This window comes from Tamandua tetradactyla, chromosome X, assembly GCF_023851605.1.
Source record: "Tamandua tetradactyla isolate mTamTet1 chromosome X, mTamTet1.pri, whole genome shotgun sequence".
NCBI classification, from domain to species: Eukaryota; Metazoa; Chordata; class Mammalia; order Pilosa; family Myrmecophagidae; genus Tamandua; species Tamandua tetradactyla.
Genome location: NC_135353.1, coordinates 41,611,854 through 41,900,211, shown reverse-complemented (window position 1 = coordinate 41,900,211; position 288,358 = coordinate 41,611,854). Strand labels below are relative to the sequence as shown.

The 288,358-nt window shown below is 37.7% G+C and overlaps 2 protein-coding genes and 3 pseudogenes across 5 annotated transcripts; 2 read left to right on the top strand and 3 right to left on the bottom strand.

Annotated features, from left to right (window-relative positions):
• Positions 1 to 35,034: 35,034 nt before the first annotated feature.
• LOC143671471 (PAX-interacting protein 1-like) lies at positions 35,035 to 39,422 on the top strand (annotated as a pseudogene).
• A 6,564-nt stretch (positions 39,423 to 45,986) lies between these two features.
• LOC143671470 (uncharacterized) lies at positions 45,987 to 178,776 on the bottom strand. Of its 2 annotated transcripts, XM_077146641.1 has the most exons (7): positions 178,614 to 178,776; positions 178,124 to 178,361; positions 63,472 to 63,637; positions 53,441 to 54,863; positions 52,546 to 52,735; positions 50,383 to 50,484; positions 45,987 to 50,112 (listed from the first exon to the last, which is right to left on the bottom strand). In XM_077146641.1, the coding sequence occupies exons 5-7, from the start codon at positions 52,726 to 52,728 to the stop codon at positions 49,786 to 49,788; spliced, it is 612 nt and encodes a 203-aa protein (XP_077002756.1). In that variant the 5' UTR covers positions 52,729 to 52,735; positions 53,441 to 54,863; positions 63,472 to 63,637; positions 178,124 to 178,361; positions 178,614 to 178,776; the 3' UTR covers positions 45,987 to 49,785. The 2 variants fall into 2 exon arrangements, with proteins under 2 accessions (XP_077002756.1, XP_077002755.1); XM_077146640.1 differs by lacking the exons at positions 53,441 to 54,863; positions 63,472 to 63,637; positions 178,124 to 178,361; positions 178,614 to 178,776 and having other exon boundaries at positions 52,546 to 53,063.
• Positions 177,898 to 228,542, top strand: XIAP (X-linked inhibitor of apoptosis). 3 transcript variants are annotated; one of them, XM_077146637.1, is made up of 9 exons: positions 177,898 to 178,063; positions 178,350 to 178,475; positions 178,825 to 178,977; positions 204,896 to 205,804; positions 206,700 to 206,799; positions 209,608 to 209,686; positions 210,632 to 210,674; positions 216,253 to 216,453; positions 224,078 to 228,542. In XM_077146637.1, the coding sequence occupies exons 4-9, from the start codon at positions 204,928 to 204,930 to the stop codon at positions 224,269 to 224,271; spliced, it is 1,494 nt and encodes a 497-aa protein (XP_077002752.1). In that variant the 5' UTR covers positions 177,898 to 178,063; positions 178,350 to 178,475; positions 178,825 to 178,977; positions 204,896 to 204,927; the 3' UTR covers positions 224,272 to 228,542. The 3 variants fall into 3 exon arrangements, with proteins under 3 accessions (XP_077002752.1, XP_077002753.1, XP_077002754.1); XM_077146638.1 differs by lacking the exon at positions 178,825 to 178,977; XM_077146639.1 differs by lacking the exons at positions 177,898 to 178,063; positions 178,825 to 178,977 and having other exon boundaries at positions 178,328 to 178,475.
• LOC143671789 (E3 ubiquitin-protein ligase RNF130 pseudogene) lies at positions 191,588 to 199,773 on the bottom strand (annotated as a pseudogene).
• LOC143671469 (partitioning defective 6 homolog beta pseudogene) lies at positions 200,080 to 201,050 on the bottom strand (annotated as a pseudogene).
• Positions 228,543 to 288,358: the final 59,816 nt, after the last annotated feature.

Here is a 288,358-nt window from a genome sequence, read left to right as displayed (position 1 = left end):
AATGTTTATAGCAGCATTATTTACAATTGCAAGGAGATGGAAACAGCCAAAATGTCCATCAACAGACGACTGGCTAAACAAACTGTGGTATATACATACGATGGAATATTATGCAACTTTAAGACAGAATAAAGTTATAAAGTATGTAACAACATGGATGGACCTTGAGAACATTATGCTGAGTGAGACTAGCCAAAAACTAAAGGACAAATACTATATGATCTCATTGATATGAACTGACATTAGTGAATAAACTTGGAATATTTTGTTTGTAACAGATCATCAGGAGATAGAAATAGGGTAAGATATTGGGTAATTGGAGCTGAAGGGATACAGACTGTGCAACAGGACTGGATAGAAAAACTCAGAAATGGACATCACAATACTACCTAACTGTAATATAATTATGTTAAAACACTGAATGAAGCTGCATTTGAGAATGATAGAGGGAGGAGGGCTGGGGACATAAATGAAATCAGAAAGAAAGATAGATGTTAAAGATTGAGATGGTATAATCTAGGAATGTCTAGAGTGTATAATAATAGTGACTAAGTGTACAAATTTTAAAAATGTTTTTGCATGAGGAAGAACAAAGGAATGTCATTATTGCAGGGTACTGAAAATAGATGGTAATTAATATTTTAAAATGTCACCTTCCGTGTGAGACTAAAGCAAAAAATGTTTATTAGTTACAAAATTTATATTTTGACTAGTGCATTTCCTAATATAACTTGTGTAGATAGTTTGATTGAACGCCATAAGTACTTGGAATCTCAGGTAGGACATGAGATTGTGCTGGTTTGTCCAGAGTGATGCCCCGATGAATCCCAGAGTGATTTGATCAGTGAGTGGAAAAGTATCTGCAAAGCCCCCTTTGGGGAGTGGTGAGAACGGGGAGAAATTCAACTTCCCCAAGTTGAATTCTTCATATTCTCACAAGCAGTGTGTACAACCAAAGCTATAGGCTGAGCCCCCAGTCTTGGAGTTTGTTCATATGAAACTTAACCTCGCAAAGAATAGGTCAAGTCTACTTAAAATTTAGGCCTAAGAGTCACCCCCAAGAGAGCCTCTTATGTTGCTCAGATGTGGCCCCTCTCTCCAGCCAACACAATGAGCAGTCTCACCACCCTACCCCTCTCTACGTGGGACATGATTCCCAGGGGTGTGGACCTTCCTTGCAACATGGGACAAAGATCTTGGAAAGAACGGAGACTCAGCATCAAGGGATTGAGAAAAACCCTAGAATGAGCTGAGACTTAGCATCAAGGGATTGAGAAAATCTTCTCAACCAAAAGTCGAGAGGTTATCCTGGAGGTTATTCTTATGCATCAAGTAGATATCATCTTGTTGTTCAAGATGTAATGGAGAGGCTGGAGGGAACTGCCTGAAAATGTAGAGCTGTGTTCCAGTAGCCATGTTTCTTGAGGATGATTGAATAATGATACAGCTATCACAATGTGACTGTGTGATTGTGAAAACCTTGTGTCTGATGCTCCTTTTATCTACCTTGTCAACAAAGGAGTAGAACATATAGAATAAAAGTAAATAACGGGGAACAAATGCTAAAATAAATTTAGTTTAAATGCTAGTGATCAATGAAAGCAAGGGGTAAGGGGTGTGGTAGGTATAATCTTTTTTTTTCTTTCCTGTGTTCATTTTATTTCTTTTTCTATTGTCTTTTTATTTGTTTTTCTGAATTAGTGCAAATGTTCTAAGAAATGATGAATATGCAACTAAGTGATGATATTGTGAATTACTGATTATGTATGTTGTTTTATTTTGTTTATTTTTTAAATTAATAAATAAATTTAAAATAATAATAAATTAAAATTTAAAAGTAAATAAATAAATAATAAGGAGAACCAATGTTAAAATAAATTTAGTAGATTGAAATGCTAGTGATCATTGAAAGGGAGGGGTAAGGGGTATGGTGTCTATGGATTTTTTTTCTTTTGATTTCCTTTTCTGAATTGATGTAAATGTTCTAAGAAATGATCATGATGATGAATATACAAATCTGTGATGATATTATGCGTTATTGATTGTATACCAAGAATGGAATGATCTTATGGTAAGAATGTTCATGTGTGTATGCTATGTTTAAAAAATTAAAAAAAGTAAATAAATTTTTAAAGGTTACCACTCACAACTGAGTGGGTCACATCTCTATGGAAACAGTAAAAAAGATTTCCCCCCCCAACAACATTAAATGAGAATTAAAGAGCGTGGCTTTTCTTGGGTACACAACAGTTTCAAACCAGCAGGACTTCCTTTTATTTTTGTTAATTCATTTTAAAACTAATTAATGCCCAATGTATAAAAACGCATACAGAAACATACACATATAAGAAAGAAAAATTCTACCTACTCTTCACTTTCCCCAAATCCCTAGAAATAGACATGGATAGTGGTTTGATTTGTATCTTTCTAGACATTTTCAAAGCATATTCAGACTTGTGGATATGTAGTTGATATTGAATATTTTGAACTTGGGTTATAAATAGAAAACAGGTTTGTCTCAAACAACTCCCCTCAAGTAGTCTTGCCCCACTTCCAGGGTAGGGCTGACCTTATCTCTTTCATTCTTCTTCCTCCCCTCACTCAGGGGCTTTTGGATCCTCCAGCATAAGGATGGTCTGGGGGATTAGAGGAAGGGGCCAGTATGCTTTTTTTTTTTTTTGTAAAGAAAAAATGTCTAATCAACAGCTTATGTGTTTAATGAAGGAAGTTGTATGATTGCATAAAAATCATGTAGATAATACAGCATTCGCATGTACTGCTCCCCTCCTTATTAACACTTTGCATTAGTACCTTTGTTACAGTTGATGAAAGAATATTATAATTGTACTATTAATTACATTCTGTGGTTTACAATAGGGTGTATTTTTCCCCAGTATACCACCCCATTATTAACACCTTGCATTAGTGTAGTACATTTGTTATAATTCATGAAAGAACATTTTAATAATTGTACTATTAACTGTAGGGGGTGAGGGATTAGAGGAAAGGGGAAAAGTGTGCTTTAGTTTTTTGTTGCTGCTTATCTGGTCCTTCTTTTGCAGATGTCTCTTGGCTAATATAGGCTGACCCTTGATGCCTTCTATGTGGCAGATATTCCAAAACATTTGCTCTTGGAGTCAGGGTCAGGGTGCATGTATGTAGGTTCTTCAGGGACCCCAACCAAAATCCCCATTCTGCTTAGTTCCCCAATGTGAACAATGGTTCTATTGCTGATTTCTAGCAACCCCACTTGAATTCCTGCCCCTGACAGTAAGCTCCACAGCCTCTTAGTGCTTTATTACTGATAACCCCTCACATCAATAGGGCAGTTTAACCCTAAACGGCTCAAGTCCAGCTATATTCTGAGGTACCTACTTGTTCCTTAGGAATCTCAAGCCGTCTCACCATGCCTGACAATGGGAATAGAGACTGTCCTTCTGCCTTCTCTCTGTCATAGGCTACTATAGCCAGAAACACCATCTGCATCATTCTCCATAGGAGAAATGGGAACTATTCCCTATGTTGACATATGCCCCCAATTTCCAGGGAACACATATCAAGTTCTTTAAAATTTTGTCACCAACCTCCACTCTACTGGAACTACCATTACTGACTTCTGTGACAGGGAAGAGCGCTGCTGGGATCTCCTTTCAAAAAAGAATTTGCCATTTAGCTGTGAGGAGTAAAGGTACCTAATAGCCTCAAAGTTCTAGTGCCTCCAGAATCCTCTTTCTGGGTAGCCTCCAGTCAATTACTGAGCACTGCAGAATACTAGCACCTGTCTATTTTATGTCCAATGTGTGACATCTCTAATGGGCAACCATTGCTCTGGAGCTCACAATTACCATTAGGTTGGTTGAACCTTTGTCAGATCTGCATTGTGGATTGAGGCCATTCCTGCCCAATCCTGCTTTCTACCCCTTTTCCTTTCATGGGTATCATATCTGTGCCAAGATCAGCAGTCCCTCTCCTTCCAATTCTGCTTCTACCTATTTCTTTTCACAGGTGTCAGATCTATGTCAAGGTCTGAGGCTCTCCCTGCCCAGTTTTTCTTCCTCTCACTTTGTCTTTCACAGATGTAGTCTACGCAATAAACTTCACATATCCTTCACACTCAACATCTGCTTCCTAGATAACCCAAACTGACATAGCCCCAAATTTCTGTATTTCAGTAGCCACCCCAATTTCTGATTGTTTCTTTTGAATCCCCCACTTTTGAAGGGAGTATGTACAACCTTAGGCTGATGATTCTCAAGTATGTCATCTTGCTTGTATTTCAATGAACATGCCTCAAATTTCTGGTCTTCTCTTGATATGGACTTGCTGGTGTGGTAGGAATATCTATTGAAGAATTGGTTCTGTCTTTTCATACCTTCTGAAGAGTTTCCAGCAGTTCCTTGGTCCACTCTTTAGAAAGTAGAAGCATATGTTAACTACAGTTTTCAGCTTGAAGCTTTAGCCAAAATTCCAAAACAGGGAATTCCTATTTAAATTTTACACACACACACACACTATATTTATATATAGTATATATAAATATATTTGTATACTATAAAACATATATACTATATTTATATATAGCATATATATATTTATATAGTATATATATATACAGAACAGATATATTTATATAACATGTTCTTTACAAAAACGATGACTTGCTTTTTGTTTTATTTCTGCACTTACTTTTTAAAAATCTAAAAAGAATGATTTATCTAACTCTTTTAATGGTTACATGGAGTTTTACTGGATGGATATGCTATGACTTATTTGACCAGTCCCTGACATTTAGGATTTTTCCTTCAATTTTTCATCATTACAAATAATTCTACAATGACTATCACTGTATAGTAATCTTTAGGTATTTCTCTAGGATAAATTCACCAAAGTGTAGGTGCTAGAGCAAAAGATCTATATCTTTAAAATATTTAAATATACTAAATATATTAAATATAAAATATTTAAATATACTAAAAAGTATATTTAAAGATATTGACAAAATGCTCTCCAATAACTTTGATCCAAAATGTTAGAATGGCAATCTCTCCATACCTTTACTATACCTGGACATTGTCAATATTTTAGATCTTTACCAATCATACAAATGAAAGAAAATATTCTGATTCATAATTTTATGTTTTGTAAATGATGGACTCTAGTTAATAGTGCATTATAAAATGCTAAATTTAATGTTTATTAATGAGTTTGAGCATCTCTCATATATTTATCAGCCATCAATATATCCTCTATCTTTTCCTCATTTTTCTGATATGATGTTAGTCATATTAGTTTGTAAGAATTATTTTTGTGATATATTTATTACAAAATTATACACTGTCATATGTGTTGTAAGTATTCCTTCCCAATTTGGTTTTTATCATTATTTATGGTACTTTATACTATGAAGATTTAAAACAAATTTTATGCAGTTTAATTTATCACTTGCTGCCTTCAGAGCTACTTGGCTTTGTGTCAAGGCCTCATCCATTTTTTTCTTTCTTTTTTTTATCAGAGAGGTTGTAGGTTCACAGAAAAGTAATGCATAAAATGCACAAAATGCAAGTTTCCATCTGTTAGGTCAGGGGAATAAGGAAGGGCTCTATGGCTGCACTCATGAAATCACTTCGGAACGGGAGGTGTATTGTTACAACCAAGGTCTTTACGCAGCAAACATTGGCTCATTCATTGCTCAACGGACATCTGACCACCCGCTGCTCAACCCACTAGCATAATAATCCTTTGTTTAATGTGCTGCCTCTTTCATGCCATCACCTAACCCTTGCCCTTAAAAACTGCACTCGCCAAAGCCCGTGCACAGACTCACCTCACTCCATCTTGGGTTCGGTGAGCTCTGCCCGGGAGCGCAGCCGACAAAGCACACTCACTTAAAATCATTTCGTCTACTTTCCTTTCTCTCAAATACCTCATATCTTAAAACCTTTCACCATCCACCACCCATTTATTAACAACTTGCATTAATGCTGTATATTTATTGCAATTCATGAAAGAACATATATATAATTTTATAATTATTTATAATATAAAATTTTAATTTTATAATGCACTATTAACTAGAGTCCATCATTTACAATAGGTTTTACTGTTTATGTTGTGCAGTTCTATGTTTTGTTTAAAATTTTTATTCTAGAATCATATATTCAACCTAAAAATTTCCCCCTTTTTAACCACATTGACATATACAATTCAGTGCTGTTAATACATTCACAATGTTGTGCTACCATCACCAACATCTATTTACCAAGACTTTATCATCAATGAAAATACAAATTCTGTACAACTCTTATTCACCTCGTTATAAACTATACTCCAGATTCTGACTCTACAAGTTTGCTAATTCTAATTATTTCATATCATTGAGCTTATGCAATATTTGCCCTTTTGTGTCTGTCTTATTATAGTCAACACTATGACTCCAAGGTTCATTCATGTTGTTGCATGTACCAGAACTTCATTCTGTTTTATGGTTGAATACTATTCCATGGTAGGTATATACAACATTTTATTTATCCATTTATCAGTTGACAGTCACTTGGGTTGTGTTTTGTTTTGCTAAAGTTGCCAGAATGCAATATATACAAATGGGTTGGCTTTTACACTGAGGATTTATTACCATACAAACTGCAGTTCTTAGGCCATGAATATGTTCAACTCAAGGCATCAACAAGATGATACCTGGACTCTGAAGACAGGCTGCTGGCATCTGGGACACCTCTGACACATGGGAAGGCACATGGCTAACATATGCTGGTCCTCCTTTCCTGGGTTTCATTGCTTTCAGCTTCCAGTTCCAGCAGATCCTCTCTGTGTCCTGCGGGTCCTCTGTTAACTTTTCTGGAGCTTTTCTCTCTGAGCTCTTTGGGCATTTTCTGTGTCTTTTATAAAGACTCCAGTAAAAAGGAATAAGACCCACCTTGAATGCACCCACAGGAATGGATTAAAAGAATATGGCATTTTCTGGAGCACATAACAACTCCAAACTACTATAGGTTGCTTCCATATTTTGGCAAGTGTGAGTAATGCCACTATGAATATTGGTGTGCAAATATCTGTTCAAGTCCCTAATTTCAACTCTTCTAGGTAAATATACCTAGTAGCAGGATTGCTGGATCATAAGGTAATTCTATACTTAGCTTTCTAAGGAGCTGCAAAAATTCTTCCACAGTGGCTGGACCATTTCACATTCCCACCAGCAAAGAATGTGTGTTCCTATTTCTCCACATCCTCTCCAACACTTGTAATTTTCTGGGTTTTTAAAAATAATAGTCATTCTAGTGGGTATGAAATGATATCTCACTGTGGTTTTGATTTTCATTTCCCTATAGCTATGATGTTGAACATATTTTTATGTGATTTTTGACCATTTGTATATCTTTCTTTGGAAAATATTCAAGTCTTTTGCCCATTTTTAAACTGGGTTGTTTTTCTTTTTATTGTTGTGTTCTTTACATATTCTGGATATTAAACACTTATTGGATATGTGGTTTCCAAACATCTTCTTCCATTGAGTAGGCTGTCTTTTCACATTCATTGTGTAGTCCTTTAAGGCACAAAATTTTTTACAATTTCTGAGGTCCCATTTATTTATTTTTACTTTTGTTGTTTGTGATTAGGGTGTAAAGTCTAAGAAAACATTGCCTAAGACAAGATCATGAAAATGGTGCCCTATGATTTCTTTGAGAAGTTTTATAGTCCTGGTTCTTATACTTATCCACTCTGATCCACTCTGAGTTAATGTTTTATATGGTGTAAGAGAGGTATCCCCCTTCATTCTTTTGTATATGAATATCCAGTTCTACTAGCACCATTTGTTGAAAAAAGTATTCTTTCTCAATTGAGTGTACTAAGTAGCCTTATAAAAATCAACCTGACATTAAAAGGAATGAAATAGGACCCTTACCTCACATCCTATACAAAAATTAACTCAAAGCGGATCAAAGACTTAAATGTAAGAGCCAGTACCATGAAAGATCTATAGGAAAACATCTTCAAGACTGTTTTGGTGTGTTAAAGCTGCTGGAATGCAAAATACCAGAAATGAAATGCCATTTTAAAAGGGAATTTATTAAGTTGCAAGTTTACAGTTCTAAGACCATGCAAATGTCCAAATTAAAGTATCAACAAGAGGATACCTTCACTCAAAAAGAGGCTGATGCCATCCAGATCACCTCTGTCAGCTGGGAAGGAACATGGCAGTGTCTGCTAGCTTTCTCTCCTGGCTTCTTGTTTCACAAGGATCCCCTGGGGGTGTATTCCCTCTGCAACTCCAAAGGTCTCTGGCTGTATGGACTCCTTTGACTCTGTGTGGACTTCAAAGCTTTTTATAAAATGGTTCTCTCTTAGAGAACTTCTGTTAACAACCCAACCTTGAATGGGTGGTGACACAACTCAATGGAAGCCACCTAATCAAAAGGTCCCACCCACAGTTGGGTAGGTCACATCTCCATGAAAACAACTTAATCAAAAAGATTCCTTGTAACCCATACCAAACTCTGAAATCTTTTCTAAAACTAATAGTTGTGATACGCTTTGAATTTACTGCTTTTTTATATATGTTATTTTTCAAAAAAAGATTAAAAAGTCAATTGCTATGATAATGACACAGCTACATGATATATTGTGAACCATTGATTGCACACTTTGGATGATTACATGATATGTGAATATATAACATGTATTAATAAAATATCAAAAAAGATTCCACCTAACAAAATTTATATTTTCCCTAGTGCATTTCCTAATATAACTTATATAGACAGCTTAATTGAACACCATAAGTACATGGAACCTTGAGTAGGACATGAGATTTTGTTGGTTTGTCCAGAGTGATGCCCCATTAGATCCCAGATTTGAACAGTGAATAAAAAAGTATCTGCAAAGTCCCCTTTGGGGAATGGTGAGAAAGGGGGAAAATTCAACTTCCCCAAGTTGAATTCTTGATATTCTCACAAGCAGTGTGGACAACCAAAGCTCTAGGCTGAGCCCCCAATCTTGGGGTTTGTTCATATGAAACTTAACCCCACAAAGGATAGGTCAAGCCTACTTAAAATTAGGCCTAAGAGTCACCCCCAAGAGAACCTCTTCTGTTGCTCAGATGTGGCCTCTCTCTCCAGCCAACACAACAAGCAAACTCACTGCCCAACCCCTGTCTACATGGGACATAACTCCCAGGGGTGTGGACCTTCCTGGCAATGTGGGACAGAATTCCTAGAATGAGCTGAGACTCAGCATCAAGGGATTGAGAAAAACCCTAGAATGAGCTGAGACTCAGCATCAAGGGATTGAGAAAACCTTCTCAACCAAAAGGGGGAAGAGTGAAATGAGACAAAATAAAATGTCAATGGCTGAAAGATTCCAAACAAAGTTGAGAGGTCATCCTGGAGGTTATTATGCATTAAACAGATGTCACATTGTTAGTCAAGATGTAATGGAGAGGCTGGAGGGAACTGCCTGAAAATGTAGAGCTGTATTCCAGTAGCCATAGTTCTTGAAGATGGATTGTATAATGATATAGCTTTCACAATGTGACTGTGTGATTGTGAAAACCTTGTGTCTGATGCTCCTTTTATCTATCTTATAACAAGATGAGTAAAACAGATAAAAAATAATAGGGGGAACAAATGTTAAAATAAATTTAGATTGAAATCCTACTGATCAATGAAAGGGAGGGGTAAGGAGTATAGTATGTATGATTTTTTTTTCTGTTTTCTTTTTATTTCTTTTTCTGAATAGATGCAAGTGTTCCAAGAAATGATCATGATGATGAGTATGCAACTATGTGATGATATTGTGAATTACTGATTATATATGTAGAACGGAATGATCAAAAGTTAAGAATGTTTGTGTTTATTTGGTGCTTTTTGGTATTTTAAAAAATTAAATTTAAAAAAAACAAAAGATTCCACCTAACAATATTGACAAGAATTTAAAAATGTGCCTTTTCTAGGGTGCATGACAGTTTCAAACTGGCACAACTAGTCTGTACATATTAGGTAACCATCCCCCTTCTCTAGGTTCTTAGACTTTACACCCAAAGCAAAGGCTACAAAAGAAAAACCAGATAAATGGGAAGTCCTCAAAATCAAATGCTTTTGTGCCTCAAAAGACTTTGTCAAAAAGGTGAAAAGTCAGCCAAATGATTGAGAAAAACTATTTGGAAAGAATAAATCAGATAAGGGTTTGATATCCAGTATATACAAAGAAATTGTACATCTCAACAACAAAACAACAAACAACCGAATTATAAAATAAGCAAAATATATGAATAAATATTTTTCTGAGGAGCAAATAAAAATGGCTAAAAAGTACTCAAAAAGATGTTCATCTTCATTAGCTATAAGGGAAATGCATATCAAAACCACAATGAGATATCATCTCACACCTACAAGAATTGCTGCCATTAAACAAACAGAAAACTGCAAATGTTGGAAAGGATGTTAGAAATTGGAACACTTATTTAGTGTTTGTGGAAATGTATAATGGTGCACCTTCTGTGGAAGGCAGTTTGACTGTTCCTCCAGAAATGAAATATTGAGCTGCCCTATTACCTGGAAATACCACTAATTGGTATCTACCAAGAAGAGCTGAAAGCAGTGTCACAAACAGACATTTGCATACCGATGTTTGTCACATTATTCACAATTGCCAAAAGATGGAAACAATCCAATGTCCATAAGCAGATGAGTGAATAAACAAAATATGGTATATACATATAATGAAATATCATGCAGTAGTAAGAAGAAATGATGTCCTGAAGCATATGACAGCATGGATCAGCCTTAAGGGCATAATGCTGAGCAAAATAAGCCAAACATGAAAGGATAGCTGCTGCATGATTTCACTAATATGAACTCCTTTGAAAATCTAACCTCAGAGTCTTAAAAGGTAGAATATAGTGGACCTAGCAATAGACAGAAGCTAGAGAAGTGGGGATGGTTATGCAATATGCACAGACTAGTTAACAAGATTTAACTTAGACACATGGGAATGGATAGAGGTGATGGTAGTATTAGTGGGATTATAAGTAATAGTACCATATTGAATGTGAATATGATTGAAAGGGGTTGTTTAGAGCCATGTACCTCACTGATTAGCACTAAAAATATAAATAAGTTTTTGCATGAACTACTTCAAAATTATGACACCTGTACCAAAAGTTAATAATAGAATGGTATATAGGGAAAAAAACACTTATGATATGCTATAGTTTATATTTAACAGGAATACATCGAATACATCATGATTATCATGCCAATTCTAGGGGTCAATAATTTGGGGAGGTGGCAAGACTTAAGGGGAGTTTGGGATTTTCCCTTTGGTGTGTTTGTGTGAGTCTGTCTGTTATTTTTCTTTCTGGAAAAATGAAAATTGTCTAAAATTGAGAGTGATGTTGACTGTACAACCAAGTAAGGATATAGTGAAATGTTCATTTTGAATTGAATATATGCTATCTTAATATATTTAAACAAAATCTGCAGATTCAAAATAAATGAACAGAAAGACTCAAGTGGTAGATAAAATGTGGGAAAGAGGTTATCTATATAATTTTGGTAGGGTAGCAGAATGGGGCAGCCCCTCTAGAGGATAATGTAGTTGAGCCACAGGAGACTAAATAAGAGTCACCATCTGATTAGGCAATCCTGTCACTAGTAATATACTCAGAAAACTGAAAGCAAGGAATAAAGTAGACATTTGCACACTGATTTTATGGTGACATTATCCATGATGCTGAATGGATATAGGTAGCTAAAGGGTACATTGACTAAGAAGCAGAAGGACGAACTGGGGTGTATGCTTATGATGGAATATTGTGTGGTGTTCTAGTTTGTTAACTGCCAGAATGGAACACAGCAGAGACAGATTGGATTTTAATAAAAGGGGATTTATTTTATCAGTAGTTCAGAGGAAAGGAAGCTAACTTTCATCTGAGGTTCTTTCTTACATGGGAAGGCATAGGACAATTTCTGCTGGCCTTCTCTCCAGGTCTCTGGGTTCCAACAACTTTCCCCGGGGTGATTCCTTTCTACGTCTCCAAAGGCCTGGGCTGAGCTTTGAGTGCTGAGATGAGGTATGCTGAGCTGCTTGGGCTGTACTATGTTGAGCTCTCTCATTTAATCACCAGCCAATTAAGTCAAACATCATTCTTTGCAGCAGGTACGCCTCCTAGCTGACTGCAGATGTAATCAACCACAGATGAGGTTCACCTACCATTGCCTCATGTTCACAGCAACAGAACTAGGTGCCTTCACTTGGCCAAGTTGACAACTGAATCTAACTACCACATGTGGCTACAAAAAAGGAACTAAATCATGAGGCACACAATCAGGTGAATGAACAATGAAGATATTATATTGAAGAAAAAATAAGCCAGAAACTAAAGGGCAAATATCATATGGTGTCTTTTAGAAAATAACTATAAGAAAATTGGGGCCTAGATTATAAACTCTTATGGCAGTCATGTTTATTCCTGAGCTTTATGTGTTATTTCTAAATTCTGAGATGCTATGCTATATGTGTATAGCCTGGTATCTTCCTGAAACTTTGGGTACCTGTGTGACGCCTAAGACTTAGTGCTGGAGTTCTGCCACTCTGAATGTCACCATTCCTACATACAGCAACTGTTAAGCCAAAAAAGAGACCAGTCTTCAATTAGAGATAAGAATGAAGCCAATCTGGTTGGGACTAAGGTAAATCTGAATATAGGGTAAGAATGATATTGTCTGTATTTTAAAACTTCACCTGCCCTATGAAACCAAAGGAAGAGAGGTTTCTTTTGTCCAAAACCTTAATTTTCTGTAGCATACAATCTAACTTAACCTGTTTGGCAAATGAAGTTAAAAAACCTAAATACATCAGATTTTGGGTACATTAAGTTTCTCTTTGGCATGATGGAAAATTTTGGTGATGGTAGCACAATACTATGAGTGTAATTAATATCTCTGAATTAATATTTCATGTACACATGAACATGAATATGGAAAATTTTGTACAAATGTTACCAGAATAAAAAAATGTTTAAAAATTTAAAAAAAACCTAAATACATGAAGTCTAGAATTGGGAAAGAGGTTTTGCAATTCTGTATAGCTTAGGGTAATTCCCAGATACATCCCAGAGAATTTTGGGTAAATAATTTAAATGTATTGCAGAGTTTAATCCACTAACAGTCAGTATTATTACTGTAAAGGCAGGACATCATCCAGTGTCCTTTGTTTTTATATATATTTGATTTTTGTCTCTCTTCTCCTTTACTGCAAACTCAATTTCTGTATGGTGAATCTTTTGTGATGTATTTGACTGATCCCTTTTTCATTTCTGTTTCTGCATGTTTTAAAAATACTTTCTTTGTGATTATCCTGGGGTTTGTATAATGCAACCTACATCTATGACTTACTAATTTGAAAAGATACCAACTTAGCTTCAATGGCATACAAGTTCTCTGCTCCCATATCCCTCTATTCCCCATCTTTAAGTTGTTTTTGTCCCACATTATCTGTTTATATTTTGTACATTCATTATCAAGAAATATTACTATTCCCTATTTAATTGTACCCTACCTCTAATAGAAATTTTAAAATACTTATATATTGATGATACAGTACTATGAGGTTTTACATTAACCCCTTTAGTTACCTTTGTAGAAGACCTTCACTTCTTCACAGTGTTCCAAGCCACTTTGTCTTATCTTTTCCTTTCCACCTGAAGAACTCCCTTTAGGAATTCCCATAGGACAAGTTTCTAGTGACCAAGTGTCTCAGTTTCTGTTTATCTGTGAATGTTTTAAACTCTCCTTCATCTTTTTTTTCCACATTGTACCTCTGTATTAGTCTTACAACACTGTATCTGCCTGGATCATTCTTTTTCTATTTTTAACTTTTTTGTTGTATAGTATAATATATATATACAAAGCAAAGAAATAAAAAGGCAATAGTGTACAAAACACTCTTCAACAAGTAGTTACAGGATAGATCCCAGAATTTGTCATGGGCTAGCATATGATCTTCTCATATTTTTCTTTCAAGCTGCTCCTGAATATAGAATGTTAGTGGGCTTAAACATTTTTTTTTATTGTCACAGTAGATTTTTCCTTCTTTTTGTGAAAAATAACACATATACAAAAAAGCTATGAATTTCAAAGCACAGAACAACAATTAGTTATAGAGCATATTTCAGAGTTTGACATGGGTTACAATTCCACAATTTTAGGTTTTTACTTCTAGCTGTTCTAAAATACTGGAGACTAAAAGAGATATCAGTTTACTGATTCAGTGTTCATATTCATTTGTTAAATCCTATCATCACTGTATAACTTCATCATCACCTTTGATCTTTCCATCTCTCTCTTTAGGCATGTTTGGGCTATGGCAATTCTAAATTTTTTATATCAGAAGGGTCTATCACTAATATGGGGTAGGGAGATGGAACTATCTGATGTTCGGGAGAGGCTGGGCTAGTTTTCAGAGCCTATCTGGACCAGGGACCCATCTGGAGGTTGTAGGTTTCTGGAAAGTTGGGTGCATGGAACCCTTGTGGAATCTTATATATTGCCCTAGGCTTTCTTTAGGATTGGCTGGAATGGTACCGATTGGGGGTTGGCAGGTTATGATATGTAGCAAGGTCTTACTGAAACTTACATAAGAGCAACCTCCCAAGTACCCTCTAGACTCTATTTAAACTCTCTATGCCACTGATACTTTATTGGTTACACTTCTTCTCCCTCTTTTGGCCAGGATGGAATTGTTGATCCCGTGGTGGCAGGTCTGAATTCATCCCTGGGAGTCATCTTCCACGTTGCCAGGGAGACTTTCATCCCTCGTAGTCAGCTCTGAAAGCTTATAATCTAGGCCCTGTTTTTCTTATAAGCATTTTCTAAAGGTGACCACATGACTGTTGTTTGTTTCTGGCTTATTTTGTCTCACCAAATATCCCACATGTTCATTCACATTGCATGCCTCATGACAGTGTTCCTTTTTGTAGAAGCACAGGCTTCATTCATGAATATATACATCGTTCGCCATTCTACTTCTCACTCAGTGTATCCTTCAGCCACCTACATTCATCAGGTATCATATACAGGGCTCAAAGTTCACAGTCCATCAACATTCTCAATTTTAGATAATTTCATTGTTGCCAAGAAACAGAAAGCCAATAAACACACTATCACCAAATAGGAGATCTAACCTCCTCTTAACTCTTGTCCCTCACCCCATTATTTACCTCTGCTGTTGCTGTGGTAGTGCTAATGGTTTCTGTTTGAACATATCTCATGGCATGCAATAGCAGTTTTCCCCCTGTACCCTGGACTTAAACACTCTTTATAAAAGAATCTTATCTTTGAAGTAATTCTTCAAAGTGAGAACTCATTCATATTTCTAGTGCGAGTCAGTGGGGCATGTAGGTCTATACAGCCCCTTTCAATCTTGTTCATCTTCAATATGGTAATATTACTTCTAGACCCACTAGAGAATCACCTTCACTCCTATCTATTCCCTTACATTGGAGTTCAACCCCATTAGCTAATGGTTTACCCATCTCTAGCTTCTACATATCTCTAAGTCCCGTGTATTCCATACTTTAAGTCTCTAATTACACCTTTATGCTGGCCATAAAAGTGGAATCAAACAGTATCTGTCCTTTTGTGTCTGGCTAATTTCATTCAGCATTATGTCCTCAAGGTTCATCCATTTTGTCATGTGCTTCAGGATGTCATCTTGTCTTACTGCTACATAATATTCCACTGTGTGTGTGTGTATATATATATATATATATATATATATATATATATATCACATTTTGTTGATCCACTCATCTGTTGATGAGCATTTGGTTTGTTTCCATTTTTTGGCGATTGTGAATAATGCTGCTATGAGCATTGGTATGTAAATGTCTGTTTGTGTCATTGCTTTCAGCTCTTTTGGGTATATACCAAGTAGTGCTATTGCTGAGTCATAGGGAAACTTGATATTTAGTTTCCTAAGGAACCACCAAAGAGTCTTCCATAGTGGCTGCACCATTGTACATTCCTGCAAGCAGTGCATAAGTGTCTCCGTTTCTCCACATCCTCTCCAACATTTTTAGTTTCTTGATTGTTTAAGAGCAGCCATTTTTACAGGTGTGAGGTAGTATCTCATTGTAGTCTTGATCTGCAGTTCCTTTATAGCAAGTGAAAATGAGCATCTCTTCATGTGCTTTTGAGCCATCTGTATTTGCTCTTCAGAAAAATGTCTATTCATATTTTTAGCCCGTTTTATAATTGGAGTGTTTCTTCCTTTATTGTTGAATTGTATGATTTATTTGTATATACAGGAAATCAAATCTTTGTCTGATATGTGATTTCCAAATATTCTCTCCCACTGAGTTGGCTGCCTCTTCACCTTTTTGACAGTCTTTGAGGTGTAGAGCATTTGATTTTGAGGACTTCCCATTTATCTATTTTTTCTTTTGCTTCTTGTGCTTTGGGTGTAAAGTTTAGGAAGCTACCTCCTATTGCTAGGTCTTGAAGATGTTTCCCTACATTTTCTTCTAGAAGCTTTATGGTGCTAGTTCTTATATTTAGGTGTTTGATCCACTTTGAGTTACTTTTTGTGTAAGGTGTAAGATGGGGGTCCTCCTGCATTCTCTTGGCTATTGATATCCAGTTCCCTTATGTCCAATTATTGAGAAGACTATTTTGTCCCAGTTTAGAGGATTTGGGGGCCTAGTCAAAAATCAATCGACCATAGATTTGGTGGTCTATTTCTGCACTCTCAATTCGATTCCATTGATCATTGCTTCTGTCTTTGTGCCAGTATCATGCTGTTTTGGCCACTGTGGCTTTACAGTAGTTTTTAAAGTCAGGGAGTGGGGACTGTCAGTGTCAACCAGGGCTTCCTTCTGCTGTTTTGAACAGAGGGGACCTTGGTCTCAGTTGCAGCCCCATGGAGATGCATGGAATGGAAATATGGGCTGACACTGAGTTCTGATGGAGGGCTGCCTGGAGGTGGCATGGGTTTGGCCTCACTTCTGGATGACTTATCCTAAGGAAGGTTAAACTGGGGTCTATTCTCAATTCTGATTTGGGGCACTGAACTTGGCAGGTGTGCTGTAAGGGCTAATTCCAGCAAATTCAGATATAGCCTGAACTGTTTTGCCAAAGTTCCTGCCTGGCATTGGTCCCTGGTCAAACATGATATATATTAATTAATCTTGTAATTTTGCAACCATGGGTTTGAGAAGTTTCAGGGTAGTTTATACCAGGATGTCCACATCATTTTATTTATTTTTATCTATTGATACTTAATTCACATTGCAAAGGGCATAATCCAGTGGTTTTTAGAATAGTAAGGATTTTTTAAAATTCCAGAATATTTCTATCACTCCAAAAAGAAACCCCAAACTTCCCAATTCTTTCTTTTCTCCATCTGGCAACCACAAAACCTATTTTTTTGCCTCTATGGATTTGCTTATTCTGGACATTTCATAAAAATGGAATCATAAAATTTATGTGGACTTTTGCATCTGGTTTCTTTCTCTCAGTGTAATGTTTTCAAGGTTTACCCATTGTGCCAGTAGTTTGCGTCTGCTATGGATTCCAGAAAAGCCATGTCCTTTAAACCTCATTCAATATTGCTGGATGGAAGCTTTTTCATTGTTCCTATGGAAATGTGACCTGCCCAATTGTGGGTGGTAACATTTGATTAGATGGTTTCCATGGAGATGGGTCTCCACCCATTCAAGATGGCGTTACTTACTGGAGTTCTTTAAGAGGGAAACATTTTGGAAAAAGCTTTAAAGCCCACACGACCAGAGACCTTTGGAGATGAAGAAGGAAAATGCTCTTGAGTGGAGTTTCATGAAACAAGAAGCCAGGAGAGAAAGCTAGCAGACCTTGCCATGTGCTCTTTCAGCTTAGAGAGTAACCCCAAACTTCTTCAGCCTTTCTTGAGTGAAGGTAACCTCTTGGTGACTTAATTTGGACTTTTCATAGCCTTGCCTTAATTTGGATATTTTCATGGCCTTGGAACTGTAAACTTGCAACTTAATAAATTCCACTTTTTAAAAGCTGTTCTGTTTGTGATATATTGCACTCCAGCAGCTTGCAAACTAAAACACCCATGTTTTAGTAGGTATCAATACTTCATTCTTTTTTTGAAGCTTTGATTTTTTCATTTTTTTATTGTACACTAAACATAATATAAAATTTAGCAATTTAACCATTTAGAGTGTACAATTCAGTGTTGTTTAGTATGTTCACAATGTTGTGCAATCATCATCCCTAACTAATTCCAAAATAATATCACCGTCTGATAAGGAAACCTCTTATCCATTAAGCAGTCACTCCCTGTTCCCTCCTCCTCCCAGCCACTCACAGCACTCATCCATTCTTTGTCTTATAAATTTGTCTATTTTGGGCCTTTCATATAAATGACACCATACAATAGAGGACCTTTTGTCTCTAGTTTTTTTCAGTTAGCATAATTTTCTGAACATTTGAGAGCAGGTTGTGTACATTATGCTCCTTGAACACTTACTATGTCCATGTGCATTTCCTAAGAACAAGGATATTCAGTTATGTAACAACCTTAAATACAGTTATCATGTAAAAGAAATTTAATATTGATCTAAAGCTTATTATCTATCTTCCTTTTTTTGTATGTCCCAATAATGTATTTTGAGCCTTTTCTCTTCCACTATTAGATCCCACCTAGGATAGTGTATTGCACTTATCATTGGGGTTTTCTTTTAAGTTGACAAGTTTATTTTATTTATATACACTACTATTACTGATATGCATATATCTATACTTTTGAAAACTTTTTATTTTAGTAACATATATACAAATAAACTTTCCACCTTGACCACCAAGTGTACAATTCAGTAATATTAATTCAAAATTTTAGGCTACTATCATCAGCATCCATTATGTCAACTTTTCATCACCTCAAAAAGAAACTCTGTATTCATTAAGTAATAACTTTCACTTCTCCTGCTTCTGCCTCCAAGACCCTGATAACCTGTAATCTACTGTTTGTCTCTATGAAGTTGCTTATTCTAAGTATTTCATATACATGAGATCACACAATATTTTTCTCTTTTTAGTCTGGTGTATTTCACTCAACATGATATCTTTAAGGTTCATCCAGGTAGCATGTTTCTCAACTTTTTAATTTTTTTATGGTTTTGTGGTTGAATAATATTTCATTGTATGTATATATCATATTTTGCTTTCCCCTTCATCACTTGATGGACATTTGGGTTGCTTCCACCTTTTAGCTATTATGAAAACTGCTTCTATGAACATTACTGAATCCCTGCTATCAATTATTTGCTGTATATACTTACAAGTTGACTTGCCAGGTCATATGGTAAGTCTATGTTTAACTTTGAAAGGAACTGCCAAACTGTTTTCCACAGTGGTTGCACCATTTTACATGCCCACTAACAATGCATGAAGGTTTCTATTTCTCCAAATCCTTGCCAACATTTGTCATTTTCCATTAAAAAAATAGCAATTCGAGTGGGTGTGAAATGATATCTCATTGTGTTTTTGTTTGTTTGTTTATTTGAGAAGTTGTGGGTTTACAGAACAATCATGCATAAAACACAGAATTCCCATATACCACCTGTTCTAGCTTACTTGTTGCCAGAATGCAATATAACAGAAATGGAATGACTTTTAAAAAGGAGGATTTATTAAATTGCATGCTTATTATTGATTACAAGTCAGGCAGCAATATCGAGGGACTCATAGAATCGAAATATCCATTCATGATCCAGTAGTGAGAATTCTATTCCAAATATTGGAAGCTGTAATATTTGCTCACAAGATACATCAAAACCTATTAAAAAGTTCAGTATTTTAGCCAACAAAAATGCTACAATAGAAAATGTTTTGAATCACAAAGTGAAAAATCCTAACAATCTCATCTTTGTCTTATCAATATAACAGGCCATTTCAAACTGCTAGAATTACACTGGTATAAAATTTAAAGATTTCAACTTCATTGGTTTTATTTTTAGTTATTATAAATAAAAGAAATCTTACATAGTCACTGCTACTTCTTAGTCTTTCATAAGAGTAATGGAATAAAAATTTAGTACAAAGAAATCATCCTAAAAGTGTTAAGTATCTTAATGGGAAAAAAATGTAATTTACCCTTTTTTCAAAAAAGACAAGAAACCTAAACATGATATGGCAAATTTGGAAAGATAAATATTTCCCAGTTTCCAGAATATGTGTTTATTTTACATGATATACTTGAATGATTCAAGTCTATGAATCAGGGAACTGTGGCAATACAAATTCATCCACCAGTACTCCATCCTTATCCTTTGTGTCAGTGGGGACACACTTTGGCCATGTAGGTGCAGATGCTGCTTCATCCAAATGAGAGCTGTCTTCATCACTCAGAAGCTCATCACCCATGCATTCAATTCTGCTGCTGTGTCATCTTCATCTAACTCTGTAGTGCTAAAACTACAACTCAGAGATTCTTGGATTTCATTTGCATCTTCCATCATATCCTCTGGCTGGGTATCATGCCCATTTCCACCCCTTGATTCCTGGACTCATGAATCTTGGCTATGGGAGAAACAGCACCACACAGTGGACAGTGTTAAGAGCATAAACAGCATCCAGGAGAACACTGCCACAGCCCTGCAAGGTATTGCCAACTACTTGGCACCAAAACTAGATCTTCAAAAGGCCATTTCACCATTCTATTAACCTTGCTGTCTCTGGATGTTGGGGGAACATGGTAAGACCAGAGAATTCCATGAGCATCTGCTCTTTCCCACACTTCATTTGCTGTGATGTGGGTTCCTTGATCAGAAGCAATGCTGTGTGGAATACCATGATGCAGGATAAGGTATTCCATAAGTCCATGGGTGGTAGTTTTGGTGGAAGCATTTCATATAGGGAAGGCAAACCCATATTTAAAATATATGTTAGAACAAATCACGGCCCTATCCATGATGGAGTTGGTCCAGTGGAATCAAACTGCCACAGGGTAGCAGGCTGATCACCTTGGGGAATGGTACCATATTGGGGACTGAATGTGGGTCTCTGCTACTGGCAGATTGGGTACTCAGCAGTGGCTGCAGCCTACATGGAAATGTGTGAGTGGAAGTCCATGTTGCTGAGCCCATGCATAACCTCCATCTTTGCCACATGACTACTTTGTTCATGAGCCCATTGGGAAATGGCAGGAGTGGCTGAGGAAAGAGGATGACTTGTATCCACAGGACAGGTCAGCTTATCCACTTAATCATTAAAACCTTCCTCTGCTGAAGTCACCCTTTGGTGAGCATTCACATATGACACAAATACCTTCATATTTTTTGCCCATTCAGAAATGTCTATCCACATTTCTTTTCACCAGACTTCTTTGTCATCAGTTTTCCAAACATGCCCCTTCTAAGTCCCTGACCATCCAGCCAAACCATTAGCAACAGCCCATGAGTCAGTATACAAATGCACATCTGGCCAGTTCTCCTACCATGCAAAATGAACAACCAGTTGCACAGCTCAAGATTCCAAATACTGGGAGGATTTTCCCTCACCACTGTTCTTGAGGAACATCCCAGAAAGGGGCTGTCCACTTTTGCGTGGTACCTGCATAACATGCAGAGCCATCTGTAAACAAAGCCTGAGTTTTCTCTTGCTCAGTCTACTGATTGTAAGGAACTCCCCAAAAGGCTGTATCTCTGGGCTGAGAAAGAGAAGGTAATGTGGCAAGAGTGGGGGCCATGGGCACATGGGCCACTTCCTCATGTAACCTGTTTGTGCTTTTGGCACCTGCTTGAGACCTATCTTGTATATACCATTTCCATTTTATGATGAAGTTCTTCTGTGCATGCCCAACTTTTTGGCTTGGTGAGTCAGAAAACACCCAATTCATGATAGGCAACTCAGGTTTCATGGTAACTTGGTGGCCTGTGGGTAAACATCCCGTCTCTACTGAGTCCCAGTAGCAGGTTGTGCTGGTTTGAAATGATGTATGCAACCTAGAAAAGCCATGTTTTGATCCTAATCCCATTTTGTAAAGGCAGCCATTTCTTCTAATCCCTATTCAGTATTTTATATTTGAAAGTGTAATTAGATCATCCCCTGGAGATGTGATTTAATCAAGTGTTGTTGTTAAGCTGCATTAGGTAGAGGCATGTTTCCACCCATTTGGGCCAGTCTTGATTAGTTTACTGGAATCCTATAAAAGAGAACGACAAGAGAGAAAGCTAGGAGATTCCGAGAGAGCAGAACGACATATCCACGAAAAGCAGAGAGCCCACCAGCTAGCGACCTTTGGAAATAAAAGAGGAAAACGCCTCCCAGGGAGCTTCATGAAAGGAAGGTAGGAGAGTAAGCTAGCAGATGATGCCATGTTTGCCACATGCCTTTCCAGATGAGAGAGAAACTCTGACTGTGTTCGCCATGTGTGCTTCTCACTTGAGAGAGAAACCCTGAACTTCATCAGCCTTCTTGAACCAAGATGTCTTTCCCTGGATGCCTTAGATTGGACATTTCTATAGACTTGTTGTAATTGGGACATTTTCTTGGCCTTAGAACTGTAAACTAGCAATTTATTAAATTCCATTTCTAAAAAGTCATTTCATTTATGGTATATTGCATTCCAGCAGCTAGCAAATGAGAACACAGTGCAAAAGCCATTCCTCAAAAGGAGAGTAGTTATCTGCAGAAGATGGTAAGGCTTTACTCCAAAATCCTAAGGGCCTGCATTGTGGTTCTCCTAAAAGGACCTGCCAAAGTCTCCAGACAGCAAATTAATTTGCCACTGACACTTCCACCACCATAAGAGCTGTTGGATCTTATGGTCAAAGTGGCAAAGCAGTTTACAGAGCAGCCTGAACCTGTCACAGGGCTTCCTCTTGCTCTGCTCTCACTTAAAACTAGCAGATTTTCTAGCTTCTCAGTAAATGGGTTGGAGTAGCTCGCCTAAATGAGGAATATGTTGTGTCCAAAATCCAAAGAGGCCAACTAGATGTTGTGCCTCTTTTTTGGTTGTAGGAGGGGCCAGATGAAACAGCTTATCCTTCACCTTAGAAGGGATATCTCAATATGCCTCACACCACTGGACACCTAGAAATTTCACTCAGGTGGAAGCCCCTGTATTTTTCTTGGATTATTCTCTCCTCCTCTGACACACAAATGCCTTATCAATAAGTCTGGGGTAGTTGCTACTTCCTCCCCACTAGGTCCAATCAGCATGATATCATGAGCATAATGGACTTGTGTGATGTCTTATGGGAGGGAGAAAGGATCATGCTCCCTGTGGACAAGATTATGACAGGGCTGAAGTGTTGATATACCCCTGTGATAGGACAGTGAATGTACACTGCTGGTCTTGCCATTTGAAAGCAAACTGTTTCTGATTGTCCTTGCTAACTGGTTTAGTTTCAATGCTGCCAGAAATGCAATATACCAGAAATGGGTGGCTTTAATAAAGGGAATTTTTTAAGTTAGAAGCATCCAGAGAAAGACACCTTGACTCAAGAAAGGGCCAATAATGTTCAGGGTTTCTCTGTCAGTTAGAAAGGTACATGGCAATATGTGCTAGCTTTCTCTCTTAGCTTCTTCAAACAGCTTTCCTGGGGGTATTTTCTTTCTGCATCTCTGAATTTCTCTGACTATGTCAGCTCTGAAGCATTTTCCAAAATGGTTCCCTTTTAAAGGACTCCAGTAAGCAATCCACCTTGAATTGGTGGAGATTCATCTCCATGAAAACCATCTAATAAAAAGGTACCACCCAAACTGAATGTGTCACATGTCCATGGAAACAACTCAATCAAAAACATTCCACAAAACAATATTGATTAAAGAACATGGCTTTTCTGGAGTATACAACAGTTTCACACCATCACTTTCCACCCTCTGGCCCTGAAAAAGTCATTCCTTTCCATATAGAAAATATATTCATTCCATTACAATATCACAAAGTCTTAATTCACTTCAGTAACAATACAAATACAATAAAAAATCAAAACCAGTACAAAATCTCATCAAAGTTATTTACAGGGATGGTCTATCCTAAGGCAAAAATTTTCATCTGGATGCTTAACTGAGAAACTCAGAACACTTATCTGCTGCCAGTGTACAAAAGAGGGACAGTCATAGCATAACTTCCCATTTTCATGCGGTGGTATTGGAAGGAGAACTCCATCTCCAGGCCTGGCTTTTTCTGAAATGGCTGACTGTTTCCATGTTTGGTTAAATCTTCACATGGGGTACTATTCCCTGAGGTCTCACTTCCTGGAAGCCTAGAATTTTCCAGATCATCAGCTTTTGGTTTATTTGTACCCAAGAGTTCAGTTCACAACTTATCTCTTTCCTGTCACATTTCACTATAAGCTGCAAGGAGAAACCAGACCACATCTTTTACATTTAATTTGTAAACTCTTCAGCTAATTATCCCAGCGAATGGCTTTCAAATTCTGGATTCCATTCAAAACCAGGACACAATTTTGCCAAATTCTGTGCCACTTTACAACAAATATTGCCTTCTTTCCAGTTTGCAGTAACATATTCATCATTTATGTCCATGGCCTAATCAGAATTATCTTTAGAGTCCACATTTCTACCAAGAGTCTCTTCAAAGCACTCTAGGCCTTCTCTATCAAGATCCTCACACCTCTTCCATAATCTTCCCTATCTATTTAAAAGGCTGTTCCAACTTGTTTGGTATTTGCAAATTGCAGCACCCCACTTCTCTGGTACCAAAATCTGTTTGCTAATGCTGCCAGAAATGCAACATAGAAGAAATGGGTTGGCTTTTATAATTGGAACTTATCAAGTTACAAGTTCACATATTGAAAGCCATAGTAACGTCAAAACTAAGGCATCCAGAAAAAGATGCCTTGATTCAAGAAAGGGCTGATGATGTTCAGGGTTTCTCTGTCAGCTGGGAAAGCACATGGCAATGTCTGCTAGCTTTTTCTCCCATTTTCTTCAAATGGCTTCCCCAGCGGCATTTTCTTTCTGCATCTCCACTCTTCTCTGGCTATGTCAGCTGTGAAGCTTTCTCTAAAATGGTTCACTCTTAAAGGACTCCAGTAAGTGACACACCTTGAATGGGTGGAGACATATCTTCATGGAAACCACCTAATTAAAAGGCCCCACCCCCAATTGGATAGGTCATATCTCCATGGAAACAACTTAGTCAAAAATATTAATATTCCACCCAAATATTGAATCAGAATTAAAGCACATGGTTATTCTGGGGGTACAGAACAATTTCAAACCTACACACTAACAGCTATTGAAAAAAAAGCATTTCCCAGGTACCAGGGTATGTGTTGATTTGCTCAAGCAATGATACCACTTCTGGAACAGCAAATGCAATTGGAGTCACCACCTGGTTAAGTTTATGATAATCCACTGTCATCCCCCAAGACCCATCTGTTTTCCACACAGGCCAAATAGAAGAGTTGAATAGGGACATGGTGGGAATCATTACCCCTGCAACCTTCAAGTCCCTAAGACTGGCACTAATCTCTGCAACCACTCTAGGAATCCAGTATTGCTTCTGACTTCCTATTTTGCTAGGTAGGGGCAGTTCTAGTGGCTTCCACTTGCCTTTACTACCACAATAGCCCTCACTCCATGAGTCAGGGAACCAATGTGCTGATTCCGCCAGATTCTGAACATTTTGATTCCAATTATGCATTCCAGAACTGGGGGAATAACCACAGAATGAGTCCATGCATGCACTGAACCCACTGTGAGATGGAACTGAGCTAAAACTCCATCGATCACCTGACTTTCATAAGCCCCTACTCTGACTGGTGGACCAGAGTGATGTTTTGGGTCTTCTGGAATTAATGTCACCTCTGAGCCAGTGTCTAATAATCCCCTAAATATCTGATCATTTTCTTTTCCCCAATGCACACTTAACTTGGTAAAGGGTTGTAGGTCTCCTTGGTGAAGGCTGGGAGGAATGTTAACATGTAAATTTTTGGCAGTGAACAAGGTTCTTCCCCAAGAGTGCCTGACCTCCCCCTCATTGAAGGGGCTCTGGGTCTGAAACTGTCTCAAGTCTGTGAATTGATTAAGGGACCAAGACCCTCTGCTTTTGTAATTCAAGTTAGAGTTTTGTTCACCAGACTTAGAACTCTTATGCTTACACAGCTCAAACAAGAATTTAGTAGACTTCCCATCTATTTACTTCTATGAACCCCATGACCTACTAGTCAACACCATAAGTCTCTGCAAGCCAGATAATTTTGACTGCTGATTTGAGTCTCTATTCATTATGGTAGCTACACCCACCTTACTTTTGGTGATTAAGCATTGCCACATGGCTTCTGCCAACTTGAGATCCAAATCCTTATTGTGTCGAAGGATTCCAGCTCAATTACAGCAGTTCCTACAATAATATCTGACCTACAAAGAAGGGCAACTACAAATCTCTTCAGGGGTGATGGAGCTAGACTCATGAATTTATTTCTCAAGGTTCTGGTAAAAGATGTGTGCCAGTTTGAAAGGATTATGTGTCCTAGAAAGCCAAATTTTAATCCTAACCCATCTTGAGGAGGCAGCTGTTTCTTTTAATCCCTATTTAGCACTGTAGGTTGGATTAGATTACATTATCTCCACAGAGATGTGAAATGCCCAATTGTGTATATTAACCTTTGATTTGGAGGGAGGTGTGACTCCACCCATTCCAGGTGAGTCTTGATTAGTTACTGGAATCATTTAAAAGAGGAAACGTTTTCGAGAAAGCTTGACAGCCACAAGAACCACAAGAGCCTACACAGCCAGGGACCTTTGGAGATGAAAGAAAATGCCCCTGGGGAGCTTCAGGAAACAAGAAGTCTGGAGAGAAAGCTAGCAGATGTTGCCATGTTTGTGGTGTGTCTTTCCAGTTGAGAGAGAAATCTGAATATCATCAGCCTTCTTGAACCAAGGTATCTTTACCTGGATGACTTAGATTGGACATTTCTATAGCCTTGCTTTAATTTGTACATTTTCATGATTTTAGAATTGTAAACTTGCAACTTAATAAATTCCCCTTTTTAAAAGTCGTTCCATTTCTGGTATATTGCATTCTGGCCGCTAGCAAACTAGAACAGATTTTAGTACCAGAAAGTGGGGTGCTGTTGCAGTTTACAAATACCAAACATGTTGGAATGGCTTTTTAAAGGGATAAGGGGAAGATTCTGCAAGAGTCGTGAGAAGCTTGATAGAGAAGGCCTAGAATGCTTTGAAGAGACTGTTGGTAGAAATGTGGAGTATAGAAACACTTCTGATAAAGTCTCAGACAGAAATGAAGCATGTGTTATTATAGACTGGAAAGAAGATAAGCCTTGTTTTAAAATGGCAGGTAATCTGGCAAAATTGACTAATGACTTTGGCTGGCAGGCAGATTTTAAAAGCCATGAACTTGGATATTTAGCAGAACAGATCTCCAAATTAAATGTCGAAAGTGCAGCCTGGTTTCTCCTCACAGCTTACAGTGAAATGCGACAGGAGAGAGATAAGATGAAAACTGAACTCTTGAGTACAAGGAAATTTCTGAATTGATGTCCTTGAAAATTCTGGGCTTCCAGGAAGGCAGAACCCAGAGAATAGTGCCCCACATGAGGTCTTGGCCAAACATGAAACCAGACAGCCATTTCAGAGAAAGCCAGGATTGCACATGGAGTTATCCAGGAAGGATTTGTGTTAACTCCTTATGTCTGATGGGCATGATCCAAGGCTAGTGAATAGAAAGCCAATGAAAGTGCTATGGTACCTGTATAAACAGAGCTGCTACCAGTCTGGACTGGGGGATTCAGGGAAGGGACACATTGGAGGAAAAATAATTTCAGAGGCAAAACCATGGAGGCTGAGGTCTGAAATCAAGAAGCCTTGGGCCAAGAGAGTGGACCCACCCAAGCCCATGGAGAGGGTGAGTTTATCCCAAAGGCAGAGGATGGGCCTTCCACCTCATTGCAGTGGAAGAGTCATGCCGCCTCAGGCCTTGAAGAGGGTGAAGCACATTACTTGGGGTTTGGGGAGAGCCTGGCTGCCACTACATGGAGGGGTTGAGTGTGTGTCCCAGAGAAGGCAGAGAGGCTGGGTGCAGCCCCAATGCTTAGAGAGGGTGGAGCCAAGAGAAAGGTGGTCTCCCCAATGTCCTCCAAGATTGCATTCAGAGAAAGGCAGGCCTCTGCCTAGGTCTTTGGAAAGGGTGGGATTACTGCTTTCTAAAGCCCCGAAGATAAATTATTCTCAGACTTTGAAATCTCACGGACTTTTCCCTCTGGGTTTTTGAAACTGTATGGGTCCAGTGACCCCTGTGTTCCTTCCTCCTTGTGGAAATGTGTATATGTATCCTATGACTGTTCCTCCTTTGTATATTGGCAGCAAATAACTTGTTTTGAGTTTTTATAAGTCCAGAGACAGAGGATAATTTTGCCTCAGAACAGATTATGCCTGTAACTAACTTTGATAGGAGTTTGTACATTTCTAACTTTGCATTTCATGTATATTGCTAATGAAATGGTTTAAGGATTTCTGATATTGTTATGAAATTATTGTATTTAGAATATAGGAAAAACATGTCTTTTTTAGGGTTCAGAGGGTGTAATGTGCTGGTTTGAAAGGATGTATGTCCCCTTGAAAAGCCATGTTATAATCAAAATCCCATTTTATAAAGGCAGAGTAATCCCTATTCAGTACTGTATGTTTGAAACTGTAATCAGATCATCTCCCAGGAGATGTAACCCAATCAAGAGTGGTTGTTAAGCTGGATTAGGTGATGACATGTCTTCACCCCTCTGGGTGGGTCTTGATTAGTTTCTGGAGTCTTATAAAAGAGGAAACATTTTGGAGCATGAAGAGATTCGGAGAGACCAGAGAATGCTGCAGCACCACAAAGCAGAGAGTCCATGAGCCAGCGACCTTTAGAGAAGAAGGAAAACGCCTCCCAGGAAGCTTCATGAAACTGGAAGCCAGGAGAGAAAGCTAGGCGATAATGCCGTGCTCACCATGTGCCCTTCCAGCTGAGAGAGAAACCATGACTGTGTTCACCATGTGTCTTCTCACTTGAGAGAGAAACCCTGAACTTCATTGGCCTTCTTGAACAAAGGTATCTTTCCCTGGATGCCTTTGATTGGACATTTCTATAGACTTGTTTTAATTGGGACATTTTCTCAGCCTTAGGGCTGTAAACTAGCAACTCATTAAATTCCTCTTTTTAAGACTGAGATGATATATCCTAGGAATGCCTGGAGTGTATAATGATAGTGATTAAATGCACAAATTTAAAAAATGTTTTTGCATGAGGAAGAACAAAAGAATGTCATTACTGTAGGGTGTTGAAAATAGATGGTAATTAATAATTTAAAATCTTAACTTATGGTGAGACTAAAGCAAAAAATGCTTATTTGGTACAAAATTTATATTTTGACTAGTGCATTTCCTAATATAACTTATGTTGACAGCTTAAATGAACACCATAAGAACATGGAACCTTGAGTAGGACATGAGATTTTGTTGATTTGTCCAGAGTGATGCCCCGATGAATCCCAGAGTGATTTCAACAGTGAATAAAAAAGTATTTGCAAAGTCTCCTTCAGGGAATGGCAAGAAAGGGGAAAAATTCAACTTCCCCAAGAATTCTCACAAACAGTGCAGACAACCAAAGCTATAGGCTGAGCCCCCAATCTTGTGGTTTGTTCATATGAAACTTAACCCCACAAAGGATAGGTCAAGCTTACTTAAAACTAGGCCTAAGAGTCACCCCCAAGAGAATCTCTTTTGTTGCTCAGATGTGGCCTCCCTCTCCATGCAACACAACAAGCAAACTCACCACCCTCCCCCTGTTTGCATGGGACATGACTCCCAGGGGTGTGGAACTTCCTGGCAACATGAGACAGAAATCCTAGAATGAGCTGAAACTCAGCATTAAGATATTGAGAAAACCTTCTTGACCAAAAGGGGAAGAGCAAAATGAGACAAAATAAAGTGTCAATGGCTGAGAGATTCCAAACAGAGTCAAGAGGTTATCCTGGAGGTTATTCTTACACATTAAGTAGCTATCACCTTGTTATCCAAGATGTAATGGAGAGGCTGGAGGGAACTGCCTGAAAATGTAGAGCTGTGTTCCAGTAGCCATGTTTCTTGAATATGATTGTATAATGATATAACTTTCACAGTGTGACTGTGTGATTGTGAAAACCTTGTGTCTGATGCTCCTTTTATCTACCTTATCAACAGATGAGTAAAACATATGGAACAAAGATGAATAATAGGGGGAACAAATGTTAAAATAAATTTATATTGAAATGCTAGTGATAAATGAAAGATAGGGGTAAGGGGTATGGTATGTATGAACTTTTTTCTGTTGTCTTTTTATTTCTCTTTCTGAATTGATGCAAATGTTCCAAGAAATTATCACAATGATGAATATGCAACTATGTGATGAGATTGTGAATTATTGATTATATATGTAAAATGGAATGATCAAAAGTTAAGAATGTTTGCGTTTGATGTTTTTTGATATATTTTTTAAATTAATAAATTAATTTTAAAAATCCTCTTTTTAAAAGCCATTCTGTTTATGTTATATTGCATTCTGGCAGCTAGCAAACTAGAGCATTCTCTTTTTTTTATTCATTAGTCAAGCTAAAGGTTTGTTGATTTTCTCAAAGAACAACTTTGGTTTTGTTGATTCTCTCTGTTGTTTTTTTTTGTTGTTGTTCTCTATTTCATTGTTCTCAACTTTATGTTTGTTATTTCCTTCCTTTGGCTCCCTTTGGGTTTTGTTTGCTCTTCTTTTCCTAATCTTCCAGTTGTGAGGTAAGATCTGTGATCTGAGACCCTTCTTGTTTAATGTAAGCATTTAAAGATATAAATTTCCTTCTCAGTTCTCCCTTCACTGCATTTCACAAGTTTTGGTATGTCGTGTTTTGTTTTTATTTGCCTCAACACGTTTCTTAATTTCCCTTGTGATTTCTTCCTTGACCCATTGGTTGTTTGAGTGCACAGCTTAATTTCCACATACTTGTGAATTTTCCATTTCTCCCTTTCTTATTGATTTCTAGCTTCATTCTATTGTGGTTGGAGAAGATGCATTGTATAATTTCAATATTTTTGAATTGATTAAGATTTTCTTTGTGATCTAAGATGTGGACCATCCTGGAGTCCTTGTGCACTCAAGAAGAATGTGCATTCTGCTGCATATGGGTGAAGTTTTCTATATAGGTCTGTTAGGGCTATTTTATTTATAATATCATTCAAGTCTTCTATTTCCTTATTAATTGTATCTTTAGATGTTCTATCCATTATTGAAAGTTGTATATTGAAGTCTCCTACTATAATTGTAGAACCATGTATTCCCTTCAAATATGACAATATATGCTTCATATATTTTGAAGTTATTTTGTTAGGTGTACATAAACATATAATTTTGTTATGTATTCTTATTGAAATAACTACTTTACCAGCATATAGTGACCTTCTTTTCCCTTTTAACAATATTAGTATAGCTACCCCAGCTCTGTTTTCATGACTATTTTCATGCTATATTTTTTCCATCTTTTCACTTTCAACCTACTTGTGTCTTTGAATTTAAGGTGAGTCTTTTGTAAACAGTATATAGTTGGGTCATGCTATTTTATGCATTTTGTCACTGTTTGGCTTTTGATTAGCCAGCTTAATACATTTATATTTGAAATAACTACAGATAATGCAGGGCACTCTTCAGCCATTATGCTAGTTTGTCTTTGCAAGTTTTATACTTTTTTTGATGCTCAGTTCTTACGTAAAGCCTACTTTTATACTTATTTTATTTTTTGAATTGTACCATTTTGCGTCCCTTTTCATTTATTTCTGCCTATGTTTCTCATATATTTTCTTTGTGGTTACCATGGGGCTTAAGTTTAACAACCTAAATCTATAAAAATCATGTTTGGTTTGAAATCAACTCAAATTCAATAGCATACACACACACTATGCTTATACCCCTCCATCCTCCCACCATTTACTTGTAGAGTACCCCCTAAATTTCTATAGTCTGTATCATATATATGGCTTCTGGTTGAGTATGGCCAGTGATGAGTACTGACAAGAGTTTGGAGTGTTGAAGGAAAGAGAAGACAGTGTATTTATTCTCTCCACTCCCTTTCTTCCAGGCTGTAGTTCTGGAAGGGGAAACATTCTTCAATTGCCACAATTGCTGTTAGATAGCCCTCTTCTTTGGCTATGTTTCTCATCAAGCCTTTGGTGTTATTTCCTTTTCCTTTTCTTTTATAGGCTAGTGATGATAATGACTTCCCTCTTGCCTCTTCTGGGCCTGTGGTGATAAGCACTTATCTTTATTTCTAACATCTGAGGACGTTACCTTCCTTTATTGCTTCTCTTAACCCTGCCCACATTTTCACTCAGCTTATATGAGATAAGCTCCTTGTGTGTGTCACCTGTTTCCTGCCAGGATTCTGCCTTAGTCAAACAGGCCAAGGAGCTGCCCTGAAACTGGAGTCAGGAAAATTCTATTTGAATTGAACTTAAGCCTCTCATCCCCATCAGTTGAGAGTATTTATTATCAGGGACATGGATGTGAGTCCTAGAAAAATCCCTGAACTAGGGAATCAAGAGGCATTATTATTTTCTACAAGGCTGTGGGACTTTTTGTGTAAAAATGAGATGATAAGGCCAGGCTTTGATAGGACTACAGGACACTAAATAAAGAAGATGGTACAGAATTACTATCCACTTCTGCTTGCCTTTGATTCACTAGTTTGTCTAAGGGGTCTCAGGTGTTTTCAAATCCAGACTTGATGGGAACAAACAATCTTATCCAAATTAGAGAGAGGGATAAATCAAAATGCCATTTTTGTCACTACTAAGGCACAGTATGAATACTGGGTATTGCCATTAGACTTGGCAATGGCCCTGGCTTGTTCTGAAGTCAACTATGTGGCATTCTGCATGACCTCCTGGAATGATGGTAATTATCTAAGGAAATGACTATTGTGGGCCTCCTGGTTTGTGTTAATTTTTCTCATGGCTGGAATTTAGCTATTTCTGGGAATGTCTGTTGACTTGGAGGGAAAGACTACTCAAAGACACTTATTTGTATGAATATCAAATTACACAGGGGACCTGCATAAAGGAGGTTTGCATGGGTACCTGGGGAGATATGAAAATAAAAGGGATGGACCTTTTAATTTTTGGGTATTGATTTCCCTAACCAGCCTCAGAGAGACATATTGGAACCCTATGGAAAAAGGGGCTAATAGCAGAGGCTGATTGTGGTACCATGAATTATGTACCCCAACAAAAGGCATGTTCTTACTCTTAATCCCCATTTCTGTGGATGTGAACTCCTCTTAGATAGGACTTTTTGAAGGTGTTATTTTCAACTAAGGTATGGCCCCACTGAATCATGCTGATTCAGGGCTGGGACAGTGTAGAGACAACATAAACAGAAACATCTTGGTATACTAGAAACAAGGAAGTGCTTTTAAAAACAATGGGAGTATGTCACAAAATATGAAGGAGGCAGCTTGAAGAGCTCCCATTGGTCAAGTCTGGGAACACCTGGGCACTAAAATAGTTAAGTATGGTGATGAATTACAAATCAATGAAAAAATAGAAATTCATGAGCCCCTACTGACACAATAAGTCAACCAATCAATCAATCAAGGGGAAGGGAGGTTCTTGCTTAAAGTAGAAATTGGAGCAACAACCGCCTAACAGAAGGAGTGCTGGAATAAGAAAATCAAATTTTGCAACCATCTTTATAAATATTGGGTCAGGCAAGAGTCATCTAAGAATACTAAATTCAGGGGGAATTTTTTTTATTCAACATAAACATACAAACACAAGCATTCTTACCATATGATCACTCCATTTTTTTTTACAATACAAACATTCTTTTTTCTTTCATAACATAGTTGAATATTCATCATCATGATCATTTCTTACAACATTTGCATCAATTCAGAAAGAGAAATAAAAAGAAAACAGAAAAAAAACTGATACATACCATACCCCTTATGCCTCCTTTTCATTGATCACTAGTATTTCAACCTACTAAATTTATTTTAACATTTGTTCCCCCTATTATCTATTTATTTTTAATCCATGCATTTTACTCATCTGTGATAAGGTAGATAAAAGGAGCATCAGACACAAGGTTTTCACAATCACACAGTCACATTGTGAAAACTATATCATTATACAATCATATTCAAGAAACATGGCTACTGGAACACAGCTCTATATTTTCAGGCAGTTCCCTCCAGCCTCTCCATTACATCTTGAATAACAAGGTGATATCTACTTAATGCATAAGAATAACCTCCAGGATAAACTTTTGACTCTGTTTGGAATCTGTCAGCCATTGACACTTGGTCTCATTTCACTCTTCCCCCTTTAGGTGGAGAAGGTTTTCTCAATTCAGTGGGGATTTTTTAAATGAGGAACAAGATATTTGCATTCTCCTAAGGTATCTCTCACAGAATAGTTTCAAGGGAAAGAGAAATAGTAATTTTATAGCAGAGAAATCTTACAACCCCTTGGCTAGGTGATCAAAATTAACATCACCAATGAAGTACAGATATACATCACATGCCTCCAGATGTGATGCCCTGAGAAGAACACACATCACTTATGCAAGATTCTGATCAAGAATACATAACCTCTATTTAATCATGAGGAAATATTTAGACAAACACAAAATGAAAATTTTTAAGAATTTTTAAAGATGGTAATGTATTCTTTAAAAATGTCAATGTCATTTAAAAAAAAAAGGCTGTGAAAATGTTCCAGATCAAAGGAGGCTAAAAAGACATGATAACTAAATGTAATAGCTGATTTTGGACTGGATCCTGCACTAGCGCATGAAAAAGTGCTCTACAGGATACTATTATATCAACTATTAAAACTGGGATTGGGCTAGCCGGGCTGCTTGGAGTGGAGGGCAAGGGATCAGGCAGCATGCAGGCCAAAGTGGGCCTCACTGGGGGGTGGGGGGTTTGGGGTGGGTGCCATTATGGATTCTTCCAGATTTGGGGAAGCCAGCTGAGCAGCTGGGATCATGTCAGACCAGGAGTTGAAATTTCCTGAGGAAATGTTCAAAGAGGTCAAATATTACGTGGTGAGAGACATCGATCCCAGGGTCATTCAGCTTCTAAAAGCTGGAAAAGCTAAGGAAGTCTCCTGTAATGCCCTAGCCTCAGACACAATTTCAGAAGATGGGGATAATCCAGAGGTTGGAGAAGCTTAGGAGGTCTTTGATTTACCTGTTGTAAAGCTGTATTAGTTAGGGTTCTCTAGAGAAACAGAATCAACAGGGAACACTTGCAAATATAAAATTTATGAAAGTGTCTCACGTGACCATAGGAACACAGAGTCCAAAATCCACAGGACAGGCTGCAAAGCCGATGACTCCAATGGATGGCCTGGATGAACTCCACAGGAGAGGCTCACCAGCCAAAGCAGGAATGCAACCTGTCTCCTCTGAGTCCTCCTTAAAAGGCTTCCCATGATTGCATTTAGCATCACTAACTGCAGAAGACACTCCCCTTTGGCTGATTACAAATGGAATCAGCTGTGGATGTAGCTGACGTGATCATGACCTAATCCTATGAAATGTCCTCATTGCAACAGACAGGTCAGTGCTTGCCCAATCAGATGAACAGGTACCACAACTTGGCCAAGTTGACACCTGTCCCTAACCATGACAAAAGCCTTCTTGGGTGATCTTATCTGTTCAATGTGGAGCTCTTCTTCCAGTAAATGGTTTTTCTCTAGAGTCATGTCAAATTTTTTTTTGGTGTCACTGCCTGCCTTTCTCAGGTGTCTTCTGAAGACCAAAGTGCTCTGTGGGCCTTGGTTACATTTTATGGGGGTGATTGCCAGTTGAACCTCAATAAGAAGTACACACATTTGATTGTTGCAGAACCAAAGGGTGAAAAATATGAATGTGCTTTTAAATGAGCAAGTATAAAAATTGTGACACCTGACTGGGTCCTGGATTCCACATCTGATAAAACTAAAAAGGATGAAGCATTTTATCATCCTTGTCTAATTATTTATGAAGAGGAAGAAGAAGAAGAGGAGGAAGAGGTAGAAAATGAGGAACAAGATTCTCAAAATGAGGATAGTACAGAAGAAAAATTGAGCCCTGCCAGTTCTCAAGAAGGATCTCCTCCAGGTGACCAACAGTTTTCTCCCAAATCAAACACTGAAAAATCGAAAGGGGAATTAATGTTTGATGATTCTTCAGATACATCACCTGAAAAACAAGAGAGAAATTTAAACTGGACCCCAGCTGAAGTCCCACAGTAAGCTGCGGCAAAGCGCAGACTACGTCAGGGAAAGGAGCCTGGATTGATTAATTTACATGCCAATGTCCCACTGGTCCCAGGTAACATTTTGCCTCCTGATGTCCAGGGTAATTTAGTGGCTTCGGGACAAAATCTCAAAAGTTCTGAAAGATCAGAAATGATAACTACTTGGAGTCCAGCTGTACAGATGTTGAGAAATATTTCTAATAATGCTGACATTCAGCAGATTAATTGACCATCAAATGTAGCACATATCTTACAGTCTCTTTCAGCACCTACAAAAAATTTAGAACAGCAGGTGAATCATAGTCAACAAGAACATACAAATGCAAATGCAGTGCTGTTTAGCCAAGTGAAAGTAACTCCAGAGACACATATGTTGCAACAGCAAAATCAAGCCCAACAGCAGCAGCAGCAGCAGCAACAACAGCAGCACCACCCAGTTTTACACCTTCAAACCCAGCAGCTTATGCAGCTCCAGCAGCAACAGCAGCAACAGATTTCTCAGCAGCCTTACCCCCAGCAACAATCACATCAGTTTTCACAGCAGCAGCAGCAAATCCATCAACATCAGTTTACACAGCAACAGCTACAGTTTCCACAGCAACAGTTGCATCCTCAACAGCAGCTGAACTGCCCTCAACAGCAGCTGCACCGCCCTCAACAACAGCTACAGCCATTCCAGCAACAGCATGCCCTTCAGCAAGTTACATCAGCTGCAGCAACAGCATCTACAACAGCAACAGTTAGCACAGTTACAGCAGCAACAACAGAATCTATTACAGCATCAGCAACAGCAGCAACAAATTCAGCAGCATCAATTACAACAGCTGCAATTACAGCACCTACACCAACAGCATCAGCAACAACAAATGCAAAATCAAACAGCGCAACACTTGAGTCAAACATCCCAGGCACTACAGCATCAGGTTCCACCTCAGCAGCCTGATCAGCACCAGCAGCAGCAGCAGACACAGTTACAGCACCATCAGCTTTTTGGACATGATCCAGCAGTGGAGACTCCAGAAGGCTTCTTGTTGGGAATGTGTATTTGCAATTGAGGATTACCCAGAGCAGATGTCTGATAAAGAGCTGCTGGCTACCTGGAAATGGATAATTCAAACACATGGTGGCACTGTGGACCCTACATTCACTAGTAGATGTACACACCTTCTGTGTGGAAGTCAAGTCAGTAGTATGTATGCACAGGCAATAAGAGAAAAGAAAAGATGCATCACCGCACGTTGGTTAAATGCAGTCTTAAAAAAGAAGAAAATGGTACCACCTCATCGAGTCCTTCATTTTCCTGTGGCATTTCCACCAGGAGGAAAACCATGCTCACAGCATATTATTTCTGTGACTGAATTTGTTGACAGTGACAGAGATGACCTCAAGTTAATGGCTTACTTGGCAGGTGCCAAATATACAGGTTACCTATGCCGCAGCAACACAATCCTCATCTGTAAAGAACTGACTGGTTTAAAGTATGAAAAAGCCAAAGAGTGGAGGATACCATGTGTGAATGCCCAGTGGCTTGGTGACAGTCTTCTTGGAAACTTTGAAGCTCTGAGGCAAATTCAGTATAGTCGTTATACAGCATTCAATCTACAGGATCCATTTGCCCCTACTCAGCATTTAGTTTTAAATCTTCTAGATGCTTGGAGAGTTCCATTAAAAGTGTCAGCAAAGTTGTTGATGGGTTTAAGAGTACCTCCCAAACTGAAACAGAACGAAGTACTAATATCCAGCCTTCTTCTAAAAGAGCCAGAATTGAAGATATACCACCTCCCACTAAAAAAATTAACACCAGAATTGACCCCCTTTGGGCTTTTCACTGGATTTGAGCCTGTCCAAGTTCAATGGTATATTAAGAAACTCTATATTCCTGGCGGTGAGGTAGCTGAGTCTGCACAGAAATGTACCCATCTTATTGCCAGCAAAGTGACCCGCACTGTAAAGTTCCTGACAGCAATTTCTGTAGTAAAGCACATAATAACTCCAGAATGGTTAGAAGAAGGTTTTAAATGTCAGAAATTTATTGATGAGTAGAACTGTATTCTCCGAGATGCTGAGGCTGAAGTGCTTATCTCTTTCAGTTTGGAAGAGTCCTTAAGAAGGGCACACGTTTCTCCACTGTTTAAGGCAAAATATTTTTGTATCACACCTGGAATCTGTCCAAGTCTTTCAACTATGAAAGCTATTGTGGAATGTGCAGGAGGAAAAATATTATCTAAGCAACCATCATTCCAGAAACTCATGGAGCATAAGCAAAATAAGAGTTTATCAGAAATAATTTTAATATCCTGTGAAAATGACCTTCACTTATGTCGAGAATATTTTGCTAGAGGAATAGATGTCCATAGTGCAAAGTTTGTTCTAACTGGAGTACTTACACAAACACTGGACTATGAATCATACAAATTTAATTGATGGCATTTAATCTCCTGTATGATTCTGGATTCTTGGAGCACAAGATCTGGGTGTTTTAACTGTTGGATAAAGCAACCAGTGCTTCCTGCAGATGCCCTTGTTTTCCAGCTGCTTTCTTAGGTGACAAGCATTTTAAAGCAGGAAAATTAATAAAATAAACTGCATCTTATTAAGATGTGTAATTTTATTCTGAGGAAACATAAATTATGTTTTGTATTATATATGACTTTAAGAGCCCACATTAGGTTTTATGATTAATTTACCAGGTTTTTAAATGTTTTCACAAAACTGTTCACAACTTCAGCTACAAATAAAATGGTGTAAATAAAGATCTTGCTATCTCTAAATTATAGATGTTAAAGATTTGAACTGTTTTGTATTTTAATTATTTTTATTTCTTATACTCTTTTCTTTTATATTGATATCTTGCCCACATTTTAAATAAATGTACTTTTGTACTTAGAAAAAAAAAACAAAAAAAAAAAACTGGGATTGGAATGATAGATTAAAGTATTGTGTGAACATAAATTTCTAAAGTTAATAACTGTGATGTGGTTATGTAAGAGAGTACCCCTCTTCTCAGGAAATACACACTAAAGTATTTAAGGGTGAAAGGCCATGATATATGTTACCCTCAAATAGTTCATAAAAATGCTATTGCTCTAGCTGTACATCTACATCAACATCTACATTTACATACAGAAAGAGAGAGAATCTGAGTAAAGATGCTATTTAGGTGTTCTTTATACTGTTCTCATTCTAGCACTTTCTGTAATTTGAAATTATTCCCAAATAAAAAGTTAAAAAAATAAAACACAACAAATATACCTTTAATAGAATGCTCATCATATTATATTATAATTGCAGCTCCATAATAAGTGAGCAATCAGAGGCACAGACTACACCTTATTCATCACTGCCAGGGCCTGGAGGTGGAAAGAGGCCTTCACAGAACAGAACAAATAGTAGGTACACTATACATATTTGTACATTAATTAATCATAAGTATCTACAAATAAATGCCTCACAAAGTGTTCTTGATAAGGGTTATTACTGAGGGGATGTGTTAGATAGAGAAAGTTAAAGAACCTCTGCTGGTGCTACTATCAAAAGCATTTGTAGGTTTCTTGATGTTAGTTCCACTTCCCTTCAGGGATTTATTTGATTTTACAGACACACCTCTGCAAAGCATCTGTTATGGAGTCTTCAGCTCTGAATATGTTAAGGATTACCTGCAAATAATTTTGTGCAGACTGTGTTGAAATTTACCATCTTCTTCTATCTCTATAATTGAGCAGACACTCTGAAAAATTTGCGAACACTTCCACATGACCTTTTTAAAAAGATATGATTGCAAGCCAAAAGGGTGTCATATGATTTACAGAGGAAAATATCCCAAAAAACTGCCTGCCTCATTGTATCTGCCTCTAATTAAGAAAATGACTCATCATGAATATATTACAATTAACTTTATTCCCCACTGCTTTGTCTTTTTTCAAGGACCATAATTCATTCATTCATTAAAGCAAAATGTATTTATTGAGTATTTACTATATGAAGGGTACTGTCCTGGTCACTGAGGAGACAGTGAATAAAAAAGATATGTTCTTGTGCTCATGAGGTTTATAGTCTAATAGGGGAAATAGACATTAGACAAGTAAGCACATCAGAGATTAACTTTGTAAAACTCAACATTTCAAAACAGATAAAACTGATTCGTGGCTTAAGGCTCAATGTTCCTGTATATGATTTCTTTAGAAAGTTTGGATGTAAACATTTTGTGGTTTTATAAAATTATTAGTTAGAGAGGCTACCTATATATCTATTGTTTGGATGGAAAGTTAATGCCATTGATTTGTGCCTTCAGGAATTTTCTCAGTATTATGATTTTGTCAGTAATCATAATAAAAGATTGAGCCCTGAATCAGTTAATGTCCATCAGGAACAGATGGCACATTCACATGTTTAAAGATACATTTAATAAAGCAACCATTTACAAAAATCATACTGTAGCGAATCCACAGTGATATTGCAGCACCCAGAAATTGTAAAGTAGGAGGTTAATATCCCTAGGCATGAAGCAGCAAAAGGAGGGAATGGTTACTTGAACCTTGGTTGGAGGCAAGCAACAGCTGTGTGAGAAGGGATACCTGACAGCAGATGCTATGGCCTTCTGTTGAAGGTAACAATCAGCCATTTTACAGAAGCCACTTAGGGAAAGAGCCAGAGAAATAAGTACCCAACTTCCTTCTCCATCTTTTCAATTTCTTGCCAGTCCCCCCCACCTCACCTCTGGCCAAACCCAACTGGAAGCCAAAAGTTATAGGACCTCACTGATGCAGTGTATACAGATCAGCTTCCTGGAGTGCAAAGCATAGTGGAGAGTGGATCTAGAGGAACTAACAATGAAAAATATACAGCACAGGTCCTTATTGTTTTCTCATCACCGCATTTGTTTTGAATTGCTTGCTTCAACCTATCTTACATTTTATTTCCTGACCAGTCTCTGGTCAGGAAGTTAACCCTTTAATTGATATCTTATATACAACTGAAGATCATCCTTGGAAGGTTGGAAGCTAATGCTTATCATTACTTCTTACTTCTACCTCTGGCTTCCTTCCTCTCTCATTCTTTTGACTATGATGTTTTCATGTGCTCTGAGTAACATTGCCCAGCTCAGGATGCACTCTGAAACACTATTCGAGCAAAGACTCTCATAACAAGTGTTTCTGCTATATTTGCTTTGGCTCTGTGCGTGGCAACTGTATATGACCAAGTGAGATGAGAAGTACTTATTTGTAACAGTCTAATGACTCAGTCCCCTCACCAGTTCTATTTACCTCCACCACCACCCCTTTCCTGGCAACCACACCCATGATTAGATTAGAATCACTGAGAACAAAGTTGCTGGACTCCAAAAAATTAGGTTCAAAGAATACCTCATCAGAGGAGGCATGGAAATGATTGGGGAGAATATATGAACCTGAAGAACTAGTATTTCTTGCCTATGTTGGATAATGAATTTTTAAAAAATATTTTTATTGAACAATATCCACGCACATATGCCCAACCATATTATACAATCAACAGTTCACAATATCATCACATAGTTGTGTATTCTTCACCATGATCATTTTTAGAACATTTGCATTACTTCAGAAAAAGAAATTAAAAAAAAGAGCTCATACATCCTATACCTATTACCCCTCCCTCTCATTGATCCACAGTACTTCAATCTGCCCAAATTTTACCCTTTATCTCCCTCTATTATTTATTTAATTTTTATCCTTTTTTTTATTCATTTGTCCATACTCTGGATAAAAGGAGTATCAGATACAAGATTTTCACAATCACACAGTCACATTGTAAAATGTGTATATAGTTATACACTCTCCTTCAAGAATCAAGGTTACTGGAACACAGTTCAACAGTTTCAGGTATTTCCCTCCAGCCACTCCAACACACCATAAACTAAAAAGAGATATCTATATAATGCATAAGAATAACCTCTAGCATAACCTCTTGACTCTGTTTGAAATCTCTCAGCCACTGAGAATTTATCTAGTCTCATTTCTCTGTTCCCACCTTTGATCAAGAAGTCTTTCTCATCCGCATGATGCTGAGTCCTGGCTCATACCTGGGAGTCATGTCCCACGTTGTGGGAGGGGGGGTAGGGCAGTGAGTTCACCTGCCAAGTTGTCTTAGAGGGAGAGACCACATCTGCATAAAAAAAGCTTCACTGGTGGTGACTCTTAGACATAATTATCAGTAGGCTAACCTCCTTTGCAAGAATAAGCTTCAAAGGGGCGAGAGCCAAGAATGAGGGCTCAGTTTATTGAGTTGGTTGTCTTCACTGCTTCCCTGAATATCAGCTTTTCTCCAGATGGGGAAGTTGAATATTTCCTCCTTTCTTCTAAGTCCCCCAAGGGGACTTTGAAAATACCTTTTTATTGGATGATGAAATTTTAAAAAGAGAAAGAAATAAAAAAGGCAAGTAAGTAAAGATTTATGGTATATATGGGAAAATAAACTTCATTTTTAGTATAGTGGTTACTTCTGGAGAGGGAACAAAAAAAATCCAGGAGAGGTTCAGAGGGAGCTTAATCTGGGGCTTTATTTTATTTCTTAATAAATGAAATTCTGAAGCAAATATGTGAAAATGGTAGGAGTCAACAATATGAATCGCAGAGTTTTATTTATAAAATTCATTGTACTTTTCTGTGTGTGGAGAACACAGTTGAGGACAGAGAACCTGAGGGGCTTACATCACAAACATGACCAAGGAAAGCAGAAGGATGTAAAAAATAGTGCAATTATTTGTCTTCAATGATCCAAATGGTCTCATGGAGCCCTGGAATCATGACGACACTAGCAGTTTGGAAACCCTACAAACTATTCATTCCTAGGTAATATTTACAAAGGAGATGGCTCTGTATACTATTTAGGAGCCAGCCTATAGAGCCAGTCTGCCTGGAGTCAAATCTTGGTTTTGGCACTTACTGGTTGTATGCCTCTGGGCAAGTCACTCCATTTCTCTGTACTTTGGCTTCCTCAGATGTGAAATGTGAGTGAGAATAAAAGTAATGATGTCAGTGGGTTGCTGTGAAGATTAAATTAATTAATATATGTGAAGGGTTTAGGACAGTACCTGAATTTTCCACTTTCAGTATAGGTAAGTTCTTTCTATATTGAAGAACCAGGGAACAGAGTTCAGAGTGACCAAAACTACTTGAAAGTGAAAATGGGATCCAAGAAAGGAGAGAGGCACAGATGGGTAGGCCCAAACTCTGTGTATAATCTCTACCAAAATCTCTAGCTGACCCATGAAACACACGTGCATGTGACATACTGCCAGCAGTCTAGCTAAAGATGAAATAGATAATGTGATTTGAGTTACCAACCAGAAGACAGACTATACAGTTTGAGTCAAACTAATTGATTGCCTATTAAAACAAAAACATCAATACTCTTCAGAGGGATATAACAGATTCTTAGTCCCCACATCATAATATTCATAATGTCCAGGATACAATAAAAAATTACTCAAACAGGGTGGGGCCAACATGGTGGCTTAGTGAGATTTGGGATTTAATTCATCCTCCAGAGCAGCTAGTAAATAGCCAGGAACAGTACAGAACAACTTCTCAGGCCACACAGCATACACCAGTCTGGGCAAGCTGGACCAGCTGTAATCCCACCCAGAACCATGAGTCCTCTAAGCTGTGGAGGCTGGCACCCCTCCCCAACTGGTTGGTTCCCAGAGGGGAAAGAAAAGAGACTTTACCAACAGTAAGGGATTGAGCTCAACCAAGCTACAATTGTGGAATTAATTAACAAATTCTGACTACTAAAAATAGGTGCCCAGCTCAGCTAAACCTGAAATAAAAGCTAAAGCTACTAGTTTTCACCTTGACACAGAGGGGGCAGGACTGATGGGGAAAAAAAGCACAGAGGTTTTTTTGGGTCAAATAGCACAAAATACTTGAAAACATCAGGCCCCGTAAAAAAGGGGGGGGGCACATAGGACCTGGAGATACACAGAGCAATATACCAGCTTAAGCTTCTAATTAACAAACCTGAGGAATGAGGATCCTGCTTTGAAAAGGTTTTTTGTTTGTTTGTTTGTTTCTATTGCTTAACTGCTCTCAGATCCAACAGCCCCAGGCAAGGGCAGAATTAAGCTTGTAATTCCCCAGGAGAGTGTGGGACCCAGCTCAGGTGGAATTAAAGTCAGTCTACAACCTCTCCTCTATCTCAACCATGTCCACAGCAGGAAGAGTCTGCTGAAGTTAAAGGTACCACATAACTTTCTTCTGGTGGGACCCCATGCAGACAAGTACCACATACTGGGCAGGATAGAAAAAACACAGAGTCTAGAGGCTTCATAGGAAAGTCTATCGACTTGGTGGGTCTCATCCTCAGGGAAAACTGATATAGGTGACTCCTCCTGAGAGGAGGCCAGTTTGTCTGGAAGAATCTGACTGGGGTCTATAATACCTAAGTAGAACCTCCTAAGGGGAAAAAAAGGGCATCATACAAGCAGGGCAAGAAACAAGAAAACAAGAACTGAAAAATTCTGATCCATTAAACAAAACCTATGCTACAGGTCCAGATAAGCTTAACTGAGTGTCAAAGAACAAAGCTATCCAGCAAGAAAATCCTAGGTAAAAGAGTGAAAAAAATCTCCAGAATAAACTAATTAAGAAAATTAATTTTTTTTGCTAGACACCAGAAAAAATAATGAATCATACTAGGAAAATTGAAGATACAGCCCAGTCAAATGAATAAACCAACAATTCAAATGAGATATAGGAGTTGAAACAATTAATTCAAGATGTTCAAAGAGACATGGAAAATCTCATCAAAAATCAAATCAATGAATTGAGGGAGGATATAAAGAAGGCAATGGATGAACAAAAAGAAGAAATCAAAATTTTGAAAAAATGAATCACAGAACTTATGGGAATGAAAGTCACAGTAGAAGAGACAACAAAAACAATGGAAACCTACAATGTTAGATTCCAAAAGGCAGAAGACAGGATTAGTGAACTAGAGGACAGAATATCTGAAATCTGACAAGCAAAGAAAATATAGGGAAAAGAATGGAAAAATATGAGCAGGGACTCAGGAAATGGAACAACAACATGAAGCACAGAAATATATGTGTTGTGGGTGTCCCAGAAGGACAAGAGAAGGGAAAAGGAGGAGAAAGACTAATGGAGGAAATTATCACTGAAAATTTACCAACTCTTATGAAAGACTTAAAATTACAAATCCAAGAAATGCAGTGTACCTTAAACAGAATAGATCCAAATAGACATACTCCAAGATACTTACTAATTAGAATGTCAGAAATCAAAGAGAAAGAGAGAACTTTAAAAGCAGCAGAGAAAAGCAATCCACTGCATACAAGGGAAGCCCAATAAGACTATGCATAGATTTCTCAGCAGAAACCATGGAGGTGAGAAGACAGCGGTATGATATATTTAAGATTCTAAAGGAGGAAAACTGCCAAACAAGAATTCTATATCTAATAAAATTGTCCTTCAAAAATGGGGGGGAGGGGGAAATCAAAACATTTTCAGACAAAAAAGTCACTGAAAATTTGTGACCAAGAGACTGACTCCACAAGAAATACTAAAGGAAGGACTAGTGACAGATAGGAAAAGACAGGAGAGAGAGGTGTGGAGAAGAGTGTAGAAATGAAGACTATCAGTAAAGGCAAAAAAGAGGAAAAATTATATATGACATATAAAATCCAAAAGGCAAAATGGTAGAAGAAAGTACTGTCCTTACAGTAATAAAACTAAATGTTAATGGATTAAACTCCCCAATCAAAAGACATAGACTGGCAGAATGGATTAAAAACACAGGACCATCTATATGCTGTCTACAGGAGACACATCTTAGACCCAAAGATAAATATAGGTTGAAAGTGAAAAGTTGGCAAAAGATATTTCATGCAAACAACAATCAGAAAAGAGCAGGAGTAGCTATACTAATATCCAACAAATTAGACTTCAAATGTACAACAATTAAAAGAGAACTAGAAGGACACTATGTATTAATAAAAGGAACGATTTAACAATAAAACATAACAATAATAAATATTGATGCACAGAGCCAGAGTGCTCCAAAATACATGAGGCAAACAATGAAAACACTGAAAAGAGAAATAGACACATCTATCATAATAATTGGAGACTTCAATTCCCTGCTCTCATCAATGGACAGAATATCTAGACAGAGGATCAATAAAGAAACAGAAAATTTGAATAATACAATAAATGCACTAGACTTAACAGACCTTTATAGAACATTACACCCCACAACAGCAAGATACAGTTTTTTCTCAAGTGCACATGGAACATTCTCAAGGATAGACTGGAAGAATTCGAGAGTTTTGCCAGCAAAGGAGGACTCCAAGAGACGTTCTCTCATGCAACACGCAAGGGGTTTATTTACCACACATGCGTGGGGCTCACTGAACACGCAGGAACAGAGAGCCCCGAGCCTGGGTTTGGGGAAGCTTTTAAGGGGTAGGAGGAGGGGGGTGAGGGTCGAGCATGGGTCACAGGTGCTGCTTGATGCAAGAAGCAGATAACAAACATTTTGCAAGAAGCAGATAACAAACATTTTTCGCGCATGAGTCATGGGAGCTGCTTCATGCAAGAAGCAGCTGTCTCATTGTGCAAAACTCCCTTACTCAACCTTCTCAGTTGCATTCTTAGATAAACTTCCTCCAGCAGTTACAACCTTGCATAACCAAGGCAGCAGATAACCTTGCATAACCAAGGCAGCAGATAACCGCCCCTGGGAAGTTCTGGGTTGTTTTTCTTAGCCTGATGGGGCCCATAACTCTTTTCTTTACAATTCTTAACTCACACCAAATGCATAGCAGTGAATATAAAATGACACAAATGCTTTTGCTGGATATTTCTATCACTCAGAAGCTAAAATATATGTAAATAGCTAAATTAAGCAAGAAAAATTAGCTACTGTTAAGCTTTATAAAATCCTTCTTTACATTTCCCACTCCTTTTTGTACATATCTCTAATCTTAGAGATTTTCTGGGTTATTTAATACTGAGTACTGTTGTCTGATGAGCATTAATTTGACATTTCCAATCTGCCTTTGTAAAAACTGTATAATTCTATTTAGAATATATGGTCCTATAGTTATTATTAAAAGTAACACAATTAAAGGCCCAGCGAGAGTAGATAATAGCGTTGTCAACCAGGGGGACTTAGTGAACCAAGATTCAAACCACCCCTGTTGCGCCTCTCGTTCTTTTTGTCTTTCACGAAGGCGCTCTCTGAGTTTTGTCATGGACTTTTTAACAACACCAGAGTGATCTGCATAGAAACAGCACTGTTCTTTTAAAGCTGCACATAGTCCCCCCTCTTTATGGAAAAGTCCATTGGGAAACTATATAATATCACTGGGCCATGTTGCTATATATATAAATAATCACCTTATAGAGCATAGAGGTTACATAGTTGGGATCATCAAAAGTATATAATATTTACAACACAGGAAAGTTTAAAAAAAGTATAAACAGCCAAGAGATTATGCTGCTATTTTTCAGACTTATTTTAACCATGGGGAGACAAGCAAAATATTCAATACATTAACAGCCAACACCGGGGTTAGATTATACATGAGAGCAGAGGGGGTATTCCTGGCCCTGAACAGGGCATAAGGCAGGAGCATGGTCCAATCCTTCAAGCCAGTCTCTATAGCTAATTTGATTAGGGTCTCTTTAATTGTCCTGTTTATCTTTTCTACCTGTCCTGAGCTTTGGGGTTTGTATGCGCAATGCAATTTCCAATTAATCCCCAATATCCTGGCCACACCCTGATTTATCTGGGCTACAAATGCGGGTCCGTTATCTGATCCTATTATTTTTGGTAGACCGAACCGGGGAAAAATTTTTTCCATAATTTTTTTTGACTATGACCTGGGCCGTTTCTCTCTTAGTTGGGTAGGCTTCAACTTATCCTGAAAAGGTGTCTATAAAAACTAGTAAGTATTTAAGTTCATATTTTGCAGGTTTGATTTCAGTAAAGTTGACTTCCCAGAACTGCCCAGGTCGAGTTCCCCTTAGTCTTTTTCCATTAGGAGCTTTGGTGGGGTAGGCGTTTATAATTTGACATGCCTGATATTCTCTGGCTATGCGATCTGCCAGTTCTTTCTTTTTTTTTTTTTTTTTTGAGGCTGTCAGAGGGTACAATTCCCTCTGGCCTTGCAGGAGCTGCTGTAGTTTCCCTGTCCCCAGGTGAGTGAGCTGGTGGACCTGCTGTATGTAAGCTAGGGCTTCCGACTCTCCTTGGGGTGTAACCTCAGATAGTGTCTTAGGGGGTTGCTGGTTTTCTTTGGTTATTAGGACCAAGTTTATAGGGTCCCTTAATGCTGCCGCTTTTGCTTCTTTATCTGCTCGCCTATTACCCATGGTTACTGGGTCTGAGCCTCTTTGGTGGCTAGCACAGTGGACAATGGCTAGTTCTTTGTTTCAGCCCTGGTGGCCATGTTGCATGTTTCCAGCATCGCTGAGGTAGATTTTATACATGCTATTTTAATTGTCCCCAACATTTCCTCCCTTTGTTTTTTTTAAAAATATGGAGGAAGAATGCTGATCCAGCATTCTTTTGGCATTAACCTTTGCTGGGGGAAGTAGAGGCCTCATCCCCCAGGTTGTTTGTGGCTCTGTTTTTCTGGGGAGAGGAATTTTTGCAGAGTGAATCTCTATGCAAGATGAGGCATACTTCTCAAGGAGCTCGAAAATGGCCTTTAATTGTTTTGGCCCTCCTTTGCAGTGTTTTGCCTTGCACCCAGTGGTACCAATCATAGCATAAGCTAGAAGCATATTTTCGAGTTGTATGCTGCTCCCGTAGGAGTGGGGATTCTTACCCGAGAGGGTGGGTAGCAGTCAGATATTTTGGTTTCATACCTTGGTTAGCGAGATGAAGCCGGTGATAATGCACTTGAATGGGCCTGCTTAGGGCAGAATTAATTTGGTCCTTAATTAGCTGTATTATTCTTTTTTCTTTTATTAACTTTTTTCTCTCTCTTTCTCTCCTTTGTTCTTTTTCCTCCTCTGTTTCTCTCTTATAAAACAGTTTTTTAGCTTCTTTGACAAAATCTCACAAGGCTAGGTCCTGCAACCCGTCTAAGCGCTGCAGCTTGCGTCTAATGTCTGGAGCTGATTGGCCAATAAAGGCCATGGCCACTGAGGCTCTTTGATCCTCTGATTGAGGGTCAAAGGGAGCACACCTACGGTATGCTTCCATTAGTTTTTTTTTTTTAAAAAAAAAAAGACTGAGGGTGATTCGTCCACTCCCTGAATAATTTCTTTTACCTTGGCCAAATTGGTGGACCGGCATGCGGCTACTCGGAGACCCGCTACTAGAGTCTGGCAATAGATGGACAGATGCTCCCTACCTTTAGAGGTGTTCGGGTCCCAATTAGGGTGGCGCAGCGGGAACCGATCGTCGATGACATGCTGGAGTTGGGTGGGTCTCCCATCTTGTCCGGGAACTTGCTTCCTGGCTTCCAGGAGGATCTGATCTCACTCTTCCATGGTGAAGAGAGTCCCCAGGAGTTGTTGACAATCATCCCAAGTGGGCTGGTGAGAGAATATAAGGGACTCCACCAATCCAGCCAGCCTAGTGGGAGCCTCGGAAAAAGGAGGGTTATTATTTTTCCAGTTATATAAATCAGAGGAGGAAAAGGGCCAGTATTGTAGAGCGGGCATTTCTCCCCCATGTCTATCATCCACTGGAGGCCCATACGGTCTGAGGGGGAGAGTGACCGCCACATCAGATGGGCTTTGTGCTCGTCTGCTTCGTGTACTATGTGCCGGTCCTGGTTCATCTGGGATTGTCTGTTGGTGAACCTGCGGAGAGGGAATGGAAGAGGGTGGAGAGAGAGAACTAGAGGAGGGAGAAGGTGAGCTAAGAGAAGGGGGGTCCTGTACCGGAGCTGAAGGGTAGGGAGGAGGGGAAGAAGGACCTGCGTCGAAGAGGAGTAGATCTGATTGGGATTCCGGTAGGACTGCAGGAGGTAAGGAAGGATAGAGTTTCGGAGCTTGAGAAGGACCCGGCACCTTGATTGGGAGTACAGAGGGAGAGTCATGTTGACCAAGAGGAGTAAGAAACGGCTTTACCCATGGAGGTGGGTTTTCACACAGGTCCTGCCAAACCATGATGTAGGGCTGCTGGTCCAGGTGGCCATACGGGTCAGGGCGGAAGATGACTGACTTGACGGCCTGAATCAAGGGTAGATGAAAAGCTCCTTCACGAGGCCATTCCACGTTAAAAGAGGGCCACTCGGCCGAGCAGAAGGTCTGCCATTTGCCTTTCTTTACAATAAGAGATAGATTCTGACCTCTTTCCCTGACCTCAGACCAGTGTCTTAAGGTCAGAGAAAGTGGAGTCGACATTCCCTGACCCATCTTTGGTAAAACAAAAACAATTCCCAACACACAAATACAGACAGACACACACAGAGCCGGCACACCACGTTTACACAGTTTCAGAGACACAGCTTCGACTGGCCTGATGACTGTGATCGAGTCTCCCCCCATCAGAAGGGAAACAGAATCAGAGTCGGTCCTGTAGGAAGCCTCCAGGCGTCCCCAGAGGTCCCCCAATCCCGAGGCATCCCTCGGGAGAGTGACCTGCAACCCTTGGACACGTCTGCCAGTTGCGGTCGGGGAGTGCTCACATAACTCTCTGACAGTCACTGACAGTCTGACAGACTAAGCGATCGCACCTCAGACAAAAAGGCCTCACTTACCCTGAGAGAAAGAGCTGTTGGAGCCTCCCCTTACGAAGAGCCGATCTTGGTGGGACCTCCAAATGTAAGAATTCGAGAGTTTTGCCACGCAAAGGAGGACTCCAAGAGACGTTCTCTCATGCAACACGCAAGGGGTTTATTTACCACACATGCGTGGGGCTCACTGAACATGCAGGAACAGAGAGCCCCGAGCCTGGGTTTGGGGAAGCTTTTAAGGGGTAGGAGGAGGGGGGTGAGGGTCGAGCATGGGTCACAGGTGCTGCTTGATGCAAGAAGCAGATAATAAACATTTTGCAAGAAGCAGATAACAAACATTTTGCAAGAAGCAGATAAACATTTTTTGTGCATGAGTCATGGGAGCTGCTTCATGCAAGAAGCAGCTGTCTCGTTGTGCAAAACTCCCTTACTCAACCTTCTCAGTTGCATTCTTAGATAAACTTCCTCCAGCAGTTACAGCCTTGCATAACCAAGGCAGCAGACAACCTTGCATAACCAAGGCAGCAGATAACCGCCCCTGGGAAGTTCTGGGTTGTTTTTCTTAGCCTGATGGGGCCCATAACTCTTTTCTTTACAATTCTTAACTCACACCAAATGCATAGCAGTGAATATAAAATGACACAAATGCTTTTGCTGGATATTTCTATCATTCAGAAGCTAAAATATATGTAAATAGCTAAATTAAGCAAGAAAAATTAGCTACTGTTAAGCTTTATAAAATCCTTCTTTACAAGACCATATGCTAGGTCACAAAGCAAGTCTCAATAAATTTAAAGAGATTGAAATCATACAAAACACTTTCTAGGATCATAAAGGAATGAAGTTGGAAATCAATAACAGACAGAGGGCCAGAAAATTCACAAATATATAGAAGCTCAACAACATGCTCTTAAACAACAAGTGGGTCAAGGAAGAAATTACAAGAGAAATTAGTAAATATCTTGAGGCAAATAAAAATGAAACACAACATATCAAAACTTATGCAATGCAGCAGAGGCAGTGCTAAGAGGGAAACTTATTGCCCTAAATGCCTATATGAAAAAAGAAGAAAAAGCAAACATCAAGGAATTAACTGTTCACTGGATGAACTAGAGAAAGAACAGCAAACTATCCCCAAAGCAAGCAAAAGGAAAGAAATAATGAAGATTAGAGCAGAAATAAATGAAATTGAGACATGAACACAATTAAGAAAATCAACAAAATCTGAAATTGGTTCTAGGAGAAAATCAATAAAATTGATGGACCCTGCTGAGACCAGCTCAGCAGGAAGGGCCAAGGAAGGCACCACGAATCTGAAAAATAAAGACACTCACACAGAAGAGTCTTTTAAGACAAGAGCAGGGGACTCATGTGTCAAAGGACATGAGCCTTGACCCTGAATTCCTCATCATATTTACTGAGAAGCTTTAAAACAGAAACTATCTTTCAAGGTTGTTAGTAAGTTGTTTTTCATCTGAACTGCCACATTAACATTAATCTCAGGCATGCCGTACAAGTTTCAAATGTTTCCTTCTGCAAACAATCATGTGCTCACCAGGACAGTATTCCGGCCAGGCATGACCTGGTGTTCTGAGGTCCACACCATTATCTGTGTTATGGAAACAATATGACCTTCAGCCATTTTCTCACATATATCCCCTTTTTGTTTTTGCAGAATATGAAGGCAGATCAGGTGATTTCCCATTGCATTATACCCTGGAGGGCTTGTTGCATGCATCTGAAGACTAAGCATAAACAAAGAAGACAAAGACAATTAATACTCCCCTTAAGAGCCCTCCTCCCCAACCTTTCATCCAGGTTATAGGGTTTAAAGATTGTAATTCACCTGCAACTCCTATCATGGTTTGGGAATTAGGAAGCAATTGTAATTGAGCATGTTGAATGTTTGATACTGAGGCCTGTAATCAGAAGATGTTTAAATTTAAATTGTCCCAATTGCCAAGCAAATGATGTTTTACAGATTTCTAAAAGGTGCTGCTGCTATTATAAGCATGAGGTATTATTGATTATGAATTCCCAAATTTCTTATAAAACATTAAATCTGAAACAACATTTTTCATATAAAAAGACAAAAAATGGCAACTTTAAATTTATCAAGAAGAATGGTCCTAATAAAGAATTACAATATTCAGAAGAGCACAATCCATGTTTTTTACACAGATTTTTTAAAGTTTGTTTTATTGACCTTCACTACTATGAAGCCATGCTGAAATGTGAATCCTGCTCATAGCACCAATTTTGTTGCATGAAAGGTACCATAACATTTGTGGCCACCTAATTTATATGTTTGGATTCATGGACAACACAGACTTCAATGATATAAAAGTAGGTTTTATTAGGAAATTAAAGAAAATAATTAAAAGATAGTAATTAAAAGAGCTTTTAAAAATAAAGTATAGTTATATCACCAGATAAGATGGCACCAATACCTGAAGAGAAGTGCTGGAGAGTTTCAGAAGCAGCATTTCAAGTTTCATTAGTAAAAATCCACAGCAATCTTGGAGACAGCATTTGGAGTCTCCTTACTTAAAATGTATAAGATTCTGATAAGGTGCTCTCCCTCCTTTCTTAAGATTATTCTCTAAGTGCTTTCCTATTTTTCTCTAACTGCTTGCATGCAGTTTTTATGATATCTTCACACAATAGTGGCCAAATTCCAATTTGCTTACATGACCAGGCTCAGTTTGGTCCTATGGGAACTGGCTAGGGACTGAGAGGAGCTTCCTGGGGCCAAGATATATTTATCACAGTACACTTCCTTCTGGGAGGATAGCCAGTTCTCCCAGCCTGAGTGCTTGTTTCAACTGTTTTTACCAAGGTCACACAATACATGCAACATCAGTTGCATGCAATGGCAACTCCAGGTGAACAGAACAGATGCCACAAATGTATCTTTCCCTTACATTTGGCCCTTAGAGTCTGATCTGTTCACGATGTAAGCCATGGTCATTTTGGGGGGTAAATTTAGTTTATACATATATTTTTATTTAAATACAGGACCAAGCATTAAAATATCTTATACAGGTATAAAGGAATTCAGGTATCTAGATTATTTCAAAATCACTAAGCCAGTACAACAAGAGTATATATTAAGAACAGATCCACTTACAGCAATATTACTTTAGATTAATAGATTAAGGCACCTGGTTTGAGGCAAGAAAAGAAACATCTTCCAGCCAGTATAAAATTTATAAAGCAGGAGAGAAATATCACCCAGATTTGCATAGTTTGGGGCACCCAGTACAATATGTTAGGAGACAAATAAACACATTACCCAGACAGTACAGTATTTTTTTACTAGCTACCCTGGTCTGGGGCAAAAACAAACACATAAAGCATTGCCCAGCCAAATACACCAAACACCAAGTACAGCATTCTTCTTATACTTTTCTTCTATTCTTTTGCCATGGCATGCTAGATTAATAGACTCTCATTAAAGGTTTGACAAAGAGTACAACAACATGACAACAAACAACAGAGTAGAACCAGAGCTGTTATTATACCAATAAATGTTATTAATATTGAACACCAAGTACCGGTAAGGGAGTTCCACCATGACTGCAAAGGGTCTTGGGAAAGGGTGTGTATAACCTTTACTCCCTCATTTATTTCTTGCAAAACATTTTCAATAGAATTTTAATTATCAGGAATATATTTATATATTTTACATACATAACAGCACAAGTTCCTCCTTGAGCAGTTGTTAGATTTAGCCCAGTCTAGTTCTGTTCAGTGGTTGATGTTATTCATCATGGAAGTTCTTCAGTTGCATTAGTTGGGAATTCAGCAAAGATTCAGCAGTGAGAGATATCATGCACTCAGGCATAGGTATAAGCCCATGATGTCAGATACCTAATCATGAAGAAAAAGTTGATCAATAGGCAATATTTCTAATTTATTCTTTTTAGCATAGGTTATTACCATTATATTGTTATTTCCCTCTGCTATCATTTCAATGGCCTTTGGCCTGTCTTGACTGTCTTTATTCAGACTTTAGAGCTAATTTTGATTTCAATGGAGCCAAATCCTCCAGCATGATTTGTTACATTAGGAGTATGATTTAGCTTTTCCCAGTTTCCTTTTTATAAGGTATAATTATTTATTGCTCTTAAAATGGGAACCACTGTCAATTGGAATTTGTAAAGGGGATTTGTAATAATATTTAAGGTTTTATAAGTACTTCTTTGGGTGCCACATTGGTATGCACCGGCAACAAGCACTCCAGAGTAGGTATAATCAATTTGCCCTATTTGAGCAGGGAGTGTTTCTTTTGCTAATTCCCCTGTCATTATTTTCAGTATTATTTGTAAAGCATCTTTTCTTTTTTTTTTTTTTTTTTTACAAATTTCACATTGATTTTTAATTTGCATTAAAATAGATAAAGGTAAATTAATCTCTTTAGCTTGTGCCCATTTGTGCATAGCATGTGCACCTAAATGTCCAGGTTGCTGATGCACCGATTGTACAAGAGCAGAGTTTTCTTCAGTAATCTTTGCCAAGACATCTGCAGTAGCATTATACTCACATTCAGGTGCTTTAGGATCAAGTAGGCATCTATGTGAAAAATGGATACCTTAACACATTGAACAATTTCCCATATTTCCTTTTCCATAATGTTTTTATAATTTTCTTCCATGTATTTCTTAATTATTTTATTTCCAGATAGGCATTCAAATAGTTAATCCATTAGCCACTGCTTATGAATCAGTAAATCTTTTTCAAACAGTGTGATGATTTATTTTTCTTACACAGCCAAGGACATGGCAGTTAACATAAGAAGTTATTTTGATAAAACACAGACTCTGCTTTTTACACTGATTAATTAGAAAACATTTTTATAGATTTTCACTAGAACAAGCCAACAGTCCAAGAAAACTTTGTCACTTTAATAGAGAGAAAACTAAACTTTAGTCTTGCACCACTATATTATTTGATATTGAAGTTTTTTTAAAAAATGTATAGATACACCCATTAGATCTTTCTTGACTTTGACCGTAATTTCCATTTCCATAAACCTTCAGCAATTTACCATATCTGTTAAGGCTTTGTCTTACTTTTCCTCATTCTGCAACAGCTATTCATTTTACCTTAGGACAAAACTGCTCTTTTCTTCCTATTAACAAAAACACATCCTTTATATCTGTCATGCTCAGCTTCATGTGTCAACTTGGCCAAGTGGTGGTACCTGTTGTCTGGTTGGGCAAGTGCTGGCCTGTCTGTTGCGATAAGGATATTTCATAGAATTAGATCATGATCATGTAAGATGCATCCACAGCTGATTCCATTCGTAATCAGCCAAGGGAGTGCCTTCTGCAATGAGTGATGCTTAATCTAATCACTGGAAGCCTTTTAAGGGGGGATTCAGAAGAGACAGGCTGTCTTCCTGCTTTGGACAGCAAGCCTCTCCTGTGGAGTTCATCCAGACCCTCCATCAGAATCATCGGCCTCACAGCCTGCCCTGTGAACTTTGGACTCTGCGTTTCCACGGCCATGGGAGAGACTTTTATAAATTTTATATTTGCAAGTGTTCCCTGTTGATTCTGTTTCTCTAGAGAATCCTAACTAATACATCTTGGTACCAGGAGTGGATCTTAAGAAACAAAATCTTAAAAATGGGTTTTTATGAATGGTTTTCTACTTTGACTGGACTCAAAGGCACTAAGGACTCTGATTCTCATAATCAGAATGGCACTCCCAATCCATGGAGTGAATTGGCAAAAGAGATAGTCAAAATATCACCATTCGATTCTCCTAATGCTTCGCTTGCATGAAGCCAGACTCTGGGAGATAATGTTTTTGACATCTTCACAGAGTTTTGTGGAAATAAGAGGTATAGAGATGTTGGGTGGTTGTTGTTAGATACACTGGCTATATTAAGGAGTGAAAGGGATGGGCTTAAGACTTCAAACAAGAAGCTTAAGCACCGTCTGACAGATGTAGACATTTCTATGAGTATCCTGAAGGAAAATCTTATTTCCTGTAGCCATAGACCTGAGATCTCTGAAAATCAGATTCAGAATCTTATTGTTAGAGTAGCAACTTTATAACATAAACTGAAATCTCAATCTTTCATGGTGTCTGCCGTTAAAGTGAGGGCATTGATTGGAAAGGAGTGGGACCCTGAAAAATGGGATAGTGACATATGGATTGATAATGATGTCGGGGTTGAGATTGAAACCCTAGGTCATGCTGAGTCTTCTCTGGATAACCCTGTAATAGTCTGCCCTGAGGATATAGCTGCCCCGCCTCCAGCCTACCATGAGGAGTTGGCCAATCAACCTCCTCGTGAAAGGATTAGCCCTAGAGTGTTTAATCCTGTTTCACAGGGTAAACTGCAAATGAAGGCCCTGAAGCAAATGCCTTGGAAGATATTTCTAATTCTTTTCATGACCCACCCCCACTACCCCTCATTTCTTCCAGACCTATAACTAGACTAAAGTCCCAACAGGCCCCTAAAGGTGAGGTACAAAGTATCACACATGAGGAGGTACATTATACTCCAAAAGAACTATGTGAGTTTTCCAATTTATATAGACATAAATTAGGGGAATGTGTGTGGCAATGGATTTTAAGGGTGTAGGATAATGGTGGGAGGAATATAAGGCTAGATCAGGCTGAATTTATTGATATGGGCCCACTAAGCAGAGATTCTGCATTCATTGTCATAGCTCGAGGGTTGGAAAAGGTATTAACAGTTTGTTTGGATGGTTGGTTGAAACATGGATCAAAAGGTGGCCAACATCACCTGAGGTTGAAATGCCAGACTTGCCCTGGTATAATGCAGATGAGGGGATCCAGAGGCTTAGAGAGATTGGAATGTTTAGAGTGGATTTATCATGCAAAGCCTGCTCTTACACCCCAGGAATGTCCGGAGGATGCACCTTTTACCAGAACAGTAAGAAATAAATTTGTGAGACTAGCACCATCATCCTTGAAGAGCTCTGTCTGTAGTTGCACTTCTTTGTCTGTCAGATATTGCTGTAGGAACTGCTATCACTGAGCTGGAATCCTTAAACACAATGGGGATGATGGGATCCCAAGTTGGCAGAAGCCAGGTGGCAGCACTTAATTGCCAAAGACAGGGTAGACGTGGCTATTATACTAGACAGCAAACTCAAAGCAGACATAAAATTATATGACTCACAGAGACTTGTGGTATTGGCTAGTAAATCATGGGGTACCTAGAAATATGATATAAGGGCAGTCTACTAAATTCTTGTTTGAGCTCTATAAATGAAAGAGTTCTAGGTCAAGTGAACAGAGGTCTAACCTGAATTACAAAAACACAGAGTCACAGCCCCTTAATCAATTTCCAGACTTGAGACAGTTTACAGACCCAGAGCCCCTTGAATAAAGGGGAGGCCAGGCCCCTTTGGGGGAGAAACCTGTTACACTGCCACAAATTTATACTGTTAATCTTCCTCCAAGTCTTCCCCAAGGAGACCGACGGCCTTTTACCAGGGTAACTGTTCATTGGGGAAAAAGACATGATCAGATATTTTGGGGATTATTAGACATTGGTTCAGAAGTGACATTAATTCCAGGGGACCCAAAACATCACCCTGGCCCACCAGTAAGAATGGGGGCTTATGGAGGCCAGGTGATCAATGGAGTTTGAGCTAGGTCCATCTCACAGTGGGTCCAGTGGGCCCCCAGACCCACTGCAGTTATTTTCCCAGTTCCAGAATGTATAATTGGTATAGACATACTGAGCAACTGGCAGAATTCCCACATTGGCTCTCTAACTTGTGCAGTGAGGGCTATTATGGTGGGAAAGTCCAAGTGGAAGCCACTAGAACTACCCCTACCAAGCAAAATAGTAAATCAGAAGCAAAACCAGATTCCTGGAGGGATTGCAAAGATTACTGCCACTCTTAAGGACTTGAAGTCTGCAGGGGTGGTGATTACCACCACATCCCCATTCAACTCTCCTATTTGGCCAGTGCATAAAACAGATGGGTCTTGGAGGACGACAGTGGATTATCGTAAGCTCAACCAGGTGGTAACTCCAATAGCAGCTGCTGTTCCAAATGTGGTATCATTGCTTGAGTAAATCAATACATCCCCTGGTACATGGTATGCAGCTATTGATCTGGCAAATGCTTTTTTCTCAATAGCTATTAGTAAGGACCACCAGAAACAGTTTGCTTTCAGCTGGCAAGGTCAGCAATATACTTTCACTGGCCTACCACAGGGGTATATCAACTCTCAAGCTCTATGTCATAATCTTGTCCACAGGGACCTTGATCATTTCTCCCTCCCACAAGACATGACACTGGTCCATTATATTGATGATATCATGTTGCTTGGACCTAGTGAGCAAGAAGTAGCAACTACTCTAGACTTACTGGTAAGGCATTTGTGTGTCAGAGGATAGGAGATAAATACAACAAAAATACAGGGGCCCTCCACCTCAGTGAAATTTCTAGGTGTCCAGTGGTGTGGGGCATGATGAGATAACCCTTCTAAGGTGAAGGATAAGTTGCTGCATCTGGACCCTCCTATGACCACAAATAGATACAACACCTAGTTTGTCTCTTTGGATTTTGCTGACAACATATTCCTCATTTGGGTGTGCTACTCCAGCCCATTCATTGAGTGGCCAGAAAAGCAGCTAATTTTGAGTGGGTACTGAACAAGAGGTAGTTCTGAGACAGGTCCAGGCTGCTGTACAAGCTGCTTTGCCGCTTGGGCCATATGATCCAGCAGATCCAATGGTGCTGGAAGTGTCAGTGGCAAATAGAAATGCTGTCTGGAGCCTTTGGCAGGCCCCTATAGGAGAATCACAACACAGACCCTTAGGATTTTGGAGCAAAGCCTTACCATCTGCTGTAGATAACTACTCTCCTTTTGTGAAACAGCTTTTGGCCTGCTACTGGGCCTTAGTAGAGACTGAACGCTTAACCATGGGCCACCAAGTTACCATGAGACCTGAGTTCCCTATCATGAGCTGGGTGTTGTCTGACCTACCAAGCCATAAAGTTGGGCATGCACAGCAGCACTCTATTGTAAAATGGAAATGGTATATATGAGATAGGGCCAGAGCAAGTCCTGAAGGCACAAGTAAGTTACATGAAGAAGTGGCCCAAATGCCCAGGTCTCAACTCCTGCCACATTACCTTCTATTTCCCAGACCAGAGCTCTGGCCTCTTGGGGAGTTCCTTACAGTGAATTGACTGAGGAAAAGAAAACTCGGGCCTGGTTTACAGTTGGTTCAGCATGATATGCAGATACCACCCGAAAGTGGACAGCTGCAGCACTACAACCCCTTTCTGGGGTGTCCCTGAAGGACAGTGGTGAAGGGAAATCCTTTCAGTGGGCAGAACTTCGAGTGGTTCACCTGGGTCTTCATTTTGCTTGGAAGGAAAACTGGCCAGAGGTGCATTTGTATACTGACTCATGGGCTGTTGATAATGGTTTGGCTGGATGGTCAGGGACTTGGAAAGACCATAAATGGAAAATAAGTGACGAAGATGTCTGGGGAAGAGGTATGTGGATAGACTTTCCTGAGTGAGCTAAAAACATGAACATATTTGTGTCGCATGTGAATGTGCACCAGAAGGTGACTTCAGCAGAGGAATGTTTTAATAAGTGGATAAGATGACCCATTCTGTCGATACCAGTCAGCCTCTTTCCTCAGCAACTCCTGTCATTGCCCAATGGGCTCATGAACAAGGTGGTCATGGTGGTAGGGATGGAGGTTATGCATGGGCTCAGTAACTTGGACTTCCACTTACCCAGGCTGACTTGGCAACAACCACTGCTGAGTGCCCAATCTGTCAGCAGCAGAGACCTACACTCAGCCCCCGATATGGCACCATTCCCCGAGGTGACCAGCCAGCTACATGGTGGCAGGTTGATTACACTGGACCACTCCCTTCATGGAAGGGGCAGCAATTTGTTCTAATTGGAATAGACACATACTCTGGATATGGGTTTGCTTTCCCAGCATGCAATGCTTCTTCCAAAAGTACCATCCATGGGCTTATCCATCATCATGGTATTCCACATAGCATTGCTTCTCATCAAGGAACACACTTCACAGCAAATGAAGTGTGGGAATGGGTGCATGCTCATGGAATTCTCTGGTCTTACCATGTTTCCCCATCATCCAGAAGCAGCTAGATTGATAGAATGGTGGAATGGCCTTTTGAAAACTCAATTACAGTGCCAACTAGGTGGCAATACCTTGAAAGCCTGGGATAATGGCCTCCAGGAAGCTGTATATGCTCTGAATCAGTGTCCGCTGTATGATGCTGTTTCTCCCATAGCCAGGATCCATGGGTCCAGGAACCAAGAGGTGGAACTGGGAGTGGCACCGCTCACTATTACTCCTACTGATCCACTAGGAAAATATTTGCTTCCTGTCCCTGCAACCCTGAGCTTTGCTGGTCTACAGGTTTTAGTTCCAAAAGGGAGAGTGCTTCCACCAGGAGAAACAACAATGATTCCATTGAACTGGAATCTAAGACTGCCACCTGGTCACTTTGGGCTACTCATGCCCCTGGAACAAGCCAAGAAGGGGGTTGCATTATTGTCTGGGGCAATTGGCCCTGACTATCAGGGGGAAATAGGACTGCAACTATACAATGGAGGTAAAGAAGAGTTTTCTTTGAATATAGGAGATCCCCTAGGGTGTCTTTTAGTACTACCATGCCTTATGATTAAAATCAATGAAAAACTGCAACAACCCAATCCAGGCAGGACTATCAATGGGTCTGAAACTTCAAGAATGAAGGTTTGGGTCACCCCACCAGGCAAAGAACCACGGCCAGATGAAGTGCTTGCTGAGGGTAAAGGGAACATGGAATGGGTAGTGGAAGAAGATAGTGATAAATATGAAGTACGACCACATGATCAGTTACAGAAATGAGGACTGTGATGCTTTTTTGTTCCTGTTATATTATCTAAGTTGTAAGATATCAAGTTTATGAATGACTATTACCCAAGGACTTGCACCCTATTCTGGAGAGAGTTACTATGTTTCCAGTTATATGCAGGACAATTGAGTATTGTTAGGTGAAAGAGGAAAAAAAATGTATGTTTTAATGTTTTTTATTTAGAAGTCAGATAAGGTTTAAGGTGATATATATAGCTTTCAAATAAACAAGGGGTGGACTGTCATGGTCAGCTTCATGTGTCAACTTGGCCAAGTGGTGGTACCTGTTTGTCTGTTTGGGCAAGTGCTGGCCTGTCTGTTGCAATGCGGACATTTCATAGAATTAGATCATGATCATGTCAGCTGCATACACAGCTGATTCCATTTGTAATCAGCCACGGGGAATGTCTTCTGCAATGAGTGATGCTCAGTCTAATCACTGGAAGCCTTTTAAGGAGGATTCAGAAGAGACAGGTTCTCTTCCTGCTTCGGCCGGCAAGCCTCTCCTGTGGAGTTCATCCAGACCCTCCATCAGAATTGTTGGCTTCACAGCCTGTACTGTGGAGTTTGGACTCTGCATTCCCGTGGTCATGTGAGGCACTTTTATAAATTTTATATTTGCAAGTGTTCCCTGTTGATACTATCTCTCTAGAGAACCCTAACTAATACAATATCTTCATACTTCAGTCGTTACTTCAAGCAAACATTTCACCACATACAATTACCATCAAAATCAAATTTGTTGGAATAATGTTAAATACTTAAAATACTTTAGTTAATGCATATCTGAAACATCAATATACAGTTTTAAACAAGAATTTTCATTTTTTAAAAGTTTTTGAATATATTTCTTTTATAAAACAAATCTAATTACAAGATGCTCTTGAAATTTAAAGTTTCAATCTTAGGCTACTTTTCACTGATGTCCAATTTATATAATGGAAAGTTAACAGTTTTTTCAACTTAAAACTAAAGAAAAACTGTAAGGATAAAACTGGCAAGCAAGGAGTTTCTTAATATTAAACAGCTCATCCAATTAAAAAATAGGGAATATAAAACCAAAGGGGAGCCACAAATTTGGGGTCATTGGGTATCTACAGGAATCAGTGGAGGGGGTGGGGGAGGATGTGGAGGCAAGTCAGCCTCCCCCAAATTAATTAATGTAGGGGCCGAGGGCAAATTAGTTTTAACAGAATCCTCAGAAGATTTAATAGGAGGAACTTTATCAAATCCCTTTTCTTCTTCCTTCTCCTCCTCCTCAGTCTGCAAAGGTTCCTGAACAGATTTTGCAATAGTCCAGGTTGGCCAGATAATGATGGGGAGGGGGACCCCTTGCACATGTAGCTTTTTTAACTCTTTACACACTCATTCACAACCTCTTAATTCTAAACTGCCCAATGTTGGAAACCAGGGACAATGTTTTTCTACAACTTACAAAAGTTCCATAATGCAGGGCTCACTGGCCCTAGCTCCTCCAGCTTGGAGGAGTTGTTTCAGAATACAGACATAGGGGTGATATTTAGTAGTGCTATCACTATTTCCCATGAATTCCCTGCTTGTTTTACCCGAGAGTGTCTGTACCTTTAGTTTCTGTTTCTCAGACTCAAGAGGCCTCTAAAGCCACTCAGGGGTTTGTGATGTGACAATTTCAATTTTCACTCCAGTGAATCTTTTTCTTCAAGTCCCACGTTGGGCACCACTTGCTGAGAACAGCTCAGCACGAGGGGTTGAGGAAGGCACCCTGAATCTGAAAAATAGACACACAGAAAAGTCTTTTAAGATGAGTGCAGGGGACTCATGTCTCAAAGGACAAGAGCCACAACACTGAATTCCTCATTGTATTTATTGAGAAACTTCAAAATAGAAAGTATCATTCAAGGTTGTGAGCAAGTTGTTTTTTCACCTGAACTGCCACATCAACATTAATCTCAGGCATGCCATATAAGGTTCAAATGTTTCCTTCTGCAAACAATCATGTGCTTGCCAGGACAATGTTCTGCCCTGGTCTGCACATTTATCTGCATTATGGAAACATTCTGACCTTTGACCATTTTCCCACAGGACCCTTAGCAAGGTTGATACCAGCTCATGCCCCCACTGAGGGGGCAGCCTTTGCTGAGACCAGGATATGGACACCTCCCCACTCAAAATACTATTACACTGGCTCCACACAGATCTGTGCATACTCACATGCCTAACCTAGTCCATAGTGTGTAACATACCAAGACAGACTATGGCCACACAAAAACCCCAGCTCAGGACCATAGAGAATGGTCTTACTTCAACCCCAGGCCTTTATATGTTAACCTGCCAAACTCAGTGCCCCAAACCAGAGTTGCAAAAAGACCCCTGTTCAATCTTCCTTAGGGTAAGCCCAGACTCATGCCACCTCCAGGCAGCCTTCCATCAGAACTCAGTGCAGGTTCATATTCCCATTCAGTGCATCTCCATGGGGGCACAACTAAGACCAAGACCCCCTCTGTTCAAAATAGCAAAAGGGAGCTCTGGTTGAAACTGACAGCCTCTGCCTGTCATCACCAACACCTCCTAGGATGATTAACTGCCCTGGTTTGCCTATGACTGTCCTGGTTTGAAGATTGAAAGTCTGGCATCTCTGACCCCATGCCCCTACCCCCATCCTGGCAAAATGGTCAATTGATCACCCTCATGCAACCCCTCACCTTGATGATGGAATATCTCTCATGAGACTGCTGCAGAGGGTGCTCTGGCTAGCCAGGAAACCTCTGCATGCAGATTGGGGGCCTGACTATGAGAGTGTCCAGATGTCACCCACTTGACCTGAAACCCTCTGGCTACTACTGCCCATTCTGCTGTAGCTGGGAGCTTTTCCCCACAAGCAGCTGACACATCCTCTTTCTCTTCTGCCTGCCAAATTATCTTTACTAATATTGGAAATTTAAGGGCCCTTCATGCCTCTCATGATGGCGAAGTCTGCACTGACACCTCTCAGCTGATTCAACACACATTTACTGAGCTCTTATAGGGGATATTAGAGGTGGCCTTGGCTGCCACCTGCTTGGAGCAGGCCAAATTTGATGGCCTCTCCTGCCTTCTGCAACAACTTTCCCCACTGCAACACTTATGCTGGTTTTTTTTCTCCTGCAGTTACAGGACAGCTCAGGAATTGCATGTGCAGGTCCCAGATATTCCTCCTGCTTCCATAGTGATCCCTCAAAGAACACTTTTTGTGGTGCTCTGGCTTAGAGCCAGGCATGGAGCCCTGTCCTGAAGACCTAGAGATGAGTGGCAGGGTCTTCTTACTATGAGGACCCTGCCATGAGGACCTAGGATTTAGAGGGGGAGAGAAGCATGCCTGGGAATGCACCATCATGTGTGCATAGACGGGCCAGCCCTGGCACTGTGGACGGGATCAGCAAAATCTTCCTGGGAAGGGGCCTCCTGAGCAGAGATCACAGGTCATTTAGGAGTTGTATGAAGAAGGAAATTTTAGGAGAGGTCATCAAGGGTCCAGAAAACAGCACTCACAGAGGTATGGGACAGCATGAGCTTTGTGCAGAATGGTAGGGAGAAGCAGCAGCAATCAGGGTACCTGGGGGAGGAGAGAGTTTCATAGAGGAAGGTAGACCTACATGTCTGACCCCTCCACCTCCAGTAGGTGAAGGCTGGAAAACATCTGGTGAGGCAATTTGTGATCTCAATAGAGTGGTTTCTGTAGGAGCACGGGTTAAAACAAGACCTGCAGAATTTGTTGAGAACAGCTGGTATCAGAGTGGCAGCAGTAGTAATCTGTGGAGATTGTTATTTGCTTAATGGAAAACAGTCTGGGAGAGAGAGAATGTTTGTTTTGTCTTAGCCCCAGGTTCTTTACAGTCATCTTAAGTAAGCACTCTGTATTCTCATCAGGTGCATGCGTACTCTTTGTCACATGAACCCTGCAGTATTTAAGCAAGAACTAGTTAAGAATAAAGTTGTCTGTTGTTACTGAGCTTCAGACCCCCTGATCCCGTCTGTCTCACTCGTCATTTCTTAATATCCTTCACACTCCACTCCAACGTGGAAGCAAGATCTGGTGCCCAACATGGGGCTTGAAGAAGAAGATGACCCCAAACCAATAATAAGGAACCAAGGAAAAGTCTCCATTAGAGGGACATGTGTTCAGCTGATAGAAGAGGACTCGAGTCATATTGGTAAAGTAAGCTGTATTGGTAAAAGTAAGCATTTTTCTTATAGCATCAGGGTAATGGGTAATCACAATAGGTGGCTGGAGGAATATGTATGTATGTTTGTATGTTTGTGTGTTAAAAACATTGCTAGGGTGCCATTACAAAAATAAGGATTTGATAAAGTTCAAGAGTTATTTGTATTTTGATGAAAAAGACTTTGCAGATAAAGCAGAGAAGAGCCTAAAGCAGACTCCCTATAGTGAGATGGGAGACATTGAGGGAAAAGGAGTGAAGAAAGTTCTGAGCTGAAAACATTTTTCCATAATAATACAGTGAGGCCACATGGGGCAATAACAGAAGGGAGTTTAGGAAAAATAAAGAAACTAGGTTCTTGTTTTTAGGAAGAAAATAGTAAAGGGAAATGGTCAATAACATAAGATGACACAACCAGGAAATAAAGCCGGGAAAAAGGTAATTCTTGTTGGGAAAAAGAGGCTAAAAAAGCTTCTTCAAAAAAAGGAGCTATTTCTCAAAAGATAAGATAGAAAGATTGAGAGAATATTTGGAGTAATTAAAGGAGAGAAAGGACAAACAAAACGAGGATATGGAGACTATGCTAGAAGATCTGAAGAAAATCTTCAAAATAGAAATACAAAAGTATGAGCCTGAGGCAAGGGAAAAGGACAATAAATAAATAACTTAAGTTGGGATACATAATTACAAAAATTTCACCTCAATATGGGATGCAAATAGATCCAGAAAAGATTCAAAAATCATTAAATCATTTATGGTTCCTTTGAATGCTCATCTTGTGGAGATAATTCAAGATTCCATGACATTTCACAAATTAACTCATATTAATAGTAAAGGGCTGCACACTTCCATTTGCATCAGGGGGTAATCCTTGAGGTCAAAAGGCAAATGAATTGTGACAAATGGATTTAACTCATATTTCACATTTTGGTAGAATGCAATATGTACATGTCATCATGGACACCTTTTCTCATTTCATATGGGCAGATCCGACTTTAACAATACATCTGAATACTAGTTTAGGGTTCTCAGATCCCGTAGATTCAAGGCTTCCCCCCAAGAGGGAAGAATGGTGTATCAAATGTGTAATTTACATCACTTTTTTACTACTATAGGCTTAGGTTTGGGACTGTTTATACTCTTTCTCTTCCTCCTCAGCTGTGTTAAATAACAAATGTTCAAAGTAGCAAGCTGCACCACTCAGTAAAGCCATACTAACAGTATGATCCTGGTAAAAACCTTGGCTCTCTTCTGAATCAAAGTCAGAGAGCTTGACTGGTAGCCAATGATGGGTAAGACCCTTCCTTCAGACCTTAAGGGCAACCTAAGACAGGCACAGTCACCTTGGCTAATAAAATTAAAAAGTGGAAAATGTAGGAGCAAAGGTTAAAACAAGACCTGCAGAATTTGTTGAGAACAGCTGGTATCAGAGTGGCAGCAGTAGTAATCTGTGGAGATTGTTATTTGCTTAATGGAAAACAGTCTGGGAGAGAGAGAATGTTTGTTTTGTCTTAGCCCGAGGTTCTTTACGGTCATCTTAAGTAAGCACTCTGTATTCTCACTAGGTGCATGCATACTATGTCACGTGAACCCTGCAGTATATAAGCAAGAACTAGTTAAAATAAAGTTGTCTGTTGTCACTGAGTTTCAGACCCCCTGATCCTGTCTGTCTCACTCATCATTTCTTAATATCCTTTGCACTCCCCTCCAATGTGGAAGCAACAGTTTCATAGTCAAGTCATGATGGCAGAGTCCAGACTACAGGGAGAGAAGAGTGAATAAGAGAAGAGGTGGAGATAGGGGCTACAGACTGCTGTTCCAGAAGCTCGACTCTGACATGATCAGAAATAAGTTTATTTATGGTCCAGGGCTGGCTTTGGTTATAGGATGGAAAAGATGTAGCAGGTTATAAAGGGGACGCTAAGGAAGGACTTAGTGGAAAAAGAATGAATGAAGAGATAAAAGAAAGCATTCTGGTTTAGGGTGGTTCCTGTTATGTTGCAAGGTGGTATGAGTAGAAATCACAGGATGAACTATTTCTCTGATCTGTTATCCTGAGCAATTGAGAATCTGAGTTCCTGTTCTGAGAATGAACTGTCTTAGAGGTTGCTTGAGGGGTGACATGTGCACAGATCTTGATCTAAGGAAGAATTCTCCTGTGTTTTATTGAGTGGGTATACAGGGAGAGTGTTGTCCTGAAGGTAGTTGTTTCAGCTGGTTCAGGACCAGTGTCATGTTCTCATTTGCTGAGTGATTGTTGGAATGCTGTATGACTTGGGGGAAGGGGATTCTCATAGTTTACCAAGTGTTGGGCAGGGATCGATGTCTAGGTCTGAGTGGTGAAGTTGTTCTCCAAGTGTTCTGTACATTGGCTCAGGCATGACCTATGTTCTAATGGTCCCTAGCATGCCAAATTGTGTGTGTGTGAACTTAACCCTATGCCCTCTGGGGTTGCAATGTCTGTACAGTTGTACATGTCTGTGTCTATCTATGAGTTGCGTTATAAACAAGATTGTTCCCAGTATGCAGATCAGTGATCTGATCACCCCAATCAAGCAGAGACCTGCAGAGCAGAGGTATTTTCATGGGCTCTATTTTTGGCCAGAGTTGTCTGTTGCTTCACCAAATGACCCCTAGTTTGGGCATCTCTCTCCTTTTTTTGACAGCCTTTATTATTGTTCTTGTTGTTGCTGTTGTTGTTGTTAGAGAAGTTGTGGGTTTATAGAGCAATCATATATAAGATACAGGATTCCTATGCAGCACCCCACCACCTATACCTTGTTAGAATTGATGATAGCACTTTTTTATAATTGTACTTTTTTAAAACAGTAGTAGCCAACATTTATTAGGAGAGTCTATGCTCTAGGCACTATGTGAAGCAATTTACATGGATTACCTCTTTTAAAACACCCAAAACACAAGCCTGTGAGATATGTCAGACAGGGACACTGCCTATTATTGACACTGTAATTTTATGGAACCATTGTCACAATTGATGAGTGAATATTAAAATAGCACTATTAACTATAAGCTATAGTTTACATTAGGTGTATTTTTCAACAAGTACCACCTTATTATTAACACCTTGTATTAGTACTGTATGTGCTCCACCCTCTCCAAGAACCTGAGGCCACACAACTATTCCACTGTATATTTGTTATAATTCATGAAAGAATATCCTTGTACTATTAACACCAGTCCATTATCCACAACAGTGTTATATGTTTTCATGTTTATTTTAATGTAAAGAAAATTTTTATTTATATGAAAGTTTAAAATAGGTACAGTACCCTGACACCACTGAAGGTCCTCTCCAAATCTCAAATTCATTGTCCAATTGATGGAGGTTGAGCCAGTGGGTAAGACCTGAGAGTCCACCAGAGTGGGGAAGGTGGCCTAAATTGCAGTATCTGTGACAGAGGGCCTCCCATGGGGTAATGTATGAGGGAGAATCCTGGGATCCATGGAAACCATCTAATCAAAAGTTACCACCCACAATTGGGTGGTCACATCTCCATGGAAACAAGCAAGAAGCTCCCACCCAGGAATACTGAATGAGGATTAAAGAACTTGGATTTTCTGGGGTAAACAGCAGATTCAAACCAACACATTCCACCCTTTGGACCCCCAAAATACATGATCTTTCCAAATGCAAAATACATTCATTTCATAACAAAATCAGCACACCTTAAACCATTTCAATAACAATATAAATACAATACAAAGTCAGAAACAACACAAAATCTCATCAAAGTCAGCTATAGATATAGTCTGTCCTAAAGCAGACTGCCTATGCAGAGAGGCCCACCTCTCTCCAATGCGACACTGGGGAGACTACCTTTTTTTTTTTGGCTCCATCCTCTTCAAGCATCAGGCCACACCCAGGCTCTCTGCCATCTCTAGGGCACTCACTCAACCCCTCCACAACAATGTGGTGGAAGTCAAGCTCTCCTCAATCCCCAAGGAATGTGTTCCACCCTCTCCAAGGCCTGAGGCTACACAACTATTCCACTGCAAGGAGGTGGAAGGCCACCCCTCTGCCTTAGGGGCAAACTCACCTTCTCCAAGTACTTGGGTGGGTCCACTCCTGGCCCAAGGTCTTTTGACTTCAGATCTTCACCTCCATGGTTCTGCCTCTGAAGACATTTTACCTTCGCTTTGTCCCTTTTATGAGCCTTTTAGTCCAGACTGGCAGCATTTCCATTTATACAGATCATACAGCACTCTTGTTGGCTTTCTATGTAGTAGGCAAGGATCATGACCATCGGACAAAATGAGTTTCCACAAATACTGCCAGGATAACTCCATCTCCAGTTTTAGCTTTTTCTGAAATGGCTGACTGGTTCCATGTTTGGTTAAATCCTCAGTTGGGGCACTATTCTCTGGGCCCTTCTGGAAGCCCAGAATTTTCCAGACCATCAATTTCTGGTTTCTTTATACCCAAGAGTTCAGTTCTCAGTTTATCTCTTTCTTGCTGTATTTCATTATAAGCTGCAAGGAGAAAACAGCCTGCACTTTCCACATTTAACTTGGAAGTCTTTTCTGCTAAATATCCAAGTTCATGGCTTTTAAAATCTACCTCCCAGCCAAAACCACTACTCAATTTTTCCAAATTATCTGCCACTTTAAAACAAGGATCACCTTTCTTCCAGTTTGCAGTAACACACACCTCCTTACTGTCTAGGGTCTCCTCAGAGGTATCTTTAGAGTCCATGTTTCTACCAACTGTCTCTTCAAAGCATTCTAGGCCTTCTCTATCAAACTCCTCACAACTCTTCCAGGATCTTCCCCTTATCCATTTAAAAAGCTGTTTCAACACGTTTTATATTTTGCAAACTGCAGCAGCACCCAATCTTGGTCCAAATTCTGTTCTAGTTTGAAAGCTGTTGGAGTGCAATATACCAGAAATGGAACAGCTTTTTAAAAAATGGAACTTATTAAGTTGCAAGTTTATAGTTCTAGGGCTATGAAAGTGTCCAAATTAAGGTGCCAACGAAAGGTTATCTTCACTCAAGAAAGCCCAATGAAGCCCGGGGTTTCTCCCTTAGTTGAGAGGGCATATTGCAATGTCTGCTACCTTCCTCTCTCTTGTTTTAGCTTCTTGTTTCATGAAGCTCCCCCAGGGGTGTTTCCCTTCTTTATCTCCAAAGGTCTCTGGCTGCATGGGCTCTGTAGCTTTTTCCAAAATGGTTCTCTCTTAAAGGGCTCCAGTAAGCAACCCCACCTTGAATGGATGGAGACAAATCTCCATGGAAACCATCTAATAAAAAATTACTACCTACAATAAGGTGGGTCACATCTCCATGGAAACAATCAAAAAGCTCCCACCCAGCAATATTGAATGAGGATTAAAGAACTTGGCTTTTTGGGGGTGCACTATAGATTCAGATTGGCACAGAGTCAAAGAAAAGTTTTCTTAAATACTCGGTTACAGTTGAAAATGAGGACAGTGTTTACCTTGCCCTCCTCCATCTTCTCAGGGGGGAGTGAGCTTCCAGAGCTGCTGTTCTTCAAGGGAGCTGCCTCAGGTGCTGGATCTTTCTGTGGATGGTTCTGTGTGTCAGGTCTTCTCAGAAGTGTTGTTAATAGTGCTTCACTCTTGAAGCCTTGAATTTTTGTGGATTGTTTCCAATAAGCCTTGTATGGTATTCTTTCTCTGCTCATAGACTTGACGGATAAATTCCATTTTCTGTGTCAGGGATTTGCTTTCCTCTTCCATTGTAGCTTTCATTGCCCACATTGCATCGCAGTCATTTTCTAGTTCCTTTAAGGATTATTCACAAGAATAAATATTTCTACTAAGTGGCAATTTCTTCTTGATAAGCAACCTAGCTTCCACATTATCTATATTGACTGTCAAGGCTGTCGGCCTATCCCAGTAATGGTTTTAGATTTTTCTCAACTTCTGATATTGCATTTTGCATTTGCAAGATATCCACCATCTGAGGTATTTGATTCCATCTTTTCAATCTGGTCACTTCTATACTATCTTCTAGAGTCAGAGATACCCCAAAATATTCCTGAGATTTTTCCAAGGATCTGCTTTGTGCACTGAGCACAGTGTGCTCTTTACACCAGCCTTTGATTTCCTAGGAACAGGACCAAAAAAGAAAGTTTCTGGGATCAGTTAAAAAAAAATTGTCCCGGGAGAAGCTGCTGATGCTCCCTTCTTGACCTTTGACACATGTTGGCCCCTGCGCCCATGTTTTATATACTAACTTTAATTCTAATAACGTACAGTTTTTCATGCATGAAGCATTGGTATGGGAAGGAATAGTGTTTCCCTGGGCAGATGCTGCCTGTTATAGTGCACAGTGGTGGTGTGAGTTTTGACCTTTGTCTGGGAAAGGATAGGCTCCAATGGTGCTGAGGAAGGTTGAGGGAATGTGACCTAGACTCTGTGGTAACTGAAAAGTGGAGCTCTTCATGTGGGCTAAGTAATGTTATAGGTTTAAATGTTCATATATATTGGGGGTTTGTCCCAGTGTGCCCAGTCCTGGTGTAACCACAAAGTGTTGGGGCAGGGGCTGCTTTCTTGTCTTTTGATGTGCCTGTGAGTGGTGTAAGTGCAGGTTCTGTTCTGGGTTGGGGCTGCCTCATAGTGGGCCATGTGGTAGTATGGCAATATGCTCCCACCTGAGATGGGACTGTATGGTGGTTTGACAACAGCACAGTTATGTGTAATGGCTCAGTTCTTCACAAGGGCTCATTCATTCATTGACAAATATTTATATAAGCCCTATTTTGACCATGAATCTCTCCAAGTGTGCTAAATGGTTGTATGAGGAGTTTCAGGACGTGGTTCAGATTAGGAAAAGTTTAGGCCTTTATCTGAGTGAGGACTGTTTCCTCATGGCCTAAGTGTGAGTATGGTTATTGGTCTTGGTCAATAAGGATTTTATCATGTGGTGTTCAATGGCAGTATACATTATCCTTTTTCCTGTTCAAAGTTTTTTCTCTTGGTTTACTAAGCAGTGACCTGCAATATAGATGCTAGTTTTATTAGGGAAGGTCTCTTGGTATGGTGAGTGGTGGAATGCTTTTAGATTATTATTATTTTGGGTGTGGGGCTCCTGCTGGTTTACTGAGTGGTAGTATAAGTGTGTTCCCTGGTGTTCTAGTTGTAAGCTGCTAGAATGCAATATACCAGAAATGGAATGGCTTTTAAAAAGGGAATTTATTAAGTTGCAAATTTACAGTCCTAAGGCTGTGAAAATGTCCTAATTAAGGCACCAACAAGAGGTTACCTTCACTCAAGGAAAGCCAGTGAAGTTCAGGGTTTCTCTTTCAGCTGGGAGGGCACACAGAAAATTCTGCTAGCTTTATCTCCTGGCTTCTTGTTTGATGAAGCTCCTTCATAGGCATTTTCCTTCTTCATCTCCAAGTCTCTAGCTGTGTGGACTCTATTGGTTCTGGTTGCTCTGGTGGCTCTGGCTGCTCTCAAGCTTTTTCCAAAAGTGTTCCTTGTTAAAGGACTCCAGTAAGCAACCCCACATTGAATGGATGGAGGAAGATCTCCGTGAAACCATCTAATCAAAAATTATCACCAAAAATTGGGTGGGTCACTTCTTCATGGAAACAATCAGAAAGATCCCACCCAGCAATATCGAATGGGGTTTAAAGGCCATGGCTTTTCTGGGGGAACACAATAGCTTCAAACTGGCACAACTGGTCTCTACTTCATTACATTCTACAGAATGAGATTTTGGAAGAGTGTAGATAGGCCTTGGTCTTTGCGTGAATCTTCCCATGATATGATGAAGCAAGCATGTGTTTATTAGCTTGCTAAAAAATAGTTTAGCCGCAGTCCCTGGTTGGTGTTGAGTCTGTTCCTTTGTGTGATACACATTGGCATGAGTATGGGTTCCAGTCTAGTAATGTGTTATTTCATGGAATAATTTAAATATATGGGGGTAGAGGACAGTTCCAAGGTAGAACCTGTCTCATTAATTGCTGAGGAGTGTGTGGGTCTGAGCAGTGAGCCATGATCTGACCCGGATCTGTCAAGGGTACTGAAGATTAGGATGGGTTTAGGCTCTCACAAGATGTAGCTCTCTACAAATGTGTTGTGAGGTAATATGTGTACATATCATGTTCATGGCATGGGCTCTTACCTGGGTTTGCTGAGTAGTGGTGCCACATGAGCTGCCTGGAAAATTATTGATTGGTGGTAGGATTTAGGGACTGGTTGTGCCTAAAGAGCTATGTTATGTACATAGTCCTTGGTCTTAGTTTAGGTGAAGGGAGCCTTGTATTTCTTGAGCAGTAGTGTACTATAGGTCCTGCTCTGGTGAGGGGTCATATTCTAATATGCTGAGTGATGGTAGGACATGAGCTTCAGTCTGTGTGGATGCTACTCCCCCCATCAACAGTTCAAAGATCTGCCCTTTCTCCCACCCTGGTTTTCTGCTGGAATACTAACCTACTCCTCCACAGAGCAGACCAATTCTGAAGCAACCATGGTTTCAACTCTTAATTCTGTCCCCATCAGTCACATCAATATCTTCAACTTGAGGGCCAGAGAATCCACCTCAAACCTTCATTCTGCCATAGTACTAAGAAATCTTGATAGCAAACAAGTAGCTAGGACCCTCCCTCTCACCACTATCACTAACTCTTTTTCTATTTTCTTTAATTTCTCTATCAGCCACTCTTATGCCTTGCCAAGTAGCAGTTCCAGAAATGCAGAGTATACTTATTTTCCTAATCATATGAGTTCTAGAAAGGGTATATTCCTCTTGCTTCTATTCCCTTTCTTTTGGGTTGTGAGACTCTTCCTAAATGCCAAAGATTTCTTTTCATTTCTCTAGTATATCCTCTTTGGGAAGTAAATATGTTTTAGCCAACTAGATTTCATCAAACACCTACCCAAGTGATAGCTATTTGAAATGGGACTGTTATTTTGTATAGAATAACAAGGGAATGTATAAATGTCACACTATTTTAAAGCACAGAAACATCTTTTATTTGGAGAGAAAAAGGACTTTAAAAATTCCTGGGGGGAGAGAGGGAGCAAGATGGTGGCTTAGTGAGGTGTGGAATTTAGTTTGTCCTCCAGAGCAGATAGTACATAGCCAGGAACAGTACAGAACAACTGCTGAGGCAACACCAGTGATGGGACACACAGCATACACTAGTCTGGAGCTGGTGAAAAGGCTGAGACCCCACACAGAACTGTAAGTCCCCCAAGCCACAGAGGCCAATGCCCCTCCCTCACAGGCATGGCAGGTAGGTTCCCCAAGGGTAAAGGAAATAGACATTCCTAGCAGCTCAACCAAGCTCCAATTGTGGAATTAATGAACAAATTCTGGCTACTGAAAATAGGCCCCCAGCACAGATAAAATTGGAATAAGAGATAAAGGCAACAAGAGTTTTTTCCCTGGCAGAAAGTAGGCAGGGCTGATGGGGGGAAAAAGACTTTTTCAGTCAGACAACACAAAATACTGGAAAAGTGTAGGACCCCAAGAAAAGGGGACACATAAAGTCAAGCCAGGATATACATAGAACAACATACCAACTTAAGCTCTTAATTGACAAACCCAAGGAGAGGGGGGCGGCGGCGGCGGTGGTGGCGGCGGCGGTGGTGGCGGCGGTGGTGGCGGCGGCGGTGGCGGCGGTGGTGGCGGCGGCGGTGGCGGCGGCGGTGGCGGCGGCGGTGGCGGCGGCGGTGGCGGCGGCGGTGGCGGCGGCGGTGGCGGCGGCGGCGGCGGCGGCGGCGGCGGCGGCGGCGGCGGTGGCGGCGGTGGCGGCGGTGGGGGTGGTGGTGGCAGGGGATGGTGTTCCACTCTGAAAAGACTTTTATTGCTTTTTTCTACTCCTTAACAACTTATTAGATTGAATTAGAAACCCTCTCAGGCTCCAGCACTGCCCCAGGCAAGGGTGGAATTAAGCTTGTCTGAAAGACAAAGTAACTAGCCAGGTGAAAGGAGTTAATTCCCTAAAGGTTTTGTCTTCCCCATGAGGAAGGTGGGGCCTGGTTCAAGTGGAATCACTCCTTCAAGTAATTCAGGCCCCAGGGGTAGAAACTTGAAGCAATTAATACCAACCTACAATTTCACCTCTGTCTCAACCAAGCCCCTGGCAGGGAGAGTCTCCTGAAATTAAAGGTACCACATCACTTCATGCTGTTGGGAAACCATGGGCAGAAAAACACCACATGCTGGGCAGGATAGGAAAAGCGCAGTCTAGATACTTCATAGGAAAGTCTGACAACCTTCTGGGTCTCACCTACAAGGAAAACAGATGCTGGTGACACTTTCCTCCTGAGATGTGGGCCTGCCTGGTCTGGGAAAGACTGACTGGGGTGTATAATATCTGAGGAGATGCTAAAAAAACAAAAAAGTGGCTCCACAAAGGCAGGGCAAGAAACAGAAAAACAAGAACTGAAAAATTCTGATCAAAAACAGAATCTATGCTAGAAGTATAAAATAAGTTGAACTGAATGTCAAAGAACAGATAGAGAGCAAAGCTATACAGCAAGAAAATACTAGGTAACAGAGTGAAAACAACCTCCAGAATAAACTAGTGAAGGAAATCAAATGCTTAGATGCCAGCAAATAATAATAATAATAATAATAATAATAATAATAATAATAATAATGAGTCAAAGTAGGAAAATCAAAGATATGGCCCAATTAAAGGAATAAACCAACAATTTAAAAGAGATACAAGAGTTGAAACAACTAATTCAGGATGTTCAAACAGGCTAGGAAAATCTAATTAAAAATCAAATCAATGAGTTGAGGGAGGATATAAAGAAGATATTGGGTGAAAAAGATCTTAAAAGTCTGAAAAAACAAATCACAGAACTTATGAAAGGCACAGTAGAAGAAATGACAAAAACAGTGGAAACCTACAATGTTAGATTTCAAGAGGCAGAAGGTAGAATTAGTGAACTGGAGGGTGGAACATCTGAAATCTGAAAAGCAAAAGAAAATATGGGGAAAAGAATGGAAAAATATGAGCAGGGTCTCAGGGAAGTGAATGACAACATGAAATGAACAAATATAGGTGTTGTAGGTGTCCCAGGAATACAAGAGAAGAGGAGAAAGACTAATGGAGGAAATAATCACTGAATATTTCCCAATTCTTATGAAAGATATAAAATTATAGATCCGAGAAGTACAGCATACCCCAAACAAAATAGATCAAAATAGACATACTCCATGACAGTTACTGATCAGATTGTCAAATTTCAAGACAAAGAATTTTGAAAGCAGCAAGAGAAAAGCAATCCATCACATACAAGAGAAGTCCAATAAGACTATCTGTGAATTTCTCAGCAGAAACCATGGAGGCAAGAAGGCAGTAGTATGATATATTTAAGATTCTAAAAGAGAAAAACCTGCCAAGCGAGAATTCTATGTACAGCAAAATTATTCCTCAAAAATGAGGGGGAGATTAAAATATTTTCAGACAAACTATCACTGAGAGAATTTGTGATCAAGAGACTGGCTATGCAAGAATACTAAGGGAGCACTACAGGGAGATAAGATAATGCAAGACACCTCTCTGGAGAAGAGTGCAGAAATGAAGATTATCAATAAAGGTAAAAAGAGAAAATAATTAGATATTACATATAAAATCCAAAAGACAAATGGTAGAAGAAATTACTGCCTTTACAGTAATAATATTAAATGTTAGTGGCTTAAAATCCAAAATCGAAAGACATAGACTGACAGAATGGATTTAAAAAACAAGACCCATCTATATGCTGTCTCCAGAAGACACATTTTAGACCCAAGGACACAAAATAGCTTGAAAGTAAAAGGTTGGGAAAAGATATTTCATGCAAACAACAATCAGAAAAGAGCAGGAGTAGCTATGCAATATCCAAGACATTAGTCCTCAAATGTAAAACAAAACAGACAAAGAAATTACAAAATTGATCATTTTTATTAATACAAATAAACTATTAAACTGTGTATTAAAAGAACAATTCAACAAGGAGACATGACAATCATAAATACTTATGCACTGAGCCAGTGTGCTCCAAAGTATATGTGCAAACACTGACAACACTGAAGGGAGAAGTAGGCACCTCTACCATAATAGTTGGAGACTTCAATTCGCCTCTCTCATCAATGGATAGAACATTGAGACAGAGGATCAATAAAGAAAGAGAGAATTTGAATAACATGATAAATGAACTAGACATAACATTTACAGAACATTATACCTTGAAACAACAGGATACACATTTATTTCAAGGGCTCATGGATCATTCTCAAGGATATACCATATGCTGGGCCACAAATCATGTCTCAATAAACTTAAGATTGAAATCATACAAAACACTTTCTCAGATATTAGTGGAATGAAGTTGGAAAGCAATAACAGGCAGGGGACTGGAAAATTCACAAATATAAGGAGGCTAAAGGACACACTCTTAAACAACCAGTGGGTCAAGAAAGAAATTACAAGAGAAATCAGAAAATATCTCAAAGAAATGAAAATAAAAACACAACATATCAAAATTCATGGGATGCAGGAAAGGCAGTGCTGAGAGGGAAATTTATTGCCTTTAATGGCTATATTAAAGAAGAAGAAACAGCAAAAATCAGGAAATTAACTGTTCACTTGGAAGAACTAGAGAAAGAACAGCAAATTAACCCCAAAGCAAACAAAAAGAAATAAAAAAGATTAGAGCAGAAATATGAAATTGAGAACATGAAAACAATTAAGAAAATGAACAAAATCAGAAGTTGGTTCTCTGAGAAAATTAATAAAATTTATGGCACATGAGCTAGGTTGATGGAAAAAAGAGAGGATGTAAATAAATAAAATCAGAAATGGAATAGGAGACATAACCACTGACCACACAGAAATAAAGGATGTAATGAGAGGATACTATGAACAACTATATATGCTAATAAACTAGACAATGTAGATGAAATGGACAACTTCCTAGAAAGGCATGAACAACCAACATTGACTGGAGAAGAAATAGATGACCTCAACAGACCAATCATAAGTAAACTGATTGGATCAGTCATAAATAAGCTCCCCAAAAAGAAAAGTCCAGTTCCAGATGGCTTCACAAGTAAATTCTACCAAGCATTTGAGAAAGAATTAGTACCAATCCTACTCAAACTCCAAAAAATTGAAGAAGAAGGAAAGCTACCTAACTCGTTCTATGAGACCAATATCACACTGATACCAAAGTGAAACAAAGATACTGCAGTAAAAGAAAATTACAGACCAATCTATCTAATGAATATAGGTGCAAAAATCCTGAACAAAATACTTGCAAATAGAATCCAGCAGCACATTAAAAGAATTACACATGATGGCCAAGACAGATTTATTCCAGGTACACAAGGATGGTTCAACATAAGAACATCAATGAATATAATACACCATATCAAGAAATCAAAGCAGAGAAACAACTATCATCTCATTTGATGCAGAAAAGGCATTTTACAAAGTTCAATTTCCTTTCTTTCTTTTTCCCGTGTGCAAATTGCCTTTTCTTTACTTTAATTTTTTATTGTGAAATATAACATAGATACAAAAAGAAATAAATTCCCAAGTACATTTTCACAAGTACTTATAAGAGAGATCTTAAAGTTTTCTATGTGTTACAGTTCCACAATTTTTCATTTTTTCTTCTAGCTACTCCAAAACACTGGGGACCAACGAAAATATCAATATAATGATTTAGTAGTCATACTCACTTGTTAAATCCTATCTTCTCCATTCTATTCCTCCTTCTCTTTATATATATATATATATATAAAAGCAATATATATATATATATATATAAAAGCAATAAATTTCAAAATATATGGCAAAGTTAGTTGTAGAACATATTTCAGAGTTCTGTATGGGTTACAATTAGACAATTTTCGGGTTTTATTTCTAGTTGCTCTAAGGTACTGTAGGCTAAAAGAAATATCAGTATAACGATTTGGTACTCATACTCATTTGTTAAACCCTCTGTGTATAACTTCGCCATCATCTTTGATATTTCTCCCACTCTTTACGGGTATTGGGCTAGGCCCATTATGATTTTCATGTTGGAAGAGGATGTCGATGATATGGGATGGGGGGGTGGAACTAGTTGATGTTCCATAAGGGCTGGCCCCTCTGTATTTCAGGACTTATCAGTTTCAGGGACCCATCTGGAGTTCGTAGGCTTTGGAGAGTTACCTTAGTGCATAGAACTTCTGTAGACTCTTATAAAATGCCCTAGGTATTCTTTAGGATGGGCAGGAATGGTTTTGGTTGGGTTTTGGCAAGCTATGATAGAAGCAATGCCTAAATGAAGTATGCATAAGAGTGACCTCCAGTGTAGCCTCTTGACTCTATTTGAACTCTCTCAGCCACTGATACCTTATTGGTTAAACTTATTTTCCCACTTTTGGTCCGAATGCCATTGTGATCCCATGGTGGCAGTGCCAGGATCATCCTTGGGAGTCATCTTTCATGCTGCCAGGAAGACTTTTATCCCTGGCAATATCCTTTCTTGATGAAAACACTTCAAAGCATAGGAAAAGAATGGAATTTCCCCAACATGACAAAGAGAATATACAAAAAAAACACAGCTAACATCTTCCTCAATGGGGAGAGGCTGAATGCTTTCCCTCAAAATTCAGGAACAAGACAAGATGCCCACTGTCACCATTGTCATTCAACATTGTGCCAGAAGTTCTAGCCAGAGAAATTAGACAAGAAAAAGGAACAAAAGGCATTCAAATTGGAAAGGAAGAAGTAAAACAATCACTCTTCACAGGTGACATGATACTATATGTCAAATTCTCAAAATATCTACAGCAAAGCTACTAGAGCTAATACATGAGAACAGAAAAATGACAGGGTAGAAGATCAGTACCCCCAAATCAGTAGTGTTTCTATACAATCATCATAAGCAATGTGAGAAGGAAATTTTAAAAAAAATTCATTTACAATAGCAACCAAAAGAATCAAATATTGTGTAATAAATTTAAGGATACAAAGGACCAATACACAGAAACTACAAGATATTGCTAAAATAAATCTTGGAAGACCAAAATAAATGGAAGGGCATATCATATTCATGTATTGAAAGACTAAATATAGTTAAGAGTCTACCCAAATTGATCTATAGATTCAATGCAATACCAATTTAACCTTATTTTGCAGAACTAGAAAAACCAATAACTAAATTCATTTGGAAGGGAAGGGTGCCCTAAATAGCTAAAAATATCATAAGAAAGAAAACTGAAGTGTGAGGTCTCACACTACCTGACTTTAAAGCATATTACAAAGCTACAGTGGCCAAAATAGCATGGTACTGGCATAAAGAAAGATATGCTGACCATTGAATAGAATAAAGTGTTCAGATATAGACTGTCTCATTTATGGACAATTGATCTTTTGCAAGGTGGTCAAGCCAACCTACCTGGGACAGAGCAGCATTTTCAATGAGTGGTGCTTGGAGAACTGGATATCCATATGCAAAAGAATGAAAGAGGATCCATATCTCACATCTTATACAAAACGGGTCAAAGACCTAAACATTAGAGCTAAGAAAATGTGGGGAAATATCTTATAAATCTTATAGGATGAGGTAGTTTCCTAGACCTTACAACCAAAGCAGGAGTACTGAAAAAAGAAATTAGAAAAATGGGAACTCCTCAAAATTAAATGATTTTGTACATCAAAGAACTCTGTGAGGAAAATAAAAAGGGAGCCTAAGCAATGGGAGACCATATTTGGAAACCACATATCAGATAAAGGTTTACTATCAGACTGTACAAAAGGATTTTTCAACTCAACAAGAAAAAGACAAACAACCCAATTAAAAATGGCCAAAATACATGAACAGACACTTCTCAGAAGAGGAAATACAAATGGCCAAAAGGCACATGAATAAGTGCTCAACTTTACCCACTATTAGTGAAAAGGAAATCAAAACCACAATGAGGTATCATCTGATACCCATTAGAAAAGTCATTCTCAAGAAACAGAAAATGACAAGTGCTAGAGAAGATGTGAAGAAAGAGGCACACTTATTCATTGTTGGTAGGAGTATAAAGTGGTACAACTACTGTGAAAGGCAGATTGGCGGTTCCTCAGGAAACTAACTATAGAATTGTCATATGATCGAGCAATACCATTACTAGGTATGTATTCAGAGGACCTGAAGGTAAGGACACAAATGGACATTTGCACACCAACGTTTATAGCAGCAGTATTTATGATTGCCAAGAGTTGGAAACAGCCTAAATGTCCACCAACAGAGAAGTGACTGGAATATTATACAGCTGTAAGACAGAATAAAGTCATGAAACATGTAACAACTTGGGTGAACCTTAAGGATATTATGCTGAGTGAAATTAGCTGGAAACAAAAGGACAAATACTATATGGTCTCACTAATATGAATTAACATTGACTAGTGAACTTGGAAAACTGAAGATAAGAACACAGGTTATCAGGAGACAGAAATAGGGTAGAGATTGGGGAATTGGTACTGAAGGAATACAGATTGTATACCAGGACTGATTGTACAAATTCAGAAGTAGATAGCACAATACTACCTGATTGTTGCACATTTAATGAAGCTAAATATGAGTATTATTGAGAGAAGGTCTGGGGGCATGTATGAAACACAGGATGGATAGAGGAAAAAGACAGATATGGTATAATTTAGGAATGCCTAACATGGACAATGATGAGGATTAAATACAAAAACATTTTTTGCATGAGGGAGAACAAATAAATGTCAACATTGCAGAGTGCTGAAAATAGATGGTGTTCTAGTTTGCTAGCTGTTGGACTGCAACACACCACAAATGGATTGGCTTTTAATAAAAGGGGATTTATTTAGTTAAAAATGTACAGTTCTTCAGAGGAAATGCAGCTAACTTTCAACTGAGGTCTTTCTTATGCGGGAAGGCACAGGGTCATCTCTGCCTGCCTTCTTTCCAGGCCTCTGGGTTCCAACAACTTTCCCCAGGGTGATTCCTTTTTGTATCTCCAAAGGCCTGGGCTGAGCTGTGAGTGCTGATATGAGGTATGCTGAGCTGCTTGGGCTGTGTTACGTTGAGCTCTCTCATTTAAGCATCCAGCCAATTAAATCAAACATCATTCATTGCAGCAGGCATTCCTCCTAGCCGACTGCAGATGTAATCAGCAACAGATGAGGTTCACTGGCTCATGTCCACAGCAATAGAACTAGGCATCTTCACCTGGCCAAGTTGACACCTATACCTAGCTACCACAGATGGTACACAGGAAAAAGTACAATCAATGCAAGTTAGTGTCTATAGTCAACAGTAACATGCTTCCTCTGAATGCAACAAAGGTATTATGCCAAAACTAAATGTCAACAAGCATGAGGAGGGTGTCATGGGAAAGGGGTATAGATTCTTGGTGGAAGAAAAGGAAATGTCTTCATATAGTTGGATTTATGATGTGTAAATAAAACTGTTTAAAAATGAACATAGAGAAACAAGTGCTAGATAAGATGCAGAGAAAGAGATGTATCTATTCACTGTCAGTAGGGAATCTGAGAGTTGCAGCCCCTTGGAGGGCACTATGGTGGTTCCACAGGAGGCTATGGGTGGGGTTTCTGTATGATCCTGAACCCCATTGCTCAGTATATACATTGAGGAACTGAGTGTGGGGACATGAATGGACATTTGCACTCTGGTTTTTTTTATGGCAGCAGTGTTCATGATCCACAGTGCATGATGATGGGCTCTGGGTACAACAACTGAGGAATGGAAAGGGGAACTAAGGTGTATACATGCAATGGACCACTGAGCAACTGCAAGTAGGAATGAAGTGAAGAATGCAACTAGGTGAATGAAACTTAAGGACTGTATGGTGAATGAAATGTCAGGAACAAAAAGACAAATATTATCAAGTCTCAGTCATATGGAATAACTATAATATAAAGATATAGTGAATTGAAGTCAAGAGCATGGGTTATCCGGTTGGGGCCTGTTGTAAAGAGTCATAGATTGTAAGCTCTTACAGCAAGTACATATATTCAAGGGGTATAACTGTTATTTCTAAGTTCTGAGATACTGAGCTGTTTGTTTATAATCTGGTCATTCCCAGAAACTTCCAGTATTTATGTGACACCTGAGACTCAGAGTTAGAGCTCTGAAGTTATGAAAGTCAGCAGTACCCCAGACAGGAACTGTTTAAGAAGTTGAAAAGTGATCAGACTTCAAGTAGAGATATTCAAGTCCTATACCTGGATAGGACTAAGGTATATCAGAATAGAGGGTAAAGGATGATAACATCCATATTTTGAAACTTCAGCTTCTGTGTGAGACTAAAGGGAAAGATGTTTGGAGCAAAATTTACATTTTGGGTAGTGCATTTCCTAATTTAGCTTGTATAGTCAGTTTAGTTGACCACCATAAGTACATGGAATCTTGGATAGGGTGTGAGATATTGTTGGTTTCCCTAGGTTAGTAGGATGCCCTTATATATCCCAAAGTAATTTTGGCAGTGAATAAAGAAGTATTTGCAAAGTCTCCATTGGGTGACTGGGATGAAAGGAAGAAATATTCAACTTCCCCATATGGAGAATTTCTAATATTCTCACAAGCACTGGGGACAACCCAATCAGGCCAAGCCCTCATTCTTGGGGTTCACTCCTATGAAACTTTTTCCTGCAAAGGATAGGCTAAGCCTAATTAAAATCAGGCCTAAGAGTCACCCCCAAAGAGCCTCTTTTGTTGCTCAAATATGGTTTCTCACTCTAAGCAAACTGAGCAGGTGAACATGACTCCCAGGGGTGAAAATCTTCCTGGCAATGTGGCAAAGAAATCCCAGGATGAGTCAGGACCTGGCATAAAGGGATTGAGAAAGGTTTTTTGACCAAAATGGGGAAGACAGAAATGAGACAAAGTAAAATATCAGTAGCTGAATGATTTCAAACGGAGTCAAGAGATTACCCTGGAGGTTATTCTTTTGCATTATATAGATATCAGATTTAGTTTGCAGTGTATTGGAGTGGCTGGAGAGAAGTACCTGAAACTGTTGAGCTGTGTTCCAGTAGCCTTGGTTCTTTAAGATTATTGCATAAAGATTTGTAAGACTGTGAATTGTGAAAACCTCGAGTCTGATGCTTGTTTTATACAGGGTATGGACAGATGAGTAAAAAAGACATGGATAAGATATAAAAAAAATAATAGAAGGGAGAATGGATAAAGTAAATTGGGTAAATGGAAATACTTGTGGTCAATGAGAGAGGGGGAAAGGGATATGGAATGTGTGAGTTTTTTCTTTTTTCTTTTTATTTCTTTTTCTGGAGTGATGCAAATGTTCAAAAAAATGATCATGGTGATTACACAACTATGTGATGACATTGTGAGCCACTGATTTACAGCATGTGTGAAATGTATGTGTGTGAAGATTTCTCAATAAAAATATTTTTAAAAATTCCTGGGGAAATGTATCTGTCCTACTTGCTCTGTTTGGTCATCTTATTAATTTTGATATTAAAGATCAAATGCATTTTATAGATAAATTTGCTTCATATTTTATAGATTTGTGGTCCTTTTATTTAAAATTAAATTGCTAGCAATTACATATTTGAGTTCTATGCACTATATTTGCCTCTGTGATGACACATTGTGGATGGCCCTTGAGGTACAATAAGGAAAAGTATAACCCTTTGGGTCTAAGGCAAGCCTCCTGGCTAGCAAGTGGTTTACCACTTAAAACCCAATGCTTATGAATGGAATGGACCTGGTTAAGACTAAATTACATGAGAAAACAGGGTAAAGGATGATATTGTCTGTATTTTAAAACTTCAACTTCTGTGGGAGACCAAAGGAACAGATGTTATTTGGTTCATAATTTAAATTTTATATAGCACATTATCTAATTTAACTTATTTGGTCAGTTTATTTAAATAACATAATTACTTGTAACCTAGGATAGGGAATGAGATCTTATTTTTTTGTATAGGTTAATGTATTACCTGGATACATTCCAGAGTATTTTGGAGAAAGTAAAATGTATTTGCAAAGTCACCTTGAGGGACTGGGGGAAAAGATAGAACTATTAAATGCCCCCACCTGGGGAATTCCTGATATTCTTTTAGGCATTAGACTTCCAATCTAGTAAGCCAAGCCCTCAATCTTGAGGCTTTCCCTAATGAAATTTATTTCCAAAATAGCAAGGTTAGGCTTGCATATAATTATGCCTGAGTTCCCCCCAGAGAACCTCTTTTGTTGTTCAGATGTGGCCTCTCTCTCTAAGCCAACTTGGCAAGTGAACTCACTAGCCCTTCCCTGGGAAATGACTTCCAGGGGTGTGAATCACCTGGGCAATGTGGGATATGACTCCCAGGGATGAGCCTGACTCTGGCATCATGGGATTGAGAAAGCCTTCTTGAACAAAAGGGTGAAAAGAAATGAAACAAAATAAAGTTTCAGTGGCTGAGAGATTTCAAATATAGAGAGGTCATTCCAGAGGTTATTCTTATGCATTATATAGATATTCATTTTTAGCTTCTAATATATTAGAATAGTTAGAAGGAAATGCCTGAAGCTGTTGAACTGTAATCCAGAAGCTTTGATTCTTTTCTAGTGTGACTGTGAAAACCTGACACTCCCTTTATCCAGTATACTGGCGGATGAGTAAGAAAATAAAGACCAAAAAATAAATAATAGGGGGTATAAGGGGTATGGGGTATTTTGAGTGTTCTTTTTAAATTTTTATTCTTTTATGTTTTGGAGTAATTAAAATATTCTAAAATTGATTATGGTGATTAATGCATAATGTATGATGATACTGTGAGCCACTGATTTTATACTTTGGATGGTTATATGTCAATATATCTCAATAAAATTGCATAAAAACAGAATTATAAAAAAGTGCTATCATTAATTGTGATTAATTTTCCACACCAATGTAAGTGCTGGTGGCAGGATGGTATATGGGAATCCTGTATTTTATGCATGGTTGTTCTGTAAACCAAAAACTCCTCTTAGAAAAAAAATTTTTAATAAGTTTAAGATTATATCTGTGGTGAAATCTAAAGTTGTTTCTTCAACTTTAGTAGCTTACTGGTTTCTCCTTTCTCAGATCCCAGCTCCTGTCTGTTCATTCATCCATTGCTGAGCACTGTTCAGCTCCACATTACTTGTTCTACCCCACACCATTTTTCTGGTTACCGAATCTTGCCTGTCCCTGACCTACTACACTTGCCTTGACTACTGCTATGCCTAGCCAGGACTTTGACTTTGTCACAAGGAGCCTTTTAAAGCTACAATTTATTGAGCTATGCCCTATGCTAAATACTTCACATCCACTATCTCTATTGCTCACAACAATCTTAATGACGTTTGAATTAGCCCCCTCACCATCTACTAAGGTCTGGGTCTTCCAACCTACAGAAAGAATAGGGCCATCCAACATAAGCTCCCCAATATTCCTCATCACCTCAATCTCCCCTGATCTTCAACTGCTTCACTTTCTTTATTTCAGTTATGAAATATGGCAAATAATCAGAGACAGAAATAGAGGGACATCTGAAATACAGGCATAGAAAATCTATGGTCTCAAGAAGCACAGATCATAGTGAAGTCCATGAGGATCAACAAGAGATGTCTAAAAGGAAGTACCAAAAGCCTGTCAAGGAAGTTCAGAAAGCTCTCATCTGAGCAGATGCTAAAATCAGAAGACAAGAAGCCCAGTGAGGTAGTGGGGGGTTATGAGCATAGGATCTCTTGTGGAGCAACATACTGATTTCTGAAAAACACCCTTTTCATATGGGATGAACCAATATGTAAGGGATTTCACTTTTCAGTCGTTTGAAGGTACTACTCACCTTCTGACCCCTGCTTTTTCTACCTGACAAGGTTAATGTGCCAATTTGAAACTGTTATGTATCCCCAAAAAAGCCATATTCTTTAATCCTGATTCAATATTGTTGCATGGGATCTTTTTTTTTTTTTTTTTTTTTTTTAAGGAAAGACAGAAGGAAGGAAGGAAGGAAGAAAGGGAAACATCTTTAAACATTTTCTTGTACTCTGTTTCTCCGTTTTTGTTACATGGGCTGGGGCCGGGAATCGAACCGAGGTCCTCCGGCATAGCAGGCAAGCACTTTGCCCGCTGAGCCACCGCGGCCCGCCGCATGGGATCTTTTTGATTAAGTTGTTCCCATGGAGATGTGACACACCCAATTGTGAGAGACTCAGCCTTGTGGTATCCAGTACAAAAAGTCTAGGATGGTTGAAGTTGGGTAGAATTTCAATAGATTTGAATTAATCTCAGCAGTAGACTTGATTTCCAAGTATTTGAGATAAGGGAGGGATGGTCTGGGAAGGGGTGTTTAAGCAGGAGTTGCAGTGAACTGGATCAACATTTTTCAGCTTTATTACAAAGGGATAACAGGTGATTGCCCTCTGAATAAAAGTTCCATGAAAACACTATTTCAATGAGTATTTATTGAGAGCCTTCTATGTGCCAGGTAATGTCCTGGGAGCTGAGAACAAAAAAGAAAACAGAAATTCCTTACTCCACTCCTTAAATCAGTTGCCAGTTTAATAGAAATCATTCCTTTTCCAAATTGAAATAATTATACTCACTTCACAGGGTTTTTGTGATTTCCAAATGAGATAATTCATATATAGTTCAATAAATGTTAAAGACTTGAGGCTATCATGAACTCTTCAGTACCTCCCAAGTGTGACCACCAGGTGTCAGCCTCTCCTAGCTAAACCTTACTAGGCTACTTGAACCAGGTTGTCCATACTATTGCTTAGCCATTTCCTCTCCAACCCTAGAGGAAGAAAGCTAAAGATCTTCCTGTCACTATTTGCCCCTTCACCTACTCCTAGTCACAGCTACTTAGCTACAGAAACTTCCTTGTGCCAATTTTAGGTGAGGTTTTGTCTACCTATGGAGTAATCTCAGTTTGGAGCATTCTGTAGTCTCCCTAGGCACTGCAATTTGGAAATGCCAAAGATATAATCAAGGAGAACTAGGAATAGAGCATGCAAGGAAAAGAGAAGAGCAAAGCCAGTTGAGGAAAAGGCCAGGGAGAGAATGAAATTGGAGGAAGGAAGAAGTGGCTGAGAGAGAAAAAAAACTCTTCTCAGTCACCTCTCTAGGACTACACCCAAAGCTTTGCCAAAGCCCATTCATTTAAGCCATCAGCAACCTGAAGCCCCACCTCCAAGGCTCCTGTCACATGTCAAATACCTTTTTAATCCTTGTAATTCACTGATTTTCTAGCTGATGTTCTCTCAGATATATTGAAGAGAGGAGCTTTAGAGTCCCTGGCAAAAAATTCATCATTCTTTCTTAGCCCATGTAATTTCTACTGTTCTTAACTATATTTCCATTTTTTGAAAGATGTTTTTTCCCCTTACAATAGTTTATTTGAATTTGCCAGTTCACCAAGCAGCATATTTTATTTCCCACATGCCTTGTATTTTTATCATTGGCCTATATTTTCTCAAGGCTTCCAATAAGGCATTTAAAAAATTGTCCATAGGCTTCCTGTGGGTTATTGACTTTTTGAATATTAGCCTTAATATTTCCTAATGTCTTGTAGCATGTGGCATACTCAAACAGGAATACGTCTTCTTCAGACACCATCCTGAAGCATGACTGTTAACTTAGTCACTGAGCAAATATCTGGCTGCCGCTGTTTGTTAGGCCCAACTACGTGTAAAGAGCTCTTTCACTAACACAGAAAGAGATCTCTGCTCAAGAATTTATAAGAAAATCAGAAGGATTAATTGAAAAAATTTGAACCTATATTCTGGAAAGAAAAATAAAATGAAATTTAAAATATATTGCAATTAATATAAAGAACAAACTTGTGAACTATCAATAATTCCTCATGTCCCTTAGCAAGAAGTAGCTAAGAGAAAGTGAATCAATTTCTTGAAAAACAGCAACATCAACGTATGAGTTCTAGGAATTAGTATATCATTATCTGAACAATCTGAATTTGGATTTCCTCTAAATCATGATCAATTTAAGACATTGCTAGATAAGCCAAGAAAGTCCAAGTCCTTCTACCCACCCAAAGCTGCTACTGCTATGTTGCTATTCACTTTTCCAACAGAGAAATAACCTTATAGGGAAATTACTTCAACATGGTGCTGTAGTGACCCCACACTTATTTACACATGCATAGGCTTGAGCTGCAGCCTATTGACTTGCCAGAACACCTGATGATCTTCCTGGAATGCAAGAGGACAGGAGCCTTGTAAAAAGTATCTTCAAAATCATCTCCCATTCTGGGAGGCTATAATAAGACAGTTTCTCATGACCTCTCATAGTCTAATGAGATATTGGCTGTCTGGTTTGCCACCCTTGAAATATAACTGTGGAATATAAACCACTTAGCTGCAGCTTAGAATTAGATCCCTAAGCAACAGGGTGACCCATAACTTACATTAGTAATCTGGATCCCCTTTTTTTTTTATGTATTATTCCCCTTTTTGTTGTCTATGTACATAATAAAATGACTAAATCTAAAAGTGGCTCATTGTATCCTGACCAGATAAATCTGTCAGGCCTTGGCCTTGCCTTGACTTATGTGTGAGCTTAAAACGCTCATGTTATCCCATTTTACACAACCAAGCTATGATTGTGTTCAAACCATGATTGAGGCCAGGCTGATTCCATCAAACAAGGGTGGAATCCTCCTACCTGCTGGAAGCTGTTGTTATTTATAACACTAGGTAAAGGGCCTGGAAACTAATTTGTTCCTCTTTTGTACACCTCAGCTAAGATTGCCTCTGAGACACAATAACATCTCCAGAGCATTTTTCCTTGTTTTTAATGAGGTATAATTGACATAAAATTAAATGTATAGATTTAAAGCGTACTGCTTGATGAATTTTGACAAATGTATATGCCACATTACCATTATTCCCATCAAGATACAGAACATTTTGATCACCCCAAAAAGGTTCCAAAAGACAAGGCCCTGGGATATGATGGAGGGCTGGATCAGTTAAAGTCATCATTTTGAAATTTACCTGTTAGGGGACTGAAGTCATCAGGTTGAGATAAAATCAAAGCAATTTGAGTAATTAACCTTGGCAGATGAAAAAATCAGGGGTCAGAAGGTGCGTAGTACCCTTGAAAGACGGGAGTAAAAGCTCTTACACATTAGTTGATCCCATTTGAGAAGGGTCACATCTCCCAAGCAGAAGAATTCCAAATAATTTGTCCTCAAGGAGGTAGAGCATAACTCTCCTCTCCTTAAGTGTGGAATATTGTGCCTGTTTGAATCTCTTATGTACCCCCCCTAAAAAAAGCCAAGTTTTTTAATCCTCATTCAATATTGCTAGGTGGGATCTTTTTTATTGCTTCCACGGAGATTTGACCCACCCAATTGTGGTTGGTAACTTTTGATTAGATAGTTTCCATGGAGATATGTCTCCACCCATTCAAGGTGGGGTTGCTTACTGGAGCCCTTTAAGAGGGAATCTTTTCTTTTTCCTTTTTACTGTGTAATAAGATTTGGTTCCTTATTTAACCAAAGTGACAAAAAAAGGTCTTCTAAAATAAAGGATAAGGTCAACATAAACATCAATGAAGATATTCTGATATGATATAGAATCTCTGTCTTCTAGACAGAATATTCAGATGGTTAAGAAAAACTTTTTATAACCTTTCATTAAGAGCAGATCAACAATCTGCTTTATTTTAAGAGAGAGAAAACTAAACCCCATTTTTGTATAAATACACAGTTTGATGCAAAAAGCTCTAAAAAATATTATAAGCAAACCTAAAACATTTTTGGTCAGCATTGACTACAACAAGGAATTCACTTTCTCAAACTTCCACACCTTTCCATATTCACCCAGTCCTTGACCTACACCTTTTTGAGGACAAAGCCACACCCCTTTCTTTAACAAAGCACATCCTATATACTTACATACACATACACATTAAGTTACCAAAAAGACCTAAGATACTGTCTTTAAACCACTGACATTGCATATGTCGGTGGTTTATTTTTTTCAAAGAGAGAAAAAGTTTATTACTAGTGGCATAGTAGGAGAGCAGATGGCCTAGCAGCCCAAAATCTGTCTCCCCAAACTACAGTAATTCTGATAGTTTTATTAGAGAAAAGATGAGCAGGGTTTAGGATAATGAGCATGGTGGCCCCAAATGATGTAATTAAAGGTGATCTGATTATTGAGTATGTGCAGATTGATTACATGCTTCATCACAGAATGTAAGAAAGAAAATGGTGGAATGAGATATAGGTGACTTGTAGGTTAAAGTCTAAGCTACTATGCATGTCTGGGGGGCCCACTTTGGTTAGATCCAGTCTCAGTCATCAAGATAACTTTAGATGGGGTGAGCTAGTTCTGGGAAGACCCAAGGCCCCTCATTAACAAACATTAGGGGTTATCTTTAGTGATTACGAGCCTCTAAAGTTAAAAAACTGGATAACTGGGTACATATGAAGGTTAGTCACAAGGTTTTTACAATCACAACTGCAGAAGATAAGGGCTATATAATAACTATCAGAGATCAAGGCAGTTAGATTACAATTTAGAGATTTCAGAAATTTCCCTCTGTCTACTCCAATACACCAGAAAGCAAAAAGGAATATCTATATAATGATTTGGTAATCAAATCATCGCTTAAATCCTAATTTCTTGGTTACAATTCCTTCCTCTAATTTGATAATTATCTCTCAATCTTGAGGGATATCTGGGTGATAACTCTGTAACTGCTTCAAAGCTGAAAAGGGACATTGTTATTAAGGGGTAAAGAGATGAAACAGTAAAACACGTTGTTATTCTTAGAGAGTCCAGTATTTCTAGGTTTCAGAGTTTCTCTGGCATTGGAAAAATCTGGAGGTTTCAAGTCTCTGAAAAACAAACTTAATAAGTAAAATTTTATAGCACAGAGGATATCTTTCAGGGTTTCTAGGAACATTGTTAGTTGGGATTTGCCATATTTTGGCAGCTTGCAATATCTGGCTGAAACTTGCATAAGAGAAACCTCCAGAATGACTTCTCAACTTGATTAAAATTTCTTAGCAATTGAAACTCTATTTCTTTACCCCTTTTTGGTCAACTAATCCACAATGCCATGCCCACGCTCATCCTTGGAACTTATGTCTCATGATGCTAGGGCCAGTTACATCTCATGATGCCAGTGCCAGAAAGGTCCTCAAAGCCAGGGCCAGTATGTTTCATGCTGCCAGGGCCAGTCTTACACCCCTAGAAATTATATCCTGCATGAGAGGGGAAAGCTCAGAGTTTGGCTTAGAGAGAAACCACAATTGAGCAACAACAGATATTTCCTGGAGATAACTCTTAGGCACTGATCATAAGTAGGGTTCAGTTTACTATTATAGAAATAAGCTTCATAAGGGCAAGCTTAAGAAAATGTTAGGAATTCCCCAAGTGGGGAAGATTAATAATTCTATTTTTCCCAGTTCCTCAAGGGACTTTGCAAACACTTTTTCATTTTATGCCCAAAATACTCTGAAATGCATCATTGTATTACATTAATTTATATAGAAATTGAAGATTTTGTTCCTTAGCCCAGGTTCTATATAAAATAAAACTGAATTAAGTTGTTTAACTTACTACAAAGATTAAATTCCATAGTGTAAATTTTGGACAAAATAAACATTTTTTATTTTTATCTCACAAATTTTAAAGCTTTAAAAACAGACAATATTGTCATTTACTTTGCATTTTGATGTTCTAGTTTGCCAGCTGCTGGAATGCAATATACCAGAAACAGAATGGCTTTTAAAAAGGGGAATTTAATAAATTGGTAGTTTACAGTTCTAATGCCAGAAAATGTCCCAATTAAAACAAGTCTATAGAAATGTCTAATCACAGGCATCCAGGGAAAGATACCTTGGTTCAAGAAAAGCCAACAAAGTTCAGGGTTTCTCTCTCAAGTGAGAAGGCACATGGTGAACAGTCACAGATTCTCTCTCAGCTGGAATGGCACATGGCGAACAAGGCATCATCTGCTAGCTTTCTCTCATGGCTTCCCGTTTCATGAAGCTCCCCGGGAGGCATTTTCTTCTTCATCTCCAAAGGTCGCTGGCTTGTGGCCTCTGCTTCATGGTACTGTAGCATTCTCTGCTCTCTCCGAATCTCCTTCATTTTTATAGAAACTTATGAAGACCCACCCAAATATGTAGAGATATGTCATCACCTAATCCAGCTTAACAACCACTCTTGATTAAATCACATCTTCAGGGAAATGATCTGGTTACAGTTTCAAACATACAGCATTGAATAGGGATTATTCTGCCTTTACAAAATGGGATTTTGATTAAAACATGGCTTTTCTAGGGTCCATACATCCTTTCAAACCAGCACATTTGATTTACCTTAGTTTTAACAAGGTCAGTTTCATCACATCTCTAATTGGAGTTGGATCATTTTCTTAACAGCTGCTGTATGAACTTATGCTGATTTTCAGAGCTGGAGAACTAAATCTAAGTCTCAGGTGTCACACAGATACTTAAAGTTCCAGGAAACTACTAAGTTATATAAAGAGCAAAGCATTTCGGAATTTAAAGTTAATATTCAAAGCAAACAGTCTGAGCTTTAATTTTTATAAGCATTTTTAAATGATGCTACTTTCAGAAATAAAAATATTAGTTGTTTTATACTGACAAACTATAGCAGAGGTTTTGTTCTGTCTCACTTTTACACATTTACCAGAATTATGTTAATTAACAGATTAAAACATAATTTATATTTGTCCTGCCTTTTAAAGTCTTTCCTTGTTATAGATAAAAGCTCTGACCTATACCTGACCACATATAATTTTAGAGAAGTATTAGAGGACAGCAGTGCAACTGATAATTTGACTGTTCTATGATCTGTAGATTTTAAGAATAAGTAAAACCAGAACAACACATGCCATTGGTTAACATTATATAGATTAATATCAGGACATAACATGTACAGTGAAAATATTCTCAAATTTTTACAAACTTTATACAGTTTCTGAATGTATAAACTTTATATACTTCTGAAAAGTATATGAATATTATTTTACCTATACAATTTAACCAGCAACAGGATAGAAAATCTCTTTTAACTACCTTAATACTTCCTAAACACCTCCCATGCAATAGGTTAAACTATTTTAGCACCTACTTATACAAAGTAAAAGAACAAGTTATTTGCAACAGTTTTTCCCTTAATAGTGAATTTCAGACTTATCTTCTGAAATGAAGGATGAAGAGGCCAAGGATATTATTTTGATGTAAGATCTTTGTATTGTAGACACAGTACTTGGATGTTTAAAAAAAAGCTTTTTAAAAACAATTTATATTAAAAGCAGACTAGCAAGGCAGGGCAAGATGGCAGCTTAGGGAGGGGTGGAATTTAGTTCATCCTCCAGAGCAGCTAGTAAAGAGCCAGGAATGGTGCAGAACAACTCCTGGAGGAACATCAGTGACCAAACACACAGCACACACCAGTCTGGATCAGGCAGAACAGCTGAGACCCCCCCCCCCCCACAGAACTCTAAGTCCCCCAAGCCATGGAAGCCTGCACCCCTCCCCCATAGGCACCACTGGCTGGGTCCCCAAGGGGAAAGGAAAGAGAATTTACTAGCAGCAAGGGCTTAGCTCAACCAAGCTCCAATTACAGAATTAACTAACAAATTCTAACTATTTAAACTAGGCCCAAGCACAGATAAGCCTGGAATAAGTACTAAAGGTATTAGAAGCCTTTGACCCAGCAGGACGGGGCAGAGCTGACAGAAAAAAAAACAAACAGGCATTTTGAGTTGGACAACACAAAACACTGAAAAAGAGCCAGGCTCCAAGAAAGGGGGGCACATAAAGCCTGAAGAAACATAGAGACATGAACCAATTTATGCTTTGCATTGATAAACCTGAGGAGCAGGTGTCTGTCTCTGAAAGACTTTTTATTGCTTTTTCTCTGCCCCTTAACAGCTCATTAGATAGAACTGGGAGTAGTGCTGGCTCCAGCACTGCCCCAGGCAAGGGTGGAAATAAACTTGTCTGAGAGAGAAAGTAACTAGTCAGGTGAAAGGAGTTAATCCCCTAAAGGATGTATCTTCCCCCAAGAGAAGGGTGGGGCCCAGCTCAAGTGGAATCCTTCCCTCAAAGAATTCAGGCCCCAAGGACTGGAAAACCGAATCAACTAAAGCCATCCTATAATCTCACCTCTGTCTTAGACATGTCCCCTGGCAGGGAGAGTTTTCTGAAGCTAAACACACCACATCACTTTACCCTGATGGGAAGCCCTGGTTAGACAAGTGTCACATGCTGGGCAGGATAGGAAAAGCATAGAGTTTAGAGGCTTCAAAGGAAAGTCTGACAACTTTCTGGGTCTTACCCTCAAGGAAACTGATGTTGGCTACACTTTCCTCCTGAGATGTGGGCCAGTTGGTCAGGGAAAATCTGACTGGGGTCTATAATACATGAGTGTACCCTCCTCAAAAGAAAATCTCCATATAGTCAGGGCAAAAAAACAAGAAAACAAAACATAAAAATTTCTGATCAGTTAAGCAGAACCTATTTTAGAGATATAGAAGAAGTCGAACTGAATGTCAAAGAACAGATAGAGAACAAAGCCATCCAGTAAGAAAATCCTAGGCAAAACAGTGAAAACAACCTCCAGAATAAACTAATTAAGGAAATCAAATGTCTATATGCCAGCAAAAAATAATGAGTCATACAAGGAAAATTGAAGATATGGCCCAAAGGAACAAACCAAAACTTCAAAGGAGATACAGGAGTTGAAACAGCTAATTCTGGATGTTCAAACAGATATGGAAAACCTCATAAAAAATCAAATTAAAAACTCAAATCGAAGAGTTGAGGGATGATATAAAAAAGACATTGGGAAAACAAAAAAGAAAAAGTTGAAAGTTTGAAAAAAGAAATCACAGAAGTTATGGGAATGAAAAGCATAATAGAAGAGATGAAAAAACAATGGAAACCTACAACAATAAATTTGAAGAAGCAGAAGAAAGGATTAGTGAACTAGAGGACTAGACATCTGAAATCTGACACACAAAAGAAAATATAGGGAAAATTATGGAAAAATATGAGCAGGGTCTCAGAAAATTGAATGGCCACATGAAGTGTATGAACATACATGTTCTGGGCATCCCAGAAGAAGAAGAGAAGGAAAAAGATGGAAAAAGACTAATGCAGGAAATAATCACTGAAAATTTCCCATCTCTTATGGAAGACATAAAATTACAGATCTAGGAAGTGCACTGTACCCCAAACAGAACAGATCTATACAGACATACTCTAAGACAATTACTAATCGGATTCTCAAATGTCAAAGATAAAGAGAAAAATTTGAAAGCAGCAAGAGAAAAGAAATCCATCACATACAAGGGGAGCTTGATAACACTATGTGTATATTTTGCAGCAGAAACGGTGGAGGAGAGAAGGCAGGGTATGATACATTTACAATTCTGAAAGAGAAGAACTGTCATCCAAGAATTCTATATCCAGCAAAACTGTCCTTAAAAATGAGGGAGAGAGGGTGGACCATGGTGGCTCAGCAGGCAGAGTTCTCACCTGCCATGCTGGAGACCCGGGTTTGATTCCTGGTGCCTTCCCAAGCAAAAAAAAAAATGAGAGAGAAATTAAAATATTTTCAGAGAGAGAATCACTGAGAGGATTTGTGACTAGAGACAAGCTCTGCAAGAAATACTAAAGGGAGCCCTACAGGCAGATAGGAAAAGGGAGGAGAGAGAGGTCTGGAGAAGAATACAGAAATGAAGACTATCAGTAAAGGTAAAAAGAGGGAAAAAAATGAGATATGACATATAAAATCCAAAATGGTAGAAGAAAGTACTGTCTTTACAGCAATAACATTAAATGAGAATGGATTAAACTCTCCAATCAAAGGACATAGACTGGCAGAATGGATTAAAAAAAAAACAGGACCCATCTATATGCTGTCTATAGGAGACTCACTTTAGATCCAAGGACAAAAATAGGTTGAAAATGAAAGGTTGAGAAGAAGTATTTCATGCAAACAAGAACCAGAAATAAGTAGGGGAAGCTACACTAATATCCAACAAATTAGACTTCAAATGTGAAACAATTAAAAGAGACAAAGAAGGACACTATGTATTAATAAAAGGAAGAATTCAATAAAAGACATAACAGTCATAAATACTTATACACTGAGATAGAGTGTTCCAAAATACATGAGTCAAACACTGACAACAACGAAGGGAGAAGTAGACACCTCTACCATAATAATTGAAGACTTCAACTCCTTGCTCTTATCAATGAATAGAACATCTAGACAGAGGATCAATAAGGAAACATTTTGAATCATATGATAAAGGAATCAGACTTAACAGATATTTACAGAACATTACACCCCACAACAGCAGGACACACATTTTTCTCAAGTGTTCATGAATCATTCTCAAAGACAGACGACATGCTAAATCACAAAGCAAGTCTCAATAAATTTTAAAAGTCTGAAATTATACAAAACACTTCAATGTATTATAATGGAATGAAGTTGGAAATCAATAACAGGAAGAGGGAAGAAAATTCACAAATATATGGAGGCTAAACAACACACTCTTAAACAACCAGTGGGTCAAGGGAGAAATTACAAGGGAAATCAGTAAATATCTCAAGGCAAATGAAAATAAAACACAACAAATCAAAATTTATGTAACGAGGCACAGGCAGTGCTGAGGGGGAAATTTGTCTTAAATGCCCATGTTAAAAAAGGAGGAAGACCAAGAAAAGATGAATTAACTGTTCAGTTGGAAGAACTAGAGAAAGAACAGCATGCTAATGCCAAAGCAAACAAAAGGAAACAAATAATGATGATTAAAGCAGAAATAAATGAAATTGAATTATTATTGATAAATGAAATTGAGATATGAAAACAATCAAGAAAATCAATAAAACTAGAAGCTGATTCTTTGAGATAATCAATAAAATCTATGGACCCTTAGCTAAGTTGAAAAAAAAAGAGAGAGGATGCGAATAAATAAAATCAGAAATAGAAGAGGAGACATAACCACTGATCCCACAGAAATAAAGGAGATAATGAGAGGATACTATGAACAACTATATGATAATAAACTAGACAACATAGATGAAATGGACAACTTCCTAGAAAGGTATGAACAACCAACATTGACTGGAGAAGAAATAGATGACCTCAACAAACCAATCACAAGTAAAGAGATTGAATCAGTTATCAACAAGCTCCCCTTAAAGAAAAGTCCAGGACCAGATGGCTTCACCTGTGAATTCTACCAAGCATTCAAGAAAGAATTAGTACCAATCCTGCTCAAACTTTTCAAAAACAATTCAAGAGGAGGGAAAGCTACATATCTCATTGCATGAAGCCAACATCACCTTAATACTAAAGCCAGACAAAGATACTACAAGGAAAGAAAATTAGAGACCAATCTCTGTTCTAGTTTGCTAGCTGCCAGAATACAATATACCAGAAACAGAATGGCTTTTAAAAGGGGGGATTTAATAAGCTGTAAATTTACACTTGTAAGGCTGTGAAAATGGCACAATTAAAGCAAGTCTATAAAAATGTTCATATTAAGGCACCAACAAGAGGTTACCTTCATTCAAGAAAAGCTGATGAATTTCAAGGTTTCTCTCTCAACTGGAAAGGCACATGGTGACTTCTGCTAGGTTTCTCTCCAGACTTCTTGTTTCATGACACTCCCTCTGGGACACTTTATTTCTTCATCTCCAAAGATCTCTGGCTGTGTGGGCTCTTGTGGGTCTCAAGGCAATCTATAAAATGCTTCCTCTTTTAAAGGATTCCAGTAAACTAATCAAGACCCACCTGGAATTGGTGTGGTTACATCTCCCTCTAATCAAGGAGCACACCCACAATTGGTGTGTGACACATCCATGGAGATAACATAATCAAGTTTCCAACATACGGTACTGAATAGGGATTGAATGATCCACAAGGTGGATCAGGATTAAAACATGGCTTTTAAACCAGCACACTCTAATGAATATAGATGTAAAAATCCTGAACAAAATCCTTGCAAAATAAATCCAACAGCACATTAAAAGAATTGTACACTATGACGAACTGGGATTTAATCCAGGTATGCAAGGATGTTTCAACCAAAGAAAATCAATTAATGTAATACATGATATCAAGAAATCAAGGCAGAAAAGCAACATGATCATCTCATTTGGTGCAGAAAAGGCATTTGACAAAGTTCAACATCCTTTCTTGATGAAAACATTTCAGTGGATCTGAATAGAAGGGAATTTCCTAAACATGATAAAGGGAATATATGAAAAACCCACAGCTAACATCATTATCAATAGGGAAAGACTAAAATTTTCCCCTAAGATCAGGAACACACCAAGGATCCCACTGTCACCATTGTTATTCAATGTTGTGCTAAAAGTTCTAGCCAGAACAATTAGATGAGATAAGGAAATAAAAGGCATCCAAATTCAAAAGGAAGAAGTAAAATTCTTACTGTTTGCAGATGATAAGATACTCTATGTCAAAAATCCCAAAAATTCACAGTGAAGCTACCAGAGTGAATAAATGAGTACAGCAAAGTGGCAGGGTACAAGATTATATCCCAAAATCAGTAGTGTTTCTATACACTAGTAATGAGCAATCTGAGGAGGATGTCAAGAAAAAAAAATCAATTTACAATAGCTACCAAAAGAATCAAATATTGAGGAATAAATTTAATGAAGGATACAAAAGATCTATACAAAAAAAAAAAAACTACAAGAAATTGCTAACTGAAATCATGGGAGACCTAAATAAATGGAAGGACATACTGTGTACTTGGATTTGAAGTCTAAATATAGTTAAGATGTCAAATATGCCCAGATTGATTTTTTAGATTCAATGCAATACCAATTAAAATCCCACAAACTTATTTTTTTTCAGAAATAGAAAAACCAATCACCAAATTTGTTTGGAAGGGAAGGGTGCCAAATAGATAAATATATCTTGAGAAGGAAAAATGAAGTGGGAGGTCTCACACTACCTGGCTTTAAAGCATATTATGAAGCTACAGTGGTCAAAACAGCATTGTATTGATATAAAGATAGATATACTGACCAATGGAATCAAATACAGTGTTCAGATATAGACCCTCTCATCTATGGCCAATTGATCTTTGATAAGGCCATCAAGCCAACCTACATGGAATCATACAGAGCAGTCTCTTCAATAAATGGTGCTTGGAGAACTGGATATCATGTACAAAAGAATGAAAGAAGATCCATATCTCATACCCTGTATAAAAATTAACTCAAAATGGATCAAAGACCTAATCATTAGAGCTAAGTCCTTAAAACTTTTAAAAGAAAATGTAGGAAAATATCTTATAAAACTTATTATGTGAGGGGGATTCCTAGACCTTACACCCAAAGCCAAGCATTGATGAAAGAAACAGATAAATGGGAACTCCTCAAAATTAAATACTTTTGTGCATCAAATAACTTTCTCAAAAAAGTAAAAAGGGGTACAAGAAGAGATGCTCAACGTCCCTGGCCATTAGAGAAATGCAAATCAAAACCACAATGAGATATCCTCTCACACACACCAGAATGGCTATTATCAACAAAACAGAAAATGACAACTGCTGGAGAGGATGTGGAGAAAGAGGAACACTTATTCACTGTTGGTGGAATGTCAAATGGTGCAACTGCTGTGGAAGGCAGTTTGGTGGTTCCTCAAAAAGCTGAATATAGAATTGCCATATGACCCAGCAATATCATTGCTAGGCATCTACTCAAAGGACATAAGGGTAAAGACACAAACGGACATTTGTACACCAATGTTTATAGCAGCATTATTTACAATTGCAAAGAGATGGAAACAGCCAAAATGTCCATCAACAGATGACTGGCTAAACATGGTATATACATACGATGGAATATTATGCAGCTTTAAGACAGAATAAAGCTATGAAGTATGTAACAACATGGATGGACCTTGAGAACATTATGCTGAGTGAGACTAGCCAAAAACTAAAGGACAAATACTGTATGGTCTCACAGATATGAACTGACATTAGTGAATAAACTTGGAATTTTCATTGGTAAAAGAGAACATCAGGAGATAGAAATAGGGTAAGATATTGGGTAATTGGAGCTGAAGGGATACAGACTGTGCAACAGGACTGAATACAAAAATTCAGAAATGGACAGCACAATACTACCTAACTGTAGTACAATTATGTTAAAACAATGAATGAAACTGCATGTGAGAATGATAGAGGGAGGAGGGTTGGGGGCATAAATGAAATCAGAAAGAAAGATAGATGTTAAAGATTGAGATGGTATAATCTAGGAATGTCTAGAGTGTATAATAATAGTGACTAAGTGTACAAATTTTAAAAATGTTTTTGCATGAGGAAGAACAAAGGAATGTCATTATTGCAGGGTACTGAAAATAGATGGTAATTAATATTTTAAAATTTCATCTTATGTGTGAGACTAAAGCAAAAAATGTTTATTTGTTATAAAATTTATATTTTGACTAGTGCATTTCCTAATATAACTTATGTAGATAGTTTGACTGAACACCATAAGTACTTGGAATCTCAGGTAGCACATGAGATTTTGTTGGTTTGTCCAGAGTGATGCCCTGATGAATCCCAGAGTGATTCGATCAGTAAGTGGAAAAGTATTTGCAAAGCCCCCTTCGGGGAATGGTGAGAACGAGGAGAAATTCAACTTCCCCAAGTTGAATTCTTGCTATTCTCACAAGCAGTGTGGGCAACCAAAGCTATAGGCTGAGCCCCCAGTCTTGGGGTTTGTTCATATGAAACTTAACCACACAAAGGACAGGTCAAGTCTACTTAAAATTTAGGCCTAAGAGTCAGCCCCAAGAGAGCTTCTTTTATTGCTCATAGGTGGCCTCTCTCTCAACACAACAAGCAATCTCACCACCCTCCCCCTGTCTACGTGGGACATGACTCCCAGGGGTGTGGACCTTCCTGGCAACATGGGACAGAAATCCTAGAATGAGCTGAGACTCAGCATCAAGGGATTGAGAAAATCTTCCCAACTGAAAGGGGGAAGAGAGAAATGAGACAAAATAAAGTGTCAATGGCTGAGAGATTCCAAACAGAGTCAAGAGGTTATCCAGGAGGTTATTCTTATGCATTAAGTAGATATCACCTTTTTATTCAAGATGTAATGGAGAGGCTAGAGGGAACTGCCTGAAAATGTAGAGCTGTGTTCCAGTAGCCATGTTTCTTGAGGATGATTGAATAATGATATAGCTTTCACAATGTGACTGTGTGATTGTGAAAACCTTGTGTCTGGTGCTCCTTTTATCTACCTTGTCAACAAATGAGTAGAACATATGGAATAAAAATAAATAATAGGGGAACAAATGCTAAAATAAATTTAGTTTGAAATGCTAGTGATCAATGAAAATGAGGGGTAAGGGGTATGGTAGGTATAATCTTTTTTTTTCTTTTCTGTTTTCATTTTATTTCTTTTTCTATTGTGTTTTTATTTCTTTTTCTGAATTAATGCAAATGTTCTAAGAAATGATGAATATGCAACTAAATGATGATATTGTGAATTACTGATTATATGTGTTAATGTTTTATTTGGTTTGTTAATTTTTTTAATTAATAAATAAATTTTAAAAAATGTAAAAAGGCAGCCTACAGAATGGAAGACAATATTTGGACACCATATATCAGATAAGGGTTTAGTATCCAGAATATATAAAGAGATTCTTCAACTCAACAACAAAAAGACAAACAACTCAATTTTAAAAATGGGCAAAAGACATGAATAGACACTTCTCAGAAGAGGAAATACCAATAGCTAAAAGGCACATGAAAAGATGCTCAACTTTGCTGGCTTTTAGGAAAATGCAAATCAAAACCACAATGAGATATCACCTGACACCCACTAGAGTGACCATTATCAAGAAAACCCAGAGAATGACAAGTACTGGAGAGGATGTGGAGAAAGAAACACACTTATCCACTTTTGTGGGAATGTAAAAATAGTACATCTCTGGAAGGCAGTGTGGTGGTTCCTCAGGGAACTAAGTATAGAATTGCCATATGATCCAGCAATCCCATTACTAAGTATATATTCAGAGGACCTGAAGTCAAGGACACAAATGGACATTTTCACACCAATGTTTATAGTAGCATTATTTATGATTGCCAAGAGATGGAAAGAACACAAATATCCATCAATGGAAGCTACCAGAGTGAATAAATGAGTACAGCAAAGTGGCTGTGATACATACATATGATGGAATTTTATGCAGCTATAAGACAGAATAAATCCATGAAACACCTAACAATGTGCATCAACCTTGAGTACATTATGCTGGTGAAACTGGTCAGAAACAAAAGGACAAATACTATATGGTCTCACTAATATGAACTAACATTAAGAGTGAACTTGAGAATTGAAGTTAACACAGGCTGTCAGGAGATAGAAATAGTGTAGAGATTGGGCAATTGGTGCTGAAGGAATATAGATTGTGCAACAGAACTGATTGCAAAAATTCAGAAATAGGACAATGATACCTGATTGTAGTACAATAATAGAAATACACTGAGTGAAGGTGGATGTGAGTATGATCGAGGGAGAAGGGCTGGGGGCACATATGAAACCAGAAGGAAAGATAAGAGTATAAAGACTGTGACAGTATAATTTAGGAATGCCTAGATTGGAGCATGCTGCTGAGTAAATGTACAAATAAAAAAGTTTTTCTAAGAATTTGAACAAATGAATGTCACACTGCAGGGTGCTAAAAATAGATGGCATATGGGGAAAAGTATAATCAGTGCAAACTAAGGTCTATAGTCAACAGTATCATTGTAACCTGCTTCCACTCAATATAACAGGCATTATGCCAAAACTAAATGTCAACAGGTGGTGGGCATAGGGGAGGAGTACGAATTCTTTGTGGAAGAAAAGGAAATGTCTTCATATATATTATGGTGGTGAAGGTATGTCTATACACTTTAGTTGGATTGTATGATGTGTGAATAAAACTTCTAAAAAATGAATAAAGAGAAACAAGTGCTAGAGAAAATATGGAGGAAGAGATATACCTGTTGTGCTGGTTTGAAAGGAAGTATGTCCCCTAAGAAAAGCCAGGTTTTAATATAAATCCCATTTCATAAAGGTAGAGTAATCTCTATTCAATACTGTATGTTTGAAACTGTAATGAGATCATCTCTCTGGTTGATGTGATTTAGTTAAGAATGGTTGTTAAACTGGATTAGGGGATGACATGTCTCCACCCATTTGAGTGGGTCTTGATTAGTTTCCAAAAGTCCTATAAAAGAGGAAACACTTTGGAGAATGAGAGATTCAGAGAAAGAGCAACACTACAAAACAGAGTCCACCAACCAGCGACCTTTGGAGATGAAGAAGGAAGACACCTCCCGGGGAGCTTCATGAAATAGGAAGCCAGGAGAGAAAACTAGCAGATGACACCGTATTCACCATGTGCCCTTCCAGCTGAGAGAGAAGCCCTGACTGTGTTCACCATGTGCCGTCTCACTTGAGAGAGAGACCCTGAACTTCATCGGCCTTCTTGAACCAAGGTATCTTTTCCCTGGATGCCCTTGATTGGACATTACTATAGACTTGTTGTAATTGGGACATTTTCTCGGCCTTAGAACTGTAACCTAGCATCTTATTAAATTCCCCTTTTAAAAAGCCATTCCATTTCTGGTATATTGCATTCCAGCAGCTAGCAAACTAGAACACCTATTGACTGTCTGTAGGGAAATTGAGAGGTGCAGCCCCTTGTACAGCAGTATGGTAGTTCAACAGGAGGCTAAGGGTGGGATTGCCATATGATTCTAAAACCCCATTGCTCCTTATATACCTGGAGGAGTTAAGTGTGGGAACCTGAATGAACATTTGTACACTGATGTTATTATGGTAGTGTTCGTGATTCACAATGGATGGAGGTGGCCTAAGGGTACAATGACTGAGGACTGGAAGAGGAAACTATAGTGTATATATGCAATGGACTACTGAGAAACTGCAAGTAGGAATGAAGTTGTGAGGCATGAACTAGAGGAATGAACTCTTAGAGCTATATGTTGAATAGAAATATCAGGAACAATAAGAAAAATATTATCATGCTGCAATCATATTGACTACCTATAATATAAAAATTTGGCGAACTGAAGTTGAGAGTATGGTTTATCAGGCTAGGGCTTATTGTAAAGGGTCCTCAATTCTAAGTTCTTACAGCAGTTACATATATCCGGGAGGTGTAACTCTTAATTCTAAATTCTGAGATACTGAGCTGTTTATACATAACATAGTCTTTCCCAGAAACTTTGGGTATTTATGTGATGCCTGAGATTCAGAATAAGAGCCCTGAAGCTATAAAAGTCAGCAGTATCCCATATAGGAACTGTTTAAAAAGTTTTAAAAAGTGATCAGATTTCAAGTAGAGATACAAATGAAGGTGATATGGATAAGACTAAGGTACAGCAGAATACTAGGAAAAGGATGATATCGTCCATATTTTAAAACTTCAACTTCTATCTCAGACCAAAGGGTGAGATGTTTATTTGGTGCAAAATTTATATTTTGGGTACTGCATTTCCTAATGTAACTTGTATGGTCAGTTAGTTGATGACCATAAATACATGGAATCTTGACTACAGCATCAGATCTTATAGGTTTGTGCAGGTTAGTGTGATACACTGATATATCCTAGTGTAATTTGGGCAGTAAATAAAGAAATATTTCCAAAGTCCCCTTAGGGGACTGGGGAGAAAGGGGGAAATATTCAACTTCCCAATTTGGCAAATTAAGCAGTGGGTACAGCCAAATCAATAGGCCAAGCCTAGATCTTGGGGTTTGACCTGAAAAGGATAGGCTAAGCCTACTTAAAATTAGGCCTATGAGTCACCCCCAGAGAATCTCTTTTGTTGCTCAGATGTGGCTTCTCTCTCTAGGCCAACTTGGCAGGTGAACTCATTGCCCTCCCTCCTATGTGGGACATGACTCCCAGGGTTGTAAATCTCCCTGGCAATGTGGGACAGAAATCCCAGGATGAGCCAGGGCCTGGCATCAAGGGATTGAGAAAGCTTTCTTGACCAAAGGTGGGAGGAGAGAAATGAGAGAAAATAAAATTTCAGTGGCTGAGAGATTTCAAACAGAGTTGAGAAGTTATCCTGGAGGTCATTCATAGGCATTATATAGATATCCCTTTTCAGTTTATAGTATTGGAGTGGCTAGAGGGAAGTACCTGAAACCATTGAGCTGTGTTCCAGTAGCCTTGATTCTTGAAGGCAATTGTATAGAGATGTAATTTTATGATGTGACTGTGAGATTTTGAAAACCTGGTGTCTGTTTCTTCTTTTATCCAAGGTATGGACAGATGAGTAAAAAAATATGGCTAGAAACTAAATAAATAATAGGGGGGACAAAAGGTAAAACAGATTGGATAGATAGAAATACTAGTGGTCAATGAGAGGGAGCGGTAAGGGATATGGTATGTATGAATTTTTTTCTTTTTTCCTTTTATTCTTTTTCTACAGTGATGTAAATATTCTAAAAATTGAAGACGGTTACAAATACACAACTATGTGTTGATATTGTGAGCCATTGATTGTACACCATGTATGGAATGTATGTGTGTGAAGGTTTATCAATAAAAATATTTTTTAAAAAAAGTATTGGTAGGATCAGGGAATCCCCTGATACTGTGTCAAACTTTAAGGACACCTAAATCAATAGGCCATGACCTCAATCCTGAGGCTTACTTTTGTGAAGCTCATGTAGGTAGTGGAGAAGCTTCAACAACAAAAGGAAGAAAAAAAGTCAACAGTGATGATAAAAAAATTATTTAAGCCCTCTAGCCTCCTATATTCTGGAGCAGCTAGAAGAAAAAATCTGAGAGGATCATATGATAGCCCAGAACAAACTCTAGAATCTGTCCTATAACTACCTGTTGAAGAGTGCTTTGAAAACTATTGCTTTTTTATCTCTTTGCTTTGTATATATGTTATACTATATGTGGTGGTTAGATTCAGTTGTCAACTTGGCCAGGTGAGCGTACCTAGTTTTGTTGTTATAGGAATGAGCCAATGGTACGTGCACTTCATCTGTTGCTGATTTACATCTGCAGTCAGCTAGGAGGTGTGTCTGCTGCAATGAGTGATGTTTGACTTAATTGGCTGGTGCTTAAATGAGAGAATGCAACATAGCACAGCTAAGCAGCTTGGCATTTCTCATCTCAGCACTTGCAGCTCAGCCCAGGCCTTTGGAGATGCAGAAAGAAGTCACCCCGGGGAAAGTTGTTGGAACCCAGGGGCCTGGAGAGAAGACCAGCAGAGACCATCCTGTGCCTTCCACATAAGAAAGAACTTCAGTGGAAAGTTAGTTGCCTTTCCTCTGAAGAAATAACAAAATAAATCCCCTTTTATTAAAAGCCAATCCATCTCTGGTGTGTTGCATTCCGGCAGCTAGCAAACTAGAACTATACAATTAAAAAAAGGTTAAAAAAAAGTATTGGTAGGGTCCTTTGAGGGTCCAAAGGAAAAAATAAAATATATGGAACTATTAAACTCTCCCCATCTGTGAAACCATAAGTATTCTCTCAACCATTAGGGACATCCAAGTAAATAAGCCAAGGCCTTGATTTTGAGGCTTGCCCTTACAAAACTCATTTTTGTAATGGAGAAGTTAAGACTACTTATAATTGTGCATAAGAGTTGCTCCCAGTAAACGTCTTTTGCTGCTCAGATATGGCCTCCCTCTCTCTAAGCCCAACTCTGCAAGGAAAATAATAACCCTCCCCCCTACTTGGGACATTATATTCAGGGTTGAAATTCTCCTGACAACATGGGACATGACTCCTGGGGGTGAGTCTGGCCCCACACCATAAGATTGACAAGGCCTTCCTGAATAAAAGGGGAAAGAAGGGTAATAGAGGCATCAGTGGCTAAGAGAGATCAAATAAAAGCCTTTGATCAAGAGGTTGTTCTTATGCAAGTTTCAGTTAGATAGTGCTAATTGCCATGGTTTACTAAACCCCAACCAACATCACTCCTGTTGACTCTTAAGAACATGTAGGGCTTGAACTGAGACTCTTTATAGGTTTCATGTACTACGTTTGCTTTCCTGGAACCTATAATAATTCAGAGATTTCCTAGGCCAGGTAAATACCTCTCCAAAATTATCAACTAATCACATTCCTCTATTCTTTAGCATTGACAGCCCTTCTCAACATGAAAAAGTCAGAATGGGTATTGCACAAAGATCCCTATAGGTTGGAAGAAGGATCAAGGAATAAGGAGGAGTTAAAACAGAGATGATAGGATTTAACAAACCTGTATGACTGCTGAATCACTATACTGATTATTTCATCCAGTCTCCAGTGTTTTGGAGCAACTAGAAGGAAAAATCTCAGATAATGGAATGGTAGCCCCTAACAAACTCAGAAATCTGTTTTGTAACTAGTTGTTGGGCTGTACTTTGAAAATTATTGCTTCTTCTTTGTATATATGTTGTATTTCCCAATTAAGAAGTTTAAAAAATAAAAATTAAATAGAGTAGACTACCAATCCATGTTATTGTAACAGGGAGAAAACTAAATTTCAGTTTTGTATAAAACTAAAAAGAAAGACTTTTAAAAAAATATATATGATAACTGACTATGACAGAGAGAATTCACTTTCATAAACTCCTTTTTTTATAACTCTCTACATTCATTCAAAACTTATGGTCAACAAAGACTATAACAAAAAAAATCCACAAAGCTTTTGAATCTGCATACTTCCTTCCAATAGCAGTATTCATGAAGGGAAGAAGAGACAGAGATACTACAAAATAATGTAAGAAGGAAGAAATTTATGCTTGGGTTTGGAGCACAGCCAGGCATTTATGTACTTTGTATTCAGAACACACAAATGATTACAATATGCCTAAAATCTCTCAGTCCAATGCAGTACTACCTTCAAAGGTCAGAAAAGCCCCAAGTTTGAAATATAATCACCTTTTTGATAGTTAAGAGATTTATATCCAGAAAAAAAACTCAAATATTTTCTTAACGTTATTTCCAACTGCTAAATATTACCAGGAATATGTTCGTTCACAAAATCAAGTCATGGCTTATAAAAAGCCTAATTCAGAGTTTTATTTATCTAAATATTACTCCCTTATTTAAACATCTTACAAGTGTCATCTCTTCTATGAGGTCTTCTTAGGTCATTCTTTATCTGTCTGCTTTTTAAATTTTTCCAGCACTTTTTTCCCCTCCTTATTACAGTCTTACATTATGCCTTTGTACAAATATATTCTAACTAGAATATAAACTCTTTCAAGCCAAGAATTAGGCTTTCTCTACTTATGACAGCTTTTACTAACAGATATATTCTGATTGATATTATCAAAACCACTACAAATTCAAAGTCTTTAACATACTGAGGTAGCAAATGGCCAAGTAACCAAATCCAGATTCTTTGAAATTCAGGTAATCAAGGTTATTTAAAAATCCATTTATATTTCTTACTAAACAACTGATTTCTTAAATAGAATATGCTTGAAGCACTAACATTTTAAATTTTGTTATACTTTATGTAAATTTTATTACCAGGTACATTGCTCAGATTATGTAACTTAACCTATTTAGTTAGGCTAATATTTATTTACTTATTTATTTTTTATTTTTACATGGGCAGTACAAGTAATTGAACCCTGGTCTCTGGCATGGCAGGCGAGAACTCTGTCAGTGAGCCACCCAGTCAGGCTATGTTAAGAGGAATTTTGAGAATGTATTTATAATATTAGCTTATTTTATCAGTAAGCTCATATAGATTTAAGGAGAACACACCCAAACAAAATAAAATTGCATTTGTTCAATTCAAAATTTATCATAAAATTTTTTTATCAGAGGTTGAAAAATCTCTTTGTTTTCATAATATCTTAAAATTACCAACAATTTTTAAAGCACATTGACTACCAAGTCCTGAAAAATATACTGCAATTGTTTAATCTGTTCCAAGCCTAAATCCAGGAAAAAATTCCCATATCTCTCAAAGATCTTTCATCTTACTTTCTGAAATTTAGTAATTAGATGGCATTCAGTTACTCCTATCCCAAGGCTATTTTAATAATGATCTGAATACTACAGTTACCATTGCAAAGGTATTATTGGAAAAAAATAATATTAACAAACATAGCCCATTCAGTTGCATTTTTATGCTTACCATTTCTAATCTCCAGGCCCAGTAAAAAATAATTCTAAGCCACATCTTCACCATCTTTCTGTGCCTAGCTTTCCCCCATAACTGCTTTAGGTGGTTAGGTCTTGGGGAAAGGTGAAGCCTGCCTTAATGAAAGGTTTAGGTAAGAGCTGTAGAATTGAGAGCCCCTATGCCCTTCTATAACTATTTCCACTTGTTAGATTTATTTTACTAAAAGCTTTGACCAGGACCATTTGAAAAGGGCTTTGCTTTTTTCAAAGGCAGCCCTTTGGCAGTTTTTTGCTGCCTTAAGGAAATTCCAGGGGGCAATTTCTTTCTAATGTCTAGGTTTGTTTACAGTAATTACAAAACTAAGGTTTTGAATCTTGCCATCCAGAAGTTTTTTATCTTTTTACTCTTTTACTTCAGAAGCACCAATTTATATATTTATATTAGGTACCTAATTATTTCTAAGCAGTTTAAATAGAACTCTTTAAGAATTTTCTTATTAATTTGATATTACCATCCTGTGGTATGAGAATATACATTGAAAATGCAGACAGTCACATATAGAAAATTAGTTACACAAGAAACAGAAACACAGAAACACAGAAATACTTTTGAGAAGGACACAGTAAGGACTGAATATATTATCTCATCCCATTTCTACCTTTCTGCAGAATAATTTTAACTGTAATAGTAGTATTTTCATTTTAAATCATTTTGAGGCCAGATTATGTAACAGCAATAAAACCTTTTTTATGGACTCATAACCAAAATCTTCTCAATTTTCAATTCAGCCCAAAGTTTCCGTTTTCAAAAGAATTTTCACAACCAGTAACCAATCAGGAACACTTGACCCATACAAATGCAGAAACATACCAATCACCAAATTTAAACAGATACTTAACACTTATTATATTTAAGCTACACCAATTAATAACTAGACTGAACACAACAACTAGACAAACAGGCATTAAATGTGTAACACACCAATGAACAATTAAACAATACTTCGGTAACACACTGGCTAACACTTAAATGGGTGTATTTAATTTCATTAAACACCAATTAATTTTTTTATTGTTTCCATTGAGATGTGACCCACCCAATTGTGGGTGGTAACTTTTGATTAGATGGTTTCCATGGAGATGTGTCTCTACCCATTCAAATTGTGTTGCTTACTAGAGCCCTTTAAGAGGGAACCATTTTGGAAAGAGCACATAGAACTAACAGCTCACACAGCCAGAGACATTTGGAGATGAAAAAGGAAAATATCTGGGGGAGCTTCATGAAACAAGAAGCCAGGAGAGAACACTAGCACTTTGCCATGTGCCTTTCCAGCTGAGAGAGAAACCCTGAATGTCATTGGCCTTCTTGAGTCAAGGTATCTTTCCCTGGATGCCTTAGTTTGGGCATTTTTGTAGGCTTGCTTTCGTTTGGACATTTTCATGGCCTTAGAACTGTAAACATACAATTTAACAAATTCTCCTTTTAAAAGCCATTCCATTTCTGGTATATTGCATTCCAGCAGCTTACAAACTAAAACAACCACACATAGTTACTTCCTTCCGAATAGCATATTATGAAAAGAGAGAGAAAAGAATAACTCTACATTACTTCAGCCCGGTGATCAAGGTTAACAGCAACAGTGATTAGTCATATTGAAAGTACACGACTTTGATATGGTGTGATGAAAATGGCATATTACATCCGTGATCTTCTCCAAAATATATTATCCTAATCTAATCATGAGGAAACCATCACAAAAAATCCCAATTGAGGGACATTCTACAAATTCCTGATCAGTACTCCTCAAAACTGTCAAGATCATTAAAAACAAAGACAATCTTACAAGCTGTCACAGCCAAGAGAAGCCTAAGGAGACAAACAACTAAACGTAATGTGGAGGGGATCCTAGAACAAACAATGGATATTAGATAAACACTAAGGAAATGTGAATAGACTGTGGACTTTAGTTAACAACAATTATCAGTATTTATTCATTAATTGTGACAAATGTACCATACTAATTTTTTTATCTCTCCCATACTAATTTTAGACCTTAATAATAGGGGACAATGACTGTAGAGTATACAGAAACTCTCTGTACTATTTTTCAAAATTTTCTGTAAATCTAAAACTATTCTAAAATAAAATGCTTTTTTTTAATGTTGCAAATCCAAATGTAGGGACATTCTGCAAAACAACTTGTCTAGAGTCTTCAAAAAAGTTAGTGTAGAAATACACACACAAAAAACTGTGGAAATTTAGTTAGAGACTAAGTAAAATTACAACTACTTGCAATGTGTGACCCTTGAGTGAATTCTGGATGGAGTGAAAAGCAGCTCTAAAGGGGATTTTTACAATAATTGGAGATTATATGCTCATATTGTTTTATATAATTAGTATTATAATAAACAATGCTAAAATGTCCTGTGTGATCTTTGTGTGTAGTGATTATGTAGAAGAATGCCCTTGCTTTAGAAAATATGTGCTGTAGCATTTAGGGATTAAATGCAGCTTGCTCTTAAATGATTCATAAAAATAATATATACTTTATGTATATGTAGATAAAGCAAATGTAGCAACATGTTGACAATTGATGAAAGATCTATAGGTATTCATTATGCTATTTTTGTAAGGTTTCTCGACCTATGAAATTTTTCAAAATAAAAAATGGGCATGTGGAAGATTTTCAGGGAAGACAGTAGAGGAGGAGACCCAGGAATCAATCCTTCCACAAAACAATAACTAAACAGTTAGGAACAGTCTGAAACAATTATTTTGAAACTCCAGAAGCCGGAATACTGTACAACATACAGGAAAGAAGGGGATGAAGAGGCTGGTACATTATGGTAAAGACCAGTAAATTATTCTCTTCATGTAAAGAATACCTGCACCCATCCCTCACTCTTAAGACAAGCTGCCACAGGATCCAGTCCCTGGGTAGCTGCTGCTGACAGAAAGGGACCTAAACATCCTCTAGCCCAAGAATAGGGTGGGCATGGTTGACTGTTGATCATTGCTTTTGATTAGCAAATTCAGATCATTCTGAGGATAACTATTGTTTCAATTTGCCTTGACAAAGTTCTGCTGGGGGACAAGAGCAGAGGAAGTGGAGGTTTAAAGATTCAGTGCTTCCTCAGGGCTACAGGGAACAGTTAGCTGAAAGGCTGCATTTGTTGGTAAAGCCAAGAAATCTCAGCTTTGGGGAGCCATCAGAGAAGATTTCGGAGTTCTTCGTGATCCCTTCCCCAGGGCACTTTGAAGCCAGTTTACACCCCCCTTCATGGGACTCTGGCCTCGTTTTGGATAGGAAAGACTGATTTGGCAAAGCCCTCTCCAGGGTAACCCTTCCCCCAGAATTTGGTCTCCAGGCAAAAGTAGCATGAGACAAGGAAGAGTGTAAAAAGCTATAGAAGCAGATACTCTGGGACAAAGGTCTGCCAGCTTCAAATACCTAGGAAAGAGAGATCTATCTCCTGGGAAACAGACAACCAAATTCCTGTAAACAGGGGCACTCTAAAACAACTACCTTGCAAAAGTCCAGGACAAGACAGAAGCCCAAAAAGACAGTAAAAAAACACTGCACACTGCATTTACCTTGGACAGACTTTCCTGATAGAGGGCTGAAGCTGATAAAAATCTGTCTTATTAACAGATGACTACAAAACCAAGAAACAGACATCCCAAGGATGGATGGATTGTATGGCATGGCAATAAAACTGCATATATGTATATATACATACAGTGTGCAACAAAACAGTACAAGACAAAAATAGAAACAGGAAATGCTGGCCCACATAAAGGAAGAGGATAAAAATGCAGAAAGAACAGTGAAAAAGATGAGAATGTGGATATACTGAACAAAGCATTTTAAAATGCTGAAATATATGAAGGAAAACACAAGGAAAGAATTAAAGGATATCAGGAAAACAATAAATGAACAATATGAGAGTATAAGTAAAGATAGAAACATGTTAGAAAGGAACCAAACAGAACTATTAGAGGTGAAGACCACAATAACTGAAATGAAAAATGCCCAGGAGGGTTTCAAGAGCTAAAAAGAGTTGGCAAAAGAAAAAAATCAGTGAACTTGAACCAAGACACTTGAAATGAGTCAGGTGAATAAGCAGAAAGACAAAAGATATATTAAAAATGAAAATAGCCTAAGATAACTATGGTACTCCATCAAGCACACCGATATACATGTTACAGGAGTTCCAGAAGGATAAGAACGAGAGAACAGAGCAGAAGGAAAAGACAAAGAAATAATGACAGAGAACTTCACAAACTTAGGAAAATATGTGAATATCACATCCAAGAAGCTCAGAAAATACAATACAGGATAAACATGAAGAAACATACACACTGTCACATATTGCTTACACTATCAGATGCAAAACACAAGGAGAGAGTTCTGAAAGCTGTAAGGAAAAAGCACCCTGCTATATACAAGGGAGCCCCAATTAGATTGAGTGTCAATTTCTTATCAGAATCCATGCCAGAAAGAAGGCAGTGAGTTGAAAAACTTAAAGTACTAAAGAAAAAAAAAGTCAGTCAATAATTTTATATCCAGTGAGACTTTTTCAAAAGTGTGAGAGATATTAAGACATTCTCAGTTAAACAAATGCTGAGGGAGTTTATCACCACTAGATTGACCCTACAAGCAATAATGCCAAAGGAAGTTCTTCAGAATGTAAGGACTTGACACTAGAGAGTGATTCAAAGGAGGATAGAGAAACAAAGATCTACAGTAAAGATAACCATTTGGATGATTATAAATGCCAGTAATATTGTATTTATTCTTTGATATGTGTGCTGGTTTGAAAGGATCTATGTACCCTAGAAAAGCAACACTTTAATCCTAATCAATTTTGTGGGAGCAATCATTTCTTTTAACATCTATTCAATAATATAGGTTGGATATATATTAAAAGAGATGTGGCTCATCCATCTGTGGGTATTAACCTTTGATTAGAGGGAGATGTGACTCCACCTATTCCAGGTGGGTCTTGATTAGTTTGCTGGAATACTTTAAAAGAGGAAGCATTTTATTTATTAATTAAAAAAATTTAACAAATGAACTAAAACATTAACATGTGATCATTCCATTCTACATATATAATCAATAATTCACAATATCATCACTTAGTTGCATATTCATCATTTCTTAGAACATTTGCATTAATTCAGAAAAAGAAATAAAAAGACAACAGAAAAAGAAATAAAATGATAACAGAGAAAAAAAGATTATACATACCATACCCCTTACCCCTCATTTTCATTGATCACTAGCATTTCAAACTAAATTTATTTTAGCATTTGTTCCCCTATTATTTATTTTTATTCCATATGTTCTACTTGTCCATTGACATGGTAGATAAAAGGAGCATCAGACACAAGGTTTTCACAATCACACAGTCACATTGTGAAAGCTATATCATTATTCAATCATCCTCAAGAAACATGGCTACTGGAACACAGCTCTACATTTTCAGGCACTTCCCTTCAGCCTCTCCACTACATCTTGAATAACAAGGTGATATCTACTTAATGCATAAGAATAACCTCCAGGATAACCTCTCGACTCTGTTTGGAATCTCTCAGCCATTGACACTTTGTCTCATTTCACTCTCCCCCCTTTTGGTCGAGAAGGTTTTCTTAATCCCTTGATGCTGAATCTCAGCTCATTCTAGGATTTCTGTCCCACGTTGCCAGGAAGGTCCACACCCCTAGAAGTCATGTCCTACATAGACAGGGGAGGGTGGTGAGTTTGCTTGTTGTGTTGGCTGGAGAGAGAGGCCACCTATGAGCAACAAAAGAGGCTCTCTTGGGGGTGACTCTTAGGTCTAAATTTTAAGTAGACTAGACCTATCCTTTGTGGGGTTAAGTTTCATATGAACAAACCCCAAGACTGGGGGCTCAGTCTATAGCTTTGGTTGTCCACACTGCTTGTGAGAATATCAAGAATTCAACTTGGGGAAGTTGAATTTCTCCCCGTTCTCACCATTCCCCAAAGGGGACGTTGCAAATACTTTTCCACTCACTGATCGAATCACTCTGGGATTCATCGGGGCATCAAGAGGAAGCATTTTTGAGAAAGCTTCAGAAAAATGGGAGATTCTGAGAGAGCAGAGAATGATGACAGAATGACAAGAGCCATGAAGCAGAGAGCCCATGCCACCAGAGACGTTTGGAGATGAAGAAGGAATACATCCCTGGGGGAGATTCATAAAACAAAAAGCCAGGAGAGAAAGCTAGCAACCACCACCAAATTCACCATGTGCCTTTTCAGTTGAGAGAGAAATCCTGAGCTTCATCAGCCTTTCTTGAGTGAAGGTAACCTCTTGTTGGTGCCTTAATTTGGACATTTTTATACACACTTTAGTTGGGACATTTTCTTGACCTTAGAACTGTAAACTAGCAACTTATTAAATTCCCCTTTTTAAAAGTCTTGCCATTTCTGGTATATTGCATTCCAGCAGCTAGCAAACTAGAACAGTATGTAACTCCACTTCTTACCTCCTACAGGGGCAAAAATTCAAATGCAAAAATGTAACAATAAATCTAGGGTTTTGGAATATAATGTACAAAGATATAAGTAGTAACATGTTTCAGTTTGCTAAAACTGCTGGAATACAATATACCAGAAATGAGTTGGCTTTTTCAATGGGGATTTGTTTACAAATTTACTGTTCTAAGGCCATGAAAATGTCCAAATTAAGGCATCAAAAGGAAGATACCTTCTCTGAGGAAAGGCTCCTGCCATCTGGGGTTCCTCTGTCACATGGCAAGACACATGGCAATGTCTGCTAGTCCTTCTCTCCTGGGTTCTGGTTTCAATGGCTCTGTCTCTTCTGTGTAGCTGCCTTTTATGCTCTCATAAAGACTCCAGTATAGGATTAAGACACACCTTGAATTGGGTGGGGCACATCTCAATTTAAACAACCTAACTTAAAAGTACCACCCACAATAGTTCTGCACCCACAAAAATGGATTAAAAGAACATGGCCTTTTCTGGGGTACAAAACAGGTTCAAACCACCACATTCCACTCTCTAGACCCCCAAAAGCCATGTTCTTTCAATACGCAAAATACATTCATTCTACTACAATATCACAAAAGCCTTAAATGATTTCAGTAACAATGTTAAGTACAAAATCAGTTATAGGCATATTCTATCCTAAGGGAAAATTCTCCTCCAACTGTGGACCTGGGAAACTTAGAACAAGTTATCTGTTTCCAATATACAAAGAAGGAACAGTAATAAGCTAAGTTTCGATTGCCATAGGGAGAAAATGAAAGGAAAACAGGGGCCACCAGACGCAAATAGTTCAGAAAACCTGCAGGGAATATTTCATTAGATTTCAAGGTCTGAGAGTCAACCACAGAATAACATTTCATCCTCAGGGCTTGAGAGAGTGGCAGTCCCACTCTCTCCAAGGGCTTAGGTAGCACCCCTGCCCTCTCCAAACACTTGGGTTGAGGGTTCTAACATCTCCAAGCATTTAGGAGACCACCATGTTCTTGCCCCCACCCTCCTTAAGAATCTGGGCAGCCAGATTCTTTGCCATATCTGGGGCCCAGGTCCATAGGACAGTAGGGTGGTAGCCAGGCTCTCCCCAATCCCTGGTGAATGTACTACACCCTCTCTGAGGCTGGAGTGGCAGCATTCTTCCTGAAAAATGGGGCATCTAAGCTCCCCCCCAATTCCCCAGACATTTGAGAGCCCTGGAGTGAGAGAGAAATTCTGAACTTCATTGGTCTTTCTTGAGTGACAATAACCTCTTGTTTGTGCCTTAAGTTGAACATTTTTATAGACTTGATTTAATTTGGACATTTCCATGGCCTTAAAACTGTAAACTGTAAACTTATAACATTAAATTCCCCCTTTAAAAAGCCATTCCATTTCTGGTGTATCACATTCTGGCAGCTAGCAAACTAGAACAGCACCTAAGAGCAGAACCCCAAAATATATGAAGGAAATGCTGACAGATTTTAAGGAAGTAATTAATGATTCTATATTAATAGTAGTAGCTGACTTTAACACACCACTCTCAATAATGGATAGAATATCTAGTTCGAATATCATCGAGGAAGTATAGGACCTGAATGATACACTAAAACAACTAGATCTAACAGACATATAGAGAGCACTGTACCAAGTGAAATCAGAATACACATTACTCTTTTTAAGAGTAGACAGATAGAAAATTTATTAGGTACACATATGAGAGAACATATGGAAACACTCAGAGAGACAGAGATGAGAAAGGCAAGAGGCAAAAGGCAATGTGGGGCCATTTGCTTTTATAGATTAGCTTTACTTACTCCCCATTCCCCTTCTTTGTTCAGGGTTCTTCCTCCTACACTCCCTTCTCTACAGGGCGGTGCCCGGTGGTAGATAGTGCATTTGGGTGAGTCAGCTGGCTCCACCCTTCTCTGTAGATGACTCACTCACTTGAAGGTGATTTGGCTGACAGGTGCTGTTTGTTGCTGTTCTTCTCAGAGATATCTTTCACTCCCTTTGGAATTTGCCCTTTGCTTAGCCAGCCACTACCCTATACAAAACTGCATCATTCCAGAATGATGCCCTGATAAATTCCAGAGTGATTTGAACATTGAATAAAAAAGTATTTGCAAAGTCCCCTTGGGGGAATGGTGAGAAAGGGGGGGTGGAATTCAACTTCCCCATTTGGAGAATTCCTGATATTCTCACAAGCAGTGTCAATAAGCCAACCCCTCAATCTTGGGGTTTGTTCATATGAGACCTATGCCCACAAAGGATTAAATAAGCCTACTTAAAGTTAGGCCTAAGGGTCACCACCAGAGAACCTCTTTAGTTGCTCAGAGTGTCCTATCTCTCTCTCAGCCAACACGGCAAGCAAATTCACTATCCTCCCCCTCTCTACATGGGACATGACTCCCAGGGGTGTAAACCTCCCTCGAACTGTGGGACAGAAACCCTAGAATGAGCTGAGACTCAGCATCAAGGAATTGCAAAAACCTTCTTGACTGAAAGGGGGAAGAGAGAAAGGAGACAAAATAAAATGCCAGTGGCTGAGAGATTTCAAAAAGAGTCAAGAGGTTATCCTGGAGGTTATTCTTATGCATTATATAGATATCCCCTTTTTAGTTTAAGGTGTGTTAGGCTAGAGGGAAATACCTGAAACTAGAGCTGTGTTCCAGTAGCCATGTTTCTTGAAGATGATTTATAATGATATAGCTTTTGCACTGTGACTGTGTGATTGTGAAAATCTTGTGTCTGATGCTCCTTTTATCTATGGTATAGACAGATGAGTAAAATACATGGATTAAAAATAAATAAATAACAGGGGGAACAAATGTTAAAATTAAAAATATATATATTGGGTAGATGGAAATATTAGTGGTTAATGAGAGGAAGAGGTAAGGGGTATGGTATGCATGAGTTTTTTCTTTTTTCTATTTCTTTTTCTGGAGTGCTGCAAATATTGTAAGACATAATCATGGTAATGAATGTACAATGATGTGATGATATTGTGAGCCATTGATTGTATACCATGTGTGGAATGTTTGTATGTTAAGAATGTATGTGCTTGTACATTGATTTATCAATAATTTTTTTAAAAGAGTAAAAATAACTGTATCCAAGATTGTCTTGTTAATCTCCCATTGTATGTAGTTTGTTGTTTTACTTTTACAGTAAAGTCGTTTAACACAAACATACAAAAAAACCTGCATCATTTCCCCCACAGAGACTTCCAACTCCCCTTAATCTTAGGAGAATTTGGGCAAATGGTCCATCTTCTGTAATTGTTTCAAGCTGTAGTGGGTTGTAGGCCCTACTTGTGGGAGGATAGAAGTCTGGTTATGCTATTGAGGGTGGCTGGTTGAGCATGGGGAACAGCTGCATAGCCTCTGGTAAAGAGCAGTTAGTTGTGAAATGTTCCTAATCTGGAAGAAACAAATTTAGTAGCTGTTGATAAATTGCTCTGTGCATCCCCAGGGCCTATGTGTCCCATCCTTACCTTCAGGGCCCAGCCCCTTTCAAGTATTTTGTGTTGTCTGATCCAAAACACCTCTTTTTTTTTCCCCATCAGCCCTACCCCCTCTGTACTAGGGCAAAAACCAACAACCTCAGTTTTTACTCTAGGTTCGTCTGAGCTGACCCCTATTTTAAGTAGTCAGAATTTAATTAATTCCACAGTTGGATCATGGTTGTGCTTAGCCTCTGCTTTTAGTTAAGTCTCTTTCCTATCCCCTGTGGGAAGCAGCCTGTGGGGGAGGAGTGCTGGATGCTGTGGCTTGGGGAGCTCATCGTTCTGGGTAAGCTCACAGCCAGTCTAACTTGTTCAGACTGGGGTACACTGTGTGTCCAGCCCCCAGCAGTTGATCTGTACTTTTCCTGGCTATTTACTAGCTGCTCTGAAGAACGAACTAAATCCCAATCTTCACTAAGCCACCATCTTGGCTCCTCTCCACAAGTTAAGCTCTTGATTGGCAAACCCTAGGAACTAGGGCCCTGCTCTGAAAAGGATTTTTTTCTTTTCTTTTCTTGTGGCTGTGTTTCTATGGTTTGACTGCTGTTTGGATACAACTGCAGGGCTTCTCAGGCTCCAACTGCTCCAGGCATGGGCAGAATTAAGCTTGTTTGAGAGTTTGTCTGGAGGCTGTGCCTTCCCCGGGAGAAGGGTGGGGCCCAGTTCATGTGGAATCCCTCCCTCAAGGACTTCAGGTCCCAGGGTCTGGAAAACTGAAGCGATTAAAGCCAGCCTACAACCTCTTCTCTGCCTCAGCCACACCTCCAGCAGGGAGAGTTTGCTGAACATAAAAGTTCGACATCACCTTATGCTGTTGGGACTTGCAGGCAGATAAGCACCACATACTCCAGAATAGGAAAAACACAGAGTCCAGAGGCTTACATAGGAAAGTCTTTCAACCTGCTGGGTCTCACCCTCAGGGAAAACTGATGCAGGTGATTCTTTCCTCCGAGAGGAGGCCAGATTCATCTGGGAAAATCTGACTGGGGTCTATAATACCTAAGTAGAAACTACGAAGGGGGAAAAAAGGCACCATACAGGCAGGGCAAGAAACAAGAAAACAAGAAATGAAAAATTCTGATCTGTTTAACAAAACCCAAGTTAGAGGGCTAGAAAAAGCTCAACTGAATGTTAAAGAGCAGACAGGCAACAAAGTCATTCACCAAGAAAATCCTAGGTAAAAAAAAGTGAAAGCAATCTCCAGAATAAGCTAATAAAGGACATTAAATGCCTAGACTCCAGTAAAAAATAACAAATCATACAATTGAAGATACAGCCCAGTGAAAGGAACAAACCAACAATTCAAATGAGATACAGGAGTTGAAACAATTAATTCAGAATGTTCAAACAGATATGGAAAACCTCATCAAAAATCAAGTCAATGAATTGAGGGAGGATATAAAGGAGGTAAGGAATGAACAAAAAGAAGAAATTGAAAGTCTGATAAAGCAAATCGCAGAACTTATGGGAATGAAGGCACAGTAGAAGAGATTTAAAAAAATGGAAACTAAAATGTTAGATTTCAAGAGGCAGAAGATAGGATTAGTGAACTGGAGAATGGGACATCTGAAATCTGATGAGCAAAAGAAAACACGGGGAAAAGTATGGAAAATATATAAGCAGGGAGTCGGGGAATTGAATGACAACATGAAGCACATGAATTTACATGCTGCAGCTTTCCCAGAAGGAGAAGAGAAGGGAAAAAGAGGAGAAAAACTAATGGAGGAAATTATCACTGAAATTTTCCCAACTTTTATGAAAGACTTAAAATTACAGATCTGAGAAGTGCAGCGTACCCCAAACAGAAAAGATCCAAATAGACGTACTCCAAGACTCTTACTAATCAGAATGTCAGATGTCAAAGAGAAAGAGAGAATCTTGAAAGCAGCAAGCAAAAAGTAATTCATCATATACAAGGGAAGCCCAATAAGACTATGCATAGATTTCTCAGCAGAAACCATGGAGGCGAGAAGACAGTGGGATGATATATTTAAGATACAAATAGAGAAAAACTGCCTACCAAGAATTCTATATCCAGCAAAATGGTACTTCAAAAATGAAAGGGGGCCATGGTGGCTCAGCAGGCAGGAATACTTGCCTGCAATGCCAGAGGACCCAGGTTCGTTTCCCAGTGTCTGCCCATGTAATTAAAAAAAATGAGGGGGAAATTAAAACATTTTCAGACAAACAAAATCACAGTGAGAATTTGTGATCAACAGACTGGCTCTGCAAGAAATACTAAAGGGAGCACTAGAAGCAGATAGGAAAATACAGGAGAGAGAGATATGGAGAAGAGCATAGAAATGAAGACTATCAGTAAAGGTAAAAAGAAGAAAAATTAGATCTGACATATCAAATACAAAAGGAAAAATGGTAGAAGAAAGTACTGCCCTTACAGTAATAATACTGAATGTTAATGGATTAAACTCCTCAATCAAAAGACATAGCCTGGAGGAATGGATTAAAAATCAGGACCCATCTATATGCTGTCTCCCAGTGATGCATCTTAGGCCAAAGGATAAACATAGGTTGAAAGTGGAAGGTTGGGAAAAGATATTTCATGCAAACAACAAATCAGAAAAGAGCAGGAATAGGTATACTAATATCCATCAAATTAGACTTCAAATATAAAACAACTAAAAAAGCAAAGAAGGACACTATGTATTAATAAAAGGAACAATTCAAGAAGAAGACATAACAATCATAAATATTTGTGCACTGAGCCACAGTGCTCCAAAATATATGAGGCAAACACTGAAAAGAGAAATAGACACATTGCCATAATAATTGGAGACTTCAAATCCCCACTCTTATCAATGGACAGAACATCTAAACAGAGGATCAATAAAGAAACAGAGAATTTGAATGATACAATAAATGAACTAGATTTAACAGATATTTATAGAACATTACACCTCACAACAATAGGATACACCTTTTTCTCAGGTGCTCATGGATCATTCTCAAGGATAGACCATATGCTGGGTCACAAAGCAAGTCTCAATAAATTTTAGAAGATTGAAATCATACAAAACACTTTCTCAGATCATAAAGGAATGAAGTTGGAAATCAATAAACAGAAAATTCACAAATATATGGAAGCTCAACAACACACTCTTAAACAAGTAGTAGGTAAAGGAAGAAATTGCAAGAGAAATCAGAAAATATCTCAAGGAAAATGAAAATGAAAACACAATATTTCAAAATTTATGGGATGCAGCAAAGGCAGTGCTATGAAAGAAATTTATTGCCCTAAATGCATATATCAAAAAAGAAGACAGAGCATAAATTGAGGAATTAACTGTCCACTTAGAAGAACTAGAGCAAGAACAGCAAACTAACCCCAAGGCAAGCAAAAGGAAAGAAATAATGAAGATTAGAGCAGAAATAAATGAAATTGAGAACATGAAAACCATCAAGAAAATCAACAAAACTAGAAGTTGGTTCTATGAGAAAATCAACAAGATTGATGGACCTCAGTGAGGTTGACAAAAAGAAGAAGTAAGAGAATGCAAATACATAAAATCAGATATGGAAAAGGAGACATAATCACTAACCCTGCAGAAATAAAAGAGGTAATGAGAGGATACCATGAACAACTTTATGCTAATAAACTAGACAATGTAGATGAAATGGACACCTTCCTAGAAAGGCATGAACAACCAACATTGACTCGAGAAGAACTAGACAATCTCAACTAACCAATCACATGTAAAAAAAATTGAATTAGTCATTAAGAAGCTCACAAAAAAGAAAGTCCTGGGTCAGATGGCTTCACATGTGAATTCTACCAAACATTCAAGAAAGAATTAATATCAATCCCTGTTCAAATTTTTCAAAAAATTGAAGAGGAGGGAAGGCTACCTAACTCATTCTATGAAGCCAACATCACCCTCATACCAAAGCCAGACAAAGATATTACAAGGAAAGAAAATTATACAGACCAATCACTCTAATGAATAGAGATGCAAAAATCCTCAACAAACTTCTTGCAAATTGAATCCAGCAGCACATTAAAATAATTATACATCATGATCAAGTAGGATTCATCCCCAAAAAATCACATGATCATCTCAATTGATGCAGAAAAGACATTTGACAAAATTCAACATCCTTTCCTGTTGAAAACACTTCAAAGGATAGGAATAGAAGGGAACTTCCTCAACATAATTAAGAGAATATATGAAAAACCCACAGCCAATATCATCCTCAATGGGGAAAAACTGAAAACTTTCCCCTAAGATCAGGAACAAGACAAGGATGTCCACTGCTACCACTGTTATTCAACATTGTGTTGGCAGTTCTAGCCAGAGCAATTAGACAAGAAAAAGAAATACAAGGTACCCAAATTGGAAAGGAAGAAGTAAAACTCTCATTGTTTGCAGATGATATGATACTATATGTTGAAAACCCTGAAAAATCCACAGCAAAATTACTACAGGTAATAAATGAGTACAGCAAAGTGGAAGGTTACAAGATCAACACTCAAATATCTGTACTGTTTCTATGCATTAGTAATGAACTATCTAAGGGGGAGATCAAGGAAAAATTCCATTTACAATTGCAACCAAAAGAAGAAAATATTTAGGAATAAATTTAACTAAGGATACAAAGAAAGCTACAAAAAATTGCTAAAAGAAATCACAGAAGACATAAATAAATGGAAGTGCATACCATGTTCATGGATTGTGTTCTAGTTTGCTAGCTGCCAGAATGCAATACACCATAGATGGATTGGCTTTTAATAAAAGAGGATCTATTTCATTAGTTCTTCAGAGGAAAGGCAGCTAACTTTCAACTGAGGTTCTTTCTTACATGGGAAGGCATGGGGTGATCTCTGCTGGCCTTCTCTCCAGGCCTCTGGGATCCAACAACTTTCCCTGGGGTGATTTCTTTCTGCATCTCCAAAGGCCTGGGCTGAGCTACGAGTGCTGAGATTAGGTATGCTGAGCTGCTTGGGCCATGCTACACTGAGCTCTCTTATTTAAGCACCAGCCAATTAAATCAAACATCAACTTAATGCAGCAGGCACACCTCCTAGCCAACTGAAGATGTAATGAGTAACAGATGAGGTTCACATACTGTATTATTTAGGATTTTCTAGAGAAACAGAATCAACAGTGAACACTTGCAAATATAAAATTTATAAAAGTGTCTCACATGACTGCAGGATCGCAGAGTCCAAAACCCACAGGGCAGGCTGTGAAGCCGATGACTCCGATGGAGGGTCTGGATGAACTCCACAGGAAAGTCTCACCAGCCAAAGCAGGAATGGAACCTGTCTCCTCTGAATCCTCCTTAAAAGGCTTCCCATGAAATTAAGCATCACTCATTGTAGAAGACACTCCCCTTTGGCTGAATACAAATGGAATCAGCTGTGGATGCAGCTGACATAATCATGATTTAATTCTATGAAATGTCTTCATTGCAACAGACAGGCCAGCACTTGCCCAACCAGATAAGCAGGTACCATAACTTGATTAAGTTGACACATGTCCCTGACCATGACACATACCATTGGCTCATGTCCACAGCAACAGGACTAGGCACCTTCACCTGGCCAAGTTGACACCTGAATCTAACTACCACAGATTGGAAGACTAAATATAGTTAAGATGTCAATTCCAACTAAACTGATTTATAGATTCAATGCAATACCAATTAAAACCCCTAAAACTTTCTTTTCTGAAATAGAAAAATCAATATCCAAATTTATCTGGAAGGGCAGGTTGCCCCGAATAGCTAAAAAAATATCCTGAGAAGGAAAAGTGAAGTTGGAGGTCTCACACTACCTGCTTTTAATGCATATTATGAAGTTACAGAGGTTAAAACAGCATGGTACTGACATAACAATAGATACACTGACCAATGGAATCGAATAGAGGGTTCAAATATAGGCCCTCTCATCTATGGACAATTGGTTTTTAATAAGGCAGTCAAGCCAACTCATCTAGGACAGAACAGTCTCTTCAATAAATGATGCCTAGAGAACTGGATATCCACATGCAAATGGATGAAAGAGGATCCATACCTCTCACCATTTACAAAAATTAACTCAGAATGGATCAAAGACCTAAACATTAGATATAAGACCATAAAACTTTTAGAAGAAAATGTATGGAAATACCTTATAAATCTTATAATAGGAGGCATTTTCCTAGATCTTACACCCAAAGCATAAGTATTGAAGAAATAGATAAATGGAAACTCCTCAAAATTAAAGACTTTTGTGCATCAAAGAACTTTTCAAAAAAGAAAAAAAGACAGCCTACACAATGGGAGACAATATTTGGAAATGATGTATGAGATAAGGGTCTAGTATCCAGAATATATAAAGAGATTGTTCAACTCAACAGCAAGACAAACAACCCAATTACAAAATGGGCAACATACATAAACAGATGCATCTTAGAAGCAGAAATACAAATGGCCAAAAGGCACATGAGAAGATACTCAACTTCTCTGGCTTTTAGGGAAATGCAAATTCAAAACCAAAATGAGATATCACACCCACCAGGATGGCCATTATCAATAAACCAAAAAACAACAAGTGTTGGAGAGGATGTGGAGAAAGAGGCACACGTATCCACTGTTGGTTGGAATGTAAAATGGTACAACTGCTGTCAACGGCAGTTTGGCAGTTCTTCAGGAAGCTAAGTATAGCATTGCCATATGATCCGGAATAACATTGCTAGGTATATACTCAGAGGATATGAGCACAAGGACACAAATGGACATTTGTACACCAATGTTTATAGCAGCATTATTTATAATTGACAAAAGATGCAAACAACCAAAATGTCCATCAATAGATGAGTGGCTAAACAAACTGTGGTATATACATATGATGGAATATTATGCAGCTGTAAGACAGAATAAAGTTATGAAGTATGTAATAACATGGATGGACCTTGAGGACATTATGCTGAGTGAGATTAGCCAGAAACAAAAGGACAAATACTGTATGGCCTCACTAATATGAACTAACATTAGTGAATGATCTTGGAGAATTTCAGTTAAGAACAGAGACCATCATGACATAGAAATAGGGTTGATATTGGGTACTTGGAGCTGAAGCAATACAGATTGTACAACAGAACTGATTGTAAAAATGCAGAAATGGAAAGGACAAAGTACCTAACTGTAATACAGTAATGTTAGTACACTGAATGAAGAATACCTCATAGAAGAGATGACACTTGTAAGATCTAAGTGAGAAAGTAACATTTCCATAAATAGAGCTCTAAACTAGCTTTTTAGAAGCCATAACTTGATTTTGTGAACTAACATATGCTTGGTATTATTAGGCAATTGGGAATAATGTTGAGACAAATTTGAGTATTTTCTGGATATAAATCCCTTAAATATCAAAAAAGCTGATTATATTTCAAACTTGGTGTTTTCTGACCTCTGAAGGTAGTGCTGGATTGGACTGAGAGATTTTAGGCATATTGTAAAGTAATCATTTCGGTGTTCTGTGTATAAAGTATATAGATGCCTGGCTGTGTCCTAAATCCAAGCATAAATTTCTTCCCTCTTGCATTATTTTATAGTATCTCTACCTCTTTCCCCCTTCATGGATGCTGTTATTAGAAGGAAGTATGCAGGTTCAAAAGCTTTGTGTATCATATGTTTGGAAAAAGAAGTTTTCGTGTCAAACTGGGTAGTCATACAAAACTGAAGTTTAATAACATGGATTGTTAGTCTGCTCTTGATGTAAAGTTGTTTGTTTTTTTAATGTAAAAATTTTAAAAGTTTTTCATAATCACCCAAGCATTCCTTCTAGAAAAAAAAATTTTACGTAAGAATAATAGCCTTGTTAATGTTTATGTTGGTCTTATCCTTTATTACAGAAGACAAGTCTTCTCACTTATTGTTAAGGGAAAAACTATTGCAAATAATTTGTTCTTACACCTTGTATAAGTAAGGTGCTGAAATAATTTAACCTATTGCATAGGAGGTGTTTGGGAAGCATCATAGTGATTAAAAGGGATTTTCTATCCTGTTGCTGGCTAAATTTGTATAGGTAAGATATTATTTAGAGATTATTTAAAATTCCTAAAAATTTGACAATGCTCTCACTGACCATGTTATATGCTGGTACTAATCTGTATGATGTTAAGCAATGATATGATGGTGTTAATCATGGTTTTAGTTATTCTTAAAAGGCTACAGATTATAGAAACAGCCACATTGTCATTTGCACTGCTTTGCCCTAATACTTCTCTAAAAGTATATGTTATCAGCTAAAGGTCAGAGCTCCATCTGTAACAAGGAAAAACTTAAAAAGAAAGGCAGGACAAATATATATATATATATATATTATATTTTACCTGTTAATTAACATAACTCTGGTAAATGTGTAAAAGTGAATCAGAACAAAACCTTTGTTATGGTTTCTTAATATAAAACCACTGTCTAATATTTTTATTTCTGAAAGTAGCTACATTTTTCAATGGTTTATAAAAATTAAAGCTCATATTATAAGCTTTAAAAAAAGAGTAGACTATCAATCTACATTATATTAATAGAGAAAAAAGTAAATTCTAGTTTTGTATGTATACATGGTTTTGCACAAAATATTTTTAAAAGAATATTATAAACAATCTTGTTAAATTTGTTTAGTTACACATTATTCTTGACTGCACATGGGTCATTCCCAAGGATGGACAATATGTTGGGTCACAAAGCAAGTCTCGATAAATTCAAAAGTATTGAAATCATACAATGTATCTTCTGCAACCACAATGGAAGGAAGCTAGAAATAAATAACAGAGGGAGAAATGGAAAATTCACAAATACGTGAAAATTAAACATACTCTTAAACAACCACTGGGTTAAAGAAGAAATCAGAAGTGATATCAGGAAATATCCTGAGATGAATGAAAATGAAAATACAAAATGCCAAAACTTATGGGACGCAGTGAAGGAAGTGTTGATTTATAGCTCTAAATGCTTACATTATAAAATAAGAAAGACTTCAAAGACCTAACCTCAAAACTGGAAGAACTAGCAAAGAAGAGAAAACAAAACCCAAAGTTAGGAGAAGGAAGGAAATAACAAAGTTTAGAATGGAGGAACATGAAATAAAAAACAAAACAAAAATAAAATGGAGAATCAACAAAACCAGAAGTTGTTTCCTTGAAAAGATCATTAAAATCAACAACCTTTAGTCAGACAAACAAAGAAAAAAAGAGGTTGGATACAAATAACAAAAATCAGAAATGAAAAGGGGGACTTTACTACCAACCCTGCTCAAGTACAAAGGGACTATAAGAGTATACTATGAACAGCTGTGTGCTAACAATATAGGTAACCTACATGAAATGGAAAAATTCTTAGAAACACAGAGACTACCTACACTGACTCAAGAAGAAATAGATCTCAAGAAACAAATAATCAGTAAAGAGATTGAATCAATGATCAAAAGCCTCCCAACAAAGAAAAGCCCAGGGCCAGATGGCTTCAAAGTGGAATTTTTCCAAACATTCTAAAAAGACAAACTACAATTCTGCTCAAACTCTCCAAAAAAACTGAATAGGAAGAAATAATCTCAAACTCATTCTATGAGGCCACATTACCCTCATAACTATGCCAGATAAATATAACACAAGAAAAGAAGACCACAGATCAATATATCTTATGAATTCAGATGCAAAAAACCTCAGCAAAATACTAGCAGTTGAACCCAACAGCATATTAAAAGAATTATACATTATGATCAAGTGAGATAAATCTCTGGTATGCAAGGATGGTTCAACTTAAAATAAATTAATGTTATATACCACATTAACAGAATGAAGGAAAAAAAAACCACATGATATCTCAATTGATGCAGAAAAGTTATTTGACAATATACAAAACTCTTTCTTAATAAAAGCACTTAGAAATATAGGAATAGGCGGAAACTTCCTCAACATGATAAAGGGTATATTTGAAAAGAAACCCACAGCTAACATCATACTCAATGGTGAAAGACTGAAAGCATTCCCTCTAACATCAGGATAAGACAAAGATACCCACTTTGTCATCACTGTTATTCAACGTTGTACTGGAAGTACTTGCCAGAGTAATAAGGCAAGGAAAAAAAATAAAGGGCATACAAATTGTAAAGAAAGATGTAAAACTTCCCCTATTTGCAGGTGATATAATCCTACACACAAAGAACACTGAAAAATCCACAACATAGCTCCTAGAACTAATAAATGAATTCAACAAAGTGGCAGTGTACAAGATTAACACCCCCAAATCAGTAGTGTTCTATACACAAGAAATGAACAATCAGAACAAGAAATCAGGAATGAAAGCCCATTCACAATAGCAACTAAAAGAATCAAATATTTAGGAATAAATTCAACGAAAATTATAAGGGGCAGAAAACCACAAAATATTGCTAAAAGAAAGCAAAGAAGTTCTAAATAAATGGAAGGACATTCCATCTTCATGGATTGGAAGAACAAAACATCATTAATATATCAATCCTATCCAAAGAAATGTATATTTCAATGTGATCCAAAAAAAATTCCAACAACTTTCTTTGTGGAAATAGAAAAGATAATCATTAAATCATTAAAGGTGATGGAGCAATTATATAGAGGAGGTCAGGTTTAACAAATGAGTATGAGTGCTGAATCATTATACTGATACTTCTTTTAACCTCCAGTACCTTAGAGTAGCTAAAAATAAAAACCTAAAATTGTGGAATTGTAACCCATACCAAACTCTGAAATATTTTCTACAACTAATTTTTGTGATGTACTTTTCATTTTATTGCTTTTATGTATATATGTTACTTAAAGAGTGTCTGATGCTCCTTTTATCTATGATATGGACAGATGAGTAAAACATATAGGTTAAAAATAAATAAATAATGGGGGAACAAATATTAAAACAAATTGAGTAGCTTGAAATACTGATGATCAATGAAAGGAAGTGGTAAGGGGTACAGAAAAAAATAGGGGGAACAAAGGTTAAAATATATTGAATAGAGGGAAATACTAGTACTCAATGAGAGGGAGGGATAAGGGGTATGGTATGCATGAGTTTTTTCTTTTTATTTATTTTTCTACAGTGATGCAAATGTTCTAAAAAATGATCATGGTGATGAATATACTACTATGTGAAGAGATTGTTCATATATCACTGCATGGAATGTTTGTATGTTAAGAATGTTGGTGTTGTATGTTGTTTATCAATAAAAGTATTTTTTTTAAAGAAAATGCTATGTAAAGCAGAGGAAACAGTCTCAAGAATAAACTAATTAAGGAGATCAAATGCCTAGATGCAAACAAAAATTAATGAGTCATACTAGGAAAATCGAACATATGGCCCAATTCCAGTCAAAGGAATAAATGAATATTTCAAATGAGACATAGGAGTTGAAACAACTAATTCAAACAGACATGCAAAATCTCATCAAAAATCAAATCAGCAGGTTGAGGGATGATATAAAGAAGACATGGGAAAATATAAAGAAGAACTGAAAAGTTTATAAAAAACAAATGGCAGAATTTATGGGAATGAAAGGCACAATAGAAAAGATGGAAAAAACAATGGAGACCTACAACAATAGATTTGAAGAGGCAGAGAAATGATTAGTGAAATAGAAGACTGGACATAGGAAATGTGACACAAATAGAAAATAATGGGAAAATATGAGCAAGGTCTCATGAAATTGAATAACAACATGAAGTGCATGAATATATGTGTTATGGATGTCCCAGAAGGAAAGCAGAAGGGAAATGGAACAGAAAAACTAATGGAGGAAATAATCAGTGAAATTTTCCCATCTCTTATGAAAGACAAAAATAACAGAACCAAGAAGTGCCGCATACCCCATACAGATAGATTCAAATAGACCTACTCCAGGAAAATTATTAACCAGACTCTCAAATGCCAAAGACAAAGAGAGAATTTTGAAATCAGGAAGAGAAAGGCAATCCATCACATACAATGGAAGCTCGATAAGACCATGTGGATTATTCAGCAGAAACCATGGAGGTGAGAAGGCAGTGGTATGATATATTTAAGATTCTGAAGGAGAAAAACTGCCAACCAAAAATTCTATACCCAGCAAAACTGTCCTTCAAAAATGAAGGGGAGGTTGGGCCATGGTGGCTCAGTGACAGAGTTCTCACTTGCCATGCCAGAGACCTGGGTTCATTTCCTGGTACATGCTAATGCAAAAACAAAATAAAACAAAACAAAACAAAAATGGAGAGATTAAATATTTTCAGATAAACAGGCACTGAGAGAACTTGTGACCAGAAGATAGGCTCTAAAGAAATACCAAAGGGAACCCTAGAGGCAGATAGGAAGACAGGAGATGGAGGTCTAGAAAAGAGTGTAGAAATGAAGACTATCAGTAAAGGTAAAAGGAGAAAAAAATTAGATATGACATATAACATCCAAAAGACAAAATGGTAGAAGAAAGTATTGCTGCTAGAGAAATAACATTAAATGTGAACGGATTAAACTTCCCAATCAAAAGACATAGACTGCCCCTTTTTGTAGAGCCATGAGAAAGCCAGCAGATTCCGCCATGTTCACCTTGTGCCCTTCCAGTTGAGAGAGAAACATTGAATGTCATCGGCCTTCTTGAACCAAGAGCTAAGCTTCATGACAGACTCTAAGGTCAAAATTGCATAAGAAAATTTCTCTATCCTCAAGGAAACCACAGCCTGAGGTTAATCAGATTTGAAAACAAACAATTATGATGCCCTGTGGAGACACCTTGTCCACCATTCTCCAATGTCCTCAAAGTAGTAAACTCTATTCCTCTGTCTCAAACGTCATCATATTACATGGGCTCTTGGATTAATGAAGGACTACTTCCATAAAAGAAAGCAATCCCTGAGCTACACCCATTTGAAAGCAATTGAGTTCCCTGGAAGCTGGTCTTTAGATAAGATTCTTATTCAAGTGATTTTTTAGGTCTGAAAACTTTCAAAAGACAACAGAGGAGTGCTATTAGACAGCTTTAGTCTCCAGACAATCTGGGACACATCTGATTTAGAAGTGCTTCCAGAAAAAAGAATTTCAGAAGCATTTGTTAAAAAGGACATCTTTCTAATTCCGGAGAAGATGGTGGCTTAGTAAGGTGCGCGCGTCTTAGTTTCTCCTCCAGAACAACTACTAAATAACTAGAAACAGTACAGAACAGCTCCCGGGGCCACGACAGAGACCAGACACACAGTGTATCCCAGTCTAGAATGGCTGGACCGGCTAAGAGACTCCGCTGTGGTGAGATCCCCGAGTGGTGCACGCTTCCCCAGACCATGGCGGCTGGTGGCCGGCCCCCAGCCTCCCTCCTTCCCGGTCCGGTTGGGAGACTTGGATCGGCGGTTCCCCAAGCCGCGGCGACCGGTGACTGGAGCCCCTCCCACACACGCGGCTTCCCGGGCTGGTTGGGAGCCTCGGATTGGTGGTTCCCCAAGCCGCGGCAACCGGAGCCCCTCCTACACACGTGGCTTCCTGGGCCGGCTGGGAGCCTAGGATCGGCGGTTCCACAAGCCGTGGCAGCCGGTGACTGGAGCCCCTTCCACACACGCAGCTTCCCAGGCCAGCTGGGAGCCTTGAATCGGCAGTTCCCCAAGCTGTGGTGGCCGGCGACAGGAGCCCCTCCCACACACGTGGCTTCCCGGGCCGGCTGGGAGCCTCGGATCGGCAGCTCTCCAAGCGGCGGCGGCCGGCACCCCTCCCCCACAGGCGACTTCCCAGAGGGAAAGGAAAGAGTCTCCAACAGTAGTAGAGACTGAGTCCAACCTAACACCAATAGTGGCATTAATGAACAACTTCTGACTACTAAAAATAGGCCCTCAGCTCAGGCAAAACTGATCAAGGCGGAAGTTGCCTATTGGGCTAACTGAAAAAGAGGAAAGCGGGTGAAACAGAGCCTTCTGCGGCTGTTTCTGTGGAAGCTTGGTTGCCTCTGGGCTCAGCGCTGGGATTACACAGGTTGCGACTGCCCAGGAACGCAGAGGTGGGCTGCTTTCAGGGCTATCTACCACCTGAACCTTCCTGGCAGGAGGGGTGAAACACAACTCAGGAGGAATCCCTCTGTCAAGGAATTCAGATCCCAGGACTTCACAATTTGAAGTCAATAAAACCAATCTACAACCTTTCCTCTGTCTCCACCACACACCCAGCAGCGAGAGTCTTCCAAAGTTAAAGGAGCCACAACATCTTTTGCTGATGGGACCCGCAGACAGACAAGCACCACATACTGGGCAGGATAAGAAAAACAGGGCCCAGAGACTTCCCAGGAAAGTCTTTCAACCTGCTGGGTCCCACACTCAGGGAAATCTGATTAAATGCCCAGATGTCAACAAAAAATAACAAATCACACCAGGAAAATTGAAGATATAGCCCAGTCAAAGGAACAAACCAATAGCTCAAATGAGATACAGGAGCTGAGACAACTAATTCTGAATATATGAAAAGAAATGGAAAACCTCTTCAAAAACCATATCAATAAATTGAGGGAGGACATGAAGAAGACATGGGATGAATAAAAAGAAGAAACAGAAAGTCTGAAAAAACAAATCACAGAACTTATGGGAATGAAAGATACAGTAGAAGAGATTAAAAAAACAATGGAAACCTACAATGGTAGATTTCAAGAGACACAGGCTAGAATTAGTGAACTGGAGGATGGAACATCTGAAATCCAAAACGAAACAGAAACTATAGGGAAAAGAATGGAAAAATTTGAGCAGAGGCTCAGGGAATTGAATGATAATATGCAGTGCACAAATATACGTGTTGTGGGTGTCCCGGAAGGAGAAGAGAAGGGAAAAGGAGGAGAAAAACTAATGGAAGAAATTATCACTGAAAATTTCCAAACTTTTATGAAAGACCTAAAATTACAGTTCCAAGAAGTACAGCGCACACCAAAGAGAATAGATCCAAATAGGTGTTCTCCAAGACACTTACTAGTTAGAATGTCAGAGGTCAAAGAGAAAGAGAGGATCTTGAAAGCAGCAAGAGAAAAACAATCCATCACATACAAGGGAAACCCAATAAGACTATGTGTAGATTTCTCAGCAGAAACCATGGAAGCAAGAAGACAGTGGGATGATATATTTAAATAACTAAAAGAGAAAAACTGCCAACCAAGACAGCTATATCCAGCAAAATTGTCCTTCAAAAATGAGGGAGAAATTAAAACATTCTCAGACAAAAATTCACTGAGAGAATTTGTGACCAAGAGACCAGCTCTGCAAGAAATACTAAAGGGAGCACTAGAGTCAGATACGAAAAGACAGAAGAGAGAGGTATGGAGAAGAGTGTAGAAAGAAGGAAAGTCAGATATGATATATATAATACAAAAGGCAAAAGGTAGAGGAAAGTATTACCCAAACAGTAATAACACTAAATGTTAATGGACTGAATTTCCCAATCAAAAGACATAGACTGGCAGAATGGATTAAAAAACAGGATCCTTCTATATGCTGTCTACAGGAAACACATCTTAGACCCAAAGATAAACATAGGTTGAAAGTGCAAGGTTGGGGAAAGATATTTCATGCAAATAACAACCAGAAAAGAGCAGGCGTAGCTATACTAATATCCAACAAATTAGACTTCAAATGTAAAACAGTTAAAAGAGACAAAGAAGGATACTATCTACTAATAAAAAGAACAATTAAACAAGAAGACATAACAATCATAAATATTTATGCACCGAATCAGAATGCCCCAAAATACGTGAGGAATACACTGCAATTACTGAAAAGGGAAATAGACACATCTACCATAATAGTTGGAGACTTCAATTCCCCACTCTCATCAATGGACAGAACATCTAGACAGAGGATCAATAAAGAAACAGAGAATTTGAATATTACAATAAATGAGCTAGACTTAACAGATATTTATAGGACATTACACCCCACAACAGCAGGATACACCTTTTTCTCAAGTGTTCATGGACCATTCTCGAGGATAGACCATATGCTGGGTCACAAAGCAAGGCTCAACAAATTTAAAAAGATTGAAATCATACACAACACTTTCTCAGATCATAAAGGAATGAAGTTGGAAATCAATAATAGGCAGAGTGCCAGAAAATTCACAAATACATGGAAGCTCAACAACACACTCTTAAACAACCAGTGGGTCAAGGAAGAAATTACAAGAGAAATCAGTAAATATCTTGAGGCAAATGAAAATGAAAACACAACATATCAAAACCTATGGGACACAACAAAGGCAGTGCTAAGAGGGAAATTTATTGCCCTAAATGCCTATATCAGAAAAGAAGAAAGGGCAAAAATTCGGGAATTAACTGTCCACTTGGAAGAACTGGAGAAAGAACAGCAAACTAATCCCAAAGCAAGCAAAAGGAAAGAAATAACAAAGATTAGAGCAGAAATAAATGAAATTGAGAACATGAAAACAATAGAGAAAATCAATAAAACCAGAAGTTGGTTCTATGAGAAAATCAACAAGATTGACGGGCCCTTAGCAAGAATGACAAAAAGAAGAAGAGAGAGGACTCAAATAAATAAGATCAGAAATGGAAGAGGAGACATAACCACTGACCTCACAGAAATAAAGGAGGTAATAACAGGATACTATGAACAACTTTACGCTAATAAATACAACAATGTAGATGAAATGGACAAGTTCCTAGAAAGGCATGAACAACCAACTTTGACTCAAGAAGAAATAGATGACCTCAACAAACCAATCACAAGTAAAGAAATTGAATCAGTCATTCAAAAGCTTCCCAAAAAGAAAAGTCCAGGACCAGACAGCTTCACATGTGAATTCTACCAAACATTCCAGAAAGAATTAGTACCAACTCTGCTCAAACTCTTCAAAAAAATTGAAGTGGAGGGAAAGCTACCTAATTCATTCTATGAAGCCAACATCACCCTCGTACCAAAACCAGGCAAAGATATTACAAAAAAAGAAAACTATAGACCAATCTCTCTAATGAATATAGATGCAAAAATCCTTAACAAAATTCTAGCAAATCGAATCCAGCAACACATTAAAAGAATTATACATCATGAACAAGTAGGATTCATCCCAGGTATGCAAGGATGGTTCAATATAAGAAAATCAATTAATGTAATACACCATGTCAACAAATCAAAGCAGAAAAATCACATGATCATCTCAATTGATGCAGAGAAGGCATTTGACAAGATTCAACATCCTTTCCTGTTGAAAACACTTCAAAGGATAGGAATACAAGGGAACCTCCTTAAAATGATAGAGGGAATATATGAAAACCCACAGCTAATATCATCCTCAATGGGGAAAAATTGAAAACTTTCCCCCTAAGATCAGGAACAAGACAAGGATGTCCATTATCACCACTATTATTCAACATTGTGTTGGAGGTTCTAGTCAGATCAATTAGACAAGAAAAAAAAATACAAGGCATCAAAATTGGAAAGGAAGAAGTAAAACTATCACTGTTTGCAGACGATATGATACTATACGTCGAAAACCCGGAAAAATCCACAACAAAACTACTAGAGCTAATAAATGAGTACAGCAAAGTAGCAGGTTACAAGATCAACATTCAAAAATCTGTAGTGTTTCTATACACTAGCAATGAACAAGCTGAGGGGGAAATCAAGAAATGAATTCCATTTACAATTGCAACTAAAAGAATAAAATACTTAGGAATAAATTTAACTAAAGAGACAAAAGGCCTATACAAAGAAAGTTACAAAAAACTGTTAAAAGAAATCACAGAAGACCTAAATAGATGGAAGGGCATACCATGTTCATGGATTGGAAGACTAAATATAGTTAAGATGTCAATTCTACCTAAATTGATTTACAGATTCAATGCAATACCAATCAAAATCCCAACAACTTATTTTTCAGAAATAGAAAAACCAATAAGCAAATTTATCTGGAAGGGCAGGGTGCCCCGAATTGCTAAAAGTATCTTGAAGAAAAAAAACGAAGCTGGAGGTCTCACGCTGCCAGACTTTAAGGCATATTATGAAGCCACAGTGGTCAAAACAGCATGGTATTGGCATAAAGACAGATATATCAACCAATGGAATCGAATAGAGTGCTCAGATATAGACCCTCTCATCTATGGACATTTGATCTTTGATAAGGCAGTCAAGCCAACTCACCTGGGACAGAACAGTCTCTTCAATAAATGGTGCCTAGAGAACTGGATATCCATATGCAAAGAATGAAAGAGGACCCGTATCTCACACCCTATACAAAAGTTAACTCAAAATGGATCAAAGATCTAAACATTAGGTCTAAGATCATAAAACAGTTAGAGGAAAATGTAGGGAGATATCTTATGAAACTTACAATTGGAGGTGGTTTTATGGTCCTTAAACCTAAAGCAAGAGCACTGAAGAAATAAATAAATAAATGGGAGCTCCTCAAAATTAAACACTTTTGTGCATCAAAGAACTTCATCAAGAAAGTAGAAAGACAGCCTACACAATGGGAGACAATATTTGGAAATGACGTATCAGATAAAGGTCTAGTATCCAGAATTTATAAAGAGATTGTTCAACTCAACAACAAAAAGACAGCCAACCCAATTACAAAATGGCAAAAAGACTTGAACAGACGCTTCTCAGAAGAAGAAATACAAATGGCCAAAAGGCACATGAAGAGATGCTCAATGTCCCTGGCCATTAGAGAAATGCAAATCAAAACCACAATGAGATATCATCTCACACCCACCAGAATGGCCATTATCAACAAAACAAAAAATGACAAGTGCTGGAGAGGATGCGGAGAAAGAGGCACACTTATCCACTGTTGGTGGGAATGCCAAATGGTGCAACCACTGTGGAAGACAGTTTGGCGGTTCCTCAAAAAGCTGAATATAGAATTGCCATATGACCCAGCAATACCATTGCTAGGTATCTACTCAAAGGACTTAAGGGCAAAGACAAAAATGGACATTTGCACACCAATGTTTATAGCAGCATTATTTACAATTGCAAAGAGATGGAAACAGCCAAAATGTCCATCAACAGATGAGAGGCTAAAAAAACTGTGGTATATACATACAATGGAATATTATGCAGCTTTAAGACAGAATAAACTTATGAAGCATGTAATAACATGGATGGACCTAGAGAACATTATACTGGGTGAGACTAGCCAAAAACTAAAGGACAAATACTGTATGGTCCCACTGATGTGAACCGACATTAGAGAATAAACTTGGAATATGTCATTGGTAACTGAGACCATCAGGAGTTAGAAATAGGGTAAGATAGTGGGTAATTGGAGCTGAAGGGATACAGACTGTGCAACAGGACTGAATACAAAAACTCAAAAATGGACAGCACAACACTACCTAATTGTAATGTAATTATGTTAAAACACTGAATGAAGCTGCATCTGAGGTATAGGTTTTTTTGGTATTTTTTTTTCTGTTTTTTTATATATATTTTTCGTATTTTTTATTTTTATTTTTTTCTCTATATTATCATTTTATTTCTTTTTCTGTTGTCTTGCTATTTCTTTTTCTAAATCAATGAAAATGTACTAAGAAATGATGATCATACATCTATGTGATGATATTAAGAATCACTGATTGCATATGTAGAATGGAATGATTTCTAAATGTTGTGTTAGTTAATTTTTTAATAAAAAAAAGACATAGACTTGCAGAATGAATTAAAAATCGGATTGATCTATATGCTGTCTACAGGAGACTCAATTTAGATGCAAGGACAAAAATAAGTTGAAAGTGAAAGGCTGGAAAAAGATATTTCATGCACTCAACAACCAGAAAAGAGTAGGAGGAGCTTTATTAATATCCAATAAATTAGGATTCAAATATAAAACAATCAAAAGAGACAAAGGACACTATGTATTAACAAAAGGAACAATTCAACAAGATATAATGATCATAAATATTTATGCACTGAGCCACAGTGTTCCAAAATACATTAGGCAAACATTGATAACAGTGAAGGAAGAAGTAAACACTCTACCACAATAGGTGGTGTGCCAGTTTGAAAAGGTTTATATATCCTAAAAAAGCAATGTTTTAATCCTAAACAATCTTGTAAGAGCAACGGTTTCTTCTAATCCCTATTCAGTACTACAGGTTAGAAACTAATTGGATAATCTCCATGGAGATGTGACTCACTCAAGAGAGGGTGTTAAACTGGATTAGGTGGAGACATGTCTTTGCCCATTACAGTTTGGTCTTGATTACTTTACTGGAATCCTATAAAAGAGGAAACATTTTGGAGAAAGCTTGAGATTCTGAGAGAGCAGAGAACACTGTAGCACCACGAAGCAGAGAGTCCATCAGCCAGTGACTTTTGGAGATGAAGAAGGAAATGCCTCCTGGGGAGCTAGAGAGGAAGGTATCAGATGATACCATGTTCGCCATGCGCCCTTCCAGCCAAAAAAGAAATCCTGACTGTGTTCACCATGTACCTTTCCACTTGAGAGAGAAACCCTGGACTTCTTCAGCCTTCTTGAATCAAGGTATCTTTCCCTGGATGACTGAGATTGGACATTTCTATAGACTTGTTTTAATTGGGACATTTACTCAGCCTTAGGACTGTAAACTAGGAATTTATTAAATTCACATTTTAGAAAGCCATTCTGTTTCTGGTATATTGTATCCCAGCAGCTTTCAAACTACAACAGGTGGAAACTGCAATTCCCCACTCTCAGCAAAGGATAGAACATCTAGACAAAGGATCAATAAGGAAACAGAGAGTTTGAATAATATGACAAATGAACTAAACTTAACAAACATTTACAAAACATTACACCCCACAACAGCAGGATACACACTTTTCTCAAGCACTCATGGATCATTCTCAAGAATGGCCATATGCTAGATCACAAAGCAAGTTTAACTAAATTTAAAAATTGATATCACACAAAACACTTTCTCAGATCATAATGCAATGAAGTGGGAAGTCAATAACAGGTAGAGGACTAGAAAATTCACAACTATATCGAAGCTAAACAGCATACACTAAAACAACCAGTGAGTCAAGAAAGAAAATTAAGAGAAATCAGTAAATATCTTGAGGTAAAATAAATGAAAACACAAGATATCAAAATTTATGTGATGCAGCAAAGGCAGTGCTGAGAGGGAAATTTATTGCCTTAAATGCCTATATTAAAAAAGAAGAAAGAGCAATAATTGAGGAAGTAACTGTTCACGTGGAAGAACTAGAGAAAGAACAGCAAACTAAAGCCAAAGCAAACAAAAGGAAGGAAATAATGAAGATTAGAGCAGAAATAAATGAAATTGAAAATATGAAAACAATAAAGAAACTCAACACAACCAGAAGTTGGTTCTTTGAGAAAATTAATAGAATCATTGGACCTTTAACCAGGCTGACAAAAGATAAAAAAGAGTTGCAAATAAATAAAATCAGAAATAGAAGAGGGGATATAACCACTGACCCTACAGAAATACAGAAGGTAATGAGAGGATACTATGAACAACTATATACTAATAAGCTAAAAATCATAGATGAAATGGATAACTTCCTACAAAGGCATGAACAACCAACATTGACTCAATAAAAAATAGACAACCTCAACAAACCAATCACAAGTAAAGAGAGATTGAAACAGTTATGAGAAAGCTCCCAGAAAAGTCCATGACTAGATGGCTTCACATGTGAATTCTATCACGCATTCAATAAAGAATTACAAAATCTTCAAAAAAAATTGAAGAGGAGGGAAAGTTACCTAACTCATTCTATGAAGTGAACATCACCCTAATACCAAAACCAGACAAAGGTACTACAACCAAAAAAACTACAGACCAATCACTTTAATGAATATAGATGCAAAAATGCTGAACAAAATACTTACAAACTGAATCCAGCAGGTCATTAAAAAAATTGTACGTCATGATCAAGTGGGATTTATACCAGGTATGCAAGGCTGGTTCAACACAAGAAAATCAATTAATGTAATACACCATATCAATACGTCAAAGCAGAAAAATTACATGATCATCTTGATTGATGCAGAAAAGGCATTTGACAAAATTCAACATCCTATCTTTATGAAAACACTTCAAAGGATAGGAATAGAAGGGAACTTCCTTAACATGATAAAGGGAATCTATGAAAAACCCACAGCTAACATCATCCTCAATGAGGAAAGACTGAAAGCTTTCCCTTTAAGATTAGGAACATGACAAGGATGTCCACTGTCACCATTGTTATTCAACATTGTGATGGAAGTTCTAGCCAGAGCAATTAGACAAGAATAAGAAATAAAAGTCATAGAAACTGGAAAGGAAGAAGTAAAACTCTGTTTGCAGGTGATGTGATACTATATGTTGAAAATTCTTAATCTACAACAAAGCTACCAGAGCTAATAAATGAGTACAGCAAAGTGGCTGGGTACAAGATCAAAACTTAGAAATCAGTAGTGTTTCTATACACTAGTAATGAGCAATCCGAGGAGGCAATAAAGAAAAAAATCCATGTACAATAGCAAGCAAAATAATCAAATATTCAGGAATAAATTTAATTAAGGATACAAAAGATCCATACACAGAAACTACAAGGAATTGCTAAAAGAAATAGTGGAAGACCGAAATAATTGGAAGGGCATACTAGTTTGTGGATTAGAAGACCAAATATAGTCAAGATGTCAATTCCACCCAAATTGATTTATAGATTCAATGCAATACCAATTAAAATCCCAACAACTTACTTTGCAGAAAGCAAATAAACAAAACAAACAAACAAAAAAAAACAGTAATCAAATTTACTTGGAAGGGCAGGGTGCCCTGAATAGCTAAAAATAACTTACAAAAGTATAATGAAGTGGGATGGCTCACATAACCAGGCCTTAAAGCATATTACAAAGCTACAGTTGTCAAAATAGCATGGTTCTGGAATAAAGACAGATATATTGACCAATGGTATAGAACTGAGTGTGTAGACATAGACCCTCTCATCTACAGACAATTGACCTTTGACAAGGTGGTCAAGCCTATCTACCTGGGACAGAGCAGCCTCTTCAATAGATGATGTGGGAGAACTGGATATCCATTTGCAAAATAATGAAACAGCATTCATATCTCACACTCTATACAAAAATAAACTCAAAATTGATCAAAGATCTAAACCTTTCAGTTAAGATCATAAAACTTTTAGAAGAAAATGTAGGGAAATATCTTATCAACTTTGTGATAGAAGTGATTTCCTAGACCTTACACCCAAAGCACAAGCAATGAAAAAAGAAATATATAAATTTCTTTATATATTTCAAAATTAAAACTTTTGTGCATTAAATAACTTTGTCAGGAAAATAAAAAGGCAGCCTACACAATGGGAGACAATATTTGGACACCACATATCAGATAAGGGTTTAGTATCAAGAATATATAATGAGGTTCTACAACTCAACAACAATATACAAACAACCCAGTTAAAAAATGGACAGAAGACATGAACAGACACTTTCCAGAAGAGGAAATACAAATAGCTAAAAGGCACATGAAAAGATGCTCAACATCACTAGCTATTAGGGAAATGCTATTCAAAATCACAACAAGATATCATCTGACACCCACTAGCATGGCCATTATAAAAAAAAAACAGAAAACTACAAATGCTGGAGAGGATGTAGAGAATGAGGCACACTTATCCACTGTTGGTGGGAATGGCCACTGAAAGGCAGTTCTATCCTCAGTAAGCTAAGTATAGAACTGCTATATGATGCAGCAATCCCATTACTAGGTATATATTCAGAGGACCTGAGGGTAAGGACACAAAAGGACATTTGCACACCAATGTTTATAGCAGCATTATTTACAATTACCAAGAGAGGGAAACAGCCCAAATGTCCATCAACAGATGAGGGGCTAAACAAGCTGTGTTATATACATACGATGGAATATTACATAGCTATAAGACAAAATAAACTAATGAAGCATGTAATAACATAGATGAACCTTGAGAACTTTATGCTGAGTGAAATTAGGCAGAAACAAAAGGGCAAATACTGGACAGTCTCACTAGTATGAAATAACATTAATGAACAAAATTTGAGAGTTAGTGTTGTGATATCAGGGGATAGAAAAAGGGTAGAGATCTGGCATTCGATGCTAAAGGAGTACAGGATTTCAATAGGATTGATTATATAAATTCAGAAATTGATAGCACAATATTATCACATGGCACCAAATTTTTGTAAGTGATCTGAACAATGATAAATATAAGTATGGTTAAAGGAAGCTTAGGGACATGTATGACATTAGAAGGAAAGATGATAGATGGAGACATGAATATTTAACTTCTCAAAATCTATGGTCAATAATGGTGATTAAATTTATAAATATAAAAACATTTTTGCATGAACAATCTCCAGAATAAAATAATCAAGGTAATTAAATGCTTAGATGCCAGCAAAAAATAACAAATCACACTAGGAAAATTGAAGCTATGGCCCAGTAAAAGGAACAAACTAACAATTTAAATGAGATACAGGAGTTGAAACAATTAATTCAGAATGTATGAACAGACATGGAAAACCTCATCAAAAATCAAATCAATGAATTGAGAGTGGATATAAAAAAGGCAAGAAATGAACAAAAAGAAGAAATTCAAAGTCTGAAAAAACAAATCACAGAACTTATGGGAATGAAAGACACAATAGAAGAGATAAAAAAAACAATGCAAACCTACAATGATAGAGTTCAAGAGGCAGAAGACAGGATTAGTGAACTGGAGGTTGGATCATTGGATATCTGACAAGAAAAAGAAAATATAGGGAAAAAATAAAAAAAATATGAGCAGGGACTCAGGGAATTGAATGACATTATGAAGCACACAAATACTTGGGTGTCCCAGAAGGAGAAAAGAAGGGAAAAGGAGGGGAAAACTAATGCAGGAAATTATCACTGGAAATTTCCCAACTCTTATGAAAGACTTAAAATTACAGATCCAAGAAGTGCAGGACACCCCAAAGAGAATAGACCCAAATAGATGTACTCCAAGACACTTACTAATCAGAACATCAGAGGTCAAAGAGAAAGAGAGAATCTTGAAAGCAGCAAGAGAAAAGCAATCCATCACATACAAGGGAAGGCCAATAAGCCTATGTGTAGATTTCTCAGCAGAAACCATGGAGGGGAGAAGACAGTGGGATGATATATTTAAATTACTAAAAGAGAAAAACTGCCAACCAAGAATTCTATATCCAGCAAAATTGTCCTTCAAAAATGATGGGGAAATTAAAACATTTTCAGATAAAAAATCACTGAGAGAATTTTTGACTAGGAGACTGGCTCTGCAAGAAATACTAAAGGGAGCACTAGAGGCAGATATGAAAAGACAGGAGAGAGAAGTGTGGAGAAGAGTGTAGGAAGGAAGACTATCAGTAAAGGTAACAAGAAGGAAAATTAGATATGACATATAAAATACAAAAAGGCAAAATAGTAGAAAAAAGTAATGCCCATACAGTAATAACACTAAATGTTAATGTATTAAACTCCCCAATCAAAAGACATAGACCGGCAGAATGGATTAAAAAACAGGACCCATCTATACGCTGTCTACAGGAAACACATCTTAGATCCAAGGATAAACATAGGTTGAAAGTGCAAGGTTGGGAAAAGATATTTCATGCAAATAACCATCAGAAAAGAGCAGGAGTAGCTATACTAATATCCAACAAATTAGACTTCAAATGTAAAACAGTTAAAAGAGACAAAGAAGAATTAAACACTGTCACACATCAAAGAACTTCATCAAGAAAGTAAAAAGACAGCCTACACAATGGGAGACAATATTTGGAAATGACATATCAAATAAGGGTCTTGTAATCAGAATATATAAAGAGATTGTTCACCTCAACAACAAAAAGACAATCCAATTACAAAATGGGAAAAAGACATGAACAGACACTTCTCAAAAGAGGAAATATGAGTGGCTAAAAGGCATATGAAAAGATGCTCAACTTTTCTGGCTGTTAGGGAAATGCAAATCAAAACCACAATGAGATATCATCTTGGACCCACCAGAATGGCCAATATCAATAAAACAGAAAATGACAAATACTGGAGATATGTGGAGAAAGAGGCACATTTATCCACTGCTGGTGGGAATGTAGAATGGTACAATTGCTGTGGAAGGCCGTTTGGCAGTTCCTCAGGAAGCTAAGTGTAGAATTGCCATATGATCCAGCAATACCATTGCTAGGTATCTATTCAGAGGAAATGACACCATTTACACATCAATGTTTATAGCAATATTATTGACAATTCCCAAGAGATAGGAACAGTCCAAATGTCCATCAACAGATGAGTGGCTAAACAAGCTGTGGTATATACAAATGATGGAATATTACACAGCTGTAAGACAAAATAAAGTCATGAAGCATGTAGCAACACGGATGGACCCTGAGGACATTATGCTGAGTAAAATTAGCAGAAACAAAAAGACAAATACTGTATGGCCTCACTGATATGAACTAACACTAATGAATGAACTTGGAGCATTTCAGTTAAGAACAGAGGTCATCAGGAGATAGAAATAGGGTAGATATTGGGTAATTGGAGCTGAAGGGATACAGATTGTGCAACAGGACTGATTGTAAAAACTCAGAAATGGATAGCACAATACTACCTGATTGTAGCACAATAATGTAAGTACACTGACTGAAGCTGAATGTGAAAATGATAGAGGGAGGAGGGCTGGGGGTACATATGAAACCAGAAGGAAAGATAGACAATAAAGACTGAGATGGTATAATCTAGGAATGCCTAGAGTTTATAATGGTAGTGACTAAATGTTCAAATTTAAAAATGTTTCTGCATGAGGAAGAACAACGGAACGTCAATATTGAGGGTATTAGAAATAGATGGTCATTCATATTTTAAAACTTCAACTTCTGCATGAGACTAAAGCAAAAAACGTTTATTCAGTACAAAATTTACATTTTGACTAGTGCATTTCTTAATATAACCTATATGGACAATTTAATTGAATATCATAAGTACATGAAACCTTGAATAGGGCATGAGATTTTGTAGGTTTGTCCAGTGTGTTGCCCCAATAAATCCCACAGTGATTTGAACAGTGAATAAAAAAGTATTTGCAAAGTCTCCTTGGAGGAATGGTGAGAAAGGGGGAAATTTCAACTTCCCCATTTGGAGAATTCCTGATATTCTTGCAAGCAAAGGGGACAACCAAACCAACAGACCAAGCTATCGATCTTGGGGTTTGTTCATATGAAACTTATTCCCATAAAGGATAAAATTACTTAAAATTAGGCCTTAGATTGTTGCTCAGATGTGGCGTCTCTCTCCAGCCAATACAACAAGCAAACTCACCACCCTCCCCCTGTCTGCGTGGGACCTGACTCTTAGGGGTGTGGAAATTCCTGGCAACGTGGGACAGAAACCCTAGAATGAGCTGAGACTCAGCATCAAGGGACTGAGAAACCTTCCCGACCAAAAGGGGGAAGAGTGAAATCAGACAAAGTGTCAATGGCTGAGAAATTCCAAACATAGTCAAGAGGTTATCCTGAAAGTTATTCTTACACATTAAGTAGGTACCACTTTGTTATTCAAGATGTAATGGAGAGGCTGGAGGGAACTGCCTGAAACTGTAGAGCTGTATTCCAGTAGCCATGTTTCTTGAGGATGATTATACAATGATATAGCTTTAGCAATGTGACTGTGTGATTGTGAAAACCTTGTGTCTGATGCCCCTTTTATCTATAGTATGGACAGATGTGTAAAAGATAAGGATTAAAAAAATAATAGGGGGAACAAATGTTAATATAAATTGCGTAGATTGAAATACTAGTGATCAATGAAAAGGAGTTGTTAAGAAAAAATGGGGGGGGCGGGCCGTGGTGGCTCAGCGGGCAAGAGTGCTTGCCTGCCATGCCGGAGGACCCCGGTTCGATTCCCGGCCCCAGCCCATGTAAAAAACAAACAAACAAAAAATAATAAAATAAACAAAATACTAAAAAAAAAAAAAAAGAAAAAAGAAAAAATAGGGGGAATAAAGTTTAAAATATATTGGGTAGATGGAAATACTAGTGGTCAATGAGACGGAGGGGTAAGCAGTATGGTATGCATGAGTTTTTTTTTCTTTTTATTTCTTTTCCTGGAGGGATGCAAGTATTCTAAGACATGATCATGGTGACGAGTATACAACTATGTGATAATATTGTGAGCCACTGATTGTATACCAAGTATGGAATGTTCCTATGTTAAGAATGTTCATGTTTGTATGATGTTTTGTTATGTCAATAAAAAAAGAAAGTAAAAAAAGTGTACATACCACATTTAAATAAAGCTATTTAACAGGGAAAATGAATTTACAGTGGAAAAATCAGAACTGTCATTGTTTCTGGAATGGAAGTGGAAGTTATCTTTAAATAAAAGTAAAAACGAAGGAAATAAGAATTGAACTCCAGTTAATTAGATACATGCTGAAGTATGTAGGAGTGATGTTTCCTTCAAACTTACTTTGAAATGCATGAACAAAATGGACAGATGTAAAGATAGGTAATATAGCAAATGCTTATTGAAGAATCTAGGTGGTGAGTATATGAGTATTTATTTACAATTCTTTCAACTTCTCTGTTCATTTGACAATTTTCATAATCACGTCAGGGGAAACAGAATAAATAATGTTGGTACTAGTGAAGACTCCTTTAATCAAACTCTAGTGTCTTTCTCTGCTTCTGATGACAGACCCATGAGAACCAAAGCAAAGAGAGCTTCTGTGAGAAATACTGAAGGTGGCAGTGCCTTATTTCATGCAGGCAACAAACTCTGTGCCTCATCTACCTTAGAATTAGAATTCACAAATGAGATAGTTGTCACAAAGATATGCACTAACACATTTTTATATGTGTTGAAAAAGTCAGACTTTTTAAAACAAAATAATTCTCATTTGACAGATTTTTCTTTTTGCCAACAGGAATGATTCTGCCAATTATAAAATATGGCAGACATTTTTCATAAATGAATGACCTTAAATCAGTAGATCCAAGGTTTTTTTTACTATTTATTTGTTTTTAAACTTTTTTTATTAATTAAAAAAATTAACAAACAAAACATTGATATCATTCCATTTTACATATACAATCAGTAATTCTTAATATCATCACATTGTTGCATATCATCATTTCTTAGAACATTTGCATCAATTTAGAAAAAGAAATAAAAAGACAATAGAAAAAGAAATAAAATGAAAATAGAGAAAAAAAAGATTATACATACCATACCCCCTACCCCTCGCTTTCATTTACTACTAGCATTTCAAACTAAATTTAACATTTGTTCCCCCATTATTTATTTTTATTCCATATGTTCTACTCTTATGTTGATATAGTAGCTAAAAGGAGCATCAGACACAAGGTTTTCACTTTCACAGAGTCTCACTGTGAAAGCTATATCATTGTTCAATCATCATCAAGAAACATGGCTACTGGAACACAGCTCTACATTTTCAGGCAGTTCCCTCCAGCCTCTCCACTACATCTTGAACAACAGGGTGATATCTACTTAATGCATAACAATAACCTCCGGGATAACCTCTCGACTCTGTTTGGAATCTCTCAGCCATTGACACTTAGTCTCATTTCACTCTTCCCCCTTTGGTCGAGAAGGTTCTCTCAATCCCTTGCTGTTAATTCTCAGCTCATTCTAGAGTTTTTCTCAGTCCCTTGATGCTGAGTCTCAGCTCATTCCAGGATCTCTGTCCCATGTTGCCAGGAAGGACCACACCCCTAGGAGTCATGTCCCACGCAGAGAGGGGAAGGGTGGTGAGACTGCTCGTCATGTTGGCTGGAGAGAGAGGCCACATCTGAGCAACAAAAGAGGCTCTCTTGGGGGTGATTCTTAGGCCTAAATTTTAAGAAGACGTGACCTATCCTTTGTGGGGTTAAGTATCATATGAACAAACCCCAAGATGGGGGCTCAGCCTATAGCTCTGGTTGTTCACACTGCTTGTGAGAATATCAGAATTCAACTTGGGGAAGTTGAATTTCTCCCCGCTCTCACCATTCCCTGAAGGGGGCTTGCAAATACTTTTCCAGTCACTGATCAAATCACTCTGGGATTCATTGGGGCAACACTCTGGACAAACCAACAAAACCTCATGTCCTACCTGAGATTCCAAGTACTTATGACGTTCAATCAAACTATCTACATGAGTTACATTAGGAAATGCTCTAGTCAAAATATAAATTTTGTAACAAACATTTTTTGCTTTAGTCTCACACATAAGGTGACATTTTAAAGTATTAATTATCATCTATTTTCAGCACCCTGCAATAATGACATTTTTTTGTTCTTCCTCATGCAATAACATTTTTAAAATTTGTACATTGTACATTTCACTATTATTATACACTCTAGGCATTCCTAGATTATACCGCTTGATCTTTAACATCTATCTTTCTTTCTGACTTCATTTATGTCCCCAGCCCTCCTCCCTCTATCATTCTCACATGCAGCTTCATTCAGTGTTTTAACATAATTACATTAGAGTTAGCTAGTATTGTGCTGTCCAGTTCTGAGTTTTTGTATGAAGTCCTGTTGCACAGTCTGTATCCCTTCAGCTCCAATTACCCAATATCTTACCCTATTTCTATCACCTGATGGTCTCTGTTCCCAACGACATATTCTAAGTTTATTCACTAATGTCAGTTCATATCAGTGAGACCATACAGTATTTGTCCTTTAGATTTTGGCTAGTCTCACTGAGCATAATGTTCTCAAGGTCCATCCATGTTGTTACATACTTCAAAAGTTTATTCTGTCTTAAAGCTGCATAATATTCCATTGTATGTATAAACCACAGTTTGTTTAGCCAATATTCTGTTGATGGACATTTTGGCTGTTTCCATCTCTTTGCAATTGTAAATAATGCTGCTATAAATATTGGTGTTCAAGTGTCCATTTGTGTCTTTGCCCTTAATTCCTCTGAGTAGATACCTAGCAACGGTATTGCTGGGTCATATGGCAATTCTATATTCAGCTTTTTGAGGAACCGCCAAACTGCCTTCCACAGTGGTTGCACCATTTGACATTCCCACCAACAATGAATAAGTGTGCCTCTTTCTCCACATCCTCTCCAGCACTTGTCATTTCTGTTTTGTTGATAATGGCCATTCTGGTGGGTGTGAGATGATATCTCATTTTGGTTTTGATTTGCATTTCTCTAATGGCAAGGGATGCTGAGGATCTCTTCATGTGCCTTTTGTCCATTTGGATTTCCTCTTCTGAGAAGTGTCTGTTCAAGTCTTTTTCCCATTTTGTAATTGGATTGGCTGTCTTTTTGTTGTTGAGTTGAACAATCTCTTTATAAATTCTGGATACTAGACCTTTATATGATATGTCATTTCCAAATATTGTCTCCCATTGTGTAGGCTGTCTTTTTACTTTCTTGATGAAGTTCTTTGATGCACAAGAGTGTTTAATTTTGAGGAGCTCCCATTTATTTATTTATTTCTTCAGTGCTCTTGCTTTAGGTGTAAGGTCCATAAAACCGCCTCCAATTATAAGTTTCATAAGATACCTCCCTACATTTTCCTCTAATTGTTTTATGGTCTTAGACCTAATGTTTAGATCTTTGATCCATTTTGAGTTAACTTTTGTATAGGGTGTGAGATGCGGGTCCTCTTTCATTCTTTTGCATATAGATATCCAGTTCTCTAGGCACCATTTATTGAAGAGACTGTTCTGTCCCAAATGAGTTGGTTTGACTACCTTATCAAAGATCAAATGTCCATAGATGACAGGGTCTATATATGAGCACTCTATTTTATTCCATTGGTCAATATATCTATCTTTATGCCAGTACCATGCTGTTTTGACCACTGTGGCTTCATAATATGCCTTAAAGTCAGGCAGCGTGAGACCTCCAGCTTTGTTTTTTTCCTCAAGATACTTTTAGCAATTCGGGGCACCCTGCCCTTCCAGATGAATTTGCTTATTCGTTTTTCTATTTTTGAAAAAAAAGTTGTTGGGATTTTGATTGGTATTGCGTTGAATCTGTAAATCAATTTAGGTAGAATTGAAATCTTAACTATATTTAGCTTTCAAATCCATGAACACGGTATGCCCTTCCATCTATTTAGGTCTTCTGTGATTTCTTTGAACAGTTTCTTGTAGTTTTCTTTGTATAGGTCTTTTGTCTCTTTAGTTAAATTTATTCCTAAGTATTTTATTCTTTTAGTTGCAACTGTAAATGGAATTCATTTCTTGATTTCCCCCTCAGATTGTTCATTACTAATGTATAGAAACACTACAGATTTTTGAATGTTGATCTTGTAACCTGCCACTTTGCTGTACTCGTTTATTAGCTCTAGTAGTTTTCGTGTGGATTTTTCAGGGTTTTCGACATACAGTATCATATCATCTGCAAACAGTGAGAGTTTTACTTCTTCCTTTCCAATTTTGATGCCTTGTATTTCTTTTTCTTGTCTAATTGCGCTGGCTAGAACTTCCAGCACGATGTTGAATAACAGTGGTGATAGTGGATATCCTTGTCTTGTTCCTGATCTTAGGGGGAAAGTTTTCAGTTTTTCCCCATTGAGGATGATATTAGCTGTGGGTTTTCATATATTCCCTTAATTATGTTGAGGAAATTCCCTTCTATTCCTATCCTTTGAAGTGTTTTCAACAGGAAAGGATGTTGAATCTTGTCAAATACCTTCTCTGCATCAATTGAGATGATCATGTGATTTTTCTGCTTTGATTTGTTGATATGGTGTATTAAATTAATTGATTTTCTTATGTTGAACCATCCTTGCATACCTGGGTTGAATCCCACTTGGTCATGATGTATAATTCTTTTAATGTGTTGCTGGATTCGATTTGCTATAATTTTGTTGAGGATTTCTGCATCTATATTCATTAGAGAGATTGGTCTGTAGTTTTCTTTATTTGTAATATCTTTGTCTCGCTTTGGTATGAGGGTGATGTTGGCTTCATAGAATGAATTAGGTAGCTTTCCCTCCACTTCAATATTTTTGAAGAGTTTGAGCAGGGTTGGTACTAATTCTTTCTGGAATGTTTGGTAGAATTCACATGTGAAGCCGTCTGGTCCTGGACTTTTCTTTTTGGGAAGTTTTTTAATGACTGATTCAATTTCTTTACTTGTGATTGGTTTGTTGAGGTCATCTATTTCTTCTTGAGTCAAAGTTGGTTGTTCATGCCTTTCTATGAAGTTGTCCATTTCATCTACATTGTTGTATTTATTAGCATAAAGTTGTTCGTAGTATCCTCTTATTACCTCCTTTATTTCTGTGAGGTCAGTGGTTATGTCTCCTCTTCCATTTCTGATCTTATTTATTTGTGCCCTCTCTCTTCTTCTTTTTGTCAATCTTGCTAAGGGCCCATCAAACTTATTGATTTTCTCATAGAACCAACTTTTGGTTTTATTGATTTTCTCAATTGTTTTCATATTCTCAATTTCATTTATTTCTGCTCTAATTTTTGTTATTTTTTTCCTTTTGTTTGCTTTGGGATTAGTTTGCTGTTCTTTCTCCAGTTCTTCCAAGTAGATCGCTAATTCCCGAATTTTTGCCCTTTCTTCTTTTTTGATATAGGCATTTAGGGCAATAAATTTCCCTCTTAGTGCTGCCTTTGCTGCATTCCATAAGTTTTGATATGCTGTGTTTTCATTTTCATTCACCTCAAGATATTTACTGATTTCTCTTGTAATTTCTTCCTTGACCCACTGGTTGTTTAAGAGTGTGTTGTTGAGCCTCCATGTATTAGTGAATTTTCTGGGGCTCTGCCTATTATTGATTTCCAACTTCATTCCTTTATGATCTGAGAAAATGTTGTGTACGATTTCAATCTTTTTAAATTTGTTGAGACTTGCTTTGTGACCCAGCATATGGTCTACCTTTGAGAATGATCCATGAGCACTTGAGAAAAATGTGTATCCTGTTGTTGTGGGGTGTAATGTCCTATAAATGTCTGTTAAGTCTAACTCACTTATTGTAATATTCAAATTCTCTGTTTCTTTATTGATCCTCTGTCTAGATGTTCTGTCCATTGATGAGAGTGGGGAATTGAAGTCTCCAACTATTATAGGAGATGTGTCTATTTCCCTTTTCAGTGTTTACAGTGTTTGCCTCACGTATTTTTGGGGCATTCTGGTTCGGTGCATAAATATTTATGATTGTTATGTCTTCTAGTTGAATTGTTCCTTTTATTAGTAGATAGTATCCTTCTTTGTCTCTTTTAACTGTTTTACATTTGAAGTCTAATTTGTTGGATATTAGTATAGCTACTCCTGCTCTTTTCTGGTTGTTATTTGTCCGCGACTTCTCGCTCAGCGTCAAGCCCCCGGCCGGCGGGTGAGACAATGAGGAGAGACAGAGAGACGCAGACAAATCCGCGCTGGTGAGAAACACAGATCCAAGACACGTAGCAGTTGTAAGCACAGACCTTTACTGGAGTTAAGCTTGCATTCTCTGTTACAGGTTCCGCGCGGGACAGGATACCCCGCGGGGGAGCAACCTCTATGCGGCCGTCAGGCACGGCTCCCTGTGGGTCGTCTCCACCCACCCTGTCCGGGTAACCTCTTATATACTGTGCCCAAACCCAATAGGTTAGTGCCACGTATACAGAGGTGATTGGAAGATAGGGTTGGTGGGCGCGTACGTCATACGCGGAAACAGGATGCGGGCGCCATCTTGACTCACTCGATGGGCGGGGGGAACTCTAGAGCAGGCTGCAGCGCGACCACTAGGCCTGACCTGGGAGGCGGCTCTCCACAGTTATTTGCATGAAATATCTTTTCCCAACCTTTCACTTTCAACCTATGTTTATCTTTGGGTCTAAGATGTGTTTCCTGTAGACAGCATATAGAAGGATCCTGTTTTTTAATCCATTCTGCCAGTCTATATCTTTTGATTGGGGAGCTCAATCCATTAACATTTAGTGTTATTACTGTTTGGGTAGTACTTTCCTCTACCATTTTGCCTTTTGTATTTTATATGTCATATCTAATTTTCCTTCTTTCTACACTCTTTTCCACACCTCTCTCTTCTGTCTTTTCGTATCTGTCTCTAGTGTTCCCTTTAGTATTTCTTGCAGAGCTGGTCTCTTGGTCACAAATTCTCTCAGTGACTTTTTGTCTGAAAATGTTTTAATTTCTCCCTCATTTTTGAAGGACAATTTTGCTGGGTATAGAATTCTTGGTTGGCAGTTTTTCTCTTTTAGTAATTTAAATATATCATCCCACTGTCTTCTCGCCTCCATGGTTTCTGCTGAGAAATCTACACATAGTCTTATTGGGTTTCCCTTGTATGTGATGGATTGCTTTTCTCTTGCTGCTTTCAAGATCCTCTCTTTCTCTTTGACCTCTGACTAGTAAGTGTCTTGGAGAACGTCTATTTGGATCTATTCTCTTTGGGGTGCACTGCACTTTTTGGATCTGTAATTTTAGGTCTTTCATAAGAGTTGGGAAATTTTCAATGATAATTTCTTCCATTAGTTTTTCTCCTCCTTTTCCCTTCTCGTCTCCTTCCGGGACACCCACAACATGTATATTTGTGTGCTTCATATTATCATTCAATTCCCTGAGTCCCTGCTCATATTTTCCCATTATTTTCCCTACAGTTTCTGTTTCTTTTTGGATTTCAGATGTTCCATCCTCCAGTTCACTAATCCTAACCTCTGTCTCTTGAAATCTACCATTGTAGGTTTCCATTGTTTTTTTAATCTCTTCTACTGTATCTTTCATTCCCATAAGTTCTGTGATTTGTTTTTTCAGACTTTCCATTTCTTGTTTTTGTTCATTCCTTGCCTTCTTCATATCCTCCCTCAATTCATTGATTTGGTTTTTGATGAGGTTTTCCATTTCTGTTCGTATATTCTGAATTAATTGTTTCAGCTCCTCTATCTCATTTGAACGATTGGTTTGTTCCTTTGACTGGGCCATATCTTCAATTTTCCTCATGTGATTTGTTATTTTTTGCTGGCGTCTAGACATTTAATTACCTTAATTAATTTATTCTGGAGATTGCTTTCACTTATCTTACCTAGGATTTTCTTGCTAAATGAGTTTGTTGTCTATCTGTTCTTTGACCTTCAGTTCAGCTTTTTCTGGGCCTCTAGCTTAAGTTTTGTTTAACAGAGGGTAATTTTTCAGTTCTTGTTTTCTTGTTTCTTGCCCTGCTTGTATGGTGCCTTTTCCCTCCCCACCCTTAGGAGGGTCTACATAGGTATTATAGACTCCAGCCGGGTTTTCCCAGACTAAACTGGCCTCCTATCAGGGGGAAGGAGTCACCTGCATCAGTTTTCCTTGAGGGTGAGACCCAGCAGGTTGAAAGACTTTCCTGTGAAATCTCTGGGCTCTGTTTTTCTTATCCTGCCCAGTATGTGGCGCTTGTCTGCCTGCGGGTCCCACCAGCAAAAGATGTTGTGGCTCCTTTAACTTTGGAAGGCTCTCCGTGCTGAGGGCGTGGTGGAGACAGAAGAGTGGTTGTAGGCTGGTTTTAATGGCTTCAAATATCCAAGCCCTGGGGTCTGAATTCCTTGATGGACGGATCCCACCTGAGTTGGGCTTCACCTCCGTTTCGTCCCCTTTCCTCTTTTTTGGTTAACCCAATAAGCGACCTCTGCCTTGACCAGTTTTGCCTGAGCTGGGGGCCTATTTTTAGTAGTCAGAATTTGTTTATTAATGCCACAATTGGTGTTTGGTTGGACTCAGTCCCTGCTACTGTTAGAGTCTCTTTCCTTTCCCTCTGGGAAGCTGCCTGTAGGTGAGGGGCGCCGGGCGCCAGCCGCTGCAACTTGGGGAACTCACGGTTCCGGAGACTCGCACCCGGTCCAGCTGGTCCAGACGGGGTATGCTGTGTTTCCAGTCACTATCATGGCTCTGGGAGCTGTTCTGTACTGTTTCCAGTTATTTAGTAGTTGTTCTGGAGGATGACCTTCTCTGATACGTACCCTTATTCCCGAGGTACCAGATGTCTGCCCTGTTTCTTTGGTTCCAGAAAAGGGCACCCACACAGCTCAGGAAGGGCATCACCAGAAGCAGGATAAACAAAGCAAAAATCTGCACGTTGGTCACTTTCTCAACATTTGATCTCTTGAGAGGCGATTTGACTAAATTCTGCATGAATTTGGATTCTGATCCAGTATAAACAACAATGCCCAATATCCACTGAGTATTTCTAAGTTCTGTGCCTCTTAGCAAGACCTGGTGAGGTCCAAGGAGAACAGGGCTGGCTGCTGTGGCTAATGCAAGGCAACACAAAATGGCTCGCTCCAAGGTTTTTATGAAAATATATAGAAAGCACAAAATAAGATAGAACATTTTATTTTAAAATATTATATTGGGGGTAAGTTCTGAGAAGATGGCAGAATAGGATAGGTCCAGTTCACCCCTGTTTCAAGGAACAACTAGAGAAGAGACAGAAAAATAACCAGGACAGCAATTCCAAGGTGTAAGTGACCTGAGAGTGTCTTCTACACCATAAAGGGAGGCACTGGTTGCAAAAACTGAAGAATTGAGATGCAGACAACTGGAGACCATCCAGCTACTGCAAACAGTCCAATGCACCCCTTTTGAAACAGAGGCCCAGAGCCCCCAGGAATTCATGGACAGGGAGACAGGGCAAGGAAGTAAGCCAAGTAGCGTTCCTTGAAAACACTATCCTCATGTGCGCTGCCCTCACGCTTGACCTGCGACTCCCCACATACCCCATGTATTTGAACCCCATCACCTGCCTGCCCACCACACTCCACACACCCACACACCAACCCCCCTCCCCAAGCATCCCCATCCCACACCCCTGACCCATGCAGATGTGCATGCCTGTCCAAGCCTGACCCACCTCTCCCACGCAAGCACACAGTCTCACACTGCCCTCCTGAGAAACATGCACCTGTATCTAACCCCTTGACCCCCACCTCCCATTTCCTGCCCCCAGAGGTCATCACCTGCGCATCTGGGCTTCAGATGCTCACCTTCCTAACCAGGCCAAACCCACCCCCAGCCCATAAAGTTGTGCAACACCACTCCGCCCCTACTGAGCTCTTCACACATGTAAATCAGCATCCGGCTCTCCCAGACCCAAGGCCACATGCATACCCACTCCCATCATGCCCCTCCAGCTCTAGACACTGACCTGTGCATCTGGGCCACACCGGCCCCCAGCCCATACAGTTGTACAACCCCGCCCCACTGATCCTGAGCTCTGTGCATGCGCACACCAGGGCCCTGCCTGCCAGACCCACACACATCAGGGCCCCAGGCCCTAGACCAACGCATGTGCACAGTCACTTCCTCTTTACTGGGCACTGACCTCTTGACCCCTGTACCCCACCCCACGCACTCTGAAACATGCACACCTGTGCCCCATCCCTCAGCACAAGTGTCCTTCTCCCATACCTGGCAGGTGCTCACGTGCACATCTGTGCCACAAAGCTCCTACCTTGCACACGCATGCACCCTGCCATACCCCCTCACATCTGTTCACCTGCACCAGGACCTTGCTCGCCCAACATCACCCACCTTTGATTCACATCCCACAACCTCAATGCCCTGCCCCTGCACAATCACACAGCCCCATACTGGCCAGCTGGGACCATCCCCCTGTGAAAGGACACATCCATGCCCTGTTGTCCCTGTGCTCCAAATTCCATTTTCTATACCCCACACCCTGATACCCATGACTCATGTGAGCCCAGAAGCATCCTGCCCACATACTAGCCCCTACACATCTACACAGCTACCCCATCCACATCCTACCAAACCCTACCTCTGTGTCCATCATGCCACACCCTGCTGCTGTGTTCCAAGGCCTACTTAAGCTGCATCCCACCCTCATAGCCTTTTCATGCACCTCCACAACCCTGTGACCCGCACCACATGCTCACAGACACCAGCATAGTATCCCTGACCCACGCCTATACCTGCATTGCAACCCGTCACTGCATTGTTGTGTCCTGCCTCATGCCCCGCATCCTGCTCCTCACCTACCCCACAAATACAAGGCTTAAGACTACTGAAGGAAATCAGTTTCAAAGAAACCCTATCAAGATATGTACATTCTGTGAAGGCAACAGAAGATCATTAACCATATGAAGATGAAGACAGATATAGCCCAGCCTAATGACAAAATTAAAACACCAAAGGAGAGACAGACTTTGGACCAACTAATCAAAGATGTTCATATAACTCCCCTAAATAAAATCAGTGAAATGGCTAATGACATAAAGGAGATCAAGAAGACATTAGAAGAGCATAAAGAGGAGTTTGAAAAAATAAATAGAAAAATAGCAGATAGCACAGAGATTAAAGATGCTGTAGATCTAATAAAAATATACTAGAGACACACAAGAGCAGATTTCAAGAGGCAGAAGAAAGAATAAGTGAACTAGAGAACAGGAAAATTGATTTTAAACACACAAAAGAACAAATGGCAAAGAAGATGGAAAAATCTGAATTAGATATCAGGGAAATGATGGACAAAAAAACCCACAATATAAGAATCATTGGTGTCCCAGAAGGAGAAAAGAAGAGTAAAGGGCTAGGAAGATTAGTTGTGGATATAATAGGGGAATCTTCCTAACTCTTATAAAAGACACAAATATGCAAATCAAAGAACCCCAATACAAATTTTGGTTCTTTGAGAATATCAATAAAATTGATGGACTGCTAGCAAGGCTGCCAAATAAAGAGAGGGAGGATGCAAATGAACAAAATCAGAAATGAGAGAGGGGTCATTACCAAAGACCTTGAACAAATTAAAAAAAATCATTAGAGGATACTATGAACAAGGACATGCCAACAAACTAGACAATTTAGATGAAATGGACAAATTCCTGGAAACACACAATCTACACTGACTCAAGGAGAAATAGAGGATTTCAACAAACCAATCATAAGTAAAGAGGTTAAATCAGTCATCAAAAATATTCCCACAAAGAAAACCCAGAGCCAGATGTGTTCACATGGGAATTTTATCAAACATTACAAAAAGAGCTAACACGAATCCTGCTCAAAGTTTTCAGAAAAATTGAGGAAAAGTCTATTTTAATTCTTTTTCTGAAGCTAACATCACTTTAATACCAAAGTCAGGTAAAAATTCTACAAGAAAAGAAAACTACAGCCCATTTCCCAAATGAACATAGATGCAAAAATTCTCAACAAAATACAGCAAATCAAATCAAACAATATATTAAAAGAATTATATAATATGACCAAGTGGGGTTTCTACCAGGAATGGAAGGATGGTTCAACACAAGAAAATCAGTTAATATAACCCAGCACATTAAAAAATCAAAACGGAAAAACCATATGATCATCTTGATTGATGCTGAAAAAGCATTTGACAAAATTGAACATCCTTTTCTGGTTAAAAAAAACACACACTTCAAAATGTAGGGATCAACGTTAACCTCCTCAATATGATAAATGGCATACATGAAAAACCCATAACCAGCATCACACTCAATAGTTAGAGACTAAAAGCTTTCCCCCTAAGATCACGAAGAAGACAAGGATGCCCTCTGTCACCACCATTATTCAACATTGTACTAGACGTTCTAGCTAAAGCAATCAGGCAGGAAAAAGAAATAAAAGGCATCCAAGTTGGAAAGGAAGAAGTAAAACTTTCATTATTTGCAGATGACATGATACTGTACTTGGAAAATCCTGAGAAATCTACAACAAAGTTACTTGAGCTAAGAAACAAATCCAGCAAGGTGGCAGGATATAAAATTAACGTGCAAAAGTCAGTGATGTTTCTATACACAAGTAACGACCTAGCTGAGGATTTAATTAAGGAAAAAAGCCATTCAAAATAGCAACTAAAAGAATCAAATATCTAGGAATGAGCTTAATTAGGGAAGTAAAAGATTGTACACAGAGAACTACATAACATTGCTAAAAGAAATCAAAGAAGATCTAAATAGGTGGAAAGACATTCCCTGTTCATGGACAAGGGTTTAAATGTAGTTAAGATGTCAATTCTATCCAAACTGATCTACAGATTCAATACAGTACCAATCAAAATTCCAACAGCCTACTTTGAAGACTTGGAAAAGCTAGTTACCAAATTCATCTGGAAGGGAAAGAGAACCCAACTAGTTAAAAGCACCCCAACAAAGAAGAACGAAGTGGTAAGTTAACACTGCCTGATTTTAAAACTTATTAAAAAGCCACAGTGGTAAAACAGCATGGTACTGGCATAAAGATAGAAGTATTGAACAATGGAATAAAATCAAGAACACAGAAATAGACCACCAAATCTATGGTCAAATGATCTTTGACAAGGTCCCTAAATCCACTGAACTGGGACAAAATAGTCTTTTCAATAACTGGGCATGGGGGAGCTGGATATGAATAGCCAGAAGAATGAAAGAGGACCCTTACCTTTCACTCTATACAAAATTAGACCAAAGTGGATCAAACACCTAAATATAAGAACCAGCACAATAAAGCTCCTAGATGAAAAAGTAGGGAAACATCTTCAAGACCTAGTAATAGGAGGTAGCTTTCTTAAATTTACACCCAAAGTACAAGCAACAAAAAGAAAAAAACTAGATCACTGGGAATTTCTCAAAATCAAATGCTTTTGAGCCTCAAAAGACTTTGCCAAAAGGTGAAGAGGCAGCCAACGCAATAGGAGAAAATATTTGGATATCACACATAAGATAAAGGTTTGATATCCTGTATACATAAAGAAATCATACAACTCAACAGCAAAAGAACAAAAAACCCAACTACAAAATGGGCTAAAGATATGAATAGACATTTCTTTTTTCTGAAGAGCAAATACAGATGGCTAAAAAGCATATGAAGAGATGCTCATTCTCATTCGCTATAAGGGAAATGTAAATCAAGACTACAAGGAGACGTACCTCATGCCTATAAAATGGCTGCTACTAAACAAAGAGGAAACTACAAATGTTGGAAAGGATGTGGAGAAATTGAGACACTTATGCACTGCTCATGGGAATGTATAATGGTACAACAACTATGGAAGACAGTCTGGTGGTTCCTCAGAAAACTAAATATCGATTTGCCCTATGACCCAGCAATACCACTACTTGGTATATACCTAGAAGAGCTGAAAGCAGTGACACAAACAGAGATTTGCATATCAATGTTCATAGCAGCATTATTCACAGTCACCAAAAGATGGAAGCAATCCAAGTGCACATCAACAGATGAGTGGACTAACAAAATGTAGTATATACATACGATGGAATATTATGCAGCACTAAGACGAAATGACATCCTGAAGCACATGACAAGATGGATGAGACTTGAGGACATAATATTGAGTGAAATAAGCCAGACACAAAGTGATAGATACTGTATGATTCCACTTTTATGACCATGGTAAAAGTAAAATTAGAGGCTTATAATACAGAGTATGGGGGACCTAGAGATTGATGAATGGCTAGCTAATGAGGTTGAACTTATTTTTAAGCAAATAGATGGAAGTGAAGATGATCCACTAGTGGGTTTATAAGTAATGTTACAATATTGAAGGTGAACATGATTGAAAGTGATAGTATAGACTTATGATATAAATAAGTGCTTACATGAACTACTGCAAAGGTATGAATCGTCTACAAAGAAAGTATAATTTCAGGGTTTAGGGGGAAAACTGCTACTGCATGCAATGGGTTATGTTTAACAGGAAAACACCAACAGCACAACAGCAATACCAGGGGCAAATAATGGGGAGAGGGACAATTGTTATGGGGAAGTTTGCGCTTGGGAGCAGGAGAAGGGATTCAGGAAATTATCTGAACAAAACTATCTAGAATTGGGAGTACTGATGGACTGTTGACTTTGGACGTAATACATGAGGCCCAGTAGATGGAGGTGGCTGAAAGATGTACTGACTGAGAAGATTTGTGAATGATGGTGCACACATATGATGGAACATTGTGCTGCTACAAAAAGGAATGAACTTGTGAGGCATGCAGCATTGTGAATGAACTTTTGGGACATTTGGTGAAGCAAAATAAGCCAGAGAGAAAAGAGCAAATATTGTATGATCACATTTAGAAAATACTTATAAGAAAACTGGGCCCAAGATTGTAAGTTCTTATAGCAGTCACATTTAGTTTGGAGTGATAATTGTTATTTCTGGATTTTGAGAGGCTGTTTTATATATGAATAACCTCATACTTAGAGATAAGAATAAAGCTGATCTGGTCGAGATTAAGGTAATTAAGAGTACATGGTTAAAGAAGACATTGTCTGTTATTTAAAACTTCACCAACCCTTTGAGACCAAAGGAAGAAAGGTTTATTTTGTCCAGAACCTAAATCTTCTGTAGAATATAATCTAACTCAACTTATCTGGAGAGACCATTTAAACAATCCAAACACAGGGAGTCTAAAATTAGAATTTAATCCTGTACAGCTTAAAGCAATGCCTGGATATAACCCAGAGTATATTAATCAGATAATCAAAAAGTATTGGCAAAGTCTCTTGAGGGATGGGGGAAAACATATGGAACTATTAAACTTTACCACCAGGGAAACCCCTGATACTGTGTCAAACACTAGGGACACCCAAATTAATAAGCCAAGCCGTTGTTCTTGAGGCTTTCAGAAAATGAGTCCCCAGACAATAGTGCCCCATGTGAGGATATAACCAACATGGAACCAGTCAGACATTTCAGAAGAAGCCAGGATTGGAAATGGAGTTATTTAGAAAGAATTTGTGGAGAGTCCTATTGTCTGATGTCTTTGATCCTTGTGTGTTACATGGAAAATCAACAATTTTTTTGCAAAACCTGTATGAACAGTACCACTGCCAGTCTGGACTAAAAGGGACAGATTGAAAGAACAATGACTTCAAATTCAGATCCATGGAAGCTAAGGTTTGAATCCAAGACATCTCAGGCCAGTAGAGTGGACCCACCCTTTCACATGAAAAGGGTGAAGCAGAGGGAGAGCCTTCTGCCTCGAAGTTCAGGAAAAGTTTCAGTGCCTCAGACCTCAGAGAGAGTGGAGCACATAAAGTGAGGACTGGGGGAATTCCAGGAAGATGGCCAATTAGAGTAGCTTAAGATTAGCCCTGCTCAATGCTAAAATAAATTTAGTTTAAATGCTAGTGATCAATGACAGTGAGGGGTAAGGGGTATGGTATGTATAACTTTTTTTCTCTGTTATCATTTTATTTCTTTTTCTGTTATCTTTTTATTGCTTTTTCTAAATCGATGCAAATGTTCTAAGGAATGATGAATATGCAACTAAGTGATGATATTGTGAATTACTGATTATGTATGTTGTTTTATTTTGTTTCTTTATTTTTTTAATTAATAAATAAGTTTTAAAAATAAATAAAAAAATAAAGATTATCCCTGCTCAACGGAAAAGTTAGAGAAGGGACAAGAGGGCTACTGAGGTGGCAATTCGGGAGTGCAGCTGACCTGAGAGAGCCTTCTGCACCACACGGGGCAGCCCTGGTTGCAGAGGCCAAGGAACCGAGAGGCATAAAGCTGGAGCCAGGCATGGAGGTGCAGAGCTGCAGAGCCAGCAGAAGGGCACAGACGGGAGCACGGGACTAGTAAATAAGCCAGGCTGTGTTCCTTAGGTGTGCTACCCTCACCAGCATGGCCCTGTGACTGGTGACTCACCCCACACTGCTTGCACCTAAATCCCGTCTCCTGCTCCTATTCCCCGTGCTCCAGGCATCCCCACACCACCAGCCCTCAGTGCCCGTACCTGACCCCCACCCCCACCCCAAGTGCAGCCCAACCCACCTCCCCTGCACTGCTCCCAAGTACTACCTCCTCCTCCAGGGGAACCTCCTGTTTCCTCCAGGCTGTTGCCAGCCTTTAAAGGCTGTGGGCACTAAACTCCATACATAGGTTACTGCTGTCCCCCCACTCATAGTGTCACACAGCCTCACTCCACCCCCCCAAGCTCTGTGCATCAGTTCACCACACACCCAAGCCCACACATGCACACGGGCCCCCAATCACGTCATTCAGCTCTGGGAACCACATGTTATAGCAGTCCTAAAACAGTACATACACACAGTCCTCAGCCTCACTTCACAGCTCTGAGATAGTGCCAACCTGCACAGCTGGGTCATATTTGTCCCCTGTCCACAAAGTCATAACGCCAACCTGCTGCCACAGCTCTACGCATATGCAGAAAGGGCCCCATGCCTTAGATTATTGCACATCAGGGTTACACATCCCAGACCAGTGCACCTGCACAGCTACATCCTCCCTGGCCGCTGGGCACCCACGTTCACAAGCATCAATGTAACATCCCTAACCTGCATCAGTACCAGCCCTGAAACAAATCACTGTACTGAGTTTCCCAGCTTGTGCCCTGCTCCCTGCTATACAACCATCCCACAAATACAAGGCCTTAGACTACTGAAAGAAATCAACGCTCAAAGTAAATCAATCAAGATATTTACTTGCCACAAAGACAGCAGAAGATCGCTAAGCATATCACAATACAGACAAAGATAGCCCTGCCTAATGACCAAATTAAAACACCAGAGGAGACACAGATGTTGGAACAACTAATCAAAGATGTTCATACAACTCTACTTAATAAAATAAGTGGGATAGCAAATGACATAAAGGAGATTAAGAAGACAGTAGAACAGCATAAAGAGGAATTTGAAAGAATAAATAGAAAATAGCAGATATCACATAGATTAAAAGAGTCTGTTGAAAAAAACAAAAAACATACTAGAGGCACACAATACCAGATTTGAAGAGACAGAAGAAAGAATAAATGATATAGAGGACAGGATAACTGATTTTGAAGACTCAAAACAGCAAATGGCAAAAAAGATGAAAAAAATTGAATTGGAACTCAGGGAAATGATAGGCAAAACAAAGCGCACAAATATAAGAATCATTGGTGTCCCAGAAGGAGAAGAGAGGAGTAAAGGGCTAGAAAGAGTAGTTGAGGATATAATGGGGGAAAACTTACCAATCCTCATAAAGGACATAAATATACAAGTCAAAGAAGCCCAAAAAACTCCAAAGAGAATAAATCCAAATAGACCTTCCCCAAGGCATAAACTAATCAGTCTGTCAAATGTTGAAGAGAAGCAGAAAATCCTGACTGTGGCAAGAGAAAAACAATTTACTACATACAAGGGAAACCAAATAAGACTGAGTTCAGACTACTCAATTAGCACCCTGGAGGCAAGTAGGCAGTGGTATGATATATTCAAGGTCCTGAAAGAGAAAGACTTCCAGCCAAGAATTCTGTACCCAGGCAAACTGTCCTTAAAATTGAGGGAGAGGTTAAAGTTTTCACAGACAAAGCAGTCCTGAAAGAATTTGTCAACAAGAGACTGGCACTACAAAAAATACTAAAAGGAGTTCTAAAAAAAAATTTTTTTAAATAAAAGGAGTTCTGCTGGCTGAAAAAAAAAAAGACAGGAGAGGGAGATTTGGAAGAGGGAACAGAATTGAAGAATACCACTAAGGGTATTTAAAGAATACAAAGGGAAAGAGAGAAAAGAATATACAGCTATGACAAATAAAATTTAGAAGATAAAATGATGAAATCAAGAAATGCCTTTTCAGTAATGACTTTGAATGTTAACTGACTAAACTTACCAATTAAAAGATACAGATTAGCAGAATGGATTAAGAAATATAATCCAGCTATATGCTGCTTACAAGAGAATCATCTTAGACACAAGGATACAAATAGATTGAAAGTGAAAGGATGGAAAAAGATTTTCCAAGCAAGCTGTAATCAAAAGAAAATGGGAGTAACTATATAAATATCAGACAAAATAGACTTTAAATGTAAAGAAATCATAAGAGACGAAGAAGAACACTATATACTAATTAAGGGGTCACTTCACCAAGAAGATACAACAATCATAAATGTTTATGCTCCCAATCAAGGAGCTCCAGAGTACATGAGACAGACATTGGCAAAACTGAAGGGAGCAACAGATGTTTCAACAATTATAGTAGGAGACTTCAATACACCACTCTCCTCTATAGATAGAACAACCAGAGAGAAGACCAACAAGGAAATAGAGAAGTTAAATAACTTGATAAATGAATTAGACCTAACAAATATATACAGGTCATTGCACCCCAAAGCATAAATGTTATACATTCTTTTCTAGTGCTCATGGAACATTCTCCAAGATAGACCATATGCTGGGGGCACAAAGCAGGTCTTTATAAATTTAAAAACATTTAGATTATTCAAAGCACTTTCTCTGCTCACAATGGGATGAAGCTGGATCTTAATAACCACCAAAGAATGAGAACATTCACAAGTTATTGGAGATTAAATAATACTTTCTTAAACAACCAGTGGGTCAAAGAAGAAATTGCTGGAGAAATCAGTAGGTATCTGGAGATGAATAAAAATGGGAATACAATGTATCAGAACTTATGGGATGCAGCAAAGGCTGTGCTGAGAGGGAAATTTATTGCCTTAAATGCCTATAATAAAAAACAAGAAAAATAAAAATTCAAGGATTTAACAGCATACCTAGAGGAACTTGAGAAAGAACAGCAAACTAACTCCAAACAACAAAGATTAAAGCAGAGATAAATGAATGGGAGAACAAAAGAACAATAGGAAGAATCAATAAAACCAAAAGTCAATTATTTGAGAAAGTTAATAAAATTGATGGGCCAACAGCAAGACTGAAAAAGAAAAAAAGAAAGAGGATGCAAATAAAATTAGAAATGAGAAGGGGTGCATTACTACAGACTCTGAAGAAATGAAAGAAGTCATAAAAGGATGCTATAAATAACTATGCACTAACAAACTAGAGAACTCAGATGAAATGGACAAATTCCTGGAGACACACAAACAAGCTACACTGACTCAGGACAAAATACAGGATCTCAATAAACCCATCATAAGGAAAGAAATTCAATCAGTCATCAAAAATCTTCCTACAAAGTAAAACACTGGGCCAGATGGCCTCACAGAGGAATTTATCAAACATTCAATAAAGAACTAACACCAATTCTGCTCAAATTTTTCCAAACAATTGAGGAAAAAGGAACTCTAGCTAACTCATTTTATGAAGCTAATGTCATTTTAATACCAAAACCGAGTAAAAATGCTATAAGAAAGGAAAACTACAAGCCAATCTCTCTAATGAACATAGATGCAAAAATTCTCATTAAAATATTAGCAAATTGAATCCAACAGCACATCAAAAGAATTATACACCATGACCAAGTAGGGTTTACACCAGGAATGCAAGGATGGTTCAACACAAGAAAATCAATTAACGTAATACAGCACATTAACAAATCCAAAGGGAAAAATCACATGATCATCTCGATTGATGCTGAAAAAGCATTCGACAAAATTCAGCATCCTTTTCTGATAAAAACATTTCAAAAGGTAGGAATCAAAGGTAACCACTGCAATATGATAAAGGGAATATATGAAAAACCAATAGCCAGCATTGTACTCAATGGAGAGAGACTGAAAGCTTTCCTCTAAGATCAGGAACAAGACAAGGATGCCCACTGTCACCACTATTCCACATCGTGTTAGAAGTTCTAGCTAGAGCAATCAGGCAGGACAAAGAAATAAAGGGCATCCAAATTGGAAAGGAAGAAGTACAACTCTCATTATTTGCAGATGATATGATACTATACTTGGAAGATTCTGAGAATTCTACAGCAAAGTTACTTGAGCTAATAAACAAATTCCAAAAGATGGCAGGATATAAAATTAATGTGCAAAAATGAGTACATTTCTATAAACAAGCAATGACCTAGCTGACGAGTCAGTTAAGGAAAAAATTCCATTCAAAATGGTAACTAAAAGGATCAAGTACTTTAGAATGAAATTAACTAGGGATGTACAGGACTTGTACACAGAAAACTACATAACATTGCTAAAAGTAATCAAAGGAGATCTAAATAGGTGGAAAGACATTCCCTGATCATGGATAGGAAGACTAAATATAGTTAAGGTGTCAATTCTCCCCCATTTCATCTACAGATTCAACACAGTACCAACCAAAATTCCAACAACCTACTTGGAAGATTTATAAAATCTAACCACCAAATTCATCTGGAAGGGAAAGAGACCTGGAATAGCCAATAGCATTCTAAAAAGGAAGAACAAACTGGGAGGATTAAAACTCCCTGACTTCAAAATCTATCATAAAGCCACAGTGGTCAAAACAGAATGGTACTGGCACAAAGATAGAAGCATTGACCAATGGTGTCTAATCGATACTGCAGAAATACACCACCAAATCTATGGTCCACTGACTTTCTTTTTTTTTTTTTACATGGGCAGGCACTGGGAACCGAACCCAGGTCTCCTGCCACCCTGGTCCACTGATTTTTGACAAGGCCCCCAAATCCTCTGAACTGCAACAAAACAGTCTTTTCAATAATTGGGCATGGAAGAAATGGATATCAATAGCCAAGGGAATGCAAGAGGACCCCTATCTTACACCTTACACAAAAATTAATTCAAAGTGGATCAAACACCTAAATATAAGAACTAGCGCCATAAAGCTTCTAGAAGAAAACGTACAGAAACATCTTCAAGACCTAGTAGTAGGAGGCAGTTTCCTAAACTTTACACCCAAAGCACAAGCAATGAAAGAAAAAATAGATGAATGGGAATACATCAAAATCAAATGCTTCTGCACCTCAAAAGACTTTATCAAAAAGGTGAAGAGGCAGCCAACTCAATGGGAGAAAATATTTGGAAATCACATATTGGACAAAGGTTTGATATCCAGTTTGATACAAAGAACTCATACAACTCAAAAGCAAAAGAACAAAAAACCCAATTATAAAATAGACTAAAGATATGAATAGGCATCTTTCTGAAGAGCAAATACAGATAGCTCAAAAGCACATGAAGAGATGTTCATTTTTATTGGCTATAAGGGAAATGCAGATCAAGACTACCATGAGATACCACCTCACACCTATAAGAAGGGCTGCTATTAAACAAACAGGAAACTATAAATATTGGAGAGGATGTGGAGAAACTGGGACACTTATGCACTGCTGGTGGGAATGTATAACGGTACAGCCACTATGGAAGACCATTTGGCAGTTCCGTAGGAAACTAAATATTGAGTTGCCCTATGACCCAGCAATAACACTACTTGGTATACAGCCTGAAGAACTGAAAGCAATGACACAAAGTAGCATTTGCACACCGATGTTCATAGCAGCATTATTCACAATTGCTAAAATATGGAAGCAAACCAAATGTCCATTAACAGAGGACTGGATCAACAAAATGTGGTATATACATACAATGAAACATTATGCAGCAGTAAGACAAAATGCCTTCCTAAAGCACATGAGAAGATGAATGAGCCTTGAGGACATAATGCTGAGCGAAATTAGCCAGACATATCATTTCACTTCTGTGACCAACATAAAGGTATAATCGAGGCTTATAATACAAAATATAGGGGATTTAGAGATACATAGAAGCTAAGATGGGTAAACCGTTAGCTAATAAGTTAAACTCCAATGTAAGGGAGCAGATAGAAGTGAACGTGATTCTCTAGTGGGTCTATAAGTAATATTACCATACTGAAGATGAACGAGATTAAAAAGGGTTATATAGACCTATGTGTCCCACTGATACACACTAGAAATATGAATTTCTTGAAATAATTACTTCAAAGTTATAATTATTTTATAAAGAGTGTTTTTAAGTCCAGGGTACAGGTGGAAAACTGCTATTGTATGCTATGAGCTATGTTCAAAAGGAAACCATTACCACTACCACAGCAAGAGCAGAGGTAAACAATGGCAGGAGGGACAAGAGTCAAGAGGAAGATTAGATTTCCTATTTGGTGAGGGTGTGTTTATTGTTTTCCTTTCTCTTGGGAACAATGAAAGTATCTAAAATTGAGAATGTTGATGGACTGTGGACTTTGGGCCTTCTACATGATGCCTGATGAATGCAGGTGGCTGAAGGATGCACTGACGGAGGAGTAGATTGGCGAACAATGGTGAATACTTATAAATATAGATTATGTTGCTAGAAAAAAGAACCAAGTCATGAGGCATGCAACAATGTGAATGAACATGTGGGGCATTTGGTGAGACAAGATAAGCCAGAAACAAAAAAACATCAATGGAATGGCTACCTTTATAAAATGCTTATAAGGAAACTGGGGCCTAGATTGTAAGCTTTTAGAGCAGACACATTAAGTCTGGTGTGGTGATTATTATTTCTGGATTTTGAGAGGCTGTTTTATATATATGACCTTATATTTAGAGATACGAATGAAGCCAAACAGGTTGGGATTAAAGTAATTCAGAACATAGGGGTCAGGAAGACAGTGTCTATATTTTGGTACCACACATACTCTTTGAGACCAATGGAAGAAAGTTTTATTTGATCTGGAACTGAAATTCTCTGTAGTGCATAATCTAATTCAACTTATCTGTATAGCTCTTTTGCACAATCGAAACAGGGGGCACATAATAAGAAAGAGGTCCTTTAATCTTGTATAGATTATTGTAACGCCTGGAAACATCCTATACTATATTAAGCAGATAATAAAAAAGTATTGGCAAAGCCCCCTGAGGGAGGGGAGAAAAATTATGGGACTATTAAACTTTACCATCAGGGATACCCCAGATATTGTGTCAAATTTTAGGGACACCCAAATCAATAGGCCATGTCCTTGATCATGAGGATTACTCTTGTGAAGGTTAGGTAGGTAGCAGAGAAGCTTACGCTATCTATAGGCATGCCTAAGAGTTACTTCTGGAGGATCTCTTGTTGCTCATATGTGGCCTTAGTCTCTTTAATCCCAACTGTGCAAGTGAAATCACTGCCCTCTTCCTACGTGGGAGAAGACATCCAGGCTTGAAAGTCTCTCTGGCGATATGGGAGATGACTCGCAAGGATGAATTTAGACCTGGTACCATGGGATCAACAATCCCATCCTGACCAAAAGGGAGAAAAGAAGTTTAAATAACAAAGTGTCAGTGGCAGAGAGAGTTCAAATAGAGTCGAGAGGCAACTCTGGGGGTTGTTCTTAGGCAAACTTCAGTTAGACCTTGCTACCTCTCGTAATCTGCCAACCCCCAGCCAGGGCCATTCCAGCCAATCCTAAGGAATACTTACGGCAATATATAAGATTCTACAAGGGTTCCAGGCACTAGATTAAATTCCCAGAAATCTACAACCTTCAGACGGGTCCCTGGTCCAGATAAGTCATGAAACCTAGCCCAGCCTCTCCAGAACATCAGATAGTTCCACTCCCTACCCCATATTAGTGACAGACCCTTCCAATACCAAAAAATTAGAAATGCCATAGCCCAAACACCCCTAGAGAGAGGTATGGAAAGACCAAAGGTGATGGTGGAATTATACATAGAAGACAGGATTTAACAAATGAATCTGAATGCTGACTCATTAAATTGATATCTCTTTGAGCCTCCAGCATTTTAGAACAGATAGAAGTAAAAACCTAAAATTGTGAAATTGTAACCCATGTCAAATTCTGAAATATGTTCCAGAACTAATTGTGGTGCTGTGTTTTGAAATTTATAGCTTTTTTTGTATATAAGTTATTTTTCACAAAAAAGAAGGAAAAAAGTTGAATATGAGGATAAAAAAATATTTAAGCCCTCTAGCCTCCTATATTCTGGAGGAGCTAGAAGGAAAAATATGAGAGGATTGTATGGTAGCTCATTACAAACTCTGGGATCTCTCCTATAACCACTTGTTGAAAAGTGCTTTGAAAATTATTGCTTTTTTATTTCTTTGCTTTGTATACCTGTTATACTATACAAAGAAGATAGTGATCCCTCTGTTGTAAGCTCATTTATGACAAGACTGATGTCTAACTCATTTTTTAATTCCTCCAAGACCCTTCTAGTCATTTTTAATTCCTCCTTCTTATACCCCACATGCAATCCATCGCAAATCATGTCACCTCTATCTTCAAAATACATCCAGAATACCACCAATTCTCACCAACTCCACCACTACAACTGTAGTCCAACTCTCTCTTGGATGACTGTAATAGCCTATTCACTGGTCACCCAGCTTCCACCCACGGCCCTCTCCAGTCTACTCACACAGTAGCCAGAGCTATCCTAATAAAATGCAAGTCAGATCATTGTCATTTCTCTACTGAAATCCCTTCAATGGCTCCCCATTTCACTCAAAGTAAATGTCACAGATTTATAATGGTTTGCAAAACTGTGGTGGCCGGCCATCAAGATGACCCCTGATGATCTTTGCTTCTTGCTATTCACAACCTTGCATAGTTCCCTTCTATACTGAACCAGGGCTGAAAGTGTGACCAGTAGGATACGGTGGAAGTGATGGCATATAACTTACAAGTTTAGATAGTAAAAGGAATTGTGCCTTCTGCTTGCTCTCCTTTGGATTGCTTGCTCTGGAGGAAACTAGCCATCTTATCTTAAAAATACTACAAAAGCAGATAAGGAGGCTCCCAGGGAGAGAAACTAAATCCTCTCCCTCACTTCTCCCTACTATGGCCAGCACCAGCAAGCTAACCATGTGAATGAGCCACCTTCGGAAAAGGTCTTTCAGCCACATGTTTCAGATGACTGTAATTTCTTGTGACCAAGAGTCAGAATCACCCAGTTAAGCTACTCCTGAATCACTAAATTTTAGGACATTTTGTTACATGGCAGTGGATAACTAATACAGAGGCCCTGTACAATCTTGATCCCTTTTTACCTTTATGTCCTCATTTGCTACTCTCTTCCTTGTTCCTTTAGCTCTCCTGCCTTTGCATTCGCTGTTCACTCTGCCTGGAACACTTTCCCCAGATAGTGCTATGGTTTGTCCTTCACCTCCTCCATGTCTTTTCAGCTAAAATGTCAGTGTCTCAATAAGGCCTACCCCAACCACCATATTTAAAATTACAACTCCTTCTGTCAGTATTTCCAGTCTTCCTTCCACACTCTAATTTTTCTTTTCTCCATGACGTCTATCACTTTTAACATGAATATAATTTATTTAATTATTGTATTTATTTATTGTCTTTCTGTTCCCTCTACACCTGCTAGAATATAAACTCCAAGAAGACAGGGATCTTTGTTTTGCTCATTGACAAATTCTGAGTGATTAGAACAGTGTCTGGCACAGAGTAGGTGCTCAAATTTGCTGATTTTTTTTTAAAAAGAGTGAATACAAATTTCATGAACATGCCAGAGCCTCAGTAAATGCATGTTGGGTGAACTATTAATTTACAGATATGAACAGCAAAGACAGATATACCTGGGGTATTTTATGTGCAGAGATACTGTGCCAGTTTGAAAGGATTTATGTACCCCAGAAAAGCCATGTTTTAATCTTCGCCAATCTTGTGGAAGCAACAGTTTCTTCTAAATCCTATTCAGTACTATAGGTTGGAAACTTGTTTAGGTTATCTCCATGAAGATGTGGGTATTAAATCTGATTAGATGGAGACATGCTTCCACCCCTTCTACATTGGTCTTGATTAGGTTACTGGAATCCTTTAAAAGAGGAAGCATTTTGGAGAAAGCTTTAGAACGACATGGCCACAAGAAGCAGAGTCCACCAGCCAGCAAACTTTGGAGCTGAAGAAGGAAAACTTCTCCCACAGAGCTTCATGCAGCAAGAAGCCTCAAGAGAAAGCTAGCAGGCTGTCTACAGGTTGGCCACGTGCCTTCCCAATTGAAAGAGAAACACTGAACTCTTCGGCCTTTCTTGAGTGACAGTAACCTCTTGATAGTGCCTTGGTTTGGACATTTGTATAGACTTGCTTTAATTTGGAGATTTTCATGGCATTAGAACTATAGAACCTGTAGAACTGTAAACAAGTAGCTATACTGCATGAGAGAAAGCACTGTGCTTCATAACAAAGGCACAAATTCAAGCGCCAAGAGAGTTCAGAGGTGGAAGAGATAACCTTCAGCTAAGACACCTAGAGAAGGCTTTGCATAGGGGCAGTCTTTTCATCTAGGCAGAGGGATAAGTTTGAACAAATTAATGGAAGATAGGAAAGCAGGGGATGGGCTAGGAGACATTGAGTAGTTTTGTTTTATTGGAAGATAAGGAAGGTATTAGGTCCCAGAAAAAAAATTCTAAGAGCAAAAGGAATTCTTGACACAGAGCCCCTTCAGCCCCCCTCCTCAGCATCCTTGGAAGTCCAAGGATCCAGATATGAACCAATTACCATACTGGCTGGGATTGTATTCTACAGGCAAATGAAGACATTCCAGATAACTAGAAATACAGTCATAATCTGTTTCTGTTAATAACACCCTCCTCTACCAGCACCTCACCCTGCCCAATACATGCAGTTGTACATCAAAGGAGAATACCTTAGTAATCTATGATACCCTAAGTCAACAAGCCCCCATCCAATCAAGGGACCACACACCACCTAGTGGGCACCCTTCCCCTCTCCTGGCATCACTTTCCCTTTATAATACAGCTCCCAGAACAAAGAGGGCCAGCCATTTTTCTTTCCTTTCACTGGCTCCTGTCTACCTACTCTCTCTGCTTTCTCTCTCTTCAATAAATCTGTTAAGCCTCCACTGGCTGTCTGCTGTGGATTCCTTAATGACTCCGTGCCTAACAGTAGGGTGCCCAAGGGGAGAGTGAAAATGAGGCTGAGCAGTTTTAACATTATCCTGGAAGCAGAAGTATTGAAGAGTTTAGCTCAAAGGGCCTTTTGCAAGCCGAATTGGGGGGACCAGTCCAGGGACAGAGAAGTCAGGAGACTGGGTAACGGTTAGATACACCTGTAATCAGACAGATCTGGGTTTAAAATTGTTGGGCCAGTTCCCGTACATACTAGCAGTGTGACCTTCAGTATGTCACTTAATATCTTTAAACCTCAGTTTTCTTATCTGTACAATGGGGTAATGATAGTTATACTTCATTAGATTGCTGTGAGAATTAAATGAGATAAACATGTGCATGCAATTACTATTACTGCACTAAGTCAGATGTGAGACTACCAGGGCTGTGACAGTGGGAGAGGATCAGAAAGAATAATATCAACTGTAGCAAAAGCCCAAGAACCAAAAAGAAAATTATTTCTTCTCCTCCCTCCAAGTCTGCTTTTCATTGGAGACAGCATCATTTGAGGATGCTGGCGATACTTTTGATATTTTCCATGACATTAAATATCCTGGTTCAGAAATTATTATCTCAACACACTAGCCTGTTAGAGAGCCTGAGTTCTTGAAAGAAAAATTCAGATGTAGGTCTGACAATCCTACAGCATATTTGAAATAAATCCAGGGTATGATCAGCACATTATGTACTTACACTTCCTTTGTTTCCCCTCCTTCTGCTTCCTTCTGCTTTCTTATTCCCCTGTTCATTTTCCATTCACCTCCTAAATTATTTTCTTCTCTCTCTCTCTTAATGAATGTCTCCCTTTCTTATTCTTCTCATTCTTCCCTTCTTGGAAACAGAGCTTATCCTAATAGTAGCTCTCTCTTTTATTTACTGAGCGATATTGGGATAGTTTGCCTCTCTGGGTCTCAGTTTCTTCTGTAAAATGGATTTAGTAAGAGAGTGCCTACCTCATAGGTTTGTCAAAATGACAAGAACATATATATAGCACAGCATCTGGTCTATAGTAAGAATTAGACACGTTCTCTCCCTTCTCCGTATTCCTTGTCCATTACTTTATCTCTATTCGGCTACTCCTTAACCCTAGAGCCCGGCAGGTAAAAACCGTGGGAAATAAAACATCCTGTAGGCTAAAGCAGGAAACGCTTAAACTAGGGGGCGGGCACCGCGCGGTACCCACTGCGCATGTGCGCCAGGTTCGTCAGGCTCCCGTTCCCAGCTGGGGTCGGAGCCGAGACTGGGCGATATTTTTTTTCTGGCTGCTCTTACCACTCAGGGAAGTGTCGTGACCGTGTTGGCGCCCCGCGTGGGCGCGGCGCTAATCGAAGGTCACCTCAGCCCGAGTGTGTAAGTTGAAAAATGGCGGAGGGGGGAAGAAGGAGGGGCTTTACAGGGCGGGAGGCTGACCTTCCACGGGGGCGGGAGTTTTTGGGGTGCGGCGGGCAGGAAGGACTGGCTGCCGGGGCCCCGTCAGTGGGGCTCGGACCTTGAGACCGCTGGACCACGCCCAGTGTTTCTTTGATGCTCTGACGTGGACGCACTTTGGACTCTCCGACTCGGGTTCCTCCGGGGGATGGGCCGGTTGGTGGATGCGGTTGAGGGAGACGGAGAGACTTCCGTTTCCTTCTCCTAGGCCCAGGCCTGGCTGCAGAACAGAGTTGGCATTTCCATATTGGGACTGGTGGTGCCCCTCCTAGGGATCCTCCCCTCAGGACCTCCCTGGGTGCCGCAGGCGGTCGTGACTGGCGCTCCAGGCCGGGTGAGTACTGCCTTTGCGGGTTTCCCTCTCCACTAGCCTCCCCTCCTCCCCTCCCCCCTCCTCCCCACCCCCTTCCTCCCCTTCTCCCCTCCTGCCCACCCCCTTCCTCCCCTCCTCCCCTCCTCCCCTCCTGCTCACCTCCTTCCTCCCCTCCTCCCCTCCTCCCCACCTCCGACTGGGCCTTGCGGAGGAGGGCGGGAAGGCAGCGAACTTGACGGGGAGGGCGGGAAGGCGGGAAGGCAGCAGTCCAGGAACTGGCCAAAGGAAGGCGAACGTGTATAGCTTCAGGCCGGCGGCGCTGCCTCCCTGAACCCCGTGACTGCTAAAGAACTTTTTTTTATGATCAAAGGGATTTCCCGCAAGTCCCCCCACCTGATGCCTGTGGAATGTGTCTGGCCAGGGCGTGTGAAACAGAAATAATAGGGGCCAAAGAGCTTCCGGAAAAGAAAATTAGCTAGTAATTCTAATCATTGGTGCCCAAGTCACCGCTCCAGCATATTCTGTGAGTAAAACAAAATGTCAATTTAACTTCAGTTTCATTATTTTTTCTTAATAGTGCACGGAGCTTTTTTCTTTGGGGGATAGGGGTGGTGGTTATTGCTAAAAATAAGCAATGGTCCTCCCCACCTCCAAAAAAAAAAAAAAAAGAAAACAAACGTCAAATCTTTGTAAAAAAAACCTATCAGGTTTTAATAACCTACTACTTTGCTTTCAAATACAGTTATATCACTAGTTCTGTCACAACCACAGCTTGATAGTTAAGGACTCAGAGAAATTTACTTTTGTAACAGTAAACGTTGCTATACTGTTTCTTTCTCCTTCTTAATAACATTTGTTGAAATCAGTTCAAAAGAACACTGTTACAGACGGCCATCTTAGAATTATAGCATTTTAAAATTGGAAGGGATCTTAGCCCAGCTCTGTTACGTTTTTACAAAACCGGAATCTGAGGCGATTTCATGATTTACCCATTGGCTCTCCACGACTTAGATTAGAACTCAGGTTTCTGGCTCTTTGCCTATGGTTCTTTCTGTGCAACTTCCCCACATATCCTGCAGGCACGAAAATGAAATGTGTTCAATTCAGTACACATTTCTGAAGAGAATACTTCTTGTTGCCAGCGACTGCCTAGCTCTTAGCAGTTCTTCTTTCAAAACAGTCTCAAGCCTGTGCGTGTTTTTTTTCCCCATCATTCAAGAAGGGGCAACGGTTTAGTTTAAAAACATTTTATACACATACACAAACATGTATACATGTATTTGTTAGGATAATTTCTTGAAGGATACACAAACAAATGTTAACAATAGTTGCTACACGTCAAGGGTGGGAGGAGTGGAAGACTTGCATTGCACTTCCACTCCTAAATGGATGGCCTAATGTACTGTTTTGATTTCTTAACCTTTATCAAGTATTAATTTTATAATTAAAATCAAGTTTTAAAGTTCACACATACATAGGTTAATCAACATAAATAATACATTTCAATGGTACGTGTCTCTATATATGTATATTTATGTATATGTGTGTATCAGTGATTTGTGTTGTAAAATCCAATGTGGCTCATGTATCCCCAAACGGCAAGGCAGGCTTGATTATTATGCTCATGTTACTCCTTTGGTTTTCTCCTATTGCTCTTGATGTAAGATAGTAAAAGTAATTTGTTGCTAGACTTTACTTGGTTTTAGAAAATGTGATGTTTCTTGATCATCAAACAACATAACATTATCAGAAAATCAAATTAGAATATTTATAGATAAGAATCATTTAAAAATTACATTGGAAAGGTCCCTGGGAGTAGTTCAGCTCTCTTGTTTTAACAAATAAGTTAAGACCCAAAAATGAGAAAGTGAACTGCCCAAGGTTATATATCTGATTATTAGCAGAGCCTGGGCTGTAGTCTAGGTCCTAGTCCAGTGTCCTTTATAGTACACCTCTGATCTTATTGCTTTCTATTGCATTTGATGACTCCAACTAGGCTGACAAAGCAATGCTCAATAAAGGTCAGTTAGACCCATTTCAGTAGATAGGAATTGTAATTAATGTACTAGATAATTTGAATAGTACTTGAAATATTTTAGTAACATAAATGTTCCCCTTAAATTTGGTTGTACGCTTTAATTAATAAATCCTTTGTCTACATTGTAAATGCTTAAGACCACAAATGTAAAATGATGAGATTTTACTGTTTTTGTTTTGTCTAATATTTAAGTCTTCTAGCTAGTAGTAGCTCAGGGAAAAGCTTGGCTTACAAAATAAATACTGAACACCTATTGTGTGCCAGGTATTGTACTATGTGTTAGTGTTCTAAAGAAGAGTAAAACAAAATAGAAGAGTAAAGCAAAAAAAAGCCTGGTTCTTTTGAGGCGGGGAGATTATAAGGAACTGTCGATCCTAAAGTTTAATCTTATTTTATATAATCTGGGGTAACAGTATTATAAAATGTAAACTGTTACGTTGTTTGAGATCATTAAAGAGACAAAAGCAGTAGTGGTAAAATACAAAAAAATTTAGTATTGAATTGAAGAATTATCAGTTTTGTGTCTTAGAGGTCATGTGGTAGAGTGAAAAGAACCCTGTATTGGGTACAGTACAATCTGGGTTCTTGTCTTGGCTTTGTTTTCAGTTAGCTGTGAGATGAGAGCAAGTCACTAAACTTCTCAGTGCCTCTGTACTTCTTTTCTTTTTCAGAACTTTTTTGATATATTTATTCTGTTAATTTCAAAACATGAAGAAGGGTATTTTGGATATTTTAAGTTATAAAAAATGCGCTTATTATAGGAAATAGAGAATGAAAAATGCAGAATAGTATAAAAAAGATATTAATCAACCCCATTCCATTCTGGTATATAACTTTTCATTTAGGATCATGATGAACATAGATTGTTTTTAATCCTTTTCAAAATTCTTTATTGAACACTTCCTATTGCATTGAAAAATCTTTGAAAATATAGTTTTTATTTATTTTGAATATTATGGTATGTCTTAGTTTCTTCAGCTGTAAAAAACAGGTTTGGACTTGTTGGTACCAAGGATTCAAAGCCCATTATAAATAGTTGTTTTTTGTTTTTTAACCAATTACTTTAGATTTTTTGAAGCAAAAAAGAAAAAATCCCATATAACAATCCCAAGTCTATTTGGAGTAAATATCTTAAAAGGGACCAGAAATAAAGAACAAGGTGGCGGTACAAACCTTAATAATGGATGTTTTTTGTTTCTTTTCATTTATTTAAAAATGTCATGTGCTAAATCACAGAGTAGAGAAAATTTGTGGAAGCTCAGAAGGTTAAGTAAGTTGCATAAGGCCCATATAGCTATTATATTACACAGATACAATTTGAATCCAGGTTTCCCTGATTCTAATACTCATGGTTTTCTTCCATTGCATGCTTTATTTTAAAAGATGAAGGTTTCTTAAATGCTTATTTCTCGAAGTTATTATTTTGGTCAAAATTGACCAATTTGATCAAAATTAGCTTTGAATAAATTGAGAATCTAAGGCGAAAGATGTTGAGGACAAAAGACTATTAAGTAAAATAAGAGCCAAATAAAACATGTAACTGATAAATTTGGCCTCAAATTTTTGTTAGACACAATATCAACACTGTTTTGCTTGATTTCTCAGATTTAGAAAGGTCTTTTTAAGGTTATTTATAGAAGGGCTTGGAAGTTTTAATTCTTCCTTTGTCAACCAATAAATTTCTTTAAAACAAGTAGAGGAATTTGGTCAACAAATATTTACATGATAGCAACTTACTACATGCCAGTCACTGTCGATATATTGATCTTAGAGCTCAGCTCAAAGTATAAGGTGCTCAAAGTATTTCGTTGTTTATATCAGCCTTAAAAAGCATTTTCCAAAGTGCCACTTCAACATCTTATGTCTATGTTGTAGGACATGGAATGTACTTTTATTATTTTATTTTAAATGTTGTGTAGTTGTAGCTCTGCTGTTTGATACATTTTGATATTTGATGTTGGTATAATTTGGTACTCAATCCTTATTAAGGATACATGTGGTTCACCTTGCCATGATCTGCTTTTGTAATGTATTTTCAACGTTATGAATTGTGGTGAAAAATGAGGTTTACCTGTACAGACTGGGAATACCTTGAACTCAGTTGGCCAGACAGGTAGAACTGAGTGAGTTAAGGCTGATTTCCTAAACTGGCAAAGCTAGTATTACTTATGTGGTTTAAATGTTTATACTTATTCCTGTAATAACTTTGTTGACCTCAACAGGTCTCAGTAGACATTTTTATGTGATTTACCTTTCTATGGCTCTAGCTAATTTTTCAAGCCTTGAAAAGGCAGATAACTTAACATTTTCTGGTACCTTGCCAGACTACCCCTTCTGCCAGTAATAATGGTAGTTTCCTTAGACCTATGTCAGTTGTGATCACTGGGTTTCATTTTTGACTGTCACTTACTGCTCTCATGATCTTTGATGAGTAACAACCAGTCAAAAGCACGGTATTCCCATATTTTAAATGGGGACTGTGATATGGTTTGTAGGTTTAATTAGATGCCACATATGAAAATATCTAAATTGTAAATTTTAATTGTTACATATTTTATTTATTATCGGAGGTAATATGGTAAAAGAAGAGAGGATGAGCTGTGGAAACACATCAAAGCCAATGTTTAAATTTCGACCTCACGTTAAACAAAAAAAGGACATGTGTGAGAATACTTGCCTGAAGGTGTCAGAATAAGATGTGGTGTCATGTAAAAGCACCTAGCACAGTGCTTTATGTGAAATAAGCTTTTGATAAATGGTTATTTCCTTATTTCTTAAGCAAGTAAATTATATTATATGACTACCTTTGTTACCATAGTTGATTCTTAATTCTGTGGTAGCCTATTCAATTGTCTTTGTGTGTGTGTGTGTGTGTGTGTGTGTGTGAAATATAACATATATACAAAACAATAAATTTCCAAGTACATTTTAATAATTAGTTATAGCGCAGATTTTAAAGTTTGGCATGGGTTACAGTTCCATTATTTTTCATTTTTTCTTCTAGCAGTTCAAGACACTGGAGACCAATAGTAATATCAGTATAATGATTCAGCAGTCATACTCATTTGTTAAATCTTATCTTCTCTGTTATACTCCTCCTTCTCTTTATATAATATTTACATAAAAGAGCAATAAAGTTCAAAGTACGTCACAACAATTCGTTGCAGAACATATTTCAGTTCGGTGTGGGTTATAGTTCCATAATTTTAGGTTTTTATTTCTAGCTGCACTAAAGTACTGGAGGCTAAAAGAAATATCAGTGTAATGATTCAGCACTGATACGCATTTGTTAAAGCCGACCTTCTATGTATAACTCCACCATCACCTTTGATCTTTCTCTCACTCTTTAGGGGTATTTGGGTATAGCCATTCTAACTTTCTCATGTTGGAAGGGGCTGTCAATAATATGGGATAGGGGAATGGAACTAGTTGATATTCTGGAGAGACTAGCCCCTCTGCATTTCAGGACTTACCTGGTCCGGGGACCCATCTGGAGGTTTGTGTAGCAACACTGTGTTCGATCATATGTTTACATCGTTTGCCAATCTGCTTCTCCATCAGTGCCTCTTTCAGCCACCTCCATCTTTGGGGCCTCATATATAATGTCCAAAGTCAACAGTCCATAAACACTCTCAATTTTAGATAATTTCATTGTTCCCAAGAGAAAGATAGCCAATAAACTTACCTTCACCAAATAGAAAATCAAAACCTCCCTCTACCTCTTGTCCCTCTCCCCATTATGTACCCCTCGTATTGCTGAGGCACTGTTGGTATTTTCCTATTAAACATAGCCTGTAGCATGCAATAGCAGTTTTCCCCCTTTCCCCCAAAATTATACACTCTTTGTACAAAATTCATGACTTTACTGTAGTTCATACAAGAACTTATTTGTATTTGTAGTGGTAATTCATGGGACATATGAGTCTATACAACCCCTTTCAATCATGTTCACGTTCAATATAGTAATATTACTTACAGACCCACTAGTGAACCACCTTTTCTCTCTGTTCCCTTACAATTTAGTTCAACCTCATTAGCTAACCATTCACCCATCTCAAGCTTCCATGTATCTCTAGGTCCCCTATATGCTGTATTATAAGCCTCTGATTTTACCTTGACCACAGTCATAAAAGTGGAATCATACAGTACCTGTCTTTTTGTGTCTAGCTTATTTCACTCATCCATTTTGTCATGTGCTTCAGGACATCATTCCATCTTATTGCTGTGTCATATTCCATCGTATGTATGTACCACATTTTGTTAATCCACTCGTCTGTTGATGGGCACTTGGATTGTTTCCATCTTTTGGCAATCGTGAATATTGCTACTGTGAACATCGGTATGCAAATCTGTTTGTGTCACTGCTTTCAGCTCTTCTGGGTATATACCTAGTAGTGGTATTGGTCCATCATAGGGCAACTCAATATTTAGTTTTCTAAGGAAACATCAGACTGTCTTCCGTAGCAGCTGTACCATTATACATTCCCACCACCAGTGCATAAGTGTCCTAATTTCTCCACATACTCTCCAACATTTGTAGTTTCCTGTTTGTTTAATAGCAGGCATTCTTATAGGTATGAGATGGCATCTCATTGTTGTCTTGATCTGCATTTCCCTTATGGGTAATGAGAATGAGCATGTCTTCATGTGCATTTTAGACATCTGTATTTGCTCTTCAGAAAAATGTCTATTCGTGTCTTTAGCCCACTTTATAATTGGGTTGCTTATTCTTTTGTGGTTGGGTTGTATGATTTCTTTATATAGGCAGAATATCAAACCTTTATCTGATGTGTGATTTCCAAATTTTTTCTCCTATTGAGTTGGTTGCCTCTTCACCTTTTTGACAAAGTCCTTTAAGGTGCAAATGTATTTGATTTTGAGGGGTTCCCATTTATCTGTTTTTTTCTTTTTGTTGCTTGTGCTTTGGGTATAAAGCTTAGGAAGCTACATCCTATTACTAGGTCTTGAAGATGTTTCCCTACATTTTCTTCTAGGAACTTTATAGTACTGGTTCTTATATTTAAGCGTTTGATCCAATTTGAGTTAATTTTTGTATAGGGTGTAAGGTAAGGGTCCTCTTTCATTCTTCTGGCTATTGATATCTAGTTCTCCCATGCCCATTTATTGAAAAGACTGTTTTGTCCCAGTTCAGTGGATTTAGGGCCCTTGTTGAAGATAGGTTGACCATAGATTTGGTGTCTATTTCTGCTCTCTTGATTCGATTACCTTGGTCAATACTTCTGTCTTTGTGCCATGCTGTTTTGACCACTGTGGCTTTATAATAAGTTTTTAAATCAAGGAGTGTTAATCCTCCCACTTCATTCTTCTTTTTTAGGATGCTTTTCGCTATTCAGGGTCCCTTTCCCTTCCAGATGAATTTGGTAACTAGCTTTTCCAAGTCTTCAAAGTAGGTTGTTGGAATTTTGATTCGGACTGTGTTGAAATTGGATAGAATTGACATCTTAACTACATTTAACCTTCCTGTCCATGAGCAGGGAATGTCTTTCCACCTATTTAGGTCTTCTTTAATTTCTTATAACAATGTTATGTAGTTCTTTGTGTATGTATGTTCAGTTGTCTTTTATCCTACATGAACCACTAAACAACTAAGAATATAGAAGGAAAACCAGTCAGTCCTTTGTTCTATTGAAAGTAATCTAAGGGAGTAAAAATCATCTAAGTCAAATTCCTCAGGAAGCACATGTGTTATGAGTGACCTTGTATGTGACTTATTAACCCAGTGGTATTGCACTAAAACTGTAACATGGAACACAGAGGAGCCTTGGACACATTGCAGAGTTTTGAATTTTCCTTCAGCTTGATCCAGGTCAACTTTGAACATTATTTGTTAAGTATGTAATTGTTAATTACCTTTTACATAAGTTAAATACGTTTGAGCTTGTACAGTTCTCGGGATTATTTTAAATATAAAGAAACAACCACACAATCAAAGATGCATAATAGAAGAGAGGCAGGGCCTGTAAGAGGTATCTTCAAGTTTCATGTAGGAGTCATTTTTCAAATGCTTCCACATTTTTTTTATTTTAAGGATTGGGTGGCAAATAAGATTAGAAATTTTTAGTTCTCAATTCAGTATTATTATAAGAGAAATTATGATTATGCATAATTATCAGATTATGATAAGAGAAAAAAATTTACATGTGGCTAAATGTTGGCTAAAAAGCTAACTCAATTTTAGAAGAAAATTAGTGTGTAAGTAATGTTTGTAGATACTCATTAAATATGTTGTACTATTTTAATTTGGTTCACAGACCCTTACTGTGTCACAGTTTCCTTTACTGTGTCTTATTTTCATTCAGACTGAGACAAAAAACCAGGCTAGTAAAGATTTGCCTATAGGCAGCAGAGTGGCTTTTAGATGTAGCTAAATATTTTTACTGAGGAAAAAGAAAAGATGTTGGCTCTTACCAAGATTTTGTTTTAGAACTTGCTTGAAATCCCAATATAATCATGGAAGAGAATACTTAATTCTGAAAAATACCTAGGGTAAGTATTGCCTGCTCACCAAGGCATCTATTAAAAGAGCCCCAACGTGGCACTTGTGCAACCATCTGATTTAAAGTACTGCAGCCTAATCATACTGCCAGGATAAGTATCAAACAGCAGAATAATTTCCAGTTCTGTGACACTCATCAGCTCTATGATCTTAGTCAAATCGTTTAACTTCCTTATGTCTTATTTTCTTTAACTGTAAAATAAGAGAGTGGCATCTACAGTTCTTTTTAGCACAAACATAGTGGAAGTATGATGAGCAATTTTTGCTTGTGTCTACAAAATATAATGATTTTGATATATACTTGATTCAGAGCTAACCCTTTTGTAAAAAATTGTTTTAGGGAAGTTTTTGGTCAAAGATAGGGTAAAACTCCTTTCTTTGTTCCAGGTCCCAAATTAATTAACTGGTTTGTTTTTTGTGTTTTTTTTTGTTTTTTTTTTTTTTGCATGGGCAGGCACTGGGAATTGAACCCAGGTCTCCTGCATGGCAGGCAAGAAGTCTGCCTGCGGAGCCACGTGGCCCACCCTAATTGACTGTTTTTACGAGTCAGTGAGTTCAGAACTCCAGAGATATACATCCCTCACATGCATTCTTCAACAAAGTTCCTTTATTTTCTATTCACACTAACAATAAGTAGTAATCAAGTATTAACTATATTTCAGCTCTCTCTGCTGGTGATTTACTGTCATCCAAGGTGTGGTCCAGAAGACATTTGTTCATGGTCAAGTGCCATGAACATGACCCAATCACTGCTTTTATCTCTGGGAGTTGACCCACATTACTCTTTTTATACCTGATGATTTACAGTGTTGATATCAATTTACAGTTTCTTCTTTCTCATGGGTCACTCAGAGGCTGGTCTCTAATAGTAATATTACAGAGTAGCAAGCTGGCAAAAATTCTCAGGACATAGGCAAAAAGAATAAAGACCAAAGAGCACATCATTACCTCTCCTTGTTCTAAGTTATAAAAATTATCTTCTGTGAATGAATAGCCAAATCTTGAAGTACCAGGCCCTGGTATTGATTGTTTGTTGGGCCAAAGTAGTAATAAATGAGGGAAGCATTTTCACATGTCAAATAGCCAAATAGCACTTCTACTTTGCTGGACTGGATTGTATAAGGGTTCTTTGACTTCAAAACAATCTAGCTGCTTTTTTCTTTGAATTAGAATCTAATATATTTGTTGGATAAAATTTAGAAAATTAAGAAAAGCATAAGAAGAAAATAAAATCAATAATCCCATAGTAAGATAACCACAGAAGGATTTTGATATGTAATTTATCTTGTCTTTATATATCTGTATTTTTATGATTGGAATTATGTTGTACAATATTATTTTGTAACTAGTTTTTTTCACTTAATACAATATCTTGAATATGTGGCCATGTTCTTACACATTCTACAATCTGAGTTTTTAGTGGTTGCTTACTGTCCCACATTACCATAGTACTATATTTATTTAATTATAAAGTAGTCCCCTTTTGCTGGTCATTGAGTTTTTTGTTTTTGTAAATATCACTGCACTGAACAGCCATGTAAGCATCCCTGATTATTTCCTTATATGTATATATATTTTTAAATACCCCTGATCATTGTCTTAGAGTTAGTGCTTAGAACTAGAATGGCTGGTTCAGTTCATAAAGTAATCACATATTTAAGACTTTTAGAACATATTCCAGATTACCCTCCAGAAAAGATGTTTAATTTTTAGTTCCATCAGTGAGAGTGCCTATTATTCCACACCTTCTCCACTGCTGAGTTTTTGTTGTTGGTGATGATGGTGATCTTTTCCAAAAAGGACAAAAATGGTAACTCTTGAATTGTTTATTTAACTGGTTACTGATGAAATTGAACATTTTTGTATGTTTGTTGGCCATTAGTATTTCTCTTTTGTAAATTTGCCTATTTTCTTTTGAGCTATTCATCTTTTTTGTGTAAATTGATAAGTGCTTTTAAGTTTTTTCTTAAGATTATTCCTAGCCATGATAGATTAGAAGGAGTTGGTGATTGGACACACTCCTATTTGAGAATTTTTTAATACTGGTGCTAAGAACAAATAATGATATGAACTGAGATTTAGATAGGACATTCATTCCAACATTGTTTATAGTAATAAAAAATCGATAGCTGTCTATATGTCCACATTGAAGGTATATAACTGTATATAGAATATGTTAACATTTGTGTTTTTTAAAATGTTCATACATGTTTGTATATTCTTAGAACAACTCTGGAAAAATATGCAAGAAACTGATAAGAGTGCTTCTAGGAATATCTAGTAAGGGAACTGGACGTTTAAGATACAAGGGTGGGGTGGATGCAGCATTCACTGTATAAACTTTTTTGTACCTTTTGAATTGCTTGCTTATGTATGTATTGTTTAGTTTTTAAATATACATTTAAAATGAATGTTCAGCAATATGGAATTGGTGAGGTTATGATCTATATGGTGAGATTTTGATATATTCATACAGTCAGATATCATTTAAATTAATATTCTAATCTAGATATTAATATGGAAAGATGCTTATGATATATTATTAATTGAGGAATAAAGCGTGCTACTTCAGGAACAAGACAAGTATGTCCCCTTTCACCATTCCTATTCAACATTATACTGGGAATGTCCTAATAAGTACAATAAGACAAGAAAATAACAGGTGTACTGTTCGGAAAGGGAGAGTTAAAACTCTTTGTTTGCAAGTGATATGATTGCCTCTGTGGAAAATCCCAAAGAATCGACAAAAAAAAAAAAAATGCCTGGGAACTAATAAGCAGTTACGGCAGGGTTGCAGGGTATAAGGTTAATATACAAAAGTCAATTGTTTTCCTATACACCAGCAATGAACAGTTGGAATCTGAAGTTAAAAGCAAGTTACAAAATACTGTGAACAATAAGTCCCCTTTAAAAAATATTATAGTGTGCCTATGCACATGTACACAGAAAAAGTTCTTAAAGGTTATGTACCAAGGTGTTTACAGCCTGGGTAGTAGGTTACCTATCCCCACCCCTTTTAAAAAGGAAAACAGTTGTCTGTATTAAATATTGTGGTAGTGTCCATCTTGAGGTTTTTTTTCTTCCTGCTCTGATTTTAGAACAGCTTTGAACTGGGTTCTGAACAAGCATTAATGGTATTAATCAATGTTATATTTCTACAGTTTGGACTGTAGTTGGCTTATTTTGAATAAAAGGATACTGATTAACCTACATGGTAAATTGTCTTAAGTCTTGAATAATTTTCAGTGAAATGGAATAGGATGTAATAGTGATCAGTAGTGAATTCTTTAACCTGACTGAAACCTGTGTGCTCTTCAGGCAAAACATTCTTTTGGGAAACATAACCCCATAATTTGTTGGAAAAAAAGGTGAGGGAATATTTTACTGTGTTCATCCTGAGGGAACTATACCTGGAATTAATGATGATAAATTAATTCTCCTTTTGTTGGTCATTGAGTTTTTTTTTGTTTTTGTAAATATCACTGCACTGAACATCCATATATATATATTTTAAACATCCCTGATTATATCCATATATATTTAAATACCCTTGATCATTGTCTTAGGGTTAGTGCTTAGAACCAGAATGGCTAAGCAAAGATTGAGGATCTGTGCTCAAATTTAAGAATTACTGTGACTGTCTAACGTAAGTGTAGAATGTGTAATTGATACTCTGTTGATTCTCTGTATGTTTTCAAATGTTTACAGAACTGGGTTTCATGATCAAGTATATATTATATGCAGCAATATTAATAATTTATGGTACTGATTGAGCTTATGGATGAATGCCATTCAGATATTTGAGTAGTTCTAGTGCTTAATTTTTAAGGAAAGAAATTTCGATTTGATTGCATGTCATTTATCTTAAAAATATTCATTGACCATGTAACTTAAAGTTAAAAGACAGTATGCTTCATGGTTTGAAAAACCTTAGGATGTAAATGAACAATTTGATTAAAAGTTGGATTTTATGTAAATATAGTATAAAAAGCTAAATTTTAAAAATATGTTCTTTTGTCACTTAAAAATTCTGCTTTTTTAAAAAAAAATTCTGCTTTTTATACTATGGTACATTTATATAGGTACATTTCCTAGACACTAAAACAAAATATGCTTTATGAAAATGATATTTCTAAATTTAAAAAAGGGGGAAGACAAAACAAGAATGCTGCTTCTAAACAGGCAATTATTTATGACTAATACTTCAAGATAATTAAAAGAAATATTGACCTCCACTTTGTCAAGGAGAATGTTGCTTATTTGACAGGTATTTCTACCCTGGGTCCTCTAAGAGAAAAAAAAGCACTGATAAGAAAAACTTGAAATATTTCTGCAAATAATAATCAATGAGGGAATCTTAGATACATTTTAAATTATCATTTTTTTTGTTTAGCACATATAAAATTTTTGTTACTTTGAAAAGTTTTATGAATCCTGTATTTTTGTTTCATTTATTTTATTACAAAGCTTTGACTTAAGCAATTTTATGAAAAAATAAATGCTTGTTTGGCATGATGCACAAAATAGGTTCTTTTTTCCTTCAAGGCAATCGGTCGTAAAGCAGTTTTGTTTTTTTCTTCAAAACCATTCTGCCTCGTTAGCATTCAAGCTAGCTGTGGCTCTAATGATCATGTAGCAGAGGATGAGAGCACTGAGGAGGCCAAAACTGGCAACAGTAAACCATTTTGTTATTGGGAGGTTGATTTCTCCTGTTCTTGAACTCAGTTCCCATCCTGAGGAAGAGGCCATAACCCTGAAGTTGGAAACAGCTTGACCTGGAGAGAGTTGCTGCTGGCAAGGTCACCAAGTGCTGACCTCTGGCTCACTGCGTGAGCCATTCCATACTAAATGCTATGTATCCATACATGGCAAATTTGGCACAATTCCTAGAGCCTTCAAAATATTGTTTGCACATAAGACAGGTACAGTGTTCACTAAGCCAAGAGTCCACACAGGATTTGTGAAAAATATGCTTGCAGAGCAGGATTCAGACAACATTATTCTTCTTATGGCTCTCTATGCAGACTGCACAATGAACAAAATCTGAGTGTGTTTCCTTATCACTCTTTTTTATGGCTCTTGTTGTCAATTTCTTGATGGTTTTCTTGGCTGCATCTCCAAGATGAGTCCAGTTCCTGTTGCCTGCATTTGTGTACCTGATCTTCTGAATGATGCCGAATATGACCCGGGCTGAAGAAATGATCATCAAAACAATAAAGGATATTGACACGAAGACTAGAGAGCCATGGAAGCAGTTCTTTGGTGACATAGAAGTTCCAACAGCTACGGTCGTTTGCACAGAGAAGTTTTTCTCCAGATAGCTCAGTATATTTTTATCCCCCAATTCTGTGGTCATGAAAGCAATGATACCTCCAGTGCCTGGCTGAGTCATAGTGACTGGCTCCTCTTTGGATTTATTACTGTAGATCACTACAGCAACTGCATTGTGGAAAGCAGCCCAGGAGATTTTCTCTGTAAATATACAGTTTGCTCTCTGCAGCAAGGCAATCCACTGTTTGATATTAGGAGGGACAAAGAACTGAGTTCAAGGATCACAGCCCAGATAATCAGCAATTCTGTGGAGGGGCAGCAGCGTGGCAGACCTCTGTCTTGGGCTAGTGGAACCCTGGGTGGCCGCTATGGACACAGAAGGTGAGCAGGACCCTGCAGCTGGTTTCTCGCACCATCATGCTGATGAACGCCATGTAGTACTCTTGGCCTGCGGGGTAGGTCCACGCTTGCCCCAGCATGCAGGCCTGTGGCACCAGGACTACCACCCAGGCTGGGCTGCCTGTGCCACCACACCACACATGCCACACAAGCTCCTCTGGCCACTGCCAACCATGCTTTGGGGCATGAGGGGTGGGGCGGTGTGGCCTTGCAGGCCTGAATCTTGTATTTTTGAAATGTGATTTTAGCATAAGCTTTTGTCACTTTGCATAGGATGCATGCATTTCCTATTTAGGTCACATTTCCTAAAAACAGTATCATATTAATTTTTAGTAATCACAGTGCACTCGAGGTCAGGAGAAGTCGTGGGTAGAATAATAGCAGTGGCCTAGTATAGGTGGTTCAATAGTCATTCTTTTGTCTAACAGCTATTAAGCACTTGTGGTAGTTTGGAGCTGTTTTGTACCCAGAAAAGGCCGTGTTCTTTTAATCCGTTCCTGTGGGTGGGACCTTTTGCATAGGTTATTTCAATTGATATGTGACCCAGTCCATTCAAAGTGGGTCTTAATTCTTTTACTGGAGTCCTTTGTAAGAGGATAAAGGACACAGAAAAAGCCAGAGATCTCAAAGAGAAACACCCAGAGAAATTTGAGAAGAAAAAGCCCCCTCTGGTAGTTAGATTCAATTGTCATCTTGGCCAGTGAAGGTGCCTAGATCTATTGCTGTGGACATGAGCCAATGGTATGTGAACCTCATCTGTTGCTCATTACATCTACAGTCGGCTAGGAGGCATGCCTGCTGCAATGAATGATGTTTGATTTAATTGGCTGGTGCTTAAATGAGAGAGCTTAGCATAGCATAGCCCAAGTAGCTCAGCATATCTCATCTCGGCACTCGCAACTCAGCCCAGGCCTTTGGAGATACAGAAAAGAATCACCCCAGGAAAAGTTGTTGGAACCCAGAGGCCTGGAGAGAAGGCCAGAAGAGATCACCCTGTGCCTTTCCCCATCAGAAAGAACCTCAGTTGAAAGTTAGCTGCCTTTCCTCTGAAGAACTATACATTAACTAAATAAATCCCTTTTTATTGAAAGCGAATCTATCTCTGGTGTGTGGCATTCCGGTAGCTAGCAAACTAGAACAACCCCCGAGGAACTGAGAGGAAGGCACTGAAGCCAGAAGCTGATAGCAACAAAACCCAGGAAAGGACCAGCAGGTGCTGCCCATATGCCTTCCCATGTGGCAGAGGTGTCCCAGATGCTGGCAGCCCTTCTTCAGAGAAGGTATTATCCTGTTGATGCCTTAATTTGGACATTTTCATGGCCTTTGAACAGTAAATTTGTAGGCTAATAAATCCCCATTGTAAAAATCAACCCATTTCTGGTATATGGCATTACGGGAGCTTTAGCAAACCAAAGCTACTGGGTGATATGCTTTGGGAATGCAAAGGTGATAAAACAACTCTTGCTGCAAGGAATCTTCAGTCTAACAAGGATACACACACATAAAGATTTTATTAAATTATTCAGAAATTATTTAACTGTCCTAGTACAACTCTACATAGCAAATTATGTAGAGAATAAATTGGGGGCATCAGGAATAGTCATTCTACTGAGTTAGAGGGGAAAGAATTAGTGAAGATGCCATAAATGAGATTTTTAAACATAAATTTTCTGAGTTTTAAACATATGCCTTCATTTAATTACAAAATGTATTTTGGCCAACATGATAATAATGCAGTGGGTGCTAATAAAGTTGTATTGCTTCCATTATCCTTTTCATATATTTAACATCATTTGCTTTCCTTTACGTTAGGCCAGATAAGTAATAGTTACTTAATAAATGCTTCTTTAACATTTTTTATTGTGAAATACGACGTATATACAAAAAAGCAGTAAATTTCAGATTACATTGTTAACAAGTAGTTGTAGAACAGATTTCCTGAGTTTGGTATGAGTTACAGTTCCACACTTGAAGGTTTTTCCTTCTACCTGCTCCAAGATACTGGAGACTGAAAGAAATATCAATGTAATGATTCAGCAGTCATACTCGTTTGTTAAATCCTATCTTTTCTGTTATAATTCCTAATAAATGCTTTTTGAAGATGTAATTCTAACTAAGCCTTTGACTGCAGGAAGAAGGTTAAGTATTTGTAGTTCTTTAAGTGAGCCTGTCATGATTGAATGGATTTCATCCAGAGACCAAAGGGGTGGATCACAGACAGATTGTGGAGGTCTGTGAATTCAAAAAAGAAGAGATCAAAGATTTTGCTACCTTGTTTGTTTGAATGCTTTGTTATTTCCAGTTACTATTTTGGGTATTTATCATATTAATTTTCAGTCATCAGAGATCATTTCCTAGTTAACCCTTTTTTTTTTTACATGAATCTTCAGAGTCAAAATTATTCTTCTTCCGTGTCTGGTACATATATGAAACTACTTGCTAATTTTTTTCTAAGATGCTGTGATAACTGAAAATCATGATATTATAGTGATTGTTTTTAAAAATTGCTTCAGCTGGTTATAATTGATTCCTCTCTATATATACACATTCACACACACACTTTTAGTTAATGTTAATCTTCATTTCAAGTCAGGCAGATTTTTATTATTAATAATTTTATTAAGTATCAACACATTTCTGAGTAGTGTTCTGATATTAAATCTCATGTAAACTCTTTCTCTGCATGGGATTTTTTTCCTATTGCTTTAACACTAGAGTTTTATTCTTCATTAATCAAGACTATGTCTTCAAATATTTTTACCATAAAGAGGAAATAACCTTTAAAAATCATTTGCTCCCTCATTGTTTTTTTATTTTTCTTATTTTTTATTGCTACATATTATATATTCACATACCATGTAATCATCCAAAGTGTAGTCAATGTTCACAATATCATCATATAGCTGTGCATTTATCATCACAATCAACTTTTTTTCCTTTTTATGTGGAAAAAACATGTAAATAAAAAAGCAATAAATTTCAAAGCACATCGCAGCAATTAGTTGTAGAACAGATTTCAGAGTTTGGTATGAGTTACAATTCTACAATTTTAGATTTTTACTTCTAGCTGATCTAAGATACTGGAGACTAAAAGAGATATCAATATAATGAATCAGCAATCATACTCATTGTTAAACCCTACCTTCTCTGTATATAACTCCACCATCATCTTTCATCTTTCTCTCATTCTTTAGGTATATTTGGGCTATGACCATCCTAACTTTTTCATGTTTGAAGGGGCTGTCAATAATATGGGATTGGGGGATGGAACTAGTTGACGTTCTGTAGAGGCTAGCCCCTCTGCATTTCAGGACTTATCTGGTCCGGGTACCTATCTGGAGGTTGGAGGTTTCTGGAAAGTTACTGTAGTGCACAGAACTTTTGTAGAACCTTATATAATGCCCTATGTGTTCTTTAGGATGGGCAAAAATGGTTTTGACTGGGATTTGGCAAATTATGGTAGGTAGCAGTGTCTAACTGAAGCATGCATAAGAGTGACCTACAGAGTAGCCTCTCGACTCTATTTGAACTCTCTCAGCCACTGATACCTTATTTGTTATACTTTTCTCCTCTTTGTCAGGATGGCATTGTTGATCCTATAGTGCCAGGGTCAGGCTCATCCCTGGGAGTCATCTCCCATGCCCCCAGGGAGACTTTCACCCCTGGATGTCATGTCCATGTAGGGGGGAGGGTGGTGCTTTTACTCACAGAGTTGGGCTTAGAGAGAGAGGCCACATCTGAGCAACAAAAGAAGTCTTCTGGACGTAACTCTTAGGCATACCTGTAGGTAAGCTAAGCTTCTCCACTACATACATAAGCTTTCCAAGAGCAAGCCTCAAGGTCAAGGGCTTGGTCTATTGATTTGGGTGTCCCTAATGTTTGACACAGTATCAGAGGTTTCCCCAGTGATAAAGTTTAATAGTTCCATATGTTTTCTCCCATCCCTCAAGGGACTTTGCCAATACTTCCTCATTGTTTTAATAGCAAACAGTTGCAATATAGACACCCATATGAGTCCTACCATAAAATTAATTAGCAAATAGCTTTGGGGGAAATTATCCATAAGTCATGGTAAACTTACTTATAATATTCTTAATTTCAATGTGTAGTCATACTATAGTTCGTGTGCCTGTTGTACTAAATACAAAAAACAAACCAAAGAATGAAATTTAGCAGCCTTACTCTTACTTGTTCTAATGAAAATAAATTTGATAAACTCTGTCATTGGCAAATACCACATATTCCTAAAGTGTAGGCAGTGTTACAACAATCCCATTAAAGAAATTTCAAATCTTTGTATTAAAAAGTTCACAATTTTGTTCTGTGTTTAAAAATCCTTTAAATAAGGTACATGGTGAATGCAATACATTTCACACTAGAATACATTCAAAGAACAAAAGCACACCAACACATAAACACACACTCTCACAGGGAAAGGAACACTTTGAAATGAGATTGAGAATGAGTGTAAGAATTATTTAAAGGAGAGTTTCCTGTATTACCAGAATCAGTGAAATTAACTGATGTTTTTTTTTCTTTGCGTAAGCAGGCTCTGGGATTCGAACCTGGGTCTTCAACTCAGCAGGCAAAAACTCTTGCCACTGAGCCAGTGTTTTAACTGATTTTTGAAATATAAATTATACCTATTTGGAATTAGTTTATAAATTTGAAAGCTGTAGGATAGATAAGCACCAACATGAACAGCTGTCATAAAATTTCATAATCGAGGAACATAGCTTCAATGCTGCATAGCATGGGAAGCTACTCTTAAAAACAACCCGTCGCTGTGCTAAATATGTATAACCTGGTGTTTCCCTGGAACTTTGGGTCCCTGTATGACACCTAAGACTCAGAGTAGGAGTTCTGCATTTCTGAAGGTCAGCATTGCCACATAAAACAACTGTTAAAGAAATTGAAAAAGAGATTAGTCTTCAATTAGAGTTAAGGACAGAGCCATTCGGGTCAGCTCAAAGGTACTTCAGAATACAGACAATGTAAAGAGGACATTGTATTTTGGAACTTCACCTACTCAATGAGACCAAAGGAAGAGAGGTTTATTTTGTCTAAAACCTAAATTTTCTGTAACGCATAATCTAACAACCTATCTAGATACATCATTTGAACAACCCAAACACAGGGAGCCCAGAATGGGAATGAGGGCTTGTAATGCATGTATAGCTTAATGTAATGCCCAGATACATCCCAGAGTATGTTGAGCAGATAATTAAAAAATATTGGCAAAGTCCCTTGAAGGATGGGAAAAAAAATATGGAACTATTAAGCTTTACCACCAGGGAAACCCCTGATATTGTCTCAAACATTAGGGATCCCCAAGTCAATAGGCCAAGCCCTTGATCTTGAGGCTTACTCTTGTGAACCTTATTTATGTACAGGAGAAGCTAAGCCTACCTATAGTTATGCCTAAGAGTTGCTTCCTGAGGACTTCTTTTGTTGCTCACATGTGGCCTCTATCTACCCAACTCTGCAAGTGAAATCATTACCCTCCCCCCTATGCGGGACCTGACATTCAGGAGTAAAAGTCTCCCTGGCAACGTGGGATATGACTACCACGGATGAGCCTGGCACTGTAGGGATTGACAATGCCTTCGTGACCAAAAGCAAGAAAAAAAAGTGTAGCAAATAAGTTATCAGTGGCTGAGAGAGTTCAGAGTCAAGAGGCTACTCTGGAGGGTACTGTTATGCAAGCTTCAGCTGGATATTACCATTTATTGTGGTTTGCCAACCCTGAGGAACACTTAGGGCTTTATCTGAGATTGTACAAAGGTTCCATGCACTCTAATTACTTTCCAGAAACCTACAACCTCCCAATGGGTTACTAGGCCAGATAAGTCCTGAAATCCAGAGAGGCCAGCTTCTCAAACATCAGCTAGTTTCATTCTCCTATCCCATTTATCCACAGCCCTTTCCAATATGAAAAGCTTAGAATGGGCATAGCCCAAAAACCTCTAAAGATTGGAAGAAACATCAAAAGAGGTGAAGGTATAACAGAGAAGATAGGATTTACCAAATGGGTATAGCTGCTGAATCATAATATTTCTTTTAGTCCCCAGTATATTGGAGCAGCTTTTTAGAAGGAAAAACCTAAAATTGTGTGACTGTAACCCATAGCAAACTGAAATATGTTCTATAAATAACTGTTGTGGTGTGCTTTGAAATTAATTGCTTACATATATATATATATATATATTTTTTGATTTCTAGTATCTTTAGAGCAGCTAGAAATAAAGCCTAAAATTGTGGAATTGTAACTCATACTAAACTCTGAAATCTGTTCTATAACTAATTGTTGCAATATACTTTGAAATTTAGTGCTTTTGTATATAATATTTTTCACAAAAAGAAGAGATACAAGAGTATAATAGAGAAGATAGGATTTGACAAATGAATATGACTGCTGAATCAATCTATTGATATTTTCTTTCATCTCCAGTGTTTTTGAGAAGCTAGAAGAAAAAATGAAAAATTGTGGAACTGTAACCCATACCAAACTTTAAAATCTGTTGTAAAACTACTTAGTTAAAACGTACCTGGAAATTTATTTCTTTTTTGTATATATGTTCTTTTTCACAATAAAAAAAGTTTAAGAAAAGAAAATGATTTGTTAAAATGAACAACCGAAGAACATTAAGAAATGAAAATAAAATACTGTGAACATAAGAACCGAGGTCCTCAAAGTAGCAAAAGAGAAAGAAACAGACTTCTTCATATTTGAATTTAAAGAATGTAGTTAAAGAAAATATTAACTGGGCTCTGTACTGCAGGTTACATATGTAACCTCTTCAAACTGAAATGATTTAGTTCTCTCTTATAGTTCTGAAAATGTACTCTAACATTCAATATTCCATATTGAAAGTACATAATTTCATTAGCAAAGTCCTCTTTGTTAGCACCTGTGGCCCACCAAAGTTTATACTAACAATCACCAAACTATTTAATCACATTTTAACAGCTTTATTGAGATATAATTCACATACCATAAAATACCTTTAAAGTACAGAGTAGCATTATGCAACCATCATCATGATCTAATTTTTGAACATTGTCATTAACCAAAAAAGTAACCCAGTACCCATTTCCAGTTACTCCCTACTCTTCCCCCTTCCCCAGCCCTAAGCAACCACTAATCTACTTTCTCTATTATTTTAATAACATTTTAAACTTGAAATATTATTATTCTCATATTTATTCCAGGTCATTGGTTCAGAGGTCTAGAAGCCCTTAAACTACCCAAATTTATAAGAAGTCCTGTGTCATCCTTGCTCAGAAAACATTCAAACAGTGGTTTCATAAGATTATGATTATTCCATCTTCAAAAAACTTCCAGTCTTGGGCATGTACTTCAAATTCTGTTTGCACCACTCACCAGGGTGCTAAGCCACTTAATTAGAAGGAATGAATCCATTCTGTCCAGATTCATAACTGAGTTTATTTTTGTTAATGATTCCAGGTTCGTTCTTAGTGATAGGAACAGCTTTAGGAATCTTCTGTGGCACTCCATTATCTTCAATAATAATGCCACCTTCATCTCTGTCTTCATCCTTTGGCTCAAGTTTTATTCAGTCTGTTGTGGCTAGCCAAGAAGGCTGTCATCGGTAGAATGTTGGAAACTGCCTGAAGTCAGACTGTTCCTAACAGCATTATTCTCCTGGTTTGCTGGTCTCCCTGTGATGATGAGGTTGTGAGTGTTTGCTGTCATCATGTCTGTAACTTGGTCAAGACTCTTCCCTGAACCTGCTATGCCATTAACTTCTAAAATTTCATCATTAACAGCTAATAGTCCTGTGCTGTGAGCCAGACCTCCTGGCGGAAGCTAGGATATAAAAATTCCTGGGATCTTCTTTAAGCCATGTGGTGTCTCTCTTAGGCTGAAACCATCCCTGATACAGAGTTTGAGGAAATTTTTAGTGCCGTGTTTGTATAGATGAACCCTAAGATGCATTACTGGGAGAATAGCCACGTCTATGTTCAGACTTGTAAAGTTCACAAGTCTGAAGTGTTGAGTATACTGTGACTGGATGTGATTTTTTTCCATGGTTGACAGAACACAATGCAATGGTTAAAACATTTTTCTTTTATTAGCATGTTTGTACCAAAGGTACTATTATCTGCTTATTCCTTTTTTTTTGTATAAAAGTTCTAAGCAATGAATTGGCTGTTGAAACATCTTTATGATAATTATCTTCATTGTTAATAGGAAGTAAGTCTCCATCTGCATAGCCTACTAAAATGTCGTTAGGTATCTTACACACATGTTGCTGTAATCCCTAAAACTCCTCAAAATTTCCAAGCTTTGTTTCTAATGAAAATCAATGAAAAATTCATCCCCAAACCTGCTCTTCTTCACCTCCATGATGCCCTAGCAGCTGCCACTTACTCTGTGTTGGTGGCCAAGGTTCATGGTTGAGCTCAGAGCTTCCCCCTCTGGAGCGCTGGGTGGGTGTGCACACGAGTGGCTGCTGCTTGGGCGCCAACAGCTCACTAGAGATACTGCAGGGGTGGCGGCGGCAGGGGGGCACCATCTCAGTGCTGAGCTCCACTGCTGCCCTCCTCACAGCCTCACAGGACCCGGGACCAGAATCTGCCTCATGGACCGGTAGGTGTAAACACAGCTTCCTCCCTCCAAGCTTTGGCCGCTGTGGGTTTCTGGGGTAGGAAGATGAGGGGCCGGAGGAGGGGGTCAACGGAAGGCATCCACCTTCTTGCTTTCCACAGCCTCCCCCATAGCCATCCCCCCAAAAGAACAAGTACCTGACTCGCAGCAGCATCAACTTGAGAGATTTTAAGTGAAAATATTAGTAAAGATGTTTTGGAGTAAAGGAGCACTTGTAATCCTGCCACCTTAACATATTTCTTTTCCACTTATTAAATACTACCTTCCAGATCTTGTCTAGGAGTATATGTTCTCACACACTGACAGTCTAGTGTAGGTCCTATTTTATATCCTTTTTCCCATTAAAGTAACCTTTACTCTATATGTTTGAAAACTTAATAAAAAGTTGGGGAAAAAAGAACTTTGCAATATATGCAGACACCAGGTAGGTGGGTTTTGTGTGTGTGGTTGACCGCACCTCTTCTATATTATAGTTAGATTAGTAGTCACTTTCCTCGCCTTTGCACAGTGGACTAGGCTAAATGTATGTATGAGTTTATATGTATTTTAAACCCTTACAACATCTCAACTTCTTGAACATAAACACGCACCATTTGCTTGCTATTTTTCCCAGTCACTGCCCTGTAAAGATTCCTGACTGCGTGACTCCTTATACCAAAGCTTTCTTTGACATCTTTCTGCCTTCTGCCTTCTTATATTTCTGTTTATCCAGAACAGAGCCTGAATGTACTCCCCAAAGAAGACTTAAATTATATCAGCATATGTTATGGCATGCATTCCTTTTCACTTCCAAAGCCATTTTTAATGTTTTCTACAATATTCAAACCCCATTTTCTTCTCTATTCGCAGTTCCTGTACTCCATACATATGTACTCTGTACAATATCATCTTTCCCACCTTCATTTCACTCAGATCCTAATTTCTTGTACCCTCTTCCATCCCATTGTTTTGGTGCCTTCTTCCAACCCCAGGGTTCTTTTTGTCAGTCACTCCCTTTCACTCTTAACCTCTCTGGAAGTTCTGTTTTCTCACTCTTTTCCAAAAGCTCACACTCTGATAATGTTTGTGTGGTGCTCAGTTGAGTGCCTTTCAAAACAGTGAAATCTAGACTATTAATATGGAAATAACCCCTGAGAAGATGAGGTCTCCATTTGAAAACTTGAGACATTCTCTTGTTAATGTTCAATGGTGAAATTTTATCTTAGTATTATCTGAAATAGGTTAGCTACTAGAACCACACAGAATAGCCACTATTGTAAAATGAGAATAGATCTTTGATGATTTTATATTTGTATCTATTTTGACTGACCTGAGAAATAAAACTTATCACCTCAGGGAAGGTAATTTTCATGTTTTTGGTTATATTAAGCATTAATTATTTAGGAGAATTATAGATTTGAAAATGTTGTTTAATCCAATCTCTTAGTTCATGCAGTTGTCCCTTCCAGTGATGGGAGGAACTCATAACTACGAGGCACTCCAACCCATTTGGGGGTGGGGGGTGGAGGTTGGTGTATGGTCCAGGAATCGAACCCAGGTCTCCCACATGGAAGGTGAGCATTCTATCACTGAGCCACCCATGCACCTTCACCCCAACACATTTTATACCACTATTGATTATTGTAAAGTTCATTCTTGGATCGGATTAAAATCTTCTGGATATAATTAAATTCATTGACTCTAATTCTACCCTAAAGCTACACAGAAAGATGATCCCTTTTCTGTGTGATAGCTTTTAGACATCTAAAGGTAGTGATTCTATCTTCTCCCCCAACCCCCCATAAAACTTTTTGCCCTTTTCGAATAGATAGCCCCAGCTTTTCCGGCTATTCATATGACATAACTTTTATCATTCTGATTGCTTTCTAGGGCAAACCCCTTCTAAAATGTTTGGAACCGAAAATAATATCCAGTATATAGGTAGATTGGATCTGGTTATTGCACATCTGGACATTTATGTAGCCTGAACTAGTTTTACATTGTTCAGTAGACATGTAATACTGGCTCATAAAGAATGTATAGTTAACTAAAACCCCAAGCTTTTAATCTAGAGGCTTGCCTTCATGTGACTTTTTTTCCAAACCAAGTTTCTATTTTCCATCTAGTTTTTTTTAACCAAAATGTAAGATTTTATGTTTATCATAATTAAATTTTATCTTACTAGCCTATTATCCAGCCTTGTTTTTTTCTGAACCCTGATTTTTGTCATCCCACTTTTTATAAGCTGATTCAACAAAGGGCCTTGGAGCTAGTGTCAGAATGTTTTCAGACATCTAGGAACTATACAGTTAATCAAAAGTCTTTGGAGACTAGACTATCTTCCAAAAATTGTATGCAGATGTAATTCAGCTCTTTAGGTATACATAATGAATACCACTATACTTTGATAAAGCCAGGAATAACTGAAGTCTAAGGGCAACCTGCAGGGGAGATGTCTTATGTTAAATATTACTTCAAGAGAAATGATGTTCCAAGACGTATTGTGCCAACGTAATGGAAAAACTGGCAAATTCTTCCCAGGAAATCAATTAATACACAACATGAAGTAAAGACAAAGTAATTATGACCATTCTTTTATTTTGCATTTGACAAGCATATTCTGTGTAGAGTGTCAGGTAGGCACTATGTGACCACATAGCTGGAGAACCATAGCTAGGGTGACCACATACTCTAGTTTACCTTGGGCGACCGTGATTTATGTTTTTTGTCCCATTAGTGTAATTATCAGTAGCGTCATTTTTCACTTTTCAAAAGTGTCCAGGTTTGGAGGATAAATTATCTGGTTACCATTCTCATAACCCAACCTGTTCCTAGTATTTATCTAGGTTAGCTATTACACAGCTACAATTTGGCATTTTTGGTGCGGCCATAATAGTACTACTCTTGCATTTGAACATGCCGTTCTTTTACCATGGGAAGTTGATAGAAAAAGTAACTGCAAAAATTACAGTGTGTGGAAATTTAGGATTTTTCTTGAGCTATCCTGTAGAAGGCAGTATTATATATATCTTAAATATCCAATTCCAATGAAAAATGGACCTTGTGCATGAAAATCAGAAGCAATTTGAGGCTCTTAGCACATTGGAATCAATATAGTTAATAAAACTAAGCAAAAAAGGAAATACTAAAAATTAATTCATTAGCATTCTGGACACTTTTTAAATTGTAAAACTTAATTTTGATGCTTTGAATATGTAATGATCTATTTAGCAATTATGCATAGGCCTTAAGAATCTGCATATTTTATGCTTTCATGTTTTCCTAATTAATTATTTTACATGGTTAATAATTATAATATATTCTGTATCATGAAGTTTCCATATTTATGTAGAATAAGCACTTAAAATGTAATAATCCTGTTCTACTTGCATAAACTTTAATTTTCTCAATAAAGGGAAAACAGAAATGCCAGTTTCTTCTTCGTGACTTGAATCATGTAGTAATGTAGAATTCTAGTGTTTAGAATTAAGATGTTTCTTAGAGATTGTGTAATTATTTTTACATCAATTTTTTAGTTCCTAATATTAAGAGTAATTTGCTTATGCTTCACATTTGTATTTCCTAATGTAATGTTCTCTTTTTAGAAAAGGTGGACAAGTCCTATTTTCAAGAGAAGATGACTTTTAACAGTTTTGAAGGATCTCAAACTTGTGTGCCTGCAGACATCAATAAGGATGAAGAATTTGTAGAAGAGTTTAATAGATTAAAAACTTTTGGTAATTTCCCAAGTAGTAGTCCTGTTTCAGCATCAACACTGGCACGAGCTGGTTTTCTGTATACTGGGGAAGGAGATACCGTACGGTGCTTTAGTTGTCATGTTGCAGTAGATAGATGGCAATATGGAGACTCAGCGGTTGGAAGACACAGGAAAGTATCTCCAAATTGCAGATTTATCAATGGCTTTTATTTTGAGAATAATGCTGCACAATCTACAAATTCTATGGTCCAATATGGTCAGTACAAAGTTGAAAACCGTCTGGGAAACAGAAATAATTTTGTTGTAGACAGGCCATCTGAGACTCATGCAGACTATCTTTTGAGAACTGGACAGGTTGTGGATATATCAGATACCATATACCCAAGGAACCCTGCCATGTGTAGTGAAGAAGCGAGATTAAAGTCATTTCAGAGTTGGCCAGACTATGCCCACTTAACCCCCAGAGAATTAGCTAGTGCTGGACTTTACTACACAGGTATTGATGATCAAGTACAGTGCTTTTGTTGTGGTGGAAAACTGAAAAATTGGGAACCTTGCGATCGTGCATGGTCAGAACACAGGCGACATTTTCCTAATTGCTTCTTTGTTTTGGGCCGGAATGTTAATACTCAAAGTGAATTTGATGTCATGAGTTCTGATAGAAATTTCCCAAATTCATCAAATCCTCCAAGAAATCCAGCCATGGCAGATTATGAAGCACGGATCATTACTTTTGGGACGTGGAGATTCTCAGTTAACAAGGAACAGCTTGCAAGAGCTGGATTTTATGCCTTAGGTAAACTTTATTATAAAATCAGGCTATGCCTCACAACAACCCTATAAGAAGAGTTAACATTAGACTTTAGTTTGGTGGATATTAAAATCAATATCTACCTTTAGTACGTAGGGCCATGTATATATATATAAATTTTTTTTTTTTTGCATGCGCAGGCACCAGGAATTGAACCTGAGTCTCAAGCATGGCAGGCGAGAACTCTGTCACTGAGCCACCGTTGCCCACCCAGGGCTATATTTTTTAAAGCAGCCCTATATTATGCCTTATTCCTCAAATGAGCATTTTTCAAATGTATAACTACAGGCATGTTAAGAAGGGCCATTGTTGTGATGGCATCCAGGGTTATTCAAAAATATTTTACCATTATATATCTGAGCCATTTATTTTAGGATTGAATAGTGTTAAAACACGAAACATCTGTTATTTCAGTATTTTATTTGTATAACATTACATAGTGATCTTCACTGTTTGTTTAGTGTTATTAGCTGTATTAAACTTAGAGAACCTTGTCTTGTAAATTCATTATGCTGCACTTTATTGTTAATACTTGAAACATACTTGATTTAAAGTTTTAAAGCTCAATAAGTATAGTATTGATGGCCCAAATGACATGTTAAAAAAAACAATGTAACAGTTGTAATTTTTAACATAAAAATAGGGCAAATTGATTTTTCTTGTCTTTGAAATACTTCAAAGCGAATCAGTGAATTTAGTGTATTTCCTCCTGAAATGATAAACATTGTTACTATTACTTAGTCATGAATTTGAATGTCTTCATTTAAACTATGAGATTTTCGTGTAATTTAGGTATGTTTATTTTTTAGGTGTGCAGGTGGGTATTTTTGGGAAAGCTTCTAATTGCACAAATGCTTATATTTTTACTTGTGTGTTTTAGGTGAAGGTGACAAAGTAAAGTGCTTTCACTGTGGAGGAGGACTAACTGATTGGAAGCCCAGTGAAGACCCTTGGGAACAACATGCTAAGTGGTATCCAGGGTAAGATATTTTAAATATTTGTTTAGTGACAGGCATTTGGACTGTATGTTGTGGAAAGACTTGAATTACTTTCCACCTCAACTATTTTTGCCTTTGCCATGGCTTTGAAATTCACACCAAGTTTATAAAAATGGGTCACCTACTTTATAGGGAAAAAAATACCTAAGCCTTCTCTGGTAACCAGAACATTCATTGATTGGGTACTTTATCTGTGACATTCAGATTATTCCATTTCTAAACACAAAATTAGGAAGTATATACTTCTTTTGTTGTTGGAAGTCTGCTCTTTTATGATGGGCACAAAAGAACCCATATTGTCATGGAAGTTACTTAGGAACCCACCATATCCCCTTTGAAATATTCCTGTAACTTATTGATTCTAAGACACAACTATTCACATTTTAAGATCTTTGAAATCAGAAAATGTCTTACAAGTGATGGTGTGTCATAATTGAATTGCTAGTGGTTTTAGGTGGTACACTAAATAATAATGCTGTTTATTATCAGTAGCATCTTAAATTGATGACATACCCTAAATGTTTCTTTGCCATCTTGCCTCTTTAAAATGAAGACACATATATAAGTAACCTGAATTTCTGACCTACAAAATAGTACAACTTAATACTTCAGAGTGATCATTTGAAAATAAATCTGAGCCTTAAAAGGATAGTTAAAATGCCTAAAAACTTCCTTTTAAATGTATAATTGGTTAGTCCTCAAAATCTGTTAAGAAGATTAACTATTTAAAACTTAAAAAAAAAGTCAAGGTGCAATGGGCATAGCTGAAATACCTTTAAAAAGTGGGAGAAAGATCAAAGGTGATGGTTGAGTTACACAGAGAAGGTAGGTGTGTTAGCTAGGGTTCTCTAGAGAAACAGAGTCAGCAGGAGATATCCATAGATACAAAATTGATGAAGTGTCTCGTGTAACTGGGAATGTAGAGTCCAAGGTCTGTAGGACAGGCCACAAGCTGGTAACTCTGAGGAAGTTCTTCAATGAACTCTCAGGAGAGGCTGGCTAGACAACCATGGGAATGTAAGAGTCCAAGGTCTGTATGGCAGGCTGTGAAGCTGGCGACTCCAATGAAGGGTTTGGCCAAACTCCGCGGGAGAATCTCGCCGGCTGAAGCAGGAAGAGTGACTGTCTCTTCTGAATCCTCCTTAAAAGCCTTCTGGTGATTAGATCAAGCATCTCTCATTACAGAAGACACTCCCCTTAGCTGATTACAAATGCAGTCAGCTGTGGATGCACTCGTAATCATGATTTAAGTCCATGAAATGTCATCATAGCAACAAACAGGCCAGCGCTTGCCCAACCAGACAACTGGGCACCAGCACCTGGACAAGTTGATACATGAACCTGACCATGACAGCAGGATTTAACAAATGATTATGATTCCTGAATATTTATATTGATATTTCTTTTAGTCCCCAGTATCTTAGGGCAGCTAGAAGTAAAAAACTAAAATTGTGGAATTGTAATCCATACCAAACTCTGGAATCTGTTCTACAACTAATTGTTGCAATGTGCTTTGAAATGTAGTGCTTTTTTGTATATATGTTATTTTTCACAAAAAATGAAAAAAAGTCAATTGTGATGATAAATGCACAGCTATATGATGATACTATGAACCATTGATTATACACTTTAGGTGATTACATGGTATGTGAATATATAATATATATCAATAAATGTCAAGGTGCTAATTTAATAATGATTGCTCAAGGAGTTGAAAGATTGGCAAGACTGGAAAAATTCACAAGTTGATATCTATTGCTCTAATAACATTTGTATAAATATCATAAAATGGAAACATATTTTGTAACCTTAAAATGACAGTTGGGTGGCAGAGAGAGTTCAAATAGTCCAGTGGCTACTCTGGAGGTTACTCTTATGCAAGCTTCAGTTAGACCTTGCTACCTATCATAACCTGTCAACCCCTAACCAGGACCATTCCAGCCAATCCTAAAGAACACTTAGGGCAATATATAAGATTCCACAAGAGTTCCATGCACTAGAGTAACTTTCCAGAAACTTACAACCTTCAGATGGGTCCCTGGTCCAGATAAGTCCTGAAACCTAGCCCAGCCTCTCCAGAACATCAGATAGTTGCATCTCCCTATCCCATATTAGTGACAAACCCTTGCAACATGAAAGACTTAGAATGGCCATAACCCAAACACCCCTAAAGAGTGGAATGGAAAGATCAAAGGTGGTGGTGGAGTTATACAGAGAAGATAGGATTTAACAAATGAATGTGAATGCTGAATCATTAAATTGATATCTCTGAGTCTCCAGTATTTTAGAGCAGCTAGAAGTAAAAACCTAAAATTGTGGAATTGTAACCCATGTCAAACTCTGAAATATGTTCTGCAACTAATTGTGCTGTGCTTTGAAATTTATAGCTTTTTTGTATATATGTTAGTTTTCACCAAAAAAAGTGAAAAAAATCTATTGTGATGATAAAAAAATATTTAAGTCTTCTAGCCTCCTCTATAGAGCAGCTAGATGGAAAACTATGAGAGAATTGTATGGTAGCCCATGATCTGGGATCTGTCCTCTAACTACTTGTTGAAGAGTGCTTTGAAAAGTATTGTTTTTTTTATTTCTTTGCTTTGTATACATGTTATATAATACAATAAAAAAAATTTTTTAAAAAGACAGTTGGATAGGAAAGTGGGTAACATTTATTTTATGGCTTCTCAGAAATACTGGAAAGCAAGTTAATGGAATTGATGATAGAGATTATATCTTTATATTTTGCTAACTTATCAGCTACTGAAATTTAACCTTCTTTTAATTGTTTAGGTGTAAATATTTGGTGGAAGAGAAAGGGCAAGAATATATAAGTAATGTTCATTTAACCCATTCACTTGAAGAGTCTCTGGTAAGTCACATATTGTATGATATATGTTTTCAGATATTAATTTGTTTTGTAATTATTTTTTCATGTAAAATTCACCGTATAGTATTTTAAGTTAATGTGTAGTGTCCTTTGAATGGGGAAAATTGAATAGAACTTGTTATTCTTAATGTGAAGCGAATTGGTGAAAAAGGGATCAGGATGAACTGATTTAAGTATCACTGTAGGCAAAAATATGGGCTTAAACATTTGTACATACTAGATGAGCCACTGGAAAGGCAAAGCTTAGCTGAATAATTTGTAAAAATTGTTATTATTATTATAATTGTTAATGTGGTTCATATTGTATTTTAAATCGTTTTTTATATTCCAAGAATTATATTGCCCATGTCCTAATAATAGGGACTTGAAGAGATTATCATACAAAAAAAGATACTGAAATGTGGCATTTCAGAACAGTGTATTTTACTTGGTATTCTTGTGAAACTAATAAAGTGAAAAAAAATATGGACTTGAACTGATACTTAGTCCCTTAGACTTCTGAAATTAGATTCTTGTATATGTTCTTTGTATTCAAAGTTTTAAACTTTTTGCAGACAATATTTAAAATCTCAAAAGTATATCTAAATTGATAGTATGAACTGGGGTGGACAAGGCATCAGTATTATGTGGAAAGAGCCCTGGATTAGAAATGGAAGACTGGAGTTGTGGATCTGCTGTTCACAGTATCAGCTTGATCAAGTCATTTAATCTTCCTGGGCCTCAGCTTCTTGTCTGTAAAGTGAGGGGATTGGATTAGGTGATCTTTTAACTTACTTCCCAGCTCTGTCAGGCTGTATCTCTTGTGAATATTCATATGTCAAATTGGTATAAATCTACTTTATACATTTGTAATTAATATAGTTTTTCAAATTGAAGTAATACTTTCTACCAGAAAGAATTCTAACTCAATTCTTATTTCTATTTTAGGGTAGAACTGCTGAAAAAACACCATCACTAACTAAAAGAATTGGTAAATACACTTACTAGAATAAATATACTTTTAATTTCACTGCCAGTTTATTGTAGTCATTATTTATGTTGTGGAAAGATAAATATTCTTTCAAGGACACTATTTTATTTATATGAGATGGCTATAAAATTAAATTGGATATTTTGGTATAACGAACTTTAGTGCGGCCATCGGACAGTTAGTTTTTCTAGGTTCCGGAGGTTCATCACCATTTCTGTTAAAATTACAGATTTCTTCTGTGTATTTCTTAAGTGTATTTTTGCCCCTCAGGATCCTTAAGTAAGCCAGGATCATGAATCCAGTACTTTGCTAATGAGCCATCAGCACGATTAGCCCTAACCTACCTGCTTCATTATCCCATGTCATCTTTGTGCCTTCCCCAGTTTCTTCACAGAGAAATATAGGTTGGCTTGTTTTCATTTACCTCCTGTTACCTCATGGAAAGGTAAAGGTTTTCATCACAAATATTGTATATTCATCATAGATATTTTAATAAGAAACAAAAAGTGGGCAAAGAAAGATATGTTAAGTCTTCACAGAGAAACATAGGTTGGCTTGTTTTCGTTTACCTCCTGTTACCTCATGGAAAGGTAAAGGTTTTCATCACAAATATTGTATATTCATCATAGATATTTTAATAAGAAACAAAAAGTAGGCAAAGAAAGATATGTTAAGTCTTCACAGAGAAACATAGGTTGGCTTGTTTTCGTTTACCTCCTGTTACCTCATGGAAAGGTAAAGGTTTTCATCACAAATATTGTATATTCATCATAGATATTTTAATAAGAAACAAAAAGTAGGCAAAGAAAGATATGTTAAGTCTTCACAGAGAAACATAGGTTGGCTTGTTTTCGTTTACCTCCTGTTACCTCATGGAAAGGTAAAGGTTTTCATCACAAATATTGTATATTCATCATAGATATTTTAATAAGAAACAAAAAGTAGGCAAAGAAAGATATGTTAAGCAAAGAAAATAATATTATGCACTCTTTTCAGATAAAGAAACAGAGGGTCAGAGAGGTTAAGTGACTTGCCCACAGTCATATTAGAAATCATTCATGGAACTAGGACTGTAAACAAAAGTCTTCTGAATCCTATATCACACTGCAGATTTCATTTGCAATTTAAGAATCATGTTTCAAAAATATTAGGAAGTTTTATTTTGAATGACTGATGATTCCTCATTTGCCATACTTATAAAAGCATTTGTTTTGTGTATTAGGATTACAAAGCAGGAGATTACTATATATATTCATAAATATACTAGAAGAAAGCCTCTTTAATAATGGGCATAAAGAGTATAGATTAAGAAATCATTTAATCCAACCTATACTCTTTTTTTGTATACTATATGGTGGGGGTCACATTTCATTCTTTTTCCATGTGAGTATCCCATTATTGCAGCACCATTTGTTGAATTTTTTTGGTGGGGGTCGGGGGAGTACACGGGCTGGGAATCAAACCCAGGTCTCTTACATGGCACAGCCTATATTTTTAAAGTTACTCAGAAGCAAAGATTCTGTAATGTTTCTTAATAATACTTTTGGCATTTAATAATCTTTACAAATGCATACTATTATTTTATGATTAATGAGACTCTTCTCTGGTTTTAAGATTGATGTTTTTAAATTGAGATGTAATTCACTTAATATATAAATTTCATCATCTTAAAATGTACAGTTCTACAGTTTCTAGTATATTCACATGGTTGTACAACCATTACTACTGTTTAATTGAGGAAAATTATCATCACCCCAAAAAGAAAACCCATGCCCATTAACATTCACTCCCCATCCCCACCATCCCCAACCCTAGGCAACCACTAATCTACTTTTTTTTTCCTACTTTTTTATCTCTATGGATTTGCCTATCCTATTCTGAACATTTCATATAAATGGAATCATACAATATGGGGCGTTTTTGTGTCTGACTTCTTTTACTTAAAGTAATTTTTTCAACATACATCTATGTTGTAGCATATATCAGCACTTCTTTTTATGGCTAATAATATTCCATTGTATAGCTTCCCATATTTCATTCATCCATTCATTAATAGATGCCCATTTGTAGCAGTTCTTTATCTATTCTGGATATTAAGCCCTTATTAGATAATATAGTTTTTTCCCATTCTTGAGGGTATCTTTTTACTTTCTTTATAATGTCCTTTGATGATCACAAGTTTTTAATTTGATAAAGTTCAATTTATCTATTTTTTTCTTTTGATGTTTATGCTTTGGGTGTCATATTAAGAACCCACTGCCTAATCCTAGTTCACAAAGATTTATACCTATGTATTTTAAGTTTTAGAGTTTTAGCTCTTAAATTTAGGTCTTTGATCCATTCTGAGTTAATTTTTATATATAGTGTGAGGTGGAGGTCCATTTCATTCTTTTTTATAAGGATATCCAGTTGCCTATTCTCTTTCTTCTTTAGCCATTTGAGTTGGAGATACCTGCAGGACATCCAAGCAGAGGAACATTAAAATCTAGAATGCATATAAATGAGAGTAAAATTGTGGTAGTAGGGGATGGGCCCAAAGAGGTGTCAAGGAGGAACAGAATGGAATCACCAACATCTAATAAAGTGGGCAGAAGAAAAGTGCCAACAAAACAAACAAAAAAATCAGAAGTGGGAGAAACATCAAAAGTGATGATGGAGTTATACAGAGTAGATAGGGTTTAACAAATTAGTATGGGTGCTAAATCATTATATTGATATTTTCTTTTAGTCTTCAGTACTTTAGAGCAGCTAGAAATAAAACCTTAAAATTGTGGAATTGCAACCCATATCAAACTCGGAAATCTATTCTACAACTAATTGTACTGATGTACTCTGAATTTTATTGCTTTATTGTATATATTATTTTTCATAAAAAAAAAAGAGAAGGAAGAATATAACAGAGAACATAAGATTTAACAGTTGAATATGGCTGCTGAATCATTATATTGATATTTCTTTTGGTCTCCAGTGTCTTGGAGCAACTAAAAAAAACAAAAAAGCATGAATCTATAACCCATACCACCAAACTTTAAAATCTGTTCTATAACTACTTGTTAAAATGTACTTAGAAATTTATTGCTTTTTTGTATATATGCTATATTTCACAGTTAAAAAATGTTTTTAAATAAGTCAGAAATAGGAGAACTAGAAAAGATGTTGTCCAGCTGTCCTCTGAACATTTCTACCTAGAAACCCAAGGAAACTCAAATTCAGCATCTCTAAACTTCTCAGACAGAATCCAGTCCTGCTCTTTTTTCTCACATTGGTTAGTATCACAATTTTCAAAGTTACCCAATAACCTCAGTCATTCTGAGTTCTTTGCTCTGTTTTATCCCACTACATTTAATTAATCAGCAGGTCTGGTGGATTCCATATCTTTAATGTCTGAAATCCATCTCCTCCTCACTTTTTCTGCCCTAGTTGAAGACCTTATTTCTCATCTGGACTATGGTAGTAGTCTCCTCTGCATTTTAACCTCTTATCAGTTTGGGTTTTTTTAATCAAACACATGTCTCAAGTTACTTTTCTACTCAAAAATATCTTTTGTTACCTGCTGTATAATGTTCCTTTTAATCAAAGTACTACATCCCTTTTTAGCCTCCTCTCTTTAAAAAAAATGTTATTTGAGATATGACATAAATGCTGTAAAGTGCTTAAAGAGCACTGATCTTAACTATATGATTCTGTATTTTTTTTTCAACATACACACAATTTAAATATCCTAAATAGAGGATGCATTAAATAGGTCTGGTTAATCTTTAATGAGAGTACATAAGAAGTTTTAAAACTATTTTGACTTGAATCCACATAAATACATTTTATATCATAACACATACATATACATTTATTTATATATATGTATATAACTAGCTCAGAATCTTTAAAAAGTACTCATCAATCTAGTGTAATACCCTCTACTATTTTCCTATCAAAGTTCAGTGCTCATCTTTTCCATTTAATTTATTCCTTTTTTTTGTTTTTTTATTAATTTTTTTTTATTTTTTAAAGATAAACAAACACAAACATTCTTACCATATGATCATTCCATTCTACATATGTAATCACTAATTCACAATATCATCACATAGTTGTATATTCATCACCATGGTCATTTCTTAGAACATTTGCATCAATTCAGAAAAAGAAATAAAAAGAAAACAAAAAAATCGTACATCCCATACCCCTTACCCCTCCCTTTCATTGATCACTAGCATTTCAATCTACTAAATTTATTTTAACATTTGTTCCCCTTATTATTTATTTTTAATCAGTATGTTTTACTCGTCTGTCAAAAAGGTAGATAAAAGGAGCATCAGACACAAGGTTTTCACAATCACAGTCACATTGTGAAAGCTATATCATTATACAATCATCTTCAAGAAACATGGCTACTGGAACACAGCTCTACATCTTCAGGCAGTGACTCTATGTATTTTAACACACACATACCCCAGTGTATACTTGGGTGTACACTCACACACATACACATGGAACCTTCACCCAGATCAAGCTACAGAAGATTGCCACCACCCCAGAAAGCTCCTTCAGATCCCTTTCCAATCAGTATCCACCCCAAGTTATATTCTAGCTTCTATTGTCATAGATCAGTTTTACCTATTACCATAGATTATTTCTGAACTTCTTAAAAATGCAATCATGCAGTATGTCCTTAATGCATCTGATTCATCATTATAATCACATTTTGCTCATCACTGTATCTGTGAGATTCATCCATGTTGTGTATTGGCAGTAGTTTATTCTTTTCTATTGTTGTGTAGTGTTTGAATATACCCCAATTATTTTATCTACTCATCTGATAATGAACATTTGAATTGTTTTCCAATTTGGGACTATTATAAATGATGCCATCCAGAATATTCTTGTCCATGTCTTTGATGGATGTATGCACTCAATTTCCATACCCAAGAGTAGAATTGATAAGTCAGAGGGTATTAGCTTCCTCTCATAGCACTTCCCTACTTATGCTTTGTTGCTACTTTGAGTTTCATAATAGTGAGTTTCCAATTACCTTCTTGCCTTATCAAGCCCAACTTTCTCAGCTACAGAAACTAAGTCTGAGAGATAGGAAACTAATACATTTGAGCTCACAGTCTGAGGTCTCTTCCCATGCTTTTTTCAAAATAATTGCTAGTGACTTGGTAGTGACAGATACTGAATCTTTAAGAACTGTAGGCTAATTGTTAATAAGTACAGCTGATTTGAATAGTGTTCAGAATTTTGAAGCACTTTAATACATAATAACCTTTTTCTGCCTGTTTTATATTATCGTTACTGTTTCATAACAGTCTTTAAATCACTTAATCTCAAGTAGTTCAAAGTGCTATAAAATATATACTTTCTATATTTACAATTAATTGTAATATTTTGAAAATGAGCCTTCAGTGCCCATATATTTCAAATATTTCTTTTCCCCAAACAGCTTTGGTTTGCTGGTTTGTTTTATGTTTTTGCTTGCCACTTGAATTTTTCTTTTTAAGTATAATTTGCTATTGAATTGTATTAATGAAAATAATTGTTTAAACTCTATGTCCTTTTCCATCACTAATTTTCATTTCAGATGATACCATTTTCCAAAATCCTCTGGTACAAGAAGCTATACGAATGGGATTCAGTTTCAGGGACATTAAGAAAATAATGGAGGAAAAAAATCAGACGTCTGGGAGCAACTATAAATCACTTGAGGTTCTGATTGCAGATCTAGTGAGTGCTCAGAAAGGCAAAGCACAAGATGAATCAAGTGAGACTTCATTGCAGAAAGGTATGCATGGCTGTTCTTTTATTTTTATTTTTTTATTGTGAAATATAACATATATACAAAACAACAATAAATTTCCAAGTACATTTTAACAAGTAGTTATACAGCAGATTTTAAAGTTCGGTATGCATTACAGTTCCATGATTTTTCATTATTTCTTCTAGTTGCTCCAAGACACTGGAGACCAACAGAAATATCAATACAATGATTCAGCAGTCATACTCAGTTGTTAGCTCCTATCTTCTCTGTTATATTCTTCCTTTTCTTTAAATAACATATATAGATAAAAGCAATAAATTTCAAAGTGCATCATAACAATTAGTTGTAGAATAGATTTCAGAGTTTGGTATGGGTTACAATTCCACAAGTTTAGGTTTTTACTTCTAACTGCTCTAAGGTACTGGAGGCTAAAAGAATATCAATATAATGATTCAGCACTCATACTCCTTTATTAAATCTGACTTCTCTGTATGACTCCACTATCATCTTTGATCTTTATCCTACTCTTTAGAGGGTATTTGCGCTATGGCCATCCTAACTTTTTCAGGTTGGAAGGGGCCGTCGATAATATAGGATAGGGGGATGGAACTAGTTGATGTTCTGGAAAGGCTGGCCCCTCTGCATTTCAGGACTTATCTGGTCCAGGGACCCATCTAGAAGTTGTAGGTTTTGGAGAGTTACCCTAGTGCGTGGAAGCTTTGAAGAATCTTATATAATGTCCTAGGTATTCTTTAGGATTGGCAGGAATGATTTTGGTTAGGGTTTGGCAAGTTATGATAGGTAGCAATGTCTAACTGAAGCATGGGTAAAGGTGTATGACCTTTAGTGTAGCCTCTCGTTTCTATTTGAACACTCTCAGCCACTGACACCTTATTTGTTATACTTCTTTTCCCCCTTTTGGTCAAGATGGCATTGTTGATCCCACAGTGCCTGGACCAGGCTCATCCCTGGGGTCATTTCCCACACCACAAGGGAGACTTTCATCCTGGATGTCATATCCCGTGTAGGGAGGAAGGCAATGGTTTCATTCACAGAGTTGCGCTTAGAGAGAGAAAGGCCACATCTGAGCAACTAAAGAGGTTCTCCGGTGGTGACTCTTAAGCATACCTAATAGGTAAGCTAAGCTTCTCCACTAAGTACATAAGCTTCACAAGAACAAGCCTCAAGATCAAGGGCTTGGCCTATTGATTTTGGTGTCCCTAATGTTTGGCACCATGTCTGGGGTTTCTCCAGTGGTAAAGTTGAATAGTTCCATAAGTTTTCTCCCATCCCTCATGGGACTCTGCCATTTCTTGATTATCTGCTTAATATATTCTGGGATGTATCCAAGCATTATATTAATCTATATAATATTAAAGGCTCTCATTTTTATTTGAGGCTCCCTGTGTTTGGATTGTTTACATTATTTCTCTAGACAGGTTGAGTTAGATTATGTGCTACAGAAAGTTTAGGTTCTGAACATAACAGAATTTCTTCCTTTGGTCTCTAAGTGTAGTTGAAGTTCTGAAATGCAGGCTATGTCTTCCTTACCCCTGTATTCTGAATTACCTTAATCCCGACCCAATCGGCTTCATTCTTATCTCTAAATGCCAGTTTATACATATATAAAACAGCCCCTCAAAATCCAGAAATAACAGTTACCACTCGGTACTAAATGGGACTCCTATAAGAGCTTACAATCTAGGCACCAGTTTTCTTGCAAGTATTTTCTAAATGAGATCATACAATATTTTCTCTTTTGTTTCTGACTTATTTTGCCTCACCAAATGCCCCACATGTTCATTCATATCATTGCATGCCTTACAACTGTTCCTTTTTGTAGCAGCACCTGTGTTTGATCAGTTTTTACACCATTGTTCACCAATCTGCTTCTCAGTGCAGTTTTTAGCCACCTCCAGCTACTGGGTCTCATGTATAAGGTCCAAAGTCAACAGTCCATCAACACTCAATTTTAGATAGTTACATTGTTCCCAAGAGAAGGATAGCCAATAAACACACCCTCACCAAATAGAAAATCCAAACCTCTTCCTATCTCTTGTCCCTCCGCCTATCATATCCCCATGGTATTGCTGCAATACTCTCCCTCATTTTTGAAAGGCAGTTTTGCTGGATATTGAATTCTATGTTGGAAATTTTTTTGCATTCAGCACTTTAAATGTCATCCTACTACCTTCTTGTCTCTGTGGTTTCTGATGAAAAAGCAGAACATAATTTTATTAAGGCTCTCTTATATGTGACACGTTGCTTTACTCTTTTATTTTTTAATATTTTTATTGACAACTGTTGCTTAACTCTTGAGGTTTTCAGAATTCTCTCTTTATCTTTGACATTGGGCAGTTTGATTACAGTATGTCACATGGTGGATCTATGTGGATTTATCCTATTTGGGGTTTGTTGAGCTTCTTGGATATGTATATTCATGTATTTTGTTAGTTTGGGGAGTTTTCAGCCATTATTTCTTTAACAATTCTCTCTGCCTTGTTCTCTCTTCTCCTTCTGGGATTTGCATAATGCATATGATTGATTGTGTCCCACAGGTTCCTCAGCATCTGTTCACTTTCCTTCATTCTTTCTGTTCCTCAGACTACATGATTTCAGTTGTCTTATCTTCAAGTTCATTGATTCTTTCTTCTATCAGCTCCAATCGGCTCTGAGCACCTCTAGGGAATTTTTAATTTCTGTTACTGTGGTTTTCAGCTGTCTTTGGTTCCATTTCATAATTTTCATCCCTCTATTGATGCACTCTTTGTGTTCACCTGTTGTTTTCCTAATTTCCTTTAGTTCTTTATCCATGCTTCCTTTTAGGTCTTTGAGCATATTTAGGACCATTTTTTAAAAGTCATTGTTAGAAATACCCCAAGTCTGATCTTCCTCATTGCTGGTTTCTAATGATTTAATCTTTTCTTTTGCCTTAGCCATTGCTTCCTTTGTCTGTATGTTTTGTAATCTTTTGTTGAAACCTGGAAATTTTGATATTTGAATCTGTTATTGCTGGAGTTTAGACTCTGAGGCATCTGTTCCTGAAGCTTGTTTCCAGCTAGTGTTATGACAGAGCTTTCCTTGAATGCCAGGAGCTAACCAAAAAAAAAAAAAGAAGGAAAAACAAAAGCATCTTTCCCAGACTTTGCAGGTTGACCTATTAAGTGCTTTCCTTAGCTTGAGGTCAGAGTGCAGGTGTTTCCCTGATCCTTTCTGTGCATATCTCTTGTCTGTGGCATGCATGTGTGGCCCTAGGAATTTCCCCATTTTCCCAGAAACAGCTGTCCCCTCATCCCTAGGAAACAGTTTACTTATGGTCCCAAACACTAGATCGTATGTCCCACAGCCAACAATCCCTTACCCCAGGCACCCACAACTTAACAACTCTCTCACAGTGTCCTGTAGGAGAGCTCTGTGGGCTACCTTCCATATGCAGGACAAGTTCTGGGATGGAGAGCCTATGACTAATGTTCTGGTTTAGTCCCTTAGGCCTTCACCAGACATATTGGGCTAGGCATACGTGCTCCCAGTATGTGCTCAGGAGTTACTCAGCTCCCTCCAGAACCACAACCAGGAACCTGTGCTGGGGGGGGGGAAAGCCAGGGTGCTGTAGACGATCCAACCACTTTTTTTTTTTTCTTTATGTGGGCAGGCTCCAGGAATCAAACCTGGGTCTCCGGCATGGCAGGCGAGAATTCTGCCACTGAGCCACCGTTGCATTGCCCAAAAGAAAGTTTTATTTCGTTGTTGTTTGTATGTTTTTGGTATGAGCATGCCCAAGGAATCGAACCCAGGTCTCCTGCTTGCTAGGCAAGAATTTTACCACTAAGCTACCCTTGTAGCAGCAAGATCCTACCACTTTTAAGTTGCCTTTTTCTTGATTCAACACTCATCCTGTTACCGCAATACTTTAACTGTTTTCTGGAACTTTGCTTAAGATATTTCTGCAAGTTCTTGCTGGTTATTCAGTGCTTCTGTGGAGGTCAGAGCCCTGAAGCTTTTCACTCTGCCACCTTGATCTCCTGAATAGTTTTTCCCTCTCTATATATGTATTTCCATTCTCTACCCCACCACAACCCCCTAAATCCATCTTGTGAACTCTTTCTTCAAAGCTCAGATCAGGGGTCACTTCTTTATCATTGTCTCCAGTTCCTATGATGGAGTTAAGAGCTCTGCCTTCTCTACTTCTGGTGCTGTTAGAGCCTTTTTTTTTTTTTTACATTGTTTTGGAGCTGTTTTCTTTCTGTCTTGCCCATTAGACCAAGCTTCTTTTTTTTTCTTTTTTGCATGGACAGGCATTGGGAAACAAAGCTTCTTCATTTTTTAAAAAAATATTTTTGTCGAGATATCTTCACATATATATACAATCCTTCCAAAGTATACAATAAGTGGCTCACAATATAATCACGTAGTTGTGTGTTTATCACCATGATCATTTTTAGAACATTTACATCACTCCAGAAAAAGAAATAAAAAGAAAAAACTCATACATCCCATAACCCTTTCTCCTCCCTCTCATTGACCACTATTATTGCAAGGTACCCCAATTTTTTTTTACCACTTATCCCCCCTAATATTTAGTTATTTTTTTGTTCTAATTTTTTTACTTATCTGTCTATACCCTGGATAAAGGGTGTGTCAGCCACAAGGTTTTCTCAATCACACGATCACATTGTAAAAGCTACATGGTCATGCAGTCATCTTCAAGAATCAAGGCTACTGGAATACAGTTCAGCAGTTTCAGGTACTTCCCTCTACCCCTCCAATATACCATAAACTAGAAAGGGATAACTATATAATGCATAAGAATAAACTCCAGGATAACTTGTTTTAAATCTCTTAGCTACTGAAAGTTCATTTTGTCTCATTTCTCTCTTCCCTCTTTTGGTAAAGAATGCTTTCTCAGTCTCATAAGGTGAGGTCCCAGTTCATCCCCAAGAGTCATGTCCCATCTTGCCAGGGAGATTTACACCCCTGGAAGTTATGTCCTACATAGGGGGAGAGCAGTGGGTTCATCAAGTTGTCTTAGAGAGTCCACATCTGAGCAACCAAAGAGGTTCTCTGGAGGTGACTCTTAGGCATAAGTATAAGTAGGCATAGCTTCTCCTTTGCAGGATAAGTTTCAGAGGATGAGCCCCAAGATCAAGGTTTCAGCCTATTAAATTGGTTGTCCCCATCTCTTATGAGAACTTTAGGAATTCCCCAGATAAAGTTTAATATTTCCTCCTTTCTCTCCAGTCCCCCAAGGGAACTTTGCAAATACTTTTTAATTCTCTGCCCAAATTACTCTGGAATGTATTGGGGCATCACACTACCCTGTACACACCAAAAAGATCTCACACTGTATTCAAGATTCCATGTAATTATGTAGGCCAAACTTCCTGAGGGTAGGTGATTTATCTTTTCTCTTATGATTTATTTCAGCATCAGTGATTCCATGTTTGAGCCTACAGTTTCAATTATGACCAGTATGTTGGTTTTTAGAAGTAAAGGACTTAACCCTCTCTCCCATCCTCTAGCCAGAGAACCCTTTTTTTTTTATTTTAAACTTTAATATCTTTGTTGCTTGGTGTAACTTATATAAGGGATAAGAACATAACTATATATAGCTTTTACATTAATATAGTTTTACAACAGTATTATAACAAAAATAATCCAACAGAATACTGACAGAGAAACCTTTTTGAAGCACAAATATGATCCTGTCTTAGCAATTTTAAAATCCCTCACTGATTCCCAGGGCCCTCAAGATCAAATCCAAACTCCTTTAAATGGCCTCTACACTTGCGGGCCATGCTCTCTCTTTTCCCTTGGAACCTCCTTAAGCTGTTTCCTCTGGAGCACTCTTCTCCCATTACCCCTGCCCTCCAAGTTTCTCTCCTTCTCCTAGTTTACTCCTACTCATTCTTTATGACCCAGAACGCCTTCCCTTTATGTGTGCATACACACACATACAGGCACACACTTAACACACTTCCTGTATTCTTCATAGCACATTGTAATTACCCTTGTGATTACACTGTATTATAATTTCCTGTATACTTGTGTTCCCTACTTGTCTATGAACTACTGGGGCCCTAGGGTCTATAAAAGTTGTAGATGTTGTGTCTCTAGTGCCTAGAACCTAGTTAAGGGTTCAGTAAATATTTGTTGAATAAAATTAAACCACTGTTTCCCAAACTTGTGGGTTCTTTTTAATTTTTAATTTTTTTATTGAGATATATTTTCATGTACTATATAATCATCCAAAGTATACAGTGAGTGGTTCACAGTATCATCACAATCTTGGGGCTTGCTCTTATGAAACTTTTTCCTGCAGAGGAGAAGCTAAACTTATTTATATAATAGTGTTAAAAGGGATTCCATGAGAAAAGGAACTCCATAGTTAAATAGGGAAATGCATTGTGAATTTACAAGAGGAGATGTATACTGTACTATAGCGTACTGCACCCTACTTGTTAGTAAGTGGGTCCCAAATGCCAGTGTGTTAACCCTGGAAATTTTAGATTCAGTGAATGGGGCCTAAGAAGCTCTTGTTTGAAAAATGGCCCAGCTTGTATGCGCAATTATGTGATGATACTGTAAGCCAGTGATTGTATACTTTGGTTGGTTTGTGTGAGGTGTGAATATATCTGAATAAAATAGAAAAAAAATGTCCCAGATGATTCTAATGTGAGGCCAGATTTGGAAACCACCATTAAAAATAGTTACAAAGTTAAAAAAATAGTTACAAAGATATTGACATTAAAATATGTAATACATTTTTTATAGTAAGTGCTATATTACTTTTAACTGTTGTTATTATTACTATGGTTATATCTATATTGGACCATGAACACATTTTTGTGGCATATTTGTTAACATTTTGTGAAACCTAGTTTAGGAAAGGCTGAATTTAAGTAAATATTTCGGTACCACCTATATGCTGATGACACCCAAATCCCTCTCTAGCCTTTTCTTCTCCTGACCTTAAGATGTGACCGTATAATTGCCTACTGGATACTTTTATTTGAATGCTCTGTAGAGCACCTCAAATATGTTTGAAATCAAATTCCACCCCAAACTTGTTCATCCTTTTATATTTTCCTATTGGTATCATCATCTCTTTGTTAGCCAAGCTAGAAATTTTGAAATGAACTTTAGTTCCTCTTTCTGTCTCATCTCTCACATCTACTCAATCATCAAATCCTACTTGTCCCACTTCAGAGATGTCCCTCAAATCCATCTCTCCATTTCCAAATCATCCATGCATTTTAACATGTTCACGTCCTTTCTATATGCTATTTCTTTTACCTAACCTTTACCTCTCTGCCTGGAAAATTGCTGTCTATGTTTAAATGTCACTCCTCCTCTCCCTGCTGCCAACCCACAGTGAAGTCTTCCCCAACTAGCCTGGACAGAAGAACTCATTCTCTCTTCTTGTCCCAGAGCACTTTGAACATAACTTTATTATAATAGCACTTACACTTTGTACTTTGTGTTTACCTCCAGAGCCTATGTCATGTCCTTCTCTTCCACAAAGAGTATGTATATATTTGAGTCGTCCTGATATTGCCCAGAACTAACCTAGTGCCTGGTACATAGCAGGGATTCAATTTAAACAACTAAAAAAGTCTAAAATTAGCACATTTCTTTTCTTTTTGTGTAGAGATTAGTACTGAAGAGCAACTAAGGCGCCTGCAAGAGGAGAAGCTTTGCAAAATCTGTATGGATAAAAATATTGCTGTAGTTTTTATTCCTTGTGGACATCTGGTCACTTGTAAACAATGTGCTGAAGCAGTTGACAAATGTCCCATGTGCTACACCATCATCACTTTCAAGCAGAAAATTTTTATGTCTTAATCTAATTCCACTCTGCATTTTGTTGTTATTATCCTGACTGAATGTGTGATATGAACCAACTTTAAATAATCAGCTTTCATTAACATTTTACTACCCAAGTAGAAAAAAAATGTAAACTATAATGTTTTAGTTGGCAATCTAAAATTTGAATTTCTAGAGTTTTCAGGAAATTAGCCATGTTATTTATCCTATTTTTATTGTTATTTCATTGAAATCCTAGACATAGGTAAGAAGCATCATATTATAATTGATCGCAATGTGTATTTGTAGTACCACAGCTTAGTCTGTACATGTATTTGAATTAATCAACCAAATTTTTCATTCTTTTCAGCTAGGCTCAGCAAATGGAATAATTTGGTGTAAATGTTGAGATTAGACTTAATCTTCCCAATCACATAATTTGTTTTTTTGGGGGGAAAAAGTAAAAGAGCTGTTCCACACTGGTGGAAAGATGGAGACCACTTTTAGGTTTTTGTCTTTGTGTTTCAGGACTGTCTGCTTTCTTTTAGAATTAAAACACCCGTTTGTGTGAATGATTTTAAAAAGTGATTTTTGCCATTTCTAAAGAACATTTTAATGATAGAAATCCATCTAGCCTGCATATACTGACATGAAAAGATGTCAAAGATATATTACATGTAAAATGCAAGTAGCAAAATTCTGTGTGTAGCATGAGCCAAATTAAGGGTTGCGTGTTCAGATATGTATAGAACAAAAGGTTTGGAAAGATGTGCACCAAACTGTTAAATGTGGTTTTTTTTGAGGGGTTGTGGGGTGGAGTTGGATTTTCAGAGAGGGTTTGCAGGGGGCTTTCTACATTTTAGATGTTGTTCTGTTTGAATTTTTATAAATATGTATTACTTTTGTAATCAGAATTTTTAGAAAATATTTTACTGATGTAAAGGCTTAGGCATGTTCAAACGCCTGCAAAACTACTTATCGCTCAGCTTTAGTTTTTCTAATCCAAGAAGGCAGGGCAGTTAATCTTTTTAGTGCCAATGTAAAATTTAAATGTTTTATGTTTTTCCTGCTTTGCGGATGAAAATATTTCTGAGTGGTAGTTTTCTGACAGGTAGACCATGTCTTCTCTTATTTCAAAATAAATATTTCTGATTTTGTAAAATTAAATATAAAATATGTCTCAGATCTTCCAATTAATTAGTAAGGATTCATCCTTAATCCTTGCTAGTTTAAGCCTGCCTAAGTCACTTTACTAAAAGATCTTTGTTAACCCAGTATTTAAAACATGTCAGCTTATGTAGGTAAAAGTAGAAGCATGTTTGTATACTGCTTGTAGTTACAGTTACAGCTTTCCATGTTGAGATTCTGATATCATCTTGTATCTTATAATTTCATGTGAATTTTTACCATTAAGATGATTGTTTAAGATGTATATAGGACAAAATGTCATGTCTTTCTTTTACCTAAATGTTTTGTGTGTTTTTTAACTACTAATAGTAATAGAAACTTCTGTAATAAATGTTCTCTCAAGATCCTTAAATCCTCTTGGAAATTATAAAATACTGACAAGAAAAAAAATCATTGTTTAAATATTTTAAAAGGAAAAAAACACTTAAATAAGGGTTTATATGAGTAAAAATAGAAATTTTAAAATGCTTCATAGATCACGCAGAGTTTACGTTATGAGATTCTCTTATAGAGGTGAGTGAAGCATTTTACTGCAAAGAAAAGTTTGAGTGATGCTGTTAAAAATTGTATTTTCTAAGAGAAAGAGTACTGTCATATTCTCCTAACCTCTGATGATTACTTTTAAGTGAGATTCATTAAAAGCACTGCAAGTTTAAATGAGAATTTCTTAAATAATGACTGCCCTGTTTTTGTATTACTATGTAAATCTTCAGTTCTTTACCTTTGTACTCTCTTCCATCTAGCTTAGTTATATATTCATTAAGATAAAGTTTTTATTAAGATAAATCTGACATGTATAGTCTAAGCTTTAAATTGAAATATTTCTACAAGGGGAGAAAAATGTTAAAGTTTTTAAAATGTGTTTTTCACATTTTTAGCTCCACATTAGTTAGTTCCATGTAGTTCTTAGCCAGGACTGAATTGTTGTAACATAAGGCTTTTTTGTTTTGGGAGTCTCAGTTCATTAAAACTCTTCTTTAAAACTTGTATGTTTAGAATTAAGCAAGACCTTCATTTACCTTTATTTCATGAGTTGTGAAATTTAATGCACAAAGCTAATGTGGCTAGCAAGTTTATTTTAAGAATGTTTAGAAATGTTGTTACTTCAAGTTCTTAAAATCACTCAGCACTCCCAACTTCTAATCAGATTTCTAGAGACTTAACAATGTGTGTCTATGCTCATACTATAAAAAGTACTGGATCCTTCCCATCTATTTGTGCTAAAATTGATCGTTTCCAAGGTCAAAGATCTAGCCAGATCTAACATCTCCTACCCAAAAAAGTATAGTTCTTAGTATATTCCTTTTCTGTTAAAGTTTATGCTAGAATTCAAAATCATCACCTATTTTACTATGTTTAGTCTTGAGAAGATTTAAATTGTTTTGTAATAAATAGTTATCTTTATTTGTAATAATTTAGTGTGCTGATCAAAAGTCTTAATTTTTGAGAAGTGAGTTTAGTGTTTATAAAGTAAATTCCAGTTTTTTAAATAATATCTCTATTGCTTTCCTTGCTAGATTATTTTTCCCTTTGTTTAGAGGCTGAGGTGGATAGGGTGAGTGTATATATGATTTGGCCTGTGTATTATCTTTTGATGTTTTTGTTGTTATATGATTTAAACCTTGATATTTGTTTTTTCCTGTTTTCATTTTAGTGGGTACAATTTGTATTTTGAACTCTCTGAATGGAGACCACCACCACAGCATTAGTTGCATATATTGTATCTTTTAGATCCAAATCATTGTTTTATTTCCTGATCCCCAGTTGTTGCATGGGGAAAAAGGGTGGAGGAGGTAGGAGAAACAGAGTAGGTTGCATATCATTTCCACTCAAGAAATAAGAAAATGGGAAGGAGTCTTTGATAGAGATAGTTGGTTTTGGTCAGATCTGTTAGGAAAAAAAAAAGGTAGCCTTTTCTTCATCTGTGAAATGAGCAGACTAATACCTATCGCAAAAGGTTATAAAAAAAAAGGTTAGGAGAGTTCAAGGAGAGCATATATGTAAAGCACCTGCTATAAATGTTAATCTAATCCCTTCCTAACACCCTTTTATCCTCCATAGGTTTGCCTTGACCTGGAAATTGGGCTAAAAGTTAGAAGAAATTCTTATATGATAACTCCTTCAGTGACTCCTAATCATCCTTTTTGGTATTTCTCATAGTTAAGATATAAATTTCAATAACTAGATAGATCAAGCCCTTAAAGATATTTAAATTTCTTCTATGAAAACTTGAAAAGAAATATTCTCCTCACACTTAGTTGAGCTTCCCTAATAGAAACAGTTGTCTCATTTCCACATTAATAATCAGTTTCAATTTGACTCTTATACACTTATACTCATTCGCAGCATATTAGAATCAAAGAACACCAGAGCTAGGAGTGACCTTAGAGATATATAATTCATCCCCCTTATTTTACAGGTGAGGCAAACTGCAGCACAAAGGTGAAGTGATTTGTTCAGAGCTATATAGATAGTTAGCAGCAGAGCCAGGACTGGGACATAATTTGAAGGTGAAACGTCACCAAGCTACCTCTCCTGGGAGGTGTCAATTATTTATTTGTTCAACCCCTCTTTCCACTATATCATAACTTTCACTACATATTAAATGACACTTTAATACAGTAGGACAATCACATATATTATACAATGCTACATTAATGTTTGGTAAGATTCTATTTTAAAGTCTAATGTTTTTGGATATACATATAGATTTTGCAGCATTTACTACATTTTTATGTATCATTAATGTAACATTTAAAATTACTATATAGTTTGTCATTTTATCTCTGCTTAGTACAAATTTGCATTTTTGACTTGATGTAATTTCTGTTAGAAGATTTTGTATTTTTTTTCATTACTGGCATACTTTATCTAACCAACCTGGCAGAATCACTGATTCTTATGTCATTGTATTAGTGTTGTGAATAATCATGTGAAATGTTTTGAGATAGAGTGCTATATTTGTGAATATAATTTTATGGCTTTTTTCATTTAGTAGGAGCCTTTCCATCAGTATGGAAAACTAAGAAAATTGCTTTCTACTGTATAATCTGGAAGTCATCTTAAATTAAAGCTTATTTTTCTGTGAATAAAGCTTAATAAAGTACTATTCTTTAAAATGATACCTTATTGCTTTGTATTTGTTTCACTTTCTCAAGAAAATAAAATGGCCCTCTTTAAAACATACTAAAATGTAACCCCTCCTAAATATATCTTAAGCCATTAGGCCAGACATAAGGCACACATCAGGTCATGTCACATTTAAAAAAGACATCAATTTTCACATTTATTGAAATTCTATAAGTGCATAAATTGTCAATTTAAAAAATATTATAAGAATATGTATAGGCTGAGCCCCCGGTCTTGGGGTTTGTTCATTTGAAACAACCCCACAAAGGATAGGTCAAGTCTACTTAAAATTTAGGCCTAAGAGTCACCCCCAAGAGAGCTTCTTTTGTTGCTCAGATGTGGCCTGTCTCTCCAGCCAACCCAACGAGCAGTCTCGCCACCCTTCCCCTCTCTGCGTGGGACATGACTCCCAGGAGTGTGGACCTTCCTGGCAACGTGGGACAGAGATCCTGGAATGAGCTGAGACTCAGCGTCAAGGGATTGAGAAAAACCCTAGAATGAGCTGAGAATTAACATCAAGGGATTGAGAGAACCTTCTCGACCAAAAGGGGGAAGAGTGAAATGAGACTAAGTGTCAATGGCTGAGAGATTCCAAACAGAGTCGAGAGGTTATCCTGGAGGTTATTCTTACGCATTAAGTAGATATCACCTTGTTGTTCAAGATGTAGTGGAGAGGCTGGAGGGAACTGCCTGAAAATGTAGAGCTGTGTTCCAGTAGCCATGTTTCTTGATGATTGAACAATGATACAGCTTTCACAATGTGACTCAGTGATTGTGAAAACCTTGTGTCTGATGCTCCTTTTATCTACCATATCAACAGAAGAGTAGAACATATGGAATAAAAATAAATAATAGGGGGAGCAAATGTTAAATTTAGTTTGAAATGCTAGTGATAAATGAAAGCAAGGGGTAAGGGGTACGGTATGTATAATTTTTTTTCTCATTTCTTTTTCTGTTGTCTTTAGTTTTTTTCTAAATCGATGCAAATGTTCTAAGAAATGAATAAGCAACTGTGATGATATTAAGAATTACTGATTATATATGTAGAATGGAATGATATCTTAATGTTTTGTTTGTTAATTTTTTTAATTAATAAATTAAAAAAAAAGAATATGAACAACAGTAACACCCACTTCTCCACTAATATTGACCTGTTTGTCCCAAGAGATAGTATAGTCACTGTAACAAAGCTTAAACAAGTAGGTAAGAAACTATAAAGCCACTGCCCCTTTAAGACAGGCAGTAAGGAAGCATTTTTGTGAGTTTGCACAGGCAGTTGCCCAAAGAAATTTAAAAACTGCAAGCAATCTGGTGGAATACAGAGTGAGGGAATGAATATAGGATCCTTTAGGCAGAGAGAAATTTAGAAGTATGTATTTCAAGTGGTTATTCTTACCCCTTCCTGCCAATAATGGAGTGTCCTAAATTAAGAATTGTACTTCAGGCCTAGTCTATGTAGTGTTGGATTATCTAATATTTGATGATATTATCATTGTTAGATATACCATAAACATCTTGTCTTATTAAATATAGTCCACATTTCTTTTTACATGTCAACCACACTTTCAGTTAATACTGATGAAAAGTGAATTTGCAAATCTTTCTTGAAAACTGAAACTGAAAACAGAAAATTTCAAATTTACACAACAGTGGAAAGAAAAGTGTAATGAATCCCATGGTAGTCGTTCAGCTTCAACAGTTATCAACATTTTGCCAATCTTGTTTAATTTGGGAACTGTTTTTTGCTGGCATATTCTAAAGCAAATCCTAGATATGTTATTTTGCCTGTAATTACTCCTTTAGGAATCTCTAACAGGTACAAACATTTTTACATAAATGTGTGGATTGTTAACTCAACACTATTATTGCTGAATTTTCATGGATTAAAGTCAACTTTATTCTCCCGTTCCCCTTATTTGAAGATTAAGGTGAAGAAACCACCCCCCACCCAAACTGATAGAGGTTAAAAAATGCCTTTACACACGCTTTCACTTGGCACTTTGTTTATAGATTGTAGAATAAATGGGGGTACTTATTAAAAGTCTTTCTGCATGTTGTATGGATACCCAGTGTTTCTCAAAGTAGAATCCTGGACCAGAAGCATCAGCATCAGTTCAGAACTTAGAAATGCAAATTCCCTGCAGGGTCCCCTTGGGGGAATGGTGAGAAGGAGGGAGGGTTCAACTTCCCCATTTGGAGGAGGCCTAATACTCTCGCAAGCAATGAGAACAACAAAATCAATGGGCCAAGCCCTCAAACTTGGGGTTTGTTCATATGAAACTTATCCCTGCAAAGGATAAGCTAATCCTACTTAAAATTAGGCCTGAGAGTCACCCCCAGAGAACCTCCTGTTGCTATGTGGCCTATCTCTCAACCAACATGGCAAGCAAACTCACTGCCCTCCCCGTCTCTAGGTGGGGCATGGCTTCCAGGGGTGTAAACCTCCCTGGCAACGTGAGACAGAAATCCTAGAATGAGCTGGGACTCAGCATCAAGGGATTGAGAAAACCTCAACTGATGGGGGGGAAGAGAGAAATGAGACAAAATAAAGGGTCAGTGGCTAAGAGATTTCAAATAGAGTTGAGAGGTTATCTTAAAGTTATTCTTACGCATTATACAGATAAGCTAAAAAGTTTACAGTGTATTAGAGAGGCTGGAGGGAAGTGCCTGAAACTGTAGAGCTGTGTTCCAGGAGCCATGTTTCTTTAAGATGATCATATAATGATACAGCTTTCACAAAGTTACTGTGTGATTGTGAAAACCTTGTTCTGATGCTCCTTTTATCCATGATATGGATAGATGAGTAAAAAAAATGGATTAAAAATAAATTATAGGGGAAACAAATATTAAATAAATCGAGTAGAGGGAAATACTAGTGGTCAATGAAGGAGGGGAAAGGGGTATGGTATGTATGAGTTTTGTCTTTTTTTCTTTTTATTTCTTTTTCTGGATGATGTAAATATTCTGAGAAATGATCATAGTGATGAATATACAACTGTGTGATGATATTGTGAGCCATTGAGTGCATACCAAGTATGGAATGTTCATACGTTAAGAATGTTTGCATTGTATGTTGATCAGTTTTATTAGTAAAAACTTAAAAAAATAAATTTAAAGAAAAGATGGAAAGAAAAAAAGAAATACAAATTCCCTAGATCCACGTCAAACCTACAGACTCAGAATATTTGGGAGTGTGACCCAACAATCTGTGTTTTAACAAACCCTCTAGGTGATACTGACCCAGGCTGAATTTTGAAAACCACAGAAATGTGGTATTGGGCCTGAATCCAGAAAGAACTAAATGGCTGAAGCTTACAAATCAAATTGGCATAGCTCTGCAAATGAGTATCACTCTCACCTTTCTTACTTTTCACTATACTTTATTGCCAATCCAGTTCTGTTTCCTCATGCTACCGAAATGTAAAGGTATAAAATGCAACATCATGAAAGCCCCTTTTGATTCTCCTGTTTAAACAAAACTTTCAACACTTTGAACGTTGTAATAAGACTCATTCTTCAATCCTTTTACTGCTAAATTCAGAATAATCCCAGAATGCACATTGCCATTAAACTGTCCTCAAATCACGAATGAAAGAGTTAAGCAGCATTTGAAGGCTCATTCATAGGTGCTAGGGCTACAGCAACCAGGTGAGATTGTACAGAACAGATCTGCACTTTGAGGGATCTCTGAAGTGCCAAAGCTTCAGTGAAATGTGAGTAGTTAATCTAGAATCAGAATTTCAGAGATGAAAGGGGTCAGCCTCTATAATTTATAATCATTAGGAGTTCTGGGGAAGTTTTTTAGTTCTGAATGTTTTTAAGTTTTTAAACATATATGCAACATAAAATTTCCCAAGTTGTGAGTATTTCAAAGCAATTATGGCACTAAAGAACCAGAAAGAAAAAAACTACTAGGTCTTAGATGTCTAAAGATATTGAGTTGTATAACTCCATATAATAAGTCTCTATTAGTCTACTGTGACCAATATAAAAATCTTAAGATAGGTGAGGTTAGATGAAAGTCAGTCAGGGGACTTAGTTTTCTTTTCTTTTTTTCCCCCACCACTGATTTATTTTAATAACTAATTTGCACAACCTAGCTATTTGGCATTCTATAGATTTTATCTGCTTTGAGATTTTTAAAAGCCTATTCTGTTTAAGATTTCCAAGACCCTATATTCACCATGATCAGTGACAATGGCATAAGAAATCTTTTGCATGGACCTACCCCTAGTAACTTTAGGCTTATGAATAAATATAGAAAGAATACTGGTTAAAAACAAATAATCACTAATAAGAACTGAGGAGAAACCAAACTTTATTTCCCTCTTTTAACTTTACAGAAGAATTTGAATTTGTAAAGATGGGCTAGTATTAATTAATTGACGTAATATATATTTTTAAAATGATCTTGTTGCAAACTCTAATTCTTGTTTCAATAGACTTTACTGTTTCAAAAGCAGAGTTTGCATACAAAATTGTTGATGTTCATTTGTGACGTAAATTTTTATTTTGAGCTATTTTTCTTTAGGTGTATGCATTGTTTCTTTAGCTTTATTCCATTACTACATATTAGGGATTTATTTTTAATTCCATTAACTTATATAAAGAGTTTTGCATTTCTGGCTAGGGCATCAAAAATATATTTTCATTAAGTATTGGAATTTTTTTTGGCAAGGATTAGGACCTGCTTCTGCCAGATTACTGGCAGTTGTATTGAGGAAAAAGAGCAACACATGAATATATTCATAAATACAGCTGATGTTTCAGAGGAACTTGTATTAAGAACAAAAGACCCCTAAATCTCCCCTGTAAAATTAATCCTCTAAAGAAGAGAAAACTTGCTAAAAATCAGTTAATTTTTCATTAAACAAATATTATACATGGATTTCTTCATAGAAATTTAACAAAGGCCTGTGTTGATCATTAAGTAAAGAGAATGACATAACTTATCTGGAAAAAAACAGTTGTTCATTCAACTATGTTTTTGTTGTCCTTTGAATACTGAGAAGAATGTACTCTACTGTTCTAACACTTTTTTGTTTTCTGCTGTAAACTTTTTGAATACATTATATTATTATGTGATCTATAAGAACTAAGTAAAAACACCTATACTAAGTTATAAATCAGCATTTGATCATTTATAGGAAATGAAATGTAAGAACATATTAACATGCGGGGATAATAATTCCTGCTGCAACTACCTACCTCAGAGGAGTGTTGTAAGGATCATATTTGAAAATGTACATAAAAGAGTTTCAAAAAGTTTAACCTCTTTACATCAACCTGAGGAACCATTCCTCTAATGAGAGTTCACTGAACTAATTACAGGTTAGTTCACCCAAAATGAAACCATTGTGATTAACGGTTGGCTGACTCACACTTTGGCAGAGTCACACTTTCTGAATTTGAAGGATCTGATTAATCAGAGTTATAGGGAGATGGAATTCATTTACACAGTTTCTTAGCCATTTCTATGGCTCTCAAAAACTTACCTACAATTATCTCTGCCTCCTCCTCTCTACATGTTATTCGTATGTGAAATCAGAAGTCTGTGAGTATCAGTCATAAAAAACCTCCCAAACACGAAAAGCCCAGGACCAGATGGCTTCACAGGTGAATTCTACAAAAAAATTCAATGGGCCAAGACTGAAATATTTCCCTCTAATATCTGCAACCAGACAAGGATTCTCATGGTTACCACTGTTTTTCAACATCGTGTGGGAAGTTCTAGCCAGAGCACTTAGCAAGAAAAAGAAATAAAAGGCATCCAAATAGGAAAATAAGAAGAAAAACTTTCAGTATTTGCAGATGACATCCTAGATATAGGGAGTCCTGAAAAATCTACATGAAGGCACTAGAGTTAATAAATGAATTCAGCAAAGTGGTGGGTTACAAGCTCAACATGCAAAAATCAGTACTGTTTCTATATACAGCTAATGAGCAACTTGAGGAAATTAAGGAAAAAATTCCATTTAAAATAGCAATGAAAAGAATCAAATACATATGAATAAATTTAACCAAAGGTGTCAAGGACCTGGATGCAGAAAACTCCAAACTATTGCTAAAATAAATCAAAGATGATCTAAATAAATTTAAAAAAAAACATTCTGTATTCATGGGCTGGAAGACTAAATATCATTAAGATATCAATTATACTCAAATAATTTACAGATTCAATGCAATCCCAATCAAAATTCCAACAGCCTACTTAGCAGAAATGAAAATGCCAATTATCAAATTTATTTCAAAGGGTAGGAGACCACAAATAGCTAGAGCAATATTGAAAAAAAATGAAGTTAGAAGACTCACACTTTCTGAATTTGAAGCATATTACAAAGGTACAGTGATCAAAACAGCATGGCACTCACCCAAGGAAAGATATATCAACCAAGGAGATTGAATTGAGAGTTCAGAAATAGACTCTATCACACATAGTCAATTGATTTTTTTTTGTGTATGCTGTATGGCAGGGTCACATTTCATTACTTTTCCATGTGAGTATCCCATTATTGCAGCACTATTTGTTGAATTTTGCTTTGCTTTTTGTTTGTTTTGCTTGTTTGTTTTTTTTGGGGAAGTGCATGGACTGGGAATTGAACCTAGATCTCCTGCATGGCAAGATAGAATTCTACCACTGAAGTGCCCTTGCCCCTCCCCCCAATTGAATTTTGAGAAGTCTGCCAAGTCCTCTCAATTGGGGAGAATAATCCCTTCAACAAATGGTGCTGGGCAAACTGGATATCCATATGCAAAAGAATGAAAGAGGATCTCTATATCATACCATATACAACTATTGATTCAAAATGGATCAAAGAGGGTTCCAGGAAGATGGCTGAACAGGATATGTCGAGTTCACTCCTGCTCCAAGGAACAGCTAGAGAAGTGACAGAAAAATGACCAGGAGAGCAATTCCAGTGTTTAAGCGACCTGGGAGGGTCTTCTACACCACATAGGGAGGCCCTGGTTGAAAAAACAGAACTGAGATGCAGCGAACCAGAGACCATCCAGCTGGTGCAAACAGCTTAACATGCCCTTCTCAAAATGGAGGCCCAGAACCCTCAGGATTGCACAGAGAGGAAGACGGGGAGAAGGAAGTAAGCCAAGTGGCATCCTTGAACACACTACCTCACGCACGCCACCAATGCCCTGCCACACACGCACCCAGTCCATACAGTTGCTTAACCCCATCTGACCTCCCCTGAGCTCTGCACACATATGCATGTATGGCCCACTCATGCCATGCCCCCTCAGCTCTAGGCAAGTGCTGACCTGTACATCCAGGCCACAGCTATTCCCAGCCCATGCTTTTGCAATCCCGCCCTGCAGCCACTGTGCTCTGCATGCGCACACCAGGACCCTGCTCCCCAGACCTATGCACCAGTACAGCAACATCCTCTCTGTCGAGCAACCATGGATCCATGCACGGACATCTTTTTTTTTAATTTTTTTTACTAATTTTTAAATTAAAAAAAGACAACAAAGAAACACAAACATTCTTAACATATGATCATTCTGTTCTACATGTATAATCAGTAATTCACAATATCATCACATCATTGCTTATTCATCATCATGATCATTTCTTAGAACATTTGCATCAGTTCAGAAAAAGAAAGAAAAAGACAACAGAAAAAATTCATACATACCATACCCCTTATCCCTCCCTTTCTTTCTTTTTGAAATTTATTTATTTTTTATTTATGATATATAACCACATACAAACACAAACATTCTTACCATATGATCATTCCGTTCTTGTTATATAATCAATAACTCATACTATTATCACATAGTTGTATATTCATCATCATGATCATTTCTTAGACCATCAGCATCAATTCAGAAAAAGCAATAAAAAGAAGACAGAAAAAAATTCATACATACCATACCCCTTACTCCTCCCCTTCACCAATCACCAGTGTTTCAATCTACTAAATTTATTTTAACATTTGTTCCCCCTCTTATTTATTTATTTTTAATCCATATGTTTTACTTGTCCATCGATAAGGTAGACAAAAGGAGCGTCAGACACAAGGCTCTCACAACCACACAGTCACACAGCGAGAGCCATATCATCATACAATTATCTTCAAGAAACATGGCCACCAGAGCACAGCTCCACATTTTCAGGCAGTTCTTTCCAGCCTCTCCTACACCTTGACTAACAAGGTGATATCTATTTAATGCATATGAATAACCTCCAGGATAACCTCTCGACTCTATTTGGAATCTCTCAGCCACTGATACTTTATTTTGTCTCATTTTGCTCTTCCCCCTTTTGGTAGAGAAGATTTTCTCAATCCCTTGATGCTGAGTTCCAGCTCATTCTAGGATTTCTGACCCATGTTGCCAGGAAGGTCCACACCCCTGGGAGTCATGTCCCACGTAGAGAGGGGGAGGGCAGTGAGTTTGGTTGCTGTGTCGGCCGAGAGAGGCCACATCTTAGCAAAAGAAGAGGTTCTCTTGGGGGTGACTCTTAGGCCTTATTTTAAGTAGGCTTAGCCTATCCTTTGTGGGATTAAATTTCATATGAACAAACCTCAAGTTTGGAGGCTTGGCCTATTGCTTTGGCTGTCCCCACTGCCTGTGAGAATATCAAGAATTCTCCGCTTGTGAAAGTTGAATTTTCCCACTTTCTCACCATTCCCTCTAGGGGCTCTGCAAATACTTCCTTATTCACTGTTCAAATCACTCTGGGATTTATCTGGGCATCACTCTGGACAAACCTACAAAATCTCATGCCCTATGCAAGGTTCCAAGGTACTATGGTGTTTGAATCCACATAAGTTATATTAGGAAATGCACTAATCAAAGTATAAATTTTGTATCAAATAAACATTTTTTGCTTGTCCCACACATAAGTTAAAGTTTTAAAATATTAATTACCGTCTATTTTCAGCACCCTGTATTATTAACATTCGTTTGTTCTTCCTCATACAGAACCACTTTTAAATTTGCACATTTAGTCACTATCATTATACACTCTTGGAATTCCTAGATTATACCATCTCAGTCTTTATTGTCTATCTTTCCTTCTGATTTCATTTGTGCCCCAGGCCTCCTCCCTCTATCATTCTCACATTCTGCTTCATTCAGTGTTCTAACATTATTGTATTGCAGTTAGATAGCATTGCCATGCATGGACCTCTTGACCCCTGCACTCCACCCCACTGCCGCACAAAAGTGCACACCCTTGCCCCACCCACTATACAAGTGCTCTTCTCCCACAATTGGCAGGTGCTCTATGCTCATCTGTGCCACATAGCCTCTGCCCTGCACAAGTGGGCACCTTTACCCCACCCCACCCCTGCAACTGCGGAACTGTGCCAGGACCCCACCCACCCATAATCACCCACTCGTGACACAAGTCCCACAACCTCTGTGACCTAGTGCCTTACCCCTATAAACTCACACATCTGCATCCAGGCCCCCCTGAACCCCTCCACCTGTGCAAGGACACACCCATGCCCCAACCTCCCTGTGCCCTGACTTCTGTGCCCGGTGCCCCACACCCTAACACCCACAACCCACACACTTTATGTTCCCACCTGCATCTTGCCCACACACCAGCCTTATTAGCACAGCTACTCAGCCCCCATCTGCCTCCTGCTGCATTGTATCTCTGTGTCCCCCATGCTACACCCTGCTTCTGTACTCCAAGTCCTGCCTGAGCTGCACCTTACCTCCACAACCCCCATACTGCACATCCTTAACCCCATGACCCACACTCCATGCTCACTGGCACCAGTGTAGAGTCCCTAATCCGTACATATACCTGCAATGCAACCTGTCACTGCCCTGTTGTGCCCCTCCCCATGCCCTGCATCCTGCTCCATACCTGTCCCACAAATACAAAGCTTTAGACTACTGAAGGAAATCAATATCAAAAGTAACCCTATCAAAATATATATACATGCCACAAAGACAACAGAAGATCACTAACCTTGTGAAGATTCAGCAGATACAGTCCAGTCTAATGACCAAATTAAAACACCAGAGGAGAAACAGACTTTGGAACAACTAATCAAAGATGTCCATATAACTTTACTAAATAAAGTCAGTGGTATGGCTAATGATATAAAGGAGATCAAGAAAATCATAAAAAGGAATTTGAAAGAATAAATAGGAAAATAGCAGATATCATAGAGATTAAAGATGCAGTAGACCAAATCAAAATATATACCAGAGACACACAACAGCAGACTTGAAAAGGTGGAAGAAAGAATAAATGAACTAGAGGACAGGACAACTGATTTTGAACACACAAAAGAGCAAATGACAAAAAAAAGGAAAAATTTGAATTGGTTCTCAGGGAAATCATGGTAAAAACAAAGTATGCAAATATAAGAATCATTGGTGCCCCAGAAGGAAAATGGAAGAGTAAAGAGCTAGGAAGATTAGTTGAGGATATAATGAGGGAAAGCTTCCCAACCTTTTTAAAAGACATAAATATACAAATCAAAGAAACCCAATGAACTTCAAATAGAATAAATCCAAATAGGCCTATCCCAAGATACATATTAATCAGTCTGTCAAATGTTGAAGAGAAGCAGAAATCCTGAAAGTGGCAAGAGAAAAACACTCTACTACATACAAGAGAAACCACATAAGATGGAGTTCAGACTACACAACTGGCACTATGGAGGCAAGAAGGCAGTGGCATGATGTATTTAAGATTCTGAAAGACAACAATAGCCAACCCAGAATTCTGTACCCAGCCAAGTTGTCCCTCAAAACTGAGAGATTAAAAATTTCACAGACAAACAAAGGCTAAGAGAATATGTTAACAAGAGACCAACTTGGCAAGGAATACTAAAGGAAGTTCTGCTGGCTGAAAAAAAAAAGAGAGAGGAGAGGGAGGTCTGGAGCAGGGCACAGAATTGAAGTGTACAATAAGGTTAACCTAAAAGATAAAAAGAGAAAGAGGGAAACTAATATATAGATCTGACAAGTAAGATCCAAAGGATAAAGAAGTGAATTCAGAAATGTATTTACAGTAAAAATTTTAAATGTTAACAGACTAAACCTACCAATTAAAAAATAAAGATTGGCAGAATGGATTAAGAAACATAATTCAGCTATATGCTACTTACAAGAGACTCATCTTAGACACAAGGATACAAATAGATTGAAAATAAAAGGATGGAAAAAAGATGTTCCATGGAAGCTGTAATGAAAAGAAAACAGGAGTAGCTATACTAATATCAGAGAAAATAGATGTCAAATTTGAAGATATCATAAGACACAAAGAAGGACATTATATCTTAGGAAAAGAACCAACTAAGCAAGAAGAAATCACAATAATAAATATCTATGCTCCCAATCAAGGAGCCCCAAAGTACCTGAGACAGACATTGGCATAACTGAAGGGAGTGATAGATATTTTAAAAATGATAGTAGGAGACCTCAATACACCACTGTCCTCTATCTTCAGAACAACAGAGGATCAACAAGGAAATAGAGAATTTAAACAATTTGATAAATGAATTAGACATAACAGACATATATAGGTCATTATACCCCAAAATACCAGGATAAATACTCTTCTTCAGTGCTCATGGAACATTCTCCAGGATAGATCATATGCTGGAGTACAAAACCCATCTTTATAAATTTTGAAACATTGACATTATTCAAATCACTTTCTTTGATCACAATGGAGTGAAACTGGAAATCAATAACCACCAAAGAATGAGAATGTTCATAAATATATGTAGATTAAATAACACACTCTTAAACAATGAGTGGGTCAAAGAAGAAATTACTAGAGAAATCAGAAGCTATTTGGAGACAAATGAAAATGAGAATACAACATATCAGAATTTATGGGATGCAGGGAAGGCTTTGCTGAGAGGGAAATGTATTCCCCTAAATGCCTATATTAAAACAGAAGAGCAAAAATTGAGGACTTAAATCCTCACTTGGAAAAATTTGAGAAAGCAAAAAAAGCTAACCCCAATGCAAATAGAAGAAGAGTAATGTATTAGTCAGAGTTCTCTAGGGAAACAGAATCAGCAGGAAATATCCATAGATATAAAATTTATAAAAGTGTCTCACATAAACGTGGGAACGTAGAGTCCAAAATACGTAGGGTAGGCTGTGAAGCTGATGACTCTGATGGATGGTCTGGACGAACTTCACAGGAGAGGCTCATGAGCTGAAGCAGGAAGAGGGCCTGTCTCTTCTGAATCCTCCTTAAAAGGTTTCCAGTGATTAAATTAAGCTTCACTCATTGGAGAAGACATGCCCCTTGACTGATTACAAATGGAATCAGCTATATATGCAGCCAACATGATCATGATTTAATTCTATGAAATGTACTCATAGCAACAGACAGGCCAGCACTTGCCCAACCAGACAAACAGATACCACCACCTGGCCAAGTTGATTCATGAACCTGACCATGGCAGTCCACCCCTGTCAACTTGGCAGCTATACACATCACCATAAACCATACTTAATTTCTAAATAGAAAACAATAAAAGACATATTTTTTTCCTTACCTAACAATACTCAACTGTCCTGCATACAACCGGAAAGACATTAAATCTTTCCAGAACAGGGTGCAAGTCCTTGGATAATATTCATTCTTAAACTTGATATCTTACAATGTTAATGCTATAGCATGAACAAAACAGCATTATAGTCCTTCTTTCTGTAACTGATCATGTGGTCATAGTTCATATTGATCACTACATTCCTCCACTACCCATTCCATGTTCCCTTTACCCTCAGCAAGCACTTCAGCTGGTCATGGTTCTTTGCCTGGTGGGGTGACCCAAACATTCATTCCTGAAGTTTCAGAGCCATTAGTAGTCCTGCCTGGATTGGGTTGTAGCAGTTTTACATTGATTTTAATCATAAGACATGGTAGTACTAAAGACACCCTAGGGGATTTCCTATATTCCAGGAAAACTCTTCTTTACCTCCATTGTGTAGTTGCAGTTCTGTTTTCCCCTGATAGTCAGGGTCAATCACCCCAGTCAGTACAGTAATCTGCTTCTTTTCTTTTTTGCTTGGAAACCTTCCACCTCCCTTTTAAAATTTATCTTATTTATTAAACATACCAACATACAAACACAAACATTGTTACAATATGATCATTCCATTCTACATATATAATCAGTAACTCACAATGTCATCACATAGTTGTATATTCATCATCATGATAATTTCTTAGAACATGTGCATCAATTCAGAAAAAGAAATAGAAAACAGAAAAAAGTTCATACATACCATACCCCTTACCCCTCCCTTTCACTTATCACTAGCATTTCAACCTACTAAATTTGTTTTAACATTTGGTCCCCCTATTATTTATTTATTTTTAATCCAGATGTTTTACTCATCTTTCAATAAGGTAGATAATAGGAGCATCAGACACAAGGTTTTCACAATCACACAGTCACATTGTGAAAGCTATATCATTATACAATCATCTTTGGAATCTCTCAGCCATTAACACTTTATTTTGTCTCATTTCACTCTTCCCCCCTTTGGTCGAGAAGGTTTTATCAATCCCTTGAGGCTGAGTCCCAGCTCATTCTATGATTTCTGTCCCACGTTGCCAGGATAGTCCACACCCCTGGGAGTCATGTCCCACATAGAGAGGGGGAAGGCAGTGAGTTTGCTTGTCATGTTGGCTGAGAGAGAGATGCCACATCTGAGCAACAAAAGAGGTTCTCTTAGGGGTGACTCTTAGACTTGGCCTATCCTTTATGGGGTTAAAGCTCATATGAACAAACCCCAAGATTGGGGGCTCAGCCTATTGCTTTGGTTGTCCCCACTGCTTGTGAGAATATCAAGAATTCTCCACTTGGGGAAGTTGAATTTTCCTCCTTTCTCTCCCCCAAGGGAACATTGCAACATTTTTTATTCACTGTTTAAATCACTCTGGGATTTATCAGGGCATCACTCTGGACAAACCAACAAAATCTCATGCCTTATTCAAGGTTCCATGTACTTATGGTGTTCAATTAAGCTGTCTACATAAGTTATATTAGGAAATGTACTAGTCAAAATATAAATTTTATACCAAATAAACATTTTTTGCTTTAGTCTCAAACATAAGTTAAAATTTTTAAATATTAGTTACCATCTATTTTCAACACCCTGCAGCATTGACATTCCTTTCTTCTTCCTCATGCAAAAACATTTTTAAATTTGTACATTTAGTCACTATTGTTATACACTCTAGGCATCCCTAGATTATACCATCTCAGTCTTTTTCATCTATCTTTCCTTCTGATTTCATTTGTGCTCCCAGTTCTCCTCCCTCTATCGTTCTCACATTCAGCTTTATTCAGTGTTTTAACATAATTGTATTACAGTTAGGAAGTATTGTGCTGTCATTTCTGAGTTTTTACATTCAGTCGTGTTGCACAACCTGTATCCCTTCAGCTCCAATTACTCAATATCTTGCCCTATTTCTATCTCCTGATGGTCTCTGTTACCCACGAAATATTCCAAGTTTATTCACTAATGTCAGTTCATATCAGTGAGACCATACAGTATTTGTCCTTCTGTTTTTGGTTAATCTCACTCAGCATAATGTCCTTAAGGTCCATCCATGTTGTTACATACTTCATAACTTTATTCTGTCTTATGGCTGCATAATATTCCATCATATATATATACCACAATTTGTTTAGCCACTTGTCTGTTGATGGATATTTTGGCTGTTTCCATCTCTTGGCAATTGTAAATAATGCTTCTATAAACATTGGTGTACAAATGTCTATTTGTGTCCTGACACTCATGTCCTCTGAGTAGATACTTAGCAATAGTATTGCCGGGCCATATGGCAAATCTATACTTAGCTTCCTGAGGAACCGCCAAACTGCCTTCCACAGAGGCTTTATCATTTGACATTCCCACCAACAGTGGATAAGTGTACCTCTTTCTCTACATCCTCTCCAGCACTTGTTGCTTTCTGTTTTATTGATAATGGCCATTCTGGTGGGTGTGAGATGATATCTCATTGTGGTTTTGATTTTCATTTCCCTAATAGCCAGGGAAGTTGAGCATCTTTTCATGTGTCTTTTGGCCATTTGTGTTTCCTCTTCTGAGAATTATCTGTTCATGTATTTTGTCCATTTTTTAATTGGGTTGTCTGTCTTTTTGTTGTTGAGTTGAAAGATCTCTTTATATATTCTGGATACTAGACCCTTATCTGATATTGTTTTCAAATATTGTCTCCCATTGTGTAGGCTGCCTTTTTACTTTCTTGATGAAGTTCATTGATGCACAAAAGCGTTTAATTTTGAGGGGTTATTTATTTATTTATTTCTTCAATGCTCGTGCTTTGGGTATAAGGCCTATGAAAATGGCTCCTATTATAAGATTTATAAGATATTTCCCTGCATTTTCTCCTAAAAGTTTTATGGTCTTAGATCTAATGTTTAGGTCTTTGATCCATTTTGAGTTTTTTGTATGGGGTGTGAGATATGGATCCTCTTTCATTCTTTTGCATATGGATATCCAGTTCTCTAGGCACCATTTATTGAAGAGACTGCTCTGTCCCAGGTTGAGTTGGCTTGACTGCCTTTTCAAAGATCAATTGTTCATAGATGAGAGGGTCTACATCTGAACCTTCTATTTGATTCCATTGGTCAGTATATCTATCTTTATGGCAGTACCATGTTGTGTTGACCAGTGTAGCTTTGTAATACACCTTAAAGTCAGGTAGCGTGAGACCTCTGGTTTCATTTTTCTTTCTCAGGATACTTTTAGCTATTAGGGATACCTTGCCCTTCCAGATAAGTTTGGTTATTGGTTTTTCAATTTGAAAAGTAAGTTTTTGGGATTTTAATTGGTATTACATTGAATCTGTAAATCAATTTAGGTAGAATTGACATCTTAACTATATTAAGTCTTCCAATCCATGAACACGGTATTCTCCCTCAGATAGTTCTGTGATTTCTTTTAACAATTTCTTGTAGCTTTCTTTGTATAGGTTTTTGTATCCTTAGTTAAATTTATTCCTAAATATTTTATTCTTTTGGTGGCAGTTGTAAATGGAAGTTTTTTCTTCATTCCCCCTCAGATTGTTCATTACTAGTGTATAGAAACACTACAGATTTTTGAGTGTTGATCTTGTAACCAGCCACTTTGCTGTACTAATTTATTAGCTCTAGTAGTTTTGCTGTGAATTTTTCAGGGGTTTTCAACATATAGTATCATATCATCTGCAAACAGTGAGAGTTTTACTTTTTCCTTTCCAATTTTGATGCCTTGTGCAATGAGTGATACTTAATCTAATCACGGGAAGGCTTTTAATGAGGATTCAGAAAACAATCACTCTTCCTGTTACAGCCAGCCAGCCTCTCCTAAGAGTTCTTTGAGGACCCTCTTTGGAACTTCCAGCTTGTGGCGTGCCTGACAAATCTTGTACTCTTACATACCCTCGGTTGTGTGAGACACTTTTAGAAATTTTGTATTTACTGATATCTCTCACTGATTCTGTTTCTCTAGACAACCCTAGCTAATACAGCTTGGTACCAGGTGTGGTTCTTAAGAAGTGAATCTTAGAATGGGTTTTTATGACTGGTTTTCTACTCTGACTAGACTCAAAGGCAGTAATGATGCTGTATCCCATAATCAGGATGACACTCCCAGTCCATAGGGTGAGCTAGCAAAAGAGATAGTCAAAATATCGCCATTCAATTCTGGTAATTGTGCACTTATATGAGGCCAGGCTCTGGGTGATAATGTTTTTTACACCTTTGTGGAGTTTTGTGAAATTAGGAGGTATAAAGATGTTGCTGGCTGTTGTTAGATATGCTGGATACGTTGATGAAGGAAAGGGATGAGTCAAAGGCTTCAAATGAGAAGCTTACACACTGTATGACAGTGTAAAAGTTTCTATGAATGCCCTGAGGAAAATCTTATTTCCTGTAGCTGCAGACTTGAGTTCTCTGAAAATCAGACTCAGAGTCACCTTGCTTGAGTAGCAACTTTACAATGTAAACTGAAATCTCAACCTTGCATGATGTCTGCAGTCAAAGTGAGGGCATTGACTGGAAAGGAGTGGGACCCTGAAAAATGGGATGGTGACATATGGATTGATAATGATGGCTGTGGAGACATTGAAACCCTAGATCGTGCTGAGTCTTTTCTAGATAACCCTGTAATAGTCTGCCCTGAGGACATAGCTGCACCAACTCCAGCCGGCCCTGAGGAATTGGCCACCCAACCTCCACCTGAATGGATTGACACTTCAGTGCCTGTGAAGCATGTAATTACCTCCCCCCATGGGGAAACAGCCCTTGCTCCTCTATCTGGAGTGAATCCTGTTTCACCAGATGAAGCTGCAAATGAATACTCTGAAGTAATTGGTTTGGAAGATATTTCTAATTCTTTTCATGACCCACCCCTACCACCCCTCTTTCCTTCCAGACCTATAACTAGACTGAAGTCTCAAAATGTTCCAAAAAGTGAGGTACAATGTGTCATCCATGAGGAGGTACAATATACTCAAAAAACATTGTGTGAGTTTTCCAATTTATATAGACAGAAATCAGGGGAATATGTGTGGAAATGGATTTTAAGGGTATAGGATAATGGTGGAAGGAATATAAAGCTGGATTATGCTGAATTTATTGATATGGGCCCACTAAACAGAGATTTTGCATTCGATTTTGTAGCTGGAGGGATTAGAAAAGGCATTAACAATTTGTTTTGATGGTTGGCTGAAACATGGATCAAAAGGTTGCCGACATTACCTGAGGTTGAAATGCCAGAACTGCCCTGATATAACGTAGATGAGGAGACCCAACAGCTTAGAGAGATTGGAATGTTAGAGTGAATTTATCATGCAAAGCCTGCTCATACACCTCAGGAATCTCCAGAGGACACACCTTTTACCAGAACTGTGAGAAATATATTTGTGAGACTAGCTCCATCACCCCTGAAGAGCTCTATAGTTGCCCATCTCTGTAGGTCAGATATTACTATGGGAGGTGCTGTCACTGAGCTGGAATCCTTAAACTCAATGGGGATGACCAGATTCTGAGTTGGCAGAAGCCGGGTGGCAGCACTTAATCACCAAAGACAAGGTGGGCATGGCTATCATAATGAACAGCAGACTCAAAGCAGGAGTCAAAATAATCTGATTCACAGAGACTTGAGGCACTGGCTAGAGATCATGGGGTACCTAGAAGTACAATAGATGGTCAGTCTACTAAATTCTTGTTTGAACTGTATAAGCATGAGAGTTCTAGACCAGGTGAACAGAAGTCTAACTTGAATTACAAAAACAGAGTGTCATGACTCTTAATCAATTTCTAGACTTGAGACACTTTACAGACCCAGAGCCCCATGAATGATGGGAAGGCCTGGTCCCTTTAGGGGAGGACCCTCTTACATTGCCACAAATTTATACTGTTAATCTTCCTCTAAGCCTTCCCCAAGAAGACCTATGGCCTTTTACCAGGGTAACTGTCCACTGGGGAAAAGGAGATGGTCAAACATTTCTGGGATTATTAGACACTGGTTCAAAAGTGACATTAATTTCAAGGGACCCAAAACATCACTCTGGTCCACCAGTCAGAGTGGGGGCTTATCGAGGTCAGGTGATCAATGGAGTTTTAGCTCAGGCCCATCTCACAGTCTGTCCAGTGGGTCTCTGGACCCATTTTGTAGTTATTTCCCAGTTCTAGAACACATAATTGGTATAGACATACTGAGCAACTGGCAGAATCCCCACATTGGCTCTCTGACTCATGGAGCAAGGGCTATCATAATAGGAAAGGCCAAGTGGAAGCCATTAGTACTGCCCCTACCTAGCAAAATAGTAAATCAGAAGCAATACCACATTCCAGGAGGGATTTCAGAGATTAGTGCCACTCTTAAGGACTTAAAGTATGCAGGGGTTGTGATTCCCACCACTTCACCACTAAACTCTCCTAGTTGATCTGTGCAGAAAACATATGGATCTTGGAGGATGACAAGGGATTATTGTAAACTCAACCAGGTGGTGACTCCAATTGCAGCTGCTGTTCTGGATGTGGTATCATTGTTTGAGCAAACGAATACATCCCCTGGTACCAGATATGCAGCTATTGATTGAGCAAATGCTTTTTTCTCAATAGCTGTTAGCAAGAACCACCAGAAGCAGTTTGCTTTCAGCTGGCAAGGTCACCAGTATACGTTTACTGTCTTACCTCAGAGGTATATAAACTCTCTAGCCCTATGTCATAATCTTGTCCTCAGGGACCTTGATTATTTCTCCCTCCCACAAGACATCACACTGGTCCATTATATTGATAACATCATGTTGATTTGAACCTAGTGAGCCAAAAGTAACAACAACTCTAGGTTTATTGGTAAGGCAGTTGCATGTCAGAGGATGAGAGATAAATCCAACAAGATACAGGGGCCTTCAACCTCAGTGAGATTTCTAGGTGCCCAGTGGTGTGGGGCATGTCGAGATATCCCTTTTAAGATGGAGAATAAGTTGCTGCATATGGCCCGTCCTATAACCAGAAAAGAGGCACAACACCTAGTTGGTCTCTTTGGATTTTGGCAACAACATATTCTTCATTTGGATGTGCTACTCTGGCCAAAGGGCCAGATAAATGTATCAAGTGACCAGAAATGCAACAAATTTTGAGTGGGGACCTGAATAAGAGGAGGCTCTATGACATGTCCAGCCTGCTATGCAAGCTGCTTTGCCACTTGGACCATATGATCCAGCAGATCCAATGATGATGAAAGTGTCAGTGGCAAATAGAGATGCTGTCTGGAGACTTTGGCAGGTCCCATAGGAGAATCACAATGCAGACTCTTAGGATTTTTGAGTAAAACCTTACCATATACTGCAGATAACTACTCTCCTTTTGAGAAACAACTTTTGGGCTGCTACTGGGCCTTAGTAGAGACTGAATGCTTAACCATGGGTCATCAGCTTACTATTAGACCTGAGTCCCTATCATGAGCTGGGTGTTGTCTTATCCTCCAAGCCATAAAGTTGGGTGTTCACAGCAACATTCCATCATAAAATTGAATGGTATATAGGAGATAGGGCCAGAGCAGGTCCTGAAGGCACAAGTAAGTTACATGCAGAAGTGGCCCATGGTCTGCACTCCTGCCACATTACCTTCTCTTTTCCAGATCAAAGCTATGCCCTCTTGGGGAGTTCCTTACAGTGAGTTGACTGAGGAATAGAAAACTCAGGCCTGGCTTACAGATGGTTCTACATGATTCACAGGTACCACCCTAAAGTGGACAGCTACAGCACTGACATTCCTCTCCAGGATGTCCCTGAAGGTCAGTGGTGAGAAGAAACCCTCCCAGTGGGCGGAATTTTGAGCAGTGCACTTACTTGTTCATTTTTCTTGGAAACAAAACTGGCCAGAGGTGCGTCTGTGTACTAACTTTTAAGGACTGTTGCTAATGGTTTGATTGGATGGTCAGGGACATGGAAAGAGCATGATTGGAAGATTGGTGACAAAGAGGTCTGGGGAAGAGATATGTGTATAGACCTTTCTGAGTGGGGCTAAAACAAAGAAGATATTTGAGTCCCATGTGAATGCACATCAGAGGGTAACTTCATCAGAGGAAAGTTTTAATAATCAAGTGTATAAGATGACCCATTCTGTGGATACCAGTCAGCCTCTTTTGCCAGCAACTCCTGTCATTGCCCAATGGGCTCATGAACAAACTGGTCATGGTGGTAGGGTAGGAATGGAGGTTATTAATGGGCTCAGCAACATGGACTTCAAATCACCAAGGCTACAGCCACAGCTAAGTGTACAATCAGCCAGCAGTAGAGACCCACACTCAGCCCCTGATATGACACCATTCCCCAAGATGATCAACTGGCTATATGGTGGCAGGTTGATTACAATGGACCACTTCCATCATGGAAAGGGCAGTAATTTGTTCTAACTGGAATAGACATATACTCTGGATATGGGCTTACTTTCCCTGCATGCAATGCTTCTGCCAAAACTACCATCCATGGACTTATGGAATGCCTTATCCATTGCCATGGTAGTCACACAGCATTGCTTCTGATTAAGGAGCCCACTTCACAGCAAATGAAGTACAGGAACAGCCACATGTGCATGGAATTCCCTGGTCTTACCATGTTCCCCATCATCCAGAGTCAGTTGGGTTGAGAGAACGATGGAAGGGCCTTTTGAAAACTTAGTTACAGTGCCAATTAGGTGGCATTACCTTGCAGGACTGGGGCAATGTTCTCCTGGAGGCTGTGTATGCTCTGAATCAACATCTGCTGTATGGTGCTGTTTCTCCCATAGCCAGGATTCATGGGTTCAGGAATCAAGAGGTAGAAATGGGAATGGCAACACTCTCCATTACCCTTAGTGATCCACTAGGAACATTTTTGCTTCCTGTCCCTGCAATCTTGAGCTCTGCTGGCCTACTGGTTTTAGTTCCAGAAGGGGGAGTGCTTCCACCAGGAGAAACAACAATGATTCCATTGAACTGGAATCTAAGATTGCCACCTGGTCACTTCAGGCTACTCATGCCCTTGTATCTAAGCCAAGAAGGGTATTACTGTACTTGATTGACCCTGACTATCAGGGGGAAACAGGACTTCAACTACACAATGGAGGTTAAAAAAAAAAGGCGGGGGGAGGATTTCCTGGAATGTAGGCGATCACTTATGGCGTCTCTTAGTATTACCACACCCTGTAATTAAAATCAATGGAAAACTGCAACAACCTAATTCAGGCAGGACTACCAACTGCTCTGAAACTTCAGAAATGAAGGTTTGTGTCACTCAACCAGGCAAAGGATCACGGCCAGGTGAGGTGCTTGCTGAGGGTAAAGGGAACATGGAATGGGCAGTGAAAGAATGTAGTGATCAATATGAACTATGATCACATGATCAGTTACAGAAATGAGGACTGTAATGGAATGACTATTTCTTCCTTGCTTTGTAATTAGTACCTATGTATTTATACATATATTAAATATCTTTTTTCTCTATATTTTATTCATGTTATAGTATTTAAATTGTAAGCTATCAAGTTTAAGAGTGAATATTACCCCAGGACTTGTACCCTATTCTGGAAAGATTTAATGTGTTTCTGGTTGTATGCAGGACAATTGAGTATTGTTAGGTGAGGGAAAAAATGTGTCTGTTATTGTTTTCTATTTAGAGATTAAGTATAGTTTAAGATGGTGTGTATAGCTTCCAAGTTGACAAGGGGTGGACTGTAATGGTCAGATTCACACGTCAACTTGGTCATGTGGTGGTGCCCAGTTGTCTGTTTGGGCAAGTGCTGGCCTATCTATTGCTGTGAGGACATTTCATAGACATAAATCATGACCACATTAGCTGCATCCATATCTGATTACATTTGCAATTAGCTAAGGGGAGCATTTTCTGCAATGAGTGCTGCTTAATCTAACCACTGGAGGGCTTTCAAGGAGGATTCAGAAGAAACAATCACTCTTCCTGCTTCAGCCAGCCAGCCTCTACTGAGAGTCCATTGAGAACAATCATTGGAGCTGCCAGCTTACAGCTTTCCCTACAAATCTTGGACTCTTACATCCCAAGGTTGCCCAGTCAGCTTCTCCTGAGAGTTCATTGAGGACCTTCATTGGAGCTGCCAGCTTACAGCATTCCCTACAGATCTTGGACTTTTACATCTCTTCAGTTGCATGAGACACTTTTATACATTTTATATTCACTGATATCTCCTGTTGATTCTGTTTCTCTAGGGAACCCTAGCTAATACAGATGAAAAAAGATGTTTCATACAAGATGAAATAAAAATAAAGCCATAGTAGCTATACTAATATCAGGCTAAATAGACTTTAAATATAAAGCCATCATAAGAGACAAGGAACGACACTACATATTAATAAAAGGGACAACTCATCAAGAAGAAATAACAATCATAAATATTTATGCTCCCAATCAAGGAGCACATTAGACAAACATGTATCATATAAAACATGTAAACATGTAACAAACATGTAAAAATCGAATGGAGCAACAGATATTTCATCAATAATAATGGGAGACTTCAACACACCACTCCCACTATAGCTAAAACAACCAGGCGAGAAAATCAACAAGGAAATAGAGAGCACATGCAATTTGATAAATGAATTAGACATAACAGACATATATAGATTGTTTCACCCCAAAACACCAGGAAACACATTCTTCTTTAGTGCTCATAGAATGTTCTACAAGACAGATCATATGCTGGGGCACAAAATAGGTTATTATAAATTTTAAAACATTGAAATTGTTTTTTCTTTGGTGAAGTTGGAAATCAATAACCACCAAATCAACCTAATGAAGTTGGAAATCAATAACCACCTAAAGGAACCATAACTTTCACATGTATATGGGGATTTAATAATGCATTGTTAAGTAATCAGTGGGTTAAAGATGTCACTAGAGAATCAGTAAATATCTGGAGATGAATAAAAATAAGAATACAACATATAAGCCCTTATGGGATGCAGCAAAGGCAGTGCTGAAAGGGACACTTTTTTTTTATTAATTAAAAAAAATTAACTAACACAACATTTAGAAATCATTCCATTCTACATATGCAATCAGTAATTCTTAATATCATCACATAGATGTATGATCATCTTAGTACATATGCATCGATTTAGAAAAAGAAATAGCAAGACAACAGAAAAAGAAATAAAATGATAATATAGAGAAAAAATAAAAATAAAAAATACAAAAATATATAAGAAAAAAACTATAGCTCAGATGCAGCTTCATTCAGTGTTTTAACATAATTACATTACAATTAGGTAGTATTGTGCTGTCCATTTTTTTTTTTTAGAAATCATACCATTCTACATATGCAATCAGTAATTCTTAACATCATCACATAGATGCATGATCATCGTTTCTTAGTACATTTGCATCGGTTTAGAAGAACTAGCAATACAACCGAAAAAGATATAGAATGTTAATATAGAGAAAAAAAATAAAAGTAATAATAGTAAGAACAAAACAAAACAAAAACCTATAGCTCGGATGCAGCTTCATTCAGTGTTTTAACATGATTACTTTACAATTAGGTATTATTGTGCTGTCCATTTTTGAGTTTTTGTATCTAGTCCTATTGCACAGTCTGTATCCCATCAGCTCCAATTACCCATTATCTTACCCTGTTTCTAACTGCTGCTGAACTCTGTTACCAATGACATATTCCAAGTTTATTCTCGAGTGTCGATTCACATCATTGGGACCATACAGTATTTGTCTTTTAGTTTTTGGCTAGACTCACTCAGCATAATGTTCTCTAGGTCCATCCATGTTATTACATGCTTCATAAGTTTATCCTGCCTTAAAGCTGCATAATATTCCATCGTATGTATATACCACAGTTTGTTTAGCCACTCGTCTGTTGATGGACATTTTGGCTGTTTCCATCTCTTTGCAATTGTAAATAATGCTGCTATAAACATTGGTGTGCAAATGTCCGTTTGAGTTTTTGCCCTTAATTTCTTTGAGTAGATTCCCAGCAATGGTATTGCTGGGTCGTATGGCAATTCTATATTCAGCTTTTTGAGGAACCGCCAAACTGCCTTCCACAGTGGTTGCACCATTTGACATTCCCACCAACAGTGGATAAGTGTGCCTCTTTCACCGCATCCTCTCCAGCACTTGTCATTTTCTGTTTTGTTGATAATGGCCATTCTGGTGGGTGTGAGATGATATCTCATTGTGGTTTTGATTTGCATTTCTCTAATGGCCAGGGACATTGAGCATCTCTTCATGTGCCTTTTGGCCATTTGTATTTCCTCCTCTGAGAGGTGTCTATTCAAGTCTTTTTCCCATTTTGTAATTGGGTTGGCTGTCTTTTTGTTGTTGAGTTGAACAATCTCATTATAAATTCTGGATACTAGACCTTTATCTGATATGTTGTTTCCAAATATTGATTCCCATTGTGTAGGCTGTCTTTCTACTTTCTTGATGAAGTTCTTTGATGCACAAAAGTGTTTAATTTTGAGGAGTTCCCATTTATTTATTTCCTTCTTCAGTGCTCTTGCTTTAGGGACACCTTTTTTTTTTTGCCCTAAATGCCTATATTAAGAAAGGAGGAGCCTGAGGCATGCAAGGTGGCTAGGATGTACCTAAACTGGCAATGGTGACTACAGCTCTCAAGTTAAGTATCTTCAAAAATGTGCTGGAGAGTTCACCCAGGAGGAGTATGCATTCCTAGAAACATTCGGGAAAAAGCTGTTCAGATAAGTGATGATGGAGTATATCAATCATTTGATCTCAATGGGATATTAGGTCTGCAATTCGGAAGTGCTTTCCCAGTTGGAACATGGAGAGGCAGGGTGGAGAGAAGGAATGGAATTTCTTCTAAACCATTGTCCAGGAAGGGAAATTGCCCATGTATCTTACCTACAGGAAAGACAATTCTGACATCATGTTATCACAGATATCTTACACTCAAAAGTATTCCTTTAAATGTAATTCTGTGAAAAAAAGATTCCACTTTTACATCCACAATGACTCAACATGCATTAACTCCCATGAGAAAGAAACCATATTTAAGCAAAACACTTAGAAAAGTCCTCTGTGACTAGTCATCATTTAATCAATATATGCAGAATCACAATAGAAGTAAATCATATGAGTGCCTTCAAAGCTCTAAATCCTTTAAAAGCCACAGATAATACAATGGAACTCAAACTGTAGTTAAACTGCACGAATTTCTTCCATGTTGGAAAGTATTCATTAGATTTTTACTGGAGAGAAGCCCTGCGAATGCAAACTATGTGGAAAAGCCATCAGTCAATTTTCTGATTAGCAAAGACATGAGAGAACTCATACTGGAGAGAAGCCCTATGAATATAATTTATGTGAAAAAGTCTTCAATCAGTCTTCTAATCTTCAACATGAGAGAACACACACTGGATAAAAACTCTGTGAATGCCATATATGTGGGGAAGCCTTCATTGATTGTTATGTCCTTAGATTACATGAAAAAACTCACGCCAGAGAGAAACTCAATGAATGTCATATATATGGGAAAACCTTCAGTCAATATTTTTATCTTAGAAAACATGAGAGAATGTACACTGCAGAAAACACTGTGAATGCCATCTGTGCCAGTTTTGAAGGATTTATGTACCCTAGAAAAGCCATTTTTTGATCCTAATCAATCTTGTGGGAGCAACAGTTTCTCTTAATCCCTATATAGTACTATAGGTTGGAAACTTGATTTTTGGGTTCTCTCCATGGGGAATTGTGGGCATTAAATTTGATTAGATGTAGACATTACTCCACTGATTTGGGTGGGTCTTGATTTGCTTAGTGAAATCCTATATAAGAGTAAACATTTTGGAGAAAGCTGGAGATTCTGAGAGAGCATAGAAGGATGACAGAATGATGAGAACCACGAAGCAGAGTCCACAGCCAGCAACCTTTGGAGATGAAGAAGAATGTCCCTGGGGGAGCTTCATGAAACAAGATATCTGGAGAGGAAGCTAGCAGATGATGCCATGTTCACAAGGTGCTTTTCCAAGTAAGAGAGAAACCCTGAACATGTTCGCCATGTGCTTCCCAATGAGAGAGAAACTCTGAACTTCATCAGCCTTCTTGAATCAAGGTAACTTTTCCTGGATGCCTTAGGTTGGAAATTTCTACAGACTTGCTTTAATTGGGACATTTTCATGGCCTTAGAACTGCGAGCCTGTAAATTATTAAATTTCCCCTTTTAAAGAGCCATTTCATTTCTGGTATATTGCATTCCAGCAGCTAACAAACTGGAACACCATCTATGTGGGAAAACATTCAGTCAATCTTCTCATCTTAGACAACATAAGAGAACACACATGGGAGATAAACCGTTTGAATGCCAAGCATGTGGGAAAGCCTTCAGTCATTTTTCTACTCTTACATGACATGAGATATCTAATATTTCAGAGAAACACTATGAATGCCATACATGTGGAAAAGCCTTCATTGACTGCTATGCCCTCAGATAACGTGAGAGAACTCACACTGAAAGAAACCATTGAATGCCATACATGTGGGAAAGCCTTCAGCCATTATTCTACCGTCAGACAATATGAGGGACATCAGACTAGAGAGAAACCCCATGAATGTCACCTATGTTGGAAAGCTTTCACTCATAGCTCTGCCCTTAGGCAACATGAAATAATTCACATTGGAAAGAAGCCATAAGAATGTCATCTACTCTTGTTTGTCCAGATTTGTGTGATGTCTGGATATGTCATTTGGGCAGTAAATAAAGTAGTATTTGCAAAGTCCCCTTGGGGAATGGGGAGAAAGGAGAAACATTCAATTTTCCCATTTGGAGACATTCTGATGTTCTTGCAAGCAGTGGGGACAACCAAATCAATAGGCTGAGCCCTTGATCTTGGAGTTTGCCCCTATGAAACATTCCTGCAAAGGATAGGCTAAGCCTACCAACTTAAAATTATGCCTAATTGTCTCCCTTGGAGAACTTCTTCTGTTGCTCAGATATGGCCTCTCTCTCTAGGTCAACTCGATAACTCTAAGCCAACTGCCCTTCCTCCTATGTAGGACATGACTCCCAGGGTTGTAAATGTCCCTGGCAACATGGGATAGAACCCCTGGGATCCTCTGGGATCCAGAATCATGGGATTAAGAAAGCCTTTTCAACAAAAAGGGGAAGAGAGAAATGAAACAAAATAAAGTTTCAGTGGCTGAGAGATTTCAGAGTTGAGAGGTTATCCTGGAGGTTGTTCTTATGCATTACATAGATATCCTTTTTAGTTTATGGAGTATTTGGAGTGGTTGGAGGGAAGTACCTGAAACTGTTGAGCTTGTGTTCCAGTAGCCTTGATTCCTGAAGACAATTGTCTAACAATACAGTTTTTACAATGTCATTATGTGATTGTGAAAACCTTGTGTCTGATGCTCCTTTGATCCATGGTATGGACAGATAAGTAAAAAAAATGCATTAAAAATAAATACATAATAGGGGGATAAAGGGAAAAATAAATTGGGTATATTGAAATACTAGTGGCCAATGAGAGGGAAGGGTAAGAGGTATGGGATGTATGAGCTCTATCTTTTTTTCTTTTTATTTTTCTGGAGTGATGCAAATGTCTAAAACTGATCATGTTTATGAATAAGCAACTATTTGATGATATTGAGAGCCATTGATTGTACAACATATATGGAATATATGTGTGTGAAGATTTGTCAATAAAAAATATTTTAAAAGGAATGTCATCTATATGGGAACACCTTAATTTTTCTAATCTTAGACAACATGAAATTATTTAAATTTGAGAGGAAACCTATGAATATCATCAATGTATGGAAGATTTCAGTCAGTATTCTGACCTTAGAATGAGAGAACTCACACTACACGTTGGAATGCGGAAGAGATTTCAGTCACAGCTTAACCTTTAAACACACTAGAGAAACACTTTTTGAAATAAACATACTGAAGAAACCCTTTTTTGAAATCAACATGATAGTTCCTTTAGCGTCAATACTATTTCAGTTAATATAAAAAACTTCTAAAGGAGAGTATCCATATGATGGTCATCTTAATAGTAAAGACCTTGGTAGTTGGTCTGATGATATGCCATATGGAGAACTCATAGTATAAATCAAATGGAATTGGAAAGTCAAAATCTAACTCCCTGTAAGATAGTATGACAAATTACATGTGGGGAATTCTATGTCTATACCCAATCTGGGAGTGCCTTATTTGTAATTTATGCCTTAAATAAAATGAGTGGACTCCAAAAAATAAGGAAGAATGAGGAAAAATTAAGGACTTAACTGGATAAACTAGAGAAAGAAGAACAAACTAACTCCAAAGAAAATAGAAGAAGAAAAATAACACATTAAAGCAGAAATAAATGAATTGGAGAACAAAAAAAATAGAAACAATAAAATCAAAAGTTAGCTCTTTGAGAAAATCAATAAAATTGACTGAGTTAGCTGCCTTTCCTCTGAATAACTACGTTTTTTGACTAAATAAATCCCCTTTCATTAAAAGTCAACCTGTCTCTTGTGTGTTGCATTCTGGCAGCTTTGGCAAACTAAAACAGTTTGGTATCAAAAGTGGAATTCTGCTGCAGCTTGCAAATATGAGACATGTTTTTTTTTTTTATTTATTTTTTATTTTTTTTTATTTTTATTAATTAAAAAAAGAATTAACAAAACAATTAGAAATCATTCCAATCTACATGTACAATCAGTAATTCTTAATAACATCACATAGTTGCATATTCATCATTTCTTAGTACATTTGCATCGATTTAGAAAAAGAAATAAAAAGACAACAGAATAAGAATTAAAACAATAATAGAAAGAAAAAAAAACAAAAAAAACAAAAACAAAAAACCTATACCTCACATGCAGCTTCATTCAGTGTTTTAACATAATTGCATTACAATTGGATAGTATTGTGCTGTCCATTTCTGAGTTTTTATATCCAGTCCCGTTGTACAGTCTGTATCCCTTCATCTCCAATTATCCCTTCTCTTTTTTTTTTTTTTTTAATTAACGGAAAAAAAGAAATTAACCCAACATTTAGAGATCATACCATTCTACACATGCAATCATTAATTCTTAACATCATCACATAGATGCATGATCATCATTTCTTAGTACATTTGCATTGGTTTAGAAGAACTAGCAACATAACCGAAAAAGATATAGAATGTTAATATAGAGAAAAAAATAAAAGTAATAATAGTAAAATCAAAACAAAACAAAACAAAACAAAACAAAAACCTATAGCTCAGATGCAGCTTCATTCAGTGTTTTAACATGATTACTTTACAATTAGGTATTATTGTGCTGTCCATTTTTGAGTTTTTGTATCTAGTCCTGTTGCACAGTCTGTATCCCTTCAGCTTCAATTACCCATTGTCTTACCCTGTTTCTAACTCCTGCTGAACTCTGTTACCAATGACATATTTCAAGTTTATTCTCGAATGTCCGTTCACATCAGTGGGACCATACAGTATTTGTCCTTTAGTTTTTGGCTGGATTCACTCAGCATAATATTCTCTAGGTCCATCCATGTTATTACATGGTTCATAAGTTTATCTTGTCTTAAAGCTGCATAATATTCCATCGTATGTATATACCACAGTTTGTTTAGCCACTCTTCTGTTGATGGAGATTTTGGGTGTTTCCATCTCTTTGCAATTGTGAATAATGCTGCTATAAACATTGGTGTGCAAATGTCCGTTTGTGTCTTTGCCCTTAAGTCCTTTGAGTAGATACCTAGCAATGGTATTGCTGGGTCGTATGGCAATTCTATATTCAGCTTTTTGAGGAACCGCCAAACTGCCTTCCAGAGTGGTTGCACCCTTTGACATTCCCACCAACAGTGGATAAGTGTGCCTCTTTCTCCGCATCCTCTCCAGCACTTGTCATTTTCTGTTTTGTTGATAATGGCCATTCTGGTGGGTGTGAGATGATATCTCATTGTGGTTTTGATTTGCATTTCTCTAATGGCCAGGGACATTGAGCCTCTCTTCATGTGCCTCTTGGCCATCCGTATTTCCTCTTCTGAGAGGTGTCTGTTCAAGTCTTTTTCCCATTTTGTAATTGGGTTGGCTGTCTTTTTGTTGTTGAGATGAACAATCTCTTTATAAATTCTGGTTACTAGACCTTTATCTGATATATCATTTCCAAATATTGTCTCCCATTGTGAAGGCTGTCTTTCTACTTTCTTGATGAAGTTCTTTGATGCACAAAAGTGTTTAATTTTGAGGAGTTCCCATTTATTTATTTCCTTCTTCAGTGCTCTTGCTTTAGGTTTAAGGTCCATAAAACCGCCTCCAGTTGTAAGATCCATAAGATATCTCCCAACATTTTCCTCTAACTGTTTTATGGTCTTAGACCTAATGTTTAGATCTTTGATCCATTTTGAGTTAACTTTTGTATAGGGTGTGAGAGATGGGTCTTCTTTCATTCTTTTGCATATGGATATCCAGTTCTCTAGGCACCATTTATTGAAGAGACTGCTCTGTCCCAGGTGAGTTGGCTTGACTGCCTTATCAAAGATCAAATGTCCATAGATGAGAGGGTCTATATCTGAGCACTCTATTCGATTCCATTGGTCGATATATCTATCTTTATGCCAATACCATGCTGTTTTGACCACTGTGGCTTCATAATATGCCTTAAAGTCAGGCAGCGCGAGACCTCCAGCTTCGTTTTTTTTCCTCAAGATGTTTTTAGCAATTCGGGGCACCCTGCCCTTCCAGATAAATTTGCTTATTGGTTTTTCTATTTCTGAAAAATAAGTTGTTGGGATTTTGATTGGTATTGCATTGAATCTGTAAATCAATTTAGGTAGGATTGACATCTTAACTATATTTAGTCTTCCAATCCATGAACACGGTATGCCCTTCCATCTATTTAGGTCTTCTGTGATTTCTTTTAGCAGTTTTTTGTAGTTTTCTTTATATAGGTTTTTTGTCTCTTTAGTTAAATTTATTCCTAGGTATTTTATTCTTTTAGTTGCAATTGTAAATGGGATTCGTTTCTTGATTTCCCCCTCAGCTTGTTCATTACTAGTGTATAGAAATGCTACAGATTTTTGAATGTTGATCTTGTAACCTGCTACTTTGCTGTACTCATTTATTAGCTCTAGTAGTTTTGTTGTGGATTTTTCCGGGTTTTCGATGTATAGTATCATATCGTCTGCAAAGAGTGATAGTTTTACTTCTTCCTTTCCAATTTTGATGCCTTGTATTTCTTTTTCTTGTCTAATTGCTCTGGCTAGAACCTCCAACACAATGTTGAATAATAGTGGTGATAGTGGACATCCTTGTGTTGTTCCTGATCTTAGGGGGAAAGTTTTCAATTTTTCCCCATTGAGGATGATATTAGCTGTGGGTTTTTCATATATTCCCTCTATCATTTTAAGGAAGTTCCCTTGTATTCCTATCTTTTGAAGTGTTTTCAACAGGAAAGGATGTTGAATCTTGTTGAATGCCTTCTCTGCATCAATTGAGATGATCATGTGATTTTTCTGCTTTGATTTGTTGATATGGTGTATTACATTAATTGATTTTCTTATGTTGAACCATCCTTGCATACCTGGGATGAATCCTACTTGGTCATGATGTATAATTCTTTTAATGTGTTGTTGGATACGATTTGCTAGAATTTTATTGAGGATTTTTGCATCTGTATTCATTAGAGAGATTGGTCTGTAGTTTTCTTTTTTTGTAATATCTTTGCCTGGTTTTGGTATGAGGGTGATGTTGGCTTCATAGAATGAATTAGGTAGTTTTCCCTCCACTTCGATTTTTTTGAAGAGTTTGAAGAGAATTGGTACTAATTCTTTCTGGAACGTTTGGTAGAATTCACATGTGAAGCCATCTGGTGCTGGACTTTTCTTTTTAGGAAGCTTTTGAATGACTAATTCAATTTCTTTACTTGTGATTGGTTTGTTGAGGTCATCTATGTCTTCTTGAGTCAAAGTTGGTTGTTCATGTCTTTCCAGGAACCCGTCCATTTCCTCTAAATTGTTGTATTTATTAGCGTAAAGTTGTTCATAGTATCCTGTTATTACCTCCTTTATTTCTGTGAGGTCAGTAGTTATGTCTCCTCTTCCATTTCTGATCTTATTTATTTGCATCCTCTCTCTTCTTCTTTTTGTCAATCTTGCTAAGGGCCCATCAATCATTGATTTTCTCATAGAACCAACTTCTGGCCTTATTGATTTTCTCTATTGTTTTCATGTTTTCAATTTCATTTATTTGTGCTCTAATCTTTGTTATTTCTTTCCTTTTGCTTGCTTTGGGGTTAGCTTGCTGTTCTTTCTCCAGTTCTTCCAAATGGATAGTTAATTCCTGAATTTTTGCCTTTTCTTCTTTTCTGATATAGGCATTTAGAGCAATAAATTTCCCTCTTAGCACTGCCTTTGCTGCGTCCCATAAGTTTTGATATGTTGTGTTTTCATTTTCATTCGCCTCGAGGTATTTACTAATTTCTCTTGCAATTTCTTCTTTGACCCAGTCGTTGTTTAGGAGTGTGTTGTTGAGCCTCCACGTATTTGTGAATTTTCTGGCACTCTGCCTATTATTGATTTCCAACATCATTCCTTTATGGTCCGAGAAAGTGTTGTGTAAGATTTCAATCTTTTAAAATTTGTTAAGACTTGCTTTGTGACCCAGCATATGGTCTATCTTTGAGAATGATCCATGAGCACTTGAGAAAAAGGTGTATCCTGCTGTTGTGGGATGTAATGTCCTATAAATGTCTATTAAGTCTAGTTCATTTATAGTAATATTCAGATTCTCTATTTCTTTGTTGATCCTCTGTCTAGATGTTCTGTCCCTTGATGAGAGTGGTGAGTTGAAGTCTCCAACTATTATGGTATATGAGTCTATTTCCCTTTTCAGTGTTTGCAGTATATTCCTCACGTATTTTGGGGCATTCTGATTCGGTGCATAAATATTTATGATTGTTATGTCTTCTTGTTTAATTGTTCCTTTTATTAGTATATAGTGTCCTTCTTTGTCTCTTTTAACTGTTTTACATTTGAAGTCTAATTTGTTGGATATTAGTATAGCCACTCCTGCTCTTTTCTGGTTGTTATTTGCATGAAATATCTTTTCCCAACCTTTCACTTTCAACCTATGTTTATCTTTGGGTCTAAGATGTGTTTCCTGTAGACAGCATATAGAAGGATCCTGTTTTTTAATCCATTCTGCCAATCTATGTCTTTTGATTGGGGAATTCAGTCCATTGACATTCAGTGTTATTACTGTTTGGATAATATTTTCCTCTAACATTTTGCCTTTTGTATTATATACATCATATCTGATTTTCCTTCTTTCTACACTCTTTTCCATATCTCTCTCTTCTGTCTTTTTGTATCTGACTCTAGTGCTCCCTTTAGTATTTCTTGCAGAGCTGGTCTCTTGGTCACAAATTCTTTCAGTGACTTTTTGTCTGAGAATGTTTTAATTTCTCCCTCATTTTTGAAGGATAATTTTGCTGGATATAGGAGTCTTGGTTGGCAGTTTTTCTCTTTTAGTATTTTAAATATATCATCCCACTGTCTTCTAGCTTCCATGGTTTCTGCTGAGAAATCTATACAAAGTCTTATTGGGTTTCCCTTGTATGTAATGGATTGTTTTTCTCTTGCCGCTTTCAAGATCTTCTCTTTCTCTTTGACCTCTGACATTCTAACTAGTAAGTGTCTTGGAGAACGCCTATTTGGGTCTAATCTCTTTGGGGTGCGCTGCACTTCTTGGATCTGTAATTTTAGGTCTTTCATAAGAGTTGGGAAATTTTCAGTGATAATTTCTTCCATTAGTTTTTCTCCTCCTTTTCCCTTCTCTTCTCCTTCTGGGACACCCACAACACGTATATTTGTGCGGTTCATATTGTCCTTGAGTTCCCTGATACCCTGTTCAAATATTTCCATTCTTTTCCCTATAGTTTCTGTTTGTTTTTGGAATTCAGATGTTTCATCCTCCAAATCACTAATTCTATCTTCTGTCTCTTTAAATCTATCATTGTAGCTATCCATTATTTTTTCTATGTTTGCTACTTTATCCTTCACTTCCATAAGTTCTGCGATTTGTTTTTTCAGTTTTTCTATTTCTTCTTTATGTTCAGCCCATGTCCTCTTCATGTCCTCCCTCAATTTATCGATTTCATTTTTGAAGAGGTTTTCCATTTCTGTTCGTATATTCAGCATTAGTTGTCTCAGCTCTTGTGTCTCATTTGAGCTATTGGTTTGTTCCTTTGACTGAGCCATATTCTCAATCTTTTGAGCGTGGACAGTTATCTTCTGCTGCTGGCGTCTGGGCATTTATTCAGATTTCTCTTGGTGTTGGACCCAGCAAGGTTGTAATATTTTTCTGTGAAATCTCTGGGTTCTGTTTTTCTTATCCTGCCCAGTAGGTGGCGCTCGTGGCACCCGTTTGTCTGCGGGTCCCACCAGTAAAAGGTGCTGTGGGACCTTAAACTTTGGAAAACTCTCGCCGTCCTGGGGGTTCGCTAGCCGAAGCGGCTTGAGCCGGCCCTCGGTCCGAACGCAGGGAGGGTTGCTGGTCGCCGCAGCCAGGGAAAGAGCCCGTCCGAATTTCCTAGTCGGCCCTGGGCAACAAGCGTGGCGGGAGGGCGCCAGCGGCAGCGGCCCGCCCGAGAGAGTGCACGTTCCCCGGGAGTCACGGGTTTGGAAGGGGCCTCCCCCACCCGTCACCGTTCTCCACGGCCTGGGGGTTTCCGATCCAATTCTCTCAGTTGGTCCGGGGGCTGCGCGTGGTGTGGGCGCCAGCCGTCTTTGTTTCAGGGGACCGCCTCTCCAATTCTCCCAGCCGGCCCGGGAAGGGGGAAGGGAGTAACTCCGGCCGCTTGCCACCCCGCCCGGTAAGGCCCGCGCGCCTCGGCGATCTCACCCGAGCTGCTTCTCTCAGCCAGCCAGCCGTTCCAGGATGGGGTATGCTGTCTTTTTTATCTCTGTTGTGGCTTTGGGCGCTTTCTGTATCGTTTCTACTCCCCTAGTAGGTGTCCTGGAGAAGAAACTAAGATCCGCGCGTCTTACTAAGCCGCCATCTTCCGAGACATGTTTGAACAGTATGATTTTGGAGAAACTATCAGGAGCTTGATGGAGAAGGCCTGGGGTGCTTGGAAGAGACTGTTGGTGTAAAGGAACCACTGCCAGTCAGGACACAGGGGGACAGAAAAGGGACAAATTGGAGTTTGCACAGTGAGAGCCATGGGAACTAGGATCTGAAACCAAGAAACCAGAGGCCAGGAGAGCAAACCCACCCAAATATATGGAGAGGGTGAATTTGTTCCAGGAGCAGAGGATGGGCCTTCTGCTTCATTGCTCAGGAAGAGTTGTGCAACCCCAGGCATTGGAGAGGGTGGAGCACATAAAACGGGGAAAGGGGGGAGCCTGGATGCCACTCCATTGTTCTGGAGGGGTTGAGTGTGTGCCATGGAGATGGCAGAGATCCTGGGGCTGTCCCAAATCTTGGAGGGGGTGGAGCCAAGAAAAAGGTGGTCTCCCTAATGTCCCCCAAGATTACAACCACCCCAGTGTTTGAAGAGAGCAAAGCCACTGCATAGGTGCTTGGAATGTGTAGGACTGATACTGTCTAAAACCCTGAGGACAAATGACTCTCAGACTTAGAAATCAAAAGGAGTTTGCCCTGCAGGGTTTAGAATTGTTTGGTTCTGATGACCCCTGTGTTCCTTTCAATTTCCACCTATGATAATGACAACATGTATCCTGTAACTATCCCTCCTTTGTATACTGGCAGCAGATAACTTGTTTTGAGTTTCACAGGTCCAGACCCAGAAGAGAATTTTAGCCTTTTAAATATGGTTTAAGGTGATGTGCATAGTTGCCAACTTGACAAGGGGTGGACATGTGGTAGTTAGGTTCAGGTGTCAACTTGGCCAGGTGATGGTGCCTAGTTACGTTGCTGTAGACTTGAAACATTAGCATGTGAAATTCATCTATGACTGCTTACATCTGTAGTCAGCTAAAGTGAGTGCCTTCCACAATGAGTGAGATTTAATTTAATTAGCTGGAGGCTTAAAAGAGAGAGGTCAGAAGACAGCTCAACACAGCACAGCCCAAGCAGCTCAGCATACCTCATCTTAGCACTGGCAGCTCAGCCTAAACATTTGGAGATGAGAAAAGAATTACCCTGAGGAATGCTGTTGGAACTCAGAAGCCAGGAGAAAAGTTCAGATGAAAGTTATCTGCCTTTCCTCTGAAGAACTATAAGTTTTAAACTAAATAAACCCCATTTTATTAAAAGGCAATCCACCTCTGGTGTGTTGCATTGTGGCAGCTTTGGCAGACTAAAACGCATTGTAAAAGCTATATTGTTCTATAATTGTCTTCAAGAGTCAAGGCTACTGGAACATAGCTGGACAGTCTCAGGTACTTCCTTCCAGACACTCCAATACTCCATAATCTAAACAGGGATATCTATAAAATGCATAAGAATAACCTCCAGAATAACCTTTCCACTCTGAAATCTCTCAACCACTGAAACTTTATTTTGTCTCATTTCTTACTTCCCCTTTTTGGTTCATGAGGGCTTTCTCAATCCCATGATGCCAGGTCCCAGAAAATCCAGGAAATTCTGTCCCACATTGCAAGGAGATATATAACCCTGGGAGTAATGTCCATGTAGGGGGAATGTCAGTGAGTTCACCTGCCTAGTTGGCTTAGAGAGAGAGGCCACATATGAGCATAAATGTTTCACTTTTTAAAAAACAACTTTATTAAGATATAATTCATATACCATAAAATCTACCCACTTCAATGGTTCTAAGTATATTCAGATTATGCCACCATCATCATAATCTAATTTTAAAATATTTAATCACCCAAAATGATACATCATACCCATGAGCATTTGCTTCCAGATCTTTCACTTATGTCCAAAGTAGATATTCTTCATGTTGATGTGAGGCAACCACAGAGTTATAATATGGCTGGTTTATAGCTGCCGTTTGGAGATACAGACACATAGGCTTTTGAGAGGGTAATGAGACAGTAGCTTCTTTAGCTCATATTTTGAGTGTTAGCCAATAATCTTTGACAAAGGAAAATGGAAAAAAAAATTTTGGCATGGGCAGGCACCGGGAATCGAACCCGGATCTCTGGCATGGCAGGTGAGGAGTCTGCCACCAAGCCACTGTCACATTGCCCAAAAATGTTTTGACAAATAAAAATATTTTTACTACAAATCTGAATAAATATTTAAGAAAATACACAAAAATATATAAAGAAGGTAGGATTTAACAAACAAGTATGGTTGCTGAATCTTATGTTGGTATTTCTTTTAGTCTCTAGTATCTTAGAGCAGCTAGAAGTAAAAACTTAAAATTGTTGAATTGTAACCCATACCAAACTCTGAAATCTGTTCTACAACTAATTTTGTGATGTGCTTTGAAACTTATTGCTTTTTTGTATATTTGTTATTTTTCACAAAAATATTTCTTCTACATTCCAGTTTTGGAGCAGTTAGAAGGAAAAATCTGTAACAGTAGAATGGTAACCCATAACAAACTCTGAAATTTGTTTTGTAACTTCTTGTTGAAGTACTTTAAAAAACCATTGCTTTTCTTTTTTTCTTTGAATGTATGATATATTTAACAATAAGAAATTTTTTTTTAGAAAAGACATGTCCCAAACTCACAAACTCCTAGAAGAAAACGCAGGAAAGCATCATCAGGATCTTTTGTTAGGCAATGGTTTCTTAGACATTACACCCCAATGCACAAGAATGAAAGAAAAAATAGATAAATGGAAACTCCTCAAAATTAAAAAATTTTGTGCATCAGAAAAATTTCACAAATGTGAAAATACAACTTACCTAATGGGAGAAAATATTAGGAAACCACATATCTGATAAAGGATTAATATCAAGAAAATATCAATATCTTACAATGCAAAATAAAAAAACCAATCTCATTAAAAATGAGAGAAATATTTCAATAGACATTTCACCAAAGAGGATATATAAGTGATTAAAACTGATGAAAAGATGTTCAACATCATTAGTGATTAGGGAAATGCGAATCAAAACACAATGAGATACCATTTCACACTTACCAGAATGATTACTATTAAAAAAACAGAACATTACAAATGTTTGAGGAACGCTCATTCATTGTTAGTGTGAATGTAAAATTGTTCAGCTGCTGTGGAAGACAGTTAGGCAGTTCCTTAGAAATCTAAGTATCAATTACCATATGACCTGGCAATCCCTCTACTACGTATTTCCCAAAAGAATGGAAAGCATAAATTCCAAGTGATATTTGAACACCTATGTTCCTAGCAGCATTATTCATAATTGCCAAAACATGGAAGCAACCCAAGTGTCCAGCAGACAATGAATGGATAAACAAAATGTGGTATATACATAAGATGGAATATTATTCAGTTATGGTAAGGAATGAAGTCTTGATGTATGCGACAACATGGATGAGCAGTAGAGACATTATGCTGAGTGAAAAAAAGCCAGGCACAAAAAGACACATATTGTATGATCTCACTGATGTGAAATAGTTAGAATAAGCAAAATCATAGAGTTATAATGTAGAATACAGGTTACCAGGGACTGGGTTGGGGGTAGAGAATGGGGAGCTGTTGCTTAGTTTGTACAGAATTTCTATTTAGGTTGATTTAAAGTTTTAGAAAAGTATGGTAGTAATAGTAGCACCTCATTGTGAGTGTAACTAACAGCACTGAATTATATAGTGAATGTGGTTAAAAGGGGAATTTTCAGGTCATATATATGTTACTATAATAAAAATTAAATGATATAATGTAGGGCTGTATAACACACTGAACTCTTTTAAACAATAGACTGTAATTAATAGTAACAAGTATAAAAATGTTTTTCATGAATTATAACAAATGTACCTCACTGATAAAAGGTGTTAATAATAGGGTGGTATATATGGAAAAAATACACCTAATACAATAGTATTATAGACATTGTACTATAGACAATAGTACAATGTTAATGTTCTTTCATCAATTGTAACAAAAGTACTACACTAATGCGAAGTTTCAACGATAGTGGGGTATATGGGAATACTGTACTTTTTATGGTTTACATGATTTTCTGTAAACCTACAGCTTCTCTTATTAAATTCTTAAAAATATAATTTTAAAAAAAGTATATGGATAATGCATTTTCTAAAGGTGACCATACCATTCTTGTTCTTTTGTTTCTGGCTTATTTTGTCTCACCAAATATCCCACATATTCATTCACATCGTTGTATGCCGCATGACTTTGTGCCTTTTTGTAGCATCACAACCTTCATCATAAGTGTAAACCTTTGTTCACCAATCTACTTCTCCATCAGTGCATCCTTTAGCCACCTGCATTCATCAGGCATCACATAGAGTGCCCAAAGTCCACAGTCCATCAACATTCTCAACTTTAGATAATTTAATTTTTCCCAAGAGAAAGAACACCAGTAAACATACCCTCGCCAAACAGAAGATCTAAACCTCCACTTAACTCTTGTCCCTCCCCCATTATTTACCTCAGCTGTTGCTGTGGTAGTGCTGATGATTTCCTTTTGAACATAGCTCATAGCATGCAATAGCAGTTTTCCCCTGGTACCCTGGACTTAAACACTCTTTGTACAAGGATCATGACTTTGAAATAATTCTTGCGATAACTTATTCATATTTCTAGTATGAATCAGTGGGACACGTAGTTCTATACAACCACTTTCAATCTTGCTCATCTTCAATATAGTAATATTACCTACAGACCCACTAGAAAACCACCTTCACTACTACTTATTCCCTTACATTGGAGTTCAACCTCATTAGCTAACAGTTCACCCATCTATAGCTTCTATGTATCTCTAAGTCCCCTATATTCTGTATATAAACCTCTGATTGTACCTTTATGCTGGTCATAAAAGTGGAATTACACAGTATCTATCCTTTTGTGTCTGGCTGACTTCACTCAGCATTATGTCCTCAAGGTTCATCCATTTGTCATGTGCTTCACGACGTCATTTTGTCTTACTGCTGCATAACAGTCCATCATATGTATATACCACATTTTGTTGACCCACTCGTTGTTGATGGTCATTTGGTTTGTTTCCAACTTTTGGTAATTGTGAATAATGCTGCTAGGAATATCAGTATGCAAATGTCTGTTTGTGTTGTTGCTTTCAGCTGTTCTGGGTATATATCAAGTAGTGCTTTTGGTGGGTCATAGGGCAACTCGATATTGAGTTTCCTAAGGAACTGCCAGACTGTCTTCCATGGTGGCTGCACCATTATATATACATATATTGCTTACGAAGTTGGAAAACTTGGAGGGATGTTGGAAAATGTGAAAACATTACTATATGACAATCCACTTTCATTATTTTGCATTTGGATATTTAGTTTTCCCAGCAACATTTGTGGAAGACATTATTATTTTCCATAGAGGGGAAGAGGCACCCTTGTCAAAAATCAATTGGCTCCCCAATCAAAGCACATAGACTGGCAGAATGGATTTAAAAAACAGGACCCATCTATATGCTGTCTAAAGAAAATGCATCTTAGACCCAAGGATAAACATAGTTGAAAGTGAAAGATTGGGAAAAGATATTCCATGCAAATAACAACCAGAAAAGAGCAGGAGTAGCTATACTAATATCCAACAAATTAGACTTCGAATGTAAAACAGTTAAAAGAGACAACGAAGGATACTATGCATAAATAAAAGGAAAAATTCAACAAGAAGACATAATAATGATAAATATTTATGCACTGAGCCAGAATGCTCCAAAATACATGAGGCAAACACTGAAAGCACTGAAAAGAGAAATAGACATATCTACAATAATAGTTGGAGACTTCAATTCCTCACACTCATCAGTGGACAGAACATCTAGACAGAGGATAAATAAAGAAACAGAGAATTTGAATAATACAATAAATGAGCTAGACAACATATATATATAGAACACTACACCACACAACAGCAGGATACAACTTTTTCTCAAGTGCTCATGGACCATTCTCAAGGACAGACCATATTCTGGGACACAAAGCAAGACTCAATAAATTTAAAAAGATTGAAATCATACAAAACACTTTTTCAGATCATAAGGAAATGAAGCTGGAAATCAATAATAGGCAGAGGGCCAGAAAATTTTCAAATATGTGGAGGCTCAACAACACACTCTTAAACAAACAGGGGGTCAAGGAAGAAATTACAAGAGAAATCACTATATACCTCGAGGGAAATGAAAATGAAAATACAACGTATCAAAATTTATGGGATGCAGCAAAGGCAGTGGTAACAGGGAAATTTATTACCATAAATGCCTATATCAAAAGAGAAGAAAGAGCAAAAATTGAGGAATTAACTGTCCACTTGGAAGAACGAGAGAAAGAACAGCAAACTAACCCCAAAGCAAGCAAAAAGGAAAGACATAATGAAGATTAGAGCAGAAATAAATGAAATTGAGAATATGAAAACAATCGAGAAAATCAACAAAACCAGAAGTTGGTTCTATGAGAAAATCAATAAGATTGATGGACCCTTAGCGAGGTTGAGAAAAAGAAGGAGAGGATGAAAATAAATAAAATCAGAAATGGAAGAAGAAACATAACCACTGACCCCACAGAAATAAAGGAAGTAATGACACGATACTATGAACAACTTTATGCTAATAAATACAACAATGTAGATGAAATGGACAACTTCCTAGAAAGGCATCAACAACCAACATTGATTCAAGAAGAAATAGACGACATCAACAAACCAATCACAAGTAAAGAAATTGAATCAGTCATTAAGAAGCTCTAAAAAGAGAAAAGTCCAGGACCAGATGGCTTCACATGTGAATTCTACCAAACATTCAAGGAAGAATTACTACCAATCCTCTTCAAACTCTTCAAAAAAATTGAAGAGGAAGGAAGGCTACCTAAATCATTCTATGAAGCCAAAATCACCCTTATACCAAAGCTAGACAAAGATACTACAAGAAAAGAAAATTTCAGATCAATCTCTCTAATGAATATAGATGCTAAAACCTCAAGAAAATTCTTGCAAATCGAATCCAGCAGCACAGTAAAATAATTATACACCATGTGTTGTAAGATTTATCCCAGGTATGCAAGGAGGGTTAAACATAAGAAAATCAATTAATGTAATACACAATATCAACAAATCAAAGCAGAAAAACCACATGATCATCTCGATTGATGCAGAAAAGACATTTGACAAAATTCAACATCCTTTCCTGTTGAAGGCAAGAATGTCCCTATCACCATTGGCATTGGAAGTTCTGGCCAGAGCAACTAGACAAGTAAAAGAAGTACAAGGCATCAAAATTGGAAAAGAAGAAGTAAAACTCTCACTGTTTGCAGATGATATGATACTATATGTTGAAAACCCCGAAAAATCCATGGCAAAACTACTACAGCTAATAAATGAGTACAGCAAAGTGGCAGGTTACAAGATCAACTCTCAAAAATCTGTAGTGTTTCTATACACTAGTAATGAACAATCTGAGGGGGAAATCAAGAAAAGAAGTCCACTTACAATTGCAACCAAAAGAGTAAAATATTTAGGAATAAATTTAACTGAAAGGACAAAAGACCTATACAAAGAAAACTACAAGAAATTGCTAAAAGAAATCACAGAAGACCTAAATAGATGAAAGGGTATATTGTGTTCATGGATGGGAAGACTAAATATAGTCAAGATGTCAATTCTACATAAATTTATTTACAGATTCAATGCAGTACCAATTAAAATCCCAAAAACTTACTTTTCAGGAATAGAAAAACAAATAACCAAATTTATCTGGAAGGGCAGGGTGCCCTGAATAGTTAAAAATATCCTGAGATTTAAAAAAAATGAAGTCAGATGTCTCATGCTACTTCATTTTAAGGTGTATTATGAAGCTACAGTGGTCAAAACAGCATGGTACTGGCATAAAGATAGATATATTGACCAAAGAAATTTAATAGAGTGTTCAGATATAGATCCTTTAATCTATGGACAACTAATTTTTTATAAGGCAGTCAAGACAATTCACCTGGGACAGAACAGTCTCTTCAATAAATGGTGCCTAGAGAACTGGATTTCCATATGCAAAAGAATGAAAAAGGATCCATATCTCACACACGATACAAAAGTTAACTCAAAATGGATAAAAGACCTAAACATTAGATCCAAGACCATAAAACTGTTAGAAGAAAATATAGGGAAATATCTTATAAATCTTATACTTGGAGGCAGTTTTATAGACCTTAACTCAAAGCAAGAGCATTGAAGAAATAAATAAATGAATGGGAACTCCTCAAAATTAAACACTTTTGTGCATCAAAGAACTTCATCAAGAAAGTAAAAAGACAGCCTACACAATGGGAGACAACATTTCGAAACGACATATCAGATAAAGGTCTAGTATCCAGAATTTATAAAGAGATTGTTCAACTCAACAACAAAAAGACAGACAACCCAATTAAAAAATGGAAAAAAGACTTGAACAGACACTTCTCAGAAGAGGAAATACAAATGGCCAAAAGGTACACGAAGAGATGCTCAATGTCCCTGGCTATTAGAGAAATGCAAATCACAACCACAGTGAAATATCATCTCACACCCACCAGAATGGCCATTATCAATAAAACAGAAAATGACAAATGCTGGAGAGGATTGGAGAAAGAGGCACACTTATCCACTGTTGGTGGGAATGTCAAATGGTACAACTGCTGTGGAAGGCAGTTTGGCGGTTCCTCAGGAAGCTAAATACAGAATTGCCATATGACCCATGAATACTATTGTTAGGTATCTACTTGGAGGACATGAAGGCAAGGACACAAGTGAACATTTGTACACCAATGTTTATAGCAGCATTATTTACAATTGCAAAGAGACGTAAACAGCCAAAATGTCCATCAACAGACTAGTGGCTAAACAAACTGTGGTACATACATAACAATGGAATATTATGCAGCTGTAAGACAGAATAAAGTTATGACGTATGTAACAACATGGGTGGACCTTAAGGACATTATGCTGAGTGAAATGAGCCATAAACAAAAGGACAAATACTGTGTGGTCTCACTGATATGAACTGACATTAATGAATGAACTTGGAGAATTTCATTTGTAACAAAGACCATCAGGAGATAGAAATAAGGTAAGGTATTGAGTAATTGGAGCAGAATGGATTCAGATTGTGCAACAGGACTGATGATAAAAACTCAGAAGTGGAGAGCAAAATACTACCTAATTGTAATACAATTATGTTAAAACACTGAATAAAGCTGAATGTGAGAATGATAGAGAGAGGAGGGCTGGGGGCACAAAAGAAATCAGAAAGAAAGTTAGATGATAAAGACTGAGATGGTATAATCTAGGAATGCCTAGAGGGTATAATGACAGTGACTAAATGTACAAATTAAAAAAAATTGTTTTTGCATGAGGAAGAACAGAATATCATTACTACAGGGTGTTGAAAATTGATAGTAATTAATATTTTAAATTTTAACTTATATGTGAGACTAAAGCAAAAAAATGTTTACTTGGTACAAAATTTACATTTTGACTAGTGCATTTCCTAATATTACTTATGTATACAGCTTAATTGAACATCATAATTACATGGAACCTTGAATAGGACATGAGATTTTGTTGGTTTGTCCAGAGTGATGCCCCAATAAATCCCAGAGTGATTTGTACAGTGAATAAAAAAGTATTTGCAAAGTCCCCTTCGGAGAATGGTGAGAAAGGGGGAAAATTCAACTGCCCTATGTTGAATTTTTCATATTCTCACAAGCAGTGGGACAACCAAAGCTATAGGCTGAGCCCTCAGTCTTAGGGTTTGTTCATATGAAACTTAACCCCACAAAGGATAGGTCAAGAGTACTTAAAATTAGGCCTAAGTGTCACCCCCAAGAGAACCTCTTTTGTTGCTCAGATGTGGCTTCTCTCTCCAGCCAACACAACAAGCAAACTCACTGCCCTTCCCCTGTCTACGTGGGACATGACTCCCAGAGGTGTGGACCTTCCTGGCAACGTGGGACAGAAATCCTAGAATAAGCTGAGACTCAGCATCAAGGGATTGAGAAAACTTTCTCAACCAAAAGGGGGAAGAGTAAAATGAGATAAAATAAAATGGCTGAGAGATTCCAAACAGAGTTGAGGTTATCCTGGAGGTTATTCTTACACATTAAATAAATATCACCTTATTAGTCAAGATGTAGTGGAGAGGCTGGAGGGAACTGCCTGAAAATGTGGAACTGTGTTCCAGTAGCCATATTTCTTGAAGATGATTGTATAATGATATAGCTTTCACAATGTGACTGTGTGATTGTGAAAACCTTTGGTTTGATGCTCCTTTTATCTACCTGATCAACAGACAAGTAAAACATATGGAATAAAAATAAATAATAGGGGGAACAAATGTTAAAATAAACTTAGATTGAAATGCTAGTGATCAATGAAAGGGAGGAGTAAGGGGTATTGTATGTTTGAATTTTTTCTGTTGTCTTTTTATTCCTTTTTGTGAATTGATGCACATGTTCTAAGAAATGATCATGATGATGAATATGCAACTATGTGATGATCTTGTGAATTACTGATTGTATATGTAGAACGGAATCATCATATGTTAAGGATGTTTTTGTTTCTTTCTTGTCACGTTTTTTTATTAATTAAAAAAATAATTAACAAAACAATTAGAAATCATTCCAATCTACATGTACAATCAGTAATTCTTAATAACATCACATAGTTGCATATTCATCATTTCTTAGTACATTTGCATCGATTTAGAAAAAGAAATAAAAGACCACAGAATAAGAATAAAAACAATAATAGAAAGAAAAAAAAAACAAAAAAAAACCTATACCTCACATGCAGCTTCATTCAGTGTTTTAACATAATTGCATTACAATTGGGTAGTATTGTGCTGTCCATTTCTGAGTTTTTATATCCAGTCCCGTTGTACAGTCTGTATCCCTTCAGCTCCAATTATCCCTTCTCTTTTTTTTTTTAATTAACGGAAAAAAAGAAATTAACCCAACATTTAGAGATCATACCATTCTACATATGCAATCATTAATTCTTAACATCATCACATAGATGCATGATCATCATTTCTTAGTACATATGCATTGGTTTAGAAGAACTAGCAACATAACCGAAAAAGATATAGAATGTTAATATAGAGAAAAAAATAAAAGTAATAATAGTAAAATCAAAACAAAACAAAACAAAACAAAACAAAAACCTATAGCTCAGATGCAGCTTCATTCAGTGTTTTAACATGATTACTTTACAATTAGGTATTATTGTGCTGTCCATTTTTGAGTTTTTGTATCTAGTCCTGTTACACCGTCTGTATCCCTTCAACTCCAATTGGCCATTATCTTACCCTGTTTCTACCTCCTGCTGGACTCTGTTATCAAGGACATATTCCAAATTTATTCTCGAATGTCTGTTCACATCAGTGGGACCATACAGTATTTGTCCTTTAGTTTTTGGCTAGACTCACTCAGCATAATGTTCTCTAGGTCCATCCATGTTATTACACGCTTCATAAGTTTATCCTGTCTTAAAGCTGCATAGTATTCCATCGTATGTATATACCACAGTTTGTTTAGCCACTCTTCTGTTGATGGAGATTTCGGCTGTTTCCATCTCTTTGCAATTGTAAATAACGCTGCTATAAACATTGGTGTGCAAATGTCCGTTTGTGTCTTTGCCCTTAAGTCCTTTGAGTATATTCCCAGCAATGGTATTGCTGGGTCGTATGGCAATTCTATATTCAGCTTTTTGAGGAACCGCCAAACTGCCTTCCACAGTGGTTACACCATTTGACATTCCCACCAACAGTGGATAAGTGTGCCTCTTTCTCCGCATCCTCTCCAGCACTTGTCATTTTCTGTTTTGTTGATAATGGCCATTCTGGTGGGTGTGAGATGATATCTCATTGTGGTTTTGATTTGCATTTCTCTAATGGCCAGGGACATTGAGCATCTCTTCATGTGCCTTTTGGCCATTTGTATTTCCTCTTCTGATAGGTGTCTGTTCAAGTCTTTTTCCCATTTTGTAATTGGGTTGGCTGTCTTTTTGTTGTTGAGATGAACAATCTCTTTATAAATTCTGGATACTAGACCTTTATCTGATATATCATTTCCAAATATTGTCTCCCATTGTGAAGGCTGTCTTTCTACTTTCTTGATGAAGTTCTTTGATGCACAAAAGTGTTTGATTTTGAGGAGTTCCCATTTATTTATTTCCTTCTTCAGTGTTCTTGCTTTAGGTTTAAGGTCCATAAAACCGCCTCCAGTTGTAAGATCCATAAGATATCTCCCAACATTTTCCTCTAACTGTTTTATGGTCTTAGACCTAATGTTTAGATCTTTGATCCATTTTGAGTTAACTTTTGTATAGGGTGTGAGAGATGGGTCTTCTTTCATTCTTTTGCATATGGATATCCAGTTCTCTAGGCACCATTTATTGAAGAGACTGCTCTGTCCCAGGTGAGTTGGCTTGACTGCCTTATCAAAGATCAAATGTCCATAGATGAGAGGGTCTATATCTGAGCACTCTATTCGATTCCATTGGTCGATATATCTATCTTTATGCCAATACCATGCTGTTTTGACCACTGTGGCTTCATAATATGCCTTAAAGTCAGGCAGCGCGAGACCTCCAGCTTCGTTTTTTTTCCTCAAGATGTTTTTAGCAATTTGGGGCACCCTGCCCTTCCAGATAAATTTGCTTATTGGTTTTTCTATTTCTGAAAAATAAGTTGTTGGGATTTTGATTGGTATTGCATTGCATCTGTAAATCAATTTAGGTAGGATTGACATCTTAACTATATTTAGTCTTCCAATCCATGAACACGGTATGCCCTTCCATCTATTTAGGTCTTCTGTGATTTCTTTTAGCAGTTTTTTGTAGTTTTCTTTATATAGGTTTTTTGTCTCTTTAGTTAAATTTATTCCTAGGTATTTTATTCTTTTAGTTGCAATTGTAAATGGGATTCGTTTCTTGATTTCCCCCTCAGCTTGTTCATTACTAGTGTGTAGAAATGCTACAGATTTTTGAATGTTGATCTTGTAACCTGCTACTTTGCTGTACTCCTTTATTAGCTCTAGTAGTTTTGTTGTGGATTTTTCCGGGTTTTCGACGTATAGTATCATATCGTCTGCAAACAGTGATAGTTTTACTTCTTCCTTTCCAATTTTGATGCCTTGTATTTCTTTTTTCTTGTCTAATTGCTCTGGCTAGAACCTCCAACACAATGTTGAATAATAGTGGTGATAGTGGACATCCTTGTCTTGTTCCTGATCTTAGGGGGAAAGTTTTCAATTTTTCCCCATTGAGGATGATATTAGCTGTGGGTTTTTCATATATTCCCTCTATCATTTTAAGGAAGTTCCCTTGTATTCCTATCTTTTGAAGTGTTTTCAACAGGAAAGGATGTTGAATCTTGTTGAATGCCTTCTCTGCATCAATTGAGATGATCATGTGATTTTTCTGCTTTGATTTGTTGATATGGTGTATTACATTAATTGATTTTCTTATGTTGAACCATCCTTGCATACCTGGGATGAATCCTACTTGGTCATGATGTATAATTCTTTTAATGTGTTGTTGGATACGATTTGCTAGAATTTTATTGAGGATTTTTGCATCTATATTCATTAGAGAGATTGGCCTGTAGTTTTCTTTTTTTGTAATATCTTTGCCTGGTTTTGGTATGAGGGTGATGTTGGCTTCATAGAATGAATTAGGCAGTTTTCCCTCCGCTTCGATTTTTTTGAAGAGTTTGAGGAGAATTGGTACTAATTCTTTCTGGAACGTTTGGTAGAATTCACATGTGAAGCCATCTGGTCCTGGACTTTTCTTTTTAGGAAGCTTTTGAATGACTAATTCAATTTCTTTACTTGTGATTGGTTTGTTGAGGTCATCTATGTCTTCTTGAGTCAAAGTTGGTTGTTCATGTCTTTCCAGGAACCCGTCCATTTCATCTAAATTGTTGTATTTATTAGCGTAAAGTTGGTCATAGTATCCTGTTATTACCTCCTTTATTTCTGTGAGGTCAGTAGTTATGTCTCCTCTTCCATTTCTGATCTTATTTATTTGCATCCTCTCTCTTCTTCTTTTTGTTAATCTTGATAGGGGCCCATCGATCTTATTGATTTTCTCATAGAACCAACTTCTGGTCTTATTGATTTTCTCTACTGTTTTCATATTTTCAATTTCATTTATTTCTGCTCTGATCTTTGTTATTTCTTTCCTTTTGCTTGCTTTGGGATTAGTTTGCTGTTCTTTCTCCAGTTCTTCCAATTGAACAGTTAATTCCTGAATTTTTGCCCTTTCTTCTTTTCTGATATAGGCATTTAGGGCAATAAATTTCCCTCTTAGCACTGCCTTTGCTGCATCCCATAAGTTTTGATATGTTGTGTTTTCATTTTCATTTGCCTCGAGGTATTTACTAATTTCTCTTGCAATTTCTTCTTTGACCCACTCGTTGTTTAAGAGTGTGTTGTTGAGCCTCCAGGTATTTGTGAATTTTCTGGCATTCTGCCTATTATTGATTTCCAACTTCATTCCTTTATGATCTGAGAAAGTGTTGTGTATGATTTCAATCTTTTTAAATTTGTTAAGACTTGCTTTGTGACCCAGCATATGGTCTATCTTTGAGAATGATCCATGAGCACTTGAGAAAAAGGTGTATCCTGCTGTTGTGGGATGTAATGTCCTATAAATGTCTGTTAAGTCTAGCTCCTTTATAGTAATATTCAGATTCTCTATTTCTTTATTGATCCTCTGTCTAGATGTTCTGTCCATTGATGAGAGTGGGGAATTGAAGTCTCCAACTATTATGGTATTTGTGTCTATTTCCCTTTTCAGTGTTTGCAGTGTATTCCTCACGTATTTTGGGGCATTCTGGTTCAGTGCATAAATATTTATGATTGTTATGTCTTCTTGTTTAATTGTTCCTTTTATTAGTATATAGTGTCCTTCTTTGTCTCTTTTAACTGTTTTACATTTGAAGTCTAACTTGTTGGATATTAGTATAGCCACTCCTGCTATTTTCTGGTTGTTATTTGCATGAAATATCTTTTCCCAACCTTTCACTTTCAACCTATGTTTATCTTTGGTTCTAAGATGTGTTTCCTGTAGACAGCATATAGAAGGATCCTGTTTTTTAATCCATTCTGCCAATCTATGTCTTTTGATTGGGGAATTCAGTCCATTGACATTTAGTGTTATTACTGTTTGGATAATATTTTCCTCTACCATTTTGCCTTTTGTATTATATATATCATATCTGACTTTCCTTCTTTCTACACTCTTCTCTATACCTCTCTCTTCTGTCTTTTCGGTTCTGACTCTAGTGCTCCCTTTAGTATTTCTTGCAGAGCTGGTCTCTTGGTCACAAATTCTCTCAGTGACTTTTTGTCTGAGAATGTTTTAATTTCTCCCTCATTTTTGAAGGACAATTTTGCTGGATATAGGAGTCTTGGTTGGCAGTTTTTCTCTTTTAGTAATTTAAATATATCATCCCACTGTCTTCTAGCCTCCATGGTTTCTGCTGAGAAATCTACACATAGTCTTATTGGGTTTCCCTTGTATGTGATGGATTGTTTTTCTCTTGCTGCTTTCAAGATCCTCTCTTTCTCTTTGACCTCTGACATTCTATCTAGTAAGTGTCTTGGAGAACGCCTATTTGGGTCTAATCTCTTTGGGGTGCGCTGCACTTCTTGGATCTGTAATTTTAGGTCTTTCCTAAGAGTTGGGAAATTTTCAGTGAAAATTTCTTCCATTAGTTTTTCTCCTCCTTTTCCCTTCTCTTCTCCTTCTGGGACACCCACAACACGTATATTTGTGTGCTTCATATTGTCCTTGAGTTCCCTGATACCCTGTTCAAATTTTTCCATTCTTTTCGCGATAGTTTCTGTTTGTTTTTGGAATTCAGATGTTCCATCCTCCAAATCACTAATTCTATCTTCTGTCTCTTTGAATCTATCATTGTAGGTATCCATTGTTTTTTCTATCTTTTCTACTTTGTCCTTCACTTCCATAAGTTCTGTGATTTGTTTTTTCATTTTTTCTATTTCTTCTTTATGTTCAGCCCATGTCTTCTTCATGTACTCCCTCAATTTATCGATTTCGTTTTTGAAGAGGTTTTCCATTTCTGTTCGTATATTCAGGATTAGTTGTCTCAGCTCCTGTATCTCATTTGAACTATTGGTTTGTTCCTTTGACTGGGCCATATTTTCAATTATTTGAGCGTGATCCATTATCTTCTGTTGGCGTCTGCGCATTTAGACAGATTTCCCTGGGTATTGGATCCAAAAGTTTGGAAGATTTTTCTGTGAAATCTCTGGGTTCTGTTTTTCTTATCCTGCCCAGTAGGTGGCGCTCGTGGCACACGTTTATCTGTGGGTCCCACCAGTAAAAGGTGCTGTGGGACCTTAAACTTTGGAAAACTCTCGCCATCCGGGGGGTTTGCTAGCCGAAGCGGCTTGAGCCGGCCCGGGGTCCGAACGCAGGGAGGGTTGCTGGTCGCCGCAGCCCGCGAAAGAGCCCGTCCGAATTTCCTAGTCGGCCCTGGGCTACAAGCGTGGCGGGAGGGCGCCAGCGGCAGCGGCCCGCCCGAGAGAGTGCACGTTCCCCGGGAGTCACGGGTTTGGAAGGGGCCTCCCCCACCCGTCACCGTTCTCCGCGGCCTGTGGATTTCCGATCCAATTCTCTGAGTTGGTCCAGGGGGCTGCGCGTGGTGTGGGCACCTGCCGCCACGGTTTCAGGGGACCGCCTCTCCAATTCTCCCAGCCGGCCCGGGAAAGGGGAAGGGAGTGACTCCGGCCGCTTGCCACCCCGCCCGGTGAGGCCCACGCGCCTCGGCGATCTCACCCGAGCTGCTTCTCTCAGCCAGCCAGCCATTCCAGGATGGGGTACGCTGTCTTTTTTATCTCTGTTGTGGTTTTGGGCGCTTTCTGTATCATTTCTACTCCCCTAGTAGCTGTCCTGGAGAAGAAACTAAGATCCGCGCGTCTTACTAAGCCGCCATCTTCCAGGAAGTCTCTCTTGTCACTTTTTAAAAAACATTTAAAATTAGTAAAGAAATCAATTGGCTATAGATGTGAAGGGTTATTTCTGAACACTCAATTATCTTGCATTGGTCTATATGTCTGTCCTTGCGACAATACCACACCATTCTGATTACTGTAGCTTTGTAGTAAATTTTGAAATCAGGAAGTGCAAATCCTCCAAATTTGTCCTTTTTCCAGATGGTTTTGGTTATTTAAGGCCCCCTGTCCTCCTTCCATATGAATTTAATGATTGGATTTTCCACTTTTGTGATGAAGGCTGTAGGAGTATTGATTGAGATTGTGTTGAATCTATAAATAACTTTTGGTAGAATTGACAACTTGACAATGTTTTGTCTTGTAATCCATGAATGTGGAATATCTTTCTATTTATTTAGACCTTCTTTAATGTCTTCCAGAAATGTTTTGTAGTTTCTGCATACAACTCCTTACATCCTTCATTAAATTTATTGCTAAATATTTGATTCTTTAAATTGTTATTGTAAATGGAATTGTTTCCTTGATTTCCTTTTCAGATTGTTCATTCCAAATGTGTAGAAACACTGTTGATTTTTTGTATTGATCTTGTACCCTTCCACTTTGCTGAATTGATTTATTAGCTCTAATAGCTTTCTTGTACATTCTTTGGGATTTTCCATGTCAGAATCCTGTCATCCATGAATAGAGAAAGTTTTCTTCTTTCTTTCTAATTTGAATGACTTTTCTTTCTTTTTTTCCTCCTAATTATTCTAGCTAGAAATTCTGATACAATGTTAACTAAATGGCATTGGGGAAAGTGGGCATCCCTGTCTTGTTCCTGATATGAGGAGGAAAGCTTTCAGCTTTTAGTGTTGAGTATGTTGGCAGTGGGGTTTTAATAAATGCACATTATCATGTTGAAGAAGTCTCTTATAGTCTCTGTTTTCTGGATGTTTTTATTACAAAGCGTGCTAGATTTTCTCAAATTCTTTATCTGCATCAACTGAGATGGCCACATGTTTTTTCCTCTTCATTATATTAATGTGGTATATTATGTTAATTGATTTTCCCATGTTGAGCTACCCTTGCATTCCTAGAATAAATCCCACCTGCTTATGATGTATAATCCTTTTAATGTGTTGTTAAATTCAGTTTTCTAGTATTTCTTGAGGATTTTTCATCTGTATACATAAGGGGTATTGGTCTGTAATTTTCTCATGATATCTTTATCTGACTTCAGCATTAGAGTGATGCTCGTCTCATAAAATGAGTGGGGAAGTGTTCCCTCCTCTTCAATTTTTGGAAGAATTTGAGCAGGATTAGTGTTAATTCTTCCTTGAGTGTTTGATAAATTTCACTGGTGAAGCCATCTGGTCCTGGATATCTATTTGTTGGGAGATTTTTCTTTAAATTTTTTTCTTTATTTATTATTGACCTGCTGAGATCTTCTATTTCCTCTTAAGTCAGCTTAGGTACTTTGTTTCTAGGAATTTGTCCATTTCATCTAGGTTATCTAATTTGTGGGCACACAAGTATTCTTGGTATCCTCGTACAATCCTTTTTCTTTCTGTGGGTTCACTAGTAATGTTCCCTCCTTCATTTTTGATTGTAGTTACTTGCAGCCTCTCTTTCTTTTTTTGTCAGTCTAGCTTAATGTTTGTCAATTTTATTGATTTTTTTCAAAGAACCAAAGTTTGGTTTCATTGAGTCCCTCTATTGTTCTTCTATACTCTAATTATTTTATCTCTGCTCTAATTTTTACTCTTTTCTTCCTCGTGCTCACTTTGGATTTATTTAGCTCTCCATTTTCTTGTTCTTCTAGGTTGCTATTTCAGATCTTTCCTCTTTTTAATGTAAGTATTTAGAGCTATATTTCCCTCTCATCTCCCCTTTTACTGCATCCCATAAGTTTTGTATGTTGTGTTTTTGTTTACATTAGCCTCAAGATATTTTCTAATGTCCCTTGTGACTACTTCTTTGACTCATTGGTTGTTTTGAGTATAATTTTAGATTTTCGCATATTTGTTCTCCCTTTGTTATTGATTTATAGCTTCATTCCATTATGGTCAGAGAAGATACTTTGATGTCAATATTTCAAAATTTACTGAAACTTATTTTGTGTCCTAATGTATGGTCTATCCTAGAGAATGATTCATGGACACTTGAGAAGAATATGTATTCTGCTGTTCTTGGTTGAAGTGTTCTATATATGTCTGTAAGGACTAATTGAAGTAGTATACTATTAGAATATTGTTGAAGTCTTCTATATCCTTATTAATCTTCTGTTCAGATGTTCCATCTATTACTGAAAATAGTATATAGAAATCTTCTACTATTGTTGTAGAACCATTTCTATCTTCCTTCACATCCTTCACTTTTTCCTTCATATACTTGGGGCTCTGTATTTAGGTGCCTGTTTTAGTTTTTAAATGTTGCCAGAATGCAATATACCAGAAATGGAACAGCTTTTAAAAAGGAAATGTGTTAAGTTGCAAGTTTACAGTTCTAAGTCTATAAAAATGTACAAACTAAAGCATCCAGGGAAAGATACCTTGGCTCAAGAAGGCCAATGGGTTTGAAACACCTCTGTCAGCTGGGAAGGTATGTGGCTGGCATCTGATGGGGCTTTGGCTTCTCATTTCAAGCAGTTACCCCAGGGACATTTTTTTCTTCATCTCCAAATGTCTAGGTCTTGTGTTGGCTGCAATGCTTTTTCCAAAATGATTCCCTCTTAAGGGACTTCAGTAAGCAACCCCACCTTGAATGGGTGATGATATGTCTGGATGGAAACCACCTAATCAAAAGTTACTACCCACAACTGGGTGGGTCACATCTCCATAGAAATAACTTAATCAAAGTGATCCCACCCAAAAATATTGGATGAGGACTAAATAACATGGCTTTTCTGGGGTACACAACAGTTTCAAACCAGCACAGTGCCTATATATTTATAATTGTTATGTATCCTTAGTCAATTTGACACTTTAATCAACATATAGTATTTTTCTTTGTCCCTTTTAACACTTATTGACTTAAAGTCTATTTCATCTAAATTAGTACAGCCACCCACCACTCTCTTGGTTACTCTTTGCATCTGATATAATTTTCCATCTTTTCACTTTCAATCTACTTGTGTTTTTGTAATTAAGGCGAGTCTTTTGTCAACAGTTTATAGTTGGACCATGCTTTTTAATGCATTCTCTCAATCTCTGCCTTTTGAATGGCTAGTTTAAACATTTTCAATTAAGTTGATGACTTATAATGCAGGGCTTTCTTCTGCCCTTTTGTTATTTGTTTTTTTTTTTTTTTTGTCTTATACTTTTGTCCCTCTATTCCTCCATTACTGTCTACTTATGGACAATTTGTATTTTAATTATTTATTTTTTATTGTTATATATTGCATATTCACATATTATGTAATCATCCAAAGTGTACAATCAATGGTTCACAATATCATCATATAGCTGTGCATTTATCATCACAATTACTTTTTGTCCTTTATTGTGAAAAATAACATATATACAAAAAATCAGAATATTTCAAAGCACAACACAACTATTAGTTGTAGAACAGATTTCAGAGTTTGGTATGGGCTAAAATTCCACAATTTTAGGTTTTTACTTCTGGGTGTTTGGGCTAGTTGGAAATATTGGATACCTCAGAAAAAGTCATGTTTCAATCCTGATTCTGTCTTGTGAAGGCAGCCTTTTCTTTGCATCCTGGTTTAACAATGTGGGTTGTAAATCTTTAGATTGGATTATCTCCATGGAGGTGTGACATGCCCACGTGTGGGTGTTAACTTTTGATTAGGTGGAGATGTGAACACACCCATTCCAAATAGGTCTTGAATAGTTTACTGGAGTCCTTTAAAAGAGGAAACATTTTGGAGAAATGGTAGAAATGACAGAAGCCTCAGACTCGACAGAGAGAGCAGATGTAGATGCTTGGAGAATAGAAACTTTAGAGAATAGAAATACTTATGTTTGGAGATGCTTGGAGTCCAGTAGACATTACCATGAAATGTTAAGCAAGCCAGAACTTGGGGGAGAGTCAAGGGAAGCCAAGAGATGAAAGCCAGCCCCAGAGAAGCAAAGTGAGCATTCTCCCCAGGAACAGAGGCTGAAAGCAAAGGAGGGAAGCAAGAGACAAACAGGTGCCAGCCACATGACTACCCAGCTCGTACAGCTGTTCCAGACAGTATCAGCATTTCTTAAGTGAAGGTAACCTCTTGTTGGTGCCTTAATGTGGACACTTTAGAACTGTAAATTTGTAACGTATTAAACTCCTCTTTTTAAAAGCCATTCCAGTTCTGGTATATAACATTCCAGCAGCTAAACTAAACACACAGCTCTAAGATACTGGAGACAAAGAAATATCAATATAACAATTCAGCAGTGATACTCATTTGTTAAACCCTACCTTCCCTGTATAACCTCACCATCACCTTTGATATTTCTCCCACTCTTTAGGGGTATTTGGGCTATGCCCATTTTAACCTTTTCATGTTTGAAAGAGCTGACAGTGATATGGGATGGGGGATAGAACTAGTTGATGTTCTAGAGAGGATGGTCTCTCTGGGTTTCAGGACTTATCTGACCTAGGAACACATCTGGAGGTTGTGGGTTTCTAGAAAGTAATCATAGTGCATGGAACATGTGTTGAATATCAGATAAAGACTTACATGTTCTTTAGGGTTGCAGGAATGATATTGATTGAGGTTTAGCAAACCATGATAAATGACAATATCTAGCTGAAGCTTGTATAAGAGTAGTCTCCAGAGTATCCTCTTGACTCTATTTGAACTCTCAGCCACTGATACCTAATGTGTTACAATTCTTCTCCCTCTGGTAAGGAAATCATTGTCAATCCCACAGTGCCAGGGTTAGGCTCATCCCTGGGATTCCTATCCCAAGTTGCCAGTGAGGCTTGCACCACTGGATGTCATGTCTTATAAAGGGGGTAGGGTAATGATTTTACTTGCAGAGCTGTGCTAAGAGAGAGACCAGATATGAGCAACAAAACAGGTCTTTTCATAACTGTTAGGCATAGCTATGGTAGGCTAAGCTTCTCCACTACATAAATAAACATCGTAAGAGCAAGCCTCAAGATCAAACTTGTTCTAATGACCTGGGAATCCTTAATATTTGGACAGTATCAGGGGTATCCCTGGTGGTAAAGTTTAATAGATCCATAATTTTTCTCCAATCCCTCGAGGGACTTTTTAAATTATCTGCTCATCATACTCTGGTATGTATCCAGGCATTACATTAAGCTACACAGAATTACAAGCTTTCATTCCCATTTTGGTCTCCCTGTGGTTTGGCTGTTTAAGAGATCTATCCAGATTGGTTGGGTTAGATTATGTGCTACAGAAAAATTAGGGCGGGGACAAAATGAACCTGTCTTCTTTGGTCTCATAGAGTAGATGAATTTTTGAAGAGGCAACGCCCATCTTACCCCTATATTCTGATTTACCTTAGTCCTGACCCGATTGGCTTCATTTTTTAAACTTTTTTATTGTACAATATGATATATATTCAAAGCAAAGAAATAAAAAAGCAATAGTTTTCAAGGCACTCTTCAACAAATAGTTACAGGACAGATTTCAGAGTTTGTCATAGGCTACCATACAATCCTTTCATATTTTTCCTTCTAGCTGCTCCAGAATATAGGAAGCTAGGGGGCTTAAATTTTTTTTAGCATCACAATTTACTTTTTTCCTTCTTTTTTTTTTTGCGAACAATAGTATATATACAAAAAAGCGATAAATTTCCAAGCACAAATTAGTTGTAGAACACATTTCAGAGTTTGACATGGGTTACATTGTCACAACTTTAGGTTTTTACTTCTACCTGCTCTAAAATACAGGAGACTAAAAGAGATATCAATTTAATGATTCAGCATTCAAATTCATTTGTTAAATCTTATATTCTCTGTATAACTCCACCATCATGTATGATCTCTCCATTCCTCTCTTTAGGATGTTTGGGCTATGGCCACTCTAAATTTTTATATTGGAAGGGTCTATCACTAATATGGGATAGGGAGATGAAACCATCTGATGTTCTGGAGAGGCTGGGCTAGGTATCAGGACTTATCTGGACCAGGGACCCATCTGGAGGTTGTAGGTTTCTGGAAAGTTACTCTAGTGCATGGAACACTTGTAGAATTTTATATATTGCCCTAGATGTTCTTTAGGATTGGCTGGAATGGTCCTGATTTGGGGTTGGCAGGTTATGATAGGTAGCAAGGTCTAATTGAAGCTTGTGTAAGAGCAACCTCCAGAGCAGCCTCTTGACTCTATTTGAACTCTCTCTCTGCCACTGATACTTTATTAGTTACACTATTTTCCCCACTTTTGGTCAGAATGGAATTGTTGATCCCATGGTGCCAGCCCTGGATTCATCCCTGGGAGTCATCTCACATGTCGCCAGGGAGAATTTCACCCCTGGATGTCATGTTCCACATAGGGAGGAGGGCAATGATTTGACTTGCAGAGTTGGGCTTACAGAGAAGGAGGCCACATCTGAGCAACAAAGGAGGTCCTCCAGAAGAAATACTTAGGCATGCCTATAGGTATCCTAAGCTTCTCTACTACCTACATAAGCTTCACAAGAGTAAGCCTCATGATCAAGGGCATGGCCTATTGATTTAGATGTCCCTAAAGTTTGACACAGCATCAGGGGATTCCATGATGGTAAGGTTTAATAGTTCCAAATTCTTCCTCCCATCTCTCTGGGGACTTTGCCAATATGTTTGATTATCTGCTTAATATACTCTAGGATGTATCCAGGCATTACAATAATCTATACAGGATTAGAGGACCTCTTTCTTATTCTCTGCTCCCTGTGTTTTAATTGTTCAAATGAGCTATAAAGATAGGTTGAATTAGATTATGCACTACAGAAAATTTCAATTCCAGACCAAATAAACCTTTATTCAATTGGTTTCAAAGAGTATGTGTGGCTCTAAAATATAGACACTGTCTTCCTGACCCCTATGTTCTGAATTACCTTTAAACCCAACCTGTTTGGCTTCATTCTTATCTCTAAATATCAGGTTATATATATAAAACAGCCTCTCAAAATCCAGAAATAGTGATCACCACTCCAGACCTAATGTGTCTGCTCTAAAAGCTTTCCATATAGGCCCCTGTTTTCTTATAAACATTTTCTAAAGGTGGCTTTATGGTGTTAGTTCTCATATTTAGGTGCTTGATCCTCTTTGAGTTAATTTTTGTGTAGGGTGTAAGATAGGGGTCCACTTTCATTCCCTTGGCTATTGATATCCAGTTCT

What these genes read in the sequence shown, in the direction of transcription:
- LOC143671470 (XM_077146640.1), bottom strand. Translation starts at nt 52,743, where the DNA reads ATGCTTAGTCTTCAGATGCATGCAACAAGCCCTCCAGGGTATAATGCA. An exon ending in CTGGCCGGAATACTGTCCTG is followed by an intron (nt 50,485 to 52,545) that starts GTGAGCACATGA and finishes CCCTTGATTCAG; the next exon opens with GCCGTCAAGTCAGTCATCTT. An exon ending in GTGAAAACCCACCTCCATGG is followed by an intron (nt 50,113 to 50,382) that starts GTAAAGCCGTTT and finishes CCCTCTCCGCAG; the next exon opens with GTTCACCAACAGACAATCCC.
- XIAP (XM_077146638.1), top strand. Translation starts at nt 204,928, where the DNA reads ATGACTTTTAACAGTTTTGAAGGATCTCAAACTTGTGTGCCTGCAGAC. An exon ending in ATTCACTTGAAGAGTCTCTG is followed by an intron (nt 209,687 to 210,631) that starts GTAAGTCACATA and finishes TTTCTATTTTAG; the next exon opens with GGTAGAACTGCTGAAAAAAC. An exon ending in TGAGACTTCATTGCAGAAAG is followed by an intron (nt 216,454 to 224,077) that starts GTATGCATGGCT and finishes CTTTTTGTGTAG; the next exon opens with AGATTAGTACTGAAGAGCAA.